The following is a 242737-nucleotide window of genomic DNA, read 5'->3' as shown; positions in this document are numbered from 1 at the left end:
CTAGAATGAAACTCCCTATAATGAACTGATCCAAGATAACAAATAGTTAGATTTTTCTAGCTTATTTTTCTGCAGTGTTTAAAATACATCTTACAATTGTCTGAGGCTACAAACTAACCTTACATTTACAATGTTGCTAAATTTAGTTAGAAATAAGATCCTGTGGTCCTTAACTAAAGCTGGCTTTAACCGCCTTTAAATCAGCGGCTGGTTAAAGTGTTTCAGATTTGAATCAAATGGCAACTTCTGTGAGATGTTTTCCACCTGAAAGAATCTGAAGTATTCTTAATGCAGCGTTTCCAAAGTTCGCCTGGTGAATGGACGTGGAACGCATGTCCTCTGTCAAGTGTTCCAGTTAAGGCTTAACTGTCAAGTGTTCCAGTTAAGCCTAACTGGAACACTTGACAGGCTGCTAAACTGGTTAAAACATGTTTTCTTAAAACTCACACTTTTCCATTTCCATTCGCGCTCTTTTAATATTTGGAATGGCCTCTGGAAACAAAAACAACTGAAAGGGTTTATGTTTTAATGAGTTCTTTTTGGTACCTTTACGACTTCTTAGATAAGTCTTCACCGTGTTCTTAGATAAATTATACTGGTCTCTGGCCACTCTGGTGTTCTTTGTTTGGGTTTAAGTGACACTCCCTGTAGTTCACTGGAGTCTCAAAGCCTTAGGAATGACTTTGTAATCCTTTCCATTGTAAGTAATGTCAATGATTTTATTACCTTTCCTGAATTTCTTTAGAACAGGGATCTACATGTTGCTTTTTTAAAAATCCTGTGGCCTACTTAATGTTGTGGAACAGTTTCCATTTCAGTGATTTCATGATTCCACACCTTTGGCTGTCACTGGGCCTCCGGTGGCCAGTGTGGGAAATTACAGTTAATTCATAATTTAACAAGGAGGCAATTACTTTTTCATAGTTTGCTTGATGATGTGAAACATTTATCCGTGGCTTAAGAGCAAAAGCTGAAGAAATGTGTATGGAGTCAAATATTTTATCCCAGAACTGTGTTTATTTAGAGAACCTTGCCTCCTTGCATATTTAACCTGGCATTTATTCAAGATAAAGATGCACTTGAAATAATTCTTCTAGAGCTTTAATTCATTTCTGAAAGATATTTTAAGAAAGAAATCAACAGCAGGAAGATCTTGAGACACAATCTACCATTATTTAAATTTAGGTGCTGGTTGTGGCTAATAAAAATCATCAACACTTATTAGTCCTACATCATTAAGCACTTCATCACATCAAAACCAGCAACTGACAACAACCCGGAAAGGAAAACAAGTCAACAGTTAAATTTGCAATTTTAAGAATTGATAATTATCATCCTCAGAGAGAAGGAAGCTTAATTTAATTTTCTGGGGTGGAAACCACCTTCAAACATTTTTCCGTTCCTGCTTGACTTCTCTTTAATCACATTTCCTTTTCCAGCTTTTGACCGATGTTTCATTTTGTCCTTCAAAGGTAGAAAGTTAAGATGATAAAACCAAAAATTTCTAGAATTTTTTTATTTCATGAGATGGAAATAAGTTTTGTAGAAATTCTGTTTCCTATTTCTTAGAAAGGAAAAAGAGCCTGCCGTGCCAGTTTCAGTGTGCGATGAAATGTTCAGTACCAAAACAGATGTTTTTTCCCCCCCCAATAATTCAAAAAAGATTTTCACTGATGGGTGGCTGTTGTGACACATCATTCCAATCATTTTTATTTTCCTATGCACCGAAAGCTTTAAGTACATTTTAAATGTGAGGTAAGCATGATCTCTTAAAAGGCGGGGCACAATGTACTTTTCAGACACATAGTGCCATTTCATAGCACAATAACTATGTCACCTTCAGTTGTTGTGAAAATGCTGTACCAAAAACACTTAGGAGAAATTTTACGTTGTTTCACAGCCATATCAGACACCTTGAAATTGGCCTCTGTCTCTTTAAGAAGCTCCTACCCCTTCAGCACATTATCCCAACAATCCTTCTCAATGTCATATAATGCCGTTTAGGAGCATTGTAGTTCGTATGATAAGCTCAGTAGAACTTGAAAAATAAATGGAGGTCAAGGAAAATGTAGCGAGTGGAACCATGTATGTTATACCATGCTGCTGCCATGGTTACAGCTTCGGAAGAGGACAGAACTGAATCTGATGATGATGTAGGCTATGTGAGCTTTGATGAACAAGGGCTTTGAGACCAGCAGTAGGGTGTTGAGGGCTAACATGCCTCTGACTTCAGTGTCTCTCTTGAGTAATGCTTTACTATAAACTTTCTTTAGTTTCAACTGTAATGTCAGAACATCATCTAAAAAAATGATCGACAAGTTTACCACGAACAATAGGTAAAGATCTAAACTCACCTGAGTCCATGCAGGCTTTGTTCTGATTCCGGTCCTGACTTGAGAATCACCAGGAATTCAGTTGAAATGACTGAATAACACATCGGCAGCAGAATCTATTAGACAAGTTTGTTTGTTTTTGTCAATGTTCCAGAACAACAGAAGCAACACTTCTTTTCCAGAGAAGAAAGCTGAGCTCAAACGAAGTCGTCCCTTCGGTAGGCATGTGTCAGGATTTCACCTGGAATTAAACAGAAGACCACCCCACCCAACAATCACTCACTGGTTCATTAATAACGTGTTGGCTTTTGGATTCCTGCTTACCGCTGTAAGCATAACAACTTTGCACAGGTAGAAAAAAATTTAATTAAATTAAAACAAAAAGTGTTTTTCCTTTGAGGAACTGCTAATCTCCTTATTCATCATCTCTTTCGAACTCTTTAATGAAACCCTACAGCAGTTCTGTGGAGTTTCCAATAAACTCTTCAAACATCTGATAAAAACCATAAACCAGATCAAACATTAAAATGCTCCAGTCAGGAGTATAAATGATATTTTTATTGTGAACATAATCACAATAAAAGTCTATGCTGAAACCATAGATTGTGATGTTACGATGTTTACGTTTTGCGGGTCGAAAGAAGCAAGACTTTAATGTATCTGTAATGTTAAATTAAAACACAAAAATTAGAACAACTTCAGATTGTACAGACGGAGAACAAGGAGTTAGACAGCTACATGACAGTACAGTTAAGTTACAAATAAACAACCATTAAGATAACTACAATATCTTGATATATTCATTAAAAATAAAGTGTTAAATGCTTTACAATTCATAAATAATGCACTGACAAATACAGAAACTCAAAAACATACATTTCTAAGCAGATTCTCCTAAAATAACACCTCCTGGTCCCATTTAAGAGTTTATTCACAAGAGTCCATAAGATGTTTTCTCTCCCTGCTGCTTTCAGGCCAAGCTGGATGACTCAAAAGCTGGGTGTGACAAAAACAACATTAAGATACGCAGTCCCAAATAAAATGGGTCATCTAGGTTGTTTTTTTTGCTTGTTTGTTTCAACTGACAACTCTGTCAATCTCTCCCGCTCCTCCGGGAATCTTCACTCAAATAGTTCCTACATTTAGTATAAGGCGCAGCTCACCTCAGGAAGCTGCGCTCTGGTTTTCACATTCGGGGGAAGATAGTGATCAATCAAGGCGGGTATATTTCAACGGCGGATACATAAGTTTTGCCTGCATGCATGTCGATGAAACGAGCGAGTCATGAATCAAGCTGCACGATCTGGAGAAGCCGGTTTCCATCCGGTCATGTACATGCTATTTGGAATTCTGAAATTTTACATAATGGTTTGGTTTCAGCTAAAACTGCCTAAAATGTGCATTTTAAACAGATATGAACTTTAATCTAGACTAAGACAAACAGTGAAACAACCTAATAAAATATCCCAGCTGTTGGGGATGCAGGCTGTATTTTAAGAAGCTAGCACCACCAGCTGGACAAAAGGAAAAATGATTTTTTTTAAATGTGCAGGATGATTGTCTGATACATCCGATCTTTGATTTCATTATTCCAAATTTCTGAATTGAAAAAAAATAAAATTAAATAAAATAAAACAAAGATACGTAACCCTGGATACAAATCTGTCCCGACAGACGTCTCTGAGAAGTCTCTCGGTTTAGAACAGCTTTGTGATCTGTAGATGCAGCAGCGGCAGACGCGCACACCCAACATGATTTGTTAGAAAGCAAACCCTTCATTGACATCGAGGCAGAGGGGGAACAGGAAGCATTTTCTGGATTTCCGATTTAAAAACTCCATGCCTCAAAACTTTAGGAAGTCAGGTCAAAAAGGTGCGCAGCTGCTCAGCCTTGAGATCAAAAACAGCAATTATAGCACTAACATCTCACAGACTCAGTGAATTACGTGCATCGTTATCAAGAGAGAGGTGAACGTCTCCTTAGCGTCACCAAACTGTTTTCATGATGGACCCTGTGAAATATTTGCTGTGAGCAGTTCAAAGTCCCAGCATCTCAAACTGCCAACAATTTCCCTCATTTTGAAATGATCCTGTTATAATTACAGTCCATTTGTTCTTCATACTGCACATCCACGAGGTTCAGCTGACTTGCAGTCCATTTACATAGGCTAGTGTTTTCAGGTATCCACAGGTTTGAGAAGTTCCAGGTTCCTGGCGGTCAAATGAAGCTAAAAGACACCTGGAAATCTGACTCTCGTGTCTGGATTAGGAAAAAGCAAAAATACTATGGTGCATGTCCAGTATTGGTCGTCATCTCTTATGTCCAGATCTCGGTTGGGACCATGGCTTCTTTCGTCCCAACCGAGGGCATCAGGTTATGCTCGGACAAGAAATCCAGGGGAAACTGGACCAAAAAGCCCCGGATTTTGCGCAGCTCCTCCTGAGCTCGAGCGTTCTCGGTCTGAGCCAACCCTGGCTTGGACTGGAACTGCTCCAGCTCAGACATGTTCCTCACCAGGGACGAGGGAAGGCAGCGGAAGACCTGCAACAAAACGAGAAGACAAATTGGTCTCACAGCCTCGTCGCTCTGGTTCTTGGGGCTCTTTTCACCAAGTCCAGAACTTTATCCGAATGTGAAAAATGATAGAGATTTGTTTCTAAACCCCTATCCAAGGTAAAAACCAGAACTTTAAAGTTTGCGAAATTTTTACTTTATGTTTTTTTATCGAATAGATGAAGCTTTCAAGCTCGCCACATGGACTTAACTAAGCACCTCACTAAAACTATTGATCCAGCTTGATCGTTATAAATTTTTTCATGTTTACAACCTCAAACTTCGATGTATATTTTTATTTTAGGTGAGACAAAGTAGCATGTGACTGTAAATGGAAGGAAAATTATAAATGGCTTATGACAGTTTTTGCAAATAAAAATCAGAAAACAGTGGCAGGCTTTTCTATTCAGCCTCCTTTACTCTATTACTCCCAGAAATTTACTTGCAGAATAAAAGCATCTATTTCACAGTTATGCTCTATAAATGATGTGTGACAGGTAAACCAAACTCAAAAAAATAAAAGTGAGTCATATATCATATCTGAAGAGATATATGTCTTTTATATGCTACTTGTAGGGCTCACCAATAAAACCTAACAATGCAGAAAAGTTTGTTGTCGTAACATGATGAAATGTGAAAAGAGAGTCAAAGCATGGACACTTTGTAAGGCACAGCGTGTCCTTACATAATGTAGAAAATGTACAACTGTCTCCGAAGGTGTGTGCGAAAATTAAGTTTTTTATAACTCAGACTCGCAGTCACAGAGTTATTACGGCTGCAAGAATATGAAAAGTAGCCACATAAATTGTATGTTTGATGAACAGATGACTAAATTCTCATACATCTTAAAAAACCTTTTTCATTACATGAAGCAGGATATCTTTGCTCTACCTTCTCATAGATGGTAGCATTCCGGCCAGCCGTGGTCATCCACACCTCCTTGTAGAAACGGTCGCTGATGGGGTCGGAAAGGTCGATGCTCGTGTCCGTGTGGCCTCCCAGGATTGTCCTGCTCAGGAGGAGATAACAGTAAGCACACATAAAGAAAGGCAAGGAAATTGTTTTTTTTTCATATATATATATATATGAAACCTCATATATATATATATATATATATATATATATATATATATATATATATATATATATATATATATATAAAATTTACTAGTCATTCGGCTTGGTGGTCGCAATAACAACCCTGTTGATATTCACAAAAACATAAATTACGGACACCTTGCGCACATTGGCAACTGTCGACCACACAGATTATACACAAGATTGATTTTTGAGGTGTTTAAAAAGACTATAATTATTAGCTAAACAACCTCCTGCATCTGCACGAGCACCATAAAACATCAACGTTCTGTTCTGTTCAGCGCCTCTATTATGTTTTTATAATTTGGGGAGAGTTAAAGCAAATCAGGTGCGCAAATATCAGTAATTAGTGATAAACGTTAGCTACCATACTCGTCTGGTAGCTTTTATATTCCAACAGCACTCTGGAAAAACTGCTAAAAATAATCCAACGCATTAAATAGAGAGAAGAGAAAAACAAAGAAAAAGCTGAATAAAAAATATTTTCGTGCCGGTCTTTTCAGGGACAGATTAAGGAGATCTTCTAAGTCCTCGAGCAGAATTATGCTGATAATGAATAACATGATCTGTAAATTGCTGTCTTATTTGGTATCCACAAACATTCTAAAACTCCTCCTTCATTCCCTTCTTCCCTCTTTACAGTTGTATAATTTTCACAGAAATTTTTTGAAATAGCAGGCAAGTTGGGACACGCCTCTTTTTTTTTTATTTCCGTGGGAGGGAACGATGCAACAGAAAGGATATTTTGAGGTCGATAAATTAGTCATCTAAATATTTTACTGCCTAAGGTTTTCCCACTAAATGATATTTTCCTTCATATGCGGGTAAGACACAAGAACAGGCACAGAACATATTTCAAATCGTTAATTTGGCTTTTCTTTATTATTCTTAGTCAAAGTTTTGTAGCTATTTTGATTTTTAAATCCTTCCCCTCTTTTGAACAGAGACTGCTTCTCGAATTCCAAAAGAAAATTCTCTAAATATCTCTCTGATTGTAAAAACATAAAATGTAAATGACATGACAATTTTCTTTCTAACACAGGCACCTATTTTCAATGAGCACCTGAAACATTCGAGGCGCAGCTCGAGTGCGAAGGGTCCAGCTTGATACTCCTGCCCATCCATCACCGAGGCCACTTTTTCAGAGTCCTCAACAATCACTGCCACCTCACTGTCACGCTTTCCCAGCATGCTTCGGTCATTGATGTTTGCAGAACCTACGGAAAGAACAAGAAAGGCTTAAAATAACTCAATTTGATGTATTCAATTATATTTATAAAAGGCTTCAGGGGCCATCTTAATGTGGTCATTGAGAAATAGATTTTGGATTTGATATTCATGGTTGCACTCACAGAGATATATGACTTACTAATTTCATTAAATAAGTACTGGTGGTGGAGGCACAGAAACCTCCTACATTAATATACATATATATCTGTATCAAAATATCAGATTTGGGGTCTTTAAACGGATTAAAATTTAAAGATCTTTCACGTATAAAGCTTAAATAGCTCATACTGCATTTTTTTAAAGAAGAAAAGAAAACACATCTCTGAAAGAAAAAGACTTTTGAGACAACTCAAAATGGAACATGAGATTCCTTACACTATGTAACGAGCTATAACACCTTCTGTCAATCCGTCACAGTAGTTTTCTTAAAAAAAACAAATACCTGTCTGACAGGTATTCGTCAAGAGAGAAGCAGGTTTCTCTTGGCACTCATGCTGTTGAGCAGTTTCACATGAAACATTTTCAAACTCTGTGGAATAAAAACAGCTGAAGAAGCTGGTGAAGAGGCTTTACCCTCTAATATGTCCCTGGATTATAAAAAAAAAAAACCCAGCCAAACCTGAGGGAAATGACAACACAGTTTATGCCATGCCTACAACCGATGACTAACAGTAAATCTACACCAGATCACCAAGACAAGTGCCTCTGATGCCTTTCTTGAACACACATTTTCTTGTTTAAGTAAATTCTATTTTTTTTTCTCAAATAAAAATTGCACCAATGCAATTATCTGCTGCAACAGGAAGTTGTTTTATTGTGTCTGAGTCAAATGAAGCTAATTTGACTCAGAGAATGATAAAAATGGGGTCTCAGGTGTGTTACACTCCTTCCATCCAACATGTGTAGCATTAGTTGAAAGTATGATTCATGTCTAAGAGGTTGTTTGGGAAAACTATCTGCAAAATGACTTAAAGAGCTTGAGTGGTGTGACAGACTGTTCCCTATAAGCAACATTTTGACAGCTACATCTCAAATGAGAGGAAAACATGGACTGACGGTGCTCATATGCAGACTTTACAGGGTGTCCTTTGTGTTCTGTACACCGTCTCATCCTTCACTGGCAACTTTACGCTGTGTCCTCATCTGCCTTGTGCTCACTTTTTATTCACTTATTTTTCGCAATTTTCTGAACTTAAAATATTAAAATGACTAGGCATATTTTTACTTGACTTTACAAACAGAACTGTAAAGTAAAAACAGTACAAGAAATGACCACATATGAGTTAAAGAAAGTCCCAGCCATAACGTGCTGTGCATTACTATTGTTAAATTAATTAAGAACTGCTGTCATTTTAAATTCTATTTAAACAGCTAAGAGTAAACTCAAGGAAGGAAAGACTTAAAAACTTGGACTTGTGCGCAAACGTCTTGTTATAGTTTTTTACATTTATTTTAGACAGGAATCACTAGTCGGTTAACATGGTTTCTTCCAGCTGAAACCAAAGCAGGGTAATTTAAAAATCTACGTGAAGAGAAGTTTTATCTTGACGGTTTCTTTAATTCTGCTTTGATTGTAAAAAAATAAATAAATAAATGCTTATTTATGCCCTTTACTTAATTTTGAAAATCTAAATTAAATGAAATTTAATGGTATTCTAAATTTACTGAGATCCTAGGGAGCATTGGAAAGTGAGGGAAAGCAACTACAATAAACTTTATAAATACTTGACAGTTGACCTCAAGGCTAATAAAAATGACTTATGTTAGAAGTTGTGAAGTTGCCTCAACATGTAGACATGTTATTTTTCTCTCGTGATGTCATGTGCTTTCTTCACCAGCAGATGGCATACTAGAGCTGTGCAACTTTGATCACATTTTCCCGCAGTATTGCTTTGCACATTAGTTTGCTGTGCACATGGTGAACGACGGGTAAATGGAGCCAGAGATTGAGCTTTTTCACACCTCCTTAGTGGCAACGCGAAAAAAAAGTTGATGTCTTCAAATAGCAGCTGATGAGAACGGCACAGGAAGGAAGAGCGACAGAAGGCAAAACTGGAGACAGACTAACCAATGATGACCGTGTTGTCGTCAGCAATGAGCATCTTGCTGTGGACGTAGATGAGCTCCGTGACGAGGCGCCCCTCCAGCTCGGCGTGAGTCCGCAGACCGGCGAAAGAGATGTAGTTCATCCACTGGTCGTCCACTGGGAAACAGAAAAGGGCGAGATGAGATTAGAAAACAGGCACTTCTTACTTTTTCACTTAATATATCAAGATATTGTAGTAGTACTTCACTTACTCTCCTTCTTTAACTGGGAGATGATGGAGTATTCTCCTCTTATCATTGTTCTAAGTAAAGACAAAGTAAACAACATTGCTCAAGTACATTCAGAAATAGACCATGAATGTGATGCTACTTCGTGTCTGCTTTTTCATTTTCCTTCCTCATTTTATTTTAAGTATCTCCATTAATTCCCTTAAGATGTTTGGTTATATACCTGTAGTTAAAGTGCATCACAGCCTGGATTGCATTCCCTCCACCTGTAGTGATGTCGCCCTCGAAGCCAGGAAGCAGAGGAGTGACCACGTACACGCGGTACTTCTTACCCTCCCTGAAAAGCAAGCAATCATTTGATTTAAACAGCGACCATTTATTGGATGCACGGTAAGCAGAACTACAAACGCAGAATGTGAAAAAGAGATATTTGCAAGATAAAATCCCTCTTTTTAGCATTGCTTCAACTTGCTGCACAACAGGAAAGGGAAGTACTTGTGTGCCCTGATGATCCTTTCAATGATGGCGTCTCCGATCTTGTTGTAGACCGTTCTGTTGTCTGCGCAGCTGATGAAAAATTGATTCTGTGGCAGAAAAATTAGAAACAAATTGATAAGATGTGTATTATTTCAACTTAATTCCATAAATTATTGCACTGTGCCTGCGACAGACTGGCAACCTGTCCAGGATGTACCCCACCTTTCGTCCGGTTTCGTAAGATACAAATACAGTTTTATAAAGTGTATTTTAAAATACACTTTTAAATACACAAAAATCTAAAACTTTAAAGTTTTAGATTTTGACATGTCGAGGAAACAGTGTGCCTGGTCTGCCTGCTAAAATGCAAGTTTTTGTGGTAGGAAGAGAGAATAGTCGGACAAAAACCCACACAAGCAAAGAGAGAACATGCAAGACCCACACAAAAAGGCATTCGCAAGCGAGATTTGATCAGTGATGCAACAGAAGTGACTCACAAAAATTCCTTCTTTTTCATTCCCTAATTTGGGCTAATCCTTTTAGTCAGATAAAAACAAAATGTCAATACAAAACTCCTTTAACAGCCTTGGTGAGGCATTACCTCTATGTAGATGTAGTGCTTGCTCTTGGCGATGACCTGGATGTAGGCATTATGAATGGACTCCTCATGATATTTAATGCCTGCTGACCAATCTGTTGATGATCGCAACACCTTACACACACAAAAAAAAACAATAAAGAAAGTTATTTAAAAAGTACCTTTCATAAAAGAAGATGCAACCTGGAGTAATTTCAAAATGAATGGTTGTGTGCTGAGCTTCTTGTACTGCATAGTACGCTAATTAGATCGGTAACACAGCTAATGTGGTTATAATATGCCAAATAGAAAATAATTCTCATGACACAACCTGGCTTTGAAGCCATCGAGGAGACTGTGGGTGTTATTTGTGAATCTAAAGTTTCCCAATATAATGCATCGGCTTATGTTAGTGAATGTTACTTAAAAATTCTTACACCCAGATGTTACCTATGATAACTAGCTGCAGCATCTGCTTTTTCTTTTTATCTCAGTGTCTGAGCCAAATGAAGAACAAATTATTTTTCAGTATTTTTAATTCCCTTCCAAAAGGCAAAGTGATAAAGTTAGCTTGAAGCAACTTTTATTGCAGTGCAGTCAAACCCTCATAAGTTTGACTTAGTTGACCACAGACTGATTAGGTGGAGATTATTCCATTCACTGCTGTTTTGCTTTGCACAATCACTGCACTGATAAAATCGCATTTGTGCTGATACAAGTGTTTGCTGACAGTTGTGTCTATTAGAGTGGCCATGTTGGAGCTTAGATGGTCTTACCTATAATAGAAACCTGTAGCAATAAAATCCTGCAAATTGACTAAACCATGAAGCCTAGGCATCGATGAATTATATGGTAAAAAATATATATATATATCATATATCTCATCTCACAAGTGAAAAGGATGAATGCAACAAGCTTTTTACATAAACTGTTTGGACTTTAAAAACACACAGTTTTAGCAAGAGTTAACAGATTTATGATGTGATCTTTATACATATCCTATTAATTTTTGGTTTTTTTCCAGCTTAAACTTCTTGAACAGAAGTGGAGCACTTGTTGCATTATGTAACTTTCTTGGAACACAGGGATACTTCTCTCTGCTATCTGCTTCCAGCAGCCATTGAAGAGGTGGGCAAATGTTTGGTAGTGGGAGTTTATCTCGCATGTTCTCTTTGAATCCTCCACCGTACCGGTACAAACATGTCTCAATACATTTCAAAATACATTCTGTTTCTTTTAAATTAGCGCCAGGTCACGTTCCCTCACCTGTACTTTAGCGTTAACACACCCAGGAACTTGGTACTTGAGCTCGTCAGCAGAGGAGTGAGACTTTGGCAGGAGGAAAGGGTAAGACAGAGAGCGGTACTTTGGCTTCATGATCTGCAGGAGGAAAAGGTAGGAGAAATTAAGCAAAAAAATAGAGCAAATTTAACATAAGGAATTAAAGGTGGACAAGTTAAGGCCAGAAAATAGAAGGAAAACAAAAGTCAAAAGCCACAGACATTATGAGCACTGAGATGAGGGCATTTTTTCCACACTGTTCCAGTAAAACATTTCTGAATTAGCCAAGTTTTTCCCTGCATTTTTCTTTTCCTAAGCCATAACCACCCTCTCTTACTAAAAGCCCAAATAAGTTTTAAAAAAAAAACAACCACAAAGTTGAAACCTATTTTAGATTGATCTTTATTTATAGTATTTCCCTCATTCTTCGTGTTTGTTTATTTTAAGGTGTAGCGTATGGAAATCATTATACTTTGGTAAAGTTCCACCGCTGGATAAAGTGCCTGGCCACATCCCGGGCGCCTCTCCCATGGACCACCGAGGCGATGTCATGCCAAGGCATTCTGGGAGTGGTGTACCTATCGATAAAGTCTGTCCAGCGTGGAAAACATGGGGAGAGGGGGAAAAAAATCAATAAAAAAAACATAATGTCAAATCTCTTTAAGATAAGTGCACTTTATGGAACGCTTTAACTGCTGTTACTTTATCGCAATGTACTGCTACAAATATTGGAAGTTCTATCTAAACTAATAATAATGGAAACAGCTGAGGTATAGAAATGTGTGTATTTGTGTACCAGACCATCAAAAGGTTTCTCCAGTTGGATCCAGTCCTTGTAAACAAAGTTGCAGTAGTCTTTTCCGTGCCAGAAGCGGGTGTTTCCCTGTAACTCTCCAACACCGGTTTTCAGGCTTTTGACAGAACCACTTTCTACAAACATGCACATGTAAAAAAAAAAGACAAAAAAACACTATATCAGTAAAAAGTGCTGATTTACACATTCCCAACAACACCTTCATCGAAAACAAACAGAAGAGCAACTTTTACCGCATGCACCTTTCATTATCTCACACAGCATACGAGATGCGGATTTAGAACATCATTGTCTCAAGGCAAAAGCAAAACAAGAGTGTTGATTTTCACACCTGCACTGTCCACGCTGCTGACGCTGTCCACATGCTGCAGGGTGTGCTTTTGCAGCTGTCTGTACAGGCTGAATCGGACCATCCTGCTGCGGCCAACGCCCTTCAGCTTGGGCAACTCGGCGGAGTCAGGAGGCGGCGTCCCTCGCCCATTGCTCTGCGGGACGTCATGAACGGCAGACGCACCCTTATTGGAGGGAGGGCTGGTGCTGGCGCTGGTGGAGCTGGCCTGCAAACAAGTACAAAATGAAGATTAAAAATCAAATGTCTGACTGTTTGACATTCCCTAGATAAAACCGTTTAGAGATTACGTTCTTCGTGAGTGAGCATTGAGGTTTTTATAGTTGTACTGAAAAATACAGCCGTGGTAGGCACCACAGCACCATGCAGCCAGAAATCTAAATGCTGGATTAAGCTAAAATCCTTGTGTGTTTTGGCAAGTCCGCAACAATGAAGATTTAGTTTTCTTGATCACCTCACTTTATCTGTAAAAACCTGGAAGCTTTTAATAAAAAAAATAGGTAAAGGTTTCTGCTATATAAATTGCCCTTTTGCTGCAGAAGAGAGACTGTGTGACCAACTGCTCAGAAGAATGGGGAAGCCTGTTCAGCTAACGGTTAACGTTAGCAAACCACTCTTTTTTTCCTGCTAATGTTTGTCGCATGGACAGACGTGGGTAGTGACTAGTTACATTTTGTATTTACTTGTGTGACATTTTGGAAACAAGGAACATTTAGAAGTATTTTACTTCACTGCATTTTATTTTTTCTTGAGTAATATACTGAAGCATTAGTCTGCACTTCACATTGCCTGTCTGTTCAAAAACAGATACCATTATCTTAAATGTCTTAACATTTTCAACCTCTATCTGAAACAAAAGAAGAATATTTGTAGCATGTAGGTCAAAACAACGCATCGGATATTTAATAGGCAGACCTGCTCAAGAGCCACAGAGCGTGTCACGCTGCCCACATCTGTCAGCCGATGCTCTTTGTCATCCCATCGTCCATAAGCCAAGTCGATGCCGCCCACAAAAGCCACCGATTGGTCAATAACCACAATCTTCTCATGATGGGCCCACAGGTACACGGACGAAGAGACGTGGTCTGGATGCCGCATAACCTAGGACACAAACAGAGGTATGATACTTGTCGCTCTTCTAGATTGAGACAACTGGGCATCAAAAACAATGTGTATGATTTTAGTTTACGCCGCATTAGATTTCTTCATGTGATCAGCTTGAAAATATTTTTGCTAATCAACAAAATAGATGACCACCGGCCACTAACCTTGATGTTGGGGTGCAGGTGCATGAGCGTCCTTTTGCTGTAGCCCGAGTTGATGCCCAGGGCGAGCTCCACCTCTTTGTACAGCATCACAAAGATTCTTACTCCCTGTTGCTGCGAATGCAAAAAAGGTGGGGTTCTTACACGTGTATTCATTCAAATGTCAAGAATAGATAGAATATCTTGCATAAGCATTTATGCTTCTTGATACTTTCCACATTTTGTCCCACTACAACCACAAACTCCAATACATGTAAATGGGATTTTATGGACATTTGAGTTGTTTTACCAACACAAATGTGAGGTGGAAGAACAAAAAGATTTATTTTTTTTTTCATTAAAGTGTCAACCTTTGTATAGTATAATCTCAGGATAAAGTTAGCTGTTCTGTTAAGCCCTGAGCAGTTTTGTTTGACAATGATAATTAAAGAGCATCATGAAGATTGAGGAACAGAGCAGAGAGGTCAGTGATAAGGCTATGGAGAAGCTTAATGCAGTATTAAGTTATAAAATAATAACCTGAGCTCTAAAATTGGAAACACCACTTACCAATATGTAAACACCTAAACTGACAAACCAGGCAAGAAACCCATTAAACTGAGAAGCGCCCAATAAGGACATGGGTTGGCATTAGGAGTCTTTTTAGCAATTTTCCACAAGCCATGTAGAGGGTACAATAAACATGTAAAAAATTTAAATGTAAATGTAGAAAAAAATAAAAAAGTGACTTTTTTTGCCAACTGACAAATTGCTTTGTGTGTCAGAAACTGAACAGGCATGCAACCCCAAACACGCAATCCCTATGACTGAACATGGTGGTAGCAAGGCCATGAGGTGGAGATAGTTTTCTTCCTTGGGGACAGAAAAGGAAAATAAGAGCTGGTGTGAGGATGGATGGAAATAAAAACAGGGCGCTTACAGGGCAAAAAGCTTAAAACTGGGAAGTAGAGTTTGGATCAGAGAATATTCATGGGTTAGAATGATTCAGTCAAATTCAGACATGAATATAACAGAAAATCAATTGCAAAACTGGAAAATTAATGTTAACAGACACCTTCTGTGATATCTGGCTGGGTTTGAGTATTTTGTGAGGATGAATCTGCAGTAAAACGTGGCTCTACAAAGTATTGATCCAGGGTGGCTGAAATTAAAATTCAAAAATTTTAATAATCGTACAAAAAACGCATCTTTACTTTTTCTATCAATAGTACCAGTCACACATATGAGTAAGAAAATGTGAAAACTGTCTTTTAGCTCAGGGAAAATTATATTCATTTGCATGATATGTTTTATTTATGAACACATATTCCACAGAAATCAGTATTTAACCTAAAAAGTCAATCAACTCCTTGTACTGTAAGGGAGTCATTTCACTGTAATTATTGTTCATGTAATGCCTGCTTACTGCTTTGCGTTTGAGGATGCAGTCCAGCCTCCATCTGTTTCCTTCTACAACAGGTCTCTTCAGGAAGATCTCCGGACTCAACCTGATGAAAAAAAACCCCAAACAAACGGAAAGACACAAAGAAGGACAAACAGCTGAGTAAATATCATTTTGTGTATACAATCGTAGTAGAAATCGTAACCTCGATCTGACTGACCAATATTTTGCTGCGTACAGTATAACAGACATGACATGATGCAGTCTTATGAGCCAATCACATTGGCATCCTGCGCTTGTGTCTGCAGCTCATGTTACACCTCATTGGTAAAGAGCCTAAGCCCAGTGATTACAGCTTTGGAACGCTGGGATTTCAGCGGCGCAAAACATTTCTCCCATCTCTCCCTGAGAATATGCGCGTAAAGCAAAACACCAAATAAGTTCTTGAACCTGTAAAACCAAGTATTTACAGTATGCTATGGTGTGGCTAAACAGCTTCTGACGTGTTGAACAAATGCAAAAAAAAAAAAAGAGAAAACAAGACGCTACGAGTGAGACAGCAAATTATGAAATGACAGAGAGATAAAGGGGTCTAGCAGATGGGCAAATGGATACGGAGAAAGTCGGTGGATTTCTATTCTTGGTTTCAGGCTGTAATTAGAGCCAGAACAACGTTGTGGCTCTCTGGCAGGCCTCGGGATTCGTGGCCGAGACGTAAAATAATGTGTAAGAACGTGCTTCACTGGCCAGTATGCCGTGCCAAGCTGTCCTCTCGTTCTGTGGTGGCAGAGTGACAGGTGAGTGGAAACAAGGCAATAAAACTGTTCAACATACTGTCAGGAGTTGGCACATTTTAAAGCCGGTTTTGAGATTGATCATTTGAATGCAAGCGGGCAGTACAAACACAGAAGCTGTTCTGTGTGTTAGGGTGAATTGCACAAGTCTTAAAACAGTGAGACATGTGGATCCTTTGCATAAAGTTGACGTAGAGCTCTATGTGTATCTATATAATCATATCTGAGATGTCATGTTTTAAAAATTTGTGTGTTTCATAGATGCTGGATCTATAAGTCTGTATGCTGCTTTCCTAACAAAAGTACACCAACAATAAAAACGGAGCTGGGTCATGAAGTGTGGTTTTAAACAGCAGGATTTCACAAAACAAAACAATCTTTATAAAGCCAGTGCAAAAATGATCCCTCCGAATATTCTGAAGTATATTTGGGTTCATGACATCACAAGAGGCACAACTGAGTTTATTATGCTTATAATATTGAAGGAGCAAAATTTATGAAGATTGTAGCATAGAATCTTGATTACCTGAATTATAAGGTGTTCAACCTTCTTTGTTTCTTATGTGATGTAACCAGAAGCATGTGAATGTAAAAATATGTTTCTGCAGGGTGCATTTTTATCCAGACATTTTTACAACAAAATAGCAAAAGAAACCAGAAAAACTTTCTTATTGTTCTGTAGAGAAAAAACTACATCCAAAGGAATTGTTTTTTGCAGAAAACTTTGGATATTATCTTTCACTCCTATTCAATTTTACATTTACTATTTCAACCTTTTCATTTCGGATCCTTTGACAACATTAGCACTCATCTAAAAGGGTTTTAAATTCAAAGTTGCGTTATGTTACGGTGGAATTTAGCCAATTGAATTTAACTGATCCAATACACTTTACCAAAAGGCACGTTTTAAAACATAAGTGGCTAAATTAAATCAAACATAAGCTATTAAAAAAAATACAATTTGTTTGTGATAAGTCAAAGTTTGGAGGAAAACAAGAATAATAATAACAGAACATATATTTGATTTTTCTTTTTTTCTTTTCCAACTCTTGCATATTGTCAATTACATCAGTTCTGAGGAAAAAAAACTGGAGTTAAAATCTGAGATTTCGCAGAGGTAATCTGACAATTTGAACCTTGACCTTGACGCAACACCCATTTGCACAGAGAGGACAGAGAAACTCACCACCAGTCTGTGATGAAGATTTCTTCTTTAGCTTCCTCCAAAGCATCGGCCACATCCTCCATGTACGTCTTTCCATTCACGTACCTGCACAGATACGGTTTTGCCGTTACACTTTGCGTCTCCTAAAATCAGACGAGCCGTTTACTCTCAGCGTTTTGATGCATGCACCGAGATGCAGAATTTTCTCAACAATTGTGTGGCGTCTCTCACTTTCAGAAGCATGCAGCAGATAAAGGAGAAGCTACTTCTGTTTTCTTAAAGCTTCCAGTGTGATCACAACTTCAGTCTTCAGCTGAATTTTAGATGCGACAAACGATTTTTCAATTCACTTTCCTCCATGTTATTTCTCATTAAGGCACTGAAAACCATAAACCTGTGTCATGACCGAACTGTTCTTTATCTACCACCTTTGCATGAGCCTAAATATGATTTGATAGCTGGATCACATACTGTACATGATGCAGTATATAATCTACCAGCTGATGGGGGGAGAATGCAAATAAAGAAGGAAGAAATTGCCATGCAGCCAGAACAGAGATTTGATTGCTCAGTCCTCGCAAGCATTTCCATAGTAACCAGAGAAACACTTGCAGAAGAAGGTGGAGAAAATGTCTTATTTATTCTGACACTTGCATTCTTGCAAATAGCACAGTTACATTCATTTCACCACGTGTGCATATATGTGTTCAAGCGTTGTAAAGCCGTAGGGCAATGAGTTGACACATAACTCATGACTTCCTGTTGACATACAACAGAAGACACAAAGGCCCATTTCTCCTACCACGCTTCAAAATGATTCATTACAGATGGATGTGGCTGTTTGAAGGAAGGATTTCCAGTTGCAGTCTGTACTGCAGCAGATCTGAAGAAGCTCCTGACTTAAACTACTTTTATGTTGTGTTACGGTCGTGTGTAGAGGAGGGTCAGAGTTGTCTATTTTCAGAAATCGGGAAGTCAGAAAAACAGCCACTTTTCTAAACCCAACATCTACCCCCTGAGAAAGAGTCTAAAAGTTTACCGCAGTTTTAAAGTAGGCTGGGCAGGAACTCCAGTTTTTCTAAACTAGGAGGATGGCAAAGGATGTAAAATAAATCTGCACTACTCGCTATTTAGACACTCGGACGATCAAAGCCTGCCATCTTTGGAGTCGAAAGATCTCCAAGAAACTAGTAGACACTACCTGCGTCCGAACTGATTTCTTTGACACCAGGAAACCATATCTCCTGTTCTATCATCACAAGCACAAACGTGAGGTTTGCTCCACTGTTCTATTTTTCACGAGAGATCATATTTCTGCAATTAAAGGTGCATTCATTTCCAGCGGTGCCAATAACTACAGAGGGTGCTCTATAAAAACAGAAGCGTCAAAGAAATTAACCAACATATTATTTTCAAGTGCCAGTTTAGAGATTTCAAAGCGATCAGCATTAAACTGAGTAAAACCTTTTGTTGTTTGCATTTTTACACCCCACATCAGCAACAACTCCATCAATTTTTCTTTTCTCAGTATGGTTACCATTTGGCGGGGACGTTTTCCTGTTCCTGTGCAAACGAGCCGAAGCGGTGGTCTCGGAGGAAAGCCTTCCCATGACTCCGCACGAAGCTCTCGATGCTCTGACCCCACCAGCGCGCATGTCTGTAGCTGGTGCACTTAAACACAAGCGTCCTGCCGGCAGAAGACACACGGATGTTGTTTAATACGTTGAAGGTCACAGTCCAGAGACAAAAATTTCATCCATTTATGACAAACAAAATCATCTCTAGGTAAAGAGCACATTATGTGATCAGAAACAGCTTTAGGATATTAAATCTGTGCTTATTTTTGTTTTAGCTGTGTCTTTGGGGGGAAACAATTAAACTCTAGGAGGAATCACTTTAACCACTATTATTTTGTGGCCACAGATATAACATAATGCTATTATTTTCACAACATGGGGAAATGCAATAAAGGTAAAATGTTCAGTCGACCACATGTGTGCACAAAAATGCAGAAACACAACCTGGAAAGGCTGTCAATGCGGACTCCATGTTGGGTCTCGGTCTCTTTGGAGTCCATCTTGATGCTGAACTCTTTGTCCACCAGCAAGACGAAGGAGATCGCCCCGGAGTCTGGCTTCATGTACAGCAAGAACGAGTCTTTGATCACCAGCCAGCTGCAGAACACACGTTTAGTTGTTAGCATCGTTATCACCACCTCCCGGGTCTGCATTTACTGTTGCGGCTTTCCGCCGACTCTTGAAGAAGCACTTCTTTCACTCCTTGTACTAAGAGAAGGGTGTGGGAAGAAAAACCATCAGCATGTATCAGGATGTAGGTGGGTTGGCCGAGCGCTTCCAGTGTGTGGGATTTTTGAGTGGATTTGTTGTCTTTAGAAAACAACATTCGAAAATGGCTTGATGGTAGTTAAGATTGGATGAAGGAATAAACATTAAAGCTTGTGAAAAAAAATATCTATTGAATCTGTGGAGTTCATGATTTTTGTTCTACCTTTTTATGTATGTAGACATGCTCAAAATGTATTTTTCAGTAGATTAAAGAGCGGTAGTTTTTTTAATTTTTTTTTGCATTACAAGAAAATTTTAAAATGAGCATAACAGAACTCCCCTAACCTGCAGCCCCTCAGACTAGCTTCATATATATGTATAAAAATTGATAAATATGTGGAAATCCTACAAAACGCTAATAAAACGTCCCTTGTAAAAATGTCCAAATCCTTTGACAGGAGGATGTCAAAGGATTGCTGTATTATTGAATTTGTGGAGGATGATAACTGTACTACATCTTTTCTTCAAACAGTTAACATAAATCTCATAATGTGTCACAAACATGTCAGGATCCTGGGATGTTTCGAGTTGTTTTTTTGTTTTGTCTTGTTTGTGTTTGTAGTTCTGATTTGTTATCTGCTTTATTAGATCAGCCTTGTTTCTGTTTTACTGTAGCTCAGTCCTTTTCTAGTTTGTTCATTTATTCTTTTGGCTTAGTAGTTCATTATTACAGTTAGATTCATTTTCCTAGTTCCCTGCTTGTGCACGCTCCCTCACTCTCTCTCTCTTTCTGCACCTGCAACCTGTTAGCTAATCAGCTCCAATCTTTTGTTCCAGCATTCACCCTCCTAGTACTTGTCCACCTCTCTTGCTTTCACTTCTCTCTGGTTCCTCCTGTTAGATCCTGCCATGCTCCTCCTTGTTCCCGGTTGCTTTGGGTCCTGCCTTTTGTGTCCTGCTGGCTACATGCAAGTTCCATTTTTAAAAAAATTTTTTAACAAATTTATCACCATCTACTCGACGCCTCAGCCTGTCTGCATTTGGGTCCACCATAACCTCCACAAATCATGACTATAAAGCCTCAGACATTATGAATTTCTTTACTTTTTTGTGGAAAAAAAAATAGGTGGCAAACGATGTGACATGGAACTGGAAAACAAGCATTGATGAAGGGACGGTGCAACGGCGACACACCGTTTTGACCAGCGATAGCAGGCCTGACCCTGACCGCAGCAGTTCAATCCAGGGATGCGATGTCCGCCGGAACGCTTGTAGATCATGCCTTCCCTGTTTGACATAAAATCACAAGAAAATAAGAAAATAAATGTAAAAACAAGCTTAGCACTAGTTATAAAAGTCATTTATTAGGAGAAACAGTCAAAATGGAAAAAAAAGAAAACTTACAGTCCTTTGGGTCCCAAGTCATGTATAAAAGACAACTGGCTAACGTCAATGAACTCCATCTGAGAATACAAAGGAAGATAAAGCAGCAGGTTTAATGCTGGGAGTTTGGTAGTTAATACTGATATGGAAATATTTAATGTGGGCTGAATATTAAAATCATATAAACATGAGAGAATAAAAAAAATGGTAAAAATATTTATTAGTTACTCACAGTGTGGTGATATTTCCGATACATGGCCATCTTCAGAAGCGTGTTTATGTAGTCCTCTAATTGTCTCTATAGAAATACATGTGCTACATTGCATCACAGTGACCACTTTAATGACAAAATCTATGTATATAACCACCAACACGCACAAACACATTGTTAGAAGGAGCTTGAAAAAAATCTAAGTTGGCATGGAGTTTAGTGCCATGGTAACAAAAAGAGCACACAGAGAGCATCGTGCAATAACTCAAATATTAAAGCTATTCTGCGACTAAAGAGGAGGCCCCAGTCGGAAGAATGCCAACTCACTCTCCTGCTGGAGACTTGCTCATCTCTGGCCAGCTCATCTCCTCCCCCCCGGGGCAAGGTAGGCATCTCCCTCACCTCGCTTTTCCTCATCGTCTTCCTCCTCACGGTGTGGCTAGGAGGGAGAAGATTGAATCCAAAATTTAAATGCACTAGTACAGAGAGAGAATTCAGAAAATCTTACAGTCAAATAGGTTTTCATAGAAATAGAACGTGACGAGGTGGGAAGGTTTTCTGTGGTTGCTCAGAAATGAAAACAAGCTCTGTCACGGGTAGTTTTAGAAAGGCAAATGATCAAAGCGATGGAAGGATAAGCTACGGCTGTGACTCAGCAAGACATTTTTTGTGCTAATAAAAATGGAGCAGTCGTTACGTTACGTTGACTCATACGTAACTGCCTTGTTTGTGGACGGTCAAAATGATGACAAAAACACTTTCTATAAAAGTATTGACATTTAGGGAGTTGAAAGCTCATGTTATCAGCTATCATATGAAATATCAGAATAGAACTAAAATAATGTCACAGCTGGTGACTTTTTACGGAATGCACATTGCAGGAGAGATTTACATAACCAAATAATATGGGTTGTATGCTAAGTGTAGTCATTTTTTTTCCAGATAAACTTTGTAGTTACAAACTATGTGAAAATACAATTTAACAATTGTGTTTCACTTGTGCAAAATTACCGTTCCGTTCCATCCAAGTGCCCCATAAGGATATTCTGCACAGCTAGTCATTGAACAATCTGGTGTATTTTAGTTCAGTCTGCAACACTATTACAGAATATCGGATTTGTGATTGGAACAATGAAAACAAAGTGCTATGCTTTTATTCCCACAATAATTTCACTGGAACCGCATTGCAAGCTAAATTACCAATGAGTCGCATCAGCACAAAAAGGAAATACACCAGAGTTGGCCTGACACTTCCTTCTTCTAGCCGGAGGAAGGAAGAAATGATATTGCAGTATGTGTCGAGTTAGATATATTTACTTAGAAAAAATGAGGCTGTCCTGCAGTGATTCTTGTGGGGGCAAAATATCTGTTCCTGCCTAGAAAAACTAAAAATGTAGCTTCTAGAACATCACTGGTGAGTCCGTTGAAAGTGCCACAATGTAGACCAGGGGTCTCAAACTCCAGTCCTCGAGGGCCGCTGTCCTGCAGTTTGTAGATGTGCCACAGGTACAAAGCACTGGAATGAAATGGCTTAATTACTTCCTCCTTGAGTAGATCAGTTCTCCCAGCCTTGCTAATGATCTAATTATTCTATTCAGGTGTGGTGCGGCAGAGGCACATCTACAAGTTGCAGGACAGCGGCCCTCAAGGACTGGAGTTTGAGACTCCTGAATTGTAGACAATGTAATCTATCTGAAATGAAAGATTTTATAAGCAAACACATATGTTGTTTGTCTTTTTTTTATTTGAATGAAGCATCAGTTCAAGGATGGTTGTAAGCAAATGATTTAAAAGTATTATTTGTGGGGGTTTTGCATACAAAACAGTACGTGTCTGAGCAGGGGGAGGCGTCTGCTACGTCGTTTCTGTGCAGGTGCAGGAACGAACCTGCGTGACGGCAGTGGTATCCTAATGAGAGTTTTGTACGTCCTCAGCTCTCTGTGCAGCTCCAGAAAATGTTTCTCCTTCCTCTTAACCACCCAGGTAAACTCTCCGTGCTTCATCTCGATCTTAAACACGGCTGGTAGAGACTGCGGACACACGGAGCAGGCAAATCAGTTACGCGCAAATGGAAGAACGTATCGTTTCAGACCGTGAAGGGCTGAATGTGCAGCAGAGTACCTTGTTGACGCTCCTCTGCTGTGACAAATTGAAGCGATCCTGTGCCGTGGTGAACCGTTCCACCTCTAGGATCTTGGCGGTAATTGGCACAGTGGGGAGGTAGACCTTCGCACTGGCCTCCTTAAAGCCCACTGTAGCGTACACCGCTGAAAATGGTATACGGCAGTCTCCTAAGAGTGAAAACCAAAACAGATGGTTAATATTAATGAAGATGTGGGGTTTTTTGTGTGTGGGAGTCACTCATGGCAGGCTGCATTTCTAAGAAAATCTGCTTTTGTCCATGATTTTACTGTGTTTAATATATAAGAAAGACTGTGGCATATACCTAAGCATTTTGATATTTTGTCACATTACAACCACGAACCTCAGTCGAATTTATTAGATAGATCAAAACACATTTGTAGAGGTGAATGTTATTCTAGAAATAAAAAAAATCTGCAGAAGCTGGTTGTCTCTTAGGGTTTGTGTTTTAAACAAAGCAGCTTTGCGCATGAAGTAGCTGACATTTCTGCCCATTCTTCAAAGAAAAACAGCTGAAGCTCCGTCGGACTGAATGGAGAGTATCTATACACATCCTAATGCTTTGTCCTGTTAATTAAAAGAGCAATTCAATAATAAAATCAAAATTATGCTGCTGCAAAGACACCCAGTAGCCATACTGTGTGAAAATCAGCTAGTAATTTTATCATTTAGAAAAAGCTTTAATAACAAAAGAACTTATTTTCGACAATGCGCCTTTTCTTTACGATAATATTTATATTGTCAAAACATTGTGGCTTGTTTTTCTCACCATTTTGATTTTATCCTATTTGATATTTCAAATCCATCAATATTACTTTTTGTCCTCCAAGTGAACGTATTACTTCTTCACCCTGATCTGCTGGTTCTGTACACATTAAATAAGAATTTACAGTTATATTTGGTTTAGAAATAATCAGTGGGAGTCTGTGAGGGGTGGAGACATTTATTGCCCGTATCTGATAGCATGGTGCTGGTGTAATCAAGCCTCAGCCTCCACCTGATTAGCACCTTTCAGTACAAAGTTTTCTACTGTGCCTCACCTGATTTATGGTGTGAGAGGTGTTATATTACGAACCCTAAAAAGCTGTTTCAGATGGTTTTCATCATGCGTTTCTCTTCCATGGCTGTCTGACTAAACTGTCTGACTAAATAGATTATGTTGAGATGAAGCAACATAAATAACCACATCAGCCTGGGGTGAGGAGGACTAAACCAAGTCATGAAGGAGTGGTGAGGGGTTAAATATTAGGTAATTAATTCTAATATTTATTTTTGGATTTCTAGTAACAAAAAAAGTATATTGAGCAATAACACAATGCTTGTAAATTTCTGGAACTGGAGTTAGTAATCACATCTCTTTAAGTCATAAAATGAAGAAGCAGAAACAAACGTTTGCTTCCCCATTGTTAAATATTTAGGTGTAGTTGCTTGAGATTTTCTGTTGTTCTGGAGCCCGTGTTTGTAATAAACTCTAAGAGATATAGGAATTTTTCCAAGTGAATAAAAAGTTTATGAAGGAGCAGTCTGCACCTTCAAACCTTCTCCACAACTAGACTGTCAGGAAATCTGTGGCAACAGATCGACTACAAGCCAATGAATGAGGGGTTACTTATTTAACCTGCAGATTGAATGTGTCCTATTGCTTTCCATTTTCCAGATCAATTTTGCTTTTGTATTTTCAATATATTTAGAACATTCAGTGTATTATATTTGACTCTTTCCCTTGTAAGAAATAAGGCAACACACACCCAAGTAGTTCCCATCGTAGTCGAGCTCCTCTCCCTCCTCGAGGTCCAACTCTCTGGCATCCAGGCTTTCCACAAGGTCGGCCATGTCGATACCATCAAGTGTGTCCGAAGCTGCTGGGGTTTCAGAAACTTCAGAGTTCACCAGGTTGAGGTTACTGGTAGTAGGCTGAGCGTTGTCAAGCATAGCTTAGCAGTCAGACCCCAGAGCAGGGCGCACCTGTAAGAGAGAGGAGATGATTATGACATTTGAGTCATTTGTTGATTCATAAATTTGAGATTGATAGATCCACTTCCTGGAGTCCACACTCCAGTCCCACATGGGAGGGACGGCCGTTTGACTTTTGACCTTTGTGACCTCATTCTAACCCAGCTGTTCTATTTTGAGTCGGAAAACTATTAGAAACATGCAGGACCTCTGACAAACATGCGTAAAGAAGGATTCATGCACCACTCACACAACTATGATAAGATTACATTAAGAGTAACTCATTCAGTTTAACTGGTTAGTTAAATATTTTTGTTCAGTTGAAAAGGCTAATGTATTAAATAAATGATTCCTAGATTGGTGGGGGAAAAAAATAAGGTGTGATCAATTTTATCACCATTACCTCTGGTGCAGATAAATCATAAAGGCAGGCTGATAAGATGAAGATGGATTACATTAAATCAAATGAAGTGTGTCACACATCTGGTGATACTCTCTCTTGTCAAAATCCTCAATATATACTTATCAAGTATATATTTTTAATAATTCAGAAAATAGCTTATGAATGAAATCATTGGTCTGACATTTGCTTGTGCTTGTCCAAGAGCTTCTGTTTGAAAAACTTCCTTCCAAATGGATGTCTTTTCTAAAATGCATTCTTCCTGTTGGCTCTGAAACCTGTTATTTGCACCACAAGCTGTCCCTCCTATGCTTATCATAAAATGCTAGTGGCTTTTTTACTACAAAGACTCAGCAGCCAAACTAACATTGGTGCCATAATTGCAGCTGCTAAGGAAAGTCCACACAACCAGAGGCGGTCCTAGCCTGTTCGACGCCCTGGGCGAACCACCTCCCCCCCCATCCACCCACTTTGGGCAACTCTTGTTGCCCAAAGTGAGTGGGCATAGTGGGTTATGTCATTTTGCCCACTTTTGGGCAACTCTTGTTGCCCAAAGTGGGTAAAATGACATAACCCTGACATTTTAGGAGGTCAGTGAAAACTTTTAGGTCTTAGTAAAAGATACCTTTTAGTCAGATCTTTTAAAAGATCTAAAAGATCTTTTAGTCAGTTATGGAGAAGTGCCCAGTTTTGGTCATGTCATTGTCAGTATTTTTAAGAACTTTTACCCCCTGACTGATACCTTTATGTTCTAAGATCGCTCTGATCTTATGTTACCTTATTGCCAACTGTGGCCTGGTTTAGTGGATATAAAAGAGCGAATGACAGAAAAAAGCCTAAAAGGAGGGTTGAACTTTATTTACCAGCTTTGAGTTCTTTATGCTTTTTTGCCTGAGTTTTTGTATGTTAACACGCAATTGAACAAGTTTAGCTTTTAATATGGTTGCATCTGGGATCAATGAAATATATTCATTTATTCATATTCATCAAAACATGAAGTAATTCTAGCTAAAACACAATAGAGATAATTCAAGCTTACCTGCCCTAATAAAGGAAGTCTGCTGATTTCTCTGTTACCATTTACTGTCTTTAAATGGGGTTTCAATCACAAACAATCTTTTTACAGCTACTTTAAAGTACTTATTCTGCTTTTGGTCCATAACTTTATCCTCCAGTCCTGAGCATTAAATGCCAGAGTGTGTAAAATCCTAGCACACTGTAATCCACGTTTTTGCCTCCAGGAAAAAAAAAGCTGACACAAAGGGAACACCCATTCATGTGCAATACCGCCTGAGCTCAATGATTAGTCACCCAAGTCTACCCATGCTCCTGCGGTCCATTATTAAATCTAACAAAGAGCGTTTTGAAAGAGTGGAAATGGAACAGGTCTCAGGAGGAGAGTAACAAGAGAAAAAGGAAAGAAAGGGGAGACCTGACTCAGCAGAAAGATGAAAACATTTTTAAAGAAAAGGCTACCAAGGTTCGATTACATTTCCACATCATTTCATTGATGTCTAGGACAGTCAGTTCTTCAATTTTGAAAGTGCTCCATTTCTAACCAATACAGTACAGACTTTATAAAAAAAATGGAGTTACATTTACTTTCTAAGCAGCCTGGCTGGTGAGTGTTAGCTGCTAGGTTTACCTTAGCCTTGTAGTTCTTTACTCTGAATATGTTTTTGTACTTGTTTCATGCCCAGTGCTGGTGTTTCATACAGTGAATACCGCAGTTGCTCTTAGTTACACATTACCTCTCTGAGTGTGTATATAACCCCTGAGATCACCTCTATTCTTTCTTTCCCTTTTTTTTTTCACTTCACCATTGTCTGGTTTCTGTTCACATGTAACAAATTAGGTTTTTTTCTTGTAATGTCCAGGCTTGTGTTTTCATTTTGAATTTTCCCTGGATGCTGAACTTCAGAATGCTTTCATTTTATTCAGGTAAAGGAAAAAACAAAGCCCCATTTATTTTCCACAACTGTCAAAGTAGTTGCAATTGGGTAGTTTTCTTTAAAATAAAAGCATGAGAGGAACACTATTGTAGGTAAAAAGTAAGGATAGTTTTTTTTTTCTATACAACAGTTTAATTGTCTGAAAAGCTGTTTAATTGCAAGTCTTAACAATACGTGCCTCTTATGTGAAAGTGAGGGATTTTCTTCTTCCAACACAATTTTTCAGACTGTTTATGATGAATACCAAAGATACACACTATACCAGTAAGTAAAGGCTCAACGATATCCACCAGTCAGCAAGTTACAGCATGCTTGTACAGTCAAACCAGTTACCTTAAATCACTGGTTGGTTGCATTCAAGGCACATCAGTGCAATTCCAGTTTTTTGTGGTAGTCAGTATTTAAAAGTGGGATTTTGTCATAATAACAGTTCCCATAAAATATGGTCTCTTTTTGAATTGATCCATTTGATTAGAAGTATATCTGAGTATCAACACCTTTTGTGACAATGTGTTCAATGAAGGCTAGATTGTGACATCAGTGTTGATGATTTCAGCAATATTAGAGACCAAATATCATATTTTAACGACAGAAAATCTATACATTTCTTAGAAAACATTATCTAGAATGGAAGCAGCAAGTGAGCATCTTTACTATGCAGAAAAGGTAAGAGAGCTCTGTGACAGTAACCAGGTCAGGAGCTCAATCATTAATAATGTTTCTTAGCCTGAAACACTTTTTTTCTCTAGGATATTTTGACAATTGGAATCTTACATTTGATAGAAGAGGCTGCAGCATAGTTCAGACCACAGCTAGGACAGATTGGGACTAAACAACAAAACCAGTGAGAGGTTGTTTGTCAACATAAAGTTTTTCAGGTAGGAAAATACACCTATCACTGTTTTTTCCATTTCCTATGCACACTCTCTCAGCCCAAAACATCTCAAGCAGTCACTGTGCAAGAGGGGGGCTACACACTGAATGAGTGTGTAACCCCCCCTAAATACAACCAAAATGTCAGTCTTTATGCACAGCTTTGGTCACAGATTATTACTACATTACAAATGAATTGGGCTAACCAAAGAGCGCTTTTAAATCCTTGTGTAGGGTAATAGTTTGACAGGTCTCCCAGCTGTGGCCTCTAAATGAACATTTCTCCTGGCTTCCTGTTACTCAATGTAAAAATGCCTTTTTAAAACCTCACGTTATGAACTCTAATTTGATCTGCAGACTTTGCTACCACTACTTATGTCTTATGCGGCCAATGTGTTATGCTGTTAGGCCTTCTGCAATTTTCTTTTGCTTGGCTGCCTTATGCTGCACAGCAGTAATCAAAAACATGTTGTTGACTCTGCAGCTCTACATTTCGAATGGCTACAGTGCAAAAGAATAAATTAAACTCAAACACTATGTTATTGCGGTAAAGTCTATTTCACTGAGAAAACCTTGCGTATGTACAGTAATCACACATTCCAGAGGACTTGAGCAGCAGTTTTTATTATCTCCACCAAGACTTCAAGCATTAACCCACTAAGAGGTTTCAAGCCGCAAACTAAAGACCTGGAATGCTGAATATTGTTTCAGTGTACGTATCCTTTAATACAAAACGCATACAAACGGATGTATAAAAAATGACTGAAACCATATGTGGCTTCAACATGCAACCTGAGAGGAGAATTATCTCTCTATTCCATTCTGATGGAACTCCTACTTCCTGCTTCCTGTCCTGTTGTCATGGTGATAATTCAAGCAGCTACAGAGCAGACCGCTTATATATAAATATCAACACAAGCAGTTCAGAACATCCTCCTCTCTTTGTGCTTTTGCCTTTTCTTAATGTCAATTAGTGAGAGAGCGACTACAGAGCATATAAAGAGTGTAAAAGAGGAAGACGTGTAACAGAAAAGGAAATTGGCCACTTGTAAATCTGTTTGTCATGACTGACAGGGAAATTCAGCCTTTGATCATAAACGGTACGGTCACTTTTGCAATATGCCTGAAGAAATTAGCTCAGGAATCAGATATTTAATTTGCTATCCAGCTACACAGAAAAGTAGAAATTGTAATTTTATTAATATAAGCACTCATGTTCATTGCACACGTAGTTGCTGGTAATTCAGTGCTGCAGTAAGATGTGAATTCAACATGGTGCAGGATACATTTCTCAGAGATATTTCTCCAAATTGACATTGTCATGCAGGTTTGCAGATTCATGATGCAAATTTTTCTTTCCACCACATCCTAAAGGCGCTCTGTTGTATTGAGATCTGGTGACTGTGGAGACCAGTGGAGTACAGTGAACTCATTGTCACGCCCAAGAAACTAGCTTAGAATGATTTGAGCTGACATGACATGGTGAATGATCCTACTGGAAGTGGCCATCAGAAGATGGGTACACTGTGGTCATAAATGGTGCAGCAATACTACTCTGTGGGCTGCCATGTTTAAAGACTGTACATCTGGGCAGAGAATGAAACATTGACCCAAGATCAGATATGTTCATGCACTTCAAATGTGGAATCACATAATGGGGAAACATTTTCCTTATCTGTTAAATCCTATTTTGGTTAATCTGCTAACCGTGACCTCTGGTTCCTGCGTAGTTGACGGGAGTTCCACCCCGTGTGGTCTGCTGCTGCTGTAGCCTATCTAGATGTTGTATGTTCAGAGACAGTGTTCCACATATCTTGGTTTTAACAAGTGGTTAGTGGAGCTGCTGCTGCACCTCCAACATCTCAAATCAGTCTGCTCATTCTGAAAAGCGGTTCAAATTATCCATTTGAATCCTGATGGATTAGCCTTTTTTTTAATATTCAGACCAGCCTGTCTAATGTAAAAAAATATATTAAAAAAGAGTCTTGTTCAAACCCTTTTCTTCCCTATTCTGAAACTCTAGTTGAGCATCAGCATATTTCACCACTGTTGAATGAAAAAATGCATTCAGCTGCTGCCATGTGATTGGTTGATTTGTTTGTGTTCACCAAGCAGTTGTGCAAATCTAAGGTGGCTGCTTAGTGTGGGTTTTACTACCAACCCACCACTGTGTCTTCTACACCAAAGGAGTCAATAACATTACAATGGGACTTGTCAAATACAAACCCACAGCAGTATCCTATTTGAGAGCATTTGTGCTGCTTGTGCACCTTCAGCTGAGCAGCTTTTCCTCCACAACAAGCTATTATCCCACCGCTTCCAGTTGGAGTCCGAGACGCTATGACGTAATTGATTGAAGACAAAAGCACAGCAGTGTCTAACTTGTTGGTCTTTTCTCAGTCAGGTTGGTAAGATGATTTTCTCTAAGAGTTGGTCATGCAGCTTATCCTGCAGAACAAACCATCTATTATCATCCAGACATCTCTGAAGGTTATTCTAATCTCCATTGGAAACAAAACCCAATGTACTGTAGCACATGGATACATGAAGCAAAACAAATTTTTTAGAAAGCATAAAAAGCCACTATTTGTTGTTTCTTTTATCTTTTCAATGTTATTTCTTTTAAAGTATTGATTAAACTTAACACATAACAGTGCTGAAAGTTAAATATTTCTTTCTGACTTGCATGAGATTCACCTGCAATCAATATCATCCGGCATTAATGTTTTACAACCATTCATATCAATACCAGGCGGTAACACATGGATACTGTTCAGTTTTTGTGTTTTTATGATATCTAATTTGCTTCCATTGGTTTATTGTAACATTACACACTTCCCCTTTGTCAATTTACGACATGAGGACATGAGAAGGGTCATTTATGAGCAAGTATTTTTTTGAAGCAGAACTTCCAATAGCTCTGTTTCGGTTGCAGACACAGGGCTTATAAGAGACAGAAGGAAAGGAAGAAAAGGTCACTCTGGCCATGTGAAGATGAACTTAGTTTAAAAAAAACCCATCTGAATTTCTTCTTAGTTACAATCCTATCAAATATTAAGTTTTGTCAGGGAGTTGTGTGTTTAACAGCAGCCAAAATGTTTGGCCCGCTGCTAAATTTTCCTTATCAGTGTGGGAAGACTTTGGCCCAAATGTAAAATGTTCATGCTTGTGTTTTCTGAAGCTCTTTTCTTTTCCAATATATTTTAAAGAGACAAAAAATGTTCAGGTCTTTACTGATAACTGGCAAAATAATTGTTTTTCAGGCATATAGAAACATTTTTTTCTTATCTAAGAGGTACTGAGAGGCTTCCTTTTTCTATGGCCTTAGCCACGAGGCGAGTCTTTTGGGAATCTTGGACTCAAACCAAGAGTCCGACATTTGCAATAATTTGGATGCTTTAGACTAGTTTAGGCTGTTTGGTCTACATTTTCTACAGTAAAACAAGATGTTGGATACCAGTGATCACCGTTCATTACTTGAAACACCAGATGCCTTATTTCTTTTTCATGCTTACACCAATCTGGAATAATCATGAGTCTCTCTGCGTTGACACCTTTATCCTCTGGCATTCAAACTGGCAAATTTGTGGTTTATTCAAATCACGTTTCTGGATTCCAAGCTAACAAATTTTCTCTCCGGATCAGGAATGACCTGACTTCGTGTAAGATGTGGGCCGATTACTGAACGCTTCAGTTTCAAAACACCTACAGCTTTTTGTTCAAGCACTGCAAAGTCGGAGCTCCCCTTCAATTTACTGCACATTGGAAGTGAGCTGTATGAAAATTTGATGGAAAAGCCGAATATTCCAACTTCCACTACAACATGTTTTTGAATCAAAATCCCTTTGAACTACTATTTAAAAATGGCAATTAGTATAGAAGTGCTTGGAAAGGATATTTTTGACTGAGGGCAGTAGTGCAGTCTCACACAGAGAACATAAAACACTCTTCCTAATTTCTCAAGAAAGCAGTGGGTGCTAACGTCACATTAACTGCACATCCTTAAAAAAATAGAAAACTTGAAGGCAAAACAGATAAGTAATGTATTTTTAGTCGGTGCTCGCTAAACACATGACAGCAACTGGAAATGGAGGGCTGGAGTACAACTAAATTACAGGGGCAGCTGAAATGAGACATTGAATGCTATGGGAGGATTAGCAAGAAAATACGACAATGCTTCACCAATACTGTTCTGCACAGAGTGACATGTTTTTTATAGCTGTGACGTCACTGTAGTCTGCGAAAATAAACTTGACAATGATCACTTTTTTTTATTTTAAGGTATCCTGACATTATTATTCATCCCACTTCTTCATGCATAAAACAATTTTTTCTAACTTCCTTGTAGGTGTCCATGTGTTATCGGCGTTTTATTCATTGTTTTAAAGACCTTTGCCTCTCCACACGAGACCTACTTGCGATACTGACAAAGATACGGACAAGAACGCTGGAGGTGGATGACCAGACATCAGCACCAACATCAGCAGGAGAGGTGCTGTCACAGATTGAGCTCCGGGAGCTAAGAGAAATAGGTGGCTAGTGAAACGTGTAATCTATTCTTGGATGTGTGGTTGTGGACTTGACATTTAGAAAGTGGCGAAGCATAGTATACCGAGTGATCTACACCAATTGTAAGGCTCTGTACATCCCCGCATTGTGTTTTACGCAAGTGACGGCCACAGGCATTCTTTCATGCACGTGCACGCACATAAATACGAAACAATAAAGATAAATGTGGCTTGGCATTTATAGATGGTGTGGTGCCAAGCTCCTCGTGGCGCAGATGGCACCAAGAGAGAGAAGATGGACGGAGGAAGGGAGAGAGAGAGAGAGAAGAAATGAGAGGTCTGTGACACCTCTTTTTCTCTGCCCACACTAAAGCTGCCTATTATCTAATCCTTCGCACCATGGATTGGGGGATAGGGATGGTCAGAGAAAGCAAGACATACAGTAGTTGCCAGAAAAACAAAGAGAGAGAGAGAGAAAGCACCCGTCACCATCGGCGGAGCGGCATTCTGCTGGTGGCAACACAAGTCATCATTGTACTGTTACAGAGCAAGGGGGCTGCTGCCTCTGGTCCGTTTCTGCCAAACCTGACTCGGCCACAGCAGGACAGCCAAGTTTGAGGCTGGAAAATTTCAGAGTGTAGCTTGGGGTCCAGACAGCCCTGAACTGACTCATGATTACAGTGGGAGAGAAAATCCAAAGGACAGCTGTGCTTTGAACAAATATGACTGGTGTGCTTAAATTTTAAAGTAAAATAAAACAAAACATACATTTCCTGAATTGATTTGGAAGTATAATATGCTTATAATGATATATTTACGCAGTAAGGTTTCTGTCATACAGACTATAATGCAATGATTTGTTGCAAAAGTATTTTGCAGCAGTTCAACTTCCTCACTGTGGCAGACAGACTTAAAGTAGCGAATAATAATGAAACATAAAAACAAAAGATGCAAGGCAATTTAAAATCCCCAAATCTGAAAAGTCTGGGATATATTTGTTCCAGCTGAATCACCACCTCCAAATGAAAGTCTTTAAGGATATGTTTCTGACAGTTTTTCCATTCTTCTTTATTAAATAACTCCAGCTCATTCAGATTGTAACAAGAGCCACGCATTCCCAACTTTACTTAGATGCGGACTTTACCTGGGCCATCAAACGCATGGACATGATTTCAACTCAACTATTCTATTGCAGGTTTTCTATATTTTTATTGTTCTGCTGTTGGAGGTGGCTAAGAGGATTTCCTCCAGGATCACTCTGTATTTTGCCCCATCAATATAACATCATATCACCACCACAGTACGACGTTGCCACCACCATGTTTCAGCATGAGAATGTTTCTACATACAGCATTTGAGCCAAGTGTTTAAAAAAAACGTTGGAAGGTGGACTAAATACAGCTATGATTCAAAATTATGCTCTTGAAACCGTCGGCTGTGTTCCTTGGTCCTCCTGGTGCTCTCTAAGAAATCTTTGAACTCCGAACTGCTGGAGTTTTCTGAGAATGAAGTAAACATTAGTGGAGATTGGGCTGTGCATTCGGTTTATCTTAGATTTCATTCACAAAAATTAGAGTAGTGGCAACTGAACTGAAACATCTAGAGATCATTGTGCAAAGAAGTATTGTTCATAGAATGAAGAATGTTAGTGACAACACCAAGCATTCTCTCTATCAGACTGTCACACAACTCCAGAGTGTCTTTATTCAGAGGTTTCTTCCAGTCCGCTGTAACACTGACCACTGCAGGAGAGCCGTCCTTCTCACAGCCATCAGTATCTTCAACAAATATTTGAAAAGACCAGTATTTCATTTGCTTTGTTATCAGTGCAGTACTTTTTAAACAGACAAAACTGAGTTTTACTCTTTTAGAAACTGTTGACAGCGATGCATCTTTCATTCCCAACTTCAAACAATTCATTTTGTGTTGGGCACTTCGCTTAGAAACCCACTGAAATATTTACACAAACGTTTGCGCAAATAAAGTTTAAGGAACGCTATAAATGAACTACCGCAAGGCACATGAATATCTGTGAGCGGTGGAAAGTGTGTTGTTGTACTACACACTGCCAACACGTCACATCTGGAATAAATTTGCAGCACTAAACCCAGCCTGCTTCTCAAATATTTGACTTCTATCCTTTCCAACCACCTCAAAGACTCTGAACGCAAAGAATGTTTGCTGGTTATATTACAAAAACAATACAGGGACACTTTTGTTCAAAAACCGTTCTGGTTTGCAGCATGAACCAAGACGGAATGAGTTACTTTTCACACTCGCACACCTAAACCTCAGGAAGGAGCCACTGCTGTGAAGTCTATTGTTTTGGTGTACTGGTACAACAACAGAAAAGTACAGAGGTCACACCTTTCCCTGCCAGAGGTCAGTATCATGCGCATATGTTGCAATGACAACAAGAAGAAGAGGCAAGAGTGGAGGAGCGTTGTCTGTGTAGCCGTGCATGGCAGGGAAAGATATCTTCTGTCCTTCCGCAACATTCCAGCTGTGGAAACAAACTTTAAGGAAACCCGCATGCAGATCTGCCTGCACTGTTTAACAGGCTACACACCGCTTGCTGCTCTACTTCATGGTGAAAGTGGTCACAAACTCTTCTCCACACCCAACTGTGGCACTTTATTGTAACATCAACGTGTCTCCTATGCAACAGGACAACGACAACTGATCCAGCTCATGAAATCAACAAGCATATTTAAGGTCTTTATCCTTCATGTCTACTAATCCTGCTCAAAACGGAAATTTAAGGAGCAATCTGTATATCGTGAAGCCCCCTGGGTACAAACAGGACACAGCAGACACAGAGAGACAATAGGGGTGAGGGAGACATTACCAACCTGCTTCTTCTGTGGACATGCTGTCCACATGTTGGTCTGTCTGATCAAGCCAGCTAGATCCTCTGAATGGACGGCAAAACAAAGACTCACCCATACAAACACACACACACACACACACACACACACACTCACACACGCCCCGTCTGAGACGACCAGGAGCTGTGCAGCAGCAGCCAAATTCTGTGTTCCCTCTTTACTGCAACTCAGTAAGTGTGGCTGAGAAAAAGAAACACTAACGGTGAACTCTCTCCAACTCCTCAGGAAGGGAGGGCTCTCTGAAACTCTGAACCAATCACATGGAGCGATTCTTCCTGTGACCTTCTCTGATTGGGCAGAAGACTTCTCTGGGCCTGCGCTAGCAGGTAGGAGGAGTCCTAGGGTAGCAAACACTGACACTGGTCCTGCCTATTTTCTCATCATTGTTTGGGTGTTTTGAGTTCATGCGAGTGGATTTACCTGCATTCGATCCTATAACATTCCCATGCATGAACACTGAGCCTTTGGAGATATAAAAAACCAAATCAAATTACAGCAGAATAGCTAAAATAATGAATGGAAAATGTACAATCTGCTTGATTGAAATACCTGCAGCCTCACAAAAACACACGTACATGTTCTTCTCAATAAACTAGAACTACATTTTAAAAAACTCTATCTCAGTGATTCTTGATAAAGGGGATATGGCTCACTGCTCAGGGCAGCATAAGTTTTTGATGGCTCAAGAATAGGAAAGGCAGAAAGAACAACACAGAATAGAGCAGTGTTTTTCCACCCTGATCCTCCATGTTTCCCAGTGGTGTGTTAAAGCAGGGAGACATCTAGGGCATGCCTTGAGGACCAGGGTTGGGTTGGCAATACACTACCTAATCAAACTACAAAGGGAACCTCGTATATTATATTGATTCAGACACAATTTTGATGTCTCTGATCGTCCTGTGCTTCATAGATTCTCTTCATGGTTTGGATCAGACAATTTTACAATCTAGCACTTACAGTACAGACCAAAAGTTTGGACACACAGTTGTGTCCAAACTTTTGGTCTGTACTGTAGGTACCATGGCAATTAAAACATGTATAGGAATTTTGGCAGCATGGGCAGGTGCCAAACCCTACTGGAAGATAAAGTTAGCATAAATATTAAGTTTGTCTGCAGAGAGACGCATTAAATCCTGAAAACCTTCATTGTAGACACCTGTGCTGACATTGGACTAAAACACGGTGAACCAACACCAGCAGACAACACGACTCTCCAAATTACTAACTGTGGAAACTACACTAGGCAATGCCTTCATCAGCTTTATTCAAGTATGATGCTATTTATATTGTTTCTGGTTCCGGCAAAAGAAATATTTCAGCTGCACCCCGTGACCTCAGGCACAGACTCCAGCCAGGGTCTATGTCATGTGAATCTCCTCCAAACTCTCATACATTTTTCTGAGGCTGCAGTTACTATTGTTGCTTATGCACTTTTTTCCACCACACTTTTTTCAATATACTTGAATATTTTATTAAAAGCAAGCTAGTTTAGTACTGTCCTTTTATGGCCTATGCTCTCATAAGCTGCACAACCGTTAGTTCTGAAGTTTTTACCAATAATCGTGTAGGCCATAACACAGCCCTAGCATAGCGTAACATTGTTGTATTAAAAGTTCAGTCTCATTGCTTTTATAGGATCTTCCAATTTTCTGAATTGTAAAAGTATATGAAATATTCTGTGATATTCAAATGTATTGACGTGCATCTGTAGTCAGCTGCTCATTGAACCTGAAAACAAAAAATCAATCTCTTTCACCATCTAGAGGACGAAATGGAGAACTGCGCTCCTCTTGAGATCAGTTGGCACTCGCCTGTTTGTACCTCCAAGGACTTTAACCTGCAATCTACCACACCCTGACAGCACCTTTCAGATAAAATGGCTAGCTAAGATTTTCTTTAGCACTAATGCTGCACAGAAGTACTAGAATAAAATTTATTTTAATTTTTTTTTTACATATTTAAAGGATAATGACATCAGAAGAAGGGAGTCACAGTCTAGGCCTGTTAAAATACTAAGACAAGTCAGAGCACTAAAAGTTTGGTTGGTGTCACAAGGAATATTTCTAAAGTTGTCGTCGTTTTCCCCCACTGTGCCCAAAACAACTGTTATTTCATCTGCGCTAAAGATTCCCCCAGTTTTATGAGTAGAATCCCCTGAAATGTGTTCTGTGCAAAATTTCAGTCTACCTTTATACAAATATATAAAGAGCAAACTCACACATATCCTAATGTTGACACACACACACACACACATACAAAACTGTACATACCAGATATGAAGAGAAAATCTTGTGAAAAGCACAGCTGTCCTGATGAGGACCTGCCTGCTGCTCTGTCCATTAGTCAGATCTCTCTCACTCGTTGCATTTATTTATCACCGCCCAGTTTTCTCTCCTTCCCCGTGAACACGCGCATCATGATTCATCGGCCATAAACATAATGGTAGGAGACACAGCCCAAAGGCCACCGAGATAACAACACATGGCACAGCGTGGATAAAATCTGATCAGTGGAAAAATAAATATGTTGTAACCTAATTTTTATTACATGCATGATTTTATTTCTTGTTTTGTTCTTTTAAACAAAAACAAAAAAAAATGGTAGTTCATAGTGTTAAAGAAAGCAGAAATTGGTTATTTGTTTTATGTATTACTAAGGAAAAATAAATACATTACTTCTTTCCTGAAATCATATAAATTTCAAATTGAAAAATGCCAAGACAACAATGCTTTTTAAAAATCCTTAATATCACAACTTTCTGCATTTCTAGCCTACGCAAGCTAACTGAATTGTCTTTAGCATTAGAGCTGCCACTGACCTAGCTTCAGCTGGATGGAAAATAAATCTTTTGCTTCAGCACAGAAAGCTTCTCAAGCTTTCTTGAGAGCTGTTGACTTTTACAGATTTGTTCTTTGCGTCTTTATTTAATTCAATGTCAACTTTAGCTACATTCTAAACGAATACATTAGCTATTGTTAGAATTCAAACATTTAAAAAATTACATTTTTGATCTAGTGTGCTTTAAATCATGTTGTGCCTAATAGTTGTTACTCTTCAAAACTCCTTTTTGTAGAGCACATCCAATAAAAATGATAAAGAGTTTGAAACACTTATCAAAGTTCACTTTAAAAGAGCAGATCTTTTTCATTGATTGATGGAACTGCAATAAAAAATAGTTGCTTTTTTTGCCCCCCACATCTTTACCAATGGAAGGGTTGAGTGAAACGTGAAGGGCAGTGTACTTATAAAACAAAATGTGCTGAATAATGTTGGATAATGAGCTCCAATAGAAAGGATGCTGGCTGATGTACATATAATAATCATGTTTGTTTTCATTCTGCCAGAAGCTAATTCAAGCCTTCAATTAAATCCGAGCTACAGCCTCATTATTAGCCAGGGGCTAATAATGTCAGCCACTGGCTACCATTAGTAGCCAGTTAGGCTACTTGTGATTGCAATTATAACGCTGAATTTAAGCTGAATGACAATCTGACTGCTGCATGTCTCATCAAGTAGTAATACTGTCATGTCATTATTCCAAATAACTAAATTACTTCAATGTAATACTTTTATTCAATGGAAGTTGAATAAAAAAGAAAAGTTTGCCATTGATGAATACGTTTCATCTGCATGTGAAAAATACATTTTAGAATTGGTTGTAGATTATCACTTTTACAATGAAGTATCCATTTTCTTGCAAAACTTTTATGTGATGAACCATCACCACACTGGATAATTGTGACATGGACAATGATTACAAATAAAAATCAAGAAATTTTGACTTGTGTCTGACTGTAGTCATTGTCTTTCTGATAAAATCTAATGAAGTCACGGCAATAATAATTTATAAAAAGCAACCTGTCAATCTAAGTAGGAATGCGGCTGTTCTGTGAAGGCCGCAGAGGTTTGCTAGAGAACATTATTGAAACAGCATCATGAAGAACAAAAGATCCAGCTGACAAATCAGGGAGAAAGTTGTGGATGAGTTTAAAGCAGGTTCAGGTTTAAAAACGGTATCGTCACCTTCCTAAAATAATAATGGTCCATGTCATTTTTTGACATGTAACTTTGGTTAAAAAAAAATAAAATAAAAAAAAATTTTAATCAATCCACTCTCCTATGACAACCATACTTCATAATTATTTTATACTATGTCTTTTTTTTTTGTTTGTTTATTTGTTCTGTTTTTTCAGGTTTTCTCTTTACATTTCTGACTTGATTCTTTTCTCTCTTTTTGGTTTCTTCTTCCACACTCTCTTTATTCCTTGCTTTATAATCTTTCTCAGGGAAGTGAAATTGCATTTTTGTTTTGACTGTCATGCAATGGTCTACCTGTCTACCTTATTACAAATGTTGAAGTTAATCCTGTGATGTAGAGACCTAAGTTTATGTATGTGATACTTTCTTGAGAATCAATAAAGATAAAATAAAAATTTAATAATGAAAAAAAAACACCGCCTCTTTCTTTCCAAAAGATGTCTTAGGCAAAAGAAGAAAAAATAATCACTTTTGGCAACAACAGTTACTTATGTCATTATGTTATCCATTATCTTCATCCAGTCTAACTGGTAGGCACTTATTTTATTTTTATTTTTTTTGCGTCTCTTTCCTCTGCTGTGGACTTTGAAAGGCAACACTGTGAGCAAAGTTTCACAGAATCGGGTGCACTTCCAGGCATCACTGCCCTAACAACTCCAGTAGGTGGTGTCGCTGCAGCCACAGTGCACCCCCGTCCACCTCCCCCTTAGCAGCACCTCTTCACCTGATGTTTTTTTTTCTTTTTTTTTTGCGCACTGGGAATCTGGTTCCACACACAGGGCATTCATCACATCACATCCAAAGCATCACAACAGGGAGTGGAGCTAGATCTCTTATTTTTTCCCTTGTTTTTTTATTTTATTCTGAAATCCTTCCATGTGTCATATATCCCTAAATTCATTTTCCTGAAGATGTTGAGAGCGCGTCGCCCCATTGTGATTTTTGTCAGTTTTATAAAACTGTGTTTTCTTCGTCGGGTGGAATTTGTTTTCACGGTGGTCGTTTTTTGTCCGTTCGTGTTTGAGTGACTGAATCTGTGTCCTCCCAGGATAGTCACTCCTCGCTGCTGCCGCCGCATCATAGGACCCGGAGTCTGACTCACTGTCACCTGCTCCCGATGGAAGTCGTAAAACGATTCCCTGTTTTGGATAATGCCCGATCACGTGAACTATTCATGTCACCTTTGGGCATGAAAGACTCCAGGTTGATGTCGGTTCTCACCGCAGAACAGAAGAAGTTGTAGCAGTAAGTGCGACTAAAGGAGCAAAAGTCAGTATAGAATTTGATTTTACTTCTTTCTGAGAAGAATGCGCATTCTGTTTTAATTTCAATTGTGGTCTAAAAATAAGGAGCTTGTGTGTTTTTAATGACTCCTGTTTGACATAAGTAACAGGTCACTTAAAAATTTGTTTTCAGAATCAGATGCGTCCACGAATCTAATCTCATCCATATATTTGAGAAGACGACTTCAAATAAATGTTTCATCCTATAATTGCGATTTCTTTAACCTCCCGACAGACTTTTACGCAGCGCGCGCGTCAGGTTTTTGGTTTTACGCGCGTCTGCCATTCTCCGTAATGAACGCCGGGGAGAGCGCCTCTAAGGGGCATGAGGACTCCAAATCCCAGGGGGACTTTAGAGAACGCAGGGAGGCCTGGTCCCGTGAATAATCGCGCTGCAGCATGCCCTCCTGGCCCAATGACTCGGAGTGCCTCCCGCGTAACTGCAGCTGGGAGGAGACCTACAACACCACGAGCAGCGCCGACCAGCCCGCGCCTCCGCTCAACTACTACTCAATCCCTCTCCTCACGTTCATCACCGTCGCCTGCTCGCTGCTGTTTCTGGTTGGAGTGGCCGGGAATGTCATGACCATCCTGGTGGTGAGCAAGTACAGGGATATGCGCACCACCACCAACCTCTACCTGTGCAGCATGGCTGTGTCTGACCTGCTTATTTTCCTTTGCATGCCGCTGGACCTCTACCGCATGTGGAGGTACCGGCCCTGGCGCCTCGGAGACGCGCTCTGCAAACTCTTCCAGTTTGTGTCCGAGTCTTGCACGTACTCCACCATCCTGAACATCACCGCGCTGTCGGTGGAGCGCTACCTGGCCATCTGTTTCCCGCTGCGCGCCAAAGCTCTGGTCACCAAAAGGCGAGTGCGCGCACTGATCTGTGTTCTGTGGACGGTGTCCCTGTTTAGCGCGGGGCCTGTGTTTGTCATGGTTGGAGTGGAGCGGGACAATGTGGAACCACTAAACCTCACGTCCCGGATTAATACAACTGGCTTGCTTTTGGATGTTGGGGACACTCGGGAGTGCAGGATGACGCACTACGCCGTTGAGTCAGGCCTGATGGGGGCCATGGTGTGGCTGAGCTCGGTGTTTTTCTTCATGCCAGTGTTCTGTCTGACGGTGCTGTACAGTCTCATTGGCCGTCGTCTGTGGCAGAGGCACAGGGAGACGAACATGAGCTCCCGTGTGGCTCACAGAGACAAAAGCAATAGGCAGACCATCAAGATGCTGGGTAAGTTTCAAAATGTATTACATTTACTGTTCTGATTACAGGTGTAAAGAGAAATTAAACTAAATCAAAAAGAAATGATCTGTGGTCCATATTGGCAATATAGACATATCGTTTTGCCTGCCACCTGCCTGCATTTGGCTTCGCCGTGACAGTTTTATGGTCGACAAAATCATGTGTGGGAATGCTAACTTTGTTTTCTAGGAGCTACTGAGAAGTTGAGTGGTAGATAAAGGAGATCAAGTAGCAATGATGAAGAATATTGTGGATCTAAGCTAATTTATGAGTTTGGTATTCAGAAGGCATGAACTGCTGTTTGGGTCAAAGCTTCAGGACCCACCACACACCAGGTTGGTATTTTTATGGGTCTCTGGAACCACCCACTAAGATTAAGTCAATTATTAATGTAGCATATTTAAGAACAGTTGCAGTTAGCCAAAGTGATGGCCAGAAACAACAAACAATCAAACATAAAATCAAATTACAAACACAATATGATTTAAAAAAAACAACAACAAAAAACATAAAAGGAAGCCCAAGAATTTGTACAAATATGTTTTAAGAAATTTCTTTAAAATTGTCTAATGTGATTGAGCAACTGGTTCCACAGCTTAGGAGCTCCAACTTAAAAGGACCAGCCAAGACCTTGGGACAACTAAGCTTAAATGAAAATTAGATCTAAGTGATCTATATTAGATCTAAGTGATCTGTAGGTCTCCAGGAGATAGACAGATCCTGTCCATTCAACAATACAACTTTAAATTGTTTCTAAAACTAAAAGGGAGCCGGTGAAGAGAAACAAGCACTGAAGAGATGCGTTCATGCTTTTTTGTCCAAGTTAAGAGACGAGCAGCAGCATTCTGCACTTGTTGCAGTCGTATATGACGACCCCTCCTACTAAAACTGCGATGGAAAATCACCCGAACTGAGTAGAATTGAGCCAAGATCAGCCGCCCAGTAGCATCGCTACTGGAAAAAAAGGGTCATTAGTAATGATTTGTAGAGTCATCTTTGCTGGTGTTTTTCCACTGTTTTATCAAATCCAGAAACAGAAGAGTAGCCCTTCAGCCAGTGATACATAAACTGTACGCTACATGCACCTACATTTTTGTAGGGAGACACCTCTGTGTCAGAAAACCTTTTTCAATCAGTGTTATGTAAAATTCTAATTCTCTAAGAAACCAAATTTGAGAAAATGATTCGACACCTTCCCACACTGGTAAAAGGTGCCAATACCTTCTTGATGACCACAGCATCACTGTGCCAGGAAACTCTCTGATCTAAATCCTGCAGAGAAACCAGAGGATGTTTAGAGGAAAATGAAAAAAACAAACTATGCAAATGAACAAAAGCCTGGGCTTCCTTCCACAAGCTGATCCTAATGTTCATACAAATCGAGTTTTGGGGTTTTCATTTTCTATGCGCCAAAATTAATACAGTTAATAGAAATACAAAATCAGCATATTTTGCTCTACGTGGAATAAGCATTAAAGTCTTATATTTTCAGTTGAATTGCTAAAATAAATTTAATTTCAATTAGTTAATTAAGAGGTCTGTTGCTTTTGCTCTCAAATATAAAATAATATTTAAAAAAAACTTTTAAGATTGTTTAGTTTTGGTCAAAAGCCCTCTTTTAACTACCTCTGTCAGAACTTTCAAAACATATTGGATAGATGGCTGATAGGGAAAAAGTAAGTTTTGAACTAAAGTAAAAAAGAAACTTGATTTGAGTGGTGGGTCTAGACGTGGCTGAAATGACTCACAGCTCAGGACGGCTTGTTCTGTGGGGCAGCACATGCTCTGAAAATAGATACAAACATTTGTCCCTGAACCATTTTTTAATGCTTATTCGCCTTTCCAGTTAATGCGGACCGAGCGTCCCCCCCCTCACACAGATGAGATGTGTAGACAGATGAAAACATGGTCATGCGCAGCATCTGGTCAATGATCCTGAATTTGCTTTTTTTTTTTATTTGAAGCCTTTGACTGCTTTTAAAAATCTGGGCATTTGATCTTTTCTAGTACAAAACAAAAAGTACTTGGACTTGGGAATTTATGCAAAAAATCTTCCGCTGGTCTTTGTTAAACTCTTACTCCAACATGCCATCCATACCGTTTTAACATTGTCTTATATCTGCTACCCTTTTTGTTATTATTACTTTTATCCTCACTGATTGCTTCTCTTCTTGCTCTCTCTCTCTCTCCAAGTGGTGGTCGTGTTGGCCTTCGTTCTGTGCTGGTTGCCCTTCCACGTGGGCCGCTACCTGCAGTTCCGCTTCCTGGACGCGCCCTCTCCGCTGCTGTCCTTGCTTTCCGAGTACTGCAGCCTGCTGTCTGTCGTGCTCTTCTATCTGAGCGCGGCGATAAATCCGATCCTCTACAACACCATGTCGTGGAAGTACCGGGGTGCGGCAGCGCGCCTGTTTGGCCTGACCGACGGACAGCCGTCCCGGTGCCGCACAGCCAGCACCTTGAAGGGCGACGGCTCAAGCGGCTGGACAGAATCCACTGTGAGCTTTTGAACCCAACCGAGTTAAGGAGCCAACCTGGAAGCCATCATTTCTGTCAGAGAGGGGACGATCTCCAAAGACTTGCCTTTCTTGAATGAGAGCATGAACCACAAAAGGTGAAGCTGCTTAAACTGAATTATTGCAAAAGCTAGTTTTGCTCTTAAACGTTCCGCGACGTGTCAGATTCTTTCAGCAAGTGCCATAACATTTGAAAGTGGAGTGTAAACGACCTTCACACCGTCTGGAAATGCTTCTTGGCCTGAATATGAACAAAAAAGAGGAGCATGTTGTACATATAAACGTAAATATCACACACATCTACAAATGCCTTATACCGTATTCTGGATGACAAAAGGAAGCACTGTAGAATTTTAAAACTCGTATTTCTCTGTACTCCTTCAAAGCGGGGCAGAGGTGCAGATTGTGTGCAAGCGTGTGTGTAACTGTGTAGCAGACTGTCAGTGAGGCAGACTCAGTGTTATCCATATTTCCAAAGACCTGCATGTTGAATTTCCACTCCATGCTTGCGCTGATGCTGCAAACAGGGGTCGCAGTCGCTGGCATAAAAGGGTATTCTGGTGTTTTAGTGCCTGAACAGCAGTGCTTTAATTGTACTTTACATTTTTGGATTGAAAGCTTTGTTTTTTATAGGGATGGGCTGATTAGGACTCGGGGGCTGGGTGGGGGGGGGTCAGTTTGTCCCTTTGCCAATCTGTTTCCTCATTTTCTACCCACTCATTGTCATTTCACCCCTTCCTCCATTTTGTAGCCATGCACTAATCATTTCCCACACAGTGGATTTTCGTCAATCTCTGGACTGATTTCCACAAAGTGCGATGGCTGATTTCAAATTCTTTTGAGACCTCCTGAGTCCTTCCATACTCAAAAGCTGATACAATTTAGATTTTAAAAGGCTCAAGTCTTTTAATCTCACCAGCACTTTGTCTGGTGTCTGTAATATTCTCTGGATTTATGGTAACACGTTGCTGCCCTTCCTCCTGCTGCTCAGCTGGCTGAAATGGAGTAAAACAGTTTTCTGTTGCTCAAATTTGGCCGTTTGAAAATATCTCCGGTTGAGCCAACACCCGGACTAAGTAACCAGCTAGTATAAGCAAATAAAAACAAACAGGCTATGATACTTTAAATAATCCCCATGCAATAGTAGGATTGCAGTGTTGGGAATAATTGTTTCTATCTGGTTATCAACAAAAACAGGAAGATCGTGTAATAACTTTCTATTTTTAATCTGTGTACAAACCGGCCCCTTGCCTAGATTAGAAGTAAATATCAGACTCTGTCCATTACCAGGCATCTTTCCACCTTAGATTGGTCATCTGAGATTAAAAAAAAGAATCTGATGAGGCACATGTTTCTTGTTTTCACTAGATTATTATGAAAATAACCATTTTGAACATACTGTTCTAGAGATATTAGTTATATGTTTCACTACACTGCAAAAACACAAATAGCTTGATTTTGTTGTATAAATCAACGTTCTCATTTCTAATAGCTAAGCTCACTCTGTGATTTGTTATTTGGACACTCTTATAGCATGTTGCAGATTTAACTTTTTCTTACATACTGTCTGAATGTGCTGCCAGCTGAACACAGATGTGTTATCTAAATTCTTCTTGCAGTTCATTTTGGTTAACGAGTGTTGCACTAATAAAAAAACACATGGTATATTTTTTTACTGCCTTTTCTTTCTTTTTTTTTTACTTTTAAGGTTTGTTTCAGCTATTTTTTTCACGACACTAAGATTTTGCCTTCTCAGCACTTCTACAGGGTTAGTTTTTGAGTACAATTTTCTACTTTAAAAAGTGAGCATAAACCATGGTTTGCCTGTTTTCCCTCCAAAATATGCTTATTGCATCACAAATCATCTTCTGTTTCATATTTTACACCAGAGTGTATCAGTTGTACATTTGTTAATAAATGGCATTTTAAAGCATTTGAACTGGAAAAAAAAAAAATTCTAAATGTGTTGTACTCTTGTCATTTACCACAACAGCAGCCTTTGTTTCTATCCCTGCTGCTTTTGAAAGTGAATATTATTAAAAGTAAGACGTGTGGATTAATTAAGGACCGTGTGCCATGTGTTGTATCATCCTTTGGATCAATGAACAACCTGTAAGCCATGACGTTATCCCTGCTTTAGCTTGTAATTAGATCCTTTGGACAGTTTGGTTCTGTGCAGCAGTTAAAATCACCACAGCAGTGCTCTGGATTTAATACGTGGCCTCTTGGCAGTAAAGAATGTATTTCTGCTAAATGAATTTTTGCGATTGTATATACTGTTAGCAGGACAATATATTTATTAATGTACTAAATGTATAATGATTAAAAGAAGACAAAAAGTTTTATTTTGTTTTGGTTTTTGAAAAATGTGACAATTTTCTGCTGGATAATGTATCTGTGTATTAAAAGAAAATGTGGTAAATTAAAAATAAGGGAAACAAGGCTGATTTATTTTATGTTCCATATCTGTACTTACAGAAAGCAAATGGAGAAACTTTGCAGCACTTTTGTTCCTAGTTGTGTGAGATACACGGTTCTTTTAATGATTCCTCCATTTGCCCCCATTTTACCTCATCGCATGATGCTAACCAGTTACACAACAGCGTGAGGTCTGTCATCTTAACAGGCATTATGCCTTAGTGACCAAAGGAACTAACACCAGTCTGTTACTTCATATTCCCTTAAAGACCCCAGAGTGGTGGACATCAACAACGGATTAAAGCGTCCCTCATTCAGCAATGAGGTCAACCAGGTACACAGAAACAAAAGGGAGAATCTGTCAAGGACCCTACTGTTTGCCTCAGTCCATTACTGGGGGGTAAAGTGTCCAGAGTATTTCACAGGATTAATTAAAGCAAAAAAAAATTTTACTTCGGTCTCAGCAGAACACCTTCCACATGGTTGCTGTGCAACCTAAATGGTATTTCAACAATACCTTTCGTCTCAAAACTCTTTCATTACGGCCAGATCCATGAAGTCCTGTCGACAGATTCTCCCACCTGAGTTGTGGATTTCTGAAGCTCCTCCAGAGTTCTAAAGGAATATGGTCATTCCAGTTTTAAAAAAAGAAACGTATCATAGGAGTGGATAAAGAATCCCAGCAAAAGCAGACTAAAGCAAGGCATTCCATCAATGAGTGAAACGGCATGTTGCTTATTGAAAAATATTGGCTGGAGGGTAATGACTTATCAGAGAAAAGGCAGACGGGGTGAATTGAGTTAGGATTTTTGTCGTCAGCGTCACTGCGTTCCAGAATGTGCATTTTAGAGACTGATGAGCGCCAGCATGCAAACAAAGATCAGCATTTCAGCTGCAGCTGTGGAATAATACACTCAGTGCAATCACACTCACAAACACACCTGCTTAGAGGCGCTAAAATGCATTTCCTCCAGACCAGGTGTTAAAACTCCTCCACCATCAGGTTGGCTCAGGCTGAGCAGAAGTATCTCTATCAGTGTTATTGCAGAAACACAGAATGACCACGTCAAGACTGAATGCTGCAAAGATCAGACGCATAACATAGGCAAGTCAAGGCATGTCATGTGGTGACCCACTCTAACAACCAATGACTTCAAAATGTTGTTTATTGTCATAAACAAAGTTTTGGCCAGCATAAAGAGTTGTGCTGCTTGGTTTGTGTCGGACTGTACGGTGAAGGTAGTAATTGTTTTTATACTTGATCTTAAAAAGAAAAATGACCAGGTATAATGTGTTGTGTCCATCTTGCCTCTGTGTGTTCTTCAAGTCGCTCCGTCAAACCCAGAGCAGCAGGCGTCTGGAACCTTATATGGAGAAGCTGATTGCGGAATGTTCCATTTTGCATGCAGTGCCGAGGGGTGTGTGTGATTGTCACATCATTTTTAAGAAGAGAACAAAAGCAGCTTCATGCAACCAGACAATTTGGTTATGTTGTGGTTAATAGATTTAGATACAGGTAAATAATGTGCATTTTTGATTATTTATTGTGATTGGATACCAAATGATGAAGCTTTTTTTTGTAGGAGGAGCTTCCAGTATAAAGCCAACAGAGGATTGAGCAGTTTGGGCCTCAGGAGGCACATTAAGTTTATTTTTGAAAAATAAAATAGGATAAAAACTGTGGTGTGCTTTTTTATTCCGACATGGCTTGTAAACTTCAAATCACACACCTATTGATTATGTGATTGAATTGAAGGAAATCATTAAAAAAAACACTTTTATGCTACAATTCTTGTTTGTGGTTTTATACCATGTTCCAAATTATTATGCAAATTGGATTTAAGTGTCATAAAGATTACACTTTTTGTTGTGCTATTAAATTTATAGATGGTATTGTGTGTCAGGGCTCTTTGAATCACTATAATTAATTTCAGAGAGAGCTGGGTTCCACATTATTTCACACATGACAATGCACCATCTCATGCTGCAAGGAAAACCACTGTGTCATTGGCTGCTATGGGCAGGAAAAGGGAGAAACTCATGGTGAACCTCTATTGAGAACCTTTGGAGTTTCCTCAAGCAGAAGATCTGAGGGTGGAATGCAGTTCATATCAAATCAGCAGCTCTGGGAAGATATTCTGACATCCTGCAAAGAAATTCAAGCAGAAACTTTCCACAAACTCACAAGTCCAATGGATGCAAGAATTGTGCAGGTGATATTAAAAAAGGGGTCCTATGTTAACATGTAACTCGGTCTGTTAAGATGTTTTTAATTGAAATAGCTGTTGATTTAATACATGTGACCACTTAATGCTGCGCATTCAAAGAATGATCGCTTGAAGTTCTTTATAATCCATAAAATGTTTAGAAAATCTGCTGTGCATAATAATTTGGAACAGTGCATTTTGAGTTTTTTATTTTTGAAAAAAAAAAACTGTTCTCATGGGGAGCTTTGTTCAGTAAAATTTGATTTATACTGTAATAGTTCACAACTTGAAAATTATACTGACTATCATTTGCATTGACCATTTAAGAAAATATCACTTGCATAATAATTTGGAACACGGTGTAATGTGGCAAATCATAGGAAAAGGCAGTATGAATATTGTTTGCAAGGCACCAGAAGCTACACTTTATTGCATGTATTATAGTGTATAAGAGTTGGAATAAGTATCAACAGGACACAAAAACAAATGCAATGCAAGTCAGAAAAAATTAAAACATTTATTGGGCATAAATATATTATATATACGCTACCGATACAGTTACGTCTTACATACATAGGGTAGTATTTGCAAAAATCTATACATTAAAATTGATATGGCAGTTTCTTTTTATATAATGCATATGAAATTGTCTAACATTTACAATACAAGAAACAAAAATGCATGAACTTCTTTTTTTATGCTTTTTTCTTTGTGTCAAATCGTAGACCATGACAACATTGGAATGTTTGCTCTAAAATTGTGAGGTAAAAATATCTTTTTTTGTCTTTTATTTGCATTTGCTTCAGAAAATAGTTAAATACCTGTGAGTCTCTGTCAAATTGCCAAATCTCTCAGTCAAAAACCTCCACTTACTGTAAAATGTACATTTAAAAAATATATAAAATAAAAGTAAAAAGAAATAAAAACTGATCAGAAGGCACAGACGTGGGGTTGCTGGGCTAAAACGTTGTCTCTTATTCTGGACATAGCCACAAAATAGGCAGGACTGGCAAGGGTGGGGGGGAGTTGTGGGGTAAGTGGGTCTCTTAAAAGCTAACAGCATTTGGAAAAACAAACCAACTAACCAAAAAAAAAAAAAAAGAATAATAAAGCCCGTAAAGGGATATACAAAACCAGAATTATCAGATTGTTCAATACTAAGATAACTGGCCTGCTGGCGACAGAAGGACACCTCTGCTCTTGCACCAGGGTTTTAAGGCTCAAAGAGGGAAACTGAAGGGGGTTAATAAAGACAAGAAAACTCACGTCGACCAGTCAATTAATATGCAACAGTCTAGGCAGACACAGAATGAGCATATCTGGCAAAGGCACGGTACCCCTTATGAAGTGTACTTTCCTCAGTGCTGTAGATTGCATTCTGCTGGGAGCGCAGTGCCATGCTCCAGTAATGTCACAGTGATGCCAACGGGAGGATAATGCCAATGGACGTAACAGTAAGCGTTGGCAGTAGTGTTTTTTTTTTTCTCGAAATAGAGCAAAGGATCCGTTGCCTCCCACTCGTAACCTCGTCATGTCAAATGCTCGTCATAAAAAAAGTGCTTCAACTCTTGTTAGTCATAATGTGTTTACCATTTTTACTCTATAACTCTATAGATATCTCTGTATATTATCTCTTAGCAAAACACTGGATAAAAAAAATAAGAAAAAGAAAACAAAGAAGAAGAAAACTATCGATACACCAGCAACTAACCTGATAAGGAATTATCAAACTACTTTTGTTGACATTAGGCCACAGGTCAGTTCGAACCATTGGCTAATTTATGCCTCTGTTCTGAAATTATTTTACCATTTTTGCACCCATCTAATTAAACTGCTGCAAATCTGCCCATGTTTTGTTGTCGTAAATTACAAAGATAATGGATTATAAAAATGCTTCAGTTTGACAAATAATTAAACATGTTTATTACAGTGGCTCTTAAATGTGTACACATCCACAGGTTTATAATCTATTTATTGTACTATTCAACTGGGTATAAAAGGTGCCATAAACTGGTTATGTAATTCACACCGGCTTTCGATTATAGTGCATTATTTGCTCATTAGCATCTTTTTGCAAAGATGGATGGTTTGAAGAGCGTTTATAAAGATCAAAATGACCTGATTGCACGTAGGTATAATGTAGGAGTAGGATATATATATATATATATATATATATATATATATATATATATATATATATATATATATATATATATATCCTAGCACCATTGAGAAAGTTTAAGACAGTAGTGACTTTATAAAAACCAGTTCTTTCTCCAAAATGATTGCAAAGACAAGAAATAAAATACTCAGTTGGCCAGTGTGGATCCCAGGAAACCAGCACCACCAGTGGATAAGCCGGAGGACTAATTGAGATCAATCTCTGACAACAGTCTCTTGGCCACCGAGTAGAGTCACAAGACAAAATTATTTTCTTCCAATGAAAAGTTCCAGTTGCAGCTAAGCTCTCCCCATAAACTTGCGGACGAATGTGTAATAGTCAGATGAAACCAAGCATGACGTTTTGGACAACTCCAAAAGACACGGTTGGCACAAAAAACACCAAAAAAAAAAAACTACAGTGAAATACGGTGGTGACAGCATCATGCCATGGAGTTACTTTCTTTCAGCTGAGATTTTCATCAAGGTAGGTGAAATTGTGAACAGCTTTTAACACAACTTGGCTCTAACTTCAGGCGTCTACTGAAGATGTAGGGGAGTCTCAGTATCCTCATCACAGTGAGTCCAAGCATACATCTAAGGGAAGAAAATTAAAGCTCTGAAATGACCAAACTAAGTCCAGACCTGCTTTGCTGGTAGACATAGAAATATTTCAAGAGAGAGCACACTTATGCAACCTCGTTATTCAACCTTTATATGTAGTTTTTAGCCCCTCACATTTTTCAGATGAATCACCTGGGATACATTTCACATTATACATAAAAACAATTGATAGATGCACCACTAAAGTACAAACCCCAGGAATTCTAACAGGGTTCTGTACACTTTTGAGAGCCACTGTAGTATCTAAAATTTTAGTGTTAAACTCTATTCCCATTTATTAAAACTTGAACGCGACTCAGGTTTTGGCCAACTGACTGTTAGAAAACACGACAGGTTAGGACCCCCTGATCAAATGAAAATAGTTAAATGTCTTTCTTATATAAAGACGTCGTTTATTGAAGTTATAAACCTACATTTCCTTCCACAAGACTATCAGTAGAATCTAGAAAATTCCTTTAAATTGTAGGTTGACAAGTGATACGACGGTGCGTTCAATGGCACCAATTCACACAGAAAATGTGGAATCAAAAACAACCAAACATGCAAAGGTACGAAACGGCGAACGGGCGAAATAACCAGCACCCATCGTCATCTGCCTGAAATCGTCACGATTGTTTTTGTTTTGTTTTCTTTCAATTTAAATGTGAAATTAGTTTAAAAAATATATTTCTACAAAGTACGGGGTCTTGACATTTCTTAAATGGCACAATTTAGCTTTATAAAACACAATAAAAAAAACATTATGTAAAAAAAAAAAAAAAAAAAAAAAAAGCGTAATCACAGATCAAGTTAATGTTTTGTTCCATTTGAGAGAGTTCCAATACTAACAATAATAATAGTTGTAATGGTGTGCTGTTACAGAAGAACATCACAGAACGCTCAAGATGGCTGCAATATCTAGAGTTCGCTAAAAAGGCTGCACTTTGGCATTAAAAACTGTAAAATAAGATATCAGAAGCTTCAATATAACACTATTGAGAACAGAAAAAAAAGCCATAGGCAGAAATATTCATCCCCATACGAAGGAACTTGAAGTGACACTAAGGTCTGGCTTGCTACATGTGTCTCTAAGCGTTACAGAAACCCGTCGGCATTTGGTTACATGTCTGAAACGGTAATGCATGAACTGATGAGCAAGAAAAATACTTAAAGGGTTACTGAGATAAGGAATGCTGGCCTTAATCATACAATCTAACATACATCCATAAAAAAACATGCTACAAGAAAAAAATTAGTATATAACTACACTTGTCTCTTAATCTTTAAACAATAAATAAATGAAGATTGCACTGTAATTGGCATGTAAAGTACTGTATGCAAATATATAGTATAAATAAAACCTAGAAAAGGACTCTACCTTGACTTTCCCATCAACTTTGGCAAAGATTTTTTTATTTTTTTTCTGAGCTAGTAAACCGCTTTGCTTACTGACACTTACGAAGCAAGGCACAGCGAGGACAGAGGGCGAGATGCAGCGTCAAGAGGGAAGAAGAAGGAGGAAGGCGAGAAAAGGATGGTCAATATGAAGATGGTGATGACAGCTATGGGGACGACAGGAATGGATCTCCCCCTCTGTAAGGCCTTATCCCTGAGGTACGTTACAGGCTGCCACTCAGAGCTAATCAAAACCTCTGCCTCCCGTCCGGTCTCGCCACCAAACTCGAACCCAGCTGAAGTAGGCATGTCTCACATTAATAATGCAGATCGGGGTGACTTCTTTGGACTACAGAAGATAAACACGGTTTGTACCTTGGCTTTGATGTAAAGGATTTGCTGGGAGGAGCAGACATGAGGTGGGACTCAGAGGTCAGGGGGGGTGTTTCGTATGTCACAATGCCCTGTTCTGTTGAGCTGTGTCCTGTCCAAGGCTTTGTTTGGTTAGTGAAGATTAGTTCAAGTCCTCAGAGATCATGTCTGTCTGAGTAGAGATCACAGACTTGCTACCGCTCTGATTACATGTCAATAAAGCACCTTTTAATAGAGAAAGAGTAAGAGATGTGGAAGAAGCAGAGAGACAGGATGGATCGAAATCAGGTGAGAAGTAGGAAGAGCCAAAAAAAAGGGGGGGATTAAGTATAAATATTCAGGAGATGCAAAAAGAGGGGACAGAGTCTTTAAATGTATTGATTCACAGACGCGCTACAAGGAGAAACAGCTTCAGCGTTTGTGCTAAATGCCTGGAGAACAAAGCGCAAGCTAACTTCTAATGGCTTTTCCCAGTTTACAAATGCAGATTGTAGAAAAGGTCGCCGACACGCTGCTAGCACCTCTTATCCCAAAATCGCGCTACAGATAAAGAGGTTGAAGTTATTACATCTGAGAAGGTAGAACCCCCAAGGGTCTTACAAAGGATCAAACATGTGCTGGGCCAACTCCTTCCTAAGAAAAGCAACAGGCAATTGCGATCCCAGCCTGTTTTCCTGGAGTCAACAAATGCCCAACATAAGGTCCAGATTCTGACCAGAGTGGTATTTAAAGGAATGCTGAGGTACTGTCCAAAGATTAGAAGCAGTTAATACCTTACTTAAGGTCTCTTGGCATGCAGATTTAGCATAAACTCAGTGTAGGTGGTCCCAGTGGCAGAAGCTAACAGCTAGTCCAACAAAGGACAGGCTTGCGTGAATTTCTACATCTTAAAACAACTCCAGTCTAAAAATAAAAACTCAAGTGTTGGGTGGGAACACGATCTATTAACCTTTAAACTTGAGATAAACTTTATACAAATGCAATGAATTTTGCAGAGGAAAAGAAGTTTGGAGGCAGTGCGCCCTTGATTATCTTCCTGTGCGGAACACAAGATCGAAAGGTACAGTACATACATAAAGGCAGGTAGTGTAAAAATTAATGAAATACTGTTCAGTTAGGCCACAAAAAATGTTGTAACTTTTTACTTCACTATGAATTTCTATCTGGTAGTTCATGTTTTGTTTTCAGTGCCAGTTTCTGACAGTAAGACAGATGGCAGCACATCACCTCCGACCTCACAGAAAATAAACGTTGGCTTTTTGTGAAACGAGAATAAGCGGTTCCGTATTTCTTATTAAAATAAGTCCACCATGTTGGAGCTATTTTAGTTTAAAAACCACTCAACTATCATGAAGACACTGCTGTCCTCTTGCACCCATAAATCCCAATAAATCCCCTGATATGAAGGTGAGTGCTTTTGACTCGAGTCCCTATATCTATATTTGAGATTCTTGTTTTGAAATAAGACTGAAAATAGTTATTGAGGTCGGGTCATTTGAGAGAGGTGACCAATGTCAGGGTAGCTGCCAATACTCTGATGCAAAAGAGTTTAAGAAGTCCTGTCACTTCTGAATTGTTTGTATGACAATATTTTGGATTTCCAGTAGAAAAAGAAAACAATTATAGGCAATTTCAAAATAATCTGGAAGCACCGAGGGAATACTGCTACTGTCTAACTGTTAGCCATGAAGCTAAAGTTAGCATTTTTGAGACTAGCAAACTGGAACACATAGATGGGCTAAACCTGAACAAATAATTTTACTCTGGTCAAATATTCCTTAAAATATAGTATGCAATGTGTCAGGACTTCAGTTTGTCAAAACAAAGAACCATATATATTTCTAAGATCTTGTCTTGTTTCATTTTGCCATCCCGTCTTATGAGCCAATTACGTCATCACATATTTAATGCCTTTTTAATTCTTATTTGAAAAGCATTCGAATAAAACGCTTTAATGTTTTAAAGACCGGAGTTGTTTTGAAAACAGCAGAAGTCCGCTTCAGTCTTGGCCCCTCCTAGACTAGTCATTAGTTTCTGCCTCGGAAACCAAGTAATCTGGATTCATACTACATGGAAACACCAAGACAGTTATCTGCTGTAAGGAAAACATGAACTGCCTATAAATTTTAACAGAACCTAACTTTAAACATTCTGAACTATCCCTTTTAGCACAAATTGCTAAACTGACCTCAGAGCTTCTACTTTTGAGCACATAGTTCACTCCTTCCCCCTTTTACATTTCAACCTTACTTTGCCATCATTTTTCACACTAAATTACACGTTTTTCCATTCTTTCTCTCCGATACTATGAAATCACAGGATAGCAGCGTCTTACACCACAAACGATTGCATCACTTTGGTAGCTGAATGTGATTGAATGGCAAAAGCTGAGCAGATATGACTGTCGTCTTCAAAATGGAAATTAGTATTTTTCTCATTGTCCTTGCACATGTGTAGTTTCGTATGCATGCATGGTTATGTACAGAGTTTCGCATGTGTAAGTGTGTGTTTTGGTCAGGCGATTGTTTGTCCTGACCGACAGCCTGCAGAGAAGGTACAAACTGAATAAGTAGGAAAAGCTAAAGTTTTAAAGGCCTACACTTGAATATGGCTGAATGAATACAGACCGCAGCGAACAAAAAGTAAGGCAATGATGGCAGAGAAATATATATGTTTTCTACTGAATATGTAGACATATAAAATAAAAATAAAAAACATGCAAGTCAGTATGAGGAGCAAGTGTTTCGCTCACACTTATTTTAAGGCTTGATTATCAGTTTTCTTTCCCAACTGAGGTACAGCCAAAATGAAGCTTCCCTCAACAGAAATCCTTAACAAAAGAGACAAACACGACAGAGGTGTAGAAGAAAATGACACCGAAACGGGTAAAGGGAGAGGAAAAATAGAGAAGCCTGAATCAATGCTTTGATTGCAAAAAAAATGTTGTTTTTTAAAAAAAAATCGACATACATAGCCTTAAAAGTACATCTCAAGTGTTTTGATTTCATTCTGTTCTTTCATAGACATTTGTAAAAGTTCATTTCTGTGATTTATTCTTTTGATTTCGCTTTCTATCCTATAGTTAAAAATTCCCTCACTTCATGAAGAAGTACTGTAGCAGGCAGGCGATGAGGATGGACAGGCCGGCGAACATGCACACGATCAGCGCCGCGAAGCGCTCGTCGCTCGAGATCAGGCCCGCCCCCTTGCCCGTTTCCAAAGCACTATGATCTCCCGATGAAGCCGACTCCTGGCGGCGCAGCGTGAACAGGGAGGAGGGGCTCAGCGGCCCGCACAGCTCCTGGTGCGAGTCCCGGCACTGGCGGCATGCGCCGACGCGGAAACGATAGTCTGTGTTTGCCTGAAGACTGGAAACTTGGAATGAACCTTCGTCTCCCTTAAAAATCTGTGGGAAAAACAAGAGACTATGAATTGACATTGGTTGTATACCAAGTACTTAACATTTGTGAAGTGGAGAGATAGAAAGGGAAGCAAGTGTAAGTTTAAAAATATACTTCAATTAAAAATCTTTGGTAACACTTGACTTGAAGGGGTGTGCATAAGCATGACATAACACCTGTCAAGAAGATGAAGGAGTCTTTGTGAATGCTTATGATTGTTGTCATGAAGTGTTATTTGGTGAATAATGACATTTTTAATGCAAAGCTGACATTTTTATTGACTTTTCATGCAAGTTCTAATAAAATTTTGCATTGAGAGGTTCATTATTTACTGAATGATGCAAAGTCGAAACTTTTAATGAACTTTTAATGCAACTTTTAGTGCATCTTTGCATTAAAAGTGTCATTATTTGCCGAATGACACTTCATGACAACAGTCGTAAACATTTATGAAGACTGTCAAGAATGGTCTTTAGATGAGGATTGAAGAGGCGATCAAACCCAGGATGAAGTGGAAATAAGTGAGCTTAATGATGTCTCCTAAGTAACAAAGCCTGGATGCTCAGATAAGCAACGATCACTAGACACAGACAACTACAGACTATGACAAGGATCCAGAGGGGAAACTAAGACACAGGTGAGTATAAGTACCCAGGGGAAAATAATCAAGGAAACACAAGACAGCTGGGACCAATAATTGGGTAGACAAGACAACACAGAAACTAAATTAACTAGAAATAACACACAAAACCCCAGTTCCTTACAAAGACTCCTTCATGTTCATGACATGTGTTATGTCATGTTTATGACAGTCTCATGTAAGTTTTATGCACACCCCTTTAAATAAAGTGATACCAAATCTTCTTCAACACAGGAGACAGAGAAGGGTGTTGTAGATGATATCAAGGTGTATTGAATTAAATATAGAGGAAAATGTGGAGCCTGAAAGAAGTATTTCAACTAGGGGAATGACAATGTTTCAAACATACTAATAGAGCTGCAATGGAACAGTTTACGTTAGGTGTTAGAATGACATAAACCTAATTTTTTCAAGACTTGGGCTAAACATGTTAGTCTCAATGCACAAAGTTGACCCAAAAGAGTATGCGGGTCGGAACTGCAGCAAAAGATGGTTGTACAAGTTGACTGAATACAGACACGTGCTACACAAAAAGACAAGGAGATTTGTAAAACAAGTTGAAAACATTGTATCCTATTACCTCCATCTCACAATCACTCACATTACTTTGCATATAAAATCCCAATGCATGAAAGTTTGTGGCTGAAAAGCTAAATGGTAAAATGTTTGACCGAGACAAACACTTCATCAAGGAGGATAAACGTTCTGGTGAGAAAAAAATCCATCAGTATGCATCCGATCTCTTCGCACAATTAAATAAACGTAAACAGAGACCAGTTGTGCACATATCCACATGGTCTGAAAGACTCGGCCGTCTCCCTCCAACCATTCGGTAATCCAATTACAGAAGATGGCACAAGGGTGAATATTAATGTCTGTTTCTCTGCTCATCTTTACAGCTGTCACATTTTCAACGTGAACTCAAAATCTTTTTCAGCTGCTTCTGTGCCACAAGTCATTGAAATTCTTGCAATATCTCTTAGTAAATACCATCACTCAGGGGAAGTGAGTGAACATAAAAGTGTCAGCATTCATATTTTTCTTTCTCTTCCATATGTAAATTTCTATCCAGGTGTATGTGTGTTTTATTTATCCATGTGCAATTTTGCAGCTGAATGTGTCCTTTCCCATCCGAGGAAGACTAAATTAAAAATCACCACTGAAGATTAGAAATATTTTCCCTATGCAATTCTGGAGCAATAAGAAAGAATCAAGCAATTAAAGAGAAGCTCTGGACCAGAGAGACGGCAGCTCCCAGCTCCACCCTTTAAGCTGACTTTGTTGTATGCATGTCTTTGTGCGAGAAAGAGACAAACCTGTTTGTATTCAGACTCACGCCCCACCAGCATCTGGAGGATGTAGTTCACAGAGTCTCCTCTCATTGGTGGGACAGTCTCCCATGTCACCTCACACACGTTCCCCTCCAGCTGATGAATCCTGGGGGCTGTTGGAATGGAAAAGTGAAGGTTTGTTTGTTGTTTATTTTAGAAAATTTGAAACATACCAGTTAAAGTTCTCACTCTGCAAAAAAAAAAAAAAAAAAAAAACACAAAACAAATAATAAAATTACAATAAATTAATTAAATAATTAAAAACGACCTCGAGTTCTCTTAATGCAAACATCAAAACACAAAGAGTAAATTTTTCCTCTGGGAAAACGATCATATAACACATTGCAGTGAAAACTCGGATGATGTATAGTGCTTTGCGAAAAAAGTTTTGTACACTTTTGTGATGACAAGAGTACCATTATATTACTCATGCCACCTCCAATGCTTAAGAATTGCTTGGTGGATATAAATATACATGCAGATCAAGTCCATGGCTGACATGTCTGAACATATATGCTTTGACTGTGTTATTTTGAAAATATAAACACAAGAACTAAATCTAATTATTCCAATCATCCACACTGCTGTTACTGTTTGTTTGTTTTTAACAAAACCAACCAATAAACTCTTTAAAAAGCTTTAAATAAACAGTAATAATGTACACAAGTGCAGGTTGATCATAATCAGTGTTACATTTATTGTCTCTATGTTTTATTCTGAATGCTCTGAGTACTTGTATCCACTTCAAGCATTTAACTTGCTGAGGGGAGTGACTGTTCATCAGTTCATGAGATAATATTATGTCATTATTGCATGGAAGAGTTGTGATGCTCATGACATAATGCTTTTTTTCTTTTGAAATCTCCAAAACAAAATCAGTGGCAGCCTGGCAGAGATCAGATCGATGAAATGTAGCATTATCAACGATTGGTATTTTTCATTTGATGCTGAAACACAAGGCATATTATGCAACTTCTTTTGATTGGAAGATTGAGAGAAGTTTACCTTTGATGGCGGGGGGTAGAGACTTGGTGGTGCAGAACGTATACGTATCAGAGAAAGGACCCTCCCCAGCTACACTGAGGGCCTGTATTCTGAAGCTGTAGCTGCTGGACTCAATCAGTCGTTGGACTTTGTAGGTGTGGCTGGGACCGTGGTAGATGGTCACAAACCTGGGAAACCATGCAGAGGAGAAATGACAACGAGTTGCCAGACTAAGCAAATGAAACACATTTTCTAAGCAATTCTTAAACTAACTGTGGCTGATACAGAGAAGATAGAAGACATCATTTTAGGGAGAAGACAGTCAGCTTTACATGAATCTTCTTAACAGCTACTTTAGATAAGCACAGGTATGCTATGTTCTACCTAAACAAATATGTTCTCTATCTAAACCAGTGTTTTATTTAGATTTCTGACCAATGAAAAGAAGAAAATTGTCCCACAGAGCTAGTTGTAGTTGCTAAATGTCTCAATAGCCATTGCCCGTTTCTTTCAAGTTCTGAGAATTGTACATCTCTACAAATCTCCATCGTAAGCAATTGTTGCTCATCTTAAGCCACCATCTTGGTTTTAAAAAACCCACAACTTTACATATAGGCCTTTAAAACCAAGAATAGAAGGAAGAAATATTCCAGGCTGCCTAGCTGAACAGATTGAAGGAATGTAGGAGAGAATTGGCACATCTGTGCGTCAAGAAAAAAAAGTGGATATGAGCTGGAAAGGAGATATTTATCGATGCAATGAGTTTTTCCAGGAAAAGGCGAGAAAGAAAGCAATGGAAGAGAAAGACGAGTGATGTATGGACAAAGAAAATGGGTTACACGAGGGGAGGGTGAATAAGAGGATGTGACAGGGTGAGAGAGGAGTGATGAAGGAAGGATATTCAAGAGGCAATGAGAAGCTGAATGAAAGAAGGAAAAGAAGCAAGAGAAAAAGAGAAACAACAACATGAGATGGGCTCTTTATTAGCTGTACTACGGAGAGCTGGAGTACTACTTTCTCAGGCTGATATGTAGTGTTATTAATTTTTGCACACAAAGCTGAACTGGATCCCTAACCCCAAAACTTACCCAACACAAACAGATTAGGGTTTTAGTTGGAAATATAGACGCATAAAGAAAATAGACGCATCATCTGGTCTGTCAGGAGCTGTGACCTGTTTTTGTCGACTGGATTAGGCTAAAAGGCAGCGTGTCAGAACAATTAATACATAGAGCTACTAATGTCAGCGTAACTCAGTCAATTTACCAGCACACAGTTAATGTAGCTAACTGCAACCTTGATTCAGAGCCAAAGTGCGGTCGTAGCAACATCTGTTTTGTTCTGCAACGTTTCTGGCTGTAATGTGTTTGTGGTTTTCACATTTTGTTTTCTCAAAATGAATCTATAACTCACAAGTATGTTATTGTCAGTGTCCTTGCAAAAATATACAATAAAATGAAATTGTCCTGTCGCTTTTTTTTTTAATAAATATCAGAGCTTAAATGAGCCGATGTGCCTCAGCAGTGCTTGCAGACGGTATTTTCTTCTGAATTAATGAATTATATTTTGGACTCGGATCTTAAACATTGACAGTCAACAATGGCAGGTGGTGTTTATGAATCATCTTCTAAATGTAAAAATCTCATTTTTCAGTTCATAAATTTAGAGGATGATATTATAATTACTTTTTGTAGGGATACAAATCAGACAGCTACTGTCGCATAATGAGCAGCATAATGACTTGATTCTCAGTTAACTGGAAAAACAAAAAGGTTTCATGTACAAAATCAACTAAAACTGGCTTTAGAATAACCGGTGGTTAAGCAGTAAAACTGCTTTGGTGGAAAAAATCCTCTTGGAGGCATTGCAGTGAAGTTTATCACAAACAAAAACACAACAAGTCTCTCACTTGTGGGTGTGCCTGGGGCTTTTTTACTTACTTTAAATAATCCACCTGTCAGCCAGGGGTTGAACATTAGAAAAAGGTGTGGTGTATTTGCAGTTCAGATCTAATATGCACTGCCAAACCTCCATCTCTATAAGCACACAGTATCCTATGTATTCTCAGTTGGTCAGTCATCAGTTGGACATACAGCTTCCCTACTATATATCATCAAAGGTTGTCTTTGTCTCCATTAAGAAAAAAACAAAAACTATTAGGGTCAAAAACAAACCTAGTTTTTATAAAGCAAAACGGTCCACTGCAGGTGTTATCAATATTTCAGGTATATTTTGTGATTAAGTTATGATTAAATCCAGCCAAAACAAATAGCTTGATTGATTACATAAAAAAAAAAAATGTACCAGATTATACTGGGATATTTTCAGCAGGCACAGGAAAGCATGATGACAAACAGTTAAACTTCAAAAAGGCTTAAGGGAAGACGGAGGCATGAAACCTTTAGATAAATCCTGGCAATAGATAAAAACATGGACGGTTCAAACACAGACGCAGCTGAAGCAGTGTTTTGTCCACCTACATTCTTCTTAAGAATCCTGTGTTAGATGGTTTAATCCTCCTCTGAACTGTAAAACAACCCATTACCGTCTCATCCTTTCAACCCGTAATGTCCCCGACAAAAGGCCTTTGGGGTAACGCAGGATATGGAAAATGGGAACAGAGAAGTTCTTATAAAGAGAAAACACAACAGAATTGCGAAAATGAGGGAACATGCAGTAATGGAAGGAATTAACTGGACACTGGAAGGAAATATAAAAGTACACAAAAATAAAAAAAAACAAGAAAAAGAATTGGAAAGGCAATTGGAAGGAAGAGAAAAATAAAGAGAGAAGTAAATATTGTGAATATGACAAAACTATTTTGTTTTGCCTGATACAGTCAAAAAAATAAATATGCCTGGATGCACAAGGGAAAAATATGCTGAGAGACAGATAGGAAAACAGATTCTAATGTCTCCCGAGGTTCTGATATTGTAAGCATACTAACAGATAAAATGAGATTCATAAGTAGGAATTAGATCAGAGGACAATCAGAGAAACAACTAAAGACATTATAGAGGACAGCCAAAGTCAAAATGATCAATGTAAAAGCCCAAATCATATTTGGAGAAACTGCGGCTGGATATTCAAGATATTTGTTTGCAAAGCTCCGCATGTTTAAGCTTTCAAAACCTTCTTGTTTTGTCACTTGGCCACAATGAGAATCTTGCATCTGGTTGCCTTATTGATTAAAAAAATAAAACAATCATGACAGTTCATTTTGACGCAATGTGATTGGGGAACAAAGAAGGATGTGAAAGAGCTAACTTAATCTGAAAACCCCAAATTCAAAATTTCGTACAAAATATCTCCTGTCATTCACACAAAATTTTAGGTTTTAATGGCTGATAAATAATTAAAAAAATTTAAATACCATAAAAAAAGAAGAAGAATTGCACTCGTTTTCTAGGCAGGTTGGTATTTCATCTATATTCGCTGGGCAACAAAAACACAATTTTATCTCACTTTATGTTTTTGACAAATGTAAGAGTTTCTAAAAACAAAGAATTACTTGCTAATATTAAATCGATTCTGGATATGCTGACCAAAAGGCAGAAGAAGGGAGATTTTGTTGATTACAATAACATTTTTACTTGTTATAAAAATGTTAACTTGTTTAAGCATATTTAAGCGGTACAAATAATTATGCACACAGACAGAGTTCAACACGGGGTTTGACGCCCTTTTAGACACACAGTCACCAATATAGTCAGAAAAGGGTAAATAGAACAATCTGGGCAGTTAACGCAGCTTTCATTTAGACGGCAAATGTGACGTTGCATGTTTGTATTGCTTGTTCTGTCATTTATATGCAAAAGTGTGTGTTGTGCAGAGGTGAACAGATCACAGCCAGTTCTATATGTGCCCATCTGTTGCCATCTGCGCTTCTGTCCCATTCCAGGGTTGCCAAGATACCTGGGTGCCAACGCAATGCCAGCCACGGTAATCCTGAGAGGTAGAAGTTTCTAACACTCTCCCCTCCTGTTCAGTCAGCTAATAATCTCTGTCTTTGTTTTTTTCTGTCTCACCTGTGTCTAGCCAGTTGGTTAAATGGAGGGTTGATTACTGGAGGCTGTTTTCCAGCTGGTCACAAATGCCCTCAACATGATTACTCCTCAGTACATGTAGTTAGTGGCCATACACACACACACACACACACACACCCCGGCCCACAAACACTCACGCATCCGCAAGAGTACCTCAGACTACACGTGCACACTCACTTTCCCTCAGCCTCCTCAACCTGCTGTGATTCTGTCTGCTGTATTGACCAAGGTCTTGATTTACTGTGTTGGATAGCTCTGGGGTGAGGAGAAAATGAGCGTGCAGTGTGGCCAAAAAACAAGGAAAACATCAATTTCTCTGAAATCGCTTGTCATGAATGATATATAAATGCCGTAAGCAACAACAAAAAAATGAAAGTAATTCACAAAGCACAAGAAAAGCGAATATCAGAACTTAAAGAACAATCAGATTCCCACGTCCTTTAACTGATGAGTTTCTCAAATACAAATAATATTTGTGGATTAAGCTGACTGAAAAAAGTTATCACTTCGAACACAGGTATAAATCCGTGTGTTTGCGCACGGGCGTGTGTAGGGGTAGATTTGTGCACTCCACCTGTGGTTCTTGTCTTCCATTTGTAGTGTGTAGACCACGTCTTCAGAGAGGAGGGTGCGTGTGTGTCCGGCATTCTCGCCCCACTTGAGCTTCAGGCTCTGAGGGCCTGCGGCGGAGCATTCGAGTGGGGGCGGGGCCGGAGGAAGGGGGCGGGTCCTCGCTACCAGCAACGGACTCAGAGGACCAAAGCCAATGGCGTTCACTGCTTGAATCTGCAGACTGAAAGGTAATAATGAGTTGGTGAGAGATGTTATCATGTACTGTAAAAGCTGTCAATGGAAATTTACTGTTAGGTAACTTACAGGGGACTCAATGAGATAAATACAGTATTATTGTCCAGATCTGGTGTGAAATCAGTGACTATGATCAATAGCCAACTACTGGCTATTAATCATGTGCTATTTTCATGTGCACATTATGTTGTTGATCAATGAATGGCACATTTACTGTACTGGCTGTTGAAATTTCTGTCAATTGCCTGTGCAGAAAGCAGCTGAAACATAAAGCAACAAAATGTATGGCGTTCAACACAAAGCAACAAGTTTTTGAAGCAAGTACACGACGTTTACTGTAAGGTTTGCTTGCATACGATGAACTAGAAATGCATGGAAATATGTTGCGAATCAAGTTATCAACGAGTCATATCAAAACAGAGAGCAAAGATGCTAACATTAGCCTAGCACTTCAGCAAACCTGATCTGCATAAATGGTAAAATGGTAAATGGACTGAACTTATATAGCGCTTTTCCAGTCATTTTGACCACTCAAAGCGCTTTACACTAGAGTCACATTCACCCAGTCGCACTCACAAACACACACACATTTATACACTGATACGCAGATCGGTAGGCAATTTGGGGTTAAGTGCCTTGCCCAGGCAAGGCACTTAACTGCCACTTCCTCCGACATGTGGCAGGAGGAAGCTGGAATCGAACCTACAACCTTCCGATCGCAAGACGACTACTCTACCATAGAGCCACAGTCGCCCCACACAACAGCAGGAGAAGAACCGAAGTTGTTAGTTACATTTGTACAATCATGGTTACTTAGAAGCTTTATTGCACTGTAAAGCTTCTAAGTAACCATGTATATAAACTGTTTTGATAAACTAATTTGTATCGTATGGGCCTAGAATTAATGTCTGGAAATATGTCTTGAAATTATGTGATTTTGTAATGGGGGAAAAATATTCTAATAGGGACTTCCCCAATAAAAAAATGACATTAAAATGTTAATAGATACATAAAAATATCTTGAGACTATAGGTTTACAGCAGTTGCACATGGAAACGTTGGGAAATGTATGAACCAGCTAACCTAACCCTGTAAGCTCTCAGGAGTACCTGCAGGCCTATTTGACTAATGGCGAGGTAAAGTTTCTGTGAAGAGGTTTTCGCCCATTATCAGCCTCCTAGTACAACTTAATGCACTCTCCAACATGAAACCCAAATGTGCCAACCATTTCTGGCCACTTTCCTTCTATAAATGTCATCAAAAGAAAAAAAAGATGGGCAATACATTACATGAGGAAAAGGACAAATTTTTATTTTTTATTTTAGATGTTACAGAGAATTTGTGTAATGTAATCATCAAGATTGTTTAGACAGAGACGTGCCTTTCTTAAAAAAAAACAAACAAACAAAAAAAAAACTGCCAGCATCTAAGAGCACATAGATGCACCTAATCACAGCTAATTAAAAAGAACCAAGAAATAGATTTCCCTTCTTCAAACTCCTCTGCGCCTCACTTCTAAGAATCCCCCCCTGGTTTCCTCAGTCTTCGTCCTGCGATGTCTGATCAGCTGATTAGCACCTGTGCTAGAGGGCATATAGGTTCTGACATTTAACTGTTGATTTTTCATAACAGTAACCTTTTCTTGCAGCTAAGTCAAGTAGAAGGAAAAAGGGCAACATTTATTCATCCACTGGGCTGTTAAGCACAAGGATAAACTGTGATGAGAGGTTGTGAGGAAGAAGACGAAACAACGAGAGAACACCTAAGACCCGGGGGCTTCCACACCTGATGTTTAGAGGTTTAAATCTTTACGGCCAAGGTACGGAAAAACTAGTAATGACCAGTCTTTTCCAATAAATTTGCTCAGAACCAACAACAAAAAATTGCTCTTTGCACCAACAATTGCATGCCTCAACAAATAAGTTTGTTTTGTTTTTTTTACAGACAATGATTTGTACACTATCCAAAACGACCTTGTTAGTGCAATAAGACAGTGGAAAATAAACAGAGAAATTATTTGACTTTCTGTCTGGTTCAAGTTGCTGTGGGGATTTTAAAAATTGCTGTGTTAAAATGTCATGTAGCGTGAAATTAAAATAGGAACCTCTTATGTCAAAGACTGAATTTTTTTTTTTCTATGATAAATTACATTAGTACTGTGGTCACATTATCTTCTTGATGTAAATTACGCAATCATCAAAACAGTGGAAGTTCTGCCTGCTTTCTGCTTAAAAGCTGATTAATCATAAAAGTGCCGTCTGTTAAAGCAACAAAACTTTAAAATAATAATAGAAGAGCTTTGTCCTGGAAATCTGAACTGTTTGTTTGACAAAGGTAGAAGAGAGAACCCCATAATATGGTCATAGGAGACCCCCAATGTTGTCAGAGAAAGCATTTATTGTGGCGCTTCGCAAGGCCATACAAATAAAATATGAAGCACCTACACAATCAGTGTCTGCAACAACAAGAGTTACAATCTGTAGGCCTCCAGAAAACAACTCACAGGTACACTCACCCTCAAATAGACACATGCGCTGTGTTCTGGCTCAGCGGCAGCCCTTATGCAAGAGATCAGTGGTACATGGGGACAAAAACAACCTCCGAGTGAAAACAGTGGGGTGTGTGATTATCCTACCTCTTCACTCTTCCCCACCTCATTGTAGCATTATTTCTCAGGTTTTTGTTTTGTTTTGTTGTTTGTTTTTTATTACAATTCTAAGAACTGCCACCACAATTATATGTGCGTGCACAAAAACACACAGCTTTCACACAATGACCAGTCATTAGATCTTACCAAACGCTTTGCAACAAATTGCTTTGACAGGTTAAGGTGTGAGGATGTTGTGGAGTTTTCTGATTCTTTAACTATCACAGCTGTGTGGACATTTCTATTCCTTTGATAGACAGTTTTGAAGTGTTTACCAGTTTTTTTTTGTTGTTGTTGTTTTACAATACTCCTTTTAAGGAACAAATTACTTTTGTAAGGAACAAGTGCTGCCATGTCACAGGCTTTCTGTGAAGAGATGAGTAGTCTTACTTGTCAGTGGGCATAATGCTATGGCTGATGCATGTGTACATCGGGTAGGGAGGGGAAAGGGGGGGCACAGAAGGATCACAACATTGGCTGGCAATACAGATGACTAAGTACCTGTTTACTGCTACTTGGTTACAAGAGGTGTCATATCACAGTTCATGAAAATACCAAAGAGCCAACCTTCAAATTCTGTCTATAAATACCCCCTACAGTATCCAATTAAATATAATAGCAGATGGTTTACAAATCATTAACCCAAATGCAAAGTAATGTAACAAGTAACGGGCTTCCAAAAAGACTTCTACAAGCTTTATGACATGTTCATGTATCAATCTGGCAGTGTTGCATAATCGCCACATACCAGATCCTGTTATTAGTGTTCGCATGAAAAAGGAAAGATTGTTCTTTAAGTCTCTTGATTGCTATAACTGTCCACACACGCAACAATCACTATTTGGTGGCGCAAGAGAGAGATGTGCTTAGTTTGATTTCTAAGAGCTCCCTTCACACCGTTTCTGATCTCAAAATTAATTTTAGCATATCTAATAATGCATTTTAGGCATATCTATTTTTGTGAAACATCAAGTCCTGTCATATATCCGAGGTATGCAAGTCACTTCTCATGCCTTTGTTCAGAGTGTGTAATTGTGATAAATGCTTCGATTGCCTGGCCATCTGGGAAAGAAAGGTAAATGCTCTATGCTACAAGTGTCTCCAAATAAATATTAGCTTAATTTAATTAGAAGACAGATTGAATTCTCCTTTCTGGAGCAACATCACTAGTGAATGACACTGGATATTCTTTGGCACAGACAGAGTGTCCACATAGCACAGCGTGAGATTACACAAAGCCATTACTGCATCATTGCTGTAATATCTGAGAAGCAAATTTGCATATGGAAATTTAGCAGCAGCAGTAGTGCATTTGTGTGATTTAAATGGCATCGTGGAGTTTTTCAACATTTCAAAAAAATAAAAAAATAAAAAATTGTAGTAGCCAGGATTATGTTGGGGTTAATCAGATCTGTACAAACCAAAATAAGGCAGAAATAATCCAAAAAAAAAATATAAGACTAAAAACAATATTTTTTAAGTTTAAAATTCATGACAAACTTGACAACTCATGAATGTGCTAACTCTACTTGAGATCAGGGCTCTGCAGCATCATGTCTGGAGCGAATGGTTACCTGTATTCAGTGTCTGGCTGCAGGCCTGTGATGAGGTGACTCGTCCCCGATTCCACGGTGACAGTTTGGTCGTCTACAGAGATGATATAGGAGGAGATCTCCGAACCGTTGCTGCTTGGCTTTTCCCACTTCAAGAGGAGGCAAGTAGACGAGGAGTAACCCGCCTCGGAGGACGCCGGGAGGTCCAGGAGAGTGAGGGTCGAGACCTGGTCGGGATGCGTCGCCGGTGTCTGGAAACTCGCCCTCTCACTGTATGGACCAGCGCCAGCCTGGTTCACCGCCTGAGCAAAACACAGAGAAGCACAGGAAGATGAGAGAGATGAACACCATAAAGGGAATATCTGTGAGTGAGAGATGACTGTTACTAATGAGAAAAGTTGTTAAAGGTGATATTTTAAGAACACTGCTATCACTGGCAAAGACCAGAAGAATGTCAAAAATGTCTTGAAGATGTCTTTAAAGTGAGCAGCTGGATGAATTCAGATGATCAAACAGCTTATTTGTAATTACAGAGGTGTCTAACATTAATTTATAATTGCCTGGATTTTCCTGCAGAGGCTTGTTATAGTCCAGCTAATGGTCTCAAACAAGTTTAAGCAAAAAGAAATTGGCTGGCTGAAACAGGGCAAAATGTTTCTATTTTATTTTGATATATATTTTTTCTGGTTAAATCTTAAAAGTCCTTAAAGTTAAAACAAAAAATAAACAAACAAAGACCAGCAGAGGTAATGTTTGCATACATAGCTCTTGTGCTTTTACCATGTAAATATTGAGATACTATGTGATAGACCACTAGAAAGAGGTGCATTTGTGAAGTGGACGGAAATACATACATGTTGTTGTTGTTTTTTTATTCTTTAAAAACAACAAAAAATCTGCAAACAACTACTAGAAAATAGATAAGTTTTCAGGAGAAAGATAAGAAGTATTGTAAAATTTGCAACAATCGTTTTGGTTTTTTTGGGAAGTGATGGAAGTGCATGTCACATTTTTTTCAGACTTTTGTTTCAAAACAAAATGAAAAAAAAGATGTCAAGCCTTTTGCAATATGCTACATAGTGAAGCAATAAGTAGCAACGTGAAAAGCTTGAAAAGACTGAGTTTCCCACCATAACTTAGCTGAAAACGAGTAAGTCAATTTACGTGTCAAATAGGAAAAGAAGAGACTTTAAAGAAGTGAGAGTTTACTCATTTTTGCTGACTGTTCCTTTATTGCTCACATAAAGATTGAACACCATGTCCCATGTAAGATCAACTGAGTTTAGAGTCTGTCATGATTCTTTCTTGCATGTTCTCTTGAGAAACCAAAAAGTGGAACAAGTTAGCGCAAAGCACACTGTAATGCACAGAAACTCACTACGACATCACATGAGCACACAGGCAGTGATGCTGACTGCCAGCTGACCTTGTGATGTCCCAGTGATATAAATGAGCCAATAAAGAAGGGAGCCATAAAACATGCCGTTATTGGATTCAAAGCTACAGAGGCCTGTGTAGGTGCTTGTGTGTTTTTGTGAGCTTGTCAGATAAATACACACTCACAGAATATGAGAAAGAACCACACTGTGACCATTTATACACCAGATTAAGAATTGCAGCACAAATTGAATTGCCCATTATCTCTGGTCTCCTGTCTCTATTTGTGTTTATGCTTTTGAAGCTCCTTCAGGGTTTTCATGCTGTGCAGGTTTCTGCAATTATGTCCAGAGAAAGCGTCTGCGCGGTTCCCTCTTTGATCTCGCCTTTGCCCGTGCCTCTTTGTGTTTCTGTTGTGTCCACAGATCTACTATGCAAGTGCAGTTTTCGCTTTCTGTTACCTGTAGCCTGCAGCAGTAATCCGTAGCAGGCGTCAGCTCTGACAGTTCGCACTGTGTGGCAGAGCCGCAGTAAATGAGCTCCCAGGGTTCGTCCTCCTTCGCCCACTCCAGTCGATACTCTGAGATGTCTGTCCCCGAACCCTCGGGGCTCTGCAGCACACAGAAACACGCGTTCAGCTTATAGAACTTCTGGAAACCTGACATTAACCTATTCAGATCTGACGCATGGTATGAGTGGTGTGATTTTTCAAGTCAAATTAACCTTTTGTTTATAAGATTCAGTGGATATAAGAGACAAGGTTAGTTATTTTCAATAAAAACAGAGGGTGTTTTCTGAGTCCAGGAAGTACATTTGCATTTATTTGAATAAATAAATAAAACTGAAAAGTTTATTTTTTTCCCAGTAATTCACACTTGGGTATTGCATAGCTTCATTATATTTAAGTCCAATAACACATTTTTCATTATTTTTGTCAATTCCAACAATTATGACTTACAATTTCTGAACACCGAAAACATTTTTTTCAAAAAATATTTGAATATGACATCACATGAATCTAAAATGTTGTATAAAAAGTCTTCAGACAGCACTCAGTAACAGGCCAGGTTAGTAAGCAATGACCTTTTGTGGCTTTAAACAGCTTTTTGTTATTTCTTCTTCTGGTACTCAGAAGAGAGTTTGTGGTTATTCATTTTGTCTGGAATAAAACAGCATAATGACGTCACAGTGTACATTTTTATTATATTACATGCAACACTTCTGAGTCAAACAAAACTATTTAAAATAAATTTAAATGCAGAATTTTGTTCACAACTTGTAAGATTTCAGGAAGTAATAAATGACAAATCTGAACAATTAAAGATCCCAATTAAAAATTCCACATGGTTGCGTACTGGAGCCAAAGTTACTTTTATTTAACTTTGTATGTATCAATGTATCAAAGTTGTCAAAATTAGTCTTGTCTGTTGATATTCCCAATATGTTTTGCTTTGGTAAAAAAAAAAAATGGATCAGGTTATGGACACGGTGAGATTATATCAATACATTAATATTAACTTAAACAACACTAAATATATATTTGATATCTGAATACATAAGAAACATTTTTAAAAGGTTCATTTGAGTTTTGAATTATATTACCATAAAAATTCTGAGTTCATTTAATGCTGCTGACCTACTAATCCACTCTCTCTCCATCTATTTTGTGTCTTTGAGGTGAGACAGTGAAAAAAAAAGTCTGATTATGATGGAAGAACTGCTGGGTAATCCTTGTTGCAATTTCATACTTGGCTGCTTCTGATACATTTCCTGCATTCTTGAGAAAAATCAATAAAAAAGGGCTGAAAGTCAAAGCAAAAGGAGAATTCTGGATACTTCACTTTAGCTGAGCAGATATATATAAGAAAGATACTCCAATTATCTTTAGAAATCTTGAGGAAACCAATCTTCTGGTTGGTTCTTCTTAGCATATTAAGTTCTGTGGTTGCATTTTCCTCACCTCCCAGTCGAGCGTCACACAGGTGTTACTTGTGAGCGTGATGAGTGGCGCCCCACACTGACCAGGAGGTCCAGCTGCGGTCGTCACTTCTGTCAGCTCAGAATATGGCCCGAACTAAAAGACACATGCCAACAAAAATATATATATTTTTAAATGTATAATCAATTATTGTTTTTATACTTTTTTCCATTTTGGATCAAAAGAGTAAAATGTTTTCTATTTCAAGTATCTAAAACGTAAACATTTTTGTCATTTACACACTGCTATACTGAACATTTTCAAAACTGATGTAACACAAGTTTGACAAAAGACTCACAGTTCACTTCAAATCTGTAAATCTGTTAATGTGTTTTGATGTACTTGTCCAATGGCCTGCAATTTGAACTTTCTGCAATAGCTCTAACTTTGGCTAAAACTTCAACTAATGTGTTTCAATACAGAGATAATAACAAATGCAGGTTTTAGCTGTTTTCCTTTTTTCATAAAATAACTGACAACAGGATGATACTAAAAGTACCAGTGTTATTTTGCCATATTTTTCTTGTTATTAGGTTGAAAAGAAATAACTCTTTTTTTTTTTTTCAAAAGGTCATGTAACATACGCAACTCTAAACAAGTGTTATTTAGCTGGACTGAAGACAAAAATAGCTTGCAAGATTGTAAAGGCTGCAGATAATAGAACAAATTCAACCTTTGAGTCAATAGATGATCAATCAGGCCTTATAGTCGCCCTGTGGAACTGATAAGTTTCTAAGAACAACACTGGGTAATCTGGGTAGGAGAGTAGGACCTAATTACATGAAACCCTGCTTCTCTGGCATGTTTCCTTATTATTTCATAAGCTATAATTGATCCAGTGTGCTGAATAGACTAAGTGGAGATAATAAAAAGAGCCATAAAATGCATAAAAATCATACATGAAACTGCCTTGGAGGTCCCTGTTTCATAGAAATGTAATGTGTACTACTATATTATTGCTTATGTTGCTGCTAACATAAGCAATAAGCAAGTGAATTTCTCACCCCGGCCTCGTTGGTTGCCCTTAGCCGGAAGCTGTACGTTGCACCAGGAAGCAAACTAGCAACCGTGCACTGCAGCTCCGAGCCATGGTACACTTCTGCTGGCTTTGCTTCTCCCTCACTCATCTCCAGGCTGTACACACACTCTTCACACACTCCCTCACAGGCAGGGGAATCTAGAATCATATCACAGGACGAATCAGAGACAAAAGAAGCATTTTTAAATATAATCAAATTGAGTCAATATGAAGTAATCCTTGAAGAAAGTACATATATTGTGCCTTGCAAGAGTATTTATAACCCTTTCACAAACTTTAATGTATCTTATTGGAATTTTAGGACAAATGGTACATAACTTTGAAGTGAAATAATAGTAAGAAAATGGCTTAAAAGCTTTATATACAAATGAAAATCTGAAAAGTATTACACAGATTTGTATTTAGCCTCCAATACAATAATTTTTATTCAGTCATTCCTTTCACCTTCAGCTGCAGCTACAGGTACAAGATATTTTGGTGTCAACCAGTTCTGCACATGTATTATGGCTGAATTTATTTTCTATTTTTTGCAAAATAGCCTGGACAGAAAGAAAATGTTTGGAAAGATAAAAGTCTATGCCTTCTTTGGACTGATGGGACTTATATTCCGGAGAAATTTACAGTCCAGAAAATATTGTGATTGCTTTGGATTTTTTTTTTTTAAGTAAAAGGAACAATTTGTATTTCTAACAAACATTTGTAGACCATGTATCCTCGTCCCTTAACTTAATGGAAGTTTGTGGTAGTAATCTGAAAATTTGTTAAGTTCAGGGGATGGGAATACTTCTGTAAAGCACCGTACTGTGGCATGTTCAGGGTTTTAATTGAACACTCATTGGGTCATTTAAGATTATGATTGCTTGTATCGGTGTAGCTGAGTGATCAGCAGTTTTTTTTTCCAGGCGCCATCTGCTTCAGTTTGCTTGCACAGGGATGAAAGCGGCCAATGATCAGGCCCCAGGGGAATACCCTTCGGTGCATTATTTCTGACCTTCAATTCAACCAGTAATTGCGGCAGCACTGCCTGCATCTGAACTGATTAGAGATGTGACCAGCTGTGTCAGACTGGTTAAAGAAAGAACTTCCTCAGCACTGCACGCTACAAGCCTCTTTGGCTGCCAACAGATAGCGGCACTAATCTGCGATAATTGGCCAGCATTACCAGAGTTAGTCTGGATATGAGGGGAGGGTTAGGCATTTAATGAGCAAAATAGGAGCTCGATTAGGCTAAAAAGGGGTTGACTTAGTTCATATTAGAGCTGGCCAGCAGAACACATTTGGCAGCCAGAAGGCAATTTCATTGCTTTTTGTGAAAAGCATAAATAAAGCTAAACGCCGCGTACGTGTCAGTCTAGACTCACCCCATTCTAACTGGACCTCCTTGTGTTTGGCTTTCCCAACGATCCGCGGCGGCTGACAGGGTCCTGGTGGGACACTTGATGTACGGACCGGAACACAAACAGTGCACTGTCAAAGAAAAAAAGAAGAAATTAATATCATATGAAAAATATCTGATTTTACTGCTAAGACAGTGATGTGAAAGGATTGCTTGTAAATATGTTGGCATAATTCTAAAAAATAATAATAATTTAAAAAAAGCTAATTTTTAGCCAACGTGGGCCCTGGATTTTATGCATTTAGGCCTCAATTGTGTTTTGAATCTAGTAGTGACCATAACAATCCAAAGTTGATCAGTCACTGCAGTGAAGTGCTCTGTGTGTGTGTGTGTGTGTGTGTGTGTGTGTGTGTGTGTGTGTGTGTGTGTGTGTGTGTGTGTGTGTGTGTGTGTGGGGTGTGTGTGTGTGGGGTGTGTGTGTGTGTGTCTTACCGGGCTGTGTCCTCCCGTGGTGATGCTACATACACGTAGGTGGTAAACGGTTCCCGGTGTCAGCCGCTCACACACGCATTCTGTTGCAGGGCCGCTGTACGCCACCTCCCACTGGCTCGCTGCTCAGCATCAAACACACACAGCGCAGAACACATAATTACAACACTTGTCACATTCATGCGCAAGATTGCGCACAATTAATCCCCTGCTGTTTTGTACCCGTCTTTGTAGTCAGACCACAGATAATGTCCCAACGTCACATTATCCTGCCTATGCCTACACGATGTTTTCTTTTTTCGTGTCGATTTTTTAATTGTTAATGGGAAGTGCTTGCTGTGACATGCCTGTGAAAGGTAGCTTTTTTTAAAAAAAAAAATAAAGTATTGAAACGCATAACATCTTTCCTGTAAACTGAGCTAATTAAATATAATTTTTCACATTAACTGGAGGTAGCAGTCGCATGTTTACTGATCAGTTTTCTCTTAATTATTTAATTAATGGATTCTCAAAATCTGCTTCTATTTAAAACTCATTTAATTCTTTCTGATTTTATGAATTTACAGTTTTCATCCAACGTTCTACTTAAATGGAAATAATGCCTTTATGTCTAATATTCTATTGATTTCCTTGAAGTTCAGACTGACTTAACCTAGAGGATTGCTGAACTCCTGCTGAACAGTCAACACTGCGGTACACCGATGGTATTTGTGGGTGGAATAAAAAATTAAAATTTTATAAAGTGAATAATACATCCAAATACATAGATTTAGAAAATGATCAAAAATAAACAGTGGTTTGTCTTATGTGTTACACATACCTTCGGAGCATCCTTCAGAAATCTCGAGGAGGTAAGTGAGGGCCTCTGAGCCCCCGTTGTCCAAGGGTGGATCTGTAAGAGCAATTAATAAATAGTTTTTAGTTATCATGGAATTCACTGGATCATAGTACATATTGCATTCAATACAAGACAAAAGTAAAGATATGTCATGAGAAATATAATTTATCCTCTTTGTAGCCACAAACACATTAGAGATGAGAATGGCTACAAAAACTTACCAAAAGGGCATGAAGACATAGAAACCCGCACTAAATAGCTCTGTTTGAAGCATATGTCTGTTCATCTATATAATCATATTTTAGATTAGAAAAACCATAAGCAATTAAAATTTCAAAATACGAATGAATCAAATTCACAATTCGGACCCTTTTTTTTTTTTTTTTTTTTAAAAACACATATGGAATATTTGACACAAAAAAGCCTTTATAGCTATGACATGCCATCTAGAACTTCAGTGAACTTCAGTGTCTAATGTAAACAACAAAAAAAGGATTGTTGTGTCTTTTTTAAGGTACATGTTGAACAGATGTACCTTAAAACGAGATAAAGTCTGAGGGACGACTACACAACCTGGCTCATGCGACCACACGTAACTCCAGCAAACTTGTCAACATAAAGAGTTTCTGGAAAGAAAATGGCAACTTTTGATGTTGAAAAGTGAGATTTTTTGCTGTTTCCATTCTCTCCCACATTGTTAGACACAAACATTAGACTGCTGGGTAATGTAAAACCCTACTGCCAGTTGTTGCAACAAAACAGGAACGCTGACACACATCTGCTCTTAGACAGTTATACTGTCTTATTCCTTATACAGAAAATAATAATAATAAATTATTAATTGGGTTACATTTTAGCATAAATGCAATTCCTATTGGACCCATGCAGTTCATATATATCAATATGCCCATCTAACGGTACAAGTACGTGTTTGAATGTTTAAACAGGTTCAGCAATTACCCCATGTGACGCTGAAGCCATAAGGTGTCACTCCGGTGACCCGGGGTGTCGACGGAGGGCCGGGCTTGTCTGGATTGGTGGTGCAAACCAACACTTCACTGGGGCTGCTTTTTCCTTCCACGTTTGACGCAATCAGCTGCACAGAGCACAATGGAGAGAACAGAGAGTTAAAAACAAGGAGGGAGAAGCCTGGCAACAAGCGATTAGACAATGAAAATAAGGACAGCGAACAAAGAAAGCAAGTCAAGGGGGTAAACGAAGGGAGGAATCTTATCAAAAGGGAAAGCAACTCTTCTGAAAAATAGATGCCAGTACAATCTGCTTCTTTTTCCTGCTCTTCTCGGCTTTTATCTCCTTACTGTACTGTACTTGAACCAGCCCTTCCAATTGACAATCAATTTCTTCTATTCCCACACATTCACACAGGATGAAAAGTACTGTGGGGATGTGTGCAAAAGAGCCCTGAATCGCCTCTTTGCACGTGACCACGTGTCATTGTGTCCTCAGACATCAGAAGCCTTATCTACCCGTCTGCATGAAAGCACATTTGGGAGTGTTATTGGAGATGATTGCACCATAAAGGACATGCAAACGCACTTACAGAGACGTACCATTGGTACATTATGTTTCACAGTATCCCCACATTATGGACAGTTTTCATCAGGGCTTTTAGGGAACTTGATAGAAAGCTGCTGAATTGTCTTGTTTCCCCTTCGTAAACGTCAGGCAATTTCTAGCGGCAAAATGACACACTCTGTTTTGGATTGACAGATGTTGAGTGAACGACAATTGGATGGGTTAGTTTTCGTTTGGAAAATCTTTTTATTCTAATTGGAAAAATGACAAATTTGATCAGATAAGGAGGCAGAATTATTGCTATGCAGTCCCAGTCAGAAGCTTAAATACAATCGTAATTGACATCAATGTTATGTTAATGTAAGACTATTAATGATACATTTTTGCTCCGTTTTTTGTGATTTTAAAGGATACTTGCAAACAAAGAAACACCTGCTTGAAACTTAAAAACTTTGCATATGAGATCTGCAAATTACATATTTCCCACTTACTTTACAATAATTTATTACAAGATTTCTTATAAGTAGCTGTAAAAGTAACCCGGCCTCCTCTTACTTGTACCTCAGATTCAGAATCACGGTTCAAAACAGTTCATCTAAAATCGCTGTAAAAAAAAGGGTCAACATCTTTTAAAATATAATACTTTAGCAAATAAGTAAAGCATTTTAAAGTTATTTTAGCACTTTATCCATTTGTGGAGGAAATTGCCTATTTGTACAAACACACTACTTCTGTGAACACATCCTATAAACAGTCCCTTCTTTACTCACCAACAACTGAACATTACCAGAATTGGATGGTGAAATGAAACAAAAAAACCCATAAAAATCAACAGTCCACAAGTATTACTTGAACTTATGCAGACACATGCACACATTTTTGTTGCGTTTTCACTTACCCTGAATTTATACTGTGTACTTCTCTTCAGGCCTTGTACAGTACAGGTCAAGTTTTCTCCAGTGTACTTTGGATAAAAATCTGTTCCCTGTGGGAAAAACACAGAATATTTGTCTGAGCGGGTTTTGCATTTTTGTAATATTGGCAGGGGCACACAATAAACGCAACAAATATAAAGTTTGATTGATAAAGTTTGAAAATATAGAGAGATCTTTGTGTGTTTTTAATATTTTTGTTAAAGCTTTTTAAAATGGATAGTTTTCTAAAAAATCTTACCTTTTCGCTACCCCAGAGATTTGAGGGGCATAATAGAATGTAACACGTATAAAAAAGCAGATAAGACTTGGAACAATTTAACACAAAAAGATGAAAACGTAAACAGCTTTTCTGTTTGCTATAAAAAGATTGAGGTTTTCATTCCAATGTTTTTGTTTTTGCCACTCACGCTGTTGTCCTCCTGGATCTCGAGTGTGTATTTGAGCTGCTCTTCGGTGGGGCTGCCCTCGGGACGCACCCACTCCAGGTTCACCCAAGAGACCCCCGCCCTGACCAGCCGTGGCGCGAGGGGCAGAGGGGGCTGAGTGCCCGTGGTATACAACACCACCTCTGTACTGAAGCCACTGCACACACGAAACAAGAAACACATCTCTGTTTTATTTTTTAACTTATAAAGCCAAAGCAAATGACGCCACCGGTGCCAACGGAAAGAGATACAGAAATGGGGATTTTTTAACCCTGAAGCGAAAGAGGATGCAGGTGAAGATACCTGGTCTTCAATAATACATTGATTGTATATGTTCATGAACTTTAATTTGATTCTCAGCGTATTTACGGTATGAGGATTATCTTTATATTCAGTGACGGGATGCAGTACCTTGTGCCGATGTCGTTATTTGCAGCCAATCTGAATGTGTAGCCACAGGCTGGCTGCAGCCGTGTCAGCTTACAGTGTCGCTGGTTCCCAAAGTAACAGTCTCTGAAAACACTGTTCTTCTTTCCCTGCAGAGGACAAAAATGATCACATACAAAATAATAATTAAAAAAAAGAAAAGTAGAGTATTGATCGAATAATGACTCTACAGTCCTGATGCTGTAATTCCGAAACCTTCGATACTCTTACAATAAATGTGTTCTTATATATAGATATATACACTCAATTCTTTTGTTTTTAATGGTAAAAAGTAAGGACAGACCAACCTCATCCCACTCGAGCAGGTAGTTTGTGATTTTGGATCCGTTGTCGCCTGGAGGCTGTGGATGACAAAGAGACGAAACAGGAGAAAAGAGAGATTGAGAGCTTATCCCAGGATGAAAGACTCTGACAATGAGGCTCATAGGATACCTGCCGTGGTTTTGTGATTGACCTTATATCCTGTCTGGGTGATTGATGGCACTGTTTATCAGTGGCAAGGAGAGGGGCGTAAAAACTACCTCGGCATGGGGGGAGGTCGGTGAATACGCAGGTGAAGGCAGATATTAATGATTAATGGCTATGGGGGCTAATAAAATCTAGTTGGAACATAAACAATTACAAGCAAAGAAAAGGTGCCATTACTGTAAACCGTTTCTTTTTTACTGTGTTGTCGGTCTGGAGGAGAATAGACTGGTTTACTCAGGGTTCCTACACATTTGTCCTCTAAAAATGAAAGAATTATATGAAACAACATATTTATGGACGAAAGGAAGGAAATAAGGAATGACATAAACTACCAATTACTACAACAAGAGCTGTGACAAACTGCTGTACAGGTAAAATCAGTGAACATTCAAAATATGGAAAGGACAAAAAAAACAACAACTATAAAATCAATAAAACTGAAATAAGAGCAAAAGTCTCAAGGTGTGTTAAAGGCCCAGGCATAAAAATATGTTAAGATGAGTTTTAAAAGTGAACAACGTTTAAAAGAAGAGTTGCCCCTAATATGTAACAACAAATTCTGCCACAATTTGAGAGACAAGAAGCTAAAAGAAGAGAACAGTAAGAAGGGAAGGACTTGAAGAACTGGAAGAAGGATGTATGCCAGAAAAGATAGAAAGGTGGGAGAAAGGAAGGACACAAGGACTGAGAGACAAAAGGAAGAATACAAGGAAGGAAGGAAAAATGAAAGGAGGGAAGGAAATAAGGAGAAGGAGAGGAGACAACTTTTAAACAGGAAAAAGGGTTGCATTAGATTGTATTTAGTGGTTTGAGAATCAAGTGAGAGGAATGGACAATGTAGGCTAATGTGTGCTGTTCTGTCATAAACCCAGATAAAATATGTCAGAGTGGTATAAAGACATTTTACAAGACACTGTATTTTACTGGTCTGCATAACTTTAGAAAACCAAAAATTGTAATTGCAGACTTTATTCTTTTTCCTGATGTTTAAAAGTTGTCTCCCTTCCTTCTCCTTATTTCCTTCCCTCCTTTCACTTTTACTTCCTTCCTTGTATTCTTCCTTTTGTCTCTCAGTCCTTGTGTCCTTCCTTTCTCCCACCTTTCTATCTTTTCTGGCATACATCCTTCTTCCAGTTCTTCAAGTCCTTCCCTTCTTACTGTTCTCTTCTTTTAGCTTCTTGTCTCTCAAATTGTGGCAGAATTTGTTGTTGCATATTAGGGGCAACTCTTCTTTTAAACGTTGTTCACTTTTAAAGTCTGCAATTACACATTTTAGGTTTTCTAAAGTTATGCAGACCAGTAAAATACAGTGTCTTGTAAAATGTCTTTATACCACTCTGACATATTTTATCTGGGTTTATGACAGAACAGCACACATTAGCCTACATTGTCCATTCCTCTCACTTGATTCTCAAACCACTAAATACAATCTAATGCAACCAACAAAACTCTTCCGCTGCACTGCTGTCCACCTAGACTGACAAGCTGGTCAAGAAAAGAGCTAATCAGGAAAGCAGCCAGGAGGCTCAGGTGACATGACACAACAGCTGCTGGTCACAATCAATGCAGGGAAAACTGCAAACATGGATGGATTTCTTGGAACCATATTTCATTTTCATACCACTTCATATGTATGGATTTCTTTGTGTTGGTGCAACAACTGAAATCTGAGGAAGATACATTTGAAATTGTGTTTCTGTAAAAGTGAAAGTACACAAGCTCCCATGTTAGCATACATGACATCCTGCTGTACCTTCCACTGTAGACTGAGGCTCGTCTTTGTGCGGTGAGAGAATTTCGGGGGCAACGGGACATCAGGGACGCTGCAGTGTGTGGTAAACGAGCCGGCCTCTGAACAAGAGCCTCGAACCGAGTTGTACAACGCTGAAACCCTAAAAACAACAAGATGCACCAAAGCTTAGAACAACAGTCAACTGTGACATACAGCCGACTATCTTGACGCAAAGCTGGAGTCCTTACCGTACGTGGTAGTCTGTCGCTGGCCTTAGATCTTTCAGATGATATTCCAACTCTTCACCACTGAAATTTTCACAAATAAGAAAAGTCACATCAATACCATAGGCATGCCGTGTAAGAAGCACATATCCTGGATCGCTTTAGTATTAGGTTAGTTAGCTACCTGTATATAAGGCGATATTTTCCGTCCTTTCCCTTGTCTGAGAGAGAAACCTCGTAGGAGCAGGAGACAGGCATCCCGTTACTGTGCCTGTTCACCAGCCCACCTGGAAGGCCCCAGGACAGCCGAGCAGCCCGCGCCTGGATGTTAGACACCTTCGCAAAACAATATCATGTTTGTTAAAAATTCGTAGCACAAAAAAATCCGTAGTGATATATTTTAGCATATCTGAGATACATTTTCAAAGTTGCTCAGCTAAAACACCCTAGTTCTGTAAGTATGACCTGGGATTTTTTTTTTTTGTAGATTTCCTCTCTCTGCCTTTCTTAGCCTCAGCATCACTGAAAGTAGCTCGCTTTTGAGTCTTTTTCCACTCTGTAATGGTCCCTCCTGTAGACTGACTTGTCAATATAACCCAATTCAGCTTTCATTCAAGTCAGCAACATGTCCCAGTGTGTATGTGTCAATGGTCATATTGTACGCTAGTAAAGCAAAGATTAAATTAAAAAAACAAGTAAGTATTGTCAAATCGGTATCTGAACTAGAAGTGATTGTGAGGGGAAAATAAACTAAACTGCTAGAGTTTAATAGAAAATCCTGTTTACTTCTCTTGTAAACTCACAGTCTGAGAATGATGTGCTGCAGGAAGCATCTGAGGCTAAACAGGGGAGTCAACAGCATCTTAATCCCAAATCTTTCTCAGTTAACTCCATTACCATTTTTACTACATTTCACAGTAGGTCATAAATACATCCTCCTGGTTTATAATACTGATGATGTTAAATGACCCAGTTGCACAGCCTGCTGCTCAAACTCTCAAAGCAGTTTATTTTCTATCCCAAACTGTGCCTGCACAACGTAGGCTCACTCATCTGAAATTCCCCTGAGGCATCCAAAAACCAGACACTTCACAGTCTTCAGTCTCTTTTGAGCCGATAAAGCTGCAATAGAAACTGGATGGGAAGGTGCTGCCCTCGTGTGGCCACGGTTAGAACAGCTCATATTTTGACATGCTGTGGCAGAAACTGCTACAAGTCACCCCTGCTAATATTGTCAGTATAGCGTTTAGTTTTCATATGCATCCCAGTGAAGAGATGCACACACTGAAAAGACATTACTGCATCAGACAAGGAGGTGATTGATGAAAGTGGTTACATGTCTGCTTCCGTGTGCAAAAGTGTGCAGGATTTTAAAGCCTTATTCCTGCCAACCTGTGGTTTGTCGATTGTAGACAGCATGTCTTGAACACGTTTCCCCTCTGAATCATGATCTGAGGAGACAGACAGAAGAAAAACAGAGTAATTACCATAAACATGCTGCGCTAAGCACTTCATGAAGTGGAGTCAATATGACTAAATTGCAAAGATATTGCCAAAGGTTTATTAGGAACTACATCTGGCAAAAAAGCCTCTATATTTTTTAGATTTCTTATTTTTTTTAAAAAATCACAAATAAAGAACAACAAACATGTTTTAAAGCCAATTCAAACAGGGCTTGTTATCTGACGTAGAAATGATTTTGCATTCACCACAAGCTGTTGATGTTAAGAGTCTTTCGCAAAGGTATTCACAACTCTTAAACTCTTTCCTCACATTACAAATGACAACCACAGACTTCAATATATCTTATATGAGTTTAACATAAATTCATCAAGAGAGGATTGGGAATGGTTTTCAAAACTTTTCACAAACACAATTGGCAGAATCACCTTTTGCTGCAAGTGCTATGGTATTTCTCTCTCCACCAGCTTTGCACATCCAGACATAGAATATATATATTTTTTGTAACATGGTTCAAAACTCAAGAGCCATATTGAGTTTTGGCTCAATATGGCTAAATATTGAATAAAACAATCCCACAGTATGATGCTGACACCACCATATTTCGTAGTGACGATGGTGTGTTCAGGTCGATGTACAGTGTTCGCTTTGCAACTGCCAAAATGAAAACACGGTTCCTTACATCCTACTTTTAGAAATAGCTTTCTTCTTCTTGGATTAATGTGCCGCTTGCCCTTTCTGTCAGATTCATTGGACAACCATGCCTTGGTAGATTTTTAATGTTGCAGTTTCTTGCACTTGAATTTATTTAGGGGTATGAGAGTAAAGGGGGTTGCAAAAATGTTAAACACGTGTATTGTATCATGTTCCTTTTTCTACTTTGTTGTTCAATAACGTAAAATCCCTAGACAATAATAGTTGTAGGGTAAAACATTTTGAAAAGCATTGTACATCTAAACACTGCTGGTCTAAAACTAAAACTACGTACGCAATCAGTGCAACCCAGAGGAGGTGCCTAAAATAAGAGTAAAAACAGACCCAAATTCCTTGGAACGTCTGTTGACATATGGTGTGTGATGCAACATGTTGTTTTCCTCAGCCTGCTCATATTTAACTTCTACAAGTTGTGATGTACACAGCTCTCGAAAAACTAACTTGTCCAAGTTTCCATTTTTGCAATCCCCATTAAACTGTCAGAAGCATTAGTCAGCAGTTACCGGCCCAGCACAAACAAAATGGGGATCAGCAAAAAAAAATAAAAAATCATCCTCATGACTAATATTCTGCAGAGACTAATCTTCTCTGTACATGGAAACATCATTTCAAAGTAATTTCTTCTCACAAAGCACTATTCCCAATCATTATTACGCACCATTTATAATCAATTCTTCCTAAACATGGGAGTAATTACACAACACGTGACGTCAGCACAATTCTTTCAGCTTAAGGTTTACAGGATTGTAAATACGTCAAGTGTGATTATTCTGTTACCATATTATGTATTTAGATGTAATAACTATGAAAACCTACAAGCAGAGTAATCAGAGCAGTTATTCCCTGAGAAAACGCACAGTATTCCCAAAACAATTCCCGGTTCATCGAATGCAGAGCCTCACTAACCCCTTACACACCTGGCACCGACATTCATCCTGAGTGATCCATTTATGAGAATCTGCAATATGGCCATGGATATCATGTTAGTTTGGGTTGTTTAATTGCAATGAAAATAAAAGCGACAATAACATTTTTCAAAAATGTATCCCAGCTTCTTTGGCAATATATCTGTGTCTGCATAGGGATAGATTCCTATAAGCACGGATACCGCTAGAAGAATAAAAGCCTTTAAAAACAAGCAACTCAACTACGTCACTGATATAGAGAAGTGCTGTTATACCGCTAATAGCACAAGATAATTGAATTCAGTTATATATTTCAATATGTTGTGTGTTTTTTGTACCTATATCTTAAAAAATTGTGTAAGCTCTAAAAGTAATAATCCCCATTAAACTGTCAGAATTTTGGGTTTGAGAACATTCTCAATCTTAATTTACAATTCTTATCTTCACCTCGCATTAGTTCGGCATGCTGACTCCAATTAATTCTGGGATTCTGTGAAGGACCGCACACTGGCATGACTCGCCACAAGAAACAGTGTCAGTTAGGTGCTTTTTGGTAAAAAAAAAAAAAAAAAAAAGAAAGAAAGAAAATAATTCTTCTGTAAATAGAAACTGTCAACTATTCTAAAATGACTAAATTATCTGGAAAACTCTCAAGACAGGATCTTTAGTTGCATATTTTTTGCAAGCAAGCAAATGATGGTTAAAATCTTATTTAAATGTGCACTGACATTTTATGCTTTATACAGTCTTTCTTTAATGTACTTCCTGTCTCTCATACCTGTTGAGCCACCCGAGTCATGAATCAGACCAAAAAATCCAACTCAGTAGAGGTTTTTTCTTAACCGTGTTGATGCCTGGATAACAACAGTACAAGTGATTGAAAGTATTTGTGATGTTAAAGTAGAATCAGTAGAACTGTTAAGTTAAGATTTATTTAACAGCCCACTTGGTAGCATGGTTACATACTTATTTGTATGTAGCTGGTATGACTGAATGTCGTTTTTAGGCTTGCCTACTCACATCCTCATCAGTCACTGTCCATGTTAACACAGCTATCAATTTTCCCAGTTTTGATTTCTTAATTACGGTCAGTTTTAAAAAAAAGTTAAAAAATTGAATGCATTACAGACTGCTATAAAAGTGGGCGGTTTTGAACTGTCACTCTACTTTTATGATTTTAGACTTGGGTGGTAGATTGCCCCAGAGTGAGTCAGGGGCAAGTATATCAAAGTGCGGGTCCAAAGAGACATGTGTAAAAGTGATTTACAGAAAGCCCCTGGTTGTTTTGAGGACCAGTACAAGCATGTGTGTGTGTACGCACACATGGAAGTCTTTCCCCTGTGTGATCCCTGAAGAGGAGGTTTTCCAACCAGAGGAGACCTGCTTTCTCCATTTGATCATTCAGAAACACACAGGCTGTTCATGAGTGACTCAATAGAACTAAAGCTTCTGGAACAAGAAAAATGTTTAGAGTTAGTATGGTTTTCTGTGGGAAATCATTATATCTACATTTATTCCTGAAGCGACTGGAGCACAATCTAAGACGAGTCTAGCGTTGGTGGTCATGAACAACTTTCTCTGTTTTTTTTTGCGTGAAACACTCACTTGTGGGTTAAAAGCAATAGAAAGCACAAGTATTCACTGAGAGACAATTTATACCTCTCGTAAATCTTAGACGCATAGCAAGGTTCCTTCCTAGCAATTTATAGTTCATCAATACACCATATGTCATTTAAAATACTGTCGGACGTCGGCTTGTTTGGGTAGGTACGGACCTCCGAGGAGTTAAGTACGGAGAGAGGATGTGGGGGCCTCATGTATGTCAAAGAGTTTTACAGTCAAATCTGACGCCATATTTGTCAGACTGCTGAACCTTGGACAGGACAATGATCTAAAGCGCAACAGCAAATCTTACAGACTAGATTAAAGAAACGAGAGCTTGCAATTGCCTCTTAAAAGTCCAGATGGGAGTATTACCAAAAATTGCCCTGATGTTTAACATCTAAAAGAATTGGTCAAAGAGAAGATGACAACAAAGTTACTGTTAGAAGCTACCGAGTAACGTGAAAGCATGGAGGTGGCGGGGTGAAAATTTTTTACTTCTTAGTTGCAACAAAACTTCCTGAGGTTCTCCCTGTCAAGGACTTGACTGTGAAAAACGTTTTACTGTCAAATGTCACCTAAAGTTTCACTCAGTGCAGCTTCCTTCTTTAAATAAAAAAGAAAACATTAGTGGTACGATACTCCACATGAGCATTTTTATGATGTTCTAATGCATGTAAACTGAATTTATGATTACTGCATACTCAGTGCAAGTGATGACAAAGAGAGTGTATGAGTGCCTGCGTTCAAGCCACTCTGACAGGGGGGTGAGAGCCTCACTTTGCCTGGGGGTTCACTTATGACTCATGGCAACAATGATGTCATGGAATTACAACCTCAACTTGACCTCCCTATGTGTGTTGGAATTAAAAACAAGAGCATAAGAGAGACGGGGTGTGCGGGTATGCGTGTCTGTGGGGGGGGGGGGGGGGGGGGGGGGGGGGGGTGAAGGTATCAGGTTACAGATGAACGGTGATGGGCAAACAGGAGGAGTGTAATTAAGCCGCCATGTGCGGATGTGTGTGTTGAGTCTGGCAGCACAAGACGAGTTCAACAGGTGGAGTGCAAAATCTGCATCAGTGCGTGTCAAACTGGCTCATTAGTGATCTGTTTTTAAATCAGGGCTTCAGTCCTCATTCCTCCACTTGAATTAATCGCAATTTTTTGTCTTTTGTGAAATAAAAACGGCCGACTCTAAACCCCAGCAATGGCCTGGTCTGGCCTGGTTTATCAAAGAATAGTAACATTTCTCCGGTTTTATGCAGAGCTTTTCAAAGCTGGTTATAATCGTGAAGTGAAATCAAAAGGACTATTTTGGTTTCAGCACTTTCAGCAGCAAAAATACCGAAATGTGTGGAGTGTATTTGTGTTCGCCCTGACTCAGTCATCTGTAGAACCTTCAATGTAGATTTTCATTTTTCTTTGCAAGATAACTTAAGCTAAGTCAGACTGCATAAAGAGCATCTGTAAATATAAATTTTCCAAGTCTTGTCATAGATTTTTTTGTTGCCTTTAGATCGAGACTTTGACTAGGCCACTCAGGATGTATGCTGAGGTTCATTGTCTTGCTTTAATGTCTTATGCAGCCTTCGACAGGGTTGTCTTCCAAAACTTGCCCCCGTATTTGGCTCTACATGTTGTCCAATCAACACCTATCAGCTTCTATGGTGCTGCAAAAGAAAATCATCACCCCTGCCTTCGCCAGGAAAGATGTAAACCAAATGATGTGCAGTGTTAGTTTTCCTAACATGTAGCACATTATAAAGGAGGTTTATATAGAGCACCTTCTTACACATGTTCCATGTGTTAAATGCTTTGTAGCACAGTGACATGAGACCTCATAGCAATGACTGTCTTCCTACTTTTCAGAAAGGCTGGATATGGGGATCGCATTACAAATAATGTTGTCCTGTCAACAGATTTGCTCACGTGAAAGTCACAAAGGGAATCTTATAGCTGTTCTCCTTGCTTGAACTGTCAGTTTAAATTGATGGCTAAGTACTTAGCCTTGTGGTTACGCCAAATTCTTTACCATTTCGGAACAATGGATTAAACAGTGCTGAGGGAGACGTTCAGGGCTTGAGAGTTGCATTACATGAAAGTCTAAACCCACATTTCCACTTCTGTTCTCCCTTTGAATCTGTCTGACATGTTCCTTAGGTTTTTAGGATGCTGTTTGACCACCAATTAATTAATGTTCTTTAACAAACTATTACGACTCTCACAAAACAGCTGAATTTATCCCAGGTTTAAATTATTGTTTTACATTTATATTTGTATGAATAACTATCAAAGCATGAAAGACATTCTTCATAACGACTAAGCCTTTGTTACAGCAATTTGTGTTTTGTTTCCCAGATTCCGTCTTGCTTTTGTGGGGACGACTTTCAGTTTTAAGGATGGAATTGTTCTGACTTCGTGAATGACTTTCTTGTGTGAACAGCTGTGGTCATAACAACTGTAGACAAAACACTAATATTCAGAAAGATGAGTCTAAGCTGGCCAACCCACAGGCGCTGCTAGTGACAGAGGAAGGAGACGCAAATATTTCTGGAGACTAATAATAAACCATGATTCTGTTGCGTTCTCTCACAGCTCACTGTTTGGACTCGCTGTGGTTGTTGATTCCAGCTGCTAAAGCGTTCAACATCGACATCAACCGCAAAGGGCCGAGGCTGACGGCTGACACAGAAACCGGACCTCCTCCTGGTCTTACTCCACGTGCCCCTCTGTGCTCTCTGTCCCTCGTGTCCGTCTTTCTCCCTTCTGTTTTTCCGTGCTGCCTACGCGCCCTTACTTCCTATCCCCGTCTGACCTCACATCCTGTCAGCGTCTGACCGCCTGTTTTCGATTAACGGGGACAGACAGACGGAAAGACGGGGGCCGGGGGAGCTGATGGCAGGAAGAGAGGAAGAGAGGAGGACGCGAAGACGGCCAAAGTCGAGCGCTGAAGGACAGAATATCAAGCGAGAGGACAGTCTGGAGGAGTCTGGGTAAGAGATTAGACAGGAAGAGACGCGGAAATTGAGGGACAAGGAGCACAGCATGGATCAGCAGAGAGGAGGAGGATGGACAAGATGAAAGAAGAAGAGAAGGACGGGGCTTAGAGAGCGTTTAGGCAGGGATTACGTTAACTTTCATGACATCATCACATATTCCAGAGCAGATGCACACCACTGATCTCAGTTTATTAGTAAAAGTATGAATCACTGCCTAAAAATAAAGCGCGGCTGTAATACAAGTCACCAAAATACACTCGTATATTGGAGTCTTGTGCATCTGGCATCTGGTAATGCCTTTAACTATTTTCCGACAAAGTGAGAGTTAAAAAATAATGTTTAAAAGGACTTTTCTAGTTTTTTGTCATGCTAGAAAGCCCAAAACTCATGAAGAGGCCACTTGTAGTTCCACAGCATCTAAGAGATGCATTCATTTCTATTTTGGTTTACTTCAGGAAAACACAAAGTAGAAACTCCTAACTCCAAGCTACTACAAGTCTTTGACAGTGATGAAGGTTTCATCATTACACCTCACAGCAGCCTGAGAGGATCTGATCAACATGTGACAGATATTAAAGGAAGGTATATAAGCACACTCATGTGCTTTTCAGGATCATCGAGTCTCCAGGTGAAAGAAGGGTCTCAGGGTTCCGACATCAAAACATAACAACCACTATCTGGTGTTTACCAGGCTAAAATTTAATAAAACTAATCTTAAGCACACAGATGATAAAATAATATTTATCAAGCCATTATCTTTTAAATGTAGATAATGCCAAAACGGAAATTACAATTTAAAAAAAAGTGACCTCATGAATCAGTAACTCTTGTTCTCAGACAAAAATTCTGCACTCCGTTCTAGGTTTAAAGCACTCATGCACACAACTTTCAAGGTCCACAACATTAAAGTCAGGTTGATATCAGTCCCAATCTGATATTATCCTACAATTTATCAATTTATCTGTTAAAAATTGTGAGAAAAAAAAAAGTAAACTCTAAATTAACCAAGTAGCTTGCAAGTAGGGCCCTGATAAAAGTAGGCTACTCTGACATTGAGGAGGTTGCATTCCTCCTGCATGACGGCCTGTTCTTCTTAGACGCAGTCTGTCTGCACTGGGACAGAAAAAGACCTTTAGGGCCTAGAGAAAAAATGTGAAAAATGTGGCAACGGCCGCTCTCTCAGCCCCCACTTCACACAAATACTGGGCCACAGGGTGCGTGTGGTGTGTCGCGCTAAGGAAACAAAGTCAGATTCCCATCTTTGAAGGCCTCTAATCAGGGAGAACAAAGCAAAGTGATAGAAGTCTGTCTTGATTTAAGGAGCGGAGAAGATAAACAAAGAGAGCGGGGTTTAATTGAAAGAAAAAAAGTGGCGAAATAGCTGAGAGAAGCGGATCAGAGGTGAGGGGATAAACGTAGGTGGGTGGAGAGGAGCACAGACGTTGGGTTCCACTTTATTATCATCTGCTGCATTGTGAGCATTCCATGTGTTCACCAGCTGGGCGAGACACACTCCAACACACAAACATGCAGAGTGGAGAAGTTGTTGGGACATGCCTAAAATTGTGGTTGTCATGGTGAAGGTTCGGTTCTCATGGCTGGGGCCCAGAATTTTCATGAAAGGGATTAAAAGCAAGACGCTCATCAAATGAGAAGAGACTGAAGAAAATGGCTGTTAAATGGGGGCTGAAAATGAGAAAAGGTTACATTTTTATTCAAAAGAAGATTTAAAACAGAAACTTTTAAATCTTCGGTTCAATTTTAAATTTTCTGTTCAAAAATCCCTTTTTCACCCCAAATAAGTGAAATTAGAGCTACTACACAACAATAGCAACACTCTTCAGAGTGTAAGTTGTTATTGACGGCAGGAGTCTCAACATGAGTCAACTTCAGCAGACAGCGCAAGAGCACCAGGCTGCAAATACTGCATCCAGTGAGCTCAGCTGGCTCGTAGAAACATGCCAGAAAGAAAACCGAACAAAGAAAATGGGATAAAAGATGAAATTTGGATCGGCATAAATCAACTGAGTTATTATTGTCACTTCTAGCTGGGTAATTAGAGGACTTTGTCGGAAACAGATTGAGTATTTGCTGGAAGTTTAGAGCTCTGCAGACAATCACGAAATAAGAATAGTCATCTGTCAAGCACGTCAGAGCAGAAAAATCTGAGAACCGTATGGACATAATTGGCACAAGGAGTCCAAGGCCTAACTTACACAGAAACTTAAATAAACAATTATTTGCTCAAAATTGCAAAGATTCCCTGTCTTAAACTGATACATCCCTTCAATAACTGGTTTCATGTGTATATAAACATGTACATGGGATGATGAATCTACAGCAACTCTTTCACTTTGGAATAAAATATGCATTTTACTTGCCAAACGTCAGGCTGAAAAAAGGAAAAAAGAAAGAAACCCTTTACATTTATAAACTATTAATTTCTGTAAATGTAAGCTGCATATATGTTTTTTATTTGTAACAACCTTAACCTTTTTCAACCCTAAAAAACACTGGAAACTAAAAGAAAAGTCCACAGACAACAGCTGCTGTTTGAGCACATAGCATAAGTGGTGAACAAAGAAATATAAAACTTTACTGTAGAGGTACAGATCGTCCAAGGCCACTTTGACATTGCAGCAAAAAAATATTTATTTTCTTTATATTTATCCACCGAGCAACTTTAATTTCAAACTTGACCAAACGTGTAGAAGAAGAACAACAACAGAAACCTGGACTTTAATGCATATCCTTTGGATTTACTGTTCTGTCAAAGTCACAGTGAGGAAAAACTCACAGATTTTAGTTTTTTTCCCCACATAACAGTTGTACTGATAAGTGGTTTTTTTTTTTTATAAATCGGATTGAAAGAATTTTTAAGATTTATTCCAGGAATAAATCTGCGGTGCGTGTTTTATTCACAGTGACATTACTAAAGAAAATTCTGTTTAAACTTGTAATTCAAAAGTTCTATCGTTGCAATCTAAATAAATGTAAAGCAAGTAGTGATTCTGATTTTACATGTTGATCTACTCTCTGTTGTTGTTAGTCTATATTTCTAACCCCGTCTTCTATGTTTTTAATGACTATTCACATTAATCTGTTGTAGATCCCATAAAAACGCTGAGATTGTTAGAAGTGGAAAATATAATATTTGATTTCTTTTATACATAAATGGCGGATAAAGTCAAACAATCCATCCCACAGCGTGGCACCTTCACCGCGTTTTACTAGCATGAGGTATATCAACTCACCATGAGAAAAACTGATCAATTAAACTGCTTTACATCAAACTGGACCGTAAAATTAGAAGCGTTAACAAAACACTGGTTATATTTCTGAGTCAAACAAAGTTCAATCTGTCTACACAGAAAGAAACAACAGAAGACAATATCTGCAGTTTGAAAGTGCCATGGCCTTAGTGCTGGTATGTCATGGTTCAGTCAACTAAGTGAGGAAATGTCTGTTGTGCTTATTGTGATTGGCGAGAACAACCTCCCCTTCTAATCCCTGTTAGACGATATCAGCAGGAGAGGCATTCCTCTGCTGGTAAATCCACCTCTTGTTTTCCGTTCCCATTTAGGCTCACATCCCTAAATTCATGTCTTTTATTTTCCCCCCCGTTTCCATTTTTATTTTTTTTAATCTCGTCTGTCACTTCTCCCAGCTATCAACTTTCCAGGCTCTAAAGATTCTCCCCTTCCACTTCATTGCTCTCCATCTTGCCATTTCACCCTCCAAACATGGCCGTATTTGGGTTGATGAGAAAGGGCTGGAGTTTTGTTTGGGAAGGGTAGGTGGGTGAGAGGCACTGAGATTATCACCATAGCAACACACCGAAACAGTCTGGCAATAGAGAGCGCTCTCACTGGTTTTTAACGCTTGTAAAGATGTAAAAGTACTGCTGAGTCACGACTCTAATTTGGCAAGTTATGTGGTTTTGCTTAAAACTACTTCTAAAGTTCTTTGGGGTTCAACGTCTTTCCCAGGAACACTTTAACACGTGCCTGGGAGAAACTGGAATTAGCAAGAGCAACGTAAAGTTATTTGGTTCAACAATAAAAATCAAGAAGTATTATTTTATTTTATTTTAATTTCTTTGGGGGGGGTATAATTTGAAATACACAATAAAATTGGCAGGTGAAACAATCTGGATTGGAGTAAAATACATTTGTGAGAGTAAATTACCTGGGTTAATTTTATGTAATTGGTTCTGAAAGTCATAGTACATTCTATGGATGTTGCTCTGTTTGGGCTTTTTAAACTGAAATGTTCTCGGGCAAGACACTTTAAGAGATAATTAAAAGCATCACTTAATGTTTTTCCATTGTTTAAATTTGCTTGACTTAACTGTATTAAAAGGGTATAAAATAGCCACACTGCTCACAACTAGGAAAGCTTTTCATTCATTTAGAGACAGAAACAATGAATTTTGATATCACTACCCAAGGTGAAAAAAAAATTGAATATTTTAAAATCACTGATAGATGCCCATATCTTCATGACTTATATTTCTTCCTAAGCTAAAACCCACAACAAAAGGGGATGTTTATTCCAATTCTATCTTCCATTAAATCTACGTTCAAGAAGCTAAATGACTGAGGAAATTATAAAAAGCGTTGAAGAAAAAATTTGCTTTATCTAAGTAACAATAGATTCGAAATTGATTCTGTAGAAGAATCTATTTAGCCCAGCACTGTTTTAGCATCTTTGGATTTTGCCACTGTTAATTTTGTGTTGTTGATGTTACCACTTTACAAACACAGAAGCAACTTTGACTGGAATCCCAAAGCCAGGTAGATGCAGATTTGTTTGAAGGAGGAAAGAAAAAAAAGTCAGTTTTTAATGTATCTGGAGTGGCAAAGTTCCTTTATACAATTCCACGGATTAGTCAAATTAGTCAAAATTTATGGAGGATTCCAAAATTTTATTTAAATTTGCACATTAAGAAATCACATTCTAATTTGTAAAAAGAAAAGAAAAGAAATGTTTATTTCAACTGGAAAAACCTCTGCACAGTTTATGAGAAACAATAATAAAAAAAACTGTAATTTATGAACATAGACTACTTGTTTCCATAGCTTAACGTGGTCTGAAATGACCTCTTTATTAAATTAGTTAATATTAGCAGGAGGCAATACATTCATTTTGACATGTAACTGATACCACTGGCCCATTTCCTCAACTTTACCGACTCCCCTCCACGACATGCGCTACCGTTACACCATATGCTATTGCATTTACAGTAACCCTGTAATTGCCATTTGGCCACAGCTAAACGTAGACATGCTTTAAGCTAAGCAGGGTAGGAAATATTTTAAGGCGATGAAAAATTTACACAATAAGTTTCAACAATTTATCAGGCAATGTGAGAGTTCTTTGGTGTATCTGATGCTCAGATTACCAGAACCACCACTCTTGGTTTTGCGACTACTTATGATTTATGATGATTATTCCGATTTCTTTCAAACTCAGAATGTAAGTGGAACAGGAAATGTAAACATAGTATTCAAACATGCATAATCAAGTTTTTCATTTGAAGTTGGCTTTGTTTTATCTCATTTGATTATTTTAAACGGACGACACTTTGGTCAACAGCTGTTTTAAATGTGCTGTGTAAATACATTTGACTTCGACTTTCATTTTGTGGTGAATTTTATTAAAAACGTGCGTGAAATTTCGGAGGAGATAAAAAGCCAGTTTTTGTTTAATTTGGAAAAGAGAAATTCCTTTTATTTATTAAACTCGTGTGGTTCCTCAGAGGCGACACCACGGGGTTCCAGACCGCTGTATTATTCATGATCACCCTAATTTTTCTCACATCACATTAACGGAACCAACACGGTGCACACAACACTTATATAGTACACATCTGGTTTCTGCAGACTTCTCAGCCCTCGGCGATGACGTAGCAGCAAAGAAGAGGGGCTGAAGGAGCCGCTCCATCTGCTTCTGCTGAAATTCCAGTTTTTCTGAGTGTGAGACAGGATCTGCGGTGGTGATGATGCAGAGCCAAGATGGAGGAACAGAGGGGACGGAGCACACATCTGTTTCTGCTCAGCGAGCGGCACAGTTCTGAGGAAAATTGCCCGTGGAGCTTACGGGGGAATGGACACTGGGAGAGCCAAGCCAGGCTGCTGCCTTACTGGCACCAGGGCGATAGCCACACACACGGAGAAAGAGAGGGCATCAAGGGCAAAGCGTAGGCGGCTGTGTGCGTGTGTGTGTGTGTGTGTGTGTGTGTGTGTGTGTGTGTGTGTGTGCGTGTGTGGTATTTTGGGTTGGACTGCACTCGAATATGTCGGGCCAAGCTGCAACTTTGTCGGAATATTTGCAGTCTTTAACTCTCTGTCTCCCTCGCTCCCTCTTCTCATCTCTCTTTCCTCACTGCTGAAGGAGTTTCAGATCTATGACTTGTTTCTATTTCCAGTGCTTCCACTGCCCTCCTGTCTCACCTTATCCGTCTCTAAAATCTTACATTCCTCCCCTCACTCTGTTTGCTTCCTATCCTTTGGACCCTCGTGCTCTGTTTTACAGGAAACCCAGTCACGAGGTGTTTGTAGGCGTGTGTGTGTGTGTGTTAATGTGTGGCTTGTGTCGTACATCTAGCTGAGTCAGCCTGATCTCCGGAGCTGTACTGAGAACCTGATAGACCAGACCAGACAGCTGATGACATGGTGACATGCTCCTGTCTGTCATATATGCTGTTGTTGTTGAAGCACAAGAGTGTGGCATCATGAAACTATGAAACTTTCAGACTGAGAATTGAATTTAGCTTTCTTATATAACAGCTTCTGTGTGTAAGAAGATGCTTTTGTATCCCTCTAATTCTGTTAAGTCAAAATATTTCTTCTAAAGTATGTTGGTGTTTTGAATCAGTACATCTCCAAACTCCTGCACATGCAATATTTAAAATATAAGTATGTACATTTAAACAATGGTGCAGCAAACTGCATGAGAAGCTTTAATTGTGTGCTAAAGTGTCTCGCAGGAGAACAAAAAGCCTGAACAAAGAAATATTACAGGTAACCTCGATTATCCCCAGAAATTGCAATGACTTTTAGAATCATTCACATGAAAGCAACCCAGGTAATTTACTGTCATGAATTTATCTTTTTATAATATCTAATTCATCCAATTCAACAGCTGTCAAGCTTCACTGAGTTCCTGCTTTGAGTGGACTGGCATGGCTGTTTGGTACTACATCCACTAGAGGGCAGGTCTGAGTTAGCCTCCGAATTCAAAGGTATATTTCAGACAATGGCAAACATGGAGAGAGTGGAGGAAATTGCAAATAAAATTGAAATAAAGTTAATTACAATAAATAGATTGTGGCAAAGAGGAGTGTCACCATTTCTGTCACCAAAGTCTGCTTCTTTTTTGTACTTTTTGCTCATCACACATTAGCTTTACTGTGCCACGCTGCCCCCACGGTTACCTTATGCATCTCCAGCTCCCTCATGACTGACTAAAATCCACACCGATAAATACAACTGTTCGTATTTGATGTTGAGCATAACATTTTTCTGCACATAATTTGAGGGAATGCACATCTTTCTGCCATATTGTTTTGTGAGAACTGCAGTGGGCATGTTAAAAGTATTAACATGCTGTAAAGTCAAAGGAACTTTCTATGTATTCAAAGGAGCTCACATCCACATTTGACCCTGTGAGACTTTTCCTCTTGAGCTGACCCCACACTGTGGAGACCTATCCATAAATTTTAGGGGTTTAACAACTTTTAAAAAGAGTTTGATGAGTAGAAATGAAAAGTCCATTCATTTTTGTCTCTTCAAGTTGTTCTATCATCACCTCCTCAGATGTCCCCGTGTGCTGTAAGGGGCACGTAAAGTGGTACATACCGTTCTTTTTATTAACAAGACCTTAAAAAAACAAAGTGTGTGAGGGCGGGTATGGCCCTCAGTTTCTTTGCACATGCGTATGTGGGTGATAAGGCTGAACTGCGGAGCCTGAATCACGGAGCTCAAAGGTTTCCTTCATCCCATGCAGGACTCTACAGGTATGTGACACCCTCTCTCCCCTCCATCTCTCCTACCCCTCTCTTGCCCACCAACAAGGCCAGTATTGTGGCGGCGGTAAAACGATAGCGCTGAGGAACGGGTTCAGCTATGCGGTTGCCCAAACAACCCTTCTACCCCACCTTCTCACCTCAGTCTCCATCACCATCCTAACCCCCAGATCATTTCAGCATGTTGATCCTGCTTTTATTTTTCATCTCACTGAGTTGTTTGGGGGCTTTATGACAGAAAAAAAAAAGACAGGCAGACAGAAGAAGCAAAACTGAGAGGGGAAATCCATCTTGTTTGCTTGAATGCGAAATGGGGCAGTAAGATTGTAAGAAAACCAAGTCAGTCAAATAAAAAAGGAAAATGTAAAAATAAAATCCACAATTCTTCCAGAAAGAAATATGTGGCAATTTGGTAGTACGGTTATATTTCAGTTTAGAAAATAAAGAGGCTCTATTGTGATGTTCTTTAGTATCTCTGTAGACAGATGTGTCATTTTAGGATTTGGCATGCTTGATCTTGTGTCATCAGTGTGCCACTTTGTCTCACTGCTTTGACTCTCTGCCTTGTCTCCTACCTTGTGTGTGTGTCTCTGGTTCACTGTTTCGTGGACTGCAACGGTGTCGTCTTTCTGGCTTCTTGCCCCCTGGACTGCTGGCTCCACCCCCTGACCCCACTGACCCAAGCGATGGGGCGTGTGATTTGTTACTGCATCACAAACAAAATGAAATAACTAAATTTAATTTTCATGCAGAGATATTTAAAAAAAAAAAGGGTTATTTTGGACAAACAATTCTCAAATGATCAATTCATTATTAAACATCTGAAGCAGCAAAATTCCTGTGAGTCTCTAAGAAAGCTTTTTTTGTTTTAATTTAACACAAACCTTGATAGATTTATTCCATCAGTGGGAAAAAAAATGACATTTTATTCAGTTAGTAAATGTCAGAAAATTTAGAATCAGGGATCCACAAGTGATTTCTGGAAAAGGTCCAAATTCCAGAACGACTGATGGAATCACAAATTAAATTTGCTCACAACTTACAAACAAAACCAAGTGAACTTTAATGTCTGTAACTGTTTAGTTGTGACCCTAATCTGCTCTGATTTCTGACAGTAAAACTCAGTGAGCACTCAAATTTTAAATTTGGCTTGCCCCACAATGGTTTTGTTGATGTGGAATATTTTACTACTTGTGCACCAATAATGTTGACAATTATGCCTTTGTGTTGTTATTGTGGGGTTTTTTTTCTTTAGAATGATCTCTGGACCAGACCGGAGTCCAACTTTTGAGAAATGTTGCTATAATATAAGTTTCTTCACTTAAGAAAATAATAAATCAAGTCATTTGCTGAATAGTTAGTATATGCTAATGTTAGCTATGCTTAAAATACCTACTTTGTCCAAAGAATTGTTACGTGTGGCAATAAAAAAATTAAAAAAAACTTCAGTCATCTCTTTAGCCAAAATGTTGAGTTTCTGCTGCTAGGACCAAAGTTGGGTTGTTTATTTAGCTAATAAATAACGTTAGTTAGTGCTAGCTATGTTTAGCATCCACACATTAAATTAGTCATAAAGTTAATAAACCAGCAAATTTATGTTGTTGGGACATAATTTTCTTAGTTTTAGAAACATTGAGTAAAAAATTATGATTCAGTATTTTGAGTTACAGAAGAAATTACAGAGACCCCAACGCATCACACAACAACCTGATCAAACTTCACTGAATCCATTCTACAGTGTGAAATACTAATCTAGTAAAGTAATCCTGCTTAAAGCTAAGGTAAGTGGGCTGTATTGTTGTCTTTGCTTTACACCAAAGAATGAGTTCTGCTTTAGATTTTTCTCTAAAATTAACGTTTGGAGTTGGGAAATACTTCACGCATGAGTGGAGAGTCTTCTTGCGGTAAGTTGGGAAAACAGTAAAATTCGCTCTATATTTTGGTGCAAAGTACTATTAACTGTACAAGCCAATCACACAATATTTCTCTTCATTTTATGGATTGAAACACCAAAGAAACATGACCACAATTACAGTATTTTACTGGAATATATGGGACACTGGTTTAATGAGATGCAAACAATCAGAACAGCCAAAAAAAAGAAGGTTTTTATTTTATTGATGTAGGGAAGCCATATTGGACATAAAACTTAAAGTTGCCTGCCGAGCTTCAATTTTCCCATTCAGCTTTTGGACATTCTTGTTATTTTACCAATAGATAACTTGTGATAAATAGATAAATGTGACTTCTACGTACTTTATACCTTTTTCTACAAAAATGATCTGACTCTTTCGATAGCAATAGCAAAAACAAGAAAATAAAACTAAACCGCCCCATCTTATTATGTGTGAAGTATTCATGTTTTAAACCCACAGAAGAAGCATGATTACCTGTATCCGTTGTGTGCTGGCCCAAGACTGCCCTTATAGAGAGTAGAAGGAGGAGAATTGAGTCGGTTCTGTCGCTCTAGTCTCTGTTCCTTTATCTTTTTAGGCTGTGGTTTAGTGTACGTCTCTTCTCTGCCGATGTAGTTGGACATCCCATAAACTGGGATGATTTCTGAAAGGAGAGAAGACACAAAAAATTTGGTGAAATTTATCATTTATATCTTATGATGATTGATTGCCTAATTCATCATTTGAATCGAAAATCCCTGGTATTCAGGAGGTGGGTCCGGTTCCAGTCTGAGTACCTGGATCGCCGTACATTGGCGGAAGGTGGTGCTGGTAGTACTGGTGAGGGGGCAGCTCGCCCGGGCTGACAGGGGGATAGAAAGAGTGAGAGTTGGGAATAAAGTGGGGGTGAGTCAGGTATGGGGGGAGGTGGTGCGTGGGGGACAGAGCTGGAGAGTAAGAGGGAGGGTAGCACTCTGGGGACTGGGGGGTCACCACTACTCGGCGAACCCCTGTGGTATCCTCCAGCACCTGTGGAAATGGAGAGAAAAAAATACAGTAAATGTTGGTCTGTTTTTCCAATTTCACACATTGTAGTAAGATGGAGTATTTTATAGGCATTCTGACATGCACAAAAATGAGAGTTCTATTTACGGGGCCTAGCAAAAATAATCATAACCCTTAAACCAACCAAAATGTCAATGTATTTTCCTGGGATTTTATGGAATAGGTGAATGGAAAGTTGTGCATAAAATAAAAATGGAGATAAAAAAAAAAATAAGTCCATGAAATACATGTCATTATGAAATTGATAAATAATTAAATAGATACATAAATAATTCTTGAGATAATTAAATAAATAAGCAAAACTGTGATTGATTTTAAAAAAAGCATTCCTATTAAAAATCATTTTTTATGTTTTTTTTAATTGTTTTTATTTCATGGAGAAATGTATTCACCTAATAAAGTATTTTTCTTTTATTAATAACAGCATCAATTAATATGTTTAATTTTTAACGAAATGGGTCAATATTTATTTGGTAAACAGCAAACCAGGTGATATTTTTTAGATGTGGAAGTTGAATAAATGAATATAAATAACTGACAGAATGGACACTGTTCACTCACTATGAGGTTCAGTCTCCTCCTTAAATTAGCGCAGATTCCATACATGTATTCACTTTTACATTCATGAGCTGGAACGAATGGACACCCACACACAAAAACACAGGCACACACATTCCAACCATTCAGTCTTCCACAGGCTTGCATTCCAAGGAAGGAGCAAACACACACTCCCTGCAGAGAGGGGAAGCAATCTCAAGTCCCTAACAACAACACACACACAGAACACACAGACAGACAGACACACAAAATACTACCCAAAAGAAAAGCTTTCACACAAACAGAGCAGCAACATATTGTCAAAATGCAACCGAGTGAAGGAATAAAAGGGCTTCCATAAAGAAAAGGAGAGTAGGGCCCTGTCTACCTCTCTCATCCTCTGCTCTACTGAGGAGCAGAAAAACAAGTGTGTTTACAAGAAAGCCAGGGCAAAGTCTCTGTGTGAGTACATGTGGAGGTGGCCTACATAACATGTGCTTTTTATTGGCATGAACTCGCAAATTCAAATACACCTGCAAACAGCTCATCTGCACACAACCGCCATCTCTCTGCAAGCAATGATCAGCACATGTTGATGACGACTTGTGCACAGCAAAATATTGACGCGTCTCATCTGCTCACTACTTCTAACCAATATAGGGGTTTTTATTATCATTAGTATTATTATTATTTTTCAGCTAACCCCTTTTACACTCAACTCCAAAAACACCCATCGACGGCCTGTCTGTCCTATCAGACTTGTTTATGCAAGAGTGACAGCGTTTCCCGCTCACACTTGGCCGGCTCCCTACGAACACACACCCACCCACGCATGCACCAGCACGCACAAACACAAACACACACCCACGGTGTGCCAATGACCTGACTTCCATTGGCGTAGAAGCCCAATCTCAACACAAACACGGCACCAATGCATTCACAGCACTCTACTTGTGAGAACCATCTGACTTGTTTTGCATACACCCCTCCCTCCTCCTTTTTTTTATCATTTAATGGAAAACACTGACACAACTGCATACAAGTGACTCAAAAAGCCAGACGACCCTCACATCCTGAATTCAGCACATTCCTGTAGTGTTGAGGGGAGGAGGGTACCCTGGTTGCTTGTGTGCTTTTACACTTCGACTAAGCAGATAGGTGCAATGCCTGGTATTTGATTAGAGTGTGTGGTTTGAGCACAAGTTGTGGAAACTTTTCTTTAACTAATGCTTTTCATTCTTGAATGATGGCTCCCAGATCCTCTGAGTTCTGCAGAACTTTCCCAAGAAACGATCTGCCTCTGATAGGTTCCTTTGTTTTTTAGCTTTAGACTGTTTTGGGTTTTGTGGCTCAAAATTGGCATGAAAAGTGAGAAATCTGTAAGTAAACACCCTGAGGGAAGAATTTTCCTGAACCAAAGGAGAGCTTATGAGCTTCCTGCACAATGCACAAATTGTATTCTGGAGCTTTCTTCCTACTACAGCAACATCGACATGGATAATAGCCCCCTGAGTGGCTTGCTCGGTTTGATATAAACAAAGAATGAGTAGCTGCATTGCACTTTAATCGAAGACTGATTATCTGTGATTAAAAAAAGGAAAGGAACATTTATTCTTACCACTGATGAAATAATCCAACATTTTGGTCATTAAAATTTGCAAAAATGTTATACACAGACATAGACAAGGACATAAAGTATACGTTGACGGTTGTTGTTTCTTTAGTTTAGCACCATGACCGTCCATGTTTTGAGACTTCTCAGCAACCAAATTTGTCTCATGGAATAAAGAGAAACAGGAAGTAGTGTTCCTTCAGTCTACTAGCAAAGTGGGGATTTTACCCTAACTTTCATAAAGCCAAAGAAAAACTGGTGAGCTGCCACACTTTCTGTGGCGTCTTATTCAAAGAAAGGCTATGAAGGAAGATTCAAGTACTTTTGAACTTCTTGTGTCTAAGAGGCATTGAATTATAATCTTGCCTAAAATATTAATATGCCGTGCAGATTTAGATTTTAATTTATTTTCATTTAATCGAGCACTTTATTTCTAGTAGGAAATGACACAGACATTTCTCCAAGAAAAATAGAAAAATATATATATCAAAATATATCAGTTTTGAAGCAACTGGTTCTTATTTACTTTGTATTAACTGTACTCTTCGTTATAAACAACAGACAAGCTTTGCTGCTATGACAGCAATCAAACCCTTCTCATAATTGCTGACCAGGTTCCTGCATGTCTCCACTGGTATTTTTGAAGTATAATCTTTGGTGATGATGAGCTCCAAGTCTTTGAGCTTGGAATGCTTTATTACGATCGCCCTAATCTTATAATCCCTGCATAGATTATTAGATTCAAGACAGGGCTGCATCAGGGACTGCAGTCACTGAAAGATTTTAAAATTATTTCCATTCAGAAGAAGCATGTTGGTTAGAGTGAAAGATTACTTTCAACCAAAATTTGACAGAGATAAAATAAAATTTTTCGGGCTTAAGTGTACGTACACCTAGCTCATGAGACAAGACGATACCTGACTGCAGCTTTGAGAACGAGACAAGATTTTAGACCCCTTTTTTGTTCCATAGAGTGGGGTTTTCAGAAAAACACAAAATGGGTTTTGAAGACTCTATAATCAGTGTAATATATTATAATCCAGGATTGATCATTTACATTAATATTTATGTGCACATCTAATTCTAAGGTGGTCTGATGCAAAAACAGCTAACAGTGTCTACATCTTGTGTTTTTCAAAAAGATGACACTATGTTTTAGAAAACCTCAGCTCAGGGTTGACCCATGGAGTTGTTTCAGATGTCAAAGTAGAAATGATTAAATGTAGAAAACAGTCACTGTTAGTTTAGCGTCAAGAGAAAATGATGTGGTTTAATAGCTAACGTTCTGTCCTTACATTGTTTACGAATCATTTGCGTCTTGTCCGTCACACTTCCAATGTTTCTTTTTTCTATTTACAAGTGGTGGAGACTTCTTCAATGCAGCGCTCTGCAGCAGCGTTTGCATTGAAGAAGTCTCCACCACTTCTTCAATGCAAACGCTGCAGAGCGTCATGTCGGCTCTTTCAACATCAGGGAAAACTGAAGAACTGCTTCCCTTCTTACGTCAAAATAAGAGTTTAAAACACTGACATAAGAGGATATCAAAAGAAGCAAGCCTAAAGCACACATTTACTTCCCTCTTAACAAGTCAATTTTATAGATTTTGAGCTTACAATAAATATCAAGGCATTGCACAATGTCTGTTTATTTTGTGGGGCATTGTGGTCCAAGGTAAATCAAGTGTAATAAAATTGTGCCACTGGCATTAAAAGTGACCTAGATTACATGACAAGTTGGTACATCAGCTAATATCTGTTATGTCTGCTAACGTATAGAAAAAACAAAATCTGAAACAGTCATTTATCTTTAAACTTCTCAAAGGAGGTCCCTATTTTGTGGTGGAATATATTATCGGAATATATTATATATTATATATATATATATATAGGGAAGGACAGGAAATAGGTTTCACATTAATGTGTGCATGTGCTCCATAACATCTAACTTAAAGGAATGAATTAACTCAAGTTCTGCAGAAGCCTGTTAATGACGCATTAATTCAAAACACATGTCAAGAAGGGAAAAACATATAAAACATGTTTTAGATCTTTGTCAAGTTGGTGCATCAGCTAAAATCTGTTATGTCTGCTTACGTATAGAAAAAACAAAATCTGAAACAGTCAATTATCTTTGGCTGTCCCCAAGGACAAAGATTAGGAAACACTGTTCAGGAGAGAAATGAAAACCTGTAAAGTTGCAAATGGAGAGAAAAAGGGTGGTCTCTGCCGGACGCCAGCGATATTTCTTAAGATAATATGTGTGTTTTGCATTTCCACTAAGAAATGAAAGACGCAGATGAGACGCCAAGTGTCACACAACGCAAAGATTTTAAAACCTACTGACAAGGGAAAAGCAGCTGAGACTGCTTTACGTGTATGTTGGTTGATGACATCACAAGAGGCATAAGAGTTAATCTGACATTTGTGGACAAACATCTTGTTACCCATTTTGACACATAACTAAAAGTTGAGTTTGAGTTAGGTTCAACCTGTTCTATAAGTGGCAATATACTGTAGTATATTTAATGTGAGTTTGATTTATTTTACAAAAAAAAAAGTCTGGCTAGTAACTTTAATTTTTTTTTCCAGAGAGGGGAAAAACATGACAACCAGCCTACCTGTGAGATGTAACCTGGGGGTACGTGTATTGGGGGGATTGACCCATTCGGGGACATCATGGGAACCTCAGCAGGACCTGCAAGGGGGAACAACAAGTATTTACTTAACCAGGTGAATCAAACTAAAGCAAATTCTCATTTACATTTGTTAATTTGCAGAACACATGCAGGGACACAAACACGGCTTCACACAGAGAGTGGGGCAGACCACCAATGAGAAAAGTACATTTGCTTCAAGAGTGCCTCTAAGTGCAATGACATTATTAATTATATTACCAATGAAGTAACATTGTGCCATTTTACAGTGCTTTGCTAAGGTTTTCATTCCTCTTGGAATGTTTAACTTTATTTTTTGCCCAATCTTCTTTACAGAACAGCTTGTGCTCACTTAAATTGGATGGTAGGCACCTTGGAACATCTGTTTCATCAAGTCTTGCAATAAATTCTTGATTGGATTTTGGTCTGGACTTTGGGACATTTAAAGACATACATATTATGTAATGTGAACCAATCCAACACATGCTGGACCTGTTGTATTTAACACCATCCATCTTTCCGTTAATTCTGAGCAGCTTCTTTTTCCCCCCGAAGAAAATGGATCTTCACACCTAGACGTGGCCACCACCACACATCCAGCATTTTATTTTATTTTTTTGTTTAAGTTTAAAAGGTAAGCGTATCTGTAATTTTTATTTCTCTTCACAATTTGTGACTGTGACATTACGAAATAAGACCAAGTAAAAGTTTTTTGACATCTTCGGTAGAAACGGCAGCCTTATTTTATGAGACAAACACAGGGTTGCACACTTTCCTTGTAAGATAAAATTTTGACCTTTCCCATGAAAGCGAAGCATAAATATTCTAAATAGAATTAGCAGACTGAAAATTGATGTTGACTTTTCCACTGTCCGTATCTCCCTTCTCCAAAAAACCTCCCCATCTCTCTCCTTCTCTGCCTTTCCGTGATGGAGGTCTGCGGCTGTTAAAGTCATCGGGACCCCTTGGGGACAGCTGGAAGCAGACCTGGCCTTAGAATAAATCACCCAGCGGAGGTGCACATGCAGAGGAGGCCCTGGCAAACTGCAAACACTCACGCACAAGCATGAAAGCACGACGATATTTTCTGCCCGAGTAGACACGTGTTAAAGGATTTCCACCACCTGATCTAATTTAAAGGGTTTTAAAAAAATCAAAAGTACACAAAAGATCTGTTCAGTCTAAATTCTTGTGAAAAAAAGCTATGATATGAAGAGTTTTAGAAATTTATTTAGATGAAGTGACTGCCACAAACTTCCTCCATGGTCCTTTACTCATTTCCTCCCAAGTGACTCCAACACCTCAGTTACATCAGTTACTGCTCTTACTCACTCGATCCTACATTAAATCCCATTTTTTTAACCACTACTATGTGAATCTCCCTCTTTTACTCCAGCTATTACTCACATCCGTCATCCCCTCACTTCATTCCTCCTATAATTCATCTTTTCCACATTCCCCCTTTGATGGCCGTCTTCTTTCCTCCTCCCTTTCCGCCAGTGTCCCCGCTCCCTTTCTATTCCTTCCCTTCCTGACCACACAAACAGGTAATGGTGCAGTAAACACCCATGCAAACACAACATGAGTAAAGTCTGCAGTGTGGGCCAGTGCTGGGTGCAGTGAGTAGGTTGCAGGTAGTCAGAGACAGACCTCATTCAACGCCGTCTGCTTCCTTACCATGGGGAGCAGGACTGGATATGAAAGTGCTCATTGAGAAGAAGGTCATAGCAGAGAGAGCACACACAGCGCGCACACCCCCACACACACACAGTCCCTACAAACCGCTTTCCATTGCTGCTCACAGCACACTTTCCCCATTGCTCACACATACTCTCACAGTTACCGTCTCTCAGACACACACATTCTTAGCAAACAGACGTATGTTTAGACAGTCTCTCCTGCCTCCATGCTCTTCACTCAGCAAACAGCAGCATTCCTCAGTTCACGCACACACACACACACACACACGCACGCAGATGTATATATACTCACAGAAAATTCCCATTTTTGGCCCCCAGGACTGGACCCAGCAGGCCTAACTACTCCCCCCACCCCACTAACCCATCCCTAAAGTACAAGACACTCTTTGTCCCGCTACTCCTCATACACTGCTGTAAGCCGCACAATATTGAGACTTGTGTTTAGAAAAGCTCAGCAGAGTTGTACTGTGTGTGTGCTGTGTGTGCACCCCTGCATGTGCGAGGGATCTAGTGTGTGCGATAACGTCACCTTCGGGGTCTCGTCTCCAGCTTTACCCTCTAAAGCACCACAAATAAAGTCGTGGCTTCCTCTGCTTAATCCTGCTGGAATCCCAGACAACGGAGTTCCACCACCTCCCCCCCACTCCCACTTCGCGGCGCACTCATCTACCATCTGTTGCTTCTTCCACTTCCGACTGCTGGAGCAGTTAGAACAGAGGAAGAGGATGAGAATGAGGTCAGGTGGTGCATGTGGCACAATGTAATGTGAAATTGTCTGGGCAGCAGCCTTTGCAATCTGACCATTCTAGCACATAAATATATGCAACACCTTGCAAACTCATTCACACCACTTGAAGTTTTTGGGATTGTGTCCCTTTACAACCACAAACTGCACCACAAAAAAATATATATATAAGATTTTTAGTTTTTCAGCTTTATAATCGCAAAAATCAAGTTTTCCTATCAGAGAAGGCAAAATGCCAAGTGCTATCAGGTCATGCTCTTGATGTGGTGTGGAGGAAGACAATGTTTTGATATCTTGCAAATATGGGACAGGAAAATATGTGAATTTTTATATAGATCAGTAGTTTTATTGTATAAATATCTTAACGAACAAAGCTGGTTCTAAATCAAATTCAAAGGACCAAAATCATAGCTTAATGGAGCCATTTTTATTAACTACACACCCAAGATCATATGCACATCACTATAGACTTTCAGTCCCATCACATAAGGCAATTCATGGAGCACTTTCCGTAGTCGCTATGTGTACAGAAAGGGAGCGAGCTTGCAATGAACATGCGTTATTTTTTTTTTTTTCTTTTTGCCACCTGGGTGATGCGGAGTTGCAGCAGTAACACATTATTGATGGGGAAACAAAAACTCAAATAACACCGGAAAAAGTCTATGCTGGAAATGTATGCTGGAAAAAAGTTCCGGTACCCTAAGAGGTCAACTTTAGAAGTGCTGGTACTGCGTACTGATGCATACTGGCTCTGTTAAAGTACTGGGACAAGACTGTTTTCTGTATCAGTAAGGTGCTAAGAGTCAGAGGAAGCTGTTGGAAGCTATTTAAAGAAAGGAAAATACATGTCTAGACAAGTCAGTGGTTCACCCAGACTGCGAAGAGAAAGATTGATGAAGAAGAACGCTTCCAACAGATAGCAGGAAGCACCTGCTATCTGCCAAAGACATTATAGCTTTATTTAATGCTTTAGAGCGTTTTACCTCAGTCTATCATGTTGGATTGGAACATGCTGGCAACTAAGTGGAAATAAAAGAGTTCAAGTAAAGACCTATGTTCCCTAAGAGATACTGCTGTTTTTGTGCAAGCTGTGTTGGTTGAGTTAATCACTAATGCAGGATTCTGTGGCCAGTTTAAAATTGTATCTGTTATTTTTCAGAAAATAACATTAAGGTAAGGTACGTAAGGTAAGGTAAGATAATTTTATTTATATAGCACATTTTCAGCAACAAGACAATTCAAAGGACTTAAAATTAAGATATCGTTTTACAAGGACTCCTGCCTCACAAAACAGGATGCTGCCTGTACTCAAATATATCCCGATATTTCTTAAAGAGAAATCGGAATCAGTTACAACTGTAATTTGCAAGTCAAAACTTCGTAAGTCAGCTGTAAATTTCAGAATCTCTGATTTTACATGATCAACACAAAGTAGTCAGTCCCCACTTTTTTGACCTTTAAAGAGCTTGCGTCTTGATAAACCTCAGTCTATAGCAAATCTTTATCTGTTGTCCTTTGGTGAAGTCTATTGGTCAAGAAATTAACATCGTCCAACATTCAGGGAAGGTGAGAAAGATCGTTTCTAAGCAAAAGACATTTGGAATCACTTTGAAAATCTTGAAAAAGACTCATCAGACTCGACAGACCTCAGTTGGCATGTTAATTCTGTTCAGTTTCAATTTAGTTTCAATACAGTCGGGATTCACAATAAAAGTCAAATGTTTAATGTTAAAGTTCATGACAATACAAAATGTTGTGATGTTTAGGCCTATTCCATTTATATCACATCAGCAATAGGAATTCAATACCGACCGTTGAGCACGGTGGTGGAGGTGTAATGATTTGGGCTTGATTCACGGGAACCTGGGCACCTTAATGGATCCTCTGTGTGCTGAAGATTCTAGTGTCAAATGTGAGGCCGTGTGTCCGACTGCTAAAGCGTGACCAAAACTGGATTATGAAAAACAGCAGCAAATCTACAATAAAATGGATTAAGAAGGCAAGACTTAAGATGCTGCCATGGCCCAGTCAAAGTCCAAATTCACAAACCTCGCTAAAATGAAAGCAAGTTGTCGAAAAAAAATACTTGATCAGAATTTCTTCACAAAGCTGTGGGGTTAATAAAGTCATAAAGAATCCCACTGCAGAGAGTTCATTCTACAAGTTATTGAATCTTAATGTGTACTTAGTTTTTTCAGCCATAGCTGAATGACATGATATGAACAGATTTATTTCCCCAACATGAGTCACTGTCCTAAGAGAAGTGAAAGACCAGAAAAATGGCAAGAAGAATAGCTTAGTATTTTTTGTTTGGTGTCAAAAAAAAAAGACAGAAACAGTAAATCTCAGGGTGGAGCAGAGGAAACAGGTGTTTCCTCAGGTGTTTTATGGGAGGCTACTCTGAAACTGTAAAGCATAGGAGTTTTCTTTTTCGTCAGCAAAACAGAAAATCATGTGTTGCAGAAAACCTGCTTCTTTTTCCTGGTAAAAGATAACACAGCATGTCTCTTACAGTGCTAATAAATTATGCTGGAGTCTCACCTCTGAATGTTTGACCTGTGTTACTAAAAGTTTACACGAGAAATAAACACATGAATCTACGGTAAACAACCCGCCTCACGCTTTGCCACACACAGGCATAAACACGCAAACTCACAGCTACGCTGCTCCTGAACTGGCCCATCCACAAAAAAATAAGGGCCAGCCAAGGAGACCAGCTTGTGATTTTGTCCAGCTGCCCATACATCCATCCGTACGCAGAGAGGGAGACGGAGACAGAGAGGAGATGATGCAACAGTTCAGATGTTTCTCATGATGCAGCTGTCAAAGACAGCTGTGTTAGGGCCCCAAGAAAACAAAACACACCATCAAACCCAGAAAGAGAGGCCACACACACACACCCTATTACTTACATCCCTAAAAATGCAACAGCTTAAACGCAGGCATTCATCCTCATCTATAGATCAGTCAAGACCGCTGTAAATTTAGGGCAAGTGTGTGAATCGCTGCTCCAGTGGCGCCCCAAAGAGGAGAAGCGCTTTTTTCTTTCTTTCTTTCTTTCTTGCTTGTTTGCTTTCTTTCCTTCTTTCCGATCATTCCCCTCATCCATGCACATGTGGTCAACACATTGGAAGGAAACACAAACCCTCCTGGGAAAGCATGTGTGAGCGTTTGTATGTGCGGGGCGTTGGTATCCAACCAACGGAGCCTGTTAGCCAGCTGACCTACATACACACCAACTTGACTTGGTGTCAAGAGTAAAAAGGAACAGAGTAAAAAGGAATTAAAATACCGATACATATGAGTTTGAACCGTTAATTTATCTCTTTTTGCACTATCCATGCATGCGGGGTGTGTGTATGTGTGTGTGTCTGGGTCAGTTGTGACGTGGCGTTGCCTGGAAGTTATGTAAGCATAAGCAGGGTAATGTTATCTGTCCTTGGAGCTCTGAGAGCAAGACACTCCCACGACAGTTTCCTCTACAGTCAGGCCAACATACACACACACACACACACACACCTACACACATAAGTATGGTACCACTCCACATAGGCCATTCTCTTTAGAGTGTATGGTTGCATTTCAGATAAATGCCTTAAACAAACATATTTCAGCATCACTTAAGTAACTATGATGTGGAGCATGATGGAAAGTCTAAGACAGAAAAGGAAGCAAATAAAAAGGAGAGATAATGTGGTTAAGCAGGAAATGTGGGAAACAACTTAAAAATAGCACAGAGGGCTATAAATACACACACAGCTTGTGCTGCATGTCGCATGGGCAAAGAAACACACATCACACCGCCCAGAAGTTCATCTCCAGTGAGTCAAACATCTCCCCCCCCACCTTGTAAGCAGGGTGGGGCTTGGTGATCAAGGAGGAAGTCTAGTCTTCCTGCACCACCCTGCCTTCAGTCCATTATTCTCATGGCACCAATTCGCTGCAGAATGATGCACAATTAGGTTCACATCAGTCCACATGCACAGAAACGGGTTCTGAAACTGCAGGAAAATTTCCGTTTCTGCAGTTCAAATTCTGTTTGACTGGATGCCAGAGAAAAATTTCCTCTGGCTGTTCCCTCCTTTTCCTGCACACTGCTGGTTAGCTGGCTGAAATGAGGCGGAAGCCTTTTTTCCCCTCACTTGAAACAAACACAAATTCAACTCTTTAACAATTTATACTTGTGTATAATATGAACAATCAAGGTGGGAATACTACAAAAGCCCCACCCATCACTTTTAAAACAGGTGATGTTTTAAAAGTACAGATAGCAAGCTTTACGCAGCATGACATAAAAACTTGTCATGTTTTGCCATAGGAATTAGTCATATATGAACCAGGCACAGGCTGTTTGACAGGATGAAGTTATACCGAGGTTTTAAACTGATTTTAAAAACTTAGTCCTTCTAATTTGAAGACAGAGAAGAGTGTTGAGGTTTTTTGTGGCTTTGTGAGACACAGAGACCCACATACTGATGTGCACTGCTGATCAGCTGGAAGAGAGCTAAAAGTCTGTTTAATTCAGCTGTTTTAGCTATAGATAACACTATAACTGTAATAATTAAGATTACTGTAAGAATCTAAGACACCAATGCCTATTTAGGACCAACACATCATATTTTCATAACATGTTACAACATACATATAACATGTACCTGAATCTGAACTTGTGTTTTATTCAACAGTTATTTGAGCAGGTTGGTCAAGCTTAAGGATCGCAGAGCTTAAAAACCGGTTTTTATTGTGTGTGTGTGTGTGTGTGTGTGTGTGTATGCAGGTGTGTGTAAACACATTCCTTGAGATGAGTGAGCCGTTCCGCTATAAGCCTCTAAGCTCAAAATTGCATGTACAGTGCCTCAAGGAAAGTCTTATCAGTCAAGCCAGCTGATGAAGTTATAAACTGTATGATGACATCAGCAGCATCTGACATCAGCATGACACAAGGAAGTGTTTGCTGAGCGTGGCTTGTAGAAATCAGATGTGTTTTCCTGGCATCTGGCTCTGCCTTTTATGTACAGAAGACAAAAAAAAGAAGTAATGACTTGATAAAAACAATATAATACAATAAATATGAGTAGATGCAAGACTGACACACTGAGCTACGTGCTGCAGGTCATCAGAGATGAAAATCTCAAGCCACAAAAACATCTAGGGTTCGGTTTAAAATAAAGTCAAAGTTCCATTTTTGTCCTAATTTAACAAAAATAGGAAGAGCATTTATCAGCTTTTTAATTCAGCTACAACAGATACATGAAACCAACTGATCCAAAATTATATGTATTAAAATACCAGAGCTCCAGAGATTTATGTAAATTCATAGGTTTGAAAAATTTGTGCAAGAACATCCATTATTTTTCAAAAATGGTATATATTCTATACCAGAAGGATGGATGTTTTATTATTTTGCAGTCCTTTTTTTTACGCTTATTACTCTGTCAACAGGTCTTCTACTTTATGTTCTTAATTCATTGTCCATCCATCAGTCCACTTATGGCAGAGAAGACGCTTATCCCTGGTGGGGTCGCAAGGGTGCTGGTGCCAATCTCCAGGAGTCAGCAGGTGAGAGGCGGGGTACACCCTAGACCGGTCACCAGTCCATCGCAGAGCTAATTTATTATACTATATACCATGTGATATTCAGTTTTCACTGTCTAGTAACTGCAGCTATATGTTAAAGCTTTGAAATGTTACTCAGCCGTCCCCTTTAAATGTGTCCCAGGCAGGAGTATCCCGTTGGCCTCTATAATTCTTGCTTTACATTTTCTATTTTATTGTTTAAAAAAATAAGACAATGTTTAAGTTTCGATGTCTTCAAATGAAGGCAATTAGAATCTTTTCAGGGTTTTTTTAATCCCTTTTCAACATTAGCCAAAATTTACTAAAACTGCTATATTTACTTAATACATTATTTGATTCATGATGTAATTTAAATTCATAACAGAGGAAAAGGAGAACATTGCCATTCTGAAAGTAAAAAGAAAAGAAATAGAAGACTTGTTTTTCAGCGGGTCTATAACTTCTGTGCATCCATTTATATATTTCTTTTCAATTCAAGGTCCAAACCTAATTAGGTTTTATTTTCCTGACATTACAACAAACAAATGCTACTTTATTCTGGTATCTGCAACATCTTATCCTGTCCTGATCTGTGTGTGAGTAGTCTTTAAGACTGCAGTCCATGGTCTGTCTAGTGTGTATGGTTGCCAGCCCATACCTCCACCCAACCCAGATCCCTCTTTGGTTTTCCCCCACCCAAAGGAGGGGTGCCGTCGGGCGACCTACTTCTACTGCTGGGCCTGCTCCAGAAAACAGCAACGTAACGTCTGGAGGGACACTGAACCCAGCCGCGCTTTGTTCTCAAAATCCTAAACATGTACAAACACACAGCCCAACAGCTGTGCACATAGTCACGGGCAGTCGAAGGCACGCACAGAAATTCTTGCAACAAGACCAGAAACAGATTTCCAGTTGCACACACCTGGCCACATGTTGCCGAAACTCTTTGAGCGCCCCGCTGACATGAAAGCACACGGTGGCCCATCCGATTGCAGAACACGGCGACATTTCAACGGTTGCGCTGACATAAACCACGGTCACCTCGGCTTAAAACATCAAAGTTCGGAGCAGATTCACTTCCAGACATAACAAGTCGTGTTCTTGCCCCCGCTGTTCTTTTCTAACATTACCCAATGACTCTGTTCTGAAGCCTGCAGATAGGCTTGTTTTGGGAATGGCATCCAACCTACACCGGCAACATGGATACAGCATACTGTACTCTACTTCGCAAATATGCAAATTCACGCAACACACACCGACACACACACAAAAGCGTGCAATTAAATACACAAAGATACACAAGTCAGACACTTGTGACTCATTGTGTCCATTCCCTTATTAACTCTGCATGTCTACGAGAGAAGAGAGCGGGAGAAAGAGAAGACGTGCAACAGCTGTTGGGTTATAAACAAACTCGGAGTCATGAAACACTTTCCTGATATTACACCGATCTCCCCTTAAATCCACAATGCCCCCACCTTACCCCCCTCCACCACCACCCAAAACCAACGTCCCGGTTTGGACCGCAGCTGTACTTCCTTCCCCCTCCCGCCCTGTCCTCTGCCATTCAACATGCTTCTCTCCTATCTCTCCACATGTTAATATGGGGCATTCCTGGATTGTGAGTCACAGTCTGAACAGTAACAAGTTTGTGTCCACCACAGAGAGCTGCGGGGAAAGAGTGTGCGCTGATAAGGAGGGAGAAGAGAAAAGAAATGGAGAAGTTATGCGTACGTCAGTGGAAAGGCAGAAAGAGGGCTGGAAAGGCTAGATTAGCAGGGACTTTCCCTCAAACCCTTGAAATTCTATTTCTGCCTCTGCAATATGTGTGTGATTGCGAAAAAGGTTTATACGGGAACAGATGTGGTGGACACTGTGTATGAGCAGAAGAGACACCGTTGTCTCAGGTTATTCCTTGACCTCTCTTGGCCCTTACTGAAACATGCATCCCATTTGATCAAGGAGGGCAAAAAAAAAAAAAAGAAGTGGGGCTTCCCTATGAAACTCTAACACAAATGATGTAAACAATGTCTTGTGGAACTTGAAGCTGTGCAGAGGAACTCTGTCACATTTTGACAGCAAACTCCTCTTCAAAGCATTTGAAATTTGACGTGGGAATAATCTAATCCTTATAGTAAATATAGCAACCTGATTTGAAGCAAAATATTAAAATGAGTTAATAGTGACCTGCAAAATGGCAGTATGCTCTGTGACAAACCAGCACAATGTGGCTAAAACTGTGAAATGGAAAGAAATATTGGGATTGTACAACATGCAGAATCACAGTTGTCACTGCAATGTCCATGCATCCAATATTGAAATCACCGATCAATGTCCATGCATCCAATATTGAAATCACAAAGGGCCAATATTTTATTGGATATATTTAAAGTGACATGCATTGATATTCTTCACACAAATAATTATACGGCATTTCAGTTGCTGAACAGACTTTCACCCTCTTTGATGCCCACAACTGTTTTGTATTTGTTAAAGAGGCCAGAAGGTGAAGATCACAAACACTGGGACATTAAAATGATTAGAAAGATAGAAAGGAGTCAAGAATATGTAGCTAACCGATAGCTACATATTGGTTAGCTATCGGTAACCGATACGTTACCGATAGTTATCTGAGGAAAAGTCCTCAGATAAGTGGTATCACTTTTGCATATTTGCCTAAAGTGCAGCCCTGAAGCATGCCTTATGTGACATACGTTTATATTCTGCTCCACTTTCCTCTGATGTTAAACGTCAAAGTGCAACAAATTGCCTTCAGCACTCACCAAATTGTTAAGAGTTCTTCTGTGTGTAACTAAACCTCAGTATAGATTTAGCTGTGCTTAAATGCCTTGCAAATTTGTTAGAAAACATCAGTGAACAAAGAGCATCACAAAGACCAGGGAATACAGCAGACAGGTCAGAGATGAAACTGTGGCAGTGTGTAAGGAGGGGTTAGGTCTTAATCCAAAGCTCAGAAGAAAGAATCTGTTGACAGGACAGCTGTTAGCCCATAACTCCACAAATACAATCACTAAACTGCAAATAGCAACTGAAAAGAGGGAGCTTTGGTGATATCAGTCAGATGGTTGGAGCTAAATAGAGGGAAATCCTGGAGAAAAATGTGTTAGAAGCTGCAAAAGGCCTAAGACAAGCCTGGAGGGTCACCTACCACCTCAACATGCAGCCAAAGCTACCTTGGAGCGATCTAGATCAGAGGATATTGATATTCTTGAATAGCCCTGTGAAAGTCCAGTTCAAAAATCAATTGATAAGTGAAATTAGACAGTCCCCTGCTTCTTCTCTATGCAGTCTGCTTGAGCTTGCATTATATAGCAAAGAAGAATCTGCAAAAAAAAAAAAAAAAAACTGACAGCAAGAGTCCCGAAAACACTCACGTGGACTGGGAAACAAATGAACCCAACACTTTTAGTCTCTTTTTTTCTTTTAATTTGCTTATTAAGTCACAATTATGCAGTTCTTTATATTGGTGTGAAATATAAAATCCCAAAAAAGACATTAAAGTGTGCGGTTGTAACAAGACAAAATGTGGAAAAGTTTAAGGGGCATGACTACCTTTGCAAGGTACTGTGAGAGAAACATGCAGATCTGTTAGAAGACAAAAAAACAAAAAACAATTGAAGGTAAGTCTAAAAATTATGGAACATTTTTACATTTGAAGAAAAAAAGGGGGGGACCAGGAAGCAAGGGAGGAAGTAGAGAAGGATGGCCAGAGAACTGAACGAGGAGGCAGCGAGAATGGAGAGAAGGGGAACGGCTCCAGCTGTACCCTGAGCTTCGCAGGAGTGCCAAGAATTTCATTCTTGGAAAAGATCGTTCTTTCTGCCTCTGTCTGTCTGGAAAAAAAAAAAACTTCTGTAAGCTACCTCCTCTACACAGCTGCTGCTCACAAACACTTTCACACAGTCTTACTGTATTCTCAAGAGTTCCAGTCATCCATTTCTACCCGCTCAAACCACTCCCATTCCCAGGTTGCCCAAGTGGGCCAGTCAGAACAGCAAGTATGAGCTGGAAAAGTAGATCAACTCAGTAGCAGCGGCAGCAGCAGCTACAGAGGTAGCTGGGGTCATTGCATAAAAGAAGAGGCCTCATCCAGAATGCATGGCACGATCAGACATGCAGCTCCTAGTTCTTTTATTCGTCTTCTACTTCTTTCAAACCATATTCATTAACTTGATTCCTGCATTTTATTTTAACTCTGCTACTTCCATCCTCTTTTCCTTAGTCTGCCTCCTCATGGCCTACTTTGTGAGGGCATTGAGTTTATAACTGAGCACTGGGCAGGGCATACAACAATCAACTCTCTCCACCTCATGCGCACACGCACGCACACACACTGAAGTCAATGTTTTAACTGCCTTGTGCCAGCTGAACCAAACCAATCCGCTCCATTTTCTTTTGTTTCTTTTGAGCGGAGAATGTCGAGGGTGGAGGAAAGAAAAAGGGAGCAGGTACGCCACACAAAAGCACACATCCAAACACAAAATGTGTGCCCAGAGGGATCACATTCCATTACACACCACCTGCAGTGAGAGTCCTCTCCCCTGGCAACCAGTTTCCCAGATGCAATGAGACATAGCACAAAATTAAGACCCATATGCTAAACACACCTCTGTAACCTGCTTTACGGTTGCCTGCAGGGCATACAATGTTGTAGGTAACTCCTTTGTAGGTAAATCCCTCACAGGACTGTCTGGCTTAGACTATATTTTGAGATCTCTTTCTTTTCCAATAGTGTCTAAACCCATCTTAAAAAATATTAGGATGTAGGATTAAAATATTTATTAATCCCACATGATAACCACTTATGCACGGGATGGAAGCTTAAAGCGACAAAGAATTTACCTAGGTAACCTTAGAAAGCTACACTACACATGAAACCTGCAGGGTTGTTTCTTTCACCAAAATGCTGGGTTAACTAATTTCAGGCTAACAATGAGTCAAAAGTTGTAACCCTGTTTATTGCTTTAATACACTGCTTTGTTTTTTTAAAAGGTCAGCATTTAAAGCAACATTGTACTAACTATGTTCAAGATTTACATTTTGACTAAAAACTGGTCATTTAATGTTTGGTCTATGCGAGTAGTGGGACAGAAGACGAGTAGTTTTAATCAAATACTGGCATTTTTTTTAAATACTTTTGTTTTAAATTGGAGAAGAAATTGAAAAAGAAATTGAAAAAGAATTATTTTTGACAGCCACTTTTCACCACATTGCTTTAGCCACAATGACCTGATGTGACTTCACTGAACTTCCTCAGGATGAAGGGATGAAGTAAGACCTACTAAGATAGTAAACCTCTACTTTTTTTTTTTGCCAGACTTTTTCCTTTTCACGCTGCAAAACCCAAATGAAACTTTTGCATTTTGAGTTTTGCAAATTTTCCAATTCATTTAATCTTCTTATGTTTTATGGGGGATTTCTTTTACTTATTTTTATTTGTGTGTCACTATACATCTTTGAAGCAGGCTTGATTTTCAAGAGTCATAAAGTGTATTCAGATACTACAAAGTCACAGACAATTACTATTTCAAGCACCTACAATTACAGGAAATCGGTTATAAGATTCATAATATCTGGGGCGAGGCGCATGTGCAACAATAATACCATCACACCCATTGACATTTCTAACGACACGTCTACACACATAAAGACAAGCCAACAAATGACGAGAAGGAGCTTCTTCTTTTTTTTAAACTAAGCATACTTATACAGATTTTTAAAAATTTGATTGAAATAGTTACTTTCGATAAACATATTAAGACTTTCAGCTGACAGGACAAACTTAACCTCTTTTCAAGAGAACTACGGTTTTCATTAAACCTGTCAGGCTGCCCCACATGGGAGGGATTTGGATCTGAGGCAGGTTTGAAACCTAAAATAACCCCTTCTGGTTACAAGCTGCAAGGGGACCGTCCAGAACAGAACACTAAATTAAGCCCTTCGGAGAAAAATGTATTTGCGTCTTCTCCCCCAGCTTGTTTAGAGCCATCTGGCTTGAGGTAAACACAGGCTGCAGGACTTTCCACCACATCTCTCTCAAGCAGCTATTTCCATTTACATCAAAGGGTCCCGAGTGTAGAAGTGCACACTTTGGCTGGAGGCTGGACAAAAAGAAAACCTCAGGAAGCTTCTGTAGTGATGCAGTGAGCCCAGGAAAAGCTATATCACCTGCATCCGTCTAACAGAGGCAGAGGGGATAACACAAACTAACAGGAATGAAAGCAAGGCCAGAAGAAAGTAACTAAAAAAATAAAGATCACCACATTATTTCTCATTGTTTCTTCCTTACATCAGGATCCCAAGGACACATTTTTTTCCCCAATACCAAAAGATTTTGTTCAAACATATAAATTAAAAAATTTCAAGTATATTTTCTTTCTAATTTGTAATGTTACTTGACAGAGTGCTAAAACTAATTAGTACAAAATAAAAATGTCCAAATTTTATAATAGTTTGTAGGCGGTACAAAGTGTTCACAAGATGGACTACAGTTGTTACCTTTCCATTTCACGCAAAAGTATAAATCTTTTTTTCCCGCCGCAATATCGATGCTTTACTCTTCTGCCCCAACATTACTCCATAGTATACCAAACACATAAAAAGACAAAATGGTTTCGCATTCTCCCCTTCTACTCATACAAAGTTAATTAGCAAAGCTCAAGAAGTGTCTCTGATGTGATTATTAGAATGTGATTCTTGAATATATTTAGGACAAAGCAATGCCGATATAAAGCTTACGTTCATGACAAATGCTGAGAGCAACATAAAAAAACATAGGCCCAATTTCCGGCACTTACCTAAGCCAAAAGTCTAAAAAGTTGCAATTTCAGAAATGCCTAGTTTTGTTGTTTTTTTTGTCATACTGTTCCAATGTTTAAGTGAATGTTAGGAAGTTCTCAAAGTGCTGAAGTAGCTGGAGTAGAGCAGAGCTTTTTGGAAATATTTCTGATTGGGAAGAACATGGAGAGCCATGGCATCAAAATCAAAGAAACACCAACTGATATTTTTACTAAAGTAATGTTATGTTAAAGTGCAATTCAACAAGTTATGAACTAAAAGAAAACCTAATGGCAGCAAAGGTAATTATTATCTACAACGACCATATATACTTGAAAAACACTTTGTTTAGACAGTGTTTATTCTATATATGACAAACAAACTGCTAAAACAAAATAGAAAAAAGCCAAACACAAACTGTAGAGATCTATCTTATAGTAGCTTAGCACTTTAACACAATATTAACAATTTTTGTGTTAACCCTCCTGTTATGTTCGTTTCTGAGGTACAGCAATAATGTTTGTGGCCCAATTTGACCCGGGGAGTGTTCAATCACATAATAGTGTCAGAAACCAAAAAAATCCTCCAAAACATTTTTGTATCTGATTATTAACTCCAGTACTAACCATTTCAATCAATATTTGTGCAATAATGTTTTTTTTATTTCTCAGAAATTAAGGATCAATGACGACAAACTCATTTACTCATTTGGACATAAAAAATTTAATTTTCGTTTTTTTATGTCCACTGAAAAAAACCTAGACACAAAAAAACAATAATTTCCTTGAAATTGATCTTTTGTAAAAAAAAATTTAAATAACATTTTGATTTTATTTTATTTTTTCAATGGGTGATCTTTATAATTGAACTTCAGACACATATACTGTTCAGGGTCAAATTGACCCGCTGATTGAAATTAATACAAATGAGTCATGCAGAGAGTATTTATGTTTTCCTCCACTTCTGCTGAGTGTCCACTCAGTGTGGATGGAGTTAGTCCACAGGAACAGAAAAGATTCCCGTCAAACGTTGTGTGAACACCTGCTTTCTCGCAGTTTATTACTGAAGTAAAGAGAATAGTGAGAAAGTGGGTTCATTGGGGTGTACATGTGCATGTGTGTGTGTTGTGTGTTGTTTGTGTGTTTGTGGTGAAATATGGTTCATAGCTGCAAGGAAACATATAAAATTGAACATTTTTAAAAAAAAATTTAACCTTCAACTTGACTGCCGGGTCAAATTGACCCGAACAATATCTATGTAAAAAGTAGACGCGGGGGGGGGGTTGCAAATGTGTAAAATGAATAAATTTGCCATTTATATGTAGAGTGAACCTATTAAGACAAATAGAAAACGTTTCACGCAAAAAAATACTTCCAACTATTTTAAAAAAAAATTTAAACCTTAAAACGGGTCAATTTGATCCAAACATAACAGGAGGGTTAAGTCAAAGCAATTTTTGTTTTGTATTTTGTTGTGTGTTATACAGTGAAACTACAGTAGTTTTACTCCAGGTTACCGTAGAGGGAGAATCTTATACCAAAAAATGACATCATATTTCATATTGTTTCAAAGAAATCTATTCTGGAAATAGGCACTGTACTAAAGTTAGTAGCTTTAAACTGAAAAAAAATAATTGTTGTGTTCAAACAACTTCAGGTATTGCCATTTTTAACAGGGAGCTACTACAAGGAACGAGGTACTACATTTGAACTATTTGAGCATTTCTCATTCATAATATGACTGCAAATAAACAGCTAAAAATAAAGCAAGGTAAATATCTTTATTACAACAGTAATGCCTTCACAGGTCACAATTAGTTCTCACCAATGAATGATGGAGAGAGTGTTTTAGAAGAAGTCTGGTCGCGACAGTTCTATGCAGGGATTGTGATCGGAACAGCTTAAAAAAAGCACTACGTCAGTTTTAATATATTAAATAACAAGCTAATCACGATGCAGCAGAACATTGACAGGAAGTGAGCATCAGTGAAGACACAGAGAGAGAGTGTATGAGCCAGCTGCGCACATCTGCTGGCAAAACACAAACCAGACCTTGATTCCCCAGCTGCTTTGTCCAAATAACACATGCAGAATGACATGTATGCAGAGTCAGTGGTGACCACACACCGCAGAGGTTACGCACAGCCATGACTTGTTTGAAGAAAGTTGTCCAAAGTCGGGAAACGTTCTGCAGGGAGCAGGTGGGACATGGTCTTTAACGGCTTCATCTTAGGTATAATACCTAAGAACTAAATATTGTTAATATTCAACCTACATCCAAAATTATTAGATGCAATAGAAAAAAGGACAAACAATGTTGATCTGCTGCCATCTAAGCACTGTGATGTCACTTCCTCCGTGGTGGTGTAACCTCTTTCTGTGAGACACAGCCCTCCTCCCCGGACTCATCGTCCCTCATAAAAAGTTCAACAAAGACCAAACAGCCCAGTCAACTAACTCGCCCTTGTAAAACACACACACACACGTAAGCAAGTGCATGGCAACACACTGAAATTCCAGAGCAGGGTGCTCTAACACACCCTCCAGAGGCTTCTCCTTTGATGTGAGTGTGGGAAAGCTCAGGGGAATGGTCTTATGGTCTTAGTGAGGGCGTGTGGGGGAGGAAGGGACAGAGTGGGAGAAGGGCGGCGGGGCGGGAAGGGAGAGAGGGGGGTTGTGTTATTGGTCCGAAAACGGTGAAGAGGGAGAGATGGCAAGGATGATTAGAGACTGGGGAGTGTGTGGAAGCATGTCGTGGGGGTGTGTGTGAGAAAAGAGTGTGTGTGAGGAGGGTTGGTTGAAGCTGACCCCCCGGAGCATCGAGTCTGCTTTAGACAGGCCACGGAGACACTCACATATCCACACTGAACATGCTAATTAGCAGACGGATACAGGAAGAGATTCGATCGACTCATTTGCTGACACACACAAGGCTGCAGCCAAAGAAGAAGCGAGCATCAACAGAGCAACACAACAAAACCACTAGTAGGGAAGGAAGAAAACTGAAGCATGTGACTAAAATGATCCAAGAAAATGTGGAATAATTTGATTGTATACGTCCAGTTTCGAAACTGTTCCATAGCATTTGACGGCTAATTACACACAAGAAACTGCTGGTTTTAAGGCCAATGACTTAGACAAATATGCAATATCTAATAGTGTAGCCGATAAGTGTATATTATGAATTCAGGTATAGTATGGGATTTACTATAGAAAATGGCTTCGTTTGTCAGTTAAAATAACTCAATTCAACACAAAAATGTCCATTTTTGTTCCTAAACTTTAGACATAAGTCTCTTTTAATTTATTGGATTGCTGGTTGAGAGTCAGTACAGTGGGTCAACCTCATAAAACAAATCAATCAAAGGCTGAATCATTCCTATTTGACCCAGACGTGGGTTATCAAAATAATCCAAACTGGATTGTTTTTGACCCAGTAGTTCCCGGAGAGTATGAATGAGAAGAAAACAGACGCTAATGACAGAATCCTCTGGAGCAGAGGCCGAACGAGTAAAACATCAAGTGAAAAGAGGTGAAGGCGTTATGAAACACAAGCGAAAAGCAAGGATCCATGTGAAAAAACAAAAAAAAAACATCTGGCCCTGACCTCTCCAGGTAGGGTCAGTCTTGGCAGAGAGCATCCGTGTTTGTGTGCATGTTTGCACCGCAGAGCAACAGCTAAACAGAAGTTGTTTTATCTCAAATCTGGTCCTCTCTTGTGCCCTCAGGTCTCAGCAACCTCCCTCGGCAAAATCACACAAACGCACACACACGCAGGCATACACACGTAGCAAGCTGAAGAGCAAACACACAAGTACACAAGCGAGGGCAAACACTGAGCTCTGTGGTCTTGGTAATCACACAGAGTCGGTCTGAAGAGGGGACTCAGTCCCGTCTTCAAAACCCACCGCCACACTCCACCTCTCATAAAACCCGCTGACCTCCTCCAGAGAAGGTTAGAGGAAAAGAACTGGAGTTTGTTCTTCTGTCGGGGTGTGTGCGTGTGTGTGGGGGTGTGCTCCTTCAACGTTAGTAACATTCACATTAATACGAGGCCAAGCTGGAGACCTCACACCAAAAAAACAGCACACACAGACAGAAGAACTTTTTTATGGGGAAGTGCACACATGCAACCAGACGAATAAACATCTACGAGACCTTAGCTGCATCAATACAGTGTCCTTCTGCAAAGCAGGATCTGTTTTTCCTCTCTGCTGTTTATTATATTCACAAAATTCTTCTGTCATCTGTTCTTTAATTAACGTTTCACAAGTTACCAAATCTTTCATTCTACCTGTCACTTGTGTCTGCACCATCCTTGCATCTATCCATCCCACCATGCAGCGCGTCTATCTGCCATTAACTCTGCCCGTAGGTTTGCCCGAGGCGATCCCTCTGATTTCAGGAAAATTAAATTACATGGCGGTTTAGAGGAGAAGAGGCAGGCTGTTGTTTTCTACAACACGGCGTGCTGTGGTGGTGAGGGTTTTACAAGAGGGGCGGCAGGCTGTGTCTGGGCCAAAGCTGCTTTCTCTCAATTCCGAGGCCAAAGAAAGACTGACGGGAGAAGATGGGGATCGGCAGGAGAGAGGAGGGGGGAGATCACGAAGAAAACAAAAGCACCCTTTCAAAGCTGCTGTCTGACATCCTCAAAGTGAGACAATTTCAGAGGAGACTGGGGGAAATCCCGTGTTACTGCCACCTCCTTCCATCTTTAGGAGCTTTTTAATGTGGCTTCCATCTCCAGTCTTTTTCATTTACTGATATCTGACGAAGCCAGAGTAGAGCTATGGCAGATCGGCTTTACCACATCTGTCATCGGCGCAAACGTACATTACTACTAACCACTGCCCTACATTTACACTATTATGTACATACTTTACTACACAAATCATCCAAAAGACTGTAATCAAGGAATATTCAGGAGTTTTTGCATGTTTTATGGCAGAATAAATACCTTTAAATTCAGACTCTGCAGACATAAGATTTCACAGCTTCTATTTCCTTCACATTCTTGTAGGGAAGACCACAGGCACCAGCTGGGGGTCATGACCAAGGTTTGTTTGAATATTGAATATGAAAACTCATCTTTCTGTCCATATCATCTGTGATTTTATCGGTCACGCCCACGGCAACTCTTGCAGTTATGTTTTACAATTATTTTTTTCTCACTTAAAGGCCTATTTTTGCAAGCACAGTTTGCAAAACTGTAGTATTGGCTGTGCATATTATTTTATTATCAAATACATTTTGTTCACCTTAAAAATATATATAAAATATAGTTTTATAATCCTGGCAGTGACGTTAGAAGAGCAAGAGAGACTGTATTGGGTGCTGCCCCTCACTATCGGTCATCAATCCATTTCACCTCTTAGTTCTGCAGCAAGCACACATCAATAAATGTTCCTTTGTCAATCACGTTCTCCTTCACATGGACCAAGTGCGCTTTGGGAGACAACTTAAACTAAGGAACCAGATGGGCACGGTCTACAACTTGTGGAAACACCTGAGCAATATATATAAGGTATTTGCATTGGTTTCTGTATCAGAATTTGCTAATTTGCGAGTCATTTTGAGATGGGATGGACACCAGAGAATCGTATGAAGAATCTGCTAAATGCTTCTGTTGCCGATCTTTTTTGCTTTGAGAAGAATCACAATGTCCCAATCAATCTCCAGTCTTTTCTTACCCATACATCTCGGTGTGGTTCCGTGTTTATGACCACCTCCCATGGTGAAGAGAGGCATAATATTAGCGGGTAGACTAGTCTAGAATAACTCTATAATTAACATGGACACAAAATTTTGATTGGATCTCTTAGTTCAAATATTAACGTATTTATGTGATAATTCATTTTACATGATCAATTTGCAATATACAAGTCTCCGCAAACCGCTAAAAGTTGTATTATTTATCCTTATTCCCAAAAGAAAATCTTCACACAGCATTTTATGGGTTAAAACAGCTTTGTGTGCCTGAAATACGCTTGTTGGTTTGATGCGTTTCCAGTTTACAAGTCTCGGTTAAGTCAGCCTACAATAAAACTGATTAAAAAAAACCAAATCTTCAATCACAGAGACACGCATAAGAGTGATGGCCAGGCCTCGCTGTAATATGATAACGTGATGTGATAAGTGAAGACTGACCCTGAATGCATTGCAGCGAGCCGTCCTCCGCCCGGATGGTAAACGTCTCCCCTGGGTTCACCTGCACCAGAATCACCTGTGTCAAAACACAGAGACAAAAGAAAAATGAAAACATTGTAAGACGACGCAAATAAAGACAGTATTAAGGGAGAAAGTTTATATGCACACATCCGTTACATAATTTCCAGAGGTGATTTGGTACACTGACTATAGGATCATAGAGTATCATTTACACATAAATGAGAAGCAGCTACTTTGAGACTCACACCTCGATCTTAGAGCAGGTTTCTTTAAAACCTGTTCTCAGAGAAGATCCAGTATGAATGCAACAGCATACATTCTAGTCTAACAGAGAGACAGGTGAGCGCACACACCAATGAAAGCGAAGTAAATGATTAAGCTTCTGATTAAGCCCGAAGGGAGCACGCAAACACCTTACCGTCATGTTCTCCGTGTTCAGGTTGTTGAAACTGTACACGTGGTTGTAGACATGAAACAGGTGACCCTCCATTGCATAGGCACCAGGCACGCACACACGCGTATTCAGGGACATGCATGCATGCAACACACAAGCACGGTGCCGTCTACGCTCCACAGGTGTGCTTTTCAACAAGCCTCGTATCGTGCGTTCCTCCTGTAGCCTCTGCTTCTTCTCCCATCTCAGCACCAAAATGCTCCCTTCCAGTCACACACACAAACAGATGCACACTTCCTGCTCTGTCTGCTGCAGCGGCTGCTGTTGCTATGGGAACGGCAGCATAGTACACGGTACATACGGTTGGAGAAAACCCCTACGTGGGACCATGTTGGTGGGAGTGAGAGGAGTGGCGGCTTAAATAAACAGAACTGCATCAAAGGAACCGGACTGTTAGGTATACCCATGATGCTTCACTTTAATGGATATATGTTTTGTTATATTTTAACCTACTGTTATCCCCATAGACGTCTATAGCTGCTGGATTTAACCAGCAGCTTGTGTTGCACATGAGCAGCAGCTAAGGTAGATTTCACAAAATCTGAAAAGAAATGCAACAAAACCTACATATTTAGGTGGTTTGAAACTGTTTTGCGATAGATGTTAGACAAAGAAAATTGCTCCCCTTGTCTAGGTCTTTCTAGACACTGACAAGAAGAAATGGTAATAAGAGACACTTTAAATTAGCAGTTTCAGGCCAATTGACCCAGAACCAGAATTTTGCGGTTTTAACATTTGTGTAACACAAAAGAAGGTTATACAACTCAACCTTTAATTAGAGGTGCACAAAGAAATCACCTGGTGATTTGAATCGGACAATATTCAGCTTGATCGGCCCACACCTGGAACCGCACAGCTGAAACAGTCTGATCAGTGAACACAGCATAAATAAAAATGTCTACATCACTGTGACACTGTTCTGTGTGGATGCTGTTATTGAGAGAAAAGGAATCTGCTGGGGTGGGGTTTCAGAGACACAAACACTATTTATTCAAATATAAAAAATAACTCAGTCTGATGCAGTGGTAAATTGGTCGATGACATGAAATCTGAGATTTTCTGATTGGCTAACCTGATCAGTGTCGGAAGAGTTGGAACGCCAAACATTTTACCTTTTCCAGCTCATATTTGATTGATTGGTTGACTAATTACAACTTTAAATGATAAATGCACTGTGCATAGTGCTATTCACTAATCTCAGATGCTAATGACTATTTTACAATGCTAAGTAACCATTTTTTTCAAAAATGTTATTGATAACCAGGTCTGTAGAGAGTTCTCTCTCTCTCACAGTGTGATGTCACCTCTGCTCCTAAAATAGAAAATGAATGGCTGGTGATTGAAGGAATGCTACACATAAACATTCTGGAAGCCATTCAGAAGCAGCTGTTTTCTGCTTTTAGCTTTAAAAAAATAGAAGCTAAAAGCAGTACTGGCAGGTGAAAGGTTTACAAAAATTTAAGATCAGCTCCAAACCCCTACACTGTACTCTTTGGGTTAAATAACAGGTAGAAAACCTTATAGTTGGTTGTCTTTGATCTTGGTTGTACCCGATACTTACCCTCTCCTAGCTTCAGTGTAGAAAAAGTACCAGCAGCTGCAGCTTGAAAAATGCAGGCTAGTAAACAAAAATACTGAGAAAACTGACAGACAAGCACTTAAGCATGTATTCAGACTCAACACAGACGCTGCAGTGCCCACACAAAAGCTAAAAGAGTATGAGACACAAACACACAAAGTACGACAGACAGAGAAACAAACAAATTCACACATGCGGACATAAATGCTGAGTCAAATCTGTATAATCATCGGTCTAGATCCCTGATTCCACACTGGGAACCAAGTTTAAACTGCAGGGTGTTGTGATAAAAAGAGCTCCCTAACTGCTGTGTACTACGTCCAAAACCCCCTGCATAACTGCACCGTGTCGCAGCCAAAAACCCTCCCAACGTACTTCCTCTGGGATGCGAGGGAGCAGGGCTACGGTGATGCAAAAGCATTCGCATCCGTATTCTACCAAAAGCTCAGAGTGAAATTGTTTCTGACCAAATATTTAAAGTTCCACTGAACTGCACTGATTTTAATTACAGCGATCGCTTCCCTTCACCTGAGCCGATGTCGATTTAGGTGCTGCGCTTTCGAAGAGGCCCAGCTGGCTTCGCAGCATGTTTGGGAGAATTCACTTAACTCCCTGTCCAAAGTATTTTAAGCAAATGCTTTGCGAGCATGTGGCATGTGGGGATGGAAATTTGTTCGGCCATGCTTCTAGGAGTTTTTATTTCTTTTTCCAGCAATGCTGGTTTGTTACTCAGAATACCAAAGATCTGTAGGTGCTCATTTTTGCTCCAGCTAATGACTACTTCATTGATAGCAAGGTCTTGGCAGCTTTTCAAACACCTGAATGAACGACACACGAGACTTGTGATGAAACGACAACAAAGGGAAGAGCCTGACGGATGCACTAACCACAACATAGGAAATGCTGAAAGAATAAGGTGGAAGTATTCGGGGGGGTTGAACTATAAGCATCCGGCTGACAGATGTGTGCGAGTGTGAAAAGGCATATATACCTGCTGCGCTGCGTCACCGTTAACCATGTGAGGCATGAGAGGGAGTTCTCCGTTCAGGAGGGGGGGCGGAGCCAAGTCCAGTGGAATCTGGTCTGTCATCATCATTGTGACGTACATTCATGGAGAAATTGACTGAACTGCCCTACCTGGGAAAGTACAGAGAGAGAGAGAGAGAAAAAGAGAGAGAGTGAATCAGCACATCCTCATTCTTTAGGCATGCACACAATGGCTTGGTGAAAGTCAGGAGAAAGAATGACACATTTTTAAAGGTCGGAAAACTTGGTTTGTTATATTGTACTGTTTGTCATGATGGACAGCTTCTTTGAAAACGTAAAGCATTCATAGCAACCATCACACAGTGGCAGAGAAAACACAGCAAAGACTAACAATACAGCGATCACCAAACAAGACATTAAGTGTTAAATGAACAATCAGATGATAGGTAATTTTGAAACTCACTCTTCGAACAGAAAAAGAGCCTACTGAGTCCTGGCTCTATAAAACACAAATGGATGATGATCTAACAATTAAATTTAATAAATAGTTTATTTGTAATAAACTAAATAACTGTTGACAAAAACAACACAAGGGGTATGTCAAAATGACAGCTAATTGATAACACAGAAAGGAAAATAGTGAGTGGTCTTATTTTCACTGAAGATCTTGGTCAGCAGAAAAGTTCTCCATGTTCCAGATTTCATCTATATTTATGAATTAGCAAGCATATTGGGTTCAAGGAAAGCAACAACCCAGATCTGAGGAGAGAGAACATAGTACAGCTGATGGCGTACCAACGATGGACAATTCAGGAAGAGTAAGGAGCTAGATCATCAGGGTAACTGTGGGTGTTGTTTGAGAGCATAAAGTTTCTCATATCAAAGATGTGTTTATTTTACTTTTTCACTTTTCTAAATTTTAATTATAAAAAATTCTCTAGACATCAAAATGCTGTTGTATAAATCAACAATCGCTCTTTTGAATTATTTCATGCATGTAACCCTTGGGGCTATTTTTCACTTCCTTTTAACACTATTGTGTTAAAAGGCTGTGCAGAATTGGTATTAAAAATAATAATCTGGTCTTAAAACTGTAAAAATTCTGTTTCCCATTAAAAGCTCTATAAATATACTTATAAATATTTTGACATAAATTCAGAAAATACAGTGTCAAAATTTATAGCTGCAGTTGTGTTTGTCTCTATGTTTATTGTTGATTTTTTTTTTCTTTACAAAGCAATTTTACACTTCATGTAAGCAACAAAACTCTTCACTAATGTTGAAGAATTGCTATTTGATTTGGTTTCAGTTTGATTCAATCAGGGTGTGCACTTGAATCAAAATCCAAGAGACAAGTTTGGGAAACTCAATGAGTACAGCGGAAAAGGACTGTTATGAGATGGATATGGGCCTAAATCCAAAAGATTTAGGTCCAGGATCATTTGTGTTAAATGATCCTGGAAGTGAAATAATAAAAGGAAATGTTATGCAAAACCAGAAACAAGAAGCATTTCCCGAGGTGTTGTGTTTCCCTTAACCACTGGCTTTGTGCAAGAATAAATTCTAATGAAGTCCAACAAGCCATGTCTTGTTGATATAAAAGGAAATAAAGATTAAAGAGACAAAGGGGAAAACAGAGACCAAACCAAAGTGTTTTACTGTCAACAATAGCCCTGTGGATTACAGTTAGCATCCTGTTTGCAGAACTAATGAAAAAAGAAACGGCGGATAAGAAGCGGTCGGATTTTTTTAATTTTTTTTTTTAAGCTGAGTAAGGACAAATGACTGTTATCTTAGAACAAACCAGATAAATCTAGCATTAAGCGTTTATGTAATTTTTATTATGTCTAATTGTTTTGGTGCTCTATGGACCAAGTGGAAGATAAAACTAGAAGAGGGAAAAAAAAGCCAACAATGCTATTATTCTAAAATGGAAAATGACATGGCATCACTTAACCGGCTCTTCGGCAGAAACATAAAGAAGGATTTTAACCAAGCTGCTAAACCAAACTTTAACAAAGTGTGTGTGCATACACATACAGTATATACTGTGGGGGGGAAAACCCCAGAAAAGATAAACATACAACTAAATCTCTGAAACTTCCAATCGCGTGTCAACCATACGTACGCAGTGTCCCCGAGGGAAACGTACACATGGATAAACTGAGGAGTCCGGCCTCAAGTGTTCTCCAGGCTCGCGCATAAACACGTCTACAAACATACAGATTTACTGTGTGAAGTGGACTAAATAATGTAGGTGTTCAATTTCAGCGCCGGAGCCGGTAACCACTGGTAAGGAGCCACTGACCGCTGGCAAGACGATTCTTTTAGTGCACACAAGGACGTATGCAGCACACGATACGTATGTGTTAGGGATTTCTTTTGATGTGGCTAAGTCAGAGAAAGCCGTCTGACATCCATCTCTGACACATATAGTTCATAAGCATGTGCACGTGTGCAGCGCATTCCTCCAAAAGCAGCTGTGTGTCATTGTGGACCTCCTTTCTCAGCCAGCCCTCTATTACCATTGACAAGGTCGCTGGAAGGGTTAGGTTTAGATCACCCAGCTGGGACTTGTCCTGCTGCAACATAAACACGCCACCCTTCCGTTGCCTCTTGGCAAATTTCAATCAATCTTTTCTTTTATTTCTCGACTTTGTCTTCATCGGTGTTTAATTCTCCATCGACGCCCCGTTTCCAGCTCACCCTAGCCCTCCTGACTTATACACGCGCACACGCCTACACACCCCCACACACGCAGACCGATGGTAACACCACCGTGAGCTTTGCCAGGAAAAAGAATAGACAGAGAAATGGAGAATGAAGACTTAACTGGAGGCAAAATAGGGAGTGATGAGGGAGGAGAAGAATTACAGGAGTAATTTATATTGGAAAATATCAGTCAATTGATCAACATGTTAACCAAAACTTAAGCTTTTTTCTTAATGGTGCATGGACTCACACTACCTAAAGAGGAACCACAAAATACAGCTGATGCTTTGCTTATTCTCCCGAAAACCTCAACTTATATTGCCTTCCATTGTGAGGAATAGACAAATATACAGTTTTAAAGGAGTGGTATTATGTAAAGTGGACTTTTTTGAGTTCTATCTCATATTATTATGTTAATCCCTCATCAAAAACATACCTGGAGTTTTGCTATGATTCTTTCAGGCATGTTTGAGAAATTCTTTAATCTCCCATGGCAACCATTCAGCTTTGCGAAACGCTTGGGGAGTCCAAGCACCGCCTTCAAGGACAGAGCTCCTCCTCAGAGCTGCAGTTTCCAAGTTTCTGAGCTTTCGCATTAAAGAGCAGCCCTCCCTCGCAACGCCGCCACTCAGCTCCTTCAGACTAGCCAGCAACAATTAGCAACACACCTGGTGGAACAATGCATCTGCCGAGCTCATTATAAGGCCAAAGCTGGTAAAAAGGTTGTTAAAGGTTTAATAGAAAAGGAATTTTGTGATGACTTTATGAAGGCAGACTGTCAGAAAGAACAGGACTTCCTTAAAAAAATTACTATATTCACACAAATGCTATTTCTGATATAAGGAATTAATACTAACATCACTTAATGCTTTGTAGTTTGTGCTGAAGAAGATTCATTTATCTCAGCATGCCAAATGCTTGAAGTCTCTAGAGAAGTGCTGTGACTTACTTTCTGATTAATTTGACAAATAATTATTTGACTCCCCGCTACTTTTTACAACCTGTATCCCAATCCATCTGCAAGATGCAAAAACAGAAGACATACTGTATGATGACAATCTAACATACTTCATAAATGTGAGAAGACTGGCATTTCATTCCTGCACAAATAGGCCTATGTAAAAAAAACTTTTTTTGATATGTGAGCACACGACAAGATAGGACACAGTGTAACATTACCTCCAGAAAAACTAGAGCTCCTGTAACTCTCTGCAAGCTTAAGTACACCAAATCTGACTTTTTATGAACACTCTTTAATGGCAAAAATCAGATTTTTTCCAAATAAAACCCAAGACACTTTCATATGTGGTCCTGATACCAGATTATCTTCATGGTCACATTCCATCTGTCCTTTATGCCACTGAGGTGTGACAAATGACTCAGCGTTATTAGAATGAAATGTAAACAAAGCACCAAGCATGACATGCACCTATACTGAAAATAGTCCTAATGTTGGCAGCTCCGGTTGCGCAACAACTTCATGCTGAGACTGTTCCAACTAGATCCAAATATATTAAAAAGTATTTTGTAATCAACCAGGATGCAATGTGAATGTGGTCCGAGAGTTTAACCATTGGTTAAAAAAAATAAGTGGGTGAATATGAGATTTTAGGAAATTAAGATTTTTGCATTAAAGATTTTATTGCCGTAGATTTTTTTTACGTAAAGCAATTTAAGGTACATAATCTGTCTCACAAACCTTGAAAAGTGAGTGAGTGCTGTAATTAAAGGCTGCAGAGAGCTATCTCTGCTTTTTAGAGCTCACATTTTATATTTTTATTGATCTTTGTCTGCCAATAATTCCAGTTTCAAAAGCCAATTTTTTTGAATCGCTATAAGGCAGAGATTTTTTTCTGTGCCCATCTAAAGCATTCTGAAATATTTCAAACTAGCTTTAGTAAAAGCTGCATCATGAAACTTTTTGCACACTGTTACTGCTGTGCCAGACAGACACACACGTCACATCAGAATATCTTAGATTGAATGTAAAGCAACGCAAAAACATACTGCATGGGAGTTTCAGCGTTTGTTTTTAACTAGTTTTAGGCAATATTTAAAGTGCTGTAAAAAGTCTTAAGGCTTGATTGGCTTTTTAATGTTGTTCTGAACTAAATATAATCTTCTCTACTTCTCCAAACTTTCAAGTGCAGATAAGATACCATCAATTTATCCATTCTTCTACTGTATTTTGCTAGTCCAAAAACTGATGTCTCACTGAGCTTTCTCCAGCTCAATTTTGGGGATCTAAAGTTGTTCCCAGGCCAGTCACAGGGAAATATTGTTCCTTCTTTGGATTCTGGCTCTGACTCAGATTCTCATCAGGAAATGATCTGAAAACCTGCAAATGGAGGCACTCAGGAGACATCCCATTCAGATCCTGGTACTATTTACACAGCAGCTCCACTGCGGATGACGGAGCTCTTCATCTTATCTATGTATAAAGCAGAGTCCTGCTTTCCGATGGAAGCAACTCGTTTCGGCTGCTTGTTTCCAGGATCTCATTTGTGCGGTGATGATCCATATCTCATCACCACAAGCGAGATTGGAATGTAGATACAGATTACTCATCAATATTTTACAGCATCCCTGTAAAAACAAAGAAAATCGCCGATTCCTTTTAAGCTTGACAATGAAAGGTTTTAAAATTAAATCCAAATAACATGCATATGTATTTAAACTTCTGTTCTAGCAATAAATAAAAAAAATCCAGCTTATGCGATTACAAGAATGCTGCATGAAGTTCACACGTGCCTTATGGGTACCTGCAAATAACACATCCTGTTGTTGCATTAAAATTTCAAAGTAGAGAGCCAAAAGACACAAGACGAAAAACAACGTTTTTCCATTTGAGTCCCATTCATTAGCAGAGTAACTATAGATGCCCTGTTATTTTCCAACTGTGGCGTTCCACATGCTTCCTGCAGGATGTAATGTACACACTGGAACATTTAATGCATCTGTGAATGAATAATGAGCATCAACGCATGAATAATGGCAGCAGCTGTTGACAGCAGCTTCATACATCCACATGCCAAGCATACATACATACGCAGATGCAAACAGACAGTGCGGTTCCCTTTCCCCCACTGGAATGCTGGAGGAATAACATGGAGATTCCAGGCAGGGATAAGTTGTTTAATTTTAAAATTCCACGTCGGATCTGTGCAGCAATCAACCGCTCATCTGTCCGCATGAAGGGTTATGCTGTGAGCATGCGTGTTGATGTGCATGCATGTGAATGGATGTTAGCACATGTGCCATTAAATGAAAAAGCCTTGTGTAAGCATGGAAACTGTGTGTTGCATTAAAGATGCATATTGTTAAAGGCCAATGGTGGTGCAACAACACACACACACTCAGAGGTCTTAGATATTCAGTGGAAGATCTGACCTCATTACACAACAGTCGTTACTTATAGTCATTTATTATTCACACACACGCCCGATGACTCCAGTCTGTCCAACCTGATGAAGCGTAATGGATATTCGCAACCACCTAACAGACAGTCTGACTTACTTCCAGGGTGGTGTTCGCACCTCTCTGACACACCGCAGCACGTTTGTAGCTTCCGTCCGCTCCGTGGCACACGCAGGTTTCTGATCATTTCACTCTGCACTTTCACAGGGCCTCAGATTTGATCGGCCATTTAAACGGAGCATGACGTCTAGTTCACACACGATGACATGACAAGCCCTTTTCATAAGTGAATGTGTCACAAAAAGAGATAAGCATTGATTTCAGATGTAATCCTGTCCTCGCTTCAGAACCCCTATCTGGAAGCGCCCGGAGAGATTAAAACGATTTAAAAAGCAAGTGGAGGGGAAAGGGATTTATCATCTGGAGGTGAAAAAAAACACACACACACACGCATACAAAAAGAGCACTGGTCCTACACATAATAAAATGACATTTATAAAGTGTCATTTTATTATTTACAAATTATGTACAACTCTGCATAGCAGATGTACTTGGCATGGGCACATTAGTATGACAGATGAGTAAAAATACATGTCCCGGTGAACTAAAAAAAAAATTATTGGGTAAGAATCAGGACATTTTGTTCAATTTGCTGGCTGCTGCCTTTTGCCCTTACAGTTACAACACAAGTTTTCATGCTTTGCAAAGCTTCTGGGGTCCAGTATTATCCAAACAAGAATCTTTTGGGAACACCCAGAAAATGCATGCCTTTGGTAAGGTTAGTTTTATTAGCTACTTTTACAGCAATCCGTAGTGCCAAAGCAACAAGTTAATCCTCTTGGCGACAACAGTAAGCAGAGTAACAACTACAAGCTTCCAATTGACAAGCCTTGAAGTTGCTATGGGTGTTTGAGTTCAGCAGAAAGATAGAAATCACCCAATCTAATCTCTTTGTCAGCAACTGGTTATTGGTCACAAGCTATGCAGAAGTTTTAAAATGCTGCAGGGATCATCACCACAAAGCTTTTCTCTCCTACTGGTTGAATTTCCCTTTGGGATCAATAAAGTATTTTTGAACTGAATTGAATTGAAGTCATTTTAATAAATTGCCAGAGAAGTGCAGTTTCGTAAAGGTGGAGTTTCCCCCAGCTGTTTGGATTTCAACTGCGCATGCTTTTATGTTGCAATAAAATATCCGAAAACAAAAAATATTTCTACGTTTTAAGAAGTCAAATTTAACACTAATCCTAACTTATAACCTTGAGCATTACTGCACAAATTGTCCTGCTAATTTAAAGTCTTGCCGAAGAGCAACACAGTCCCATAAAACAAGTGATTTACCAATTCTACCTCCAACAGTCTAACTTCTATAACCTCTGTGTGGCCTTCCAGGTTTCATCTATCAGGGAAGAAAAAGCATCCTGTCCAAATACTAGGGATGGATGATGCTTAAAATATTAGAATATTTTATCATATTCATCAATATGATAATAAAAGCAAAAATAAGGAAATATATAGTAACTATTACTGTATGGAGAACCTCTTGGGGGGAAAAAACAACAGTAAAAAACAATAATTTCTTCATGGAGTTGTGCACTACACACAATAATTCCACTGAATCATATTTTGAAATGTAAACGCAGAGGTTTTTTTTGGTGGATCACATGTCAAGGTAAAATTTTCCAATTCAGTCATTGCGGTGATTACAATAAACTGCAATCAACAGCTGATAAACGCCACCTGAGTTTATCAGTATTACTAATAATCAGCAATTACTTCCTGCAAAGTTCTTATGAATCTTTGATGTCGAATTCATAGTTTTCCAAACTGTTCTCATTTTTTGAAAAGACGGTAATGGAGGAATGGATGGACAGATTGACGGAAAACAGGACTGAGATTTAAGTCTGGGAATTCAAATATTTTTCATGCTCTGTTTTCTTGTTCCATATTTATCCAGACATCGGAAAACCCCTCAAATCAAGGTCCTTACTTTTTCAGACTACAAAGTAGCCCTGTTATCATAATTTATCATTTTCACAACTATGAGTGACACAATAATTGCTGACAACTAAATCAATGTGCAAGAAATCTGGTTACATGTGAGCATTCCAGACATAACGGCTCAGCTTTCTTAAAATTGTGAACCAAGAGCATTTCTATCAATCTTTTCCTTATTTGCAGCCTGAGATGAAATAAGAACAGCAATCTCTATAGTGGTGGGAGTTGTTCCTTCCGCTGTGCATTAGCGGTGACGAAGCACACAAGAAAACGAGGAACAAGAGAAAGCAGGATGAAGAACCGAAACTGCACTTTTGTTGGAAGTCTGTTGCTGTTTGTGGCGAGATCGTCATGAATATCGTCATGGCTAACTTGACCTCACCGGCTGTATCCGAATGTGATACAGAAGAAGGGAGATAAGGAAGAGAAAAATAGAGGCACTGGTAAAGGTATCATCTTCCTTGTTGCTGGGTCTTCTGAGTAGTGAGGAATGCTCTCAGGTGTCAATGCTTAGAACCGCAGAACATGCGCGCCGAATCACACACGCACGCAAACATGACTGGGATAAATCCGAGTCCTTGCAACCTCATCTTATCAGCTGAGAGTTCCAATCCGTGCTGGCGTTTAACACACGCATGGCTGCGTCGACATGTGCGCCTGTGTACGTGTCACTGGGGAAATGGGGGCAAAGCTTCTAAATATTGTGGGAAACTGCCACCAACACCACTCCCATTCAATGCCAGCTCCTTTTACAAAAGGTATTCAGTCTCAGAGAAACCTGTGCTCTCACTCTTTCACCCTCTTTCTAATACACAGACACACACACACGCACTCATACAAAGTTGGTACCTTTTTTTTCTTTTTCACCAGGACGGAGAGAGGTGGAGTGTAAAAGGAGTGATGCAGAAAAGGAGGTAGGGGGAGGGAGGAGAGAAAGAAAAGTGGAGAGGAAGGCAAAAAGGAATGCTGTGCTTGTGCTTATGCTGACACACACACTTGGAGAAGACAGAGAGGGGATTTATAAAAGATGGAACTTCTTTTGGTTCCCACATTGGTGAGCAGCTTTTCAGCACACATGAAAACCCAGTGTGTGTGTGTGACGGGGGGGGGGGCGAGCCAGGATAGGGAGTAGTAGGTAGTGAGAATCTGAAAGTTAGAGACAGTGGCAAGGCGTTTGAAATCAAAATGTAGCTTCAGCTCATTCCGGTTGGCTTCCATATGTGTATGCCTGCGCCGGTGCAGCGCCTTCATGTGTGCACGCCTCAGTTTGTGAGAGCGGCTAAGGTCCTCCTGCCCTGTAATTGTCGTAATGATATGTCATCCACGAAGAAGAACTCAAGGCAGGGTGGGGTGGAATGCAACGGACACATTTGAGTGTGCGTACGCTTGCAAAACTCTGCAAGAACAAGCTACTTCTTCAAAACTCCATAAACCGAAGACTCGATGGCACGTTTTCCACTCCAACAGATGAGACGGGGCACGTCGGAAAACCGAGTCTGAGGATGAATGAAGGTCCCATCTTAGCCAGATGCTCCTGGAAGCTTTCCAGACACTTTTAAGTTTCTTTCAAAACTTCTAATTAGGGATTTTCTCCCAAATGATGACATATGTATAGTGACTGTAAGAAAAGTGCTGTCTTTGGATCTTTTAAGGATGAAAAGAAGACAGTACTACTCAAGAACAAACCTACATGATTAAATGCAGAATAACTTCCTGCAAAGTATTGATGTAGAAATGTGAGATAATTGACCAAAGTCAGACATTTTTCACTTGAATTTTCCTGACTGACCAGTTGAAAACTCAAAAATTGAAGCTTTTTCAAATTAGTGAACACACCATAATGAGACTAAAAGTTAAAGAAAATAAGACATTAATAAAAACCCTGTTCAGAAAATGCTCTGTCATAGCTTAATGTTACCTCTATTCCATTTGTTCATCTTCACATATCATCGTTTTGACGCAATAAATCAGATGTCCTGATGTGTCAGGTCATCACATCTATACATTTTGGAAATCATTTAGTAAGTTCCGATTGATGCCTCCAGAGTTAAATGCTTAAATTGATAAACGGCCCTAACATTTCTTATCATGGCAATTAGAAATTAAGGAATTATCTAGTTTATGGGGGGATGTTTTAATACCATAAGCTTCCAAAGATCTCCAAGGTTGTGGTCTGGTTATTTACTGTCATGTCTAAAAATAATAATTGCTATACATCCCACAAATAGCTGAAGTCAGCAAATACTAGAGAGCTCCACTAAAATCGTTGATAGCTGCTAATTTCAATTTCACCAAACATCTTTTAGTATACATTATACATTACTGCATTACTGCATACTGGTGTTGCCCTACCTGAAAAGCTAGCATCCATAGCCTTCCTTATCTCTGCTCCTGGGTCTACAGCCAATCAGTAGCAAGCAAAATCAGTGGTGATTCTAGATTGGATGCTTAGCAAACGTTAGCCAACAGCTAGCTTTATATCTCCTCGTTATATAGTTCTCCTCGTTAGTACAGTGGTGAGTATCCCCGCCTGTCACGTGGGAGACCGAGGTTCGAAGTTTGTTTCAGGTCCCTCTTGAAAATGAGATCTAGATCTCAACGGGGTTTACCTGATTAAATAAAGGAATAATAAAAAATAATAATAAATATCCAAGTATTTCAGTTTCCCAGACTGCTTTCTATTTTTTCAAATATTGTAAATATGCTCTACAGAAAAAAAATGTAAAAATCACCAAATAGGTGAGTTTTCCACAAATAATTTGAAGTTACGATCCACAGAAATCCGCAAATACTGAACCACGAACAGACAAGAGTCCACTGTAAAGCTGCTCCAGAAGTGTCTTTACATGATGTAAGAGTTCATGTCACACTCTATCACAATATTAAAACCCCAGTGTATTGATGTCAGAAGTATAGAAGAAGCTCCTCCCACTTTTTAAACGAGTGAACACTTAGCTGCTAAGCTAGCTTCTGCCAGAACTTCTGATTGGTAATAAATTAAAAAGCTATTTATGTATTTTTAAATAAAGACTGGTGTGCACTATATACAGTTTGAGATTTATTAAACCTTCATTCTACACATTAAAACACAAAAAGGCTCATTTTTAATACTTTCTTTGGTACTGGGATCTCCACAAAGTCAAGGCTGAATTATTCATTTCTCATTACCGATCCTTTAAAACGCAGTTTTTGAATTTGATACTCCTTTGCTACTTGTAAAATTAAGACATACACATTCTTTGTTTTCTTATGAACACAGGACTTGTGTATTTTCTTATCTTCTGAGCTAAATTAAATGTTCATTCGTTCCTTTTTTTGTCTAGATTTTTTTCTCTTAGGTTTGTCTCCATTTCCACCATTTCCTCTACATGCCAGAAATTCTGCAGATCGTTGAGTCCAGCTGGACCACAGGCAAGTCAAGACTCAGCCCTTCTCTCCCCAAGCCATCCTTCGACCTCAACACCAGCACACACACACACACACACACGCACGCACACAAAAAGAAAACACACCAACACACACAAAATGAGTAGCCTGGGCAAAGCCTTTCTCCCCTGTCATTCTCTCATTCATCCATCTACCAGCATATCCAATCCTCTCATCAGGACAGTTTTCCAGGAACATTGGCAAGAAATAGATGACCCAGTGACTTCAAATGAGCATTTCTGCCGCCTTTTTTCCAAAATGAGCCGTTTAAATGCCAGGTTGGAAATTGTACGGCGCACTGTAAAGGTTTATATAAATATACACAAATCATAACATGGCCCTTCCTTTGGTAAAAACTCTTTGATTTATTTAACATGGAAAGACAATAACTTCAACTTGCCTGTTTCCGTGCAAGACAACATGTAATACTTTAAAGCTAGTAGAGACTTTATCTTCAGTCAAACTCTCTTTTAGATACAATTGGTTGCCTGTTAGTGGTAAATCACCCCTTTGACATTAACTTGAAGGTAAAAATGTAGTTTTTTTTCCTACTTTTACTTGCTTTTGTGAATGTTAAGCCATTTTGTGGGGGTGAACTGAAAGCATTCAATGTCAGTTCATTTTCTGATTTTCTGGTTGGTTAGGTTTTTGTACACAGCTAAATATTTTATATTTCACATTGATATACTAATCGAGCAAGTAACTTGTATGAAATAAGCGAGACTGCATCTGCTGATGAAACATTTTAGATAAAACTATTCAGGTCTTTTGCTGGAAAATTATATTTATTGGAGTAACATCATCCCATGTCCTGTATAATTTGACCAGATTGCTAAGAACATATTCCTGGTGTGCATCAGTTTCATACCCAAAAAGTCAAATATGACACAAGCAAACACAACAGATGGAAGAAATAACGAAGGGGCAAAAAGAAGATAATAGAAAACGATTTTCAGCTGTTGATTTTGTAACTGGGTGTTAGACATCCACCTTAATGAGAAGGAGCCGACATACTGACTTGTATAAAGCAGTTCATGGTAGATGAACATTTATGCTTGAATTTTTCAGTTATGAAACAAACAAAATTATGCTGGTATTTAAATGCGATGCAGCAAATTAACTTGGACACACTTAAACTCAACCCGAATGATTCAGAACCTGGCAAAAGTCATTGTCCACTATGTGGTTTCTACTGGCAGCTAATGAGCTTTTTTGAGCCTCTAAGGATGAAATCAACTCAAATCCTGACAAAACACACTTAGCTTCTTTTTTCCCTCTTTTACTTTAGTACACTTTTAAAACCTTTACATTTTCTGAAATCCTCTTGCAGTGTTTTTGTCATTACTGTATGCTTTGTGAAAAGAAAACACCGTCAGAGAGTACCTTCAAGGTTCATTCTGGTCTCTACGAAGCAGCTCAGCCACAGACTCAGCCCAGTGATAATCTGATCCACTTCCTGGAAAGACCCGGCCTTCATCACGTTCCTCTGCCCTTTTAAAAGCACAGCTCCCCTCTCTAAGAGCCTGGTGGGAAGTCATTGGCTGTTGCCTGTGCAGTGGGCGGGAATAAGTAATAGCTGACAGACAAGAAGCAGCAGCCTATTTCCAGAGCCAGACTACAGTTACACAATTTTGCGCACATCCATTGACAAGACAACACCCTCAACACAGAAAGATGGCCAGACAGAGGAGGTGCAGCAGGAATAGAAAGGGAGAGTGAGGGAGTGAGAGGGAAGAAGTTGAGAACGGAGAAGAAAGAAACAGAGGGCGGGGTAGGTGGGAGATCGGTTTTCCTTGAGAACAAAATGAAGAGGAAATGGCCATTTTACACTCAGGTCAGCAATTGTGGGAGAGTCCCTGCAGCCACTGCATACGAGTGCAAGCCTGTGCTTGGGAGAAACAGAAAGGTTAATAGCTCTGTGGTGGTTGATCACCTGAAACAACCACTAAGTGGGAGTTTGGGAGTTTGGTGTGCACAACTAACATAGCACGTTTGCACACAAACCATTATTAACAGGGTAATGTTCATTTGTGAGGGAGAACAAAAAACAAAGCAATTCAGTGCTATGAAATCAACATCGTCCATCCAGGGGAGAACTGGCAGCTGTTTGCAAAGAGAAAAGGTGAAAAAGACATGTGAAGGAGGATGTGAGAAAGACGGAAAGGAAGGAAACTGATAAGACCAAAAAATGGGGATGGAGAGACAACGGGATCGGAGGTGGAGTGAGCACAGAGGAAGAAACGTGTGGAATCCTAATTGTGTTATTGCCGCAGAGCAAACATGAGTCCTGTCTGTCATACTGCACAGTGGGTAATGTGTGTGGGAGACAAGGAGGAAGAGAAAATTGAATGAGTCCAGCAAATCAAGAGTGAAGCCAAGAGTTTAGGACACACTCTTCGTTTTTCATGCATTAACACAGTTTACAATAAACTCTGTGTCGAGCCGAGGGCTCCACTGAGAGTTTGCTGCTAGCTTTACATTAGCACAGCACTGCTGTCTATAGCAGATGCACACATCTGCTAGAGCCGGCCCTCCCTCTTACAGCTGTACAACTGTGAGTTGGCTGGCTGTGTGTGTGTGTGTGTGTGTGCGGGCGTGTGCGTGTATATGTGTGTGTGTGGCTGGTTGGTTGGGCTGGGGGCCAGTAGGCAGTAAACCCACAGTAGAGGCCCTGACAGTCCAGCACTTGCCACGTAGCAGCGACGTAGCTCAAGAAAAACGGAGAAAAAAGCAAGACATGTTTGCTGCAGAAGGAAAAAGAAAAAGGGTTTCAATCAGCAAGGAGAAACTAATAAGGCTTGAAACAACGTGAGTCGCTGATTAGAGCTAGTTCTGGAAACAGAAGCTGCAAGGCAAACATCGAGGCAAACTGAATTAGCGCTGCTGTTGATCTCAACCAGAAACAACGATGTTTCCTACATTTGCCACAGACAGGACAACAACACCTCTCTTTGGGGTCAAAACGCAGAGCGTTTGTCATTACTGCCACGACAAGCATTTGGTAGAATCAATACTTACTGATTTGCGTAATTACTTCATCAGCCTCATTATAGTCAAAAACCTTTGGAAATAAACAGAAAAAATTGCTGATCACCAGAATTAGAAGATTCAAAGCTTAAATGGACCTAATTGTAAGTTACTGCACCATAAACAATCTCTGTCAAGGTGTGCTGACAATAGCTTTCTTCAGCTGGGGCAATGTTACCGATAAAAGAAGACTCCAATTCAGAAGGGATGCACTGATATTTCACCAATATTGCATAGATTTTTCACTAGCTTATCAACACCTCGAAAAAAAACTGCCACAAAGCTGTCTTCACCACTGTTTCTCTGCTTCAGTTATACTCCACACACTCCTGCGATGCGTCACTATCACTGTCACATGACCAAACAAATACCACATGACCGACCTCTTCCCCATTCATATTTTGCGTTTGCAGTGGTTCACAGTGCATGAATGGGGTGTGACTTCATGAGGCAGAAGAAGTCAAAGTCCAAACAAAGAATTTTGTTCCAGCATCTATCACCGCGTTATGAGAAAACTGAACGCTTTCGGTCTCTGAATGATCAAGTGGTGAATCTCTCTGAACTATGTCACCTCCCACTGTTTTTATTCTTCTGTTTGATGTGTGCACAGACAAAACACACCTAAAAGTATGGACTTTTTTGCATGCAATTCAAAAATGTGATCTAAATAGTATATTGGCTAAAAATGTATCCCGAGGCTAATCATTATGTATAATTTTATAGATCTGGACTGGTGAGAAGCAGCCGACACTCCCACACTGAATTCCTGTTTATTTTTCCAACCTATTTGGAAAAGCAGATCATTAAGAACCAATAGAAATCCCAATGAATCCACATCTTACCATCTAACGTGCTCTGTCAATAAAGAAGGTGTATTTGTTTTGTTTTAGATTTTTTTCTATCAGTTTGGTGGTACATGCAGATCTTAGTATTTACTGATGCAGTGCTTGTTATAGAAAGTTTGAGAAACAAAAACCCATTAAAACTCTTCCTTTTAATATCTCTATTGTATCAAATAGATTTGTTTCTAATTAGTCAAATAGATCAATTTTCCATCTGCAGATTCAAAAGTGGAATGCTACCAACAAGTTAGTTCTTTTGGCACCAGTATCGAGTTTGAAGTTCTGGTATTTTGCTGCCATTACAGGGAACACACATTTTGTTGGTGTTTGCGTGTTTTTTATACAGAGGAAGTGGCTATTTTCCCACAAGCGCATGAACATGAGTCACTCTTCTTCATGCTGGCGTTTCCAGATTTTTCTTCTCTTTTTGTCCTCATCCCCTCCTCTCCTCTTTTCCCTACTTAGACCCCACTCCCCGTCTTCCTCCTGAGAAGAATTTTCTCTACTGAGGGCAGAGCTCACAGGAAACTCCTTCCTAACACCTCGGATCTTTCAGGCTCAGCTTGTCCACTGCTAGGACCGGCGGTTTCACAAGGCTGCAGACTAAAAGCTACGGTGGGCTTATGTCAGCTGGAGGCACAGCCAGACAGTTCAGACCCTAGTAATAATATTTATAACTTCCAGTTATCAGGAATTGTCTGACTTGAACTCTATCGACTTTTCACATCAAAAGGTTGTTGAATTCTTGATTTTTTTACAGCGTTAGCCTCAAGACCATTTTTCAGCCAAATACCATTAAGCCCTGCAGATTTTTGGACTACATGCTAAAAACTTCCATGCATTTAGGTGTGCTTTTCTGTGTATGTTTTAAACCGAAGAAAAATTAAAATAAAAAAAGTGGGGCGTGCCGTGGTGGTGTAGTGGTTAGCGCGACCCACATTTGGAGGCCTCAAGTCCTCGACGCGGCTGTCACGGGTTCGACTCCCGGACCCGGCGACGTTTACCGCATGTCTTCCCTCCTCACCTTCCTTCTTTCCTGTCAGCCGACTTCATAAAAAGGGACTCTAGAGCCCACAAAAAGACCCCTGGAGGGGTAAAAAAAATAAAATTAAAAAAGTGGCGGCAGAAGACGCACCAATCAATCGTCCAGACATCAAACCTAGCCAACCTCCCCTTAGCAGGTTTTGGTGAGCTCTTCAGCAAATAGCATGTACTATTATACAATTTTTATTTACTGAAATCAGAAAAAGATTAGGTACATGTGCTAAGGTAAAATAATAGGAAGGTGTTTATGTTTTTAATTTGGATTCAAAAGATATTCTTTTTTGAAAACAACTTGCAACAAAATTTGAATTTGCACATCAGAGCTAAACAAAAATGAAATTTGTATCTGCCAGGAAAAGCTGAATCTTTATAATATGTTCAAAGTATAAACAAGACCAGCATAGAACAATTTGCTGGTAGAAAATATAGAAGTTTGGGCAGGAACTTCCCAAACTTATGTACTCCGGATTTTTCTTCCAACATTATGACACTTGACTGAGAAATGTTTCAGAAATGGGTGTTTTTTTCAAAGTCATAGCCACCTCTAGTCACCATGGCAATATGAAGGAGGACTGAACTCTCCTCAAGTTCAAACAGCATGTCTTTGTCTATCTCTCTTTCTCACACACACACACATGCGTCAAAATAATCTGATCCGCTATGGTTACTAATGCATTTGAATCCCAGACATGAAAACATTATTCTAGCATGAACTTACATAACACCAGCTTTTGTATTACCTCAATATTCATCTCGCTCACATTTATTAGTGTGCAAAGCTGTGATTATGATTCCTTGGCTGCAGAACTGACGCTTTTCCTGGAGGCAGCGTGTATATCGTGCATGTCTATGGGGGTTGCATATTTTTACAATAACAAAAAAAAACAGTGGCCAATAAAACGTACTTAGTCATTTTTATGCACCCATGCTCAAATGGCATCTACCCTCATCCTCTATGCCGGCTGCAGCCCACTTCCAGCTTTAACCTGTCTAAGCCCTTCTTCTTCCCTTCTTCCTCCCCCCACTATGCATACACTATTGGCCCTACTTCCCAAACAACCCGCTTAGCCTTCAAAAGACAGCCGCCCATTCAGAAGGTTTCAAGCCTGGGTGGGGTGGGTCGGGTGTTGGGGGAGAGAAATGCAGCACAGAATAAGGTTAAGGGGAGAGGAGAGTGCAAGGCTCTCATTCCCGCTAAATTGTCCCACATGGCTGAGCGTGCTTAGTTTAAACAAACACAGCCACTTCCTCTCCGCTGCGCACAGCGACACGCAGACAGGCGCGTGCACGCACACAGCCAACCAGACTCACGGACGTGTGCGCAAGTTTATTACAGGAAAATTATAGGGAATTATAGATAGCCGTAAATCAGATGCGAGTCTTACAGGCAGGGAGTTGCAAATACGGACCAATGGGAATCAAATTTTAAATGCGAGTAATTATTGATGTAATATCACCAGAAAACAAGTGGCAAAGCAAGGCAAAGTCCAATTTTGCCAAAGTTTAGAAAAGAAGTGATCAAAGGATTGTCATTGTTATTTATGCACATGTTGTTTGTCGCTGATATTTTTCGGTTCTCTGTTCCTTTTCCCTTTTTCTGCAGGGGTACAAGCAGAATACAAGCGTGTTTTCTTGCATTCTCTCCATCTTTCTTCCCATCTTGTATTCTTATCTCCCTCTCTCTTCTAACTTCTTACCACAGCATTCTTTTCCTCATCTGTTGCGATGGAAATAAACCCAAAACAAATTCTAATGAATATATGAAACAGATATAAACTGGAGCAGCCTTAATGCTCCATTTGTGAAAGTAAATCACAATAGTAAGACAGTAAGACAACAGTTCTGACTGCCATACAGCCGGTTAGTACACAGTAAAAAAAGAAAATAATTCATATTAAAAACAAAGGGCTAAAGAAATAGGCTTTTTGACGTTTTTATATTGGTTAGACATGCACAAAAAAAAAATCAGCACTTCACCTCAAGTGATCCTGACCTGTGATCGACTGGTCAGAAACTCAAAAATGCAATTGCCGCCAGGTTGCACTGACAGTAACCATATTCAGCAGCAGTGATGCTAAGGACAATTATGATGTAGAGTTATTGTCAGCTCCTTTTAGAGTCGGTTATGTGTTCAACATGTTGTCAAAAGAAACACAAGGATGTTAGAAGTTATTTACTTGTTACAAACAGTCTTTGTCTGGTTCATTTAGGATGCAGGAGAACAAAACATTTTACCACATAACAGGAAGGCAAAGTTTCCCTTTATGCTTCTTAAAGCAAAGTGGGAACAAGCTAAAATTAGCATTAACAAGTTAAAGGTTTACAAAAACCATAGAATTAGAAGTTGACCACAAAAGTCTGATGGTCTAAAAGGAAGTCGTCAAAAAAACTGGAAGTTTTCAAAGTTTTGAAAACGTTGCTCTTCGTTCAGGCTTCAGGCTAGCAGAGAGAAAGTAATTTAAAATGCTGGTATTGTTTTGGAAATATCAGAGTTAAGGTAAGGATACACATTGTCAAAGAAGTATACATACAGACTTTTCTTTCAGTAGTACTTGCCATGTTAACTGCACTAATCATTGGTATTAATAATGATATACACACACATATGAGATGCTAAGGACAATTTAAAGTGTCAATACTGTGATATTTTTGCCTTTGCTTTGAAATAATGATAAAATCTATTTTGCACAAATAGTGTGACTATATTTCAGTTCCTCAAAAGAAATGCTTCTCTTTGAGCGTCTTGTAATAAACAGTCATGTTCAATAAATTTTAACACATTTTAAATGATCATTTATTGCAGTAGCTCAATTTACTATTTAATGGAATAAATACACACAAAGTGATTTGTTCAAGCCATTACTTCTGTCAATTAATATGATTTTCTTCATAAAGCTAAAGAAAACACAGCATTTAAGATTAGAATATTTCATCAGTCCGTCATTCTTAAACTAGTACATACCAAATTTTAACATAATACGTCAACAGGCAACTGTTATCTATCTCTTTATTTAATATGAAATTTAAGCTACAAATTTAAAACTACAAGTCTTTCGTCGCACCATGCTGCTAAAAAAAAGAAATCTCAACCGGGGCCGCAACACAAAACATCCACTGGTTCATGTTAAACTCTCTTTGACTCAAAGCCCCCCGTATTACCTCGCGCTTCAGTTCAATGACCTACAATCATTGTAATCAGCTCTAGATTACAAGCGGCTAATAAAGAAGAGTGAGAGAGGACAACCGCAGAGCCCAGACAATAAGGCCACATTCATTGCCAGTGGACCTGCTGCCGTCTGGGCCTGCACACAGCATGCCTCTGCCACTAATGCTGAGCCCCACCGGGGCTGGATGCCATGGGTCTTAATTAAGACGGTTATGCCGAGTCAAGAAGTGAATTCACCCCCTCTTTTCTCCACCGCACTGACACGCGGATGCCTAAACTTTCAAATTTGGGATGCACAATCATAGAGCTATACAAAAGCACCCCCTCACCCCCAAGAGAAGGTCAGATCATCGGTTTTATGGGCCATGTAAAAGCTCACTCAATGGGGAAGTGTGTGTGTGTCTGTTTGAGGTTGTGTGTGAAGGCTCGGGGAGGAGAGGAGAGGAGGACTACTTTGTCGTACCTACGTGAGAAATCTGCTTCCGCTCTCACAAACAGGAGAGTCTCAGAGATCACATTTTTGAGCGTACAAAAGACCACCCAGATTGTGAAAGAACGATTTTTAAATGTTTGAAACCCTGACTAATTGAAAGCTATGTTAAAGGTGTGAAAGTGCGCAATGGGAACAAAGGGAGAAAAAAAGGGGGCAAGCATCAGTGTTTAATCCATTGGAAGTGAACTGCGTTGAAAAAAGAGAAGACACTTCTGGGAATAGAGAGCCAATAGAGAGTGTATATACAATCACTCGATTCCATGCATCAAACACACATACCAACACACACACACACTTTTATAACACCCATCCCCACAGCCTGGGGTCAGGAGGTCACATTCCTCCTCCTCAATCAGCCTCAGGATTTCACACGCTGGTTCAGGGGTGTGGATGTGATTGTGACTTTTGTGTGTTTTGCCTGCCTGCCTGCCTGCCTGTGTGTGCGTGGAACTGAGTTTGGAATATTTTAGTGATTTGTGGGGGGTCCGACCCGAGGGGAAGGAGGGGACTAGCGAGGAAAAGGAGGGGAGTGGCTTTGTGTCCAAACCAAACATGGGCAAACCTTTAAAATGTTTTTACTTAATTTAAATCAGCCTTTCAGGTACCTGATGTTTAAGTCATGCAATGTAGAAAATACAGGTGGTGACTGGGCTGAGCCAATTTTCAGCTTGACTGGCTGTGACCAATGAAGGGCTGGAAGTGAATTGAGGAGCAATACTCTTCAGTGCAGAGGTTGTAATAGAGCAAAGACGTCTCAAGGTTAGCTACCGGTACTTTCAGTTCAGGTGTTGAAAAATGAAGCTAAAGGAACCAAAAAAAATCATTAATGCCACAAGACAGCAAGAGAGAGCGCAAGACTTTCGTTAGATAGCATGAAAAATGAACAGAATACAGTCAATGTGCTCTGTTAATCACTTAAACTTTTTATGGAAAGGATTTAGATTTCCTAGGCAATGTACATAGAGGATATCTGTGTTTTGGTAATTGCTAATAAAAGATGCCAAAGACAGTTCAAACTGTCAACTCTGAAATTATTTTAGTATGAAATCTTGTTTTGCAACAACCGTCCTCTAACAAAGAAAAGACGAATTGGCGTGAGAATGTCAACGCTTTCCAAAAGTTAGAAATCAGAAATCAGCACCTCGGGGTGAAAGAGGCATTTGATTATCCTCATCCTCATAAGCATTTCTTATGGTGTCGGGAGGTGAGAGGCAGAATTAAAGACGGGAGCAATGACAGGTATGTGGAGCAGAGACGTGTGGGGGTATATGCACCGACAAAAGGGGAAGGAGGGGTCGAAGGGTGTCTGCAGGCCAAGAAAAGAGTCAAAGAAAGGAGGAGGAGAAGGACGAGGTAGGGGTGTTTAACAAGGAAAGGCAATAAAAAATGTGGGTTTGAATAAAAGAGCAGCTACTTCCTCTGCTAGAAGCCCATAAATCAGGCCCCGTCTATCCACCACCACAGCTAATACATGCTCAAAACCTTTACTTTGGCGCTTGTTATTCCAGATCATATTTTAGTCATCTAAGGATAAAAAAAAAATATGCCACATAAACACAAACAGACCCATGCATAACATTCAAGGCACACTCTCCAAATACTCGCCGACGGGCATGAAAACACCCATTAACAACCGTTGGAACTTTCCATGGGCCTGCCAGCTAGCAACACCAGCCCGCCTGGCATGCTAATACAGGCACATAAAGTCAACTCGATGCGTCATTATGGTCCCCGCACGTGTGATGATGCGGTGCTGGGCATGCACAGGTGAGGGGCTCACTTTGTCTCCCATTTAAATAAACACATAAACAGAGCGGTGAGCTGCTTCTCAACTAACAATTACCGAGAGCGATGCGCCCGCAGGAATTGCACGGGCAGGCCCGGGATGACCCAAGTTCAACAGACCGTGCATTAGCATCCCCTCCAGCTGGTATCCACAAACATTCAGCACATTGCTGGCACTTAACGGCACTATTTCTGCTTTTCCATGGTAATTTTTTGGTACGGGCTTTCGGCTGCGTTTTATCACTGTTTTGCTGCAGGAATGCTTTTGGGGAAGTCGTGCACTGAGTCATCTCCATCTGTGGAGAATGCACACAAGTCTTTTGGATGTCGAATAGTGGAAGTTCAGTTTGGGTTCAGAAGGGGGAAAAAAAACATTTGGATTGGGTAGTCCACATATTTTCTGGCCAAGCTATTAGCACAAGCTGGCAAGCAACCAATAGCCTTTTTGTATAAAATCATTACCTAATCATTCTGTAAATAACACAGATTAACGTGACATCTTCATAATGTTGCTATTGCCTACTTCTATTTGTGTTATGTTTTACAATTGACTGTATTTGTGACATGAAATCAAACAATTCCCATATTTGAGAAGCCTTTGCGTGTTTCACCAACATAAATTTTGTTACATTATTTAAGACGAGTATGATTTAAATGTGAAATCTACACAAATTTAAAAAACATATGTTAATGTAACTTAACCACTTGGAATTTATATACCATCTCAAGCTAAGCAAAAGTTTGTAACCTCTTGGAGGCAAACGATTGGTTTAAACACCAAGACTCCCACACTTCAATACCTTTAATGCAGTATATATAAAGCTACAATATGGTGCTGGAGAACGGTTTAAGCTAGCTGTTAAAATCCTTTTATGCAGACAAAACCTTGCTAAATGTATACTCCAAATCTGAAGGATAAGTCAACAAGTTCATTTTTGATATTAACACCCAAAGGTCTCAAAAACTTGTTCTCAGGTGTCAATATCCTACAGCGTTTAGATTTGCATGTGTTTAATTCACCTGAATCCAATAATTTCGTCTAAGTCAGAACTCTTGAGAATTTGATAGCATTCTAAGGGATGAGTATAACAAGATCCCTGCGCACTGGACCAGGTATGCATCTAAAAGTTGCAGAACATACGTTCCCAAACTATGGTGTTTTAAACAAGTCGTTTTGTACAAGCTCGATTGTTTTGGGCCAAAAACTGAATGCCTTGCGATAAAATACGTGCTAGCCTGCATTATGACTCTTGGAGCAACATCTAAATCTTTGAATTTTTCACCCAGAACTAAACCGCATATAACAACCTAACTCTGCCAGACCAACAAATCCGATGGAAAAGGTGATAAATGAAAAAACTGAGGGAGTAACTAATTAAATGATTGGAAAATATTAAATACTTTTTAGAACCTCACATTAAGAAAATTAAATATTTTCTAAATTTGAGGATCCAATGGACAACAAAAAGGTTCAATTGAGTTCTAAAATGTTGGTCCCTTGTGTACATGACAATGAGGAAATGTTGTTTTACAGCGTAAGAACAATCCTAACATCTCATTCAAAATAGAAACTGTTAAAAGTATGAGTGACTTGTTTAATCTTTGGTGTGCCATTTAACCTGCCCATGCCTACAACGCACTCTCTCTCTCTTTCTCTCTCTTTTACCACTAAACCTCAGGCACCTCAATAGCAATTTTTTAATCTATATGAAAGAAATATGACAACTAAGAAAAAAAAGTGGAACATAACAGTGAGAGAAAGACTGAGACGAGAAGCTGAAAGGTCTCTTTCATTGTCTTTTGAGTCAACTGTCAACAATAGTGGAAATTATCAACTGAAACAAAAAAAAGGAGGGGAGGGGGCTGGGGACGCAAAAGAAGGAGGGAGCATGGCACGGAAGGCAGAGAGAGAGAGGAGGAGGGTAAACATTGCAGCTCTATGCCAAGCAAACACTGGGATGCTGGGATACTTCAACAAAAAGCCACCGTTCATAGAGCAGAGAAAAGGACCTGAGGAACAGAGGGAAGAAGAACGCGAGAGAGAAAGTACAGGAGCGAGACCAAGCAGACACAAATCAGGGGGGGAAAAGCTGGGAAATGGAAAGTGAAAGCAGGACACAGCCGATAAGCAGCTGCTGTCTTTGAATTAGGGCAAAGTTTCTATGTGTGCTTCACACCTGCAACAGTTTATGTGGTAAGGCCCGTGGCTTAACCACACAAATACTTTCCGGTTTTAATGAATTAAAGCAGGAAACAAAACGCAACAGCAAATGCGAGCGCACCCTCCCCCCTCCTCCACCCTTCATCCGCCTATAACCATACCCTGACATTACCCAACACGCTCCCTTTTTAGTGCCAACTTGGTACATTCTGTCACTTTCTCAGCGACACCTGCGAAGTTATGCATAATCAACTCTGTACATGTAAAGTGGCGTAATCGGTCACAGTGACTGATGGCAGAACGAGCAAGATGAAGCCAGCCCTTTTATAGGTAACGCAACATGAGAGGAACGCCCGGTCAACTCCAACACGGCACCTCTCATCACACACAGGGAAGCGGGAAGAGGCTTGTTCACTTGACCAAGCAGCACCTTGGATACAGTAACTGTGAGGGGGGGGGGGGGTAATCTTTCTGAGAAAGAAAGCACACCTGTTGTATCTGTAAAAAAAAAAAAAAAAAAAAAAACTAAACAAAAAAAACAGGGGGCACAACTGACAGAGCTGTTCATAAGCAACTTACATAACTTACAAAATGACAAGTGGCATACCGGCACACCAAATTCTGATAAAAACTAGGACTTTTTAACAACCATAACTGCTCAACATTAGTAGATAGCATGACTGATTATCGTCTTTTACCTGCACCGTGTTTATTCTTATCACATAAATGTGGTAAAATCCGTATTTATACGGTAATCTGGCAACCACTGCTGAAAGCATCATACCACAAATTAGAGGGTTTTTTGTTGTTGTTGTTTTACAGTGTATTCACGGACAGCTATCAATTTAAATAAATTAATATGACTTTTCCGCACCATGACTGTATTTTCAAATAAAAAAAGCTATTTCTTGTAAACATGAACAATACTATACTGACAGTATAATATTATACTGTCATTATATGACAGTATAATATTATTATACTGTCATAATGACAAAAATGACCAAAAAAATTATTTTTTTTTTTGACTTTTTTTTTTTTGACAAAAAAATAATGTCCCAATTTTTTTGCCAAAAAATTGGGACATCATAACTGGCAATGCTGGACTACTCCACAAGACAAATCACTAAATTGATTTTAATCATTTGAATGGTATTTTAATAGATTGAAAAATACATTTAAAACACTTGTTAAATTATGAAACTGGGTTTCATCTGGGTTTATTATTGTATGATTATTATTTTATTTTTATTTGGGGAAAAGTACTCAAAACGCAACTACCTGAACATAATCGTAGATAAAACACAAAATATTTATTAACACAGAGCAAAGAAAAAAGAAACTGAAATGTGGAAAATCCTCACATTTGGAACATTTAACATTGTAAATTTTAAGGAGAGAAAATTGGTAAAGACTGGTTGGTTGGAGACTCTTTAACTACATCCTAACATATTCCATTAGCCACAATGATCCTTCCATGCGGGGCAGTTTACGCAGGGAAGAAGAATCAAAGCTAGCTATTTTCACAGAAGCAGAAACACAAAAAGTGCAAGCAGAATTTTTAAAAGACGCCGCATATGCCGTGCATGAAGGACTCCGTAAGAAACACCCAGACTTTCAGCAGATAACAGGAAGGCTATGCCGGGGGTTCAGTATGCAAAGAACAGCACCACATCATTAGTCTTGGAAAACCAGTGCAACAGGATGCAAATACTGATTATTTTTTTATCATAATCTTGATTTTTTTTTTGTTTCCCCCTCCTTTTTTCTTGCAATCACTGGCCTCTTTCACATACCCTCACACACTTTCCAGGGCAGCGTTGTATTCACTGGGTAATTCTATCGCACCTCCAGCCTCTGTCCCCGATACACAAGCACTGCTCCGTAACATTACCCGGTGGATAACATGTTCTAGGTTACCATTCAGAGACACAAGCGTGTGCATACAATGACAAGTATCATCCTGCCCCTTCCCTGACCTCATTTTGTCCAGGCGTACCAGAGATTTTATTGGGCCGGGAGGAAACCACAAGCTGGTGCAGGTAGAGAGACACAGACTGTCTCTGAGGTTAGAGATAAAAGTCTTCATGCAACAGAGAGAAGAAAAGTTTAGAGTAATTTTCTTCCCCCTAAATAGGAAGACATTGCAACTTTCTCTCAAGAAAAATGGCAACTTAACAAAATAAATAAAAAATAATCATGAACCATCTTCAAAGTCAAACACTTAATTGAAAGGGGGGGTGGGAATCATTTAAACTGGGTTAAATGTTTTAGCAGTAAAAATACCCTAGAGGCACAATAATACATCAACACACAGCGTGTGAGTCACACCTGCATGAAAAGCTCAAACAATTACAGATCTCTTTAACTTATGTAAGGATTTACTCAACCTTCCAGTCAATTCTCATAAACCCTGCCATCTTCCAGCCAGAACACAGTTCTTTTTGACTTCCGGTATAATTTCAGTCCTGTTGGATCGAAAGCACACATGAGGGGGGGGGGGGGGGGGGGGGGGGGGGGGGGGGGGTGTTATGATCACAAAAACTCATGTCCTTACAAAAGCAATAAAATCTGCTTGGGTCATGTTCCTGTACCTCTTCAGAAAAGCACCAATCACAACTGAACAAGCTGTTTTGAGTCCAATATCCCACCTATGTGAGAACGTATGTGTAAATACAATGACATATTAGGAGTTTTTACTCATGATTATCATGGTGTGGGAATTTTGGACTGGTCCAGGCCTACTTCTGCTCATACAAAACATAGATTCTGGTCATCAATCCATAAACTGATACATTGGAAATGAAAGCATAAAAAGAAATAGCACTCTTTGAGGTTGCACACAAGAAATAAGCTTTAACTGAAAATAATTAAAATGCCAGATCAACACAACCAAGCGTCCACAGCTTGTTTAAATGCTTGCACTGTGTATAAATGTTGAAATCCAACAGCATCAGCCGTCTGAGGAAATAGGAATTCAATCCTTACTAAACATGTGTTAAGCAAAAAAAGAAAAACAAAAAGCTCAGTGACACTGATTCTTTATTTTTTCAAGTGCAAGCTGCAGACTTTAATGAGGAATCTTAAAACAAAGAATGGCTGAATTGAGGGCTGAGGACCAGGGGAGGCCTCCCCAATCCCTAGCGTAATCCTTTCTTACCTGTTGAAACCCGAGTGAGACTCGGAGTTAAATAAAAAGACAGCCTTTTAGAACAAGTGAGGGAAATGAATGGCTGTATTATCTCGTAAGTAAACCCGAAATAAAGCTTTCCTGAACTCCTCTGAACCTTGTTGAGGCTCCTGACTTCTGGGAGCCAGATAAATTGCTCATTCATGCTCTACAAGGAGAGAATTCCTCAGCACTCTAAACCTAAACACACCTTTTCAGCTGGAGGCCAACCTCATTCATTCCCTAAACTTCCAACCCCAACAATCCCCCTAGAAAGTCAGATATCAGATGGTTTAAAGAAAAAAGAACAGAAAAAGTGTGTGTGTGTGTGGGGGGAGGGGGGTATAACACATCATGGCCACATCAGCTTTTCACCAAAGGAATGTCATCTGACGTCACATATTTGGGATCAGATTACTCTGAGTTTCCTTCACCCCAATCTCCCCTCATGAAAAGAAAATACAAGGATAAATGTGTGAAATGTGGTTTTAAAGACACCAACACATTCAGTGAGACATCAAAAACACATGTTGGTAATGAAATGTAGATTTTTACAGGAGGATTAAACAACAAACTGATTTTTTTTAAAAAAAACATCAAACAAAAAAGCACATTGAAGGGAAGACGATGCAATTTCAGCTTCATGCAAATTGGAGTGGATGACATCACATAAAGAACAGGAAATCCAGAGAGGTATCACAGTCACTCACCTTAAACTGTGAGAATATTCTTAAAGAATAAATTCAGTTATCAAAATGGTTACAAAACCTCCTGGTGGGTGCAAAAGGCCATGCGGCAGGAAGAACCATTTCATACAAAACGACCAAAACAAAACAAAGTTACGAATTGGTGAACGAGGTAACATAACCATTTTAAAACCACTGGTAGCCAAAGTGGTTAGCAAACACTTTTACAATGATGATTTTGTGCATGCTAGGTAAAAAAAAAACATCCCACCGTAAAAGGGCACAGAAAGTTTGGCACAAATACACCAAAGTTCCAAAGGTACAGAACAGGGAATGAGAACTACTTTCCATCATTGGTTGTCAAATCTGGTATGAAACATCCAACAGAGGATTAGGTATGAAGCGGTTTATTATTTATGAGAAATGTCCTAAGGTAGATAACGTCACTTCGTCCACAAATGAGTTGGTCGCAAAACAACAACAAATCAATAAAAGTAAGAATTGCTGAACAACCGTCTAACTATTCGTTGTCTTACACGTATCGGAGATTGGGTCACGGAACAAACAATCCCAAACGTCCCTCCTTCCAGTCACATTCTCCAGCTTCTGTTTTAGAGGATGCTAAGACATTTTCAGACCATAAGGGATTCAAAGCCTCTCAAGAATATTCTAGTTACATGAGGCACACAGACAAGCACTTTGAAAAGTTGTATCAAAGTAGGCTGCCCCGCAAAAAAAGACAAATGTATATTACACAAACCAAATTAACCTACACCCTCTTTGAAGGATAATGTCTAAAAGCATGCAAACACAAAGATGGACGTGCAGGATGGCACTTCCCTAATGCCTTATGTGATGTCACCAGATGCTTGTGTGCATGAAACCCTGTTGCTAATTGGGGGGGGGCTTGGACTAATTGGACATTATAAGTTACAAAAATGAATAACCAGCTGAAAAACCAACAAAGGTTTGCTGTTCTGAAGGTGACAAAGCATATGAAAAGTTGGTTTTGTGGATCTTGTTGAAAAACCTGGATACTAGCTTTGACTCTTGCTCCAGCTTTTCAGAACTTATGCTCTCCAACATGCCCACTGGATCCAGGGGATGCGCAGCTCCATATTCACCCCCCTCTGCCCCCCAACCTTCCCCCCTCTCCTGTCTCTCTCCAAGGATAATGATGACAGCCCGACAATGGAACCTCTCAGTCCCGTCATTACACGGCAAATAGCCCGGCCGACAAGAATTCAAGACATCTGCACCTTGACTTCTCAGTCAGACCTCCAGCAGCATGGAGCGCCTATAGGGGGGGAATGAGGTAACTTTTAGGGCTTGTGAGCTGTCCTCTCTAGGGACACGTGGAAGCCAAGATAATCGATCGTTTTGAGCAGGAGGCCAATGTTTGATTTCCACGTCTGCATCACAGAGGCTGAGAGGAGGATTTGTCTTCCCTGCACAAACAGACACGTAGTCGTTTCTGGGAGAGGGGGAGACAGAGAGAGGGAGGCAGACAGACTGGCTGGAAGGAATGCTAGGATATGCTGGAGTTGGGATTTTTTTTTTCCTCCCCAAAGCCTTTTTTTTAACTGCATTCTGCAACCGCACAGAAACTCTACGGAAAGTCGCCGCAACGCTCCCCCCCCCCCCCCCCCCCCCCCCCCCCCCCTCCAGCTCTCAACAGTTATCCAACGCAATAATATGCCCCCATAAAGCGTCAGTCCTGTGATTTCGCAACAACCAAACCTTCCCTTTCAAATCTGACTGCCTCAGCATCTTCTGTTCCAAAAAATATTTTTCTAACAACAACAATGTGTTAAGGCAGGTTAAAAAAAATGTTGCCGTTTTTCCACAGCGCGCAGAGAGGGGAGAGGGGAACGCAACAGTGGCGATCCTGTTAGAAATGCGCGTCAAAAGGAGAGCGTTTTTTCTCCTGTTGCGCACTCACTCCATCTGAAGCCCTCGGAGACAAAAACACATTCTTTTCGCGAAAGCTGAGAAATCGGGACCGCAGAGAGCGAGCAGACTCTAATCCCACACATTCACTCGCGTAATCTCAGCTCCCCCTGTTCCTTCCTCTTTATTTCAAAGTAACCGGGAACCTAAGTCTGACCCAGAAAGTTTCGATTCGCACCCTCACTCCCGCTCTGCCTTTCACACAGTTAAGAGGAACAGTTTTCCCTTCTTCATCCGCGCCGCTGGTCTGAGTGGCCCAGACTGCCGGCGTCAGCGCTCGGCTCCCCAAACTCACGCACAAGCACCCCCCCCCCCCCCCCCACACACACACACACACACACGCCATACACCCAGATGCGCACTTCGAAAACTTTTTTTTTTTTCCATTATTACTGTTGTAATCGCCGACTCCAACTTGCGTCGAGGTCTTTCCCTTTCGTGACTGTAGGGATCGGAGTTTGTAAAGAAGTGTAAAAAGACTCACCTCGCGGTAATAAAAGAATCTTCAAACAGACGGGGCTGCGCGTTTTTTTATTCCCAGGGTCGGGTCCTGCCTGTCTGCTGGCTCGGCGCAAGTCGTACTGGGAGACTGCGCCATGTCAATCAAAAGCGACGCACATGGGTTTTTTTTTTTTAAAGCCCGCCTACTTTTTTTCTTTTCCTCTCTCTCTCTCTCTCTCTCTCTCTCTCTCTCTCTTTTACCGTAATACAGACTGCGCATTCAGAAAGATAAACCGGACCAAAAAAAAAAAAAAGTCCATCTCAGACATTAAGACGTAAAATAAAATAATTTAATGAGAATGAGGGAAATTACATTATTTTATCATTGCAGCATAAAGGAAACTAAATAAGTCAGTTAACTATAAAAAAAAAAAACTTATTTGAAAGCTCATACCCCAGGTAAAAGTTGTTGGAAAAACTAATTTAGCTATTATGTAATAATGATACCCGTGTCATTTTTATGTGATAGCTAAGTCACTATAATAGCCAAGTCATAACTGGAAGACAGTTTATCATTATAATGGGGTAGTATTTCATAGATGCAAGTTTGTTTTTCATCAGAGTTGCAGAAATGGCTTCCATATGAAACTGATGTACTTTAATTTGTTGAATTGTTTTGCAGATTTATTAAAGCCCAAAAAGTTTCACGACAGAAAAAAAAAAAAAAAACCAAAAACACATTGGAGGAAAGATTAGCAACAGACCGCTTCTGAACACAGACAGTCCTTTTCAATAAATTAGAATAAAATTGGAAAACTTCAGCAACGCAATTCACTTGGTGAAATTCAGTGCATATTTATTACACAAAGGCTGAAGTGTTTAAGCCTTTTCTAATGCTAATTATGGAGATTATTCACTTATTTCTAATGAGAACATGACATTTAAGATTAGAATATTACATCAGAACAATAAAAAAAACTTTATTGAAGAAAATGTTTAACACCTGCTAAGTTCTTTTTTTTCTATACATCAGGATAATTTGTTCCTTCTGAAGGTTTTTTAGATTTTTTCTATACAGGGTAAGTATCTGGGGGTTGGCCTTCAGCTGACCATTTCTGGACCACATATGACCACATTCTTGTTTCTTACCCTTAACTTATGCTCCACATTAAGAAATCGGAGCTAAACAGTCACGTGAACAGGTGGGCGAACTCTTCTGCAAATAAGACCAAGGCCAACATCCCATTACTCCAGTTTATCTCCCAGGTCAACATGCCTGCTGTCTTTATACCACATCTAGCAGCAGTGAATGGTGTGCTCTGACTTGTGTCAAACTTCTCTCAACATGGTCACCCTGTGGCAGCATGAGGACCTTTTCCATTACAAAGTACATCTACAAAACGTAAAATAAGTTGTAGGAGAGACAAGATGCTGCCTTGTTTTGTTTTTTTTTATATATCATGGCCAAACATTATTTACATGTCGTAGCATTGCAGATTTTAGTTGTGTGAAGTAATTCAGAGCTCTGATATAACACCTCTGAAACACAATAAACAGTTCTTCTTTTAAGTGTAGCAAAAACACTTCTCATTTCCTGCCTCCAAAATAAGCATAAACATAATTTCTAAATTAGCGTATCCTGGAAAAACTACCTACCATATACAGTTGTTTACAGGAATGCAAACCTGACCGGCTAAGGGATTTGTTCTTACATGTAGAAGCGATTATCTGGATATTACAATGCCCGAAGTAACGGTTACACATTTCATCATTACAAATAAATCTTGTGTAATACAGACATGTAGATTAAGAGCAATTAAATTTTCAATTTATGCTAAATTACAGGAACATTTTTATTTTTCTCTTATACGTTTATTTAAATAATTGACTAAAAACCTCTTTTCAAGAAAAACCTGTTTAAAAGGGCAACAAAAGAAAGGAAAATAATTCAATCCATCGGTCTACATAAATTATATTTTAGAGATGTGAGCAGCAGGCCAGTTAATCGCTTTTCGAAACATTACAGTAGTTGTATGTAGGTCACAGAGATCTATTCTGCGTGAAGATTAGGGTAGTATGTAAATACCAAAGTATATGAACAGGATTTCATTTTAAAAATGCAACAACAATGTTGATTATGATTATTATACTTTTCCTCATTTGGGAATCAGGGGCAGTGAGAGTTCATCCATCCACCAGTCAGTCCATTTATCTGCCCATTCATCTTTCCCCCACTTATTGGGCCACAAAAGAAGCAAGTCTGATAATATGAAATGTAAAGCTCTTAAATTAAACTCAAATGAATGTTAACAATCCCTGGGAGAATTGGTCAAAAACTTCTATTTAGGTTTTCTTACAGAGCTCCATTTTTCACAGATAGCTTGAATAGATTTCACATGGACAGAACCACAAGCACCTTCAAGAACAAGTGCAAAAACATTCAGATCATTTTGCCAGTTCATACATACTTGTCTCCTGCGGTAATCCTTGCTGTATTTTTAAGCAAGCAGACTCAGCCAAATACACTCATTGCCCCGGAGTTCTAGATTTCTCTGTGCTGGCAGACGTACAAAAACACTCACACATTCCAGCAACTGCACTAAGAAAACTGCCAATACTGTAATCCTAAGTCAGTTACTGGACTGGGGCTCTTTGCTGGTGAGGATACTTACTGGATTCAGTTTAATTCATTAAAATGTAATCAACAACGAGAAAGAGCTAATATGGAGGCAGGCAAAAAAAAAGTCCTGCTCGTCTTGTAAAGAAACAATTTTCTACATGTGCACAAACACTGAAAGTGGAGCCCTCTACCTGCAGCGATGCAACACTGCAGGAGTAACACAAAGTGTTTTTTGTTTAATTATGAAACAAATTACAGTTATCTTACCAGCAACAAAATTCACAGTTCTCCATTTTCTGCATCTGTTCCTAAATATTAGAATTTTTAAAACCATTAGACAGGTTTTTACAGACAGTTATGGAGGTTTCTGCAGAATTTTGTTACAGTTATTCATTTAATTAACTTCTTGCTAATGCTATTTAAAGTGTCATACATGCTGCATCAATGGTATGATATAAATTGTAATGTACAAAATGGGGTATAAATATGCAAATATGTTTACAAAAAGTCCTATATACATGCGCGCTGCAAGCAAATTTGTAGCCGCATAACTTTATATTTTCATGTGACAAAGACAAAACTTAATGTATTTCGTTTGAGATTTTATATTAAACTTCAAAAATTAACAAATGTTTATTTGGCTAAAGTGGAAGATTAATTAAGAATTTCAGAAATAAATATCTGGAAAGTTTGTTCTGATTCTTTAGTCTTCCTCTTTTACTCTGCTTTCCCTCTAAATAAAATCCAGCCAACTCCCTTCAGAAGTCACCTGACTAGTAAATAGAGTCGATTCATGTGGTTTGATTCCAGTATAAATCCAACTGTTCAATAAAAACCTAAAGAGTGGTGAGAAAAATTGCACTATAGGTCCAGTTTAATGCAAAAATGTTAACTTTTAAATCAAATGAGGTGTAAAGTTTGCTCTTCATCCAAAAGCTATGTTTGGCACAAAGCCAACACTGCATTTGACCCTTATCACACCATTCCTATGGTGAAACATAGTGGAGGGAGCATCATGCTATGGGGATGCTCTTCTTCTTCAGCAGAGACAGGAACGCTGATCAGAGTTTTTCAGCTAAATAAAGGAACAAGCCTTTGCAGAAAATGCAACACCTGAGATTGGGATCAAGTTTCACCGTCCAGCAGGATAGACCCAGGGATACAGCCAGTGCTACAAGGGTTCAAATGTGTTAAAAAGGCCCAGTCAGAGTAGAAATTATTAGGAAATTGTGACAAGAGTTCCTCACGTTTATAAAAGTTCTCAGTATAACAGGAATTGGCATACATTTCAAAATTACGCCTTATTTTGTATTGGTCTACCACATAAAAGTCAGTGATAAAATGTGAAAAACTTTCAAGGGAAATGCAGATTTTTACAAGACGCAATAGATAAGAAGTCATTGCTGGTGTCCTTGTTTCAAACGTTCAAACTATCAGACTTTCTTGCAGCTACTAAATAACTGGAACATTATACTCACTGAAAAAATAAAAGTGCTTGTATTTGTAGGTATTTTCCTCAGATGACTCTCAGTCATACTTTGATTTTCTTACCAACTTGTGCAGTCATCTGCTTGCTGCTTATAGACCTTTCAGTAAAAAAATAAATACTTATTTTAATTCTAAAGGGATTACATAACATTATGCAAGTTTACCTCAAAAAGTTGCTGTAGATGATGAGCATAGGCAGAGAGGATGTCCTGTAGCGGTCAGTATTACAACAGTTAGGAAGAACCCTCTGACTGAAAACACTCAATAGAGCCATTTTGCACTAATTTGAGGGAGCTGGAATTGCTAATTATCTTCACCTCAACATCTAAAATGTGTAACTGTTCAAATTTGAACTAGATAATTTTACAAAACAAAAAAAACAAACAATTGGAGATTAATGACACTTTTACTGTATTTGGTAAAGTGAGCCTTACCAAGGGTGCTATTTCTACGAGAATCACTACTGCCTTTTTATAAAACATTAATCTCTTATTAGACCTGGCACTAAGACTATTAAATATTGTTTGCATTGTTGGTCCACTTTTTTCTTAGCTACAAACGGTTTTGAAAAAGACAGAGAGCAACTCTGCACGTATATTGGTTTATCAATAAAGCCTAATGGCATTTCTCTTTCCATTTCTTTGTGTTGTTTTTTTTTTTCCCCATTCATCTCCACTAGTTTTGTGTGGCGTTGATAGTACTGTGACTGTTTACCCAACATACTTGTGGCTTATTAAATCAGTGCAGAAGGAGGCGTTACGTTCCTAGCGTTCGGATCAAAAGCATCAAGCGAAGCCGAGCCCATTCAGTGAAGTCAGGTGGAGTATAAAAGTCAAATCAGAACTACAAACCAGTTTAATATCGAATCTACACATATCAGCAGTGTTTGTGCTGTGTCTCATCAACCTCAGAACCAGGACTTATGATCTGGGAATGATGTCATGCCGAGCTTATTCACGATCCAGCTTTGTGTCATATAACTGATGGGATAATGGTGCATTCCATTTGAGCTCAAAAGTTGGAGTTTCCAAGTTCCACTTTAGAAAATTCAGCTGGAATACCCCCTGCCCCGACACTAGGAAAGTTGTCTTGCTCCAGCCTCAAATTCCAATACGACAAAACGAGGCAGTCATGTTGCATTGTGATGTTGCATTGGAGAGTTGGCTAGATTGTTTCTGGCAGTGATCTTGGAAATCTTAGCCAGGAAAATATGTGCTCTTGAAATGTTCTGCAAAGTCTAGCATGCATTTGTGTTCAACATCCACAAATGCATGCTAGTGTTCAACGTCAATGCTTTCTTGAACTCTGCAATCATGGCCGCAAGTCTTTATGCGTCTGGTAACAGAAGTAGAGGTGGTGACTAAAATTTCAGCCATATTGTGTAGAGAGCTTCTGTGAACATAAATTATCAAGTCTCACTACAAATCTCGACTTTAACTAAAGCCTGGACTTTGATTAGACCATTTTACAACATGGATATGTTTTGGTTGAAATTGTTTTAATGTAGTTGTGGCTGTACGGTTACATATCAGTTAGGAAACTTCCTAGGGTTAGGGTTAGGGAAGTCGAATGGAGCCAAGGAGAGGAATGACTTGGGAGGAAACCTGGTAGAGGCTACAAAAACCTGAACACTACCCTAACCCTAACCTTCCATGTTACTGCTGAAGATGATGGTCATGATCATGCCACCACCATGTTTCCTCATGGGAATGGTGTGCTCAGAGTGATATGCCACTTTAGCTGTCTGCCACACATAGCATTTTTAAAGATGGACAGAAAGTCAAGTTTTACATCCCCCAGATGGCTTGTGGCATATGGGACTTTTTAAAATTTTATTTGAGCAATGTCTTCCTTACTATTCTACTTCACAGATTTGTGAAGTCCTTGACTAATAGTCAACTGATTCTCCCACTTGAGCCGTGGAACTGTGCATCTCATCCAAAGTTGCCATGGGCTTCTTAGCTGCTTCTCCAATTAGTACTTAGGAAAAAAAGAGCAGCAAAATACAAATGGAAGCAATTTTTTATGTTTTTAGTAATAAAAAAAAAAAAAGCAAAAAAACGTTCCTACAACTTTATATTATGTGTTGCTTTATCACTTAAAATTCTACAAAAATATACTGAACTTTGTGCCTTAATCTGTCAAAATGTAAAAATAAAAATATGTCAATCTTTGTGAATGCTTCAAGATACTGTAGGTGATTTTAGATTTACTGTAGGATTGCTTTGATTTATCTTATGACGGATAAGTCGTAATTCTGGCAAGAGGTGAAGGTCTTTTGCTCGGTTTTCTTTCAAATATACTCCAACATCTCAAGACCCATCGGGAATATCTCATTTATGTTTTTCCTAAACATTCTCACCATCTGCCTAACAGCACAAAAGGAAGACATGATTGAAGAAAAACAGATAAGCTTGGAGAATAGCTTTTTACAAGAGAAAAGTGAATTGTGCAACATGGAGTGTAACACGATATCGACAACATGTTGCCAGGGTTTTTCACAATGGAAACAGTGTTGGTCAGTGGGCCAAATTAAGCGTACACTCTTTCAGCTTGACTAAGTGCACTAATACGGTGAGCGACCTTGGGAGACACCTTTACAGAAGGGCAGGCGCATTAGTTGAGAACGGCCAAAGAGGAAAGATTGAAAGCAGCGGATCTTGGACCAGTCGTGGAGTCATTTCCCCCCCATATACGAGGGCCAGACCTCCACGACTCCCAGATGTTTACCACCATCCCAGCTGCTTCCTTACTGTCTCTTTCTTTCTCTTCATCTCTGCGCCGAATGATTCCCCCCTTTTCGGAGACTCTTTAAACCTTGCTTTCTCTATAATCATGCACTCTCAGCTCACCAGAGGTCTTTGAAGTAGGCGGTATGTCTCCAGCCATATGATGATATATGCACTGTATGTTTCCAAAGCAGACAGAAAGCAGAAAAAACGGGAGAGCAGGGAAATGCTGCCATTGCCACAGTGCGGTTTTCCAAATGTTAATTATGTCTTGCTCAACTTTAACATCTCACACGTGTGTCTTTATTTATGAATTTATCTGCGTCTGTTATGTCTAAGCGTGCATGTAGCATAAATGTTTGGAGGCCCAAGCAGACAGATAGATAGAGACAAGGAGGAGCGTGTGTGTGTGTGTGTGTGTGTGTGCAAGCTACTTCCTCCCATACGTGAGGGGATGGAATTCACTGCATCACGGGTTCAAAAGAGTTAATGGAAATCTTCACTCGCACCAACAAGAGCAAACCTGCCTTTCTTCTCTCTCTTTTTCAACCTCAGTCTGCTATTCCAAACACTCTTGACTCTGCTTTTGTTAGCTTTTTTTTTTTTTTTTTTAGTACTGCAGGGCAGGTGAGTAGGTCATCAAACATGTCACCTATTTCTGCCCGGTATGCGTCTTAGCCGTTAATCCTCGGGTCACATATTTTACCGTAAAAATGAGGCACTTGTTCTGTTTGCAAACATAAAGTAGAGCGGTTTCCAGAAGCTGTCTCAAAATGGAAGTATTTTGCAATTTAGAAAACAAACTTTGATACATCCTGACCCTGCACATTTTAACTAGAAAACAAACTCATAACTAGGCAAACCTAAAAGCTGCTATCGTTCTGACTTTGAGAGCAAGCTACCTCTGCATAGTGACTCCAAGGCTTGCCGTCTGTGTGTGCAGCCAAAAGGTGGCACTGTTTCTATATTCACCTAACAACTGTTGTGAAAAAGCAAAAATAAATAAATAAACCTATTGGATTCAAGACAGGGGCTGCACAGTGGCGCAGCTGGTAGAGCAGTTGCCTTGCAGCAAGAAGGTCCTGGGTGCGATTCCGGGTCTTTCTGCATGGAGTTTGCATGTTCTCCCTGTGCATGCGTGGATCTCTCCGGGTTCTCCGGCTTCCTCCCACAGTCCAAAAACATGACTGTCAGATAAACTGGTCTCTCTAAATTCTCCATAGGTGTGCGTGTGCATGGTCGTTTGTCCTGTCTGTCTCTGTGTTATCCTGTGACAGACTGGTGACCTGTCCAGGGTGAACCTCGCCTCTCGCCCGGAACGTTAGCTGGAGATAGACACCAGCACCTCCCTACCCCGTTAGGGACAAGGGTGTAAGGGATTACACCCCACTAGAGACAAGGGATGGATTCAAGACATTTTTTGTCCATCTTGGAGAGTTCTGCATGTAAATTCTAGACACTAACAGGTACCATAAAATTGCACAAAAATCCGTGAGGGACGGCGGAATCCCTGCTCGAAATTCCATGAAAGAGGTGTACGGAGCCTTGTGCCAGCAGCCCATTAAAATGCCTCTACATCATTTTAAACTGTGTGATTGTGAGCGTGAGTGGGAATAAAAATAGCAACAGGTATTTTGTTCCATATAACACAGTAGGAGTGTAACCGGTAAACCTTCTATGGATGCAAACTCGACTAAAAACTCACCTGTTTAGAATTGTATTTGAAACGTAATCAATTACAAATTTATTGATGGACCCTGACTTAATGTTGTGTTTTGGTTGTTGATTCTATGTTGCATTGTGTTTCTGTGTTTGACATGATGTAAAGCACTTTGAAATGCCTTGCTGCTGAAATGTGCTATACAAATAAAATTTGATTTTGATTTGATGTTTAACAGTTTTCATAACACGTCATAAAACAGGCCTGAAAAGCTGCAGTTTAGGGGCGTTGTGAAGTTTGTTTTTTTTAATGGGCACTTTCTTAAATGTAACATAAACTTTCACTGCTGGTGGTGCATGTGTAAAATTTTGGTGCTTCTTGGAGGAACGTTCCTCCAAGAAGCAAGAAATAAAAGCTCTCCCTTACTTTATTTGAAGCCAAATGGTCGACGCATGGCCACGTGGTTGTGGGACGTTTGTATTCACACACCTTTCGAGGGACACGGGTTGTTTCATGTCACGGTTTCCTGAAAGTTAAAAACATGGCTGCAGAAGACGTGGCAGAGATGAACTTCTGTGCATTCACAGACTTAGAGGAGGAGATCATGCTCAGCAGTAAGCACTCCTCAAAAGTATTCATGTCACCTGCAGAGATACAAAAACCAAATAGTGGAAGGGGAATAAAGGAAAACGCTCTAGAAGTCTGCTTCTACACCTGAGATAAATAAAGAGGGGAACCAAGAAACTACAGTGACAAACACCAGCAATGTCACTGAAAAGTACACAGTACTAATTATTGTTACTGCAAAATGTATTTAGTGATCCACCAAGGGAGGAAGGCCCAGTGTCTTTAGGGGTTCCTACTCCTTTGATAGCCTTTTCATTGAACCAGTCAGTGTCTGGCATTCATCAGGGACGATTATTGGAATTCAAAACTCTCTGCAACTGAGTCACTTTGTTGAATCATTTCCAGTTGCTGCTCTTTCCAGAACTTTTCCAGACAGCTGAATCCAAACCTCATGTTTCTTGTATCACTGGTATGCACAAAACAAGGTCATCCCTCTGCCTTTCTTGGGAAGCCTAAGCTGGCCAAGTATATTCTTCTGTCCCCCTTGTTCTTTTCTTAATTTGGTGAATTGATTGCAGTCGCTTCCCTGCCCCTTTCTCATCCATTTCCCAAATAGCATATGTAAAGTTTGGTGTTCTGCCTCTATCTGTGCTCGTTTTCTCTCTGCCAACGTTGTCATGTGTTATTTCTTACAGATTACCTTCCATGTATGACATCAGAGTGGGGTGATATCACTTTATCACGTCGCTGTGTGGGTGCCAGCGATCATGTCTGTGGAATGTCTGTGACTCCAGGAGGTGGTACAGGGATCTGGTTGGTTAATTGTTTCGCCCCTGGCATTTGTGAAAAACAATCATGAGTGCCATTTTTTAAACAATGAGCAGTCAACTCTGACCTTCAAATGGGAGGCAAATTGCTCATGTGCAAATCACAGCATGGCGGCATGCCAGCTATTACAGCGTTCTTGGAACAATTGTTGCTTTCAGAACAATAAGGCCTCAGAAGATAATCCTGCTTACAGTCACTCTGAGTGATAAGCCTTATTAGAGGCATTATTCCCCAGTTCAACAAAACTTTAGAAACAGATTTACTGCCATCTAGCGGAAAAGTTTCAAATTGCAAGAAAATCTGCACTTCTATATGTTAAGACATGTAAAGAATTTTCACAATTAAAGGATTAGATTAGAGAAATAATAATCTTTAGACTGAGTGTCCCTTTCTTGCTCTCAGGTTTTCTGCTGTGTGAGACTTTTTATTTAAATAAACACTACGTTATGTTGATCATATTTTGGCTGTTTTAACTAAACTTCTTTTACTGTTATTGTGGGTTTGAGTTTTAGCCCTCTGTTTGTCGAACTGCCATCATTTCTTTAATTTATATTATGTCTATAGTCATTGCTTATTTAGCTCCTGTTTTTGTTCATTTGCAGCACACATCCGACATCTTCAGGGATTAGATCTTAATTTTTGAATTAAACATAAGTATATAAAACATGAAGAAACCTGCTTATTGCGTGTGTTTTTTTTTTTAATAAATCAAAATTATTTCTTTTTTTCTAAATCCATTAGGTTTTTTGTTAGCATGCAAGCGTCATAACTATGAACTTCACACTGCTTTAACTGAATGTAGGTCATTAGAAATAATCTCTTTTGTTAACTCATGAATATATATATATATATATATATATATGAATAACATTCATCCATCCATTTTCTACAGCTGGTTCCATCATTTCCAGGTCTTAAAATAACAAAGCTGGCCCAGACCACCACCATTGTTTCATTGTTGGCATGTTAATCTTTTTTTTTTTTTGTTTATTTAGCTTAGCCCAAAACTTTTTTTTGATTGCACAGACCTTAATTAATATGACGCCAGCTGTACTTGGAGAGAAAGACGACATGCAACACTCCACTCCAGTAGATGGCGGTAATGCACATCAATACGTTGCTATCCAACCGCCATTTTAAAAAAAAAAAAAAGAAAAAGAAAAAAGAAGTAGAAGAGCAAGAAAATTCTCCATCGTCCTGCATCAAGTATTCAAGGCTATTTGTGGAAAACAACGGAGAAATCAACTAAAGCCAAGACGTTTGCAGCCAGAGGCACAAAGTCTCACTGAATGCGAGTGTAAACACTGTGTCGGTCTCATTTTGCGCGTACAAAACGGGTTGTGTAATGACCCGCTTGTGAAAATCTGCCTTCAGGAAAAAGCATAAAAATAAACAGTAGCATAAAAAAAATGCTTAAATAATGTAAATACCGCACTTACTGCAGCAGGTTTTCATGCTGCTGTAGAGCTACCGCTGGAATTTACAGATATAATCCAGCATAACTACCGTCACTTATCGACCTTTGATTTGACTATTAATTGTGTGGTTATGACAAAAAAAAAGTGATGTTTGGTACCTGTTACCTTCGTGCAGACGAACATGTGGTAGTTGTCTTCGATCGCAGTTTCATTCAGCTGGATTTGAGTTGGACTGCAGGCCTTGGATCTATTTCTTGCATTGTTCCAGACTCCATTTTTGTTTTGGCAATGTAATAAATTGTATCCCGCCCTCTACACGGCTGTCGGGATTACCTGTAACCCCCTGACAACGTTTGACCATGATTTTCTTCTACTTTCCCGGAAGTCTCTATGACGGCAGCAGCTTAGCGATGATGAACTGTTGACTGAGGTTGACTTCCTCCAGATTAGGGACGTGTACTTCTGGACAACCTCTGACGGCTGATTGGTCAGTTGCTTACAAAAAAAAAAAAAACCTAGAATAATTGACAGATGGGTGGCGTCATGTTAACTGCGACCACTGTGCAAGTGAAGTTTGCAGTGCTTTAGATGTTTCTCAATTGTTTTTAGTAGAACTCTTGGGAACTTTCAGCCGTTTTCAATCATTATTTGTGGATAATGGCTGTCTGTGCGCTTTGCTAACTAAAGACCCAAAGGTTTAGATGTGGTTTTGTAATAATTTCCAGGCTTGTAGATGTCTGTGACTTTGTCATCAGGGTCAGGATATGATATGTTGTTTTTTGAGATTATTTTTTTTGTGTGCTGTCAGATATCTTCACCCCATGTGTAACTTTTATGTCTTTCTAAATTCATGAGACCTTTTGTGTGCATGTGTGTGGGAGAAAATACAAAAGTACAAGAAGGATTAATGAAGCAGCTTTATTGAAAATGTCTTAACCATAAACTTCAGATAAAGGCAGCATAAGAAAAGGGAAAGAAAGTCAGCAAGTAAGAAAGCAGGAAAGAACAAAAAGCATGCTAACACAATATGCAACAATGAACATCCTCCTGTCTTCTCTGTACAAGAGGAAGAATGTCACAATAAAAGTCCTTCCTGCCTCTCTCCTTACAGAGATATAACGCTAAAGTCCTGCATGGCTTCTTTCGTTTTGTGATGCGACACATTTGAGCACCGGGACACATTGCATAGAACAGAAATGTTAAGTACAACAACCCTCTTCTTTTTACATACAGAGAGTGAGTGTGTATGAGAGAGAAAGTTTAAAGGTTTCCGTTTGTGTGATTGTCAGAATGGAGAAAACGGAGGATTTCATCTAATTCTAGTGATAAAACTCCACAAATCTAACAAGCTAACAAACACACATCTACCATAATTTACCCCCCACCCCCCTCCCAAGCCACACAGTGGCACAACAATACAAATCATGACAGGTCATAAAATAATCAGGCTTATCGCAGCTCGAATGGCTTATATTATAATAGTTGTTAAAATACAGTTTAATACAGAAGATAGATTTACAATTAGTATAAAGCAGAATTGGAGAGTTTAAGGTAGATGCTGTAAATCTTTACAGCTCTTAATCCCTTTGAATACAAACTGTGTACAACAAGAGGAGGTATGTAGCAGTGAATCTGAGACAAGACCAAATCTACTCTTGATTAAAAAAATAATAATCAAGACCTGTGCAGTGCAAAGCTATTCAGCACAACCTTAATGGCAACACCAAACAAGCGCTCCTAAAACACACTTTTCCGCCAGTGATTTGTAAGCCTTCACATGGTGCTAGCTTAGGTAGACACAGGCACTTGTCCCTGTGAGTGCAGCTTAAGTAAATAATGTCATTTAAACGTATTTTTAAAAAAAATAAAAATTAAGGAGTTATTATTATTATTGTTTAGTTTCAATCTAGATTGGTTGGTCCTGGAGGGCAAAGCGAACAGCTAGTCCAAGAGGGGCTGAGACCAAAGCAGACTATTGTGGTCAATTCTGTTGTTACTGTGTGTTTCATTCAGGAAGTACAATTGTTACTCACTGCCTTCAACCTGAATTTTTTTAGGTAAAATTTCACTAAATGGTCTGTAAAAAAACCCCAATCCAATACAAATAGGACAGTTTCAAGAAGAAAACAGCTAACGCAACCTGCTATTTAGTTTTTGACACTTCTTATGTTTTTTCATTTTCAATTTGGTCCTAGTTGCTAGCTTCAACCTCCAGTTTCAATTAATCTGGATTTCCATTAAATCAGGAGAGTTATTTACTGACTTTAACTCCAGATAAACTTTATAGAACTTCACTTCAAAATGTTTAACCGTCCCTTTAAAAAAATCAAATAAAATAAAAAAAGAACACTATCACGGATTTTTCCTCAATCTGTGTGATTTGAGTTACTGGGGCAAGATGTCAGAAAAGCTATGGTACATTGTGTATGTTATGTTCAATAGGGCAAAAACTACTAACAATATGGTGTAGGCTGAAATATTAGCAAAAGAACAGCATGTTCAGCATGAAATAACTTCATAATTTTAACTGCAAAGTGTTTTTGTCTAACAAGTATGGAAATCATAAAGTTTAGTCACTATTCACCGCACATGTGAATGGTAACTTACAACATCTGGACAAAAAAAATGCTTAACAGACAGCTGTTCAACTTGGTGAATGAAATTGTAAAGAAAAAAAAAATTTTTATACCCTTTAACCTATTTTAATAACTAACAATACTGGGCTGTGCCTGTGCTTGGGGACAGGAGACATCAGTTGTTAGATCTAGCATATTAGAGATATAAAAGTGTAAAAATAAAGAAAAAAAAATACTGAAGCAGACCAGCAGGAGGGACACACATATCCTAAAATAAAATATACTGTTTGCATTATCACAGAGGTGACACGTGGAAATGTTTGGACAACCCTACCAGAGAGTTTGATACGACTGGCAGCACACTTCCTTTCATGTGCGTCTTTCCTCAACGTCATCTGAAATGCAGGGATTGAACGTTACAGTCCGTGACCTAAAACGGGGGGGGGAGTCCGGGAGAGGATGAGCAGCTCCGGCAGTGAGGGGGACCGGACCACCAACACCAACGCGGGAACTAAAAACCCAGTCGTCCTGATCCATGCAGTAGCCCATACTGGCCACAGAGAGGAGATAGTGTTGCGATCGTCCCCAAACAGTTACATGACCTCTCCCTGAGGGGACTTGAGTCTTAACAACTTCCTTCACCAGAAACGCAGTGACAAACTGCACACGCAGCATGTTCCTGAGGGCCGGGTCTGTGTGTACGTCACAGGGAGGAGAGCGCTGTTGATCCTCAGTGGCAGTGGCTTTAACAACTTTAAAGAACTCTCAGCTTAAAGTTTGTCTGCGTCGGTCTAAATTTGGCACAGCAACGGTAAAAACTCTTTTTTTAAAAAAAAGAAAACAGATTGTCTTTTGGCATGATTGTCAGTAGAGAATTCACAAAGAAGTTTTTTTTCTGTTTGTTTTTACAGTTTAAGTAGTTTTCTCCCAGTCTCCGTCGAGCTTATCAAGCAGTTCTTTTTCTCTCCACTGTCACCGTCCGTCTTCTCAAATGGATCAAAGAGCAGAGATATTGTGCTGTCCATGTGTGTGAATGCATAGTTACGCCAAGCACACAGTAAAACAGAAGTGTACATACACAAACACATTCATAAACTCCTTCCTGAGAGGAGCCAGGAAGTCCCTTATTTCCATTTAGATCCTATGTTTCACCCACACGCAGATGCCGAGCAATTCCACAAAAAGAGATTTATGCCGACAGGTCGGATATGACCAGTTTTTCCATCTTATTCCCAATCTCTCCTGGGACCTGAAGCTCCTCAGATTCATAGTCGTCATCAAACGTCCTGAAAACAAACAAAAATGCAAATCATGCTGTTATCCTTGCAAATATTCAATCTTAAGTAGTTAATATGAACAATGCATTTGAAGAGTTTTGATATTTGGTCATTTTACAACCACAAACTTTCATGTTTTCTTATTGGGATTTTTTATTTTTTTTATTTTGACTGACCAACACAAAGTCTATTGTGATTGTGAAATGGAAGGAAAATAATTTTTCTCGAAATACAAAATCTAAAAATTGCATTTAGTTATATCTTCTTTTTGGCACTACTGGCCTTTGTTGAGTTGTAAATTGACAGGAAAGTCAGGTGGTGAAGAGGCAGAACACACAATTTGATAATAGCCACAAATCATTTCTAAATATCTGTTCACGCTTAGCTGCCCCATCCAGTGCTTCACATTCTTGCCCATTCTTTTCAGCAAAATGTGCCCAAGCTGGGTCAGACTGGATGGATCTGTGAGCATAAATTTTTATGTGTTACCATAGTGTTCTCTTTGGAATTAGGTCTGGATCTTAATTCTAACATATGCACTGAAAATGCTTTGATCCAGCCACAGATACATTGTAGATGTGGATAGATGTTCGGGTCATTTCCCCGCTAGAAGGCCCTCTTCAGTCTTGAGTCTTGTGTAACCTGTAAGAGCCTTTCTTCTAGAATTGCCCGTTATTTTGGCTCCATTTCAACATCAACTTTATCCCACTTCCATGTCCATGCTAAAGAGACTATATGATGAGTTTTGAGAGGTTCCTCATCCGACTGTGGTGATCTGTTCCACCGGTTCCCCAAAATGTTTGTGTCAAACTGGAAACTGTTTCTTGTGAGTTTCTTAAACAAAAACAGGAATCGTTTTCCTTCCCCATACTTTGTGTTGACCTATTATATAAAATCCCCCTTATTCATGGTTGTAATGTGGCCAAATGTGACAAGGTTTAGAGGGTATAAATTACTTTTTAAATGTGCTATATACAAGTGATGGTGTGTACCCTTCATGGAGCTGTTCGTTTGCAGTTTCCTCTGCTACCAGTATCTCATATTCCTCTGCAGCATATTTATCCCAGTCAGATGGCTCTGGACCTTCGCTGTCAATGTCCTGAAACACATTTTTTTTTCATTATTTAATTTTTTTCCTACAGCCACAAAATAAATACAGCCAAGGAATTTTCAAGATTTATGTAAGGGTAAATAATGAATAGATTAATCCGGTAGATACTGTAAGATTTATTTACTTATATTTATTATTTATTATCAGTTATATTACTTATAATAATTTCAATCAACTCTAGTAAAATTCAGATTTTTATTGTTACATTTGCTCCTGAGATTTTACTTGAAATCCTATTACATATAAGAAATAAAAGTTGGCACCTTTTGCACTGCAAATGGATCTCTCTGCTCGTGGTCCAGGTATTTCTCCAGATTGAAAAATGTGTCGAAGAATATGTGAGCCATCCGGCAGCGCTTCAGATCGCTCAGGGTTATTTTACCTGGAGGAAAGGCATTCATGTGTTTAATGCGAGCACAAAATCAGTGTGTGACTCTCAGATGAAGAAAGTTAAAGATATTTAACCTGGATTCTCGGGCTTGACCAAGTCAAGCATTTGGCAGAGCAAATCCTGGAAGGGCAGCGGTTCGATGCCCATCCTCTCCATCCTCTCGCACTGCTCCTCATAGAAGTATTCCAGCTCAAACATGGAGAGAACGCCGTCGCCATCGACGTCCATGCAGCGATACCAGTACTCTATGCTGCCGAGGCAAATGGGAGACAGGTTGTTGGTGTTTGAGTTTCTGAGGGTGACTGCGAACTTGTAAAACAGATGGTGAGTCACGGATATCCGAGCAGCTGCGTAATACCTGGTTGGGTTTTTCTTGTCTTCCTCAGATAAGAGGAACCAGACAAACTCAGCGTAGCTCATCCTGCCTTCTCTCTGCACGGCGTTGCCCCTGGAGACGAAACAGACAGAGCCGTTCGCATCGATCGCCACATTCGCGTTGAAGTAATCAGCTCCTCTGTGTGCTTTCACTCACCGGGTTACAGCACCGGAAAACAACCTGTCGATGATTCTGTTTGAGGATGCTGTCAAAAGGGTGAAAATAATGGGAGGAAAAATGAACAAATGCGATTGGACACATCATAAGAGAACGCTGTATTTAACTTCAAGTTGTTCTTACAGTGGTCATTGTATCTCGACAGGTCCTTGGGGTCAATGTAGAGGTCGTGGTCGGTGTCCAGCTCCCAGAACTTGCAGTAGATGACGTAGAAGTGTTCGTAGGAGAAGTAGTCGGTGATCTGGTTGATGTCGTCCTCTTCTTCCAGGAGGGCCAGCGTCTGCAGGAAGTTGCTCCTGCGCAGCTCTGTCATGGTGACGCGGCCCGTCCAGGAGCGGTTCACCACATAAAATATCCGCTGGATAACCTGTGGCAGGCAGAGAGGAAAGATGAGTAAATTCACTGTAAATTCACTATTTGTAAAATCTAAGTCATTAAAGTTCATTGACGTGGCGAAAACTGCAGACTGCTATAATTCTTCACAAAGTCAAAAACAATTAGAGGAAAACATTAAAAAATTGTGTGAGATTAAGGAGCAAATGTATAAGTTAAGGGGAGAATCGCAGTTTAAAATATGCTAATTCAGAACAACTAGAAAATATTTTTGTGTGTCAAACTGTGGAATCATTTGAATGTTGAACTTAGACAATATCCACATATAAAACTGTTCAAATTGATATGTAAGCATAACGCTGGACAAGCTAGATATAATATATAATATTCAGTTATTGTTGGTGCTTTTGTTGCTGATGCTTATGATGTACGAGAATCTTTTAGGCAAACAGAGAATGGCCCAAAAAGATAAAATATCCATTAAATTACCCATATGACAGTGACAATTTTATTTGCTTTCACTGGGGGATTAATTTCAACAATGAAATGATGGGAATAATAAAAAAATTAAGCATCTACATAAATCTTTAAAAGGAGAATAATGCAAAAAAGAAAAATAACGTTGCTTTAAAGATGGTTCTCACTCCAAGTTGGACAGGAGATCAGCTCACAGTTTAAACCAGGGGTTCAGGTCACACTTAGCTCAACAAAGAGTGGGTCAGCAATCATTTCCTGGTAAATCAACCTCCCAGAGCTGCTAATGTCTTCTACAGAAGTGGATCAGCTGATGCACTAGAATGGTCTTAAAATGGACATGTGGCGGGCCGGGGTTCTCAGCTGCAAATGGGACTGTGGGCGGCTTCGTTTCCGTGATGTCACGGCACACCGACAAACTCTCCGCACTTCGACGCAGCAACACCTCGACTTCAGAGGCACGTGTTGCAGCTGCTCCAGTTAGCGGTGGTGAGCGCGCTCCTTCTAATGTTACACAGCAGATGTTCACAGGAACAGCTCTGCTGGCAACGAAGGACAAGCTTGCTGGTATTAGAAACGCAAGTCAACGGATTTTATTAAAATGAAACAACATCGTAACGTCATAACTTGGAGGATAACCAGTAACTGTCATCATCTCAATCGCATTGTGTTCTTAAAATGTAAAAGGAGTGGATTCTTCACAGAATGCTCATTGTCGTTAGTACTCTCTTAGTCACATTTATTTCCACTCCTAACCTTCTCGCTCAAAAATTGTGAAAAATTCAACCCTAATTTAACCCCAATTTAAATTGGGGTTAAATTAGGGTCAATTAATATGAATAATAAATGAGTTATTATTCAGATTCACAATCTGAATAATAACAAATTTATCTTTCCATTATTTTGCCCATTTACCGTAGTAATGTAGCGCGAGTGGAATTCAGGGGCATCCTTCAAAAACGTGAGTCCAGGGTGTGTGTCCACAATGTCCTATAAACCAAGGATAAATGGTTACAGAAAGAAGAGACGTTTTATGCTTTAAAGAAACACACCGCAGCACTAGACCGTGTAACAAGCAAGAGTTTAGATGGCACCTACTTGGAGAAGAGGAATGAAGTCTTCCTGTTCCAAGTACGTAAGCCCAGGTTTAGATAGCAGATAAATAAACCTCGATGAATCATCATGGCAACTGTATAGCAACCTGCAGAAAAGAAGACAGGAGTATGTTGGGGAGATCTGATTTCAGAGCCTGAGGGGAGTCAAAATGTGGAGGATTCTGATAAAAAACAAAACGGGAGAACTAAAACCAGGCATCCTTACTTCCTCCATGTTGCAACAAATGAGTGAACCGACACAAAGCCCGTCCTCTCACCACCAGCAGCGTAGAACATGGCTGCCTTCCAGTAAAGCGGACATCCACACACCTGAACAGAGACACAGACAAAACTGTCACTACTGTACAACAAAACACAGTTTTTGGCCCAAATAAAAGTCATATAAATAGTATAACATAGAGTAAAGGTTGTGAATAATTGTTAAGTAGAAGGAATGAAATACAATATTTTAATTCAGCAAATATTCAGGATAACTAGCTGCAATAAACAACAGGAAGTCTTTTACGGTATGTTCCTACCACCTAATACAGCGGTAGGGCCTCCACAGTGGCTCTTATGCCACCGAGAATGGCAAAGAATATTAGGTTTTATTATTAAATTACTTCTTACTACTAAAAAAATAATGAAAAAGGCAATTTTCTATTATTATGCAATTTCGCAGAATTTCCATAAGAGAATTACAACAATCGTGCCAGAACTTACTTTTTTTGTTTACCGTTTTATTAGGTCATAAACTAACTGGGGTTTTTTTTCTTCATTTTCCATACAAGTGGAATTAAATACTCAGTTTTTTGGGTTTTTTCTAACATCCGGTAGAAATTTGTTGACATGTTTTTGAAAGGGTTGTGTAGATTTTGCAGCTCTAGACAATTTATATTTAGAAGAACCATGACCAAAATGGAGTTTTTGAGTTGTAAAAGTTGCTGACCCCTGACCTTAAAACAAAAATATTTTCCCTTTCTTCTTTGGAAAATAGCTCAAGGTCTATCATACTGGATGAAATATCTTTTTTTTTTTGTTGTTGCTTTTTTCTTCCATAAAGCAGCATAACTTAAACCGCATATAACTGCTGACCTTTGCTATCTTGCCCATCTCATAAATGTCAGCCTTCTCCTCCTCGAACTCGGCGAAGGCCGTCTCTATGGCAGCGATGGTTGCGTCGTGGTTGGCAGTCGGGCCCAGGGCAGGGAGCCCACGAGGGTAGTAGAACCTGGGAATGTTAACGGCAGGAGGAGGGGGAGTGATGACCACCGGCGCTGGAGGAGGGCTTGGCGAACGTGGCGTGGGGGGCGGAGAAGCTGTGGTTGCGGGCGGCGCTGGAGGAGGTGTTCCTGGCTTCTTTTCCAGTTTGGGCTGGAGCTATGGCGATTAAGAGGAAATCAGGCACGGGGACAAAGGGTTGGGACTCTGTGCATGTCACATGTGGTGTTCATATTTTTGGATCTTTTTAGTGAAAAACTAGAGTCTTTGAAAAGTAACACCACATTGAGGCAGGAATTAGCTTCCTGAAGCGAAAGCGTAGGTGGATCGTAAGAAAACACAACAACCTCAGGCCTGTGACACACATGGAAATTCCCAGTGAATAATATTAAATATGTAACAAACTTGTCTGGCAATCAGTTAGTCACTGCAAAACATTTTAACTGTGGTGTTGGCAGGAACAGTTCCAAGTGGTGCAACACTGCAGAAGTCAACATAATGCAGGGCAGACATTTCCTGACTGCAAATTCTCAAACTCCAATAAAGCAATAGAAAACAGACAGCTGTGAAAATGAAGGTAATTTTTAGGAGCCAACGTGAAAACGCAGACCTGCACTAATCAGTCAAAAATTTGTCGGTCCTCCAGAGATTGGCATTCGTGTGTGATCAGCAGGGCAAATACTGAAAAAAATGTATGTAATTAAATCAACTGATTGACTTATTAAATGGATAAACTAAGAACTCCCATCATTTACAGTCTATAAATGCAACACCACTTTTGAGTTCAATAAACACTACATAAAAGTTAGAGAATATGTTGGAATTCCTTTGTTATCTGGTACAACAGTGTTCTTCTGTGTACATCTGTGAACATTTCAATATGAATAAGAGGAAAAAACATTAACAGACTAAACTGACCGAGGCAATAGGTACCCTAATTATTGGGTATCTATTGCCTCACAAAAGTTTAATCAAGAAAACCCATTTTATTCACTGTTTGCCTGCCAAACTTAAGCAGACCAGTTCTTAGGACAGCATTATTTAAGATTTAATTTATGAGTAAAAGACCTAGTTTACACTAGGTCTTTTAGTCCTCATACTGGTGGTAAGAGAACATGTTGCACCAGGGTGGAATGAAAAAATACAGATTTCACAGTGTTACTGACTCTGCTGCTTATGAAATCTCCAGGCAGACCTCAGTGGAGTCCTCTGTTGGGCCTCCGTCCCGTCTGTATTGAGCAGGACAGCTGGAGCTGTGCTTCCCTTCAAAGTGTTCATTCTATCGCTCTATTCCTGCAACCCCCTGCACTATAAATACACCACCAATACCTGTCTCAAAATAGTTTTGCCGTCCATGGCATGTAACTCTGTGTCTAAGAGCAACAAGACGCGACTACTGTATCTGTGTCTTTAATGCACCACCAGGTCTGTCTTTTATGTGATGAACAAACGATTAAATGGATGACAGTCCAACCTCCATGCATTCCCTTTGCACTACCACACTTGCGCGGTGTTTATGCTGACTGCTGAACCGACTGACCTGTTGCTGTTGAAAAGACTTGAGCCTCTTTTTGAACCGTGAGGGCAGGACAAAGTCACACCCCCTGGCCAGAAAAGCCAGCTCCCCCCTCAGGTCAGGGTCCTGCCGTAACGAAGCCTCTTTGTCCTCCTTGATCATCATGGTGGAGGCCGACGCTCGCTACTCCTCTATGAGATACGGCCACTGATGCGGCTACAGATGAAGTGGCTTGCCCAGAAATTAAACTACTTCCTGTAACTATAACTGTAACGGAAGAGCTTACTCAGGAGCCAAAACAGCCATACAATCCGTCAATATCTCCTTTGGCAACTACTTACACTTCAAAAAGCTATGTCCTATGCACTCCCCTTGACCAGACAAAGTTTAAAAGCTGCGTTCTGTAGAGCGGTATTCCATTAATGAATCTGAGTAAGGAGGCTTTCCTCAGGCGTCCCGTACCACAAAAAGGTTCGAAGCAACATGGTAGCATGCTCCTTTATCTGCAGCTGCAACCCCAAAACACAGCTTCTGTTCTGGGTAGAAACCTGTCAGCTGTCCCCATGTCAGCTTTGGATGTGTGCATTAGATGTAGCCTGACTGGTGCCGCCTGCTCCAAGCTGGGCTCTGACAAGCTGCGGTGAGAAACATGAGCCATGTCGGGGTCTGGTAATACACACACGCGCGTGCACAAACATGCACCAAACTGTCTGTCCTGAGCGTTGGGGCAGTGGGTGGGTCAGGGGCTGCAAACATGTTGTATATCAGTGAGTTATGTTTTGCAGGAACTGGGTCCTCTTCAGTTTCTGCTCGGGACTAAAGTTAGCCAGTAGGAAGTTACAACTCAAAGTGATTGAAATAATTCTACAGCAGACAGGAAGCTTCTCTTTAAACTGCGGGAGAAGTAAGCTGAAATATTTTCATAGACGTAATTCGAGATGAAGTGATGAATCAGCAGGAGAAGCAGCTGTCGAGAAAAAGTTTATTCCTCACAGGGAGTAGTTAAAGAGGGCCTTTAGATATTTACCTGAACCTTTTCAACACCAAAATCTGCTCTCAGTTGTCACTTAAGCTGAAAATAATTATTCTCTGTTAGGTAGTTGATGAATTAAACAATGTGAAATTGAACGGTCCACATTAGCATTCCTTTTTACTACATGCATCCTTTAGCATACTACAAATACATTTACAATCACTCGTGCATACCCTCACACATTTAGCTGAACTAATTGGCAAATTAAGCCTAATGTGTGTTAAGTCTCCTCTTTTGTTGCCAGCAAGTGGCGTGTCATGTTGAAAAAGTGCCAGGTTTCTTTATTCGGCATCACAAGAAGGCCTGTGAAAGCAGGTTGGAAACATGGCCTCAAACCTCAATGCTGTACTGCCTGATGTTCTCTCCGAAGCCCGTTTTGGTGATGGAGAGTTGAGATTTAAAGTCCTGTGACTGAACCTTGGCAACAAAGGATCAGTGAGAAAGTTGGTCAGTAAGATCGATCTGTTCTTGGGTTCTAAAAGCTTTGCTCCTGCAACAAAATGCTGCGAGAGTGAAGGTGGGGAAAGCTATTGCTGAAGCTCTGGAGAACACAGACCTGATCCAGAGAAGCTACCAGAGTGACATGTTCACAGGAAGGGCTGCGGTCTAAAACCTCAACTCTACAAAGATCTTTGAATGGTGCGTCAGTGAGAGATGTTCAATGGTTGGGCCTGACTTTAGAGATGCAGGGATGCAGGAAAGGGTGACTAAAGCAAACATGTCAGACCAACACACAATTTAACCCTGCTTAGGATAGTGTTGATACTGGAGCCTATCCCAACAGTGAATGGGAGCTAGGCAAGAGAAATGTTTGACAAACGACCAAAAAAAAGCTGTGTTTCCATTTCAAATGTACGCAAAACTTACTCGATACTCTGCTAATGTCGAAAAAACAAAGTTTTGCAACTGAAGTGTTTCTGTTAAATGGGAAACACAATCAAAATCACACATGAATAAATTTGTTCCCGCAATAAGTCATTAAAAAACATGCCTCACCATCATCCTCCTATCGCTCTTGTCCTCCTTTTCGTATTTTCCGTCAGTAGTAACATCCGGTTATGGATCACATGACTCGTGTGATGTGGGGAGCGTTTAAAATGCAATTTTGCAAAATACATTGATTTCAATATAGCTGAAAAATCACCTCATCCTAGCTCAGTAACTTTTTATTGAAAAACCTGATTTTTTTCATAATTCCAATTTGCGCACTAACATAGTCGATGTAAGCACAGCTACAACACCACTCTTCAGTGTGGAAGTTGTTACTCAGATCATGAGTGAAAGCTATGTATCAGTGAGATTATAAAAATATAAAAATAAAAAAAAATGTCATAAAAACAGAAAAGCTACTTAAAGATTCTAGACAGAAAACTGTTTGTGAAGAGGCTTATCAGCTCCTGACTGGACTTATTTGAATCTCGGTGTAATTCAGCGTTCACACATTCTGACAATGACGTCCATTCAGGTTCCCAGGAAATTGGAACAACAGAGCAACAGATCCACAGCATCACGAGTCCCCCACCTTACATAATGGGATGGTTAAACCCACCTGCAGTCCAGTTAAAGTCTCTGAAAATCCAACATGTTTGTTTGTAATAACAGGGCAGAAAAGGTTGTTTTTTTTCTTGCAACACTTCATCAATCTCAGGGTAGCTTTGGGCGCTTGGTGACCAAAAAGAGGCCTCTCTTTTCTGCACTTCTTTTATAGGACATTTAATAAAACGTTTTTCTCCTCCCTTATATTCATGCGGTGGCAAGACAAACATGGGGTCTCCTCCAGCCTAGTGGCGAGTTTATCTGTGTTAAATTTATGATTGTTAGGGGAACGATCTCTGTATCACCAGTGATTTTGGTAAAAATGTATTTAATTCCCCTGACTGAATTTTGAATTGTCACACGATTTTACCAGAGGTAACAGTAAATAGCATGATTTGCCATTTTACCTGTGCCCAGGTAAAATAGCAAATAATGTCATTTTAATGTTTTCATAAAATGACAGACAGCAAAAACTGTCTGTTAGTTGCCAATACAGTAACAAGGTGGCAAAAATGTATTTTCCCTAACTAAAGCTGGGAAGTCATTTAAGGCGATACCAATCTGAAGCCTTAATGAAGCGAGACAGGAGATTCTTCTGGACTTTTTCAATACGTTCTTGTAGCAAACATAATTCAAACACATGGACAGCAACTGACTATAATAGCAGAGAAATTAAGGTCAAGTACAGACAGTTGTGCGGATCTCTTTCAGGGCAACACAAGCTGGAAATCTAGCCCCCTCTAGTGATACAGAGGCTTATTTAGGTTTCTGACAGTAAAAACAAATGGGGTTTTTTTTGTTTTGTTTTTTTTTAAATAAATTTAATATTTGATCCTAACTCAGTTTTCAGAGTTTAATGTTATTCTGTTTTTTAATGCATTTTTTCTACCTGAAGGTGAAGGTTTCTATTCTCACAAGACTAATGGAGGAGTTGTGAGAGCGTGCTCATCTATGGAAATAAGCCCAGAAAAATAAGTGAGTCACCTTATGTTTTGGGTAACTCCCTGTACACCGTCCTGAATTCTTCGGAACAACTGGACGCCATACTGAAGCCAAGGTCGCATACCGATCCCACACACAGCTACACACACTCAGAAACTTATCTTCTTTTCCTACCCTCATCTGATTCTTATGTTGCAGTGGGAAACGGTCCACAACTCATAATAAACTGCAAAAATGTTCCAGTATTCCCCTGATCCCTGTTTTATCACTAAATTATACCTCTAGCGCTTCTTGATCTCAACCTTATCAATTGCAGCAATGCATCTATGAACTCTTTTATCTCTGTATAAAGCGATATGTGTGTGTATTTAACTGTGAGCCCCAACAGATGCCGCCAAGCAGCTGTGTGCTCTTTTCCTGTCTGACTGACAGATGGTGTAACCCAGCCTTCCCGGCCCCGCTCTGCCTGGGCCTGAGACCAGTTTAGCGGTGAAGACAGTGAGATTGGTGTGGGGAGTCCGATCCTTCAAACATCCAGGATTTAGTACTCTGCTGCGCTCAGGTGACATGAAAACAAACTCTGGCACAAACTGTTCCCTTTAAGAAGGATGCAGAGAGCCGGTGAGTCAACGGCACATTGAGGAGTGACTAAAGAGAAAAAGACACAAAAAATTCAAACGGAACTGATGTGTCTTACATTAGCCATTACCTTTTTATTGCTCATTGAAGAAATCAACTTGTGTTTGGGTTATTTTTGGCTCTTAAGGTTGTTAAGCTCTAGCTAAAACTGTCACAAAGTCCAATTAAAGAAAAGCTACAATGGGACACAGCTCAGTGATTCATCCACTTAAGTTCTATTCAATTAATTTATATATTGCTAATTTAAAAGAGATTTCCAACAAATGTTAACTCAAAGTAAAATGGTCAAGTATTACACTTATTTCAATCCAGTCATGTAGTAAGGTGAAAATTCTGTTACATACAGTCCATACATACTGTATGTAATGTAAGATGTGTTCCAAGCTGTAACATTGAGTTTTTGTGTAGCTGTTTTAAAAAAATAAAAAATAAAAAACACACACATACAAACAGCCTTTTTCATGAGAATTTACATTACATTCTTTTTCTTTTTAGCTAATGTATCTGTGAGTCTATCTCCAAAACAACTAAATGATTTGGGGTATTTGTGATGTCATTCACAAAGAAAGAGAGAGTGAGTTAGCTGCTGCAGCTTCCTAATTGTTGCTTTCATGTAATCTCCTTTGCAACTTTGAACCGGATAGATATTTATAAACATGTTCATTAGAGCTTAGTTTATAAAATACGACAAGCTTGTAAATACATTTTGTCACAACTGGACAATGGAACTGGGTTGAAATATGCTGCCAGCTGAGTTATCAACAAGCCATATCAAAACAGAGAGTAAAATCCCAGTATGAGTCTAGCCCTTTGGCTGACTGCTGCATATAGAAACATGGTTGAAGTAAAATGTGTTTATTAAAGTCTTCAGCTCAGGGGTGTTCAACTCCATTCTTCAGGAGTCAGTGTTCCACATGTTTTAGATTTTCAACTATTTGCTGGATCAAATAAAAGGTTCATTAGCTGGCTCCTGCAGAACTCATGACGCAGTAAGCAGCTGCGTCATGCAGCCCACCTGCATAGTACTGCCATTTAAATGGCAGTACTATGTAAGGTCAACTTTTTTTGAGCTTTACAGCGTGTTATAATGTTACTCTCTCATCAAAAACATACCTGGATTCTTTCACGCATGTTTGAGAAATCTGCCGTGGCAACCATTCAGTTGTGCAAAACGCCTGGGGGTACCAAGCGGCATCTTCAAGAAGTTTCGTGGCTTACGAATTTCTGCCTCACAAAGCACTCTTCCCCCGTAACACTCCTACTCAGATCCTTCAGACTAGCCCGCATCAATTAGCAAACACCTGCTGGATCTTCACAGCAGGTGAGCTCGTTATACAAACTACTTTTTAGTGCAACGCTGGTAAAAACGTTGAAGTATTAATTGTGATTTTTTTTTATTGTACTTTGCTGATACTGAGGTACTAAAGCAAATGCTTCCCCCTGTGCAAACCTGGGGACGGGGAGATAAGCAGAGGAAAAGATAACTGAAGAAATAATGGAAGATTACTGGAGGAAAGACGAAAAGCAATGTGTGTTTTGAGTGCTAAATTTCCCAATCCTGTCCTATGCTCGCCACTCGGACCCAATCCAATCCCACTACAACAGAAATAAATGAGACACTAGCCTTCACGGCATTGATCATATAAGTACTGAACCGGAAATATTGAGGGGTCAGCTGTCCAGCAACAACTGTCACCTAACTGTGGAATACACACTTGAGATGCACACATGTCGTCCTCAAGGACTTAATTAGTCCACACAAATTGTTCTGCGTGGGTTTGTGTGAGCATCCATGTATGTCTTGATGGATTCACTTAACTGGAACTGTTTATTCTCGTCTTTAAGAGCAGCTAAATAGTGTGAACATGACAGCTTCCTTAACACACACACCCCCAAAACCCCCACACACACCCACGCACACCCCCGCATTCACTCTATGAAACTGGCTGTCTACTGTGTGTATATTTATCTGGGTGAGGTTAGCGACTGATTTCATATTTATTTCTGCTTCAGGCACCAGGCAGAGTTTACTCACACATGCATTCATTAACGGATGCTGGGCCGACAATGTCATGTACAAAATATTAGGAGGAGAAGATGATGGATGTAATGGGAAGACTTTAGTCATTAGATATAAAGCCAAGTTTAAAATATTAGAGGGACAAGAGGAAACCCGAAAAATTACGGGTCATGATAGTTTGGTTGCCTTAATTCAATCCTTTTGAATTTAAGTTGAACTCAAGAGTTGACACTTGAGCACAAACTTAGCTAAAAAGTCTGGTGTTAGTGAGCCAGCCAAATTCAAAATTATGTCAAACGTGGACTGCAAAATTTTTCTAAAACAGCATCAAAAATAGATGCTAAGCAAGACAGCAAATTTACGACCAGTGTCATGGAGTGAACATCTGTTTCAGCTGGACGGACACAATATCACGTTTAGGTCATTGAGCTCAAACCATCAACACATTGATGAAGTCCAAGAAAGTCTGTCTTTTTGTCAAGTTTACCTACGATACATCACATAGACTGAAGCAAGAACATGACGGAAGTTTTTGTCCTGAAGAGAGTAAATCAGACTTTCCATCAATTATTTCTATAGCACTTTCCACAAACACAATGTTGGTGAGCAAAGTGCTTCACAAAATAAAGAGAACATGAGAGCAGGTCAAAAGGAAGAAAGACCAGATAAAACCAGAAGTTTCACACCATGTTTAAGTGAAACTTCTTTAAAAGTCTGTCAAAATTTAAAAAAAACTCTTGAGCTTTGATTTAAAGAGGCCAAGTTCTTTTATAGGAGAACTAGTGGAAAGAAGAAGGTGCGACTGCAGAAAAGGCACAATCACCCCCGCATTTGTGCTTTGTCTGAGGAACAGTCAGTAAGAGACTTTGCCACAAACAAAACCTAAAAACACTGTAGCAGTTCAGAAACAGGTTCTTTGGTTTCCAGACAGCAAGATTTCCCATTGAACTACAAGAAAATGGGACATCACACTGTGGAAAAGAAGCTTTTTCCCCTCAAGATCTTTCAACTGAACTTGGAAAAGATGTTCATTTAAAAGGGAATCTTAAATGGATTCTTGTATAAGTCTTGCAGGATGAGGAGTATTCACAATTGGGAAATGGGCCAATTATCTTCATTCATTGAATACAGACTGAAGCAGTCTTAGTAAGAAAAGGTGGAAAGGAACTCGCTTAACTAATTATTCTTAAATGTTGACTCAAATGGGCATAAAGGTTGACATTATCTCCAGTGTTGTTTTCTCTGTGCATCCGTTTCCAATGATACTTTAAAATCTTGCCAAGACAGCTTTGCTCTGTGTGGTTCACTCACCAGAGAGGATACTTCTCAAGAACATTTCATCATTCCTCTGGCCTCTGTTGTCTTCTGTCATATTATCAATAAACACAATGACCCTGGACCAATGAAAATCATCATGACCTTCCACTCACATTGCCTCCATGTGTTTTAAAGACAATATGGCGCAGTTTCAGTGCCAAAATTAAGACTGTTGCACATCCAACGGTGGCTACTTTTGTGTCACAGAAGGTTATATCCATTCTGAAGCTGCATACTGATCTGATTGATGATAGGCTGGCATTTGTAACAAAGCTACTAAAAACTGACATGAAGAGGCGAATATTTATGTAATCACTTATTTTATGTTAAATAATTGTAATTTTATAGGAATCAGTTTTTGCTTTGACATTCAAGGGCTTATTTGTAACTTTGTTGGTCAAAAAAAGCCACATTTTGTACATTAGGATGGATTCTTAAAAGCATTTAAAAAGGGTAAACCATCCAAGGGACTGAATACTCTTTATAGGCACTCTAAGCTGTCTTAATGAAGAGATCATAATGAGACAAAAAACCTTTTATCCAAATCCGATACTAGTACACGGGGTGCTCCCCAATCAGGGGAGGACCAAAATGTAGCAATTAGTTCTAACATTTATGTTTTGCCTGGAGGATGAAAGAAACATTAAGAAGATTTACAGACTATAAATATGTCCCACCGCAGGGATTGATCTTGCTTGCTTGGATCAAAAATGAAGGAGGGAAAGCACAAGTTTTCTCAGTAATTGTGAGGATTTGCTCAGCTGTATATGAGTATACTACAAAAAAAAAGTGCCCCGTTATTTCTGGATCCAACTGAGATTATTTCTTGGAGTTGTAAATTAGGTAAAATAAAATTAAGTTGGTAAAAAGTAAAAAACGTTATGTTTTCATTATATAAGTATAGCTCCACTTTCAATCTCGCTGGAGAGTGTGTATTGTTTTGAATGCCAGCCATATGCTTTTTTTATGGGATGTTATTTTTGAAGACCAAGAGCAAAATTACCTCTTCTAAGTTTAAACCTAAACCTGATATGATGGGAAGCAGGTTACTATCCCATGTCTTTCCCATGTGATTGTACAGCGACTCGCTTTGGACCAACACTGCCAAATGTCATCACCATGGTGATAACCCTTTCCCTGGATAGAGATGTGGGAGGAATGCTCTCAGGGCTCCCATGCCAAGAATGGGAAACACAGTTCACTTCGCTGCTCTAATGTTCTTTATTTCCAGTCTCGCTTCCTCTTGACAAGGAGCTGCAAGCACTCCCACAGCCCAGTTACCTTGGGAACCGCCCTCCCCTCCTCAAAGTCTGAAAGATTGAATCAGGTTCAAGTGCCGCTTCCGTGATAAATGAAGTGAATCAGTGCTATTCACGGTCTAGTTCACTTCCGAATATGAGGAAGACAACATGGGAGTAGTTAAAAACACAGCTGCTTCTCTCTGAGTGGAAGCAGAGGCTGTTCTGGCATAATAAGATTACCTCCTCAAACACCAAAACAGACCATGATGCAGGTTTTATCCCATACCAACGTACTCCACAGTTGCTGGAAATACGTGAGCCTGAAAGGTGGAATCAAAACATTCACCAAGAAGCTCCATCATCAACTACAGCCGCACATTTGTAAAAAGAAAAAAACATTAGGCCTCGCAGAAGTATTCATGCCCCTTAATTCTTCCCACATACAAAATGTGTAGACACACCCCCCAAATGGCTTTTTTCCTTACAGTGTACACTATTTAATCATCCACTACTGTTTGTGGACCTGAGATGTAAAATTTATGCTGACTAAGGGATTTTTTATGTTTCACATTACCTATTTACAGTGCATCTCAGGATTCAAAGCGACTAATCCTACATAAGGGAAACTGCTGGATTACATGCTCTAGAGTTGTTGCTACAGTGTAGTTTCACACAGCTACCAGCAGAGAAAAGCAGCACCTTGCTTTTTTATTGGAAAAAAAAGGCATCAATGATCCCACGTCACATTCAATGCCACAGCCTTTCAATGTTATATTTAGATCCATCAAATAGAACTGAAACATGTTTATAAACATTTGAAATAATACTTAGGACATAAAAAGGCCATTAGCTTCCCTGCCCTCTTGTTTTTATATACAACAAGCTTTTCATTTTAAATCACATCAGGTCTTTTTGTTTCAACACTGAAAAGACATTCTGCACTGTTTTCATCCATGCATGTAAAATCTGATTTCAAATTCCGCAACACTCAGGTCGTCCTGCAGATGGTGCCAAAAGTCTCTTTTCATGTTGAAACCAAGAGTGAGCTTGCAGTTAGGCTTAAGTCACACTAGAGGGCAGCAGAACTCTGTTATTAGAATGGAATGGAACTGACGATGACGCCGAAGGTTCTGACCCCCTTTTGGCTTTATATTCTCATCGACTCACTTTTGTAAATTAGATACGACTTGTATTTGCATCAACATAGCAACAGCATGCAGAACTGCCACTGATAACTTATGTTAAAAGCAAAAGAGATGTTGATTAAGGTTGAAACTTTGTATTCTTATATTTTATTCACATTAAGTTATATTAGAGGTTGCCAAGCTAAGACATGTTTTCCAAGCATAAATCCTGGTATGGATGCTGGTGAGAGCATCTCATCAGCGAGGACGAACACCCCTGGCTTAGTTTGGGTGGAGCAGAGCTAGGTTCAAAGAGAGATGGATAAATACGTAGGCTGGAAGTTGATGGGTGGAGGAGTGGGTAACACCCAAGCCTTTACAGAGCCATGATGTTCTGGATCACTGGCAAGCTCTTTTACAAGGAAACAAAGATCCCTGAGCACACACAAGCCCATACACACCCATCCCCAACACAGTGGTGCCGATTTAAATCTAAAAAAAACCCAAACAAACAAAAAAAAACATTCAGCCTGCGTCTGATCTCCCATGGTGCCGTGATTCTGCAGGGGGGAATCCCAGTCAGCCAATCGCATTGCACAACTTATATTCTGGGATGAGGGAGTCCTTCCTCCTACCTTCTGCTCATAAACATGTTGTGGTGGTTTCCACAGCAACCCAGGGGAAGCTGAGGGTGTTACGCAGTTGTGACTCCCTTTGCTGACTTTTCAGATGAAAAACTCTACATGCACAAAAAAGTTGGGGTTGCACGTAGAGTCCGCACACACACTCATACTTGAGAGACGCGCCTCACACTAGGAACTGTTGGATGACATCCAAGCATTCACTGTGAGTGAATTACGGGGTAGCCTCAATGAACGTGTGCACAAAACAATAAATCAGAGAAACATGGAGGTAACTAAACCATTCCTAAGCAGTGCCTTGCAAAAGTATCAATGCTGCTTGAATTTTCTTTTACTATGGTGACCATGAATTTTTGTGTATTTTTTTAGCTAAAATGTTAGTCTGTACATGTCTGTTGCTGGGGTAGACATAACCTAGACGACTTGCAGCTGTATTTGCAAAAAATAAACTCAATAATTCTACAGTATATTGACTTGCTTTTTAGATTTTTATTTGTAAATCCTTTCAAAAACCACGTTAATTTCTTTTCACAAATATGCACTACTTGTGTAACATCAAATACTATGAAATACACACAATGGGTTTGGATGCGTTTTGCAAGCCCCTATGTGAGTGTGATCACTTGGATGTGTGTATTGTGGTGAATGTCCCATTGTTCAGGCTGACCATGGAGTCTATTGGAACCATTCTTACTTACAACAATCCAAGCCTCCCTGGCTGAAAGTATACTGAGTGTGTAACTAAAAGTGCACGCATTCATCCGTGTACTTGCACCTAGGTCAAAACGAGCAACTTTCCACGCTTGGCCAAAGTTCCTGCTCTGACCTTATTTCCTGTGGAAGCAGCCAAGGAATGATGTCACCCTCCGCAGACCCAAAGTCAACAACTGCACAATGCAGGGCCCACCGGCATGACTCGTTTCCCCCCAGGTGCTGCAATTTGAGTTACTCCATCTTTCTGTCGTCCTTTTCTAATATTAACCCATGATTTTTTTTTTCCATTTCTTAGCCAGGAACTAAAATAAAAATATTTTATTTCTCCTTGTGTCACAAACATTTATTCTTCTGCCTCTTTTGTCCTCTTACTACTTCTTCCTCCTTGTTGCTCCTTTTACTATTTGTTTAACTGTCTATACCAAAACATTTCATACTTTTTTTCCCCAAACGGTTAATTTCTCTCTTGTCCTGACTAAAAATGTGGGCAGTAAAATTTTAACGCATGAATATACTACTGGTTAAATCCTAATGTAGCTTTAGCTGCATGTTTACTCTCATCCAGCCAGAGCACCTGTGTACGGTCATTTTTTTTATGCTCATGATTTTAAAGTAAAAAGAGTGGATCAACCTTCAGATAAAGTACTGAAGGGAGGTATTTGCTGCTAAGCAAATGCAAAACAAAAAGAAGTTCATGGGGTTGGAAAATCTGAAAGAAATAATAATGAAAATAAGAATGTATTTTTATGTTCATGGAAGGACCAGGCAGGCTAGAATGGTTATGAAAAATAGTTGCAGTCTGCCTTTCGTGATACCCGTAAGAGCTCTGCTGGTTCTGATGGCGCTGTTATAGTGAAACAATTATTTAGCTTGCAATAATTGTGCTTTCAGCGAAGTGAATATTGTTTGACCATATAAAAACAAACAGCTAAGGGCAAACCTTTAATTTAAGCTTACGATTGCCTGGGTAGCCGTTTCTCTTTTATCCTTATAGTTTTAGACCTAAATGCAATGTATTTTTCAGAGAAGGTCATTCTAAATGTTTTCATACTCTATTATCTTGCTTAGTGCGCTTGTACATGTTTGCCACTTTCCGCACATTCAGAAAGAACGGTTAGCCAACTAGTGCTATTTTGGAACAGCAAGCACGTCCCAAACAGTTGGCATAACCACTCGAACCACCAGAGAGTTAATAAAGCCATCAGATTGGCAGCTCTCGATGCCGCCAGGGGCCTAAGTGTGTCTGTAAATTATGTCACCGTTCGGAGAGCAGAAACAAAAACATGTCAGACTTCAGCCTCTTATTTTTGGAAGAGAAAGAGGCTGCTGACATGATGAACCTTGACTCGTGGCGTTACTGCAGCCATGTTTCTATGCTCTGGATGCGGTCTTGCCTTTGAGTGAGATTGGCTGGCATCCTTGTCGTCATGAAGATTAACGGGTATGTTCTGACTGGATGCAAAAAAATAAAATTAAAGCCCTGCAGTAGGTATGTGCCATTAAGAGATTCTCAGATAACCAAAAGCAAAAGAATATCCTGGAACGTAACAATTATAATTGATGCTATTATATCGCATTTCGACTATTGCAGTTGTAATAAAGTTATCCATCAAATTCATTTGTTTTATTTTAGTTTTGATAAATGCATCTATGAAAAAAGAAATAATAAATTACCATTAAATTAATACTTGTTCTAGTACTAATGCAGAATATCACTCCGTTTCACCATTTTGCTCTTCAGGGTAAGACAAGTACACTGTAACAAGCTAATATTAGCTGGTTCGTTAGTCAGGCTGTCTGCTCGGGAAGAACCTGCAGGCATGCTGCTAACAACTTGCCAACTGTCATGTTATGTTAATAATATAAGACTGATGTTTGCACTCTTTAATTTCCATGTTATTTACAATTACATACATTTCTAAACAATAAAACGTGTAGAGTTTTTTGTTGTTTTTTGAAGGCTTCTTTCAGTCAGCTGACAGTCAATATGTAGCAACAGGTGGAGGAAGGACATGATGGATTACTCTAGTTCAAGTCTCAAACTTTTTTTCATCAACAGTATCCAGATTCCCTAAAACACGTTGGGAGTTCAAATATTGTATTATATTAAACACAGATATTAAACAATTGTCTATTAACCTATTAAGATTTAATGTAACTTTCCAATACTGTTTTGAATTTCTTTAACCTATTATTTTAAATTGATCAAATATACTACTACTCAAAGGTAAATGTACATTTATCTATATAAGAAAAAAGATAGAGATCAACACTTGTCAATTCAGAATTACTGAATAAATCAAAACAGTTTTATGTTGTCTTTGTAATGACATGGGTAACATCTAATCCATGTCTTCAAATGTGTTGCTAGAATAAGGAGAAGAATGCTACAGTTCAAGTCGATGCACTGTATGAAGTTTGGGATGTTTTCTTCTTTCCACTCTAAGATTGAAGAGTATGATGATTTGTAAAATTGTCAGCAAATCTGAACCAAATCTAAAAGTGTTGTTGTCAAGCACAAATAATAAAGATGTTTCAAGAAACTCTATAGATGACAGCATAATGAGTGAGGGACCGCTTGTTTTGGAGGCAAGGTAATCTTCTTTTGTTATGAAATGATCTGGAGTCATTTCATAGTGTTCAGCTTCAAAAACATCCATGTTGTCAAGAACATAAAAATGCTGCTAAAATGAATAGATTGTTGTTAAACAAATTAACAACCCACAGTTCACAAATGAACAAGTGTGTTTATTAAAATATTGTTGTTGCAATTAACGTCAATAAATTCTGCGACAAAATTCCATATCGCCTAGAATGCACAAAAAAATATGAGCATCCAGAGAATCAGCTGTCAGTGCAACTAGCTCATGTATTTGCTTTTACTTCCCATCAAATGAGATACAAAATTTTATTTATGAGACTCAAGACTCAGATGAAGAGTCTAAGTCAAGTCTGAAGTCTTTATTTTTGAAATTTAAATGAGTCTATAGTCCAAATCTGAAACTCGAGTGGCTTGATCGTTGCTGAGCAATATTAGCATAATTTCCAGAGTGCCTGTCTTGGTGTTGGGTGTCTAGGAGCTATTCTCAAACTCAGATGTGACATACAGTAGCAATGGATCATCTTACTGATGAGACAACACACACACACATCCCAACAGACATGTTTTTGTAGGACACCAGTCTTCGTCAACTGAGACTCATTCATCTGTCAGTCTTTTTCTTGCATATGCACTTGCATTTCCACAAACATACCTCCTTATACAGCTGAAAAATTCATAATAAACTTGTGTTGACTTACACATCGTCCCACACACCACACGCAGGTCCATTTACACTGTGGCGACAGTAAGTCTGTTAGCGGGATGCCATAGTACAGAGGGGTGGACAGATTTAGGTCTGCCTAGCACCTAGTTCAGCCGGGGGCTGGTGGTGGGATAGGGAGGGGATGTAGGGTAACAACACCATTAACACTCAACGTGCCAACAGCCCCAACCTCCCTCCACCAACTCCAGCCGGGCTCCAATCGCCACGTCTCATTAGGTTTCTCTGCCCTGCACACAGCAACAACTGTTATTCAACTCTCCCAAAATACCAGAGCGACCAATCACAGGGCAGCGAGAGAACTTGCGGTGAACATAGACTTATTGCCTCACTGCAGGTAAAAGGAGGACACTAAGGAGATCAACGCAACCTGCAAGCTATTAAAAAGAAATATGAGAATGCATGAAGCATTGGAGGCAGAGAAGCAGAAAGAAAACAAAAAGTGAAGAGGAAGCAAAATCAACTGGGAAGACTTGACGATGAAGGCCGAAAGAGATTGTGTAATGATGTGTTTGTTTGGTGTTTTGTCAGTTCTGCTCCAACAGGGCCCGGTACCATGGTAACCTCATATGTAGGTGCCCTACATATCAGCAGGGCATAGGGTTACAGAGCTCGGCATATAAACACATTCAAACATCAGTGGGAGCCTTTTTAGGAGGACTAATGGGAGAGGATTAAAAAATTAAAAGAAGAAAGAAAAGTGACAATAGAAATGATTTGAAGGAGTGTGGGAATGTGAGCATGTCTGTCGCACATAATTCTTTAAATCCATAATGTGCTGTTAAATATCCACATCACAGACAGGTGGAGGCAACCCTTCTTTCTGAGATTATACACTGCAATGTTGGTACCCACTGTGGATGCACATGCACACACACACATGCAAATAACATGCTCCAGTACTCTCCTTCACAGGCCTAAATTACTTTTAAATATTCCCCAGTGAGGAAAGCAAAGCACACACACACACACACACACACACACGCACCCCCCCCCACACACACACACAGATAGAACAAAACACATACAGGAAAAGTCAACAGAGAAAGAGCGTCTCCTAAAACAATGAGCTGTTCTGTTCCACGATTCGGAGCTTCAGCCTTTATTATTCAAGCACAGACTCTGAAACCGAATCATCACACTCATCACACTTAATTACACTCTTCATTCAGCCCCGTCACTCAGAGAAGCTACATCCCTAACATTTTATAAGGCAGTTGTTTATGGGGGAATTTTTCTGCCATAATCCAAGAGCACATATTTTCAGTCTGAAAGCAGGATTTCATATCTTTTGTTCTCAAAACATTTAGTACTTTTGTTTACATTTTTATTTTGAAAGCAGGACTTCACATCTTTCTTCTCAAAACTTGTAATAATTGTACTCAAAGCTTCTCCTCGCGCTCAGACTTGGTCTCTGTTCGACTCTCTGCTCGCTTACGAAACATAGAACTACCTTTTGGCACAGTCGACTGACAACCTCCCAGCCAATAGAATGAAGGTGTTGTACTGGGTGCGTTTGTTTCCTTCTGGTGGGAGTGCCTGTGTGGCTACTATCTATTGTAGCAACCTGCGCTACCCACTGGATGTAGGGAGAAACATCGACGTCAGCTTTCTGCTCCGTAGTACACTAAACATCCGCTAGTAGTGTGCTACTGATCTTAGGTAGAATTTTGTTCACCCAGCCAAAGACAACATACTTGAGTTCACAGGGAGTCCTTCCCTGCCCCAGATGTCCGTCAAAGCCTTCAAAGTGGCACCCAGCTAAAGATCAGCATTATCAGTGTTTAACTAATTGCAAAGACCTGCAGTGATGTTGTCTTCCTGACAATGTGCACCACCATATGAGTGATAAAACATCTTGAGAATGTTGGATATAATGGGCATATTGTAAATAAATCTATAAGATTTATTGGGCTTCAAAGGGTTGTAATATAGTTGCTTGACTATACAGCTTCATAAAGCAGTGAATGTAAGTATCTTTGGTTAATTCGTTGACAGTGCATTTGTGACTGTGGGTTACTTACCCTGATGACCTCTGGAGTCTGCTGGATGAGAAGGGTAGAACCAGTGTTTTTCGAAGCCAAGGGTTCACCATCAGCAATGACGGCATCTTCTGTGGCTGATATGGCAACAGAAGATGGTTCTTCCACAGAGACTGCAGGTGCAGGTTCATCTTCAAGGGTGCAATCCTGAAGGTTTCCAGCTGTATAAGCTCCAGAAGCAGGAGGGGATTCTGAATGAACCTCGACCGTAGAAGTATCAGTAGTTTCATCTGGCACTGACTTAGACAAATTTTCTGGATCAGCATCTGATGTAGTTCTAGGTTCAGATTCAACTGCAGCATTGCACTCCGCTTCAGATGCTGCACTTGTAAAAGCTAATGCAGATAAAACTTTGGGTGCATTTTCCTGAGTGTGGTTTGAAGCCACAGGTTGGACTATAGCTGTGTGCATGGAGGGAGCAGTGGGGACTACCGGTGGGGTTGTGTTGTCTGGTGTTTCGGCCCTACCAGCAGTGACAAGTGTATCCTGCAGGAGCCTCATCACCTCCTTCTCCTTTCCAACTTTTCTCTCGGCACTACCTGAACTCCCTGCCCCAGAGTCAACAAGTTCCTGGGCAAAACTTTCAATGCTCTCAAGAATTCTCAACAACAGTGCCCCATCCTCTTCATCTCCTGTGCCAGGTTCACTGTTCTCTCCCTGAGGAGGAGTGGGGCTCTGGGTCACCCTGGAGTTAACACCATTCATGCCCAGGTGGCTGGCTGGTTTTTGAACCTGGTATTGAACCATTTTGGCTTGAGTAAGAGACTCATTGGAGATAATCGCTTGTGCTACTCCTCTCTTCCTGGTCTTAGCAGGAAGTGGAGGCTCTGTGGTTCTAGGATGGCTCATACTCTGAGAGAGATTCTCCAAGTCCATCAGTAGCTTATCAATGTCATCATTTCTGTGTGAAGTAGCTTTGGGTGTTGAGACTGTTAAAGAGGTGGAGGAAGGCCAAGTGGGAATGTAGCCGGAGCTTCCTGGCAAATGATGTGAAGAGTTATTAGCTGTGTTAGATTGGGATAAGTGCAGTTGTTGCCCCATGATAGTTCCATTTTTGTTCTGGGTATTGTTAATCCCTCTGGTTGGCATGTGTGTCAGCTGTGAGATATGATCTGCAGTCTTTCCGATTTCTGCCTCCTCTTCCTCGATGTATAGTGCTTCCATGGGTGATGTCGGGGGAGTGTGTGTGAATGATGATGTAGGAGAGTTTCGAAGAGGGGAGGGTGAGTGTGTTGGAGAAGAACTAGAAGGCGAACATGTCACAGGTGGAGGAGACAGAGTGTGCCGGGTGGTCAAAGAAGCATGTGTGGACTGTAGTCCATTGGTAAGTGAGGTACCCTTTGGCGAAACTGAACTCTGGACTGATTTGGTATGGATGGAATCTGATTTTAATAATGTGGATGAAGGAGAGGCTGATGAAGGAGCAGAAGATGTTGAGTGTAAAAATTTCTTGGAGATGGGAGGTGACTGCACAACGTCTTCATAGCGGGGAGGTTGTTCATTGCCAAAGATTGGAGAAAAGGGTCCCTGTTGGATAGAGTGAATTGTGTTGATCAATTCAGCGAGGTCACTGTGCCCGCTTCCAGGTGTGCCTTGACCACCCTGCCCCGTGCCTCCCAAACTTCCAACCCCTTCCAACTCTAAAGGAAGTCTCTTGAGATAGGAGCTGAGTCTGGTCATCACAGCCCGATAAACACTGTCAGGATTTGTTCCTCCATCCTCTGGCCCTCCACCTGCCTTGCGCCTGATGCATTGTTTGATGATGTCAGTGCATTTCTTTAGGTCTTCAGAACATTTAAGCAGGATGTCAAGGCAGGCACGGATGTCCTCACCACCTGCCCCCCCACTGCCAGCTTCTGCCCTTGTCTTCTCTAGCAGTCGGGCAATTAGGTTCTCCTCTCCAAGGGTGGTGCGGTACAGTGATGCCACTGTATTTAGACTCTGGTCCAGTGATCCAATACTTGAAAGGCTGCTTGTTGAGCCATTCCCCACTTTTGTGGTGGCTGACAGAGAACCAGAGCTCCCCTTTAACTTTGTTTCTTCTGCCCCATTTCCTTTCCCTAGCATAAATGGTGGCACATTTTCATCATTAGAAGTAATTATGCCATTTGTCATACTATTAGTTGTTGTGCTTGTTGTAAGACTGGAGCTGAAGTGGCCATAGATGATCTCCAGGTCAGTTGAGCGACGACTAAAAGAGTCAGGGCGTACTTTACGTCCTTTGCGGAGAGTAACATGACTAGAGGAGGACAGGCGGAGCTTGTCAAAAGAAAATTCTTTGAGCTTGCCGCTGGCCAGGTTAATGGCCTCTTCAGTAATGTCCTTCAAGCTGCCAGAGCAGCTCAGGTTGCCAGTAGATCCTGTGCTACTCGAGGTCTTTTTACCCCGCCATGTGGGGCTGTCTTCCCCTAAAGACAAATTGCCACTGCTGCCCGCCCTCTCCAGACCACCGTTATGAATAGTATCCATGGAAATACAAAGTTTATTATGGTTAGGAAGGTGGGGAGAGATCATGTTACGGGGTTGTATGGGCGAGCTGTTGAAGTCATTGAATGTGGCATCAGGGGCAACAAGAAACTCAGAGCACGTGCCACGGTGTGCAATGGTACAGTCTAAACCTTGGGACAGCGCCCCGCATGGCCCTGCACAGTAGTGCACAGCTTGGGAGTGAGCACGTCGGTCCACCACCACACTGTTGTAGCAGCTCACACTGCTTACAACGACACGATAGGCTGCTGCCATGGTGACCAATTTTTTTTCAAGACATAAGATGGTCAAAGGTAATAAAATTTACAACAAACAAGAGATGTGTAACAAAGTTTCATAAGAGATCCGCTTGTTAATAATTTTCACTTTTAAAAAGTAACACATACATGTTCAATGGCTGAATCATCATGTCGAAATAATGCGTCTTTGATCTGATTCATGTCATTGTCAACAGACATATAATACTAACACAGAATATGAATAATTAATACCAGAAAAGGAAGACATATCAAAACTTTCAGAGTTAAAATATGTTCATAATTTCAAAGCTGCTGGTTTCAAAGGCAGCTGCTGTTTTTTGTTTTTTTTTGGGAAGGGCAAAGACTTCCTTGTCTGAGATCCTTCGGTCTCTTAATAACAGCTGTAAGGTCCCGCCTCTCTCAACAGGCACATTCTCCTTTTGGTCTCCAGCAGCAGCTCATTAGCCACTAATAAGGAGGGTGACAAGAGAACATCCAGCAGGGTTATCACAAATACCTCCACAGAACAGCCCCAGGGGTCACATTCAAGGCCAGGAAGGCTTTACGCTGCTCTGGCCCATACCCATGTACAGGGAAATGGCATGTAGAGAAAGAGAGAGAGAGATCCCATTTTCCTTGCAAGACTGAAGAAAACTTGCTGACTCCAACACAGCTGAAAAATAGCAGGGGACTAGCCAGAGACTCCGTCTTCTCTCTACGACGGGGCGCCTTAAGATCCCTCACTCTTGTACGCTCTTTCAAGGCCTCATGCTGTCAGCCATATGTTCGAACGTCTGACTGCAGGACACCACCTGTGAGACAGCAAAGGATAGCAGGGAGAGAAGATGAGAAAGAAGGAAAGTGAAAGCAGGAGGAAAAAAATGTGTCATTCAGAGAGATACCAAAAGGTCCAAAGTAAGCATATTTGAGTGTTTCTGTGTATCATCAACACAAACCATCATCAAATATGATATATTACTCACAATGTATATTTTTATGTCTGATTTGATAATGTCACTGGTCAGGTGCAAGATTCAGGACAGATGTACATCACAATAGAACAGTTTTAAATCTGTGCATAAATTGTCAGAGCCACAGAGACAAGGCAGGATTACTGGTCAGTGAATTTGCATTTTGAGCAAGTCAGATGAATTTACGTTATATTATTTATAGCACTTTGTTTGCTTGTTTGCGAGCTAGAATCCCTTTGTGCACAACATTCTTATACACAGCAAACCCTTCAATGTGTGCGTCATAAACACTATTAAAAACATTGAAATGTTTACCTAGTTATTTACTGCATATTGTATCATTTTCACATAATTCACCATAATTATTGCATATCATAAGCTTTTCTAATGTGTTTTGTAAAGGTTCTTTGGCAAATCTCTGAGGCCTTCTTAGAACAGATGTATTTACTCTGAGATTAAGTTAAGGTGGAGGTTATATGCTAGGGTGTCAGAGTCAAGGTGACTGATTTTAATTTGTAGATCTTTCTTTTCGTTTATTCTACAATTATACACTACTTTGCATTTGTTTATTGTACAAAATGCAATTAAAATAAACAAAGGCTTTATTGTTATAACATCACAAAATATGAAAAAGTTAATAATGTACAAATATATACTTTATATACTATATATACTAATATAAGTATATAATATATATATACTTTTTTTCCCCCAACAGCTGTTCTCCACCAAATGTAACATAGCAAGACATATTTCCAAATTTAGGCATACCCATTGTGGAAAAACTGACATGACGGCACCAGTCAAAAGAAGTGAAACATTATGTAAATACCTGCATCATGCCAAAAAAACAAACTAACTGAGCTTGACATGAAGCACTCTGCACTGTAAATCTGCAAGCTCCGTGACTTCCTTCAGACCTTATAGCCCAGTTAAATGATCATGTGGTAATTTTAAATCAGAGTCGAAGTAAATATTTAAGTAAAATAAAGAATTGGTCGCTCAGTTTTCAATAGTCAGGTTTCTCTCTTGAGATAACTACTCCAACTTGGGGTAAAGCAGTCATGCTTTATTTTTGTCTGACAAAAGGATTAAAACTTCACACTAATAAAAGTGAACCACTACAGGCCAGACATGCTGGGAGACCTCCCATGATGCACTGTGACTAAGTCCACTGCTGTTTTGGTGATTTATCCACTCTGTCTTCTGTTTGCTTTTACTTCTATGCAGGTATCACTCTCTAAGCAAAACTTCCCCCCACATTATTCTGTGTTTCTTTGCTTCTGCTGAGTTGTTCACTCCTTCCTGTCCAGGAGCAGAACAAGTATCTCACAGGAATACTGCATTATTTACACATTAGCAATAATACTTGGCATTTACAAGTTTGTTGGCAAAGATTTGGGAAGAAGGACTTTGAGAATTACTATATATAATATAGGTATGGCCACGGTTATTGGAAGCTAAAGAGCATCTGTTTTGGAACAATCAAGACATTAAGGATATGGTTACCAAGACAAAATGTTAAAAAAAAACGACTTGTAGTTAAAAGGAAATACTATAGTCTGCAGAAGATCGCCTGCACCTAAAAAATAGCAACGGGGTTTGTGTAGAAGACAAGATCCCTCATCTCCCTTTCATGCCTTTTCCTGTCTGTCCACACACACACACACACACAAGTGCAACAGCTTGAGGCTGTTGAATCAGACTCTTCAGCAGGAAACTGCACTTCCTGGCAAGCTGCACCTAAAATGTGGATGGTCAGAAATAGACTGTTGTAGGGTGGTAATCACACAGATGGGTCCGTGCAAACAGCTCCTCTCACACTCCTTCCGCCTCGCTGTGCACACTCTAAATATCTGTGTGTATGTCTTGGTAAATGACAGCTTCCCAAACTGATTCTGAGCATGTAAACAAACCACACTGGTGTTTATAACCCACAAAGACCTCTATGGGTACATGTCTGTCTGTGCTTACGCCCACCTATGGGTGTCGATGAATGCCTCACTGACGTGTATTACATTAAAAAAGCTCAAATCAGCAAGCATACAATGTGTCTTTAGTAGATTTAGTCACGTTAGCTGAAAATAAATGGTGGTATCAGCTTTCAGCTGAATGTCAACATCACAGAGCTTAGTATCTGACTAAAAAACATTGCTCATGCTAAATCCACATTGGACAACCCTTCTCATAACCATGGTAACAAACTTGCTTCAAGTTCAGAAACAGTAGGTGCCTAGTTTTAATGCTAAATGTGCAAATCATGTTAAAGAAGTCTGTTTTCTAAGTGAAACTAAATTACATTTACTGTCCACTTTATTAGTGACACTCAAAGAACTAGGGCAGTTTGGAGGGAAAAAGGGGGGATCCAACCTTGATCCAACCTTGATGGTGTACCTAAAGTGACCTGTGAGTGTTTATAGTATTTAGCCATTGGCTGGTATCAAGGTGCACTAAGATTTTAAAATGTTGTTCTATAAATTGGAAAAAATTTCTTTCAAACTATTCCTGCAGTTTAAAACCTTTTCAATGGAATGCCAGAAAAGTGTCGTAGTGACCAAGATTTTCCTTCAGTTACATGGAGCACAGAGTAACAGAGTTTCCCCACTTTTGTCCTCTGATCAGCTGGATGAAAAAAATGTGATTTGTAATACGGTAGAAAATGAAGAAACACCACTGTTAATCCCTAATAAAACTACGGTTGGAAAGCTACAAGCTTGCTAGTCGACTATTTTCAATTAAAGCAATGACATAATTCATGCGTTTGATCTTTTAAAAATTTCTAACATTTTGCTAAACCTTTTGCTAAATCGATTCATTTCTAATGCTATTTAGAGAATAATTCTTGTTATTGCATCTTACTTCCTCATTTCCTTTTCCTTCGTCGAGCTTTAAAGTCGTTCTGCATGTGTGGAGGAAGGAAGTATTAAATCACCAAAAGCCATTTCAGTCACACCCTCTAATAGTGCCACACAAGTGTCTCTTTGTGTGTGTACAACAGCAAACATGGACAAAAAGAAGCGGTATATCTGAACTCCTTCACTAAATTGTGAATGCTATTTGCAGTGCACATGGACGTGAATTAGTGTCTATTATAGCAAAGAGTGGAAAGGCAGTAGAGAAGAAATAGGTCTATGTGAACACGACCATAACAGAAACCACAAACATACCCTCAGGGAGCTGGAACAGGCCTGTGCAAGCACACTCTTTACATGCAGGTACACACGAACACACACACTCTTGTCTGCAAAGCCATATAGATACTAAGAACTAGAACTATAAAAGAGAAAAAAGAGAAAAAAAATGCAATGTAGGTACTAAAGGGGTTGAAATTATTCATACGGGATCAAAAATACGCCACTGATTAAATGTCTCTAAGTGAGTTGCATCCTGATTATATGTTTTTGTAATCATCAACAATGGCTTGCCTTTCTTTTTGGCAGAATATTTGCAAAAATTGGTAGATCTAGTTGAAATTAGTTGGTTTACTCAAAAAATAAATAAATTAATTAAATTAATTAATTAATTAATAATAGCCTCTTTTATCCATTCAAAAATCTGTTGTGATGTATATTTGGGGGTATTGAAGATGAAGATGTTGAGAATTTGTTGGGGTTTTTTTTTTTGTTGCTATTTTATTAACTTTGTGTAAGGCACCGATGAGAGCAAATACACCCAATAGCATGGTTTAAGGTTGATAAACAAAAAGCTGAAAGTGTTACCCATGACTCCTCTAAACATACCACATGTCAACTTTGCAAAATTTGCTTCGTCTGGTCATTAAACATAAAACCAGCTTTAAATTTCATATGAGCTTCAGGGTCTTGATTTTGGAGTTGATCATAACCTAACACTGAGTTCTCTTGAAATTGTCATTTGTGATATCTACTTGTGCAGCATTGCAGTCGCCGAGGAGTTGGACTGCCTGGATGGTTTACAGAGAATGGCCCAAAAAAGGATAAAATATTCAGAGAACCAGTTGTGCAGACACAAATGCCTTGTTGTTGTCAGAGGAGAATGGGGACGGTGGTTTGAGATGACAGAAAGGCAGCATTCGCTCTAATAACCACAGAATCTCTGAACAGGTTGAACCTGGAGGCAGGTGAACTATGACAGGAGCAGCAGACCACATTAGGTCAGCTAGCAACAGGAAACTGAGGCTATAATTCACACTGGATCACAAAAGTTGGACAGGTAAAACGGAAATATCTTCAATTGCAAACATCATTAGCAAAGATACACATTTCAGTAATAAAAATTCCAACCTCATTTTCCATCTCCATTATCTTCCTCACACCCTTTGATCTTTACAAATGCAATTCTGACCCAGTTCTCTGCTTCTTTCTGTAATCTCACCATGAATCATTTACTCAGACTACTACGAATTTTAAATACAGAGGCAAGTGCACTTCTTATCTTGGTCCTTCCATCAGCTTTCCATCAATCAAACACCCAACTGACATTTCCTGGCACCAAGAAAAAAAGGGGCAGACAGAGATGCGTCCTGGCAGCAGTGATGTATCCTTGTCAAGAATAGGTCAGGTTTCAGTTCTCCTTATTCTCCGTCAGCTGTAGAAAGACAAGTTGTACTAGAGGGCAGAGAGATGGACTGGGTAAGAATGAGGCCATCCATGCTCTTTATCATGCTTCACAATAACAGAAAATAAGCAAACTGCAAATTTTAAATGTCAAGGCCATTTGTTTTTGTTAAGTAGGGGAGTTAAAAAAAAAAAAAAAACTCCCCCACTTATTAAAACGCCATTGCCAGGTTCCACTAAAGATGAGTTACTATGCAAACCAGATGTCTGTGAACAAGCCAAAACACAAGTCTAACAGAGGCCTAGCTGACACAAGGACCCAAAATCTGACCCTAGTGCCCCATTACGCCTTTCCTTTTCTCTCTTAGGGCTAGTTTGGGTTTTTACCGGACTCAAGGAGATCCAAACAGGTCAGATCTGTGGAAGCTTGCTGAGCGCATAGGCAATTCTGTGCAGGCTTGAGGCTGGAGACGTGTGAATCTGGCAGCCACTTGAGGGAGTTTTCTTGTTATGTCTGCCAGAAATATTGTCTGGAAGAAACCCAGGCTGACGGCACAAATCACTGCACTCTGGAGACACAGAGACATTAAGCACAAATATATATACACACACACACACAGCTGTAGCTACATCTGCAGCTCTGATGGAGTCTGTTATAAAATGAAATGGCATGAAATTATAGGTTTTATAAGTCACATTATGCAGGTAGATCTGGGAATGGACCATTTTCATTCCATCGTAAACATAACCAGTTGTTTCTTGTCTTGTCTGTTTCATTGTATTTTCGTGGAAGAATTAGATTAATCCGTTTAGTGGTATTGTCCATGACCTAACTGTGGATGATTTACCATAAACATGGGTCAGTGTCAGATTATCAAGATATATTATAGACTTGAGTAAAAGATGTATCTCTATATTCACACAAAGTACTTAAATTAAAAATGTACTGCATGATCAAATGTATTCTTTAACAGAAAAGCAACAGTTATTTTTATAGCTGCTGAAATAATACGTGGTTCAGACACATTGCCATGCCATAAATTCAGAGTTTTCTAGACTGAAATTTCTTGGAGTTCTCAGTCCATTTATTTTATTTTGTTTTGCAAACTAAAGGATAAGTACAAAAGTTCACTGTGTTCACAGCAAATATTTATCTGGAAATATTTGCATATGGTTAGTCTTTCACTCATTTTGATACCCAGATTTAGGCAAAAGTATTGAATAAAATAAAACAATTTACTTTTTATGCTAATTTAGATATCTAACCTACAATATATGGAAAAAACACTGACAAAACACAACATTTTAAAGGGATTTCCACAAAAAAATAAAAGAAAAATGTCCAATTGTACAAAAAATTTACCACTGGTACTCTGTTTAGTTTAAAAAGCATACCAAATATTTTACTAATCTGAATTCACCCCAAAATACACAACTTGACTGTGGTCTATTTGCACGAGAACATTCAGAGTTATGAGAAATTAAATAACTGAACCCCTAAAAACAGCATCCAGAGACCCAGGCAGATTATCTTCTTGCAGAAAACATATACAGGCATCAAGGGGACCAGTCCTCCTCCTCCTCCTCCTGCTCTTCCTCCTCCTCTGCAGTCTGACCCCTCCAGTGCTGCACCAGCTGTTCACCCAACACTTTCCAGATCTCTGGGGAAAAACAACTATGTGGACACCTCAGCACCTCATTAGTGACAAAACTCCCCCTTAAGACTACAGGACACATGGTCACACACACACTCATGAGCATAAACACTATATAGTTCCTTAGGGAACCCGTTGAGGGCAGAGCAGAGGATGTTTTTGTGTTTCTGTGCATACGAGGGAAAATTGTGACTCACGTCTTTCCTTATGCTTCCTGGTTAAAACTGCCTGACCTTATAAGGCTGGCAGGCACAGTTTTGTTCACACGCGTGGATAAAAGCATCCCTACTGATTCCCATGCAGAAGGGCAGAAAAACACACCGTAGATATGCAACATCGTGGTCCATGTGAGAGTTTGATGATTAAAGCGGGGCTAAGAGCCTTGAAATCAGCTTCAGAACAATCACATACACACATTGCATGCATCCACACACACACACGCCCCCACGCACACACCTGTGTGAAAAACCAACACCTACACACACGTCTGCATCCTGCTTCACCGGGAGCTCATTACTAGCTGGTCCCCGCATCGCCACTAATTCCAAAAACACATTTAGGTTGACGTCACGCCTTCGGCTGTGCTCTGCTAATGTACATGGAGTCAGTCGCAGCAGCCAGACATTAGATACACACAAACCCTCCTGTTGGCAAACCAGAGAAAATAACTCACACACACACAAAAAAAAATACAACGTAATGCACAAAGACAGCTGACCTGAATTCGGACCAGTCAACACTTTATTTCTGCCACCTCCTACCACTCCAAACCCAAAGGCAACCAGCGTACACACCAGCTGTATCCAACAGGGAATCGGCTGAAAAAAAATAAATAAATCAACACAACAATTCAGAAATTGGATCAAATCTAGCGATCGGGGCTCAATAACTCAGCTAATTTATTTCTATTCATTTTGGGCTCTGAAATTTCCTGGTAGACAGCTGCACTGACCTCATGCAACTTGGATTCTGTGCCTCTCCTCTCTTCCTTGATTTTCAAATGTAATGAGGACTTTGGATCACTAAGCAACTCTTTTTTCTCCTTGGCCCAGTCGACAAGTTTCCTGTGCGTCAGACGTTGCTTAACATAAGGGATGCAACAAACTCTTTCAATCTACAATCCTCTAAACTTTGGATGTCCCTTTGCTTGTGAATCTTTTTGTCTCCCACTCCTCCCACTGTAGCCAATGGATTCAGCACTTTGGGAACAGTTGGCTTCTTCTGCGCTGACTTATTATGGCTTTGCCTTTTCGTGGGGTGTGTCAGTGACTCCTGGAAAACTGTCCACTCATACCTATTTATTTATTTGCCAGGAAGTCCCTTGAGATAAAGTTTCTTTTTCAGTGGAGACCTGGCCAAGAGGCACACCAGTGCACAGTAGACAGAGCGAATTAAATAAAGGGTAGATACAACATAAAGCTTCCTAAAATTCACTTAGGTACAAAATAAATCAAAATAAAATTACAATTTTATAAAATAACATAACATTACTGTTAAAATTCCTTTAGATTGCATCTAGATTAACAGAAATAAACTCTTAAAATGTAAAGGATAAATTTCACTTTTTGAATTGAATTCCTGAAAAACATAAGACCGCTCCATTGGCCTTTTATGAGTTTCTTTTTCTGTCCTACAGCTTTTCATGTGTTATTTGAGCTCTGAAGGTGTTTCTAGGGCTCCAATGCAAATGTTAAATCAGACATCTCCATGCCAACAGTCAGACTAGTGTGGCTGCACTGATGGCAAGGTGACTCTCTTTATTTTTCCCTTTCTTTTTTTTTTTACTCAAGGCTGTACTCAATACAATGATCCCTCACTGCTAAAAGCAAAAGCGAAAGATGGTTAGGAGCTTATTTCTGGCTCTGGCTTTTTAATGGGGTACAAGTGGAGGTTTATAAAGCAGCAGCAATCAGAATTTAATGGATTAAAATGGATTAGAGATGGCAGGCACCAAACTGCATGTGGAAATCCCCAATCAGCTTTTTTACTCCCCAGGACAAAGTAATTTAGGACAAAAATTCATCTACAAATTTAGCAGAACCCCATACCTGGGGACCATCATGTTGTTTTCCTTTATCCACAACACTGCAGCAGAAAGTGGTAATGGCTGGCTCTCTGTGCAGTAAATATTTAACGCAACCAGAACTGTGCATATCCAACGTGTTGGATGAGAAGAGGGTGAACACAAACAGAGATCAACCAGTGCGGGATAAAACCGAGCCAGGCGCTGGATTTTTCCCACGCTCCACTTTTGGTTAGCAAAAGCCAGAAAGTCAAGATCTCACATTCCTCACATGCTAGTTTTTTTTTTCTTTTACATGCAGAGATATTCACTCACACAGCAGCATCTTAGCTACATACAGTAAACATCCAGTAAGTCATTTTGAAAAGTGAAAGAATCTGTTGGACCTACAGTCAAAATCTGGACAACTTTCAGTCTACATCAGTATCACACACACTAACTTAGGAATTTAAAATGTAGACATTTTTAGTAACTTAATGTGTTAGACAAACACAAATTACTGCAAGGAGATGAATGGAAAAATAAAAATAGCTTAAAAAAATTACAAATAAAAATCCAAACAAAAAAAATAAACACTTGTGTGCAAGTGAATGCAGTCTTACTGAGTCCATACTTTGTAAATCCAGCATTTGCCACAATTGCAGTTGCAATGCATTTGGGGTGTGTCTCTACAAGCTTTGCACTAGTAGAGGTTGACATCTCTGCCCATTCTTCAAAGCAAAACAGCTGCATGGAACCTGCCTATACTTATGGATGTTGATTGGGGAATGGTTCCATGTTTAGTCAGCTGCAGTTGTCATACGAGCCGCTAGAGGGCGCTGTGATTTTAGAATGACATTGAACGCGCATGAGTCTTATCGTGTCCTTAGCTTCCATCTCACTGCAAACAGTAACCCGTACAAACAAGTGCTCATGCAACATATATTCCTTATCAGGAATTGTGTTAAGTTGAACAGGTTAAGTAACCCAAGCCCAACATAGCACAGTTCTATCTGCGACTGTTTTTGTTATCTGCCCGGTCACGCGTAGAATAAACCCTACAGCTGTACTTGTAAACAGTGCTGCTCTCTTGCCAAGTCCCTCTTGAAAAAGACATTATAGATCTCAATGAGGTTTTTATCTGATTAAATAAAGGTTATTTTTATGTGCGCTTTCACACTTACAGAGTACTTCAAACAGAAAAGTTTCACTGTGAGACCTGGTTTCAAAAAGTGTCCGGGTGAGAGACTTTGATCACTGGAGACGTGTAAACTAGTGGCTGGATTGCGGCTTAACCGAAGCGCGACTTCAGGAAAACTAGATCTTAGATGAAGAGAATCTATGAATAACAATTTTCATTGACTGCCAGTTTATCAGTTGGTTTAGGGCTGAACTACAACTAAGCCAAGACCTAAACATGGTTTGATCTAAATCTCTACACTATAGATCCAGTTGTACTTTTAGGGTCATTGTCCTGGTGGAAGGAGAAGTCTTTCACATCCCCTTTTATACCCTGGTTGTCCCGTATTTATCTTCATCCACCTTCCCATCATCTCCAACCAGCTTTGCTGTCCCCAGCTAAAGTAAAGTCTTGCTTCCCTAACTTTGGTTTAAGATGCTCCAAAACTTTCTCTCGGACCTGTCTGCTGAATGTCTTGCTGCTCAAGATGCTTTTTGTTCCCTTATGTCCTCTAATAAACCTCCAAGGTCTTCACAGAACACTTGCATTTATACTTAGTTACATCTGCCCTTAATTTTATTTAGGAGTATCAGATTAAAGAAGGTATAAACAAATATATCTTATAAACTGATTTATCAAGTAAGTGTAGCCAACGGTGAATTCGCCGCCTCTTGCTGGGTATCCAAACTAATGTGATTGCTCTGGGTTCATCCATCAGGCTCTTCCTAGCTGATACTGATTTCATGTTTCCTCTGAGGCCTGACCTGACGCCCTCACAGCACAGCAAAAGATAAAGAAAACATTCTGCGTGTTATCTGATAGAGGCATTAGTTTAAAATTCAATAGAAAATGATGCACTTGTATTTCACTGAAACAAGTGCATCAAAGCACGAGCTGTTGGTTGCAGTTGTAGCACTTACTGAACAGGAAGACAAAAATACTTTATTCTATTGGACCGCCGATCAGACACTAATCAATCCAGGCTTCTCTATACAATGCCTCTACTACCAGCACTTGCGGCCAAATTGGCTTTAATAATATTTGTACATTGCTTGCCAACTTTCATGCAGAACGAGTCTGAGTCATGCCGAGTGTACGTCTTGCACAACCTCGTCCCACATGTCCAATTTAATAAACAAACACAAAACTGAAAACTCCTATTGAGCCAGTGAAGGACGCCCAGTTCACAGGCAGTCGAGAGAGAGAAGGCGTTGGCTTTAAGTGAAAGCTTTGACCAGTGCAGCACAATTAGGAGCAAAATCATTATTGAGGAACCCTCCAAAGGTGCTAACATTACACCATTGAAGTTCCTGATGTAACAAAAATAGCTTTCCTGGAAAGGTCTCCAAAAGTAGCACCTTTAAGTGCTGGCTAAATACAATGTATAGAATGTAATAGATCTCCAAACATGATATCTACGAGTGATTTGTGGTTTTTGTGGAGCAAAGGAGGATGTGTTTTTATGAAAATAAGAGCAAATGTCAAATTTTCCTAAAATCCCATAGAGGAGCAAAAGTTAGAAGAGGAGTCTGTTTTGTCAAAGGGTTGTGTGTGTGTGGATGTATGTTTGTGTGTCGGGGTGGTGTATGGGTGTGTGTGCACACTGCTGTTCCTGTCCATCAGAAGGTCATATGAGGAGCAGATTAGGGTTTCTAACCGCAAACCCCTGTCGCCATGGGCCTTCGTCACCGAGCCTGCTAGGAGAGTCATCCTGATCCGAACCGCTGGTGACTCACCCTCCCTTATCATGGCACCACGTCCCAAAAACACACACGCAAAAAAAGAAAAAAACAGACGGCCAAATCAGGACTTTGTGATGCAGCCTGAGCTCGTCATCCCCCTTCACAACTCCAACATCTTGACCAATTTTGGCCAGAGCGGATCACTGACCACCGCATGACGCCAGCTAATGGTTATTTACTTGACTGGATGTTCTGATCATTGCTTGTTACAGTTTCCTCAAGTCACAGAGAAAGTATCAGGTGATTTATTATGAAGAACTCAAGCCTAATTCTTAGCTACAATAGTGTTTGAACGGAATCCTGTTCTTATGAAAATGACAATTTATCTTAATACTTTTTCCTTTAAACCCCAAAATATTGTGTATTTTTCCTAAATCACTTTTGTTAGGACCCTATTATTACTAATACAATTGCAAATAAGACTTGTTTCTTTAGATATTTTTGCCATAATGCACATATGATGTTGTGACCAGTTACAGTGCTCTGAAAAATCCATCCATATTTCTTTACCTCTTTCAAAAAATAGCATACAGACTGTATGCACAGTACTGCTCAGTGGAAACTAGGCGTTGGGAGAATCCTCTTCCAGGCTTGTGGAAGATCTTACTCTGGTCAGATAAGAACAAATTTGTAAGAATTCGACCTATATACCAAAACCAATGTGCAATGGGAATGTAACATAACCCTGAACACACTATACCTTGCAGGGAAACATAATGCTGGCAGTCTAATGCTGTGGAAAGCTTTTCACCAGCAGATACCGGAATTATGGTTGATAAGAAGATGACTGGAACTAAATACAAGGGAATTCATAAAAAAGAAACTGAGAGGTTTCAAGATTTAAGACTTGTACAGAGGTTCACCTTCCAGTAGGACAATAACCCTAAACATACAGCCAGAGATACATATAATGGAATGGTTCAGATAACAGCATTTTCATGCGTTAAAATGGCTCAGTCTTTCTGATCCTCTGATTCAAATGAATGGAAAGTAAATGATTTGGAAACATACATCATTATTCTTCTGCATCATTGCATCATTTTTCATGTCCAAAGAATTGGACATGCATTTTTCATCTGCCAGTTACGGTGGCCGACAGGTGCAAATGCGCAGCAAAAGAGAAAACATGCAAACAAAAAAAAAACACGCGCACAAATTAAATGCGGCAAGCAAAAAGCGAATAAAATGCAGCAAACAAAAAGAGAGACGCAAACAAAAGAGAAGACACCCCCGAATGAAATGCAGTAAACAAAACGAGAGACGCAAACAAAAAAGAAGACACCCCCGAATGAAATGCAGCAAACAAAAAATGTTGAAAACGGAAGTGCTCCAGACCACTAGGGGGAGTCAAAGAAAATAGTATTAATTTCTATGGGACCAGATGCAAGATTCAGAGAGATACCTTTACTTTCTTTCAAATTTCTTTCTCTGAATCTTGCATCTGGTCCCATAGAAATGAATACTATTTTCTTTGACTCCCCCTAGTGGTCTGGAGCACTTCCGTTTTCAACATTTTTTGTTTGCTGCATTTCATTCGGGGGTGTCTTCTTTTTTGTTTGCGTCTCTCTTTTTGTTTGCTGCATTTTATTCGCTTTTTGCTTGCCGCATTTAATTTGTGCGCGTGTTTTTTTTTTTGTTTGCATGTTTTCTCTTTTGCTGCGCATTTGCACCTGTCGGCCACCGTAGCCAGTCCATTTCTGCCTTACTTAGTGTTGATCTGTCACAAAAAGTCCCAATGAGATTTATGAATGTAACATGACAAAACATGAAAAGAAAGAACCAAGAGAGTTGAATGCGTCTAAGAAACAATAAGGGCATTCTATATGGTGAAAACTTAAAATGAAAACACCATGCGTTGTTTGCACATAAACCAGCAGAGATAATAAATAACAGAAAGTTCATTGTTTCCCAATTTTACCAGAACACGTCAACCATGTTTTCAGTCTCTGACTGTAGCTCTTGTTCAACTCACACAGCTTTATCAAAAAAAACAAAAGAAATTTTAGAAGTTCAAGCAGTCATTATACTGTACTGATTATAAGTGTGTCTATTTTCTTATAAAATATCTGTTATAAGAAAATTAGATTCTGTCTCCCAGAACTGGATTGATTGCCTCTACATTCCCTCCTCCATATATATCCTTACACAACCTTTTACTGTGTTGGATGTCAGGTGTTTCATCAACACCAGAATGACTGTAGCTAAAACCTTGAATAGATTTCAATTTTGAAAAGATATTTAGCATTCCTATTACACCGTGTGACGTAATGACTGAAAACAGCCTAATGGTTTTCAGAAGCCCAACAAAACTCCTGAAACGACTTCTTTGTAGAGCAATAACAGTCCGACTAAGCAGTGCAGACGTGACACTTTGTGCTGCGAGCCGTCACTTTAAGCCCTGTTAGGGGGGTATTTACAGCCCGACGTACAAACAAGACCATAAAACTGGACCCGCTTCACCTCCCCCTCACTCCTTCCTGCTTCTTTCTATTAAACCTGTGGTTGAGCAAAACCTCAACAGACAGAAAGAAACAAATTAGTGCATGTTGTGGGACCAATAAAGTCATGAAGTGAAAATGTAACAAATATTAAACAGCTTGCGGGATCATAACAGCTATGGACAAAGGCACGACACAAGCGCTGGAGTGTTTATGTAAAGATGATCAAATTAACTCGAGATATAAACGTAGAACTACAAACACTTAAAAAAAAGACAGACCCAAATACACATGCACCCCACATCCTCTGTTACTGGGCTACTTTCTTCCCTGCTGTTTAGCGTCTATTCTTGGAGTCATGTTTGTGCATGTGACCCCCGGTCTCCGCTCACGGTCAAATGTCCGACTGTCTTTTCATCTGGAGAGTGTGCATGTTTACCAAGTCGTTCTCTGTCAGTGGGAGTGTCGCACAGAGACTGGGGCCATGTGAACACCCACTGCTCCACATTACTCACACACTTCCCTTGTCCTAAATCCCATCAGTCGCTTCTCTTTTTACCCCAACCCTGTTGTCTTTCATTGAGAAATCCTTCTATTTGCTTTATTCTTAAAGACTTTCCTCGCCTTTTTTCTTTCATCTGTGTTCTTTTCACCAAAACCTCATTAGTTCTATCGGCTCTCGGCTCGCTTAATGAGAAACGTAACAGTGTCTTCCTGTTTGTGACCTGTCCTCCTGTCTACTCATGCCTCGCTGGCGCTGGGAACTTGCTTCACATTTCATCACTTTGAGACATCAATATACACAGCAATATTTCTTGTTCACTCGCACCTAAATGTCAATTAGCCACATAAAACTTTTGTGTTTTGCTCAATTGATTTTCTATGACTTCCTGTTGACAGCTGTTTGCTTTGGTCTATTCATCCCTTTGTCAAGTTGTTCACACCTTTATACCCACATGTTCCAAGCACACCTCTGTTTTGTACTCGTAAACAAACTTTTCATATCATTGTACTTAACTCCTATGACAAACAGTGTCTTGCAAAAGGTATTTACCATAAATTTCTGCATATTTCATAAATATTTTATGTAATAGCCCGACACAACCATTATTGGCATACGCCGCCATTGTTGGCAGCCATGCGGAGGCATCGTAAATGCTCTTACTGACTACAATCGGTGCATATTTACCATGGAGTAGAGCGGAGATGCCAGCAGTGTAAATCGTGTTTTATGGATTTCTTAAATACTCAACCGTGAGTCTTTGTACAGTTCCACAAAAACTATTTACTAACTTCATGACCCCTAAATGCATTTGAAGGTCAGCCAGGTAAGGCCTCAATAAAACACACTGAAGTTTGTGGTTGTGTTAAAGTCTGCATGACAGCCTATAGCCACCTCCTATTTGCACATATGATTTGGTTGTTTATTGGTTTCTTATTATTTAAAATCCTCAAGAGTTAAGAGCATGTACGTCTCACAGCAACCTCAAAGTGATAAAGTATAATGCAAAACTAGGGCACAGCAAACGGTAAAACAACCAGCATCTGTTTGAGTTTGTTTACATTCATTTATATTTTGTTACTCAAAGTAAATTTAGCAGATCTGTCTGCTCATCTGCAGATGACAGAGGCATTAGAGGCAGAATGCCTCTAATGAGTCACTTAAGTGTCTAGCACCTTAATTGGATGCTCTTGCATAAACGATTGAGAGTCCATTATTTTAGTCGCGATGAATCAGCTCTTCTCCGGTAAAATCATAGAAACAAGATGATGATGGTTGTACTAGAGTAAAAGAAGAAAAAAAAGTAGAAACAAAAGCATAATACCACAATAAAAAGAACATGTTCATTTAAATGAGTCAGAAAACTGGGTTTGGTCACGCCAATTATTCTGAGTAAACAAAAGAAGCCTAGGAGAGGCCGGTCTGTCTTCCAAAAATAGCTGCAGGCTACAGTTACATGTATCGACAGCATGCGGGTGAACATCTGTTCATAATATGGCAGCAAAATGGCAGAGATTTACTGCATGAGCCGACTTGAGAGTTACTTAACAGATCCAAATAACGTAAAAACCAGGATTTAGGAGAAAGCACACGAGGGAGTGACTGCCTGGCTGCGTTGTCATTAAGCAAGAACACACTGTCAAGACAGCATGCTGAGACCAAGGTGATCTCAGGTGAGGCTGAAGAGTCTCTTCTGGTGCAACACAAGCCACCACAGACACCTGGGGTTCTCATTTGTTTCGATCACCTTCGAGGCTGAAGAAAACAACACAATCAGGGGTAGAAAGACAATGGCTGCAGCTTTGTATGAGTCACCATGTCACACAAACACACATGCACACACACACTCCCCTGGGCTGGGCTTAGAAAAGAACATTCCCTCATTACAGCAGCAGTTCAAAGGCGATGTGGGAACGCTTTGCAGTTTCTGTGGCTCTAACTTGCTGCAGGCCTGAAACTTCCTGCTGACTACTGTCCCGATGCACAGACACTCTGACCGATAACGGTGTGCAACTCGCACGCAACTGTCCGTTTCAGTGAAGCACCAGCGCTTCATCAGAAAGTGGCTGTTAATAAAAAAAAAAATTTTTAAATGTAACCCAAAGCTTTAAAGCACACAAGTTTACACAACACCTCCTGGGAGAGGAGGAAAACTGCTCAAGACGATGGGATTTCAAAACAAACAAACTGCAGGCGGAAACTGAAGCCAAGCAGAGTTATTAGCTTCATTTTAAAAACGAAGAGAGATTGAGTTTCGGTCATTTAACTTTGGCTTTTCATCCGTGGAGATGCATCCAGCTGCAGAAAGGACGCAAGTGACCTTCTGTAGCAGCGCTGGAATAACCGAGGAAGACACGACTGGAGGTATTTCCTGCCATGCAGAGAGCACTGAATGTGGGAAGCGATTTTTATTTGAACTCACTAACCCTCTTCTCTTTATCATCCTAAGACTAGCAGACTCTCCAACTGGACTGTCAACGCTGGTCTGCTCAAAAGGCTGTGGATAATCCCTGCTATCAAAGCATGATTTTCTAATTATCTTAATAACTTACTGACCTATTTCCAACGCTGAGACCGGGCCGTTAACTAAAGTGCATACAGCGTGTGCCCGGTTGTGCTAGAAACTGAACAGAACAGAATGAAACAGCAATATTACAAATCCCAAAAGCTAAATGCTTAAATATTCCCACATACTTTACAGTAGAATATTTGTGCAAATTTGTTTTCTATATACTTAAAAATCCCAAATTACTATGTTTAACATTGATGTAACACATAAAAAACATGAGAGTGAAACATATTACTTACAACCTTTCAAATGAGGTCATTGATCCACTCGGCTTTCTTTTTTATAAACTGGTATCCATAAAATGTATTAGTTTCTTTATCTCCTCTCAAGCAGAATCCTCCAAGGCAGCAAGTACTGCCTCGCAACTGGAATTAAAGAGTTGCATTGTTCATACCTCCTGCAAATCTGTTACTTCGAAAAATGAGAGTAATATGTTCAATAGCATGTAAATAGTTTGACAAAAGAACCAGGTCAGTGCTACAAAAGCAAGCAAGTTATTGAATGTAGATTACTGAGATCTGTTCTGCATGAAGATTAGAGGTCCATGAATCCATCCATGCAGAGGGTTCTAGCTTTCTCCAGCGACCAATGAATAAGAGGCAGGGTACCTCTAAATGGCTAAGCATTAGGGATGTACAATATTGGAAACAACTGTTGTGATTTCTTTCTTACCTTGTGATATAAAAAAAATACAAGAATATTGTATTGAATATTCAATACAAGAATATTCAATACAAGGATGGTGCAAGTTATCCTGCACCATCTTGTTCTTAATTAATCTACACAGGTTGTACTTTTTTTGTGAATGTTACAATTATGATTTTGTCTGTATTTGAGAGTGATTCACTTGTCATATCTGCCTATTTTCTTCATTCCTCCTTCTTATCTGTTCTTCCATCACTCTGTGACTCTGGCATTTTGGACAATGTCATTAGAGTCCGGTGTGACCATCTGCCAGTGGGAGACTCTGTGTCCAGCTGGCTGAATATGACATGCCAGTTCATAACACTCAGAATATTAGACAACAATTATTGCACTCCGGTCCTTTGCGATATGAATATTGCACACACTGATACTGGGACAACAATGTATTCAGGACATATTGTATGATTCTTGGAAAAGAAACCAAATACTGCATCCACTGATATTGGATGTAACCTGTTGTGCTGCAGTTATGAAAAGGCAAGAGCATTTCTTGTATCGGTGTTTTGAAGAAACACAGATAAAGAAACTTTCTAAAAACTGACAGCTGGTTGTTTCTAAACAACAAACGTGCTCGCTCAGTTGTGAGGTAAAATAACATAAAAAAAGAATTTTTTTTTAAAACCACAAACCAAATGATCAAAAATGTAGCTTAATACATAAACTATGTGCTAAATCAAAAATATTGTAACATGTGAAATCCACCAAAAATAAGGCTGGTAGCATTGTATAATATGATTTGCACCACAGAACATTTGTTTTTTATGAGCTATTCCTTTGAAGTATTAATCATTTTAGTCCACAACCTGTTAAAGTACTCTAACAGTATGATAATAAGTACTGCCTTAACTGATTATAAACGTTTCTATGGTTTGTCGTTCAGAAGATGGCTCAGCATTCAGTAAGCATAGCCTTCACTAAGCTGAACAATGCTCATTCAAAGGTGAAATGTTTTATTTTACAGTGTTCAGCTTTTTAAAAACCAACCACTTAAATTTTGAAAGGTTGCTCCATTAAAGCATTTAAAGTATATTCCTATAATATAACATATTCATTTAAGGTCAGCGGCTCCTCTGTCATTACTACTTTATGAACATGTATGAACCTGACAGCCTACGTTTTACTACTGCAAAGAGTTAGAGCCTGAACTCTCACTGCTCATACGTAGGGGTGCACGTGTGTGCATGTTCCTGTAAAAGTTCAGAAGGTGGTACAGTCTATATTTCTGGTAGGTGCATGACTGTCTTTCTCAATAAGCGTAAATGTGGCTGTGAGGCCATGTTTCCACATAACATGAACAGATAGTTCTATGTTTCCAAATTTCCAGATGGAAGTTCCTGGGGGAAGGCAGACACACAGTCATCCTGACGGTCTCCTGCCAAGTCCCCGCCACACATCTATTGGCTGTTCACACACGCACCATGAAGAAGTAAATGCAGACACTTTGGCACTAACATTTTGAGTAAGGAAATGTCCGTACTTCCTAAAAGGTTTACCAAAACAAAAAAATAAGTGTGGATAAATGTTCTTGAATTAAAGTAAAAATAATTATTTAATTCAAAAAATAGAGTAACGGTAAAGTCACCGTTACTCTAACAACTGTGTACACTTTACCTGCCACTACAAACACACGTTTTTGATTTGATGTGGCCCCTCCTGCAGCAGTAACAGTGTGACTGTTTGGGTCTTTGAAGCTCAGAGCCACTAAACCTCTGGGAGACTCTGGACTCAGTCCTCGCCCCGTCTCCTTCCCTCAGCCTACAACTAATGAGCAGTTTTCCAAAAAGCTTTATTATAAGGCGGGGAGTGTTGTTAGTTCTAATGATTGCTACAAAAAGTCCTGCGTCTCAACGTCAGCTTAAGTCTGGTGATTTCATCGGCTTTTGGGAAATTTCTGGTCTTCCAAAGCCATCCAAGATTTTTTTTTTTCCCCCAAGACTTCCCAGAATTTACCTTTTAGAATAAGGCAGAGGAGCCTTAAGACAGAGAGAAACTTTACATTATAGAATATATTTCACTTCACATGTCTGAAGTCTGATAAGTCCCACTATTTCAATAACATACCATAAATATGTGTTAGATTCAAAGGAAGAAGAAGAAGAAGATGGATCATATGCCCAGGGCAACGCTGTCATCCTGAGGTGTGCAATGTATATTTACATTGCACACCACCCGCCGGAGAGGGGAAGAGCAGCTTGCATTACCCTGATTCATCCTAAATGATGAATGCATTAGATACCTTCCCTTAGAGTCATAATTGTTCTTTAAAACCTATGCCTTCATAGAAGATGAACCTTAAAACCAAAATCCTCTCGTCATCTCAATCCCCCCCTCCTTCTACCACAACATATAAGAAAGAATGTCATTTATTTTTAAGCATATTTAATGCTAACCCCTCGGCAATGCTCTTCTTCATACCAGGAGTTCTATAAACTACATTTCATAAAGCAGTCAGATTAATGTAACAGGAGGGAAAGTCAGATTTAATAGAGGCTTTAACTACCCAACAGTCTGCAGAATCAAAATTGATTCATAAACTGTTAATTTTGAATTACGGTGTGAACGACACGACGTCCTCATTCCCCAGAAAAGCAACAAAAGAAACTATCATATATAGAGCGTCTCCAACAGGCATGGAGAACGATAAAGCAACAACACATTCACAGTTGGGTCTGTCTAAAACCAAAGTCTGTCCCAACCCATCAGCACACTTCATATTTGAGACCCTGTTCATATCAGCACACATGTGACACCACATCAAGTATCATCATCTCATTCACCTAAAAATACATGTATATAATGCTAAATATTACCCTGTTTCTGAGACACACTAAAGTACATATTTTTCGTAAATTGCATTGCAAAGCTCTTTGCATAGCTGTATAAATAAGACCCTGCGGTTTGCAGCCTGCAGGCAAATGCGACGTGCAGCGGTGTCACAACTGCATAGTTCTCTACCTAGGGCTGAAAATACTCCTTAAAAAAGAAAAAAAGTTCTTCTGAGTTGCTGAGTGATAAAAAAAAAAGTCTGTCTTAGTTTTATCACATACCACAAGTTTATTCTGTAAAAAAAAAAAGAAAGGCCGAGAAGGCATGGAGGGAACTCTGGGAAATAAATAATTTACAGAACATTTCTTTCTGCAAGCAGAGAAATGACGTCAGAAGCTGATAAGTGAGAAATGCCGGGGATGAAAAGCTATCTAGAAATGCTTTGAGTGTTTCTTGGCTCTAAACCTGCAGTGTATTGTAAGGGATCATTTATATGTACACATGCTTGTATGTAAAGTGACTGAACTTCAGGGCATACGAACACAAACATACAGTCTTCTTCTACAGTGTGTGACTTTTCGATAAGGAAAAACAAACATCTATTTTTAGCTTTGCTTAAGTTGTAATTATTGACGTCTTTAGCAATCTGCAGACATATTGGACTACATGTCGGCTTCGGTGTGCACTGTCTTTAGCGCATGCCTGAACGTGGGTGTTTTGGGCATGTAACCAAGAAAGTTATCAACAACAACAAATGCGACTCCGACGGGTTCCCATGAGCGCTCTGCCCACACAGTCTGCCACTGGATAGAGTTGCAGTCGATTGTGAAACTCTACACAATGCCCCTACAAATAAACCAGTAAATCGCTGCTGAATCACAATGTTGCCATGATGAAATTACAGGGTAATTACAGGCCACATCAACGTGAAGTTCAACGTTTCTTAAATGATTGCTTTTTAGACGTTTTTAGTCTTTAATTAGGATGCAGAAAAAAGTGCTGGTTTGTGTAAACACGGCATTTGGATTGTAATACTAGCATTGTAATTGCAGAATAATTTTGCAGATTTTTGTCAACTTTAAGAATAACTTTAGTGCCAAGTGCTCGGTACATAGGATTTGACTACTGTCAAGAAAAATCATTTAGTGCAATCAACGTGAGTCAGTGTGTGTTATTTACTATTTTCACGGAGTCAGATTTCAGGAGTTACTGTGCACATTACTACTGTTACTTACAGTAACTGAGGCAGGATGGGAATCCAGACCTATTAGGCAGAGAACACAATTAAAAAAGCTCAGCGGGAAACTCATAAAAGGACTCAGTAATCTGAGACTAACCCAAAGGAGATCTTTTCAAGTTGCTATTCTTTTAGCACTAAACTCCCTCTGCGCGTTTCTATTCTTCCCTCATGACTCAGCAAGCAAACACAGTTTGGTGCACGAGCAGGAAATTTACTGAAACTTCTACTGCTCATTAACGGACAGACTGAACTTAGCGATGGTAAGCGAACAGCATGACGCCGGCTGATGACAGAGGAAAGAGTGATCGATGGGAATTTGGCATCGTCCAACCAAGAAGAAGGAAAGAAAAGAAAAGAAAGAAAGAACAAAGCTGACATTACAGGGCTGAAAGAAAAGACAGGCTGTGAAGAAAAGCCTGGCAGATTTGGTTCGCAGGTGATCTGACCCCAGCTGCAGCCTTTGATTCTCTTCAGTTCAAACACATAGCAGGAGTATCACCTCACCGATGAAAGAAAGTCGGTGAGATCAAGCAAAAACATCTTGGATCTCCTAGGTGGGGAGGATTTGACACACACATCGTCAGCTCCAGTAGCAAAAGAAGTTTGTAAAAAAAGGGACACATCGAAGCGCGTCCACCAATATCAGAAAACGCCCGGTGGTCATTTAGTTTGCTCCGGGTTTCTTTTCAGTGCATAATCAAATATGAATCCACACAAATGCATGTACCTGCAGCTCCTGCGAAGCTAAGAAGAAAGAGAATCAAAATTTCCCCCCCCCTCGAGGGGCCCTGACCGACCTGGCCAGATGAGGAGGCAAAGACAGACGAAATCTGCTGTCAGGATTCTGTGAGCAGATCACAAGATAGATAAGAAGAAATGCAGCATCTTGCAAAACCAGTCAAACACATTGAGATTTTACAGATTTTTTGTGATAATACAATCAAAAACTCCAGCATATTGTACTGGGATTTGAGACGGCAGACCAACACAAAGCATTGCGTAGCTGTAGAAGGATTTTCACTTTTGTCTTACAGATAAAAATCCCAAAGTTGTGGCAACAGTACCAAACACACATCGACAGCAACAAAAGTAGGATTTAGATAAACGCATTCTGGTGTATGAAAATGGCCCAGTCAAAGTCCAGACCTACATTATTTTGGGAGTCTGTGGCAAAACTTTTAAATCAATTGCACACTTCAAATTTGAGTTCATGCAAAGTATGAAAAAATTTATACTTTTACCAAAAAACAGAAGGGAAAAATTACAGGGAGACTGAAGAGAAGAAAGAACAGCATAAAAGTGTGGTAACACGGCACATGCCAACCTCCCATTTTTACCTTTTAGCTTGCATCAAAAACATCAAGACAAGTAAAACAACGGCAGTGAAAAGATATAAAACAGTCTCAAACTGTAATTTCTTAAAATGTCATGATCAATCTAAGCAGCTGGAGTTGAGTAAATAACCACATTTCCTGCATTTCAGGAAAAAACACATGACAGGAAACAAAAAGGCAACAAATATCTGGTCACATGTAACCACAAAGCTGTTCCAAGCAAGCTCTTTCTTTAACAAAAACAGTAAAATGTCTCTGGTGTCCCAGAAGAGAGGTGGGATGGAGAAAAAGAGCCTTGTTTGAGGATTTTGCAGTTCTCAGCAGGCTGCGTGGCTCTGCTTTAACTACCAGCTCAAGTTACCTTTATCTGTCTGGTGTCTGTGCATGTCTGGGGGATCCAGCAATGTCTGTAACCATGGAAACCACAAGGACGTAGAACTGACAATCATAGGAAGTGCTGGCACATTGTGCAGATGCCACAGACATCTGCACATCTGCATAAGAAGAAAACCTCATGATCAAAATGAGGAAAAAAATCTCGCCTTCGACATCCTTGAGCGTCCGCTGGGGTTTTGTCTCTTTGTGCTATTGTTATTAAAATAAATATTCAAACTTTTAGATTTACCTTAGGAGGAGACATGAGCTCACTCGCAATATGAGACATTTGCGTGGCGTTCAGATCATCAGAAAACTCCACCACGGTTGTCAAAGTTCAGCTTGCTACCGAAGGGGAAATTGATCCGTTTGTTTCTTTCTGTGCCCAGTCTTTTTCTCGTAGCTCTAAAATCAATAGCCTCCACAGAAACTAATAAGATGTGAACTTACAGTCTTTGTGGAAGCCTTCCAGGTTAAAAGAAATTATTTCTGAGAAAATGATTAAAGTGTGTACAGTCTGCCTACACTCTTTTCCTCCAGCTCTAAAGTTAGCGGCACAGCACTCTAAGGACTGGAGAGGATAGTTTTTGGCATCCATTTGAGTTGCAGGAATGTATAATCTCAGGGTAAATATCCATAAAGTCCACCACTAACTAAGAAAAGCAAGAAGACAAACTGAAAAAGGGATTAAAAAAACAAACCTCACTAAGTCATCAAAAAGTTAATTTATTTCAGGAATTTAGTTTTTTTGTGTGTAATTTATAGACACTAATGAACCACAGAAGGTATCTGAGTTAAGAAAAAAAAAGAATTGGACTGTTGCTCAAAGTTGCAGTTTTCTTTATCGATCTTTAAAAAGTCTGAAATCCTGCTGATTCCAATTTTGGCCGATGCTTTTTTTTTTTTTTTGAAATGTCGCCAAATATAGCAAGAAAGATGCTATATTTAGCAACTTTCTTGATAAATATAGCAACTGTTGGGGTGACAACCGTAACTGTTGTCAACTGCAGACGTGGGCCTGTGTATCAGTCAACCCTCTGTCATTTGAGAGACTGGTTGACTTTTAGAGGTTTGCAGAGGTAGGTAAGATCAGTGGATAAGATCCCCTCCACATGCAAGTATCGGCCGATCACCAATCTTCCAAAATGAAGGAAATCGGCTGGCCGATTAATCAGTGCATCCCTAGGCCAAACATCTTGGTACACATGAGTAGAACCATGTTGCATTGATACAGTAATTCAAACATAAGGAGCCCCAACCAGCTGCATGTAGCTCAAAGTTTATGGACACACTTTTCACTGGGATGACGTCTGATCTTCTGTTATATTCCAATTTTTTCTTGAAGCTCAATTTTGGATTTTGAATGAACTGCTTTGTCAATGAGTCTACTTCATTTAGTTATATCCATTTAATGAATAATTTTAGGACATAATCCTAAAATTATCCTCCTGTCATTGTAACAGAATTAATAAAAAGAAACACAGAGTTAACGAGGTGCTGGTAACAAAGACATGTTCACTCAAGCTCAAATTAGCCTTTGTGGGTACAAAGATCATTAGGATTAGATGTGCTTGGCTGAGCAGAGAACCTCTAATGAGACAACAACAATGAAAGAGTCAAAAGATACAAATGAGCCTTTTTAGAAACTACAGATGGTGACAAATGTAATAGTTACTGATCCTATTTATTTTAATTGAAAATGTAATAAGTTACAAAAATGAGAGCAAGAGTGCATCTTAATTAGACCCTAATGTTTCCATGTTTGGGGAAAAAAGTTGAGTAAAATAAATATGCTGAAATCTTGTCTTTTGTTTTTGATCATTTTTTGATGTAAAAAAAAAAAAAACTTCTTTAACCATTGCGAATGCCTGAATGTATTCCTGGAATATTCTGTTAGCCAAACTCTGTGCATGTATAAGTGTGTTGCAAAATCAAACAACACTGAAGATGGTTTCTGACAGTTGACTTAATATGTTTGTGACTCTAGACTACTTTCCGGGGAAACTCAGTAATGAATTTCGGAATGTCCATCAAGCACCCACCCAATTGAAGAAACATTTATTGGCGAAGAAATAAGAAATAAGCCTTTATGCAAATCCAACTTTTATGGCATCACGATAGCCTCACTACACAAAATTTGTTCAGTTAAGAAATAGTTAAACAAAAATATCAGATCCTACTTTTTTAGTCGGGATGATGCATAAGATAAAGAAAATCTAAAAAGCTTACTAATAGAGAACATTTAATAAGAGAATTGCAACGTAATAAACTATTAAATGGAGCACTGGTCATCCACCATTCTTGTTTTGTCTGTTTGATCGCTCAGCTTCCTGCCTCCTGTGGTGCAGAATTGTGTTTTTGAAACAGAGACGGATGAAATGCGACATGAGAGTTCAGACTGAGGACACTTCAAAAAGCATTGCATACATATACAATTTAAAACCACAAATGAAACTAACCTGTATCTGATTGTTAAAAAATCCCAAAATTGATATATATCGAAATATATTTTTTTCTTCATCTTGTTTTCTTGCATCATTAGGGTAATGATTCAACAAATATACCCACATTAAACAAATAGTTCATAGGACACTGTCAGCCGGCATCCGTGGCTTTAAGAGTCCTCAGACCTAAACTATGTTGAAAACTTATTCATTTTTTCTTAACTTTTTCAAACTACCTAAGATAGCATTGTTCTACTAAGATACAAAATGATTTAAAAGCTTTTTCCACATAAAGTTGGACTCGATACGCTGATCAGGATCAAAATGTTCTGCCATCAAAATGATCCAAAGAGTTTTGTCCACAGTGGAAGGAAGGAAGCATGGATGGAGCATTAAACTGCACTGAAGTTCACACACATGCACAGCCACTAGTGGTCAGACTGGAAGGCATGAGGGAAGCTGGAGTGTGCTTGGTTCTGACCAGTTCATCGTATACTGCCTGCCAACAGTCCACCGCACACACGTATTTAAACACACACCACTGCTTCGTCCAACCGCAGCCGAGCGGAGCGCGTCCGCTTCTGTGTCTGTCTACGTGTTCCTCTGCAAAACATGACCTTATTTTTTGGGCTTGAATATCAGCGCTCGCCGCTGGCTCCGCGGTCGCGCTACACCGTCCTCTAAGTGTGCATGCGCACGGAGCTGCAGAGCAAACAATGACGGGCCTCCCTGAGTCTGTGTTTAGTGACCGAGATAAAGGCTGTCATTCCTCTCGCAACACCAGCCCACTTCCGGCTTCCTCCAGCCAGAACGAGGAAGAGATGCACTTGAGCCTTGACAGTGTCAAAGCAATCTTATCTTGCCAATGACGCTCCGTAAATGGATTAGGATTAAAGTGAGAGGAGAAAAACAAGGAAGGGCAAACTAGTACAACTGGGTCATTTTCACTCCCCTAGAGAGAGATTGCTACTTCCCTCCTCCACCTCTTCCTGTCCTCCCAACTCACATTTTAATTTACTAACAGCTCTGCAATAGCTGTACTCTGCCCTGACGTACAGACTGGCAGAGCAAACAGAGGCAAAGACTCTTTGCTTGTTTCCCAAGAAGGACAGATGATGTTTAGACTGAAGGTCTATTGCAAAATGGGTGGATTTATCCAAATCTCTTGTATTTTACTCTCTTCTCGTTGTGCAACACACTGCATATGCATTTCCTTTACGTTTCATCGAGCTCAGTCTTCCAATTTTCCATCCTTCGGTCTGTCTTCCTCAGTCTGTGGTCAACTATGAGACGCATGGTCTGCCCACACTGACAAATAAAAGGGAATCATTTACCCCAGGCATGTTGTTAGTTGATATGTTGTGCAGTTATGGATGTTGCAGGCTTGAACATCTTACACGCAAAGCAGCCAAAGGCGCCCACTGCCAGCCAATGATGTCACATCTTCGTCTTATGACCTCTCATAAAAGTATCCTTCGCTTGGCCAGATACCTTTCCAAATTCCAAGCAAGAAAGCCTAACCTATAAAACTGACACCATGACAGATTTGTGCTGCTATTGGAAACCACGGTTAGTTACATTTCAAAAGTAAGCGACCCCAAGCATAATTGTAAAAAAGTGAAAGTGAAATTCAGAAACTCGTCAATCAGGAATTTACATACATGTATAAAAAAATATGGATATTTCCAACCCCAACTGCAACCCCTAATCAAGTGTTTCTGCTGCTTTTACCAAACCAAACAGTGCTGAAAGTATCCTGTAACAGAGCAGCCATTATGTTCCACAACTCAGGCCTATTGAGATTTACTCCAATCTCTTAAAGTGCCTTCCAGAGTACTTATTATACACACTGATCATTTTTCACACACAAAGTAGCACATAAATGTGAAGAAAGAAGGAACACTTGATGTTCTTTGTATTTTTACTTCAACAAAAATCTGAAACCTATCCTGCAGGTACTGTTGCAAGTCTCTTGGAGGATGTCAGCTTGAACAATTTAATTTTTACCCTTTTTTTTACCTCAAGCTCAACCAAATTGGATTGAGGGTTTCCGTCTACAATCAATCAATCAATTTTCAAGGTTTTGACTTTGACTTTTTTCCATACTATTCCACTGTAGCTCTGGTTGAAGTTGTTGTTCTGATGGGAAGTGAAACCCTGCCTCAGTCTCAAGTCTTTCGCAAATTCTAACATGTTTTATTTCAGGCTGGGCCAACATTCAGCTCAATCCATCAGTTTCGACCAGCTCCCCCATGTGCCTGCTGAAGAGAGGCATCTCTACGGCATGATGCTATCACCACCATATTTGAAGCTTGGGATGTTGGGATATCTAAGGCATGAATAAAGTTTGCAAAACTTCGTAGCTTACCTTTACACAGCTGGATTGCAAAGGGGTTCTGATAGAGCACATGTGTCAAACTCAAGGCCCGCGGGCCACATGTGGCCCGCTACGTCATTTTATGTGGCCCTCTCCCCCCCACCACCGTTTTACAGCCCTATTGATTGACTTAAAATAGGTTTTGAGCACGAAATGACTACAAACTACATCTCCCATAATGCCTTCAGATTCTTACCAGCCAACATTACGGCTTCTCGCCACTAGAGTGCAGCAGAGTCACCTTAAGCTGATTATTAATTTTCCCAGCAAATAAAACTGAAACACCGACAAGCTAACAAGCTAAAGAGCGAAGTTCCGTGACATTTCAATCGAGGACTTTTACCGTCTCCTGCCCCCTGATTTGATGCCACAGCTTCGACTCCATGCAGCTCGTGTTTTGTCCATGTCTGGAAGCATCTATCTGTGCGAACAGATGTTTTCAATAATGAATTTAAACAAGACCAAGCACAGATCGCGCATTACTGACGAAAACCTACACGCCATTTTGCGGATTGCCACAGAATAGAACTAAAACCGGACATCGACGAACTGACCAGGGGAAAACATTGGTGAGCACGAACAAACTAAATTTAAATAGAATGAATGTAAAACCAAAACTCAGTATACTGGAATATAAATATAGTTTATTGATTTTGCTTGTTTTGTGTTTATTTACACAACACAATGAGGATGTGTGTGAGTTGGTGACAGGGTGAAGAGGATCAGCTTTGTGTTCAAGGACAGGCAACATCACCTCATTGTTTTTTTCTTATGTGAAATACATGTTTGTTGTGTAATAAATAACGAAAAAGTTTTGTGAATGAAGTTGAGAGTTAATATGAAAACTTGTTTTTATTCTTTGTCTGCTTATCTTTAAAGCAGACAAAGATTAATTTTCCCAGGGAATAAAACTGAAACATCGACAAGCTAACAAGCTAAAGAGCGAAGTTTAGCTGAGCAGTTTAAAAATACTGAGCATATTTTTAAACTGAGCAGTAATTTTGCATCCATGCAAATGTAATATTTAAAACTTGAATACATAAAATCAGTCATTTAACAATATGAGGTGTTGTTTAATTTATTTTTAACATTGTATTTTAATACATTTATGCTAGGGTTGCCCAAGTCTAGTTTTCCAGACCTATCACTCTGCAACTTTAGATGCCTTCTTTCTCTAACACACCTGGATCATAAACTCATTCATAGGCCTCTACAGAACTGAGTTGCTGCTAATGAGGGAAGTCAACTTTTTGTCTGGGGTATGTTTTAGCAGGGACGCATCTAAAAGTTGCAGTCTGGAGGACTGCACTTGGGCATTCCTGATTTATACCGTCAATGTGGCCCATTGAGGGTGGCCAATATGCTGAAGTGGCCCTTGGTGAAATTGAGTTTGACACCCCTGTGATAGAGCAATGATAGAACAATTCATTGGACTACCATCTGCAATTCCAATGAAATACATGGTGTTTTGCTTTAATCTAAAAGACTTTTACAAGGTACTATTACTTTTGATGGTAGCAACAACTGTGCTGTGGCATCACTTAGGTTGTCAAGATGCCATACATCTGCTTTCCAGACATTTAATCAAAGCCGAGTCCTGACTTGCAGAAACTGAGGGCTCCCTGCAGAACCACAGCCACACTCTTAACTTCTATATTCTTGCAAATTCAATTTAACTCATTTTTATGCGAGACTGGGTTCATCTGGGTCCACAGCCACAGAAGAAAGAAATGATGAAAAGAGCAGATGGCATAGAATTATCATAAAATGAAGCAATATAACATTTTTAGCCTCAGACTGATTCATGTCTGAAACCAGGACCAGGAGGAACCAGAGTCCCTAAAGGTGGTGGTATTTCTTTCTCCCTTTTCTCTCTTTTTTTTCTGTCATGGCAAGTTCCCTGCCGCTGGAGGAATGCCTTGTTCTTATTCAGATGCGTGTGTACATGTGGGTATTTGTGAAAATCTGAACAAAGAGGGCCTGTGTTGACAGCGGGGACACAATCAAGTACTCAATGGATAGCCATTAACTCATCACACACAAACACACACACACACCCACACAAATTCCAGAGTCCGCAGTTGAGAAGCATTGACATTCAGACCCAAGCAGCCAATCAGCATGTTTCACCGCAGCCACAAAGGAACCAGTCAATGAGCAGCGAGGGGGATGTTGGGATTTTTGTGAATCAAGATTCTCATTCCTGTCTCAACAATCTTCCTCCTCCTTTTACTTTCTCCTAGTTCCGTTTTTTTGTTTTTCTTTTCCCAGGGTGGATCTCCGAGTGGTTAAAGGTGGAGAGGAGAGGCCACTGGGCACAGTGCACCTCCCACTCACTCATGTATGAATCACCCTATTGTGGGTTGGGTTCAGCAGCAAACGCTGTTGCTTTCGATTTCAAAACTTAGTTTGGACTTTATTTTGACAAAAACTTGGATCTTATCCACTTTCTGTTGTTGCTGGTTTGGCCTAGATTACCATGGACACCAGCTATGTGACACAAATACAAGCTAATTTATGGGTTTTATTGTTTGTGACTATAGTTTTAACTCCTTATGTCCTAAATTTAAGATCTCCAAATGGATATTCTTGCTTATTTTAATTGTACACAGTTCTTTAAATGTCCTGTGAGTAAATATATAATTGCCAATTTATCCATAACAACTGGAACTTTCAATATCTATCAAATTATTTTCGCAATTTACCATCTATAAAGAGAGTGCCCCTAAGATTAATTTCACTTCCTGCTACAGCAGGTGTGAAATTATCATAATAACCCAATACTGGCTGGAAAGCGCAACGCCTCCCCTTTCAGAAACTGTTGGAATTTGTCCAGGTAGCGCAAAGTGTGGCAGAATTACGGCACTGCAAATTTGGCTCAATCGCTGGTGCTCCGTTTAGGATTTAGAGAGTTTGGTCACATTGTAGATTGTCAGAAAATTATTTATTAAAATGAATTTCCATAGCTTTAGATTCATATCAACATACGTATATCAAACTTGACACAGATGGAGATCAACGGTGGGCAAAAAAAGAAATGAATGAGAAGATGCTAAGCATTTAGCAATAACAGAGCATAAAATGCAACTGAAATAAATAAAATGAATTAAAAATGTTTCACCTTGCTAAAGCAGTGATTTATAACTGCATCTACTGTAGAAAAAATATTTATTTGAATCTTTTATTATATTCCCTAGCGACTGCAGCCTGGTTTATGCCAGCTAGCTTTGAAGTGGTCCTTTTATCCTTGTCTGATCTGAATTTCTCCTCCTTCATTTTCCCTGAATTGCTCTTTCAAAATCCTAAAGAAATCCTAAAAACCTCATAGACTCTGTCAAGGATTCATTATAGGAAAATTGTTGTTTTCTTGTCAGATTTATAAAGACAGTAAGTAAAAAGATTTCTAAGTACGTTCGACAAAAGCAGAACTTGTAGAGTTTGTAGCCTTGACTTGAGACGCAGCTCCATGTACCCCAACCTCCAATAAACACACACCAACTTCTCTATATCACACACACTTTCCCTGTCGTCTTCATTTTTAGCAGTGGGCAGTATTTCATGGAATATGAGTAGACCACCCATGGACACACACACACACACACCGAGCATATGCTGCTGGAAAATGTGAATGGCTATGTGACTAAAAAGGCAGAAAAGTGCTAAATACAATAGCGCCTTGTGCTGCCGTGATGAGTAACAATTTGGTGTGTCCATGAGTGTGCATGTAGCACATATGCGTGAACATGGGTGTGTGTGTGTGTGGGTGTGTGTGTGCGTGTGTGTGTGTGTGTTATTCCAATAAAAATAGGCAACCACATGCAGGTGCAGAGAGTATTAATCACACATTATATCCATTGGACAGCAAAACGTGTGAGAAACCTCGTCAGCCCACGATTTGCTCTGAGTTTTTATCCTAGCAGGATAGCAGAGACGCCACACCCATCAACAAATACGCCCATGTTCAGACATACAGCAGGGTGATGACGCATAATTTGAGAATAATTATACAAATTTTAGGTAATCGGAAGATGAAATGTGCCTAAAATGTTGCATTTGCACTCTTTTAGCCATTAGACAGACAGCAGTCGTTTAAATGTGAGGGGCTTTCCAGTATTAAAATGAGGCGTGAGAGGAAAAAGAGTTCCCACCTCTGTTGCTCTCCTGTTACGTACTCTCTTTAATTGGCCCCTCTCCTATTATGCCACACGTCTGTGCAGAAGACGCTTTTACAGGTTCATTAAACAACCGCAACTAATAAATGTACTTTACTATAAAAATATCTCATTCCTTTGTAATTTACTTCCAAGTGGACAGACTCTCCTTTAATCTTCTAAAGTGCCCTTTGCAGTATTTCTCCAGGCGCTCAGGGTCTTTTTTTTTTTCTTTAAACAGGCTTTATTTTCATTCATTTTAATCATGTTCCTGCACTTCACCATGAGTTTTGTTTTCCCATGTAAATCTGACATACACTGGAATTGAGGTATTAGCACATTGCATCAAAATACATACCTGGTTTTTCTTACTGTCTGACATTAATTCAGACTAAAGTTTTTCTGTCTTACATCTTTTAGAACTGGCAAAAATTATTTCTGTTTGCTAAATTCCAGAATAATGAGTGAGACATATTGTTTTAAGATGTTATTTACTGTATAGTTTCAATATTATGCCATACAAGTCACTTTTCTTGTATGTATTCTTGTATTTCTTGTATTATTGTTCAAGCATAACTTGAACAATAATTGCTGGAGATTTGTCCCATTCCTCCTGAAAAAACTGGAGTCACAGAGTCAAGTTTCACGACCCCTTGATCACCTTTTCAGTTTCAGTTTGCACTTCAAAAAATCTCCTGTTCTGGTGGTTTAAAGTGCTTTTAATGACATCAATATCATCTATGTTTGAGACTCGATTAGAAGTAAGAAATGAAGCTCTTGTAGAAGAGTTGCGATGTTGTCAACAAAAAACTTTGTTTACACAAGTACCCCAAGCCCCTTTTAAGTTGCTGGGGCCACATAAAAGCTGAGCATGTGACAGAATGAGCAGTGAGAGGAGAACTGGGGAACTTAGGGGGGAGTTCCCGTCAACAGGCCGGCAGGGCGGGGGCTTCAAGAGACTGACGGCCCGGTCGGTTTTTTTACGTTTACAAATCGTTTGCGATGGTCTAACTGCTACATTCACACTGTAGCTGCATGAAACACAGACAGACAGACACTTTGTTGTGTTTTCAATTATATATATGTAACATACTTCACATACAATCCTATTAATGTTGATTAAAAGCCCCTTACGAAACTGCAAAACATGTCCCAAATCTTAATTATGGGCTGAACTGTACATACATTGTCGAGAAAAACACTTCTTTCTCATATCATTTTCAATACTCGTTAGAAAAAAACACCAGAGGAGTGACAGACAAGATTCAAATAGTTTCTAAGCTCTGTTAGTAAATGGTGACATGCGACTCGTTAGCAGTGAAAAATGCTAATGTTAGCATGTGCTTCCAGGCTTTTTATCAATGGTACTTTATCGTTTAGAATTAGTCTGGTCTACGTTATATCATTCTATTAAAATCTGAAATACTTGGACTGATCAAAACACATTCTTTAAAACGCAGTTTGAGATTTATCAAACCTTTATTCTATTTGTGAAAAATGGCCTTTTCAGCTCTTTCAGGGGTTTTTTGCCACTGGGACACTTGAGCTGGAGATAAGCTTGAACACTGCAATGAATAGACTTCTCAAACCTGGGCTGAATTATTCTACACTAACTATGGATTATTCAAAACCTATTTTGAGATTCATTTTCTCTTCTAGTGAAAACAACAACAAAAAATCATTCTTAGTTGTACTGAAAAGTCTGTTCAAATCTGGTCTTGCTATGTTATGGTGAATCTTCCATTTCTGGCATGAATTGTTGCAAATTTTGATATGTACCTCACAGAATATATATCCATTTTCGAACAAGATGTTAGTGTGCAATTTGTGACTCCAGACCCAACCTCCATTCTCCATCCATCTGCACTGAACCACCAGAGCCATAGTGATTACTGCCAGAGCTTCCAATCGAATATTTGCCAGAGGCATTCATACTGCCCCTTTCCACCTATGCTTGAAAAAGACGAAACCCAACTTAAAATCGGCTATGAATGGATGGCTTCACACACAAACACACGCCTGCACACACACAAGTACTGACAAACTAAGAGCTTGGAGCCACAAGCACATGTGAAAAGACGCACATGCTTGAGGAAATGCAAAAAAAAACATGGCTCAGATTTATACAGCTCTGTAATGGAGTCCCACTCTGTTGCCCAGCCACCCACCAATCCACCCACAGACAATCTTGTCATGCAGAGAACCAAGAAGAAGACTAAAATAAAATAATGTTTTTCACCGGAGCAGTACTTGTAAGTCAAACAAAGCAGATACGAACAGAAATCCTCAAGAAATATAAAGCCAGATCAGCCACCGATCAATTAAGGAAGGAGTACATTCAAAGTGCATATAATTAAAAGTGTAAATCTACTACTTTTTCCCCTGTGGGTTGTGGTTCTTGGATAAGTCACCACACAGTGTAAAATTTCACACCCTGAGGTAACGTGACATCATGTTTCACTTCAGCAAAGCATGGATTTGCCAATCCGAGATGGGAAGCAAAACAGATTTCTCGCTTTCTCGCACGTTCAGATTCCCACTGTCATCACCGTGTGTGTATGATGTTAACACCCATACACACACGTGCATTCGAACTGATGAAATGGTCAAAAAGTATTCACTGTCTTTTAAATGTCCCTTCTTTAAGTCAGCGTGTAAAGGTTTGGCTCCTAAGGCGTAATAAATAAACCCTAAACAACGCTATGCAAAAGTATTTGTCCCTTCTGAAATTCTTCTGTTCTTTTCCTGCTTGTCACACTGAAATGTTTCAGGTCATCAAAGAAAATGCAGGGTTCAAATGATGATGTTGCACAAAAGTGCAGACAACAACTCGGGATGGTAGTGGAACGCATATTTAATGAAGGGGGAAAAAAGTACACAGCTGACGACACAACCTGGAAACGGGACATGCAAACAAACTTCTGGAGGACACAAGAGAGGAGTGGAGGAATAAATGGAGGAAAAAAGTGAGGATTAGTGGAATCTGAAGAGCTCTAATGCTGAAGTGGTGGAAGTGACAAAGCAACCAGAAGTGCTATCACTGGTGAGTGGATGCTGATGGGGAAGGGAACGTCCAGAGGTAAATGAGAAACAGCTGGGAAGGGGAGCAGAATGCAGGCTAAGGGTAAGGTGACGAATCAACAAAGCAAAGAGAAAGAAAAGGAGAAAAAAACTTGAACCTGATATAAAATAGAATAGAAAAAAACCCTAATCTTAAAAACAACAACAACAAAAAAACAAATCTGAAGCACAAACAATGAGCACAGATGAACTAACACAAGAGATAAACTAAAAAAAAGCCAAAAATAACAGTGTGATGGTCTGGGGAGACTTTGCTGCTTCAGGACCTTGACAAAGTCCTGTCCTGTAATTAATTTATTAATTAAAGAGCATGAATTCTGCTCTTTACCAAGAAATCCTCAGGGAGAATGCCCACCCATGTATGAACTTGGGTGATACAGCAGGACAATAATCTGAAGGACAGTGGCCCAGTCAAATTCCTTTCTGTAATCCAATTAAGATGCTTGGGGTGACCTTAAACAAGTTGGCTGAATTAACACATTTCCTTTGTCTTTTATTACAGAAGCCTGATGGCATTTGTTGCCACTGTTAGAATGGCCCAACCAGCTTAGGAAGCAATGACATTTTTACACTAGGTCAGCATAAATCATTATTTTTGTCTGATAATTAAACATGTTTGAAGATCTGAAACATTGAGTGTGGCAAAAAAAAAATAAAGCAACACTTTTTCACAACACTGTACATCAAGCCAACAAGCACATGTATATGCAGGTTAGGATTTTTATAGATTTGTTTTGCATCTTGTTTACTTACTTAACTAAAAATCAAGTATTTAGACATGAGTAGCAGTAAGGTTACTTGCAGCAAATTCTAAATGGAACCAAACATTATAACAGAGGGTCAAGAAGTACCCTCTGTCCTCCGTACGTGTTGACAGTACATAGGGCAATAAGGATGTACTGGTGTCAGCAAGTCAAAGCTTAATAAAATCAGAGATCGGGAATTGGCCCCATAGCTGGAAAACGGTTCATCTCTACATCCCAATGTAGTACGTAGAAGGATGGAACTACACATTCTTAATCATAATTGGTACTTCCAGTAAACTACTGCCTCAACAGGCAGAAATGGGTACTGCAATAACTAAATTACCATGTTGGACTGGGTTTGCTAACAAAATGCCTCAAAGATTTGGAATTTCTTACGATGCAAGTCTTGGGAGTAGACCACATGCAGGTGCAGAGAGTTGTTTTGATGTGTTATTTTTATGAGAACATTTGTTGTCACACAAAAATTTAATTAACTTATGCTTTTGTACTTTGCTTGTAAATCAAACTTTAAACCTCTAGAAACCAGGGTAAGAAGGATTTTTAAAAAGCTAAGTGTTGGACTTTAACATGTTTTTTCTGTTCTTTTTTTGCCATTGCAATACCAAATGCTATTTTTTTGTTTCCTTGGTGAAATCCAAACAAAGGGCTGTTAAGACAATGATATGTCATTGCAATTACTCTGTTGCTTTCTGTTTTTATTCAGGAATTACGCAACTAAAACAGAGACAATTTTTACATCTAACATTTTATTTATAGACATAAACCATACATTTACTCCTGTTATAACCCTGCTTGTTTTTTGTTTGTTTGTTTTTAGATATTTCCCATGACGCTTTGTTCCACAACCACTGCAAGCTGCACATTCTTTCAAAGTGCAAGTTGTAATTTCCTGCAAGAAACAACAACCTGTGGGGTCTTTCAGGAAGACAGTCACTAACTTAACTATGCATCATGTCAACAACAAGGCAAAAACAATCGCAAGAATATCTGTGGGTATATATGTCAGATGAAAGAAGATGCCTAATGTGACACACAGGCTTGCACATACACATAGAAGCTTCCAGATTGCTCAAAGTACATGAAGAACACTCTTTGTGGCCCTGCAAAAGACAGTGCGTCCAAATAGGCTGAAGATTCAGCAGGCAAGTTCTTCCAATTCCTTCTCTTTCAGTCACTGACACACAAACACGCACACTTATTCAAGCATCTATCATCTTGACAAAATACACTGGACCTGCCGGGGAGTAACGATAAAGCACAGGTGAATTGTCTCTGTCTTCTGACCCATTTCCCTTTAACAACAATAGAGTCCACACAACAAATATTTGTTAATACTGAATTGCCTTGTCAAGAGTGGTGGTTCCCTGACAATAAAAAGGCCCAAAAAATTATTTAACAATTGGTCACATAATGAAAAACAGGCTTTTCTGCTTAAGCCATTTAGTTTTTGAATCAGCGCTGATGAATAGATAAGATTGGATAGAATGACATAAAAATGAGCCACATTGCTGAGATGGGTGGATGTGGAGGGAATGGAATCAAAGTTTGAAAAAGGACTGCAGGTCTCTCTCAGTGTGTGTGTGTGTGTGTGTGGGTGGGTGTGTGTGTGTGTGTGTGCGTGGGTGCGTGTGTGTGTGTGTGTGCGTATGGGCGTGTGTGTGTGTCACATCTATTCTAGGAGAATTCCAGAGGGGAGACCCTGTGACTGACCCCCACCTTCTGGGACCTGACAGGATGTCGCCAAACAGCAGGCGCACTTACACCTGTGAATGCGTGCGCACATACACAAACGTTCACCTTATAGGAGGGCTGAAGGACACATATGAGTTGCATTACAGCACTGCAAGCACAGGATTATTCAAAACAGTAGAACATTTTCTGATTTCTGCTTGGTTTTAGAATGTTTCTATTTGTCTCTGGTAAAGCTTTTTTCATATCCGTTCAGCTCAAAGACTGCTGCAAAACTTAAACATGTATTTATTAATGCAACCACAGAGCTTTTGAAATCTATTCTGACTTCTAAATAAACAACCAAAATACTAAATTAACACAATACAGTTTGATAGTCACACTAAGTGGCCTGTCTGTTAAGCATACGGCTGCAGGATAGCTGTCCAACAACACAACCACCTAGTTACACCTGTGTGGAAAGAAAAGAACAACAAAAAGAGATAATATTCTCCAAAATTAGAGTTTGCATCTGGGAATGACTTCACACCTGAGAGAGGAGCATTGTAAATGCAAGTCAGAAAACAGTGGGATTTGTTAACTGCTGTGGTGGCTAACTGTTGTTAGCAATGCAACCTGAAAACAGCATATTTCTCTTACTTTTCTAATTTAAAACAATGGCAACATGTTTACTGCACTAAGCATGTCTGGTTTAAAGAGATACACCATCAGAAGTGTCAACAGATAGTTAATATTGGCCACATTCACCACATTTTTATATGCGCACAGTCAACTTTTCTGATTGAAATTCCAACTTCTTAGGGCGCTTTTGAGAAAAAGGAGATTGTACTGAGATGTGAATTATTTTCCTCAAAGTTATCACACCATGATAATCTCATACCAGCCCAAGCCTACTTTCATGCATAACTGCAGTAGGCTTGTGTCAGCCAGCTGAGCAGCAGTGTGCAAAGAGAAGTGAAGTAGGGTTAACCTTGTATTAATCAAAGGAAAAAACTCCAGTTCATACCAACACTGTCTCTGGCAATGCATGAAAAGGACTTTAAACTGCAGTAAGTAGCGTGATAGTTTGTTTGTTTTTTTAAAAACTTAGCGATTAATACCGGTAACTGTCCCATGCTCACTGACAACCGATTTTCTGAACATCTACTGATAAAAAATAATGCAAAAACTTAATCTAAGCTGATTTGCCTTTCCAAAATTAAGTTAGTTTCCCTCTGAAGCTTTGAGCACATTGACTAGAACTATACCGCGTGTTGTGAGAGCCCTTCAGGTGCCTCACCACACCAGTCTTGGCGACATCTCAACTTCCTTTCGCACAACTGGAGGTACCCCAGTGATGTGAGAGGGCACGAGCGTCCGCGATATGTGCACATACCGCTCAGCGCGCGAGGACCCAAATGTGTCAACAATGGAAAAAACGCCCAATTCATCCTGGAAATTTCACACAATAAAGCCTAACTGATGTTCCTACAGGGCACAACACAGCGAGACAAGCCAGCAAGTTTCCTTAAACTGAGAGCCGAGGAAGCACTCACTGACACCATCGTCTTACCTTCCTTCTCCGCGGCTCACTCCTCCTTCGGCCGATTCCCCCCAAAACTCTTGTCACGACGAGGCTCCGCGCTGCCCGCAGAATCAAACCAGCTGCGGCGCGGCAGCCGAGAGACTAGACGGAGCAGAGGTTTGCTCCAACTCACTGGAGCTCCGTGTGTGTACGCGTCGCGGCGCGTTTGCGCGCGTGTGTATGTGTGGGTGTGTGTGACGGCTCATGGAGAGAATGAGCAGTGAGAGGAGAACCGGGGAACTTAGGGGGGAGTTCCCGTCAACAGGCCGGCGGGGCGGGGGCTTCAAGAGACTGACGGCCCGGTCGGTTTTTTTACGTTTACAAATCGTTTGCGATGGTCTAACTGCTACATTCACACTGTAGCTGCATGAAACACAGACAGACAGACACTTTGTTGTGTTTTCAATTATATATATGTAACATACTTCACATACAATCCTATTAATGTTGATTAAAAGCCCCTTACGAAACTGCAAAACATGTCCCAAATCTTAATTATGGGCTGAACTGTACATACATTGTCGAGAAAAACACTTCTTTCTCATATCTGGCATCGTGCAACACAAATCGGCTGGATTGTTAAGCTCAGATGGTTAAAAAATAAAACTAACCTCTTCCAAAATTTTCAGATTATGTTTTATTAGGATTCAAGGGAAGAAAAACAATTTTAAATTCAGGCCAGCTATAAGAGCAGTGGTCAAACTTTCAGACAGAATTAATAGAGACCATGAATAGAGACCATTTTCAGACAGTCTTCTGATGGCTACAAGAAGCATGTTGCTCCTCTGCATCATGTTATGGGATGTTTATCCAAATATCGGTTTGTAAGCCTGTATAGTTTTGACCAAAGAGACAATCCACAATGTGTACCACCTTGTGAATCCATCTTTTAGAACTAAAAATTACTAACATAGTTGGATCTTCCTTCCAGCCCTAAACAGAAATGTTTTAAATGCAACATGAAAACACAAGCACAATATGTCATTTATGCAAATGTTCTTTTAACCCATGTTTTGATGTTAAAGTACTCGAAGCTATTAAAATGTAATCTCTTAACCGAA

The 242737-nt window shown here is 39.5% G+C and overlaps 4 protein-coding genes across 8 annotated transcripts; 1 reads left to right on the top strand and 3 right to left on the bottom strand.

Annotated features, from left to right (window-relative positions):
- Nucleotides 1-2967: 2967 nt before the first annotated feature.
- pld1 (phospholipase D1) lies at nt 2968-38544 on the bottom strand. Of its 2 annotated transcripts, none has more exons than XM_023352824.1 (26): nt 38457-38544; nt 25361-25577; nt 23592-23761; nt 23358-23500; nt 21798-21909; nt 21492-21557; nt 21281-21339; nt 21071-21163; nt 19613-19765; nt 19129-19278; nt 17613-17696; nt 15657-15738; nt 14255-14365; nt 13902-14087; nt 12969-13194; nt 12625-12753; nt 12296-12414; nt 11809-11922; nt 10567-10677; nt 9984-10072; nt 9712-9825; nt 9513-9562; nt 9283-9417; nt 7048-7201; nt 5778-5895; nt 2968-4874 (listed from the first exon to the last, which is right to left on the bottom strand). In XM_023352824.1, the coding sequence occupies exons 2-26, from the start codon at nt 25542-25544 to the stop codon at nt 4650-4652; spliced, it is 3177 nt and encodes a 1058-aa protein (XP_023208592.1). In that variant the 5' UTR covers nt 25545-25577; nt 38457-38544; the 3' UTR covers nt 2968-4649. The 2 variants fall into 2 exon arrangements, with proteins under 2 accessions (XP_023208592.1, XP_005809392.1); XM_005809335.3 differs by lacking the exon at nt 38457-38544 and adding an exon at nt 36151-36363.
- Nucleotides 38545-41053: 2509 nt separating this feature from the next.
- ghsr (growth hormone secretagogue receptor) lies at nt 41054-45917 on the top strand. Its single transcript, XM_005809336.2, has 3 exons — nt 41054-41493; nt 41743-42747; nt 44953-45917. Exons 2-3 carry the CDS (start codon nt 41907-41909, stop codon nt 45264-45266), a joined length of 1155 nt encoding a protein of 384 aa, XP_005809393.1. The 5' UTR covers nt 41054-41493; nt 41743-41906; the 3' UTR covers nt 45267-45917.
- A 4478-nt stretch (nt 45918-50395) lies between these two features.
- On the bottom strand, nt 50396-160594 carry fndc3b (fibronectin type III domain containing 3B). 2 transcript variants are annotated; one of them, XM_023352428.1, is made up of 27 exons: nt 160479-160594; nt 130123-130268; nt 127078-127153; nt 106097-106173; nt 101063-101294; nt 100761-100929; nt 98946-99076; nt 84053-84111; nt 82845-82996; nt 82685-82744; nt 82458-82596; nt 80524-80577; nt 80201-80325; nt 79772-79946; nt 79328-79414; nt 77854-77989; nt 76876-76947; nt 76059-76177; nt 75592-75697; nt 74196-74368; nt 73174-73287; nt 71675-71824; nt 69858-70138; nt 65404-65622; nt 60805-60971; nt 59785-59912; nt 50396-57833 (listed from the first exon to the last, which is right to left on the bottom strand). In XM_023352428.1, the coding sequence occupies exons 2-27, from the start codon at nt 130237-130239 to the stop codon at nt 57522-57524; spliced, it is 3630 nt and encodes a 1209-aa protein (XP_023208196.1). In that variant the 5' UTR covers nt 130240-130268; nt 160479-160594; the 3' UTR covers nt 50396-57521. The 2 variants fall into 2 exon arrangements, with proteins under 2 accessions (XP_023208196.1, XP_023208197.1); XM_023352429.1 differs by lacking the exons at nt 130123-130268; nt 160479-160594 and adding an exon at nt 127517-130114.
- Nucleotides 160595-172647: 12053 nt separating this feature from the next.
- On the bottom strand, nt 172648-241869 carry ppp2r3a (protein phosphatase 2 regulatory subunit B''alpha). Of its 3 annotated transcripts, XM_014472635.2 has the most exons (13): nt 241665-241869; nt 198846-202401; nt 180650-180934; nt 179781-179884; nt 179559-179661; nt 179376-179450; nt 177777-178020; nt 177633-177681; nt 177459-177548; nt 177175-177350; nt 176973-177091; nt 176591-176697; nt 172648-175607 (listed from the first exon to the last, which is right to left on the bottom strand). In XM_014472635.2, exons 2-13 carry the CDS (start codon nt 201603-201605, stop codon nt 175511-175513), a joined length of 4209 nt encoding a protein of 1402 aa, XP_014328121.1. In that variant the 5' UTR covers nt 201606-202401; nt 241665-241869; the 3' UTR covers nt 172648-175510. The 3 variants fall into 3 exon arrangements, with proteins under 3 accessions (XP_014328121.1, XP_023208485.1, XP_023208484.1); XM_023352717.1 differs by lacking the exon at nt 198846-202401 and having other exon boundaries at nt 241665-241776; XM_023352716.1 differs by lacking the exons at nt 198846-202401; nt 241665-241869 and adding an exon at nt 182316-184401.
- Nucleotides 241870-242737: the final 868 nt, after the last annotated feature.

The sequence above is a fragment of the Xiphophorus maculatus genome, chromosome 19 (assembly GCF_002775205.1).
Source record: "Xiphophorus maculatus strain JP 163 A chromosome 19, X_maculatus-5.0-male, whole genome shotgun sequence".
Lineage (NCBI taxonomy): Eukaryota > Metazoa > Chordata > Actinopteri > Cyprinodontiformes > Poeciliidae > Xiphophorus > Xiphophorus maculatus.
Note: the sequence above shows the minus strand (reverse complement) of the source record. Positions and strands in the feature narration are given on the sequence as shown.

What these genes read in the sequence shown, in the direction of transcription:
- pld1 (XM_023352824.1), bottom strand. Translation starts at nt 25,544, where the DNA reads ATGCTTGACAACGCTCAGCCTACTACCAGTAACCTCAACCTGGTGAAC. An exon ending in ATCTTCATCACAGACTGGTG is followed by an intron (nt 15,739 to 17,612) that starts GTGAGTTTCTCT and finishes TTTTTTCATCAG; the next exon opens with GTTGAGTCCGGAGATCTTCC. An exon ending in GCATCCTCAAACGCAAAGCA is followed by an intron (nt 14,366 to 15,656) that starts GTAAGCAGGCAT and finishes TTGCATTCGCAG; the next exon opens with CAACAGGGAGTAAGAATCTT.
- ghsr (XM_005809336.2), top strand. Translation starts at nt 41,907, where the DNA reads ATGCCCTCCTGGCCCAATGACTCGGAGTGCCTCCCGCGTAACTGCAGC. An exon ending in GCAGACCATCAAGATGCTGG is followed by an intron (nt 42,748 to 44,952) that starts GTAAGTTTCAAA and finishes TCTCTCTCCAAG; the next exon opens with TGGTGGTCGTGTTGGCCTTC.
- fndc3b (XM_023352428.1), bottom strand. Translation starts at nt 130,239, where the DNA reads ATGTACGTCACAATGATGATGACAGACCAGATTCCACTGGACTTGGCT. An exon ending in ACCTGCTCGAGTGGGATGAG is followed by an intron (nt 80,326 to 80,523) that starts GTTGGTCTGTCC and finishes TGTCCTCTGCAG; the next exon opens with GGAAAGAAGAACAGTGTTTT. An exon ending in CCACGGGAGGACACAGCCCG is followed by an intron (nt 75,698 to 76,058) that starts GTAAGACACACA and finishes TTTCTTTGACAG; the next exon opens with TGCACTGTTTGTGTTCCGGT.
- ppp2r3a (XM_014472635.2), bottom strand. Translation starts at nt 201,605, where the DNA reads ATGGCAGCAGCCTATCGTGTCGTTGTAAGCAGTGTGAGCTGCTACAAC. An exon ending in TTTGTTGCAACATGGAGGAA is followed by an intron (nt 179,662 to 179,780) that starts GTAAGGATGCCT and finishes TCTTTTCTGCAG; the next exon opens with GTTGCTATACAGTTGCCATG. An exon ending in TTTTCCGGTGCTGTAACCCG is followed by an intron (nt 177,549 to 177,632) that starts GTGAGTGAAAGC and finishes TTTCGTCTCCAG; the next exon opens with GGGCAACGCCGTGCAGAGAG.